The sequence below is a fragment of the Salmo salar genome, chromosome 25 (genome assembly GCF_965601325.2).
Source record: "Salmo salar chromosome 25, fSalSal1, whole genome shotgun sequence".
Classification (NCBI taxonomy): Eukaryota; Metazoa; Chordata; class Actinopteri; order Salmoniformes; family Salmonidae; genus Salmo; species Salmo salar.
In genome coordinates, this window is record NC_138315.1 from 3,025,594 (window position 1) to 3,313,951 (window position 288,358).

General features: G+C 41.8%; 4 protein-coding genes across 37 annotated transcripts in view; 2 read left to right on the top strand and 2 right to left on the bottom strand.

Annotated features, from left to right (window-relative positions):
* The first annotated feature begins 62,250 nt into the window (after positions 1-62,250).
* LOC106586043 (LIM domain only protein 7) lies at positions 62,251-188,547 on the top strand. Of its 14 annotated transcripts, none has more exons than XM_045707639.2 (26): positions 62,251-62,494; positions 78,658-78,760; positions 113,241-113,357; positions 124,539-124,794; positions 134,977-135,009; positions 136,043-136,157; positions 148,720-148,832; positions 150,316-151,015; positions 157,633-157,989; positions 158,373-158,487; positions 160,569-160,730; positions 165,267-165,439; positions 165,717-165,780; positions 171,307-171,357; positions 174,487-174,512; positions 175,138-175,245; positions 176,035-176,127; positions 176,213-176,622; positions 177,984-178,040; positions 180,706-180,761; positions 181,004-181,162; positions 181,550-181,745; positions 182,275-182,607; positions 186,214-186,322; positions 187,142-187,244; positions 187,710-188,547. In XM_045707639.2, the coding sequence occupies exons 4-26, from the start codon at positions 124,577-124,579 to the stop codon at positions 187,730-187,732; spliced, it is 3,774 nt and encodes a 1,257-aa protein (XP_045563595.2). In that variant the 5' UTR covers positions 62,251-62,494; positions 78,658-78,760; positions 113,241-113,357; positions 124,539-124,576; the 3' UTR covers positions 187,733-188,547. The 14 variants fall into 14 exon arrangements, with proteins under 14 accessions (XP_045563595.2, XP_045563603.2, XP_082824940.1 ...); XM_082968814.1 differs by lacking the exon at positions 62,251-62,494 and adding an exon at positions 122,858-123,084 and having other exon boundaries at positions 78,450-78,760; XM_045707640.2 differs by lacking the exon at positions 62,251-62,494 and adding an exon at positions 111,699-111,788 and having other exon boundaries at positions 78,451-78,760.
* LOC123730524 (LIM domain only protein 7) lies at positions 129,812-132,702 on the top strand. Its single transcript, XM_045707652.2, has 2 exons — positions 129,812-130,128; positions 130,604-132,702. Exon 2 carries the CDS (start codon positions 130,704-130,706, stop codon positions 131,481-131,483), a length of 780 nt encoding a protein of 259 aa, XP_045563608.1. The 5' UTR covers positions 129,812-130,128; positions 130,604-130,703; the 3' UTR covers positions 131,484-132,702.
* Positions 188,548-225,821: 37,274 nt separating the features above from the next.
* Positions 225,822-227,005, bottom strand: LOC145864098 (BTB/POZ domain-containing protein KCTD12-like). The gene has a single exon (XM_082969252.1). It carries the CDS (start codon positions 226,938-226,940, stop codon positions 226,218-226,220), a length of 723 nt encoding a protein of 240 aa, XP_082825378.1. The 5' UTR covers positions 226,941-227,005; the 3' UTR covers positions 225,822-226,217.
* Positions 227,006-259,139: 32,134 nt separating this feature from the next.
* Positions 259,140-288,358, bottom strand: part of LOC100380858 (E3 ubiquitin-protein ligase MYCBP2) — a 354,690-nt gene continuing 325,471 nt past the window's right edge. For all 21 annotated transcript variants that reach the window (XM_082968826.1, XM_082968836.1, XM_082968833.1 and 18 more), the window contains 6 exons: positions 285,673-285,861; positions 281,240-281,347; positions 270,405-270,614; positions 267,715-267,822; positions 267,196-267,361; positions 259,140-260,556 (listed from right to left, as the gene is read on the bottom strand). In XM_082968826.1, coding sequence (XP_082824952.1) covers positions 260,441-260,556; positions 267,196-267,361; positions 267,715-267,822; positions 270,405-270,614; positions 281,240-281,347; positions 285,673-285,861 — 897 coding nt within the window. In that variant the 3' untranslated portion in view covers positions 259,140-260,440. The remainder of the gene's footprint in view (positions 260,557-267,195; positions 267,362-267,714; positions 267,823-270,404; positions 270,615-281,239; positions 281,348-285,672; positions 285,862-288,358) is intronic.

Below are 288,358 nucleotides of genomic sequence, written 5' to 3' on the forward strand. Positions count from 1 at the left end.
AGAAAATAAAGCATGGGGTCGACTCGGGCACGCGCCTAAGCCCATAGTACTCTGATCGGCCACTTGCCAAACGCGATAAAGTGTTTCAGCCAGAGGCTGCCTCGATATCGTTCAGCTTTTTCCCGGGCTCTGAGAGCCTATGGGAGCCGTAGGAAGTGTCACGTTATAGCAAAGATCCTCAGTCTTCAATAAAAAGAGCCAAGATGAAACACAACTTGTCAGACAGGCCACTTCCTGCATGGAATCTTCTCAGGTTTTGGCCTGCCATATGAGTTCTGTTATTCTCACAGACACCATTCAAACAGTTTTAGAAACTTTAGGGTATTTTCTATCCAAAGCCAATAATTATATGCATATTCTAGGTTCTGGGCAGGAGTAGTAACCAGATTAAATCGGGTATGTTTTTTATCCGGCCGTGCAAATACTGCCCCCTATCCCCAACAGGTTATTACTCCTGCCCAGAAACTAGAATATGCATATAATTGTTTGATTTGGATAGAAAACACCCTAAAGTTTCTAAAACTATTTTAAAATTGCCACGTCCTGACCAGCAGAGGGAGTAGTTGTTTAGTATTTTGTCAGGACGTGGCAGAAGTTGTGTGTTGTATGTTGTTGTTCTGTTTCTGTGTTAGTCTTGTGGCTCCTGATCAGGAACAGCTGGATATCGTTATTCCTGATTGGGAGTAATATATTAGGAGTGTGTTTTTCACCTGGGGTTTGTGGGTTGTTGTTTTAGCACTGCTTTATGTTAGCCTGCTAACTGTTCCTGTCGGTCTATTGTTTCTTGTTTCTTGTGTTCATTTTATTCTAATTAAATAGAAAGATGAGCATTCACATCCCGTCTGCGTTTTGGTCATCCATTCACCACGACAGCCGTTAAAAAATCTGACACCGCGATTGCATAAAGGAGTTCTGTATCTATAATTCTTGAAATAATTTGTTTTTTTGGGAACGTTTATCGTGAGTAATTTAGTAAATTCACCGGAGGTTTGCGGTGGATATGCTAGTTCTGAACATCACATGCTAATGTAAAAAGCTGTTTTTTGATATAAATATGAACTTGATTGAACAAAACATGCATGTATTGTATAACATAATGTCCTAGGAGTGTCATCTGATGAAGATCATCAAAGGTTAGTGCTGCATTTAGCTGTGGTTTTGGTTTTTGTGACATTATATGCTAGCTTTGAAAATGGCTGTGTGATTATTTTTGGCAGGGTACTCTTCTGACATAATCTAATGTTTTGCTTTCGCTGTAAAGCCTTTTTGAAATCGGACAATGTGCTTAGATTAACGAGAGTCTTATCTTTCAAATGGTGTAAAATAGTCCTGTGTTTGAGAACTTTGAATTATGACATTTTGTGGTTTTAAATTTGGCGTTCTGATTTGTCACTGGCTGTTGAATAGTGTGGGACGATTTCGTCCCACGTACCCTAGAGAGGTTAAACAATTAGTAAAGTGGCCAGTGATTTCAAGTCTATGTATAGGGCAGCAGCCTCTAATGTGCTAGTGATGGATATTTAACAGAATTTACTAAATTACTCACGATTAACGTTCACAAAATACATAACAATTATTTTAAGAATTATAGATACAGAACTCCTCTATGCACTCGATATGTCCGATTTTAAAATAGCTTTTCGGTGAAACCACATTTTGCAATATTCTCAGTAGATAGCCCGGCATCACAGGGCTAGCTATTTAGACACCCAGCAAGTTTAGCACTCACCAAAGTCAGATTTACTATAAGAAACATTTTATTACCTTTGCTGTCTTCGTCAGAATGCACTCCCAGGACTTCTACTTCAATAACAAATGTTGGTTTGGTTCAAAATAATCCATAGTTATATCCAAATAGCGGCGTTTTGTTTGTGCGTTCAAGACACTATCCGAAAGGGTAAATAAGGGTGACGAGCATGGTGCAATTCGTGACAAAAAATGTCTAAATATTCCATTACCGTACTTCGAAGCATGTCAACCGCTGTTTAAAATAAATTTTTATGCCATTTTTCTCATAAAAAAGCGATAATATTCCGACCGGGAATCTGCGTTTAGGTAAACAGACGAAAGAAAATAAAGCATGGGGTCGACTCGGGCACGCGCCTAAGCCCATAGTACTCTGATCGGCCACTTGCCAAACGCGATAAAGTGTTTCAGCCAGAGGCTGCCTCGATATCGTTCAGCTTTTTCCCGGGCTCTGAGAGCCTATGGGAGCCGTAGGAAGTGTCACGTTATAGCAAAGATCCTCAGTCTTCAATAAAAAGAGCCAAGATGAAACACAACTTGTCAGACAGGCCACTTCCTGCATGGAATCTTCTCAGGTTTTGGCCTGCCATATGAGTTCTGTTATTCTCACAGACACCATTCAAACAGTTTTAGAAACTTTAGGGTATTTTCTATCCAAAGCCAATAATTATATGCATATTCTAGGTTCTGGGCAGGAGTAGTAACCAGATTAAATCGGGTATGTTTTTTATCCGGCCGTGCAAATACTGCCCCCTATCCCCAACAGGTTATTACTCCTGCCCAGAAACTAGAATATGCATATAATTGTTTGATTTGGATAGAAAACACCCTAAAGTTTCTAAAACTATTTTAAAATTGCCACGTCCTGACCAGCAGAGGGAGTAGTTGTTTAGTATTTTGTCAGGACGTGGCAGAAGTTGTGTGTTGTATGTTGTTGTTCTGTTTCTGTGTTAGTCTTGTGGCTCCTGATCAGGAACAGCTGGATATCGTTATTCCTGATTGGGAGTAATATATTAGGAGTGTGTTTTTCACCTGGGGTTTGTGGGTTGTTGTTTTAGCACTGCTTTATGTTAGCCTGCTAACTGTTCCTGTCGGTCTATTGTTTCTTGTTTCTTGTGTTCATTTTATTCTAATTAAATAGAAAGATGAGCATTCACATCCCGTCTGCGTTTTGGTCATCCATTCACCACGACAGCCGTTAAAAAATCTGACACCGCGATTGCATAAAGGAGTTCTGTATCTATAATTCTTGAAATAATTTGTTTTTTTGGGAACGTTTATCGTGAGTAATTTAGTAAATTCACCGGAGGTTTGCGGTGGATATGCTAGTTCTGAACATCACATGCTAATGTAAAAAGCTGTTTTTTGATATAAATATGAACTTGATTGAACAAAACATGCATGTATTGTATAACATAATGTCCTAGGAGTGTCATCTGATGAAGATCATCAAAGGTTAGTGCTGCATTTAGCTGTGGTTTTGGTTTTTGTGACATTATATGCTAGCTTTGAAAATGGCTGTGTGATTATTTTTGGCAGGGTACTCTTCTGACATAATCTAATGTTTTGCTTTCGCTGTAAAGCCTTTTTGAAATCGGACAATGTGCTTAGATTAACGAGAGTCTTATCTTTCAAATGGTGTAAAATAGTCCTGTGTTTGAGAACTTTGAATTATGACATTTTGTGGTTTTAAATTTGGCGTTCTGATTTGTCACTGGCTGTTGAATAGTGTGGGACGATTTCGTCCCACGTACCCTAGAGAGGTTAAACAATTAGTAAAGTGGCCAGTGATTTCAAGTCTATGTATAGGGCAGCAGCCTCTAATGTGCTAGTGATGGATATTTAACAGAATTTACTAAATTACTCACGATTAACGTTCACAAAATACATAACAATTATTTAAAGAATTATAGATACAGAACTCCTTTATGCAATCGCGGTGTCAGATTTTAAAATAGCTTTTCGGCGAAAGAACATTTTGCAATATTCTGAGTACATAGCCCGGCCATCATGGCTAGCTAATTTGACACCCACCAAGTTTGGCCCTCACCAAACTCAGATTTACTATAGGAAAAATTGGATTACCTTTGCTGTTCTTCGTCAGAATGCACTCCCAGGACTTCTACTTCAACAACAAATGTTGTTTTGGTTCCAAATAATCGATAGTTATATTCAAATACCTCCGTTTTGTTCGTGCGTTCAGGTCACTATCCGAAGGGTGACGCGCGAGCGCATTTCGTGACCAAAAATTTCAAAATATTCCATTACCGTACTTAGAAGCATGTCAAACTCTGTTTAAAATCTATTTTATGCTATTATCCTCGTAAAATAGCGATAATATTCCGACCGGGCAATGTTGTATTCATTCAAAGGCTGAAAGAAAAAAATGGAGAAGTCTCGTGACCTCGCATCTCCAGTCTCACTGTCCCCAGGTTGACCACTAGAGGGTTGACCAAATAGAGCTGCTGTACTTTGCCCCAGAGACAGCAGACACCCCATTCCACTTTCTGGTGGCTTTAGAGAGCCAATGGAAGCCTTAGAAAGTGACACTTTACAGCACAGATGCTGTAATGTCGATAGAGATGCAACAGAAGGACAACAAATTGTCAGACAGGGCACTTCCTGTATGGAATCTTCTCAGGTTTTGGCCTGCCATATGAGTTCTGTTATACTCACAGACACCATTTAAACAGTTTTAGAAACTTTAGAGTGTTTTCTATCCAAATCTACTAATTATATGCATATTCTAGTTTCTGGGCAGGAGTAGTAACCAGATTAAATCGGGTACGTTTTTATCTGGCCATGAAAATACTGCCCCCTATCCCAAACAGGTTAAATCATGTTTCTAGTCTATTGCATAGTTACAATGTGTAATCATTGATTTATATGTATATGTGGACAACTACAAATACCTAGGTGTCTGGTTAGACTGTAAGCTCTCCTTCCAGACTCTCGTCAAACATCTCCAATCTAAAGTTAAATTTAGAATTGGCTTCCATTTTCGCAACAAAGCATCCTTCACTCATGCTGCCAAACATACCTTCGTAAAACTGACCATCCTACCGATCCTCGACTTCGGCGATGTATTTTACAAAATAGCCTCCAATACCCTACTCAATAAACTGGATGCAGTCTATCACAGTGCCATCTGTTTTGTCACCAAAGCCCCATATACTACCCACCACTGCGATTCCTCCTTCGGCCATCTCTCCTTCCAGTTCTCTGCTGCCAATGACTGGAACGAACTACAAAAATCTCTGAAACTGGAAACACTTATCTCCCTCACTAGCTTTAAGCACCAGTTGTCAGAGCAGCTCACAGATCACTGCACCTGTACATAGCCCATCTATAATTTAGCCCAAACAACTACCCCTTCCCCTACTGTATTTATTTATTTAGCTCCTTTGCACCCCATTATTTCTATTTCTACTTTGCAATTTCTTCCACTACAAATCTACCATTCCAGTGTTTTTACTTGCTATATTTATTTACTTTGCCACCATGGCCTTTTTTGCCTTTACCTCCCTTATCTCACCTCATTTGTTCACATTCTATATAGACTTATTTTTCTACTGTATTATTGACTATGTTTATTTTACTCCATGTGTAACTCTGTGTTGTTGTATGTGTCGAACTGCTTTGCTTTATCTTGGCCAGGTCACAATTGTAAATGACAACTTGTTCTCAACTTGCCTACCTGGTTAAATAAAGGTGAAATAAAATAAATAAATGTCCCAGGAGCAGGAGTGGTAAACACTGTTGAAGTCTATAATTGTAATACATACATGCAGACACAGCATCATTCAAATAATGGAGTTTGATATGACTGAAAAGAATGTCTCAGAGATTCATACCTGAACCGCACCTTTATTTGAAAAGGAAGAGTACATGATCATTGAATATATTCAATGTACAGGCGAGGTGTGGGGATCTCATGCGTGGTAATAACTACTGTACATGTATATAGGACTTGCATCCTTGGTACATTAAAGTTATTATATTCTACTCTATCCATAGGCTTCTTTAATGCCAGTCAGACTTGAAGTTGATACAACTATGATAGCTGAGGTTCATAGGTTCTGAACTAATATTCATACCAAACGTTTTAGGGTCCATACACAGATCAGCTACATATTGTAGCTAGCTACACATCCATAGGCATACAGTTATTTATATCCTCCACTACACAATAAGCAAGTAAATAGCTAGCTGCATTGCACATACAATTTGCATAAAATGCTTTAGATAGCTAGAATCTTTACATCCACTGTTTCGCTGGTTGAGTCCCTAAAACATTAAAACAACAAAAATTACAAATGAATGCTAACGCTAGCTGGCTAATGTTAGCTAGTCAGAACTTGCTAAATAGCGATTTTCTATTTATGACAAAAAATATCCACTAACACGTTCCTCTCAATTGTACATTTTTTTGTTTGACTCGTTATGACGTTATAACTTAGATATGGTTCCACCATAATGTTTTGTCAGCCGTCTTTGTTGAAGACCGCCACAAGGCAAGGGTGGCTCGCATCAAAATCCATCATTGGAACCACTTGATATGATTGGTCATATAAAAACCTTGGGACCCAAATGCATAACAAGTGCTAACTCCCGATTGTGGTGGTCTGGAGCAATGAAGCCGTGACGCTGGGTACCTCTAAGTCCTGTGGTGCAAGCTCACAACTTTTAAAAGAGGAACCATTGTACGCAGTGTCAGACCGTTGCGTCACTCAGGCGCTGTACAACGTGACCGGTCGAGAGTGGGTTACAGTACTACAGTAATAGCAAAATAATCTTAAAATAATAAAAACCTCAGTGTAACAACAGTAAGTAATACTGAAGTCGTGCACAATTATCAGTTTCTATTTAGGTTTATGTCGCCCATTCATTGTCAGTTAGACACACAGTAGGATGAAAAAGCATAATCAGTGCTCTAACTCCCCCTTGCGCTGGTCTGGAGCTATGAAATGGTGAAGCAGGGTACCATACTAAACCACAAATTACCTCGAAGTCCCGCAGCATAATCACAAAACTTTTAACTTTTATCTCCATCATTCATTGGATCAGATGGCTCATTCATCACAAAACCGACTGATATTGCCAACTACTTCAATAATTTTTTTCATTGGCAAGATAAGCAAACTTGGGCATAACATGCCAGCAACAAACACTGACACTACACATCCAAGTGTATCTGACAAAAGTATGAGAGACAAGCATTGCAATTTTGAATTCCGTAAAGTGAGTGTAGAAGAGGTGAAAAAATTATTGTTGTCAATCAACAATGACAAGCCACGGGGTGTGACAACTTGGATAGAAAATTATAGAGGATAATAGCTGACGATATACCTAATATCTGACGATGTTCACAGAGAGCTAACATTAGTAATATGTATGTCAATCTCTCCTGGCTCAAAGTGGAGGAGAGATTAACTTCATCACTACTTGTATTTATGAGAGTTATTGACATGTTGAATGCACGAGCTGTCGGTTTGAACTACTGGCGCAGAGCTCGGACACCCATGAATATGTAATTGTTTGAAAACAAAGTCACAAAAAACAGACACCCCTTTATTATAATTTTTAAACCAATTTGCTTATGTATTTGTCTTAATCTAAATTGTATATTCCACATGTTTTAGCATTAGTAGTCTATTAGGCCAATAGATGGCGTTGTTGCACTGTGGTAGTAGGAGAAACAGCAAGTTCTGGCCAAGCGTGCGCACCATCCTTCAGGATAAAGAGAGCAGCAGTACTTTGCTGATGTAAACTTGTCTGTTCTTTTTACTATTACAGGTATGTAACAGAACTTCCAAACGTTCTAATGTCGAAATAATATGTAATAACATGATATTTAACAACTTTGTCAAGGTATTATCACGTTAGGAAAGGTTTTGTGTTGGTTTTGTGTCGAACTGAGTGAGAGAAGAACGTAATTTACAGTGAGCGAGAGTATATGTTAGCTTGATGCTAGCTGAGGTAAAAAAAACTATTTACAAGTCACAGAGACTATGTTTACTGAGTAGCTTACTTGTACTGGATTTTGTTTTGGAGAATCCATTTGTTATGGATTTTTGAGTTTGTTTTACACGTTATTGGTTTTGTGTAAAATTGCGCTCACGAGCTAGTAAACTGGCTGGTAACACATACCCCACAAGACATGTCACCAGAGGTCTCTTCACAGTCCCCAAGTTCAGAACAGACTATGGGAGGTGCACAGTACTACATAGAGCCATGACTACATGGAACTCTATTACACATCAAGTAACTGATGCAAGCAGTAAAATTTGATTTAAATAACAGATAAAAATACACCTTCTGGAAAAGCAGGGACTGTGAAGCAACACATAGGCACTCACTACCGAGTTCAAAACTGCCTCTGAAAGCAACGTCAGCACAATAACTGTTCGTGAGGAGCTTCATGAAATGGGTTTCCATGGCCGAGCAGCCAAACACATTCACACACACGTCTAAGATCAACATGAGCAATGCCAAGCATCAGCTGGAGTGGTGTAAAACTCGCTTCCATTGGACTCTGGCACAGTGGAAAAGTGTTCTCTGGAGTGATGAATCACGCTTCACCATCTGGCAGTCTGACGGACGGATTTCGGGTTTGGCAGATGCCAGGAGACTGCTACCTGCCTCAATGCATACTGCCAACTGTAAAGTTTGGTGGAGGAGGAATTATGTTCTGGAGCTGTTGTTCATGGTTCAGGCTAGGCCCCTAAGTTCCAGTGAAGGGAAATCTTAACGCTATAGCATACAATGACATTCTAGATGATTCTGTGCTTCCAACTTTGTGGCAACAGTTTGGGGAAGGGCCTTCCCTGTTTCAGCATGACAATGTCCTCGAGCACAAAGCAAGGTGCATACAGAAAATGTTTGTCGAGATCAGTGTGGAAGAACTTGACTGGCCTGCACAGAGCCCTGAACTCAACCCCATTGAACACCTTTGGGATAAATTGTAAGGAAGAGAGAGAGAGAAAGCACCTGAGAGAGGGACAGAGCGACTGCTACATCGAGGGAGAGGCTCTGGAAATTGTCATATTCACTATGGAATACTCACTCTCTCAAAGCTCCCCATGCTTCCCAAGCGGCCTCTCATCCGCTTGGCACCCTGAGGAAAGAAGAGGGACATATTGCTGATGTAAATGTGTGAACTTCTTGTGAGTCGCACGTTACATAACTGAACCTGATTTCAATTAACAAGTATGTTCTCACATAAATTGCAACATTTCCTTGATCTAAACTGCTGATTACAAAGAAAACCTTATAATTCAAATCATTAAATTATTAAACCATGCTAACCCATGAAAATATTGTTTTGGGGGGGTCAACCGGCAGAACTAACAGCAAAGTTAAATTAGTGTTGGGGGTAAGAGATTAGAATAGGATTTGGATTAGCTTCAAGGTTAAGATTTGGGGTGATAATAGGGTCAAGGTTAGGGATTGATATCTACTCTCTCAATATCCACTGCCTGTTGTTTACTTATACATTCTAAGGATGTCTTTTCAATAGCAACAGATGGTAGCAAATGTCTCAGATTCACAGGAGGTATTATTCAGCAGTCTTAGTGGCATAAATGGGTCAATCCAAATCCCATAGACACCCATGACACAGAAAGAGACCATGTCAAGAGACAGATATTTGGGACCCTTGAGAAGATGTTCTCCAGGGCTTTGGTCAGACACAGAAACAGGGAGAGAGGGAGAGGGAAGAGGGGAGAGAGGGAAAAGGGCAAAAGAGACAGTAAGGGAGAGAGAAAGACAGAGACAGAATAGAGGGAGAGAGAAAGAGAAAAATAGAGAGCAGACCTAAATTGAGGTAGTACCCGTGAAAATATGTTCTCCAGTGAGCTGGTCAGAGAGCTCTTGGCCTTGTTCTTCAGGATGTCCAGTTTAAAGCAGCTGCCCGTCGCCCCTGTGCTGTCTGCTGGTGCTGCCGTGGTGTTAGGAGCATTCTGGTACAGACAGATAAAGGTTGAAGGTCAAAAACACTACAGCCTCGTTTTATTTAGGGCAACAATGTTTAAATGCAGAAACAGTCAGGTTCCAAGACTAATGCAATATAGCATAGAAAATAAACTATTCAAAAATATATCTTTAAAAATAAATCATAGTGTATAACACAGAATATGTACATAGTTACAAAGAACTTTCGGTAACACGATAATAACGATCAGTACACACCATTTAAAAGGCATTTTATAAGACGTTTAATATAGCTCCTTATAAACCAAAGTATTTTCGCGGTCCTTAATCTAAAGTGAGGGGTATTTATACATGTTTTGAGTGACCATTGTAATTTCTCACAAAAAGATGGATTGGTAGACACTCCAGCAGTACCTGATGGTCCTCTAGGTTCTCCTCGAGGTAAAATAATAAAGACTTATTACTGAACGTCATCGTTTACCTTGAGGAGCACCTTTACCGAAATTCACAAAACTTTCAAGAATTGGAGCAGACAACAAATTTAGTAAGTAAGCTGGATGTAGTGGTAAAATAAAGATGGGTGAACACTGAACACCGGGCAAATAACCGCTATTAAATCATCGCATAAAAACTCGACTGGAGTTTGAGTCAGTTTATGCTCCTCTACATCCATGTAACACAGAAGAAGTAAAAGATCTGCACGACAAGAGGTGTGTAGCTGTTTAACTTCTAGAAGTGCTCTCGTTGAGTCCTGACTGAGCTCCCTCGTGACGTGGCTTACGAAAAAAGGTTTCGAGTTTTGTCTCAGTGTACAGTCTGACCATTAAGAACTCCATTCAACTGACTGTGCTCTGCACTGCTGTTGTCAAACTGGTGTGTCAGAGAGAGTGGGCGAGTGAGTGAGTGACAGGAAAGAGGGCGAGGGAGAGAGAGAAAGATGAAATTCTACTCTGCATGAGCGAGTTTCCTAATCATGGACCTGCTGGTCTATAGTTTGAACTATGGAGCTCAAATTGGACTGCTGAGGGGACCTATCGCAATACTTCTTTTGATTGACAGACATGTTGAACATATAGGCAGGTCTATAGTACAGGTTAGGGGATACCGCTGTACCTGGGGGGGGCTTTCCGATGTGCAGGTGCAACGCCTGCTTGGTTCCACATAGTTTGCGGAGGTGGAGAATCACTAGCTCATTCTCTTCCTGGTCTGACGCAGGCTTCATCCTCTATAGGAATTAATACAACGTGTATTAGTCAATCAATCAAATATATTTATACATCAGCAGCCCTTTTAAATGAACGCGACCCAGACTCCAAAGATCAAAACAAAAGTAGAAGTGAGATCACAGTGGCCAGGAAAAATTCCCAAGAAGAAAGAAATTGAAGGAAGAACCTGGCTCTGAGGGGTGGCCCATCCTCTTCTGGCCACTAGTCATTAGTCCCTTTTATCTATACAGTGAGTCTCGTCACGTGTGCTCCCTCTCCGGCCTCTAGGTCACCAGGCTGCTCATTATGGCGCACACCTGTCGCCATCGTTATGCGCACCTGCGTGTCGTCAGACTCATCTGGACTCCATCACTTCCCTGATTTCCTTCCCTATATATGTCACTCCCTTTGGTTCCTTCCCCAGGCGTAATATTTTCTGTTTCCTGTCTGTGCGTTGTTCGTGTTTCGTATTTTGTTTCATTTATTTATTAAAACACTCACTCCCTGAACTTGCGTCCCAACTCTCAGCGCACATCGTTACAGAATGACGCCTCACCTAAGGGAAGCACCAGGGAGTGTTTTTTGGTTTTTGTTTCGGTGGGAATGACATCAGGTCCTGGAGCCGCTACAGGCCCTCATGCCTCAGACAGATAGCCAGGCTTCCCTGCCTCTGCCGGTTCGTCAGGCTCCTATACCTCAGCCAGATCGCCAGGTTCCCCTGCTAGAGATGGCTAGTAGGGCTTTAATGCCTTCACCGGATCGCTAGGCTACTCTGCTTCCACCGGCTCGTCAGGTTCTCATGCCTCAGCCGGATCACCAGGCTCCCCTGCCTCAGCCGGCCTGTCAGGTTCCTGCACCCCAGTCGGCGACAAGTTCCCATGCATCAGCAGGGGTGACCAGTCCGCTCCTGATCCCCGAGATCGTCATTTTTGTCGGCATCCTGCGGCTGGAGCCGCGTGTCAGGAAGGGGGTACTGTCACGTGTGCTCCCTCTCCAGCCTCTAGGCCACCAGGGTGCTCATTATGGCGCACACCTGTCACCATCGTTATGCGCACCTGTGTGTCGTCAGACTCACCTGGACTTCATCACTTCCCTGATTACCTTCTCTATACATGTCACCCCATTTGGTTCCTTCCGTAGTTGTCATTGTTTCTGTTTCCTGTCTGTGCATTGTTCATGTTTGTTTTGTATTTCGTTTCATTTATTTATTAAAACACTCACTCCCTGAACTTGCTTCCCGACTCTTAGTGCACATCGTTACATGTCTACAGTGTCGTCGGAAAGTATTCAGACACTTTTTCCATATTTTGTTAAGTTACAGCCTTATTCTAAAATGTATTAAATAAAATCTCAGCAACCTACACAAAAAAACATAAATGACAGTGAAAACAGGTTTCTAGAAATGTTTGTAAATTTATAAAACAGAAATACCTTATTTACATAAGGATTCAGACCCTATGCTATGAGACTCAAAATTGAGCTCAGGTGCATAGTGTTTCCATTGATCGTCCTTGAGATGTTTCTACAACTTGATTGGAGTCCACCTGTGGTAAATTCAATTGATTAAAGCCAAAGAGAACGTTATAAGATAATTGTATCGAGTCCCTTTTTGACATACCTGGGGGTAATTCTGACCTCTCGAAAGAACTGTTAAATTTATCTAAGCCCCAGACGAGAATGCATCTACATATAGTAACTCTTAGTGAATATGTGCGTCAAGGCATTATTCCAAAGGGACTCAGGTCGCAAAAAGAACCATCATTGGGTCAGCGCACATGATTTCTGGGAGCGCTGGTGTGCCATCCTGAACAAATGCTCTATTGATTTAATGACATTAATTGTTGACCAGTTGAAAAAGGATTTTATTGAAATGGATAACACAATTGAAGAGAAATGCACAGCCCTGCAAGGAGCTGTTAATGATGGCATATTCAATGAACTGATAAACTCACCAAGTGCTCCAGGACAAGTTGTCTACAAAAATAAAGGAACTTAAAATCAATTAATTCAACCAAGACAAAAAACACAAAGCCGAGGACAAAGTCTACTTCTGGAGAAGCCCTGACAAAAGAGGTCCTGCTCCTCCTCTCCATGACAGATGCAGAAGGATTCCGCTAACTTCTATCCACCCCCGTCTGACCAACACTCTACAACCAGCGCCTCATCCGCTTCCAGTGCCAGTTTGTTATCCAACGAGAGACTGGGCCGACGGAAGGGCGGAGGTGGCCACGGGCACCGACGAGATGCCGCACCCAACAGGGTAAGAAGAAATGACTACCAGAGGCAGAGGGGATCATTCACACGGTCCCAGAACCCACGGGACTGAGTGTATTTAATTTATCAAGCAAGATATTGAGCCCTGCTCATGTCTCCTTGCTTAATAAAGGGTTATCTTTTGTGCCTACAACTCAGTGCAACGATTTTGATGTTAAGGTAGACATGTTTAAGGTTTTTTAGAAACATCCATTTAAGGGAATACTTTAGCTCCCCTAATCGTGATATTTCAGCTGAACGTGTAGGTTGTTCACCTGCACATACTCCGACTCCTTTTAGAAGTAAGAGTTATTTTGTACCTCCAGCCAATCGCAATCACTCTATTGAGACATATTGCAGACTCGTTGAAAAAGATGTTGTTCATCTCCTCAAGAACAAACAGGAGTACATATCTTTCCATAATTTACCTCAGGATGAAAAACACGCTTTGCTTGATTTACAAACCGATACGTCAGTCCTTACCCGCCCTGCTGATAAGGGTGGGTCGGTTGTACTCATGGATAGGACAGCTTATGTAAATGAGTGTCATAGACAACTGCTTGACTACACCTTTTACAAGAAACTCAGAAGTGACCCCACTGCCCAATTTCAGAACATGATCTTTACTGTCCTAGATGGGTATTTAAGTTCTGGTCAGATAACCAAAAAATAACACAACTTTTTGGCTATTCAACACCCTAAAATTGCCACTTTCTATACTTTGCCGAAATTACACAAGAACGTTACAAAACCTCCAGGGCGCCCTATCGTAGCGGGCATTGATGCAGTAATGGCCCCTCTATCGACTTTTGTTGACTATTTTATTAGATCACTCACAGAACAGCTCCCCTCCTTCGTAAAGGACACCAGCAGTATGGTCTCTACTATTTATACTTTGTTAGTTACTTTTGATGTTGTTGTTATACACAAATATTCCACACGAGGGTGGTATTGAAGCTATGGAATATTTTCTTCTGCAACGTGACCCTAATGAACTATCTTCCAGTGCATGCATTATAACATTGGTTGAAATAGTACTCACACACACACACAACTACTTCATGTTTCTAAATGATTTATTCAGGTGAATGGTACTGCTATGGGATCCCCCATGGCTCCTAACTATGCTAATGTGTGTGTGTGGGTTACATGGAGAAACACTCCATTCAACAAAATGTTGAGTAAAGGGCCTGAATACTTATGTAAATATAATATTTCCATTGTTTTATTTGTAATACATTTGCAAAAATAAAGGTTTTTGGTTTGTCATTATGGGGTATTGTGTGTAGATTGGGGGAACAATGTAATACATTTTAGAATAAGGCTGTAACGTAACAAAATGTGGAAAAAGTCAAGGGGCCTGAATACTTTCCGAAGGCACTTTATATGGTTGCATTAACACAGGCAGCCCAATTCTGATAATTTTTCCACTTATTTGTCTTTTGACCAACCACATCCAATCTTTTCACATCAGATATTTTTCAGAGCCAATCTGATTGGTCAACATATCATGTGGATATATTGAAGCAACATCTCAAGACATCAGTCAGGAAGTTAAAGCTTGGTTGCAAATGGGTCTTCCAAATGGACAAAGCATACTTCCAAAGTTGTGGCGAAATGGCTTAAGGACAACAAAGTCAAGGTATTGGAGTGGCCATCACAAAGCCCTGACCTCAATCCTATAGAAAATTTGTGGGCAGAACTCAAAAAGCGTGTGCGAGCAAGGATGCCGACAAACCTGACTCAGTAACACCAGTTCTGTCAGGAGGAATAGGACAAGATTTACAACAACTTATTGTGGGAAGCTTGTGGAAGGCTACCTGAAACGTTTGTCCTAAAACAATATAATGGCAATGCTACCAAATACTAATTGAGTGTCAGAAGTTTACATACCCACTGGGAATGTGATGAAATAAATAAAAGCTTAAATAAATCACTCTACTATTATTCTGACATTTCACATTCTTACCGTGCTTCACAGTTGGGATGATGTTCTTATGCTTGCAAGCCTCCCCCTTTTTCCTCCAAACATAACAATGGTCATTATGGCCAATCAGTTCTATTTTTGTTTCATCAGACCAGAGGACATTTCTCCAGAAAGTACGATCTTTGTCCCCATGTGCAGTTGCAAACCGTAGTCTGTCTTTTTTATGGCGGTTTTGGAGCAGTGGCTTCTTCCTTGCTGAGCAGCCTTTCAGGTTATAGATGTTGTAGTAGGTTAAAGTGGACCAAGACGTAGTGGGGAAATGTGCACTCATCTTCTTTTATTTTAAATGGACAAAGAAGGTGAACCAAAATAAATACGTACCCCAAAAAAAAACACAACAACAAATAACAGGCCGGTAAGGCACAGAGCTATACACAGCACAAAACTCTAAAACAAACACATACCTATTTATAGAACCCTCAATCAGAGGCAACGAGAAAACACCTGCCTCCAATTGAGGCTTCAACCCCCAATTAACTAAACATAAAAATGCAAATAACTAGACTGAATATAGAAATACATAAACATAGAACAGTGCCCAAAACCCGGAATACTAAATGAAACACCCTACAACTAACACAACCAGCCCAAACCACATAAAACAAATACCCCCTGCCATGTCCTGACCAAACTACAATAACCAATAACCCCTATTACTGGTCAGGACGTGACGGATACTTTTGTACCGGTTTCCTCCAGCATCTTCACAAGGTCCTTGTGAAATCAATCCTGTTCTGGGATTGATTTGCACTTTTCGCACAAAAGTACATTAATCTCTAGGAGACAAAAAGTGTCTCCTTCCTGAGCAGTATGATGGCTGCGTGGTCCCATGGTGTTTATACTTGCTTACTATTGTTTGTATAGATGAACATGGTACCTTCAGCCCTTTAGAAATTGCTCCCAAGGATGAACCAGACTTGTGGAGGTCTACAATTGTTTTTCTGAGGTCTTGGCTGATTTCTTTTGATTTCCCCTGATGTCAAGCAAAGAGGCTCTGAGTTTGAAGGTAGGCCTTGAAATATATCCACAGGTACTCCTCCAATTGACTCAAATGATGTCAATTAGCCGGTCAGAAGCTACTAAAGCCATGACATAATTTTCTGGAATTTTCCAAGCTGTTTAAAGGCACAGGATAACTTAGTGTATGTTATCTTCTGACCCACTAGAATTGTGAAACAGTGATTTACAAGTGAAATAATCTGTCTGTAAACAATTGTTGGAAAAATGACTCGTGTCATGCAAAGTAGATGCCAAAACTATTATTTATTAACAAGAAATTTGTGGAGTGGTTGAAAAACTAGTTTTAATAAATCCAACATAAGTCTATGTAAACTTCTGACTTCAACTGGGTATCAGGTGAACTGTTCAGAAATCACAGCACTTTTTGTACATAGTCCCCCCCATTTTAGGGAACCAAAACTATTGGGACAAACTCACTTATATGTGTATTAAAGTAGCTAAAACTGTGGTATTTGATCCCATATTCCTAGCACGCAATGATTACATCAAGTTTGTGACTCTGTTTCAGATTATTTTTTGCCCAATAGAAATGAATTGTGTCATTTTGGAGTCACTTTTACTGTATATAAGAATACAATGTTTCTAAACACGTCTACATTAATGTGGACACTACCATGATTACGGATAGTCCTGAATGAGTCGTGATGAGTGAGAAAGTTAGATGCATAAATATCATAAACTCCCCACACCCCAATACCTCCCCTGTTATTGAAATGCTGAGAGGTTAGCATGTCTTGTGGGTATGATATTTGTGTTATTTCTCACTCATTAGTCATGATTCATTCAGGACTATCCATAATTATGGTAGCATCCACATGAAGTAATAAATACATTTACCATTCATTTCTATTGGGCACAAAATAAACTGAAACACAAACAAAACATACAGCAAATACATCCAACAAGTTAGTAGAGTCACAAGCATGAGGTAATCATTGCATGCTAAGAATATGGAACCATATACTAAAAACGTTTGACCACTTTAATCCACATACTGTGTAAGTGAATTTGTCACACTACTTTTGGTCCCCTAAAATGGGGGGACTTTGTATAAAAAGGTGCTGGAATTTCAAAACGGTTCTCCTATTATAGATGAAAATACCATCAAATTCAAGCTGACAGTCAGAACTTTAACCCCATAGCTATTTTATAATTTCATTGCTAAACAGCCATTTTCAAGTCTTGCCATAGATCTTCTAGCCAATTTAAGTAAAAACTAGGCCACTCAGGAATATTCAATGTTGTCATGTTACGCAACTCCGGTGTATTTTTGGCCTTCTGTTTTAGGGTATTGTCCTGATAAAAGGTGAATCTGTCTCCTAGTGTCTGTTGGAAAGCAGACAACCAGGTGTTCCTCTAGGATTCAAGTACATTTCTTAGCCATTTTTTTGTTGTTGCAGTTTTACTTTAGTGCCTTATTGCAAACCGGATGCATATTTTGGAATATTTTTATTCTATACAGGCTTTCTTATTTTCACTCTGCGATTTAGGTTAGTATTGTGGAGTAACTACAATGTTTTTGATCCATCCGATTATTCATTTTAAAACAATTGCTCGCATTTAGCTCTATCATCATGTCATTTCAGGTATTTAAGGTTAGCCTCATGATCTTTCTGTATTTTAGCCACCATTAATTGGATATTTGAGTGATATAAAATAAAAGTGTACTATACCTGACTGGTATAGTAATACAAAAGTAATGCGTTAGAGTAAAGAGACTGGAGATTAACTAGTAATAACACGCGTTACTTTCCACACAAAGTAATATTGTAAAGCAACGCATTACTTTTGTTAAAATATTTTTCCCAGTAACTAATCCCAACACTATCTGACAAGTATAAGTGGTTTAGGTTACTTTTCCATCCTTTGTGGGCTCTGCTTGTCAAGCAGCATAAGGGTGCATTTGCCCATGTTGGCTAGCCTGCTGTTGATAATGTTTACTTTGCAAGCTACCGGTAGCTAGAAACGTTCTACAGTTGGGTAAGCATGGTAGTAAGTAATGTACACTTTTTTCAACTAATCTACCTAATTTAGATAACATCACCATTTCAACATTGATTTTAAGAGGGGTTAATCATGATTGCGGCTGAAAGACATGATAGGCTGGATACATTGATTGATGGACCAAATTGGCTAGCTAGAGCTATGACAGATCACGTTAATAATGCTAGTTAACAAGCTAACTTTCAGGGGATAAACTAGATACCTATATCCAAATATTGTTTGATTAGCTTGCTATCTATAGCAGTGATGAGAGTAGCAAGACTGACAAAATTACCAGGATGAATATAAAAACGCTCCTTTCCAAAAAGCCTAATCCCCGATGAAGCAAGTTGTTTGCTATAGCTAGCTAGCTACATGCCAAATGGATAGGCTACCCTCACATATCTGAAATTACATAACCCCATAGCCATTGTATAATTTCAAAAACAAAAAAATTGTCACTGTCCCAATACTTTTGGTACTCACTGTATAGTATGTGGCCCAAGTGGGAAGCGAACTCAAAACCCTGTTACCATGCTAAAAAGGTTCTCTATCTCAAGATATCGAGTGTGTAGGCTTTTGATTTAGCCCTACTGTAACACACATGATTAAAACATTCCATTTCTCCACAGCTTCTCTCTGGACCGTGATTAGCTAAATCGGTGGCGTTACAGCAGGGCTGGATCAAAACCCCGCACACCCAGTAGATCTCCAGGACTGGAGTTGGCGAACCCTGCTCTAATGCATTGGAACCACTGGGAGTCAGTCAGAGACAAATAAGATTTACACAGGGAGTGTGCAGTGGGAGGAGATAACAAATACTCACCAGGGATTCGCTGGCACACTGGAAGACGTAGCACACATACTGGCCCGGTCCAGACTCCCCCGGGTCACGACAGATAAACCCAAAGTGGTCCGTCTTGTTTGCACCCTGAGTGAACAGCAAACCATACAATACAATAAAATATTACACTCTACAATACAGACGATACAGTACATTGATACCGCATATGTATGCAGTACATGTTTGAGGCAGACATTCAAATAGTATTGTTTTCTTTCTAATACTTTTGCTGAGCTTGATTGAGCTTGCCAGGCACAATGGAATAGTCCCAAAAATACAAACCGAGGCCATCTGTTACTCCAGGTAAGCTCAATCAAATGCTCAAAGTTGCTTTATTTGAACCCAGGTCTGGTTGGAGGGAAGTTACTCAACCTTCTATAAATCAGTTTAACTCCTGAATACAACACAATATCATTGGCAGTTGGAGAAAGACGTCAGCGATACTATGTAATGCAGTCTTATGGACTATGAGTGGCTGTCCCTGGTTTAAACAATGCGTAGCTGAAACGCATTAGGTTATAAACGCCTAGTGTAACAATAACACGAGCATTATCTTGCCCCCAAATATGGCCAATAACTACTGTTCTTTTAATGTTTTATAAGCAATTTTTGGTTAAAAATACAAACTTTTTCAATGACATATCACAGGACACCATTTGTAATCACATTAGTAGTAGTACTAACAAATTAAGTCCTTGACAATGAAAAGAAAGCAATGTGCATTTCAAATTAAATGAAAATAAATAAGAAATGATCCTCTGACGTTGAAAGCCCCCAAACCAATGCATTTATTCATTCATGAAGTGGGCATGTTTAAGAGGGAGTTACATTTTCGGAATGTGCATTTGTGGAGAACTGAGACGAGATTAGCTGGATAAACTTGAATGTAAATGCAGAACACAGTCGAGTGGAAAACAAACCCAAGTTTATACCAACCTGAGAGCAGGGTGAGATGTATTTGATTTTTTTCTCCAGCACCACAGTCTTACTGTCTGGACTGATCAGGTTAATCTCAAAGCGTCCAACCTGAGAAACAACAGACACAGAAAGACACAATAATGAGGAACTAGGCCTTCATACATTGATCAAGGAGGCTGCTTTAGAAGAATACAACGCAAGTCCACAATGTCTTTTCTCATGACAGGGCCTGTTCTTGACATTCATTCTCTTGTTTTCCTCTGTCACACAAGCACACACAGACACACGTACAAGCAAACACACAGAAACTCAAATAGTCTGCACAAATACTAAAACACCCATAATGGACTTCCACAGACAGAAAACCATATTGAGCGCAATGCTCCACTTTTCTAAAGTAGCTTTTATTAGGAAATGGCTTGGGCATAAGGACAGGCAGCTGGCTAACTGAACTGCTTGAATTATAATTATCAAACTACAGTTAAATTGTGTCCATTTTCTTTAACATACTTGAGCTGCGCTTGATGGAGCTTGCATGCCGCAATGGGACCAACAGAACAGTCCAAAAAGTGCATACCCCGCCCATCTGGCACTCCTGACAAGCTTAATTGAAAAACCCAACATATTAAAGTGATTGCAAATACTATTTGAACCCAGGTCTGATAATCATTGAGAAGCACATTGAACCACACAAAAGAATACTTTTGTGGCAACTACTACTCTGGCACTGTAATTGCCCTATTAAATGAGGCCATAAATTAGCTAGCCTATACAGTATATTGTAACGGACAACTACTTGGCATTAAAATGATTTGCAGTACAGGGAACTGGCGAGACTAAATGTGGGAGCGGATTGAATGACAAACAGTTCACAGGCAGGCAGCGTAGCATGGTGTTCTGACAATGTGTGTGTGCCAGAAGGTAGCGAGCTGTATTGCTTCATCATAAAACAGCAGCCAATGATTGAAATGGGACACTTCAAGCCAACATTATAGATCAGGTACGTTGACTGGTCTTTTACATTTCTTCACATAGATTTGGAAATCCTCCAAATCTATGAATGCCAAATCAGGTCAAGAAATTAGTGTGCTTGTTTTTGTCAGATTTAGCACAAACACGTGCTTTAGGATCCATAGAGTTTGACTGTTTTCCTTTGGACACTGTACAGTGTTGCTAAAGAGTAAGGACGTTGTTGAACAGGGTCCTTGCTCTAAGGTGAAATGACAATGATGGAAGGTGCAAGCAACTCAGACACAGAGTGATTCTGCCAATGCCTTAATGTTTAATGGTCCAACATGTGCAGATTTTGTTTTGAAAATCTAAATGACTATTCAGCCATAGAAGAACAACTCGATAGCATTGTCTGTATGCCCGTTCCGGATATAATTACTATCTATTATAGTATCAAGGACCTGCAAGACTAGTTGATGTCCTCCGGAATGATACTGACTGGACAGCAATATTTGTCAAGTACAACAACATGATAGAGAAATTCCGTGACGTAAAATATTTGTACTCAAAACTTAAATTAAACAGTAACCCAAAATATATTAACAATATATGGGGGGCGGGGGTGATTATGCTTGTCCTATTACATACAAGTGTGCAATATAAATGTTTTTTGCATATCCCAACTCCCCCTGAAGCAGCTGGGGTTAAGTGCCTTGCTCACGAGCACAGCGACTGATTTGTTTCACCTTTACGGCTCCAGGATTCAACCTTGCGTCCTTTCAGTTGCTGGCCCAATGCTCTAACCTCGAGGCTACCTGCAGCCCTTACGTAGATGAAGATGGAATCCAGTTTGAAGAGGACAAAATATAACATTTAATGCTCAAGAAATTCGACCACATTAGGAAAGGGATGGGGTTCGGTGACAAAGCGAACATTCTGGATATTCTTCGAAGACAATGTTCAGGGAACAAGAAATTAATCAAACGAAATGCTCTAAAGCATACAGTGTGTAATACCCTTGTTTGAACCAAGTATTGAGTTTATTTGTTATAATTAATTGGTATTATATTTAAAAGATGATTGAATTGCTCCTAAACTGTAATGTTGTTAAGGCCTTATGCTTTTTGAAGAAATATTTATTTAATGTATAAGTGAATAGTTTGTTTTACTTTGAGTTTAAGTTTGACCAATAAGGTCGCTTGTTAAGTTGTGGCCAATGGGAGTTGACCTGGTTAACGGGAGACCTGGGAAAAAAAGAGAGGGAAAACAGGACGTTGATGAAAGGATGGACGTTTTACCTTAGGATGGTTGGTGAAGAAAAATTATAAAAGAAGACGACAGAACTAGAACAAAACCCATACCTACTAAGACATGAAGGGAAATACATGTTTTATTTTATAAAGGAGTTGTTATAATTTTGTTAACCTCTATGGGCTAGGTGGGACGCTTGCGTCCCACCTACGTAACAGCCACTGGCAGCCTGTGGCGCGATTTTCAAAACCGTAAAAATCCTATTACTTCAATTTCTCAAACATATGACTATTTTACAGCTATTTAAAGACAAGACTCTCGTTAATCTAACCACACTGTCCGATTTCAAAAAGGCTTTACAACGAAAGCAAAACATTAGATTTTGTCAGCAGAGTACCAAGCCAGAAATAATCAGACACCCATTTTTCAAGCCAGCATATAATGTCACCAAAACCCAGAAGACAGCTAAATGCAGCACTCACCTTTGATGATCTTCATCAGATGACAACCCTAGGACATTATGTTATACAATACATGCATGTTTTGTTCAATCAAGTTCATATTTATATCAAAAACCAGCTTTTTACATTAGCATGTGACGTTCAGAACTAGCATACCCCCCGCAAACTTCCGGGGAATTCGCTAACATTTTACTAAATTACTCACGATAAACGTTCACAAAAAGCATAACAATTATTTTAAGAATTATAGATACAGACCTCCTCTATGCACTCGATATGTCCGATTTTAAATTAGCTTTTTGGTGAAAGCACATTTTGCAATATTCTAAGTACATAGCCCAGGCATCACGGGCTCGCTATTTAGACACCCGGCAAGTTTAGCACTCACCATAATCATATTTACTATTATAAAAGTTTGATTACCTTTTGTTGTCTTCGTCAGAATGCACACCCAGGACTGCTACTTCAATAACAAATGTTGGTTTGGTCCAAAATAATCCATCGTTATATCCGAATAGCGGCGTTTTGTTCGTGCGTTCCAGACACTATCCGAAATAGTAAAGAAGTGTCGCGCGCATGGCGCAATTCGTGACAATAAAATTCTAAATATTCCATTACCGTACTTCGAAGCATGTCAACCGCTGTTTAAAATCAATTTTTACGCCATTTTTCTCGTAGAAAAGCGATAATATTCCGACAGGGAATCTCCTTTTCGGCAAACAGAGGAAAAAATCCGGTCGGGTCACGCGCATAAGCCCAGTGTCCCTTGATCGGCCACTTGAGAAAGGCCATAATGTGTTTCAGCCTGGGGCTGGAATGACGACATTCTGTTTTTTCCCGGGCTCTTAGCGCCTATGGACGACGTGGGAAGTGTCACGTTAGAGCAGAGATCCTTAGTAAATGATAGAGATGGAAAAGAAGTTCAAGAAATGGTCAGACAGGCCACTTCCTGTAAAGGAATGTCTCAGGTTTTGACCTGCCATTTGAGTTCTGTTATACTCACAGACACCATTCAAACAGTTTTAGAAAATTTAGGGTGTTTGCTATCCATATGTAATAAGTATATGCATATTCTAGTTACTGGGTAGGAGTGGTAACCAGATTAAATCGGGTATGTTTTTTATCCAGCCGTGTCAATACTGCCCCCTAGCCCTAACAGGTTAAAACTTAGTAAAGACTGAAGCTACCGTCTCGTTGTGGAGGTATTTGCCAGCCTTGAGATTAGCCTAGCATCGTGTGACACCGGGAGATAATTGCTTGGGAAGCTTAACGAGTTCGTGTTCCCATGGAATATCGGTTATGGCTAAGGAGTACTGTCTGCATGGGTAGCTGTGCTTGCCTTGGAGTTTGTGAGGAAACCTGCATGGAACTACCATACTTCGCTGAGGGAATATCTACCAAGGAGTGAGTAACCACAATGTGAGGTGCTTCTGGATAATATTGGGTGTCGTCATTTTTTTTTTAGCTCCAATGCTCGCCAACAGTTTATTTAAGCAAACTTGAAATAATTTGGACTCATTGGGGTTTATTATTTTTTATTTATTTTGATGTTGTGTCTGAAAATGTATTTGTGTTTGAAAATGTTTTAATACACATATGGAACATTATGTATGTTGTCTTGGTGGAGTCATTGATTGTTTCAATTTAATTTAATGCATGGGATGGTTTATCCTGATTCAATAACAGAAACCTATAATCATTTAATCTGAAGTTAATACCCTATTGTCATAACCCTAGATATTTTACAATAGGAATTCTTATTGGAGATGTCCTTCTCACCTAACATCCCATGCTGCTGAGATTCTCTGCATTCTCTGAGTGCTAAACTTGCTGGGTGTCTAAATAGCTAGCCCTGTTATGCCGGGCCATCTACTGAGAATATTGCAAAATGTGCTTTTACCGAAAAGCTATTTTAAAATCGGACATATCGAGTGCATAGAGGAGTTCTGTATCTATAATTCTTAAAATAATTGTTAACGGGTACGTTTTTTATCCGGCCGTGCAAATACTGCCCCTTTCCCTAGAAATGTTAACATAAACAATCGATAATATTCCAACCAGACAATAGCGTATTCATTACAGAAAAAAAATAAAAAATGCTATACATGCGTGAAAGCGCATGAAGTAACTACATGACCTCAGACTGTCCACTGCTTGAACCGGCTGTTATTCGGTCAAAATTCACCATAGAAGACTCAAACAACTTTGTAAAGACTGTTGACATCTAGTGGAAGCCTTAGGAAGTGCAAGTTGACCCCACAGACACTGTAGTTTCAATAGAAAATGGTCTGAAAGACTACAATTCTCAGACTTCCCACTTCCTGGTTGGATTTTTCTCAGGTTTTTGCCAGCCATATGACTTCTGTTATACTCACAGACATCATTCAAACAGTTTTAGAAACTTCAGAGTTCTACTAATCTACTAATAATATGCAAATATTTGACTCTGGGCCCGAGTAGTAGGCCGTTTAATTTGGGTACGTTTTTCATCCGGCCGTGAAAATACTGCCCCCTATAGCGAAGAGGTTAACAGTTTTAGAAATGTTAGAGTGTTTTCTATCCAAATCTACCAATTACATGCATATCCTAGCTTCTGGACCTGAGTAGCAGGTAGTTTACTTTGGGCATGCTTTTCATTCCTATGTCAAAATACCGCCTCCTATCCCAAAGAAGTTAAAGGACGAACCACTGAGCATTTGTTGGATGCTTTTCCTTCACTCTGCGGTCCATCCCAAACCATCTCAATTGGGTTGAGGTCTTGTTGATTGTGGAGGCCAGGTCATCTGATGCAGCACTCCATCACTCTCCTTGGTCAAATAGCCATTACACAGCCTGGAGGTGTGTTGGGTCATTGTCCTGTTGAAAAACAAATCATAATCCCACTAAGCGCAAACTAAATGGGAGGGACTAATGCTGCAGAATGCTGTGGTAGCCATGCTAGTTAAGTGTGTCTTGAATTCCAAATAAATCAGAGTGTCACCATCAAAGCATACCCACACCATCATACCTCCTCCTTCATGCTTCACATTGGGAACTACACATGCAAGATCATCCGTTCACCTACTCCGTGTCTCACAAAGACGAGGCGGTTGGAACACAAAATCTCAAATCTGGATTCATCAGACCAAAGGACACAGGTCTAATGTCCATTGCTTGTGTTTCTTGGCCCAAACAAGTCTGTTCTTCTTATTGGTGTCCTTTTAGTAGTGGTTCTTTGCAGCAATTTCACCATGAAGGCATGATTCACGCTGTCTCCTCTGATGTTTAGATGTGTCTGTTACTTGAACTCTGTGAAGCATTTATTTAGGCTGCAATTTCTGAGGCTGGTAACTCAAATGAACTTAGCAGGGCCTTTCTTTCCTGTGCCGGTCCTCATGAGAGCCAGTTTCTTCATAGCCCTTGATGGTCTTTGTAACTGCAGTTGAAAAACATTCAAAGTTCCTGACATTGTCCAGATCCACCCTGCACAGCCAGAAGAGGACTGGCCACCCCTCATAGCCTGGTTCCTCTCTAGGTTTCTTCCTAGGTTTTTGGCCTTTCAAGGGAGTTTTTCCTAGGGAGTTTTTCCTAGCCACCGTGCTTCTTTCACATGCATTGCTTGCTGTTTGGGGTTTTAGGCTGGGTTTCTGTACAGCACTTTGAGATATCAGCTGATGTACGAAGGGCTATAAAAATAAATTTGATTTGATTTTGATTTGATTGACTGACCTTCATATCTTAAAGTAATGATGGACTGTCGTTTCTCTTTGCTTATTTGAGCTGTTCGTGCCATAATATGGACTTGTTCTTTTACTAAATAGTGCTATCTTCTGTATACCAACCCTACCTTGTCAATACACAACTGATTTGACTCAAACACATTAACCTGTTATGGCTAGGGGGCAGTATTTTCACAGCCGGATAAAAAAACGTACCCGATTTAATCTGATTATTACTCCTGCCCAGAAACTAGAATATGCATATAATTATTAGCTTTGGATAGAAAACACTCCAAAGTTTACAGTACTGTGAGACTCAGGCTCGTGCCCGCGTCGACAGAATGCTTTGTTTTCTTTCGTCTGTTTACCTAAACGCAGATTCCCGGTCGGAATATTATCGCTTTTTTACGAGAAAAATTGCATAAAAATGGATTTTAAACAGCGGTTGACATGCTTCGAAGTACGGTAATGGAATATTTAGAAATCTTTTGTCACGAATTGCGCCATGCTCGTGACCCTTATTTACACTTCGGATAGTGTCTTGAACGCACGAACAAAACGCCGCTATTTGGATATGACGATGGATTATTTTGGACCAAACCAACATTTGTTATTGAAGTAGCAGTCCTGGGAGTGCATTCTGACGAAGACAACAAAGGTAATCAAACTTTTGTAATAGTAAATCGGAGTTTGGTCAGGGCTAAACTTGGTCGGTGTCTAAATGGCTAGCCGTGATGGCTGGGCTATCTACTGAGAATATTGCAAAATGTGCTTTCACCGAAAAGCTATTTTAAAATCGGACATATCGAGTGCATAGAGGAGTTCTGTATCTATAATTCTTAAAATAATTGTTATGTTTTTTGTGAACGTTTATCGTGAGTAATTTAGTAAATTCACCGGATGTTTGCGGGGGTATGCTAGTTCTGAACGTCACATGCTAATGTAAAAAAGCTGGTTTTTGATATAAATATGAACTTGATTGAACAAAACATGCATGCATTGTATAACAATGTCCTAGGGTTGTCATCTGATGAAGATCATCAAAGGTTAGTGCTGCATTTAGCTGTGGTTTTGTTTTTTGTGACATTATATGCTAGCTTTAAAAATGGGTGTCTGATTATTTCTGTCTGGGTACTCTGCTGACATAATCTAATGTTTTGCTTTTGCTGTAAAGCCTTTTTGAAATCGGACAGTGTGGTTAGATTAACCTGTTAGGGCTAGGGGGCAGTATTGACACGGCTGGAGAAAAAACGTACCCGATTTAATCTGGTTACTACTCCTGCCCAGTAACTAGAATATGCATATAATTATTGGCTTTGGATAGAAAACACCCTAAAGTTTCTAAAGCTGTTTGAATGATGTCTGTGAGTATAACAGAACTCATATGGCAGGCAAAAACCTGAGAAGATTTCATGCAGGAAGTGGCCTGTCTGACAAGGTGTCGTTCTTCTTGTCTCTGTTTATTGAATAGTGAGGATCTTAGCTGTACCGTGACACTTCCCACGGCTGCCATAGGCTCTCAGAAGGCGGCAAAATGCTGAATCGTGGCTTTGCAGGCTCTGGCTGAAACAAAGTAGCGCGTTTGGGTAGTGGCTGGTTACAGTACTGTGAGACTCAGGCTCGTGCCTGCGTTGACCGAAAGCTTTGTTTTCTTTCCTCTGTTTAGCTAAATGGACATTCCCGGTTGGAATATTATCGCTTTTTTACGAGAAAAATGGCATAAAAATGGATTTTAAACAGCGGTTGACATGCTTCGAAGTACGGTAATGGAATATTTAGATTTTTTTTGTCACGAATTGCGCCATGATTTACCATTTCGGATAGTTTCTGGAACGCACGAACAAAACGCCGCTATTTGGATATAACGATGGATTATTTTGGACCAAACCAACATTTGTTATTGAAGTAGCAATCCTGGGAGTGCATTCTGACGAAGACAACAAAAGGTAATCAAACTTTTGTAATAGTAAATCTGATATGGGTGAGTGCTAAACTTGCCGGGTGTCTAAATAGCTAGCCCGTGATGGCTGGGCTATGTACTTAGAATATTGCAAAATGTGCTTTCCCCAAAAAGCTATTTTAAAATCGGACATATCGAGTGCATAGAGGAGTTCTGTATCTATAATTCTTAAAATAATTGTTATGCTTTTTGTGAACGTTTATCGTGAGTAATTTAGTAAAATGTTAGCGAATTCCCCGGAAGTTTGCGGGGGGTATGCTAGTTCTGAACGTCACATGCTAATGTAAAAAGCTGTTTTTTGATATAAATATGAACTTGATTGAACAAAACATGCATGTATTGTATAACAAAATGTCGTAGGGTTGTCATCTGATGAAGATCATAAAAGGTTAGTGCTGCATTTAGCTGTCTTCTGGGTTTTTGTGACATTATATGCTAGCTTGAAAAATGGGTGTCTGATTATTTCTGGCTTGGTACTCTGCTGACATAATCTAATGTTTTGCTTTCGTTGTAAAGCCTTTTTGAAATCGGACAGTGTGGTTAGATAAAGGAGAGTCTTATCTTTAAAATGCTGTGAAATAGTCATATGTTTGAAAAATTGAAGTTTTTGTATTTTAGAGGAGTTTGTATTTCGCGCCACGCCCATCATTGGATATTGGAGCAGGTGTTCCGCTAGCGGAACGTCTAGATGTAAGAGGTTAACCTCTATGGGCTAGGTGGGACGCTAGCGTGCCACCCGTGGTGCACTCCATCAACAGCAGGTGCATTTCAAGAGCGGCAAATTTGAATCCAAATAAATGTCAAAATTCAAATTTTTCAAAAATACAACTATTTTACACCATTTGAAAGATAAACATCTCCTTAATCTAACCACGTTTTACGATTTCAAAAAGGTTTTACGGCGAAAGCATAAATTTAGAGTATGTTAGGACAGTACATTTACAAGAGTTGTGTGTAATGTTTTGTCAAGTCAAAGACAGGGTCACCAAAACCATAAAACCAGCTAAAATGATGCACTAACCTTTTACAATCTCCATCAGATGACACTCCTAGGACATTATGTTAGACAATGCATGCATTTTTAGTTCTATCAAGTTCATATTTATATCCAAAAACAGCGTTTTACTATGGCATTGATGTTGAGGAAATCGTTTCCCTCCAATAACCGTCAGTCAAGTCAGCGTCACAAATTAAATAATTAAAATTAGAAAACATTGGTAAAATATTATATTGTCATTTAAAGAATTATAGATTTACATCTCTTGAACGCAATCAACTTGCCAGATTTAAAAATAACCTTACTGGGAAATCACACTTTGCAATAATCTGAGCACTGCGCCCAGAAAAATACGCGTTGCGATACAGACTAGACGTCATGTTGGGGAGATCTAAAATCGAAAATACTATGTAAATAATCCATTACCTTTGATTCTCTTCATCAGATGTCACTTCCAGGTATCACAGGTCCATAACGAATGTAGTTTTGTTCAAAAAAGCTCATCATTTATGTCCAAAAATCTCCGTCTTGTTAGCACATGATCTAAGCCAGCCGGATTTCTCGTCATGAACGAGGGGAAAAAATATATTTCCGTTCGTTCAAACATGTCAAACGTTGTATAGCATAAATCATTAGGGCCTTTTTTAACCAGAACATGAATAATATTCAAGGTGGACGAATGCATACTCTTTTATAACGTATTGGAACGAGGGTACCCAACATGAACTCGCGCGCCAGGTGTCTAATGGGACATCATCGTTCCATGGCTCTTGTTCGGTCAGATCTCCCTCCAGAAGACTCAAAACACTTTGTAAAGGCTGGTGACATCTAGTGGAAGCAATAGGAAGTGCCAAAATATTCCTCAGCCCCTGTGTTTTTCAATGGGATAGGTTTAAAGTCAATACAACACATCAGGTATCCACTTCCTGTCAGAAAATGTCTCAGGGTTTTGCCTGCCAAATGAGTTCTGTTATACTCACAGACACCATTCAAACAGTTTTAGAAACTTTAGAGTGTTTTCTATCCATATATAATAAGTATATGCATATTCTAGTTACTGGGTAGGATTAGTAACCAGATTAAATCGGGTACATTTTTTTTATCCAGACGTGCAAATGCTGCCCCCTAGCCCTAACAGGTTAAAGGCAGGAACCACTGTACGTGCATGACTCAGTATTGGTCGGTCAATGAATTAAGTAAACGTTAATGATGAATAAGCTAAATCATGCAAATATAACTTCTGTATATAAGAAATATCTAACGGGACTGCCCCGGTAGAGCTCCTGATTGACATGTGTACTTGTTGCATTGAGTTGGTTGGAACCTCTCCAGCACGGTGATAATAAACAAGGATTCATTTAAGATTGACTTTTATTGTCCCTGTGTAAGAATTTCCACGACGGTATCAAGGGACCTAAATATTACACCCCCGCAACCAACCTGTACCGTTGACACCAAGCAGGATGCGGCCAGGGACTCATGATGCTTATGCCAAATCCTGACTCTACCATCAGCATTACGCAAAAGGAACCAGGCTTCGTCGGACCAGTCAAAGTTTTCCCACTACTAATTTGTCCAGTGTTGGTGATCGCGTACCCACTGGATATTTTTATGTTGTTGCATCATTCTCGGTAAACCCTAGAACTGTCGTGCGTGTAAAATCCCAGGAGGCCGGCCATTTCTGAAATACTGGAAATAGCACGCCTGGCACTGACAATAATACCACGCTCAAAGTCGCTTAACTTCTCTAGGGCCAGTGGGACGATTTCGTCCCACCTACGTAACAGCCAGTGGAATCCCGTTGCGCGTTATTCAAATACCTTAGAAATGCTATTACTTCAATTTCTCAAACATATGACTATTTTACACCATTTTAAAGACAAGACTCTCGTTAATCTAACCACACTGTCCGATTTCAAAAGGCTTTACAACGAAAGCAAAACATTAGATTATGTCAGCAGAGTACCCAGCCAGAAATAATCAGACACCCATTTTTCAAGCTAGCATATAATGTCACATAAACCCAAACCACAGCTAAATGCAGCACTAACCTTTGATGATCTTCATCAGATGACAATCTTAGGACATTATGTTATAGAATACATGCATGTTTTGTTCAATCAAGTTCATATTTATATCAAAAACCAGCTTTTTACATTAGCATGTGACGTTCAGAACTAGCATACCCCCCGCAAACTTCCGGTGAATTTAATAAATTACTCACGATAAACGTTCACAAAAAACATAACAATTATTTTACGAATTATAGATACCGAAGTCCTCTATGCACTCGCTATGTCCGATTTTAAAATAGCTTTTTGGTGAAAGCACATTTTGCAATATTCTAAGTAAATAGCCCGGCATCACAGGGCTAGCTATTTAGACACCCACCAAGTTTAGCCCTCACCAAAGTCAGATTTACTATAAGAAAAATGTTATTACCTTTGCTGTTCTTCGTCAGAATGCACTCCCAGGACTTCTACTTCAATAACAAATGATGGTTTGGTTCAAAATAATCTATAGTTATATCCAAATAGCGGCGTTTTGTTCATGCGTTCAAGACACTATCCGAAAGGGAAAAGAAGGGTGACGCGCCCGACGCGTTTTGTGACAAAAGAATTCTAAATATTCCATTACCGTACTTCGAAGCATGTCAACCGCTGTTTAAAATGAATTTTTATGCAATTTTTCTCGTAAAAAACCGATAATATTCCGACCGGGAATCTGTGTTTTAGTACAAAGAGAGAGAAAATAAAAACATGGGGTCGCCTCGTGCATGCGCCTCAGTCTCATTGACCTCTGATAGACCACTTACCAAAGGCGCTAATGTTTTTCAGCCAGGGGCTGGAATTACATCATTGAGCTTTTTCCTGGGTTCTGAGAGCCTATGGGAGCCGTAGGAAGTGTCACGTTACAGCAAAGATCCTCAGTTTTCAATAAAGAGAGTCAAGAAGAACAAGAACTTGTCAGACAGGCCACTTCCTGTAAGGAATCTTCTCAGGTTTTTGCCTGTCATATGAGTTCTGTTATACTCACAGACAACATTCAAACAGTTTTAGAAACTTTAGGGTGTTTTCTATCCAAAGGCAATAATTATATGCATATTCTAGTTTCTGGGCAGTAGTAATAACCAGATTAAATCGGGTACATTTTTTATCCGGCCGTGTAAATACTGCCCCCTAGCCCTAACAGGTTAGGTCACTCGTTTTGCCTATTCTGATGTTCAATTGAACAGTAACTGAATGCTTTGATACCTGTTTGCCTGCTTTATATACTAGCAAGCCATGGCTATGTAACTCACTGTCTATAGGAGCCAACCATTTTTGTGATCGGGATGGTGTACCTAATAAACTTGGCAGTGAGTATAAACATCATAACACACAAAGATATGGAACCCACACACATAGGGACAAAAGTAAGAACAATCCTCTCACTACTCATGATGAAAATTAATCAACTTGGACATCTTTTGTTGAGCAAGTGTCCTTCCTCTCTTAATTTCTCTTTCCCTTCTTGCCAAGTGGTGTATCCTGATTTTTGCAGTACATGGAGGATGCCTTTTTCACCAAGAGATGTACATCTTCCACAGTGGTGTGAAACATGTGGCTTGCAACTCCGGAAAGAGGGTCTTAACAGCACTATCAGCTAGTACTTTATTGGCAATTGATGTTTTTTTATTCCATGTCCCTGGGGTAGCTTTCCAGAGTTGTTTTCAGAATCATCTGAAAACAACACTGTCTTTACAAACTGCAACAATCCTTGGTGATGGTTTTTGCAACCCTTCACAATCTTTCAACGTGACAAACGGATGTACAGAGGAATCTGGACATAGAGCCTTAGAGCAAGGCATACAGGTGTGTTGTTCCTTGATTTTTAAAGGAGATCATAAGAGACCGATGAAAACCACGTGATACCAATAGAATCAACCATTACACCTCCAATAGATAGCCTACTTCAGGGGTTCTCATTCTGCACACAACCTCAGATTAACACTATAAAATGCAATGTACCCCACTTGAAAAAATTGTCTTGCTCATAAAAACCTAGCAAAAATTGGGCAATATCTTGATCTATTTATATGTCAGTTAGATTATTGAAATCAAAACACCACTTAGTCATGTAATTAATATTATACATAATTACACATTGTTTTCTTTATCTTATTTTGAAAAGTTTTATCAACATCACACATTATTGCATTGGATATAATAAATGGTGAATACCACATGTTATGACTTTTCTAAATTCTTCTTGACATATTTCTTATTTAAGACTTAAGATTCACATGCAGCACAACTCTTTGTCAAACATATTTTAAATGCAACATCGTATCATCATTACAAAAAAACAATACAATAAACATTTAATGAACATTTCGATAAATGTCATGATCTAACAAAACTATTTGGATCCATCAATTCACTTAAACAGGCATTCTCTGTCATCTTCTAGTCTCTGGCCAGATTTTCAGCACAGCACCCAGCACAAGCAGGTCTCGGTTGAGTGGTAGAGTGAATGATTTCTATTGTTTATTCTTAAGTGTGTGCCTGTGACACAAGCTCGCCCACTTGGGCATGACATCACAGCTTGAACATAACAGTTTAATATCTTCGGCTGTGAGTGGTGGGGGATTTTTTTTGCCTCATTGACAATTATTGGAATAATTAAATTGATGTTTTGTCCACAAAGGTGATGACTAAAGTGTCTTATTAGGAATTTTCAAATCGGACTTCTCTATGTGGGCGTCTAAGAAAAATGTTTTTCTGGGCCGGACGTCAGTTAAACTGCAGTACCGAAGCAAAACTGTTGGAGCAGTCAAAACCGTGCTTCTGGACCAGAAGCCCGGGCCCGTTGATGAGACCAGGCTGAACAATGATCGGTATTTTCCAAACTTTCTATGGAGCCTCCAGACCCCCTTGTTCTCATCTCCTTTTCCTCCATTATACATGGTACTAGAGTTATGAGGAGTTTCCACGCCTTGTAAATTCCTTTCCCAACAGTGCACTGGCTATAACTAAACATATATTGTTCTTTCATGAGCGGTGAATCTGAATGCTTTCACTGTGACATCAGCCTCTTTCACGCTTGCACACTGGCACATTGTTGTGGCCGTGCGGCTGGAGGAACTTGGCAGGGACTGGAGCAGTGGTAGGGGGATAGGGCTGAGGTGTGGACTGGAGCTGGGTTAGGGAGCAGGGAATGAGACTTGGACTGGAGCTGGAGGCTAGGACAGGAGCTGGGGTAGGTAGGGGCTTGGGCTGAGGGTAGAGACATAGGCAGCTGTAGGGACTGTTGTATAAGGGATGGGGCTGGGTAGTGATAGTAGGAATATTGTTGTGGCCAGGCTGGTGGACTACGCAGGGTTAGGGACAGGGCTGGGTGATGGGTTGACACTTGGACAAGAGCTGGGGCAGGGAAATACTGCAGTCAGGTGTAGAAGCTGGGGCAAGGGCTGTTGTGGCCAGGATTGTTAGAAGCTCAGGGGGCTCCCGAGTGGCGCAGCGGTCTAAGGCACTGCATATCAGTGCTGGAGGCATCACTACAGACACACTGGTTCAATTCTAGGCTGTATCACAACCGACCGTGACTGGGAGTCCCATAGAGCGGCGCACAATTGGGCCAAACTCGTCCAGGATAGGGTTTGGCCGGGGTAGGATGTCATTCTAAATAAGAATTTGTTCTTAACTGACTTGCGTAGTTAAATAAAGGTTAAATAATAAAATAAAATAAAAAAATAGGCTAGGACTGAAGCTGGAGTAGGGGCAAAGGTACACACAAAGGCATTCACCCCGTTGGTGTTTTTTCCTATTTTGTTGCATTACAACCTGTAATTTAAATTTATATTTATTTGGATTTCATGTTATGGACATACACAAAATAGTCCAAATTGGTCAAGTGAAATGAAAACAATTACTTGCTTAAAAAAGAAAAAAAAAGAAAAGAAACTGGGTCGTGCATATGTATTCACTCCCTTTACTATGAAGCCCCTAGATACGATCTGGTGCAACCAATTACCTTCAGAAGTCACATAATTCGTTAAATAAAGTCCACCTGTGTGCAATCTAAGTGTCACAAGATCTCACTATATATACACCTGTTCTGAAAGGCCCCAGAGTCTGCAACACCACTAAGCAAAGGGCACCACCAAGCAAACTGCACTATGAAGACAAAGGAGCTCTCCAAACAGGTCAGGGACAAAGTTGTGGAGAAGTACAGATCAGGGTTGGGTTCTAAAAAATATATCCGAAACTTTGAACATCCCATGGAGCACCATTAAATCTATTATTAAAAAAGAGGGCTGTTTTTCATCGGCAGGGACTGAGAAACTGGTCAGAATTTAAGGAATGACAGATGGCATTAAATACAAGGACATTCTTGAGGGAAACTTGTTACAGTCTTCCAGAGATTTGTGACTGGGACGGAGGTTCACCTTCCAGCAAGACAATGACCCTAAGCATACTGCTAAAGAAACACTTCAGTGGTTTAAGGGGAAATATTTAAATGTCTTGGAATGGCCTAGTCAAAGCCCAGACCTCAATCCAATTGAGAATCTGTGGTATGACTTAAAGATCATTGTACACCAGCGAAACCCATCCAACTTGAAGGAGATGGAGCAGTTTTGACTTGAAGAGTGGGCAAAAATCCCAGTGGCTAGATGTGCCAAGCTTATAGAGACATACCCCAAGAGACTCGCAGCTATAATTGCTGCAAAAGGTGGCTCTACAAAGTATTGACATTGAGGGGGGGATCGTTATGCACGCTCAAGTTTTCCTTTTTTTGTCTTATTTCGTGTTTGTTTCACAATATAAAATATTTTGCATCTTCAAAGTGGTAGGCATGTTGTGTAAATGAAATGATACAAAACACCCCAAAATATATTTTAATTCCAGGTTGTGAGGCAACAAAATAGGAAAAATGGCAAGGGGGAATAATAATTTTGCAAGCCACTGTAGGAGCGGGTACAGTAGAAACTGGGGTGGTGTCAGGAGTTGAGGCATAAGCTGTAACCAGGACAGGAGCAGGCAGGAAGAGAGACAAGGGCAGGAGCTGGGGAAGTGGTGAGCAACCAAGGCTTATTGCTCACCTGCAGAGAGATTGTGACAGTTTTGGGTCCACTACTGAAAGATTAACAGGCAGCTAAGGCCTTGAGATAGAAGCAGTCTCTTGGTCCCAGCTTTGATACTCCTGTACTGACCTCGCCTTCTGGATAGTGCCGGGTGAACAGGCCATGGCTCGGGTGGTTGATGCCCTTGATGATCTTTTTTGCCTTCCTATGACATCAGGTGCTGTAGGTGTCCTGGAGGGTAGAGAGTTTGTCCCCGGTGATGCGTTGGGCAGACCACACCACCCTCTGAAGAGCCCAGTGATTGCGGGCAGTGCAGTTGCCGTACCAGGCGATTATACAGCCCGACAGGATGCTTTCAATTGTGCATCTGTAAAAGTTTGTGTGGTTCTTAGGGGCCAGGACTAATTTCTTCAGCCTCCTGAGGTGGACTGTGTTGGTGGACCATTTCAGATTGTCAGTGATGTGTACTGCGAGGAACTTGAAGCTTTTTACCTTCTCCACCGCGGTCTCGTCGATGTGGATAGGGGCATGCTCCTGCTGCTGTCTCCTGAAGTCCATGATCAGCTCCTTCATTTTGTTGACGTTGAGGGAGAGTTTATTTTCCTGGCACCTCTCCGCCAGGGCCCTCACCTCCTCCCTGTAGGCTGTTTTGTCATTGCTGGTAATCAGGCCTACTACTGATGTGTTGTCTGCAAACTTGATGATTGAGGTATGAGAGGCCATGAAGTCATGGGAGTACAGGAGGGGGCTGAGCACGCACCCTTGTGGGGCCAATGTGTTAAGGATCAGCGTAGTGGAGGTTTTGTTTTCTACCATCATCACCTGGGAGTGTCCTGTCAGGAAGTCCAGAGCCCTGTTGCACAGGGCGGGGTTCAGACCCATGGCCCCAAGCTTTATGATGAGCTTTGAGGGTACTATGGTGTTGAAGGCTGAGATATAGTCAATGAACAGCATTCTTACATAGGATTTCCTCTTGTACAGATGGGATAGGGCGGTGTACAGTGTCATGGCGATTACATAATCTGTGGATCTATAGGGGCGGTATGCAATTTGAAGTGGGTCTAGGGTGTCAGGTAAGGTGGAGGTGATATGATCCTTAACCTGTTGGGGCTAGGGGGCAGTATTTGCACGGCCGGATAAAAAACGTACCCGATTTAATCTGATTACTACTCCTGCCCAGTAACTAGAATATGCATATAATTGTTTGATTTGGATAGAAAACACCCTAAAGTTTCTAAACTGTTTGAATGGTGTCTGTGAGTATAACAGAACTCATTTGGCAGGGAAAAACCTGAGAAGATTCCAAACAGGAAGCGCTCTCTCTGACCATTTCATGGCCTTCTTGATCAACTCTAACCAAGACAGGAGATCTCTGGCATGACGTGACATTTTCTAACGCTCCCATAGGCTCTCAGACGGCGCCAGAAAGCTGAATGGTGGCTTTGCAGGCCCTGGCTGAAAAACATTAGCGCATTTTGTAAGTGGTCGATCTGAGAACAATGAGACTGGAGGCGCGTGCCCGAGCCGACACCATGTTTACTTTCTCTCTCTTTGAACGAAAACAACCACTACCGGTCGGAATATTATCGCTTTTTTACGAGAAAAATAGCATAAAATTTGATTTTAAACAGCGGTTGACATGCTTCGAAGTACGGTAATGGAATATTTGGAATTTTTTTGTCACGGAACGCGTCGGGCGCGTCACCCTTCTTTACCATCGGATAGTGTCTTGAACGCACGAACAAAACGCAACTATTTGGATATAACTATGGATTATTTTGAACCAAACCAACATTTGTTATTGAAGTAGAAGTCCTGGGAGTGCATTCTGACGAAGACAGCAAAGGTAATCAAACTTTTCTAATAGTAAATCGGAGTTTGGTGAGTACCACACTTGGTGGGTGTCAAAATAGCTAGCCTGTGATGGCCGGGCTATCTACTCAGAATATTGCAAAATGTGCTTTCACCGAAAAGCTATTTTAAAATCGGACATAGCGAGTGCATAAAGGAGTTCTGTATCTATAATTCTTCAAATAATTGTTATGTTTTTTGTGAACGTTTATCGTGAGTAATTTAGTAAATTCACCGGAAGTGTTTGGTGGGAATGCTAGTCACATGCTAGTCACATGCTAATGTAAAAAGCTGGTTTTTGATATAAATATGAACTTGATTGAACAAAACATGCATGTATTGTATAACATAATGTCCTAGGATTGTCATCTGATGAAGATCATCAAAGGTTAGTGCTGCATTTATCTGTGGTTTGGGTTTATGTGACATTATATGCTAGCTTGAAAAATGGGTGTCTGGTTATTTCTGGCTTGGTACTCTGCTGACATAATCTAATGTTTTGCTTTCGTTGTAAAGCCTTTTTGAAATCGCCCATAGAGGTTAACTTACATCTAGACGTTCCGCTAGCGGAACACCTGTTCCAATATCCAATTATGGGCGTGGCGCGAAATACAAACTCCTCTAAAATCCGAAAACTTCCATTTTTCAAACATATGACTATTTTACAGCATTTTAAAGACAAGACTCTCGTTAATCTAACCACACTGTCCGATTTCAAAAAGGCTTTACAGCGAAAGCAAAACATTAGATTATGTCAGCAGAGTACCCAGCCAGAAATAATCAGACACCCATTTTTCAAGCTAGCATATAATGTCACAAAAAACAAAACCACAGCTAAATGCAGCACTAACCTTTGATGATCTTCATCAGATGACAACCCTAGGACATTATGTTATACAATGCATGCATGTTTTGTTCAATCAAGTTCATATTTATATCAAAAACCAGCTTTTTTACATTAGCATGTGACGTTCAGAACTAGCATACCCCCCGCAAACATCCGGTGAATTTACTAAATTACTCACGATAAACGTTCACAAAAAACATAACAATTATTTTAAGAATTATAGATACAGAACTCCTCTATGCACTCGATATGTCTGATTTTAAAATAGCTTTTCGGTAAAAGCACATTTTGCAATATTCTCAGTAGATAGCCCAGCCATCACGGCTAGCCATTTAGACACCGACCAAGTTTAGCCCTGACCAAACTCCGATTTACTATTACAAAAGTTTGATTACCTTTGTTGTCTTCGTCAGAATGCACTCCCAGGACTGCTACTTCAATGACAAATGTTGGTTTGGTCCAAAATAATCCATCGTTATATCCAAATAGCGGCGTTTTGTTCGTGCGTTCTAGACACTATCCGAAGTGTAAATAAGGGTCACGAGCATGGCGCAATTCGTGACAAAAGATTTCTAAATATTCCATTACCGTACTTCGAAGCATGTCAACCGCTGTTTAAAATCAATTTTTATGCCATTTTTCTCGTAAAAAAGCGATAATATTCCGACCGGGAATCTGCGTTTAGGTAAACAGAGGAAAGAAAACAAAGCATTCTGTCGACGCGGGCACGCGCCTGAGTCTCACAGTACTGTAACCAGCCACTACCCAAACGCGCTACTTTGCTTCAACCAGAGCCTGTAAAGCCACGATTCAGCTTTTTGCCGCCTTCTGAGAGACCATGGGAGCCGTAGGAAGTGTCACGTAACAGGAGAGATCCTCTGTAATGGATAGAGATGGCAAAGAAGGCCAAGAAATGGTCAGATAGGGTACTTCCTGTACAGAATCTTCTCAGGTTTTGGCCTGCCAAATGAATTCTGTTATACTCACAGACACCATTCAAACAGTTTTAGAAACTTTGGAGTGTTTTCTATCCAAAGCTAATAATTATATGCATATTCTAGTTTCTGGGCAGGAGTAATAATCAGATTAAATCGGGTACATTTTTTATCCGGCTGTGAAAATACTGCCCCCTAGCCATAACAGGTTAACTAGTCTCTCAAAACAATTCATGATGACAGAGGTGAGTGCTACAGGGCCATAGTCATTTACTTCAGTTACCGTTGCTTTCTTGGGTACAGGAACAATGGTGGACATCTTGAAGCGAGTGGGGACAGCAGACTGGGATAGGAGAGATTGAATATGACTGTAAACACTCCAGGCAGCTGGTCTGCACATGCTCTGAGGACGAAGCTAGGGATGCTGTCTGTTCCGGCAGCCTTGCAAGGGTTAACACGCCTAAATGTCTTACTCACATTGGCAACGGAGAACGAGAGTCCACAATCCATTGGAGCAGGCTGCGTTGGTGGGACTGTGTTATCCTCAAAGTGGGTGAAGAAGGTATTTAGATTGTCTGGGAGCAAGACATTGGTGTCGGCGATGTGGCTGGTTTTCCCTTTGTAATCCGTAATTATCTGTAGACCCTGCCACATTCGTCTCGTGTCTGAGCCGTTGAATTGTGACTTCACTTTGTCTACGTACTGAGGTTTTGCCTGTTTGATTGCCTTGTGGAAGGAATAACTACACTGTTTTTATTCGATCATATTCCCAGTCACCTTGCTGTGGTTAAATGCACTTTCACCTTTGCGCAAATGCTGCAATCTATCCACGTTTTTTGATTTGGGTAGGTTTTAATAGTCACAGTGGGAACAACATCGCCTATACAGTTCCTGATGAACTCAGTCACCGTGTCCATGTATACGTCAATGTTATTCTCAGAGGCAACCCGGAACATATCCCAGTCCGTGTGATCAAAACAATCTTGAAGCATGGATTCCGATTGGTCAGACCAGTGTTGAATAGACCTTAGCACGCGTACTTCCTGTTTGAGTTTCTGCCTATAGGAACGGAGGAGCAGGATGGAGTCATAATCTGAGAGTAACAATGGTTGAGAGTTTTTTATACGCGAGAACTACACGCAATGTCTTCATAGAACTTCAGTAGCATTTTCCTCCAATTTGCATTGTTAAAATCACAGCTTCAATAAATGCAGCCTCAGGATATGTGGTTTCCAGTTTGCACAAAGCCCAGTGTTGTTCCTTGAGGGCCATCTTGGTATCGGCTTAAGGGGGAATAAACACGGCTGTGACTATAACCGAAGAGAATTCTCTTGGGAGGTAATACGGTCGGCATTTGATTGTGAGGTATTCTAGGACTTTAGTACCTGTACATTATCACAATCCCACAATGAGTAATTAATCATGAAACATACACCACCGCTTTTCTTCTTCCCGGAGAGTTCTTTATCCCTGTCTGCGTGATGCACTGAGAACCCAGCTGGCTGTATAGACGGGGACAAGTATATCCGGAATTACCCATGATTCTGGGACACAGAGTATGTTACAGTCCCTGAAGTGTCTCTGGAAGGAGATCCGCATCCTGAGCTAATCTACTTTATTATCCAGCGACTGAACATTAGCAAGTAATATACTCGGAAGTGGTGGATGGTGTGCACACCTCCTGAGTCGGACTAGAAGTCCACTCCGAATACCTCTTCTCTGCCGGCAGGGGCGACTTGGAGCAGCCTCTGGGATAAGTTCAATTACCCTGGGGTTTACGAACAAGGATCCAATTTGGGAAACTCATTTTTCTGGTCGTAATAATGATGAGTGACCGCCACTCTGACATCCAAAAGTTCTTTCTGGTTGTATGTAATAACACAAAACATTTTCTGGGCTAATAATGTAAGAAATAACACACACAAAAACTAAATACTGCAAAGTTGCTTCGGAGCTAGAAGCAGAGATGCCATGTCTGTCGGGCGCCATCAGCTGTGGTCAGAGTGTTGCTTTTTCTGTGCGTTTGTGCGCGTCTTGTAAAAATTATAAAATATTGAATTTGGCCTACTACCATAGCACATGTAAACACATTGAATAACACATTCATAAATGGCAAATAAATCATAAGGAATAAGCTTTTGAAGTTTCTATATCTATGAGAAATAACAAAGCTCAGGAAATATACATTACCGTTCAAACGTTTGGGGTCACTTAGAAATGTCCTTGTTTTAGAAAAAAGTGTAGACATTGTTAATGTTTTAAATGACTATTGTAGCTGGAAACTGCAGATTTTTTATGGAATATCTACATTTCTATGTGACCCCAAACTTTTGAACGGTACTGTATATATGTCATCCGATTCAGGAAACTAGGCGTAAGTCACGACTTCACAGGAGAGCCGTTTGAACGTAATAAAAGGTTTTTATCAAAATGTGTTTTTTGGCAGAAATGCCTTATCAAACATGTGAACTTTCTTGATCCTTAAATAACAAACTTGTATGCCATCTGTAAATACGAATAAAATTGTTAAATTATGAGCCTTGTTGGTTTTAAGGCACAGAAAAAGTGGGTAACCTTCCCACTAGCCATGATTGGCTGAGATAATAGTGTTTTGAATTGGTCTGCCATATAGAAGGCTTCTGTCTATTTGAGCTCGTCAGTCTATGTTGGTAATCATGTCAAACACAGCTTATTTTTAAATGTATTGTGTAGTGGAGCTGCATTAGTGTTGCCCCTCACTTTCTGGAGGATCAAGTTTTGAAATCAGTGGAATTAGAGTATGATAACTAAAGAGATGGAGAAAACACGTGTCTCCGATTACATCTTCAAACTAAGGGCAACCGTGGTATGGCATTCCTGACAGGGAGACGCGTCTATCATGCATGATGATGTATACGGGTAAGATAGTCTAGCGTTAGCTAGCTATATTTTCAGATATTACACGTTTCTAATTTTGACAGAAAGTGGTTTAATTTTAAGCTAAAGTGTACTGTTAGCTAGCTAAAAAACGTTAGCTGGCTGACTCCCTAGCTGACGTTATTTGTTTCCTAGAGCCGTTTACTTTTCTAGTTACTACTAATGAGACTAATGTAAGCTAGCTAGTATTGGACCTGGTTGGTTAGCTCCCAGCACTGTGGCATTGTTGGCGTGTTGTTCATTGTTGTTTAACTAACTAACGTTAGCTGGCTGGCTCGTTAGCTAACGTTACGTGACATGTATGATCTTAGACATTGTTTACATAGCTAGGTTCATTGTTTAGCTAGCTAGGTATGTCACGTCCTGACCAGTAAAATAGGTTATTTGTTATTGTAGTTTGGTCAGGACATGGCAGGGGTGTGTTTGTTTTGTGTTGTCGGGGTTTTTGGGTTGTGTTCTATGTTTTGTATTTCTATGTTCTATTTTCTAGTTTTTCTATTTCTATGTCTAGTTTATTGTTTTGACCTTCAATTGTAGTAAAACCAAATGCATGCTCTTCAACCAATCGCTGCCTGCACCTGCCCGCCTGTCCTGCATCACAACTCTGGACGGTTCTGACTTAGAATATGTGGACAACTACAAATACCTAGGTGTCTGGTTAGACTGTAAACTCTCCTTCCAGACTCACATCAAACATCTCCAATCCAAAGTTAAATCAAGAATTGGCTTCCTATTTCGCAACAAAGCATCCTTCACTCATGCTGCCAAATATACCCTAGTAAAACTGACCATCCTACCGATCCTCGACTTCGGCGATGTCATTTACAAAATAGCCTCCAATACCCTACTCAACAAACAGGATGCAGTCTATCACAGTGCCATCCGTTTTGTCACCAAAGCCCCATATACTACCCACCACTGCGACCTGTACGCTCTCGTTGGCTGGCCTTCGCTTCATAATCGTCGCCAAACCCACTGGCTCCAGGTCATCTACAAGACCCTGCTAGGTAAAGTCCCCCTTATCTCCGCACACTGGTCAGCATAGCAGCACCCACCTGTAGCACGCGCTCCAGCAGGTATATCTCTCTGGTCACCCACAAAGCCAATTCCTCCTTTGGCCGTCTCTCTTTCCAGTTCTCTGCTGCCAATGACTGAAACGAACTACAAAAATCTCTGAAACTGGAAACACTTATCTCCCTCACTAGCTCTAAGCACCAGCTGTCAGAGCAGTTCACAGATCACTGCACCTGTACATAGCCCATATATAATTTAGCCCAAACAACTACCTCTTCCCCTACTGTATTTATTTATTTTATTTATTTTATTTTGCTCCTTTGCACCCCATTATCTCTATTTCTACTTTGCACTTTCTTCTACTACAAATCTACCATTCCAGTGTTTTACTTGCTATATTGTATTTACTTTGCCACCATGGACTTTTTTGCCTTTACCTCCCTTATCCCACCTCATTTGCTCACATCGTACATAGACTTATTTTTCTGCTGTATTATTGACTGTATATTTGTTTTACTCCATGTGTAACTCTGTGTTGTTGTATGTTGTCGAACTGCTTTGCTTTATCTTGGCCAGGTCGCAATTGTAAATGAGAACTTGTTCTCAACTTGCCTACCTGGTTAAATAAAGGTGAAATAAAAAATAAAAAATTGGAGGCAGCTGTTCCTCATTGCCTCTAATTGAAGGTCCTATTTAGTAGGGGTGTTTTTCATGGGGTTTTTGACGACTGTTTGTCGTCATTGTTTTTGTATACGTGTGTTTTGTTTTGTTTTTCCTTCTTTCTGCCAATAAAAAAGAAGATGAGTATACAGACTCCTGCTGCATTTTGGTCCACTTTATACGACGGCCGTGACAAGCTAGATATATGTCTTAAATCTAAAGTGTATTGTTAGATAGCTAGCTAACGTTATCTAGCTGGCTCCTTAGCAGACGTTATTATTTGTTTCCCAGAGCTGTTTGCTTTTCTAGTTAGAGCCTAATGTTAGCTAGCTAGTATTGGACCTGGTTGGTTAGCTCCCAGCACTGTGGCATTGTTGGCACTTTGTTCATTGTTCTTTAACCAGCTAACGTTAGCTGGCTTGTTAGCTAAAGTTACGTGCTATGTGTGATCTTAAACATTGTTTACCTAGCTAGTTTCATAGTTAACCTAACTAGCCAAATGTCTTAAGCTAAAGTGTATTGTTAGCTAGCTAGCTAATATTAGCTGGCTAGCTCTCTAGCGGAGGTCATTATTTGTTTCCCATTGGTGTTTAACTAGCTAACGTTAGCTGGCTGGCTCGTTAGCTAACGTTACGTGACTTGTGTACAACACCTGTTGAATATGGCCGGTGTCAGTAAACATCTGCAAAAAAGCTTATTGAAATTGTTGCCAGCAGAGCTGGTTAGGCTGTTTTAATGTTATCCAGAGGTAAACAAATCATCGGCCAGAGCGCCAAGTGTGCGCTCCGAGAGCGAAACGAGATGTGTGGGGCTAAAGCTTAAGATGGTGTGAACGATGCTGAATGGATGTAGACAAAGAAGAGCTCTTTACTAGATACCAAGACATTCAAAGGTGATTTTCTCAAAAGTCAGTTTACAAGCTGATCTACTTTCAAAGCAGAATTACTTTCTCATTGTTCCTCAAATGCAGTGTATGATATACCATTGTGTAGCGTGATAGGCGTGGCGCGAATTACAAATTCCTCAAAAAACCCAAAACTTCCATTTTTCAAACATATGACAATTTTACACCATTTTAAAGACAAGACTCTCCTTTATCTAACCACACTGTCCGATTTCAAAAAGGCTTTACAGCGAAAGCAAAACATTAGAATATGTCAACAGAGTACCCAGCCAGAAATAATCAGACACCCATTTTTCAAGCTAGCATATAATGTCACAAAAAACAAAACCACAGCTAAATGCAGCACCTTTGATGATCTTTGATGAACCTTTGATGATCTTCATCAGATGACACGCCTAGGACATTATGTTATACAATACATGCATGTTTTGTTCAATCAAGTTCATATTTATATCAAAAACCAGCTTTTTACATTAGCATGTGATGTTCAGAACTAGCATACCCACCGAAAACCTCTGGTGAATTTACTACATTACTCACGATAAACGTTCACAAAATACATAACAATTATTTTAAGAATTATAGATACAGAATTCCTTTATGCAATCGCTATGTCCGATTTTAACTTCTTTGGGATAGGGGGCAGTATTTTCCCAATAATCTGAGTACGGTGCTCAGACACAAAAACATGCCATACAGGTCAGATGAAAACTCAAAAATGTCCATTACAGTTCGTAGAAACATGTCAAACGATGTATAGAATCAATCTTTAGGATGTTTTTATCGTAAATCCGCAATAAAGTTTCAACCGGAAAAATCCTTTGTCTTCAGAAATGCAATGGAACTGAGCTACCTCTCACGTGAGCGCTCGTTGCCTGAGCCTCATGCACTGCTGGCAGTGTTCTGACTTCAGGAGCTCTTATTCATCCCCACTTTACAGTAGAAGCCTCAAACAAGGTTCTAAAGACTGTTGACATCTAGTGGAAGCCTTAGTAAGTGCAAAATGACCCCACAGACACTGTAGTTTGGATAGGCAATCACTTGAAAAACTACAAACCACTTCCTGTTTGGATTTTTTCTCAGGTTTTTGCCTGCCATATCAGTTCTGTTATACTCACAGACATCACTCAAACAGTTTTAGAAACTTCAGAGTGTTTTCTATCCAAATCTACTAATAATATGCATATCTTAGTTTCTGGGCGTGAGTAGCAGGCAGTTTACTCTGGGCACGTCAGTCATCCAAGCTACTCAATACTGCCACCATCTATAAGAAGTTAACGTAGACTTGACTCAAGATTCTATATAAGGGTGCCCCAAGGAGGATATGTGTTTACTCTCAACTTCCAGTGACAACCGGAAGTGCCGTAAATTTGGGTCATAGGGGCAGTGTATATTTACAATAAGTTTAAACAGTGATTTACCATCACCAAATGGATAGGCTGAAATCAACACCCACAAGCGATGGAGAGGAACCAATATCACTGCTCGGCCATCCCGAGTTCAACGAGCCAGTCAATTGGGCATTTCAACAATATATTAGAGCATGTCCAAATTGTAATGGTAAATGCCCATTTTAAAGTATTGCTAATGGACAATGTACATTTCCAGTACATTTAATTATGGATTTACCATCACCTAATGGACAGGCTGAAATCAACACCAATGAGCGATGGAGAGAATCCACTGTCACTGCTTGGCCATCCCGAGTTCAACGAGCCAGACAATTGGGCATTTCAGCAATATATTAGAGCATGTCCACTTCATGACAGTAAATGCCCATTGTAATGTACTGCTAACGGACAGTGTCCAAAACACATAATGCATTGCCCGTCTTAACATGTTATACTGCAGTTGGACAGTGTCCATTGCCAATATTGTGCTATTGGAGAGTGTCCATTACACATATGCTATATTGTCAGTGTGAACATGCTCTTCTGCAAGTTGACAGTGTCCATTGCCAATCTACATGCATAAGGACTTCCCATTACAAAATGGACATCCTGAATCAACACCAATGAAGAAATTCTGACTTCCTATGATTCAAGGCTTAACATAGTGATTTATTTAATTTGGTCAGTCTCGACATTACAGTTGAAGTCAGAAGTTTACATACACCTTTGCCAAATACATTTAAACTCAGATTTTCACAAATCCTGATATTTAATCCTAGTGAAAATTACCTGTCTTAGGTCAGTTAGGATCACAACTTTATTTTAAGAATGTGAAATGTCAGAATAATAGTAGAGAGAATGATTTTTTTTAGATTGTATTTCTTTCATCACATTCCCAGTGGGTCAGAAGTTTACATACACTCAATTAGTATTTGGTAGCATTGCCTTTAAATTGCTTAACTTGGGTCAAACGTTTCAGGTAGCCTTCCACAAGCTTCCCACAATAATTTGGGAGAATTTTGGCCCATTCCTCCTGACAGAGCTGATGTAACTGAGTCAGGTTTGTAGACCTCCTTGCTCACACACGCTTTTTCAGTTCTGCCCACAAATGTTCTATAGGTTTGAGGTCAGGGCTTTGTGATGGCCACTGCAATACCTTGACTTTGTTGTCCTTAAGCCATTTTACAATAACTTTGGAAGTATGCTTGGGGTCATTGTCCATTTGCGACCAAGCTTTAACTTCCTGACTGATGTCTTGAGATGTTGATTCAACACATAATTTTCATTCCTCACGATGCCATCTATTTTGTGAAGTGCACCAGTCCCTCCTGCAGCAAAGCACCCCCACAACATGATGCTGCCACCCACGTGCTTCACAGTTGGGATGGTGTTCTTCGGCTTGCAAGCTTCCCCCTTTTTCTTCCAAACATAACAATGGTCATTATGGCCAAACAGTTCTACTTTTGTTTCATCAGACCAGAGGACATTTCTCTAAAAAGTACAATCTTTGTCCCCATGTGCAGTTACAAACCGTACTCTGGCTTTTTTATGCGGTTTTGGAGCAGTGGCTTCTTCCTTGCTGAGCGGCCTTTCAGGTCATGTAGATGTAGGACTCGTTTTACTCTGGATACAGATACTGTACCTGTTTCCTCCAGCATCTTCACAAGGTCCTTTGCTGTTGTTCTGGGATTGAGTTTCACTTTTTGCACCAAAGTACGTTCATCTCTCGGAGACAGAACACGTTTTGTGTGGTCCCATGATGTTTATACTTGTGTACTATTGTTTGTACAGATGAACGTGGTACCTTTAGGCATTTGGATATTGCTCCCAAGGATGAACCAGACTTGTGGAGGTCTACAATATTTTTTCTGACGACTTGGCTGATTTCTTTTGATTTTCCCATGATGTCAAGCAAAGAGGCACTGAGTTTGAAGGTAGGCCTTGAAATACATCCACAGGTACACCTCCAATTGACTCAAATGATGTCAATTAGCCAATCAGAAGCATTTAAAGCCATGACATAATTCTGGAATTCTGGAATTTTCCAAGCTGTTTAAAGGCACAGTAACTTAGTGTATGTAAACTTCTGACCCACTGGAATTGTGATACAATGACTTATAAGTGAAATAATCTGTCTGTAAACAATTGATGGAAAAATTACTTGTGTCATGCACACAGTAGATGTCCTAACCCACTTGCCAAAACTATAGTTTGTTAACAAGAAATGTATGGAGTGGTTAAAAAACGAGTTTAATTGACTCCAACCTAAGTGAATGTAAACTTCCGATTTCAACTGTATATGTGCCATTTGCACATGGTTCACTGACTTCTGGGTTTGGAAGCTGACTTCCTATGATCGTATATGACAAATGGACATAACATAGGCCTCATGACAAACTCACATAAAATAAGACAAATCTATGTCCATACGGTTCCTACATATGTATAATTGACAAAAAAAACGAAACAATTTGATAAATGGTCCAAAACACACTTTTTACAAGGTTAAAAAATGTTGCACAATTTTGAAGATTTTACCCTTGAGACCTGACTTTCCAACCATTTCACATGTGAAATCCTACAGCGACGCGTGCTCGCCACCTTTTGGATTTTTGGTTTATAACAATCGGCATTTCACATTTTCTACTTGCAATATGTTTTTGACCAACTGCCGCCCAATTGAGTGGTATTTGCGATTGTGTATATGGTTTGCCCAATGCCAATAAGATGCCATTCATTTTTGTCCATTTCATGGGGGTCATCCCTTGCCTTCCCTATAAGTGTGCTGAAAGTCTGTTTTGAATTTGTTTACTGTAAAATAGCATTGCATCTGGTCAAACACAGGGTTGGTAACAGGCTGATTGGTTGGCTATTTGGGCCAGTAAAGGGGGCTTTACTATTCTTAGGTAGCGGAAAGACCTTTGCTTCCCTCCACATCTAAGGGCACACACTTTCTAGTAGGCTTAAATTGAAGATATGGCAAATAGGAGTGGGAAAATTGTCTATTATTATCCTCAGTAATTTTCCATCGAAGTTGTCAGACCCCGGTGGCTTGTCATTGTTGATAGACAACAAATAATTTTTTCACCTCTTCCACAATTCAAAATTACAATTGTTGTCTTTCATAATTTGGTCAGATATACTTGGATGTTTAGTGTCAGCGTTTTGCTGGCATGTCATGCCTAAATTTGTTAATCTTGCCATTGAAAAAATCATTAAAGTAGTTGGCAATATCAGTCGGTTTTGTAGTGAATGAGCCATCTGATTCAATCAATAATGGAGCTGAGTTTTCCTTTTTTCCCAAAATTATATTGAAGGTGCTCCAAAGCTTTTTACTACCATTCTTCATGTCATTTATCTTTGTTTCATAGTGTAGTTGTTTCTTCTTTTCATTCAGTTTAGCCACATGATTTCTCAATTTGCAGTACGTTTGCCAATCTTTTGTGCAGCCAGACTTATTTGCCTCATTCCTCTCAACCATACATTTTTTTCAATTCCTCATCAATCCACAGGGATTTAACAGTTTTTACAGTAATTTTATTAATGGGTGCATGCTTATTAGTAACTGGAATAAGCAATTTCATAAATGTGTCAAGTGCATTTTCTGTTTGCTCCTCATTACACACCATGGACCAACCAATATTCTTTACATCAACAACATCGACATCACTACAAAACATCTTGTTTGACCTCTTATACACTATATTAGACCCAGCCTTTGGAATTTTTATTTTCCTAGATATGGCTAGTATATTGTGATCACTACATCTGATGGATTTAGATACTGCTTTCAAACAGATTTCTGCAGCATTAGTACAGATGTGATCAATACATGTTAATGATTTCATTCCTGTGCTGTTTGTAACTACCCTGGTAGATTGACTGATATCCTGAACCAGGTTGCAGGCACAGATTACAGTTTGAAGCTTTTTCTTGAGTGGGCAGCTTGATGAAAGCCAGTCACTATTTAAATCACCCAGAAAATATACCTCTGTTGATATCACATACAGCATCAAGCATCTCACACATGTTATCTTCATTAGCATACTGGTTTTTGACCGGAATTTCAGATGACTGACAAGCCCAAAGTAAACTGCCTGTTACTAAGGCCCAGAAGCTAGGATATGCATATGCTAGCATTGGATAGAAAACACTCTGAAGTTTCTAAAACTGTTAAAATAATGTCTGTGTGTATAACAGAACTGATATGGCAGGCAAAAACCAGAGGAAAATCCATCCGGAAATATTTTTCTTTTGAGGTCACAGGCCATTTCAATGCTTGCCTATGTGATTTACGACTAGATAGGACCCAGATTGCAGTTCCTATGGCTCCACTAGATGTCAACAGTCTTTAGAAAGGGTTTCATGCTTGTTTTTTGAAAATGAGCAAGTAGTTGGAAAAACTACAAGGTGTCTCGCATTAGAAATGTAATCTTGTTGGTACATGAATGAGGTGCGCGCTCTTCGTTATTTATCATTCCTATTGAACATACTATTCTCCGTCTTAAATATTATCATTTATTTAGATATTAGAGTAACTGAGGAATAATTAGAAACATCGTTTGACTTGTTTGGACGAACTTTACTGGTAACTTTTTGGATTCGTTTGTATGCATGTTGAAAGCGTGGATTACTGAGATCATTGTATGTGGAGAGCAAGACTTTTGCAGTTCTACCATGTGATATCTTTCAAAAAAGCTGCATTAGAAAGGATTACCTACACATACTGACCAGCTGATGTTATAGACAGCATGCTTCATGGCAGACAGAAGCATGCTTCATGGCAGACCAATCCAAACTCATCTCTCGGCATGCCCAGCCATTATCTCAGCCAATCACGGCTAGCAGGAATGTTCCTTTCTTTTTCCATGGCTAAACCTGCAAGGCTCGTAATTTATACATTTTATTCATATTTACAGATGGCATACAAGTTTGTTATTAACCTCTCTGGGATAGGGGGCGGTATTTGGACGTCCGGATGAAAAGCGTGCCCAAAGTAAACTGCCTGCTACTCAGGCCCAGAAGCTAGGATATGCATGCAATTGGTAGATTTGGATAGAAAACACTCTAAAGTTTCTAAAACTGTTAAAATGTCTGTGAGTATAACAGAACTGATATGGCAGGCGAAAACCTGAGGAAAATCCATCCAGGAAATGCCATTATTTTGAAGTGGGTGTTTTTCATTTGAAAGTCTATCCACCATATAAAGGGATATGACCCAGAATGTGTTCCCTATGGCTTCCACTAGATGTGAACAGTCTTTAGACATTGATTCAGGCTTTTATTCTGAAATATTAGGGAGAATGACCACTTTCAATGAGTGGACAATGGAAAGTCCCAGAGCTGTTTGGTGCGTGCTACCGAGAGTGCGCCATTCGTTCTTTTTCCTTTATATTGACGACGCTATTGTCCGGTCGAAATATTATTGATTATTTAGACAAAAAACAACCTGACGATTGATTATAAACATCGTTTGACATGTTTCTACGAACTTTACTGGTATTATTTAGATTTTTCGTCTGTTTTGCCTGTTTTGACTGCCTTTGAGTCAATGGATTACTGAACAAAACACGCCAACAAAATTGAGGTATTTGGACATAAAGAGGGACTTTATTGAACAAAACAAACATTTATTGTGTAACATGGAGTCTTGTGAGTGCAACCATATGAAGATCATCAAAGGTAAGTGATACATTTTATTGCTATTTCTGACTTTCGTGACTTATCTACATGGCTGGAAAATGTTTGTATGGTTTTGTGTGCTGGGCGCTGTCCTCAGATAATCGCATGGTGAGCTTTCGCTGTAAAGCCTTTTTGAAATCTGACAACGCGGCTGGATTAACAAGACGTTAAGCTTAATTTTGATTTATTACACTTGTATTTATATGAGTGTTAAATATTTATATTTCTGTAGTTTGATTTTGGACCAATTTCACCCCGCAATTTCATCGGATGTTGTCAAATCGATTGCGCTAAAGGGATTTGCTCCATAAGAAGTTAATAACCTGTTTAGGATAGGGGCAGTATTTTCACGGCAGGATAAAATACGTACCTGATTTAAACTGGTTACTACTCTTGCCCAGCAAGAGAATATGCATATTATTAGTAGATTTGGATAGAACACACTCTGAAGTTTCTAAAACTGTTTGAATGGTGTCTGTGAGTATAACAGAACTCATATGGCAGGCAAATACCTGAGAAAATTCCAAGCAGGAAGTGGACGGTCTGAGAATTGTAGTTTTCTATTGATTCTCTATCGAAACTACAGAATCTGTGGGATTACGTTGCACTTTATAAGGCTTCCATTGGCTGTCTAAAGCCTTCAGAAAGCGGATTGAGCCTTCTACTGTCTCTGGGCAGAGTATAGTAGCTCAGTTTCTCAGTGGTCTGCCTGGGGACAAAGAGATTGGATATGCCTGTTCCCGCGAGCATGCTGTTTTTTCTTTTCCTCTTTGAATGAATACACTATTGTCCGGTTGGAATATTATCGCTATTTTACGAGAAAAATACCATAAAAATTTATTTTAACCTGTTTGGGATAGGGGGCAGTATTTTCTCAGAACAATGACACTGAGGCGCGCGTGCACGAGATGACTCCATTTGTTTCTTTCAGTGTTTGAATGAACACAACGTCGCCTGGTTGGAATATTATCGCTATTTTACGAGAAAAAATATTATAAAAAATTATTTTAACAGCATTTGACATGCTTCGAAGTACGGTAATGGAATAGTTTGAATTTTTTTGTCACGAAATGCGCCGGCGCGTCACCCTTCGGATAGTGACTTGAACGCACAAACAAAATGGAGCTATTCGGATATAACTATGGATTATTTGGAACAAAAACAACATTTGTTGTTGAAGTAGAAGTCCTGGGAGTGCATTCTGACGAAGAACAGCAAAGGTAATCCAATTTTTCTTATAGTAAATCTGAGTTTGGTGAGGGCCAAACTTGGTGGGTGTCAAATTAGCTAGCCGTGATGGCCGGGCTATGTACTCAGAATATTGCAAAATGTGCTTTCACCAAAAAGCTATATTAAAATCTGACACCGCGATTGCATAAAGGAGTTCTGTATCTATAATTCTTCAAATAATTGTTATGTTTTTTGTGAACGTTTATCGTAAGTAATTTAGTAAATTCATCGGAAGTTTGCGGTGGGTATGCTAGTTCTGAACATCATATGCTAATGTAAAAAGCTGTTTTTTGATATAAATATGAACTTCATTGAACAAAACATGCATGTATGGTATAACATAATGTCCTAGGAGTGTCATCTGATGAAGATCATCAAAGGTTAGTGCTGCATTTAGCTGTGTTTTGGGTTTTATTGACATGTATGCTTGCTTGGGAAATGGCTGTGTGATTATTTTGGTCTATGAACTCTCCTAACATAATCTAATGTTTTGCTTTCGCTGTAAAGCCTTTTTGAAGTCGGACAATGTGGTTAGATTAACGAGAGTCTTATCTTTAAAATGGTGTAAAATAGTTGATTGTTTGAGAAAATTGAATTGTGGTATTTTAGTAGTTTTTGTATTTCGCGCCATGCGATTAGCATTGGCTGTTGGCTAGGGGTCCCGCTGGCGGAACGGCTGTCCACAACAGGTTTTAAGGCACGTGAAAGTTCACATGTTCCAGAAGGCCTTTCTGCCTTAAAAACACTTTTTTATGTCTACGTTCAAATGGCTCTCCTGTGAAGTAGGAAGAATGGGAGTGACATACGCCTAGTTTCCTGAAACGAGAAATGTGAAGTGAAATCATTTAGTAGGAATGAGTAATGATTTTAGACCAAAACTCAGTTTCCCAAGGGGGGATATGGGGGCGTAACTGGATCCAATATGAAAATAGCAGCATGTCAATCAAGTTTGGACAGGACAGCCTTTCATTTGGCCCCTCTCTCCATTGTGCCCGCAAGGTCCCCCTGCTCAAGAATACATATACATGCCCATCTGAAGTTTGCCAATGAACATCTGAATGATTCAGAGGACAACTGGTGAAAGTGTTGTGGTCAGATGAGACCAAAATGGCGCTCTTTGGCATCAACTCAACTCGCCGTGTTTGGAGGAGGAGGAATGCTGCCAATGACCCCAAGAACACCATCCACATCGTCAAACATGGAGGTGGAAACATTATGTTTTGGGGATTGTTTTTCTGCTAAGGGGACAGGACAACTTCACCGCATCAAAGGGACGATGGACGGGGCCATGTACCGTCAAATCTTGGGTGAGAACATCCTTCCCTCAGCCAGGGCATTGAAAATGGGTCGTGGATGGGTATTCCAGGATGACAATGACCCAAAACACACGGCCAAGGCAACAAAGGAGTGGCTCAAGAAGAAGCACATTAAGGTCCTGGAGTGGCCTAGCCAGTCTCCAGACCTTAATCCCATAGAAAATCTGTGGAGGGAGCTGAAGGTTCGAGTTGCCAAACGTCAGCCTCGAAACCTTAACCTGTTAGGGCTAGGGGGCAGTATTGACACAGCCGGATAAAAAACGTACCCGATTTAATCTGGTTACTACTCCTGCCCAGTAACTAGAATATGCATATAATTATTGGCTTTGGATAGAAAACACCCTAAAGTTTCTAAAACTATTTGAATGGTGTCTGTGAGTATAACAGAACTCATATGGCAGGCAAAAACCTGAGAAGATTCTGAACAGGAAGTGGCCTGTCTGACAAGTTGTTGTTCATCTTGGCTCTTTTTATTGAAGACTGAGGATCTTTGCTGTAACGTGACACTTCCTACGGCTCCCATAGGCTCTCAGAGCAGGGGAAAAAGCTGAATGATATCGTTGCAGCCTCTGGCTGAAACACATTATCGCGTTTGGCAAGTGGCCGATCAGAGGACAATGGGCTTAGGCGCGTGCACGAGTTGACCCCGTGCTTTATTTTCTTTCCTCTTTTTACCTAAACGCAGATTCCCGGTCGGAATATTATCGCTTTTTTACGAGAAAAATGGCATAAAAATTGATTTTAAACAGCGGTTGACATGCTTCGAAGTACGGTAATGGAATATTTAGAATTTTTTTGGCACGAAATGCGCCATGCTCGTCACCCTTATTTACCCTTTCGGATAGTGTCTTGAACGCACGAACAAAACGCCGCTATTTGGATATAACAATGGATTATTTTGGACCAAACCAACATTTGTTATTGAAGTAGAAGTCCTGGGAGTGCATTCTGATGAAGAACAGCAAAGGTAATAACATTTTTCTTATAGTAAATCTGACTTTGGTGAGTGCTAAACTTGCTGGGTGTCTAAATAGCTAGCTCTGTGATGCCGGACTATCTACTGAGAATATTGCAAAATGTGCTTTCACCGAAAAGCTATTTTAAAATCGGACATATCGAGTGCATAGAGGAGTTCTGTATCTATAATTCTTAAAATAATTGTTATGTTTTTTGTGAACGTTTATCGTGAGTAATTTAGTAAATTCACAGGCAGTGTTCGGTGGGAATGCTAGTCACATGCTAGTCACATGCTAATGTAAAAAGCTGGTTTTTGATATAAATATGAACTTGATTGAACAAAACATGCATGTATTGTATAACATAATGTCCTAGGGTTGTCATCTGATGAAGATCATCAAAGGTTAGTGCTGCATTTAGCTGTGGTTTGGTTTATGTGACATTATATGCTAGCTTGAAAAATGGGTGTCTGATTATTTCTGGCTGGGTACTCTGCTGACATAATCTAATGTTTTGCTTTCGTTGTAAAGCCTTTTTGAAATCGGACAGTGTGGTTAGATTAACGAGAGTCTTGTCTTTAAAATGGTGTAAAATAGTCATATGTTTGAAAAATTGAAGTTTTTGCATTTTTTGAGGTATTTGAATATCGCGCCACGGGATTACACTGGCTGTTGAGTAGGTGGGACGCGTCCCACCTAGCCCATAGAGGTTAATGACTTGGAGAAGATCTGCAAAGAGGAGTGGGACAAAATCCCTCCTGAGATGTGTGCAAACCTGGTGGCCAACTACAAGAAACGTCTGACCTCTGTGATTGCCAACAAGGGTTTTGCCACCAAGTACTAAGTCATGTTTTGCAGAGGGGTCAAATACTTATTTCCCTCATTAAAATGCAAATCAATTTCTAACATTTTTAACATGCGTTTTTCTGGATATTTTTGTTGTTATTCTGTCTCTCACTGTTCAAATAAACCTACCATTAAAATTATAGACTGATCCTTTCTTTGTCAGTGGGCAAATGTACAAAATCAGCAGGGGATCAAATACTTTTTCCCCCCACTGTATATACACTGCTCCAAAAAATAAAGGGAACACTTAAACAACACAATATAACTCCAAGTCAATCACACTTCTGTGAAATCAAACTGTCCACTTAGGAAGCAACACTGATTGACAATAAATTTCACATGCTGTTGTGCAAATGGAATAGACAACAGGTGGAAATTATAGGCAATAAGCAAGACACCCCCAATAAAGGAGTGGTTCTGCAGGTGGTGACAACAGACCACTTCTCAGTTCCTATACTTCCTGGCTGATGTTTTGGTCACTTTTGAATGCTGGCGGTGCTTTCACTCTAGTGGTAGCATGAGACGGAGTCTACAACCCACACAAGTGGCTCAGGTAGTGCTGCTCATCCAGGATGGCACATCAATGCGAGCTGTGGCAAGAAGGTTTGCTGTGTCTGTCAGCGTAGTGTCCAGAGCATGGAGGCGCTACCAGGAGACAGGCCAGTACATCAGGAGACGTGGAGGAGGCCGTAGGAGGGCAACAACACAGCAAAAGGACCGCAACCTCCGCCTTTGTGCATGGAGGAGCAGGAGGACCACTGCCAGAGCCCTGCAAAATGACCTCCAGCAGACCACAAATGTGCATGTGTCTGCTCAAACGGTCAGAAACAGACTCCATGAGGGTGGTATGAGGGCCCGACGTCCACAGGTGGGGGTTGTGCTTACAGCCCAACACCGTGCAGAACATTTGGCATTTGCCAGAGAACACCAAGATTGGCAAATTCGCCACTGGCAGCCTGTGCTCTTCACAGATGAAAGCAGGTTCACACTGAGCACATGTGACAGACGTGACAGAGTCTGGCAACGCCGTGGAGAACATTCTGATTCCTGCAACATCCTCCAGCATGACCGGTTTGGCGGTGGGTCAGTCATGGTGTGGGGTGGCATTTCTTTGGGGGGCCGCACAGCCCTCCATGTGCTCGCCAGAGGTAGCCTGACTGCCATTAGGTACCGAGATGAGATCCTCAGACCCCTTGTGAGACCATATGCTGGTGCGGTTGGCCCTGGGTTCCTCCTAATGCAAGACAATGCTAGACCTCATGTGGCTGGAGTGTGTCAGCAGTTCCTGCAAGAGGAAGGCATTGATGCTATGGACTGGCCCGCCCGTTCCCCAGACCTGAATCCAATTGAGCACATCTGGGACATCATGTCTCGCTCCATCCACCAACGCCACGTTGCACCACAGACTGTCCAGGAGTTGGCGGATGCTTTAGTCCAGGTCTGGGAGGAGATCCCTCAGACCATCCGCAACCTCATCAGGAGCATGCCCAGGCATTGTAGGGAGGTCATACAGGCACGTGGAGGCCACACACACTACTGAGCCTCATTTTGACTTGTTTTAAGGACATTACATCAAAGTTGGATCAAATTGTAGTGTGGTTTTCCACTTTAATTTTGAGTGTGACTCCAAATCCAGGCCTCCATGGGTTGATAAATTGGATTTCCATTGATTATTTTTGTGGGATTTTGTTGTCAGCACATTCAACTATGTAAAGAAAAAAGTATTTAATAAGATTATTTCATTCATTCAGATCTAGGATGTGTTATTTTGGTGTTGCCTTTATTTTTTTGAGCAGTGTATATATAACCTTTATAACCTCTTACATCTAGACATTCCGCTAGCGGAACACCTGCTCCAATATCCAATGATGGGCGTGGCGCGAAATACAAAGTCCTCGAAAATCCGAAAACTTCCAATTTTTCAAACATATGACTATTTTACACCATTTTAAAGACAAGACTCTACTTTATCTAACCACACTGTCCGATTTCAAAAAGGCTTTACAACGAAAGCAAAACATTAGATTATGTCAGCAGAGTACCCAGCCAGAAATAATCAGACACCCATTTTTCAAGCTAGCATATAATGTCACATAAACCCAAACCACAGCTAAATGCAGCACTAACCTTTGATGATCTTCATCAGATGACACTCCTAGGACATTATGTTATCCTGTTAGGGATAGGGGGCAGTATTGACACGGCTGGATAAAAAACGTACCCGATTTAATCTGGTTACTACTCCTGCCCAGTAACTAGAATATGCATATAATTATTGGCTTTGGATAGAAAACACCCTAAAGTTTCTAAAACTGTTTGAATGGTGTCTGTGAGTATAACAGAACTCATATGGCAGGCAAAAACCTGAGAAGATTTCATGCAGGAAGTGGCCTGTCTGACAAGGTGTTGTTCTTCTTGCCTCTGTTTATTGAAGACTGAGGATCTCTGCTATAACGTGACACTTCCTACGGCTCCCATAGGCTCTCAGAAGGCGGCAAAAAGCTGAATCGTGGCTTTGCAGACTCTGGCTGAAAAAAAGTAGCGCGTTTGGGTAGTGGCTGGTTACAGTACTGTGAGACTCAGGCGCGTGCCCTCGTCGACCGAATGCTTTGTTTTCTTTCCTCTGTTTACCTAAACGCAGATTCCCGGTCGGAATATTATCGCTTTTTAATGAGAAAAATTGCATAAAAATTGATTTTAAACAGCGGTTGACATGCTTCGAAGTACGGTAATGGAATATTTAGAATTTTTTGTCACATTGCGCCATGCTCGTGACCCTTATTTACATTTCGGATAGTGTCTTGAACATAACGCCGCTATTTGGATATAACGATGGATTATTTTGGACCAAACCAACATTTGTTATTGAAGTAGCAGTCCTGGGAGTGCATTCTGACGAAGAACATCAAAGGTAATCAAACTTTTGTAATAGTAAATCTGACTTTGGTCAGGGCTAAACTTGGTGGGTGTCTAAATAGCTAGCCGTGATGGCTGGGCTATCTACTGAGAATATTGCAAAATGTGCTTTCACCGAAAAGCTATTTTAAAATCGGACACCTCGATTGCACAAAGGAGTTCTGTATCTATAATTCTTAAAATAATTGTTATGTTTTTTGTGAACGTTTATCGTGAGTAATTTAGTAAATTCACTCTTCCAAATTTTTCGTTTGGAAGAGTCAGCTTTTTAAACCAACATGGCTCAGTTTAAATTGTTTTTACATTGTAGTAAAACAAAATCTCATTTGCTATACATTTTGACATAAAATTACTACATGCTAGTTCTGAACGTCACATGCTAATGTAAAAAGCTGGTTTTTGATATAAATATGAACTTGATTGAACAAAACATGCATGTATTGTATAACATAATGTCCTAGGTGTGTCATCTGATGAAGATCATCAAAGGTTAGTGCTGCATTTAGCTGTGGTTTGGGTTTATGTGACATTATATGCTAGCTTGAAAAATGGGTGTCTGATTATTTCTGGCTGGGTACTCTGCTGACATAATCTAATGTTTTGCTTTCGTTGTAAAGTCTTTTTGAAATCGGACAGTGTGGTTAGATTAATGAGAGCCTTGTCTTTAAAATAGTGTAAAATAGTCATATGTTTGAGAAATTGAAGTAATAGCATTTCTAAGGTATTTGAAGATCGCGCCACGGGATTACACTGGCTGTTGCGTCGGTGGGATGATTTCGTCCCGCCTAGCCTAGAGAGGTTAAACAATACATGCATGTTTTATTCAATCAGTTTCATATTTATATCAAAAAACAGCTTTTTACATTAGCATGTGATGTTCAGAACTAGCATTCCCACCGAACACTTCCGGTGAATTTACTAAATTACTCACGATAAACGTTCACAAAAAACATAACAATTATTTTAAGAATTATAGATACAGAACTCCTTTATATGCAATCGCGGTGTCAGATTTTAAAATAGCTTTTCGGTGAAAGCACATTTTGCAATATTCTGAGTAGATAGCTCGCCATCACGGGCTAGCTATTTTGACACCCACCAAGTATGGTACTCACCAAACTCAGATTTACTATAAGAAAAATTGGATTACCTTTGCTGTTCTTCGTCAGAATGCACTCCCAGGACTTCTACTTCAATAACAAATGTTGGTTTGGATCAAAATAATCCATAGTTATATCCAAATAGCGGCATTTTGTTGTGCGTTCAAGACACTATCCGAAGGGTAACGAAGGGTGACGCGCCCGGCGCGTTTCGTGACAAAAAAATTCAAAATATTCCATTACCGTACATCGAAGCATGTCAAACGCTGTTTAAAATCCTGTTTTCGTTCAAAGACTGAGAAAGTAAAATGGACTCTTCTCGTGCACGCGCGCACCAGTCTCATTGTTCTCAGATCGACCACTTACCAAATGCGCTACTGTTTTTCAGCCATGGCCTGCAAAGTCATCATTCAACATTCTGTCGCCTTCTGAGAGCCTATGGGAGCGTTAGAAAATGTCACGTTACAGCAGAGATCCCCTGTTTTGGATAGAGATAACAAAGAAGGCCAAGAAATGGTCAGAGAGGGCGCTTCCTGTTTGGAATCTTCTCAGGTTTTGGCCTGCCAAATGGGTTCTGTTATACTCACAGACACCATTCAAACAGTTTTAGAAACTTTGGAGTGTTTTCTATCCAAAGCTAATAATTATATGCATATTCTAGTTTTTGGGCAGGAGTAATAATCAGATTAAATCGGGTACGTTTTTTATCCGGCCGTGAAAATACTGCCCCCATCCATAAAAAGTTAACTATACATTTCCAATTAAGTCAGAAGACCTTTTTCCCAATGGCTAGTCCTGTATAACCACAGTAATATCAGTTTGTATTTAAATGTATTGGGATAGGCCTGATCAATGTTAACTGACTTCACACCCATGTATAAACACCAATCCCAGAGTCTGTGTGTGTGTCTGTGTTTTTGTACGTTTCTTCTGTGTGTGTTTTGACAACAACAATGGCCTGTTTCTCTTGCTCTTGCTCAGTGTTTTGAGATCATGGGAAAGGCATAAGGCCGTAACAACACTGGGGCGGGGGGGGGGGGTGTGTGTGTGTGTGTGTGTGTGTGTGTGTGTGTGTGTGTGTGTGTGTGTGTGTGGTGTGTGTGTGTGTGTGTGTGTGTGTGTGTGTGTGTGTGTGGTGTGTGTGTGTGTGTTCCCCCTCTCTACTCCAGATGCTTGCCCCTGTGGTCTGCCTGGCTGGCTCCAGAACAGTTTATAGCACTCCCCTTTTCTGTTTACCGGGGACCTTACAGGAGCCAACGCAGTAAGTGAAGGAACTTAAGGAACTGAAGGAACTTAACTTTCACTCTGCAGGAACTTATAGTGGAGGATTGGAGAAGACTGAGAAGGAAAAAACAACACAGAGCATCCTCTACTGTTCTATACATCCTACCTTTCTTCTCTAGGTTAACTCACTCACCCTCTCTCTCTCTCTCTCTCTCTCTCTCACTTTCACACTGTATCCGTCTTTTCATCACATTTACAGGCGGTAACCAAGAAAACATTTGGGTGCAACAATTTCCGATCTGCACTGGAGAACGGTCTCTCTCTCTCTCTCTCTCTCTCTCTCTCTGTCTCTATAAATATATCTTGCTGTCGCTCTTTCAAGCCTCCCATTCATTCAGGACCCTCTCTCCTATCTCCAGACCTCTACTTCTTCCGTAAGTGTTACTGAGATTTCCCAGCACTGAATGTACTACAGAATGTTTGTTTGTTAGACCTTGTTGTTAAACCACCTTATTGAAAACAGAGCCCATTTGGACTTAAATATATGCCATGTTAGTGTTTGATTGTCATATACTCCTCTGTTCAGTCTTGTTTTGCAATGACGTCTTGTTACTGACATTTCCTACTAGTAACATTTCCAACGAAGAATGTTACTAGTAAAACCCACACATTTTTTGTTTGTTTGTTCTCTGTCCCATTTCATTTTGCTATGATGTCTTGTAAGGTATTTTAAATGGGGATGGTTTTGCCTGTGGGACAGATGTGATTGGGATGGAGCGGGCTGGTTGCCATCTTGGCTTCTTTAATGAGAGGGGTGATAGGGTGTGGAGTTAATTGGGATCGCTGTAGCTGAAACCACAGTGGAAAGCAAAGCAGTGTTGCATTGACCTAAATGAATTTAAGGACACTCAACTCATGTGGAAAGAGATGCTAGCATAACATTATGATAACATTGAGATGCATGCATGTGTAAGCATGCATGTATCTTCAGCGTGTGTGTGTGTTGCTGTTCTTTGCCCAGACACCCTGGTGTTGTTTCAGTGACTCAGCAGAGGGCTTTAATTACCACAGGCGTTGCGAAATCTCCCTGACCACTCGGGCCATCCACTCTGTAAAGCACAGTCAGACACAGACAGACAGCCCATCGTTCTGCTGATCTCATCCTGACTCCGCTTTTTACCACCCTCAGGATAACGGCAGAGATAGGGGAATTCTCAATGTCTATGGAAGTAGTCTTCAGTACTGTTAGCCTGGTTCCAGATCGGTTGGTGCTTTATAGTCAACTCCTTATCAGAACTCAGAACAGTTCGAATCACAGAAGTTTATTTACAAAACAGGGGGCAGGAAAACGACAGGTCAAGGGCAGGCAGAGGTCAGTAATCCAGGGCAGACTCCGTAAACTACAGAATGGCAGGAAGGTTCAGGGCCAGGGCAGGCAGCAGTCAGTAATCCAGGGCAGTGTCAGAAGGTTCAGAACGGCAGGCAGGCTCAGGGCAGGCAGAGTGGTCAAAACCAGAAGAACTAGAATATAGGGACTAAAGAAAACAGGAGAACGGGAAAAAACACGTTGGTACGCTTAACGAGACAAGACGAACTGGTAACAGACAAACAGAAAACACAGGTATAAATGCACAGGGGATAATGGGAAAAATGGGCGACACCTGGAGGGGGGTGGAGACAAGCGCAAGAGAGGTGAAACAGATCACGGCTCCTATGGTCGTTGTCATGTTTTGCATGACAATAACTTCACTGTAAAACCCTATAAGTTCCGTGAAGTAAATTTTTTAGGAAACAGATTACCTCCAACATTGTAAATTAAAACACTAAAAAGTTAAAATTAAGGCACAACTAATTCTTTTGAATTACTTGTAGTTAACCTAATGGTTTTATGCAAATTAAAAGGTTCTCAACTGTACTTAACTTAAAAATATATTGTTAATTAATTTAGTACATTGAATTGCTGCATATCGAATTGCTATGCTTTAACTGTAGTCAACTTAATTTGTATTTGTATTTATTAGCTGATGCCAAGGACGCAGCTGCTTTTCCTGGGGTCCAGCAAAATGTATATAAAAGTTATACTTAAAAAAAGTAATATTACAATACATTCACAACAGATTAAGTGTGTGCCCACAGGCCCCTGTTCTACTACCACATATCTACAACACAAAATCCATGTGTACGTGTGTGTATAGTGTGTTTGTAATCATGTGTTTGTATGCATGTGTCTGTGCCTATGTTTGTGTTGCTTCCACAGTCCCCACTGTTCAATGTGTATTTTTTATCAATTTTTCTATTTAATTTTACTGCTTGCATGAGTTACTTGATGTGGAATAGAGTTCCATGTAGTCATGGCTCTATGTAGTACTGTGCGCCTCCACTTAGCCCGTTCTGGACTTGGGGACTGTGAAGAGACCTCTGGTGGCATGTCTTGTGGAGTATTTATTTTTTAATTTTATTTAACTAGGCAAGTCAGTTAAGAACAAATTCTTATTTACAATGACGGCCTACACCGGCTAAACTCTGACGACAATGTGCCAATTGTGCGCCGCCCTATGGGACTCCCAATCGCGGCCAGTTGTGATACAACCTGGAATCAAACCAGGGTGTCTGTAGTGACACCTCTAGCACTAAGATGCTGTGCCTTAGACCTCTGCGCCACTTGTGAGCCCAAAAGGACGAGGTCCTACCGAGATGCATGGGTGTCCGAGCTGTGTGCCAGTAGTTCAAAAAGACAGCTCGGTGCATTCAACATGCCAATACCTCTTACAAATACAAGTAGTGATGAAGTCAATCTTTCCTCTACTTTGAGCCAGGAGAGATTGACATGTATATTATTCATGTTAGCTCTCTGTGTACATCCAAGAACCAGTCGTGCTGCACTGTTCTGAGCCAATTGCAATTTTGTGGTCAGGTGCCACAAAAAGTCCCACTTTGTTGCACCTGACCACATGACTCAACAGTAGTCCAGGTGCGACAAAACTAGGGCCTGTAGGACCTGCCTTGTTGAGAGCTGTTAAGAACGCAGAGCAGAGCTTTATTATGGACAGACTTCACCCATCCTAACTACTGTTGGATCAATATGTTTTGACCATGACAGTTCACAATCCAGGATTAATCCAAGCAGTTTAATCTCCTCAATTTGCTTAATATCTACATTATTCATTACAAGATTTAGTTGAGGTTTAGGGTTTAGAGAATGATTTGTCCCAAATACAATGCTTTTAGTTTTTTTTTTATATTTAGGACTAACTTATTCCTTGCCACCCATTCTGAAAATAACTGCATTTCTTTGTTACGTGTTGCAGTCACTTCAGTCACTGTGGTAGCTGATGTGTATAGTGTTGAGTCATCTGCATACATAGACACACTGGCTTTACTCAAAACCAGTGGCATGTCGTTAGTAAAGATTGAACATTGAGTAGTGCAATAGTCGTACCAACTCAAAATATTTACTTCAATGAAACAAAAAAATTCCTTTCAACTTCCTTCAACCATATATGGAAAGTGATTACCTAAATTTAGTTAGGTACTATTAACTTCTCTAGGGCCAGTGGGACGATTTCGTCCCACCTACGTAACAGCCAGTGGAATCCCGTGACGCGTTATTCAAATACCTTAGAAATGCTATTACTTCAATTTCTCAAACATATTACTATTTTACACCATTTTAAAGACAAGACTCTCGTTAATCTAACCACACTGTCCGATTTCAAAAAGGCTTTACAACGAAAGCGATAATATTCCGACCGGGAATCTGTGTTTTAGTACAAAGAGAGAGAAAATGAAAACATGGGGTCGCCTCGTGCACGCGCCTCAGTCTCATAGTACTCTGACCGACCACTATCCAAACGCGCTAATGTTTTTCAGCCAGGGGCTGCCTCGACATCATTCAGCTTTTTCCCGGGTTCTGAGAGCCTATGGGAGCGGTAGGAAGTGTCACGTTACAGCAAAGATCCTAAGTTTTCAATAAAAAGAGTCAAGAAGCTCAAGGAATGGTCAGAGAGGGCACTTCCTGTACAGAATCTTCTCAGGTTTTTGCCTGACATATGAGTTCTGTTATACTCACAGACACCATTCAAACAGTTTTAGAAACTTTAGGGTGTTTTCTATCCAAAGCCAATAATGCATATTATATATGGATATTCTAGTTTCTGGGCAGTAGTAATAACCAGATTAAATCGGGTACGTTTTTTATCCGGCCGTGTAAATACTGCCCCCTAGCCCTAACAGGTTAACTCAAAACATAACAAACCATACTATATTCTTAGTACATACAACTCAAAGTCAGTCAATTTTCATGCATTCAAGGAATCTCTATTTAGTTTGAGGAAGGCCCTTTCCTGGTTCAGCATGACAATGCCCCTGTGCAAAAAGCGAGGTCCATACAGAAATGGTTTGCCCAACCTCATTAATGCTCTTGTGGCTGAATGGAAGCAAGTCCTCGCAGAAATGTTCCAACATCTAGTGTAATGCCTTGCCAGGAGATTGGAGGCAGTTATAGCAGCAAAGGGGGGACCAAATCCATATTAATTGCCATGATTTTGGAATGAGATGTTCGACGAGCATGTGTTTACATTCTTTTGGTCATGTAGTGTATTTTATGGCACCAAAGGAAATATATCCATGGATAATCTAATAATACAGCCTTCCATTGAGACAGCTTTACGTACTGCATCAATTAAGGACTGCCGCTCACCATTCTCATTTTGACCCTAAGGGAGGAATAAAAAATTTGTCTTTTGTACTTTCAGCTAAAATATAACCAAGAGTCAGATATAGTTGTCAGCATTCTGCAGCGTTACGCCATCCCATCTGGTTTGCGCTTAGTGGAACTATCATTTGTTTTTCAACAGGACAATAACCTAACCTCTATGGGCTAGGTGGGACGCAGGCGTCCCACCCGTGGTGCACTCCATCAACAGCAGGTGCATTTCAAGAGCGGCAAATTTGAATCCAAATAAATGTCAAAATTCAAATTTTTCAAACATACAACTATTTTACACCCTTTGAAAGATAAACATCTCCTTAATCTAACCACGTTTTACGATTTCAAAAAGGTTTTACGGCGAAAGCATAAATTTAGAGTATGTTAGGACAGTACATTTACAAGAGTTGTGTGTAATGTTTTGTCAATTCAAAGACAGGGTCACCAAAACCATAAAACCAGCTAAAATGATGCACTAACCTTTTACAATCTCCATCAGATGACACTCCTAGGACATTATGTTAGACAATGCATGCATTTTTAGTTCTATCAAGTTCATATTTATATCCAAAAACAGCGTTTTACTATGGCATTGATGTTGAGGAAATCGTTTCCCTCCAATAACCGGCAGTCAAGTCAGCATCACAAATTAAATAATTTAAATTAGAAAACATTGGTAAAATATTATATTGTCATTTAAAGAATTATAGATTTACATCTCTTGAACGCAATCAACTTGCCAGATTTAAAAATAACCTTACTGGGAAATCACACTTTGCAATAATCTGAGCACTGCGCCCAGAAAAATACGCGTTGCGATACAGACTAGACGTCATGTTGGGGAGATCTAAAATCGAAAATACTATGTAAATAATCCATTACCTTTGATTCTCTTCATCAGATGTCACTTCCAGGTATCACAGGTCCATAACGAATGTAGTTTTGTTCAAAAAAGCTCATCATTTATGTCCAAAAATCTCCGTCTTGTTAGCACATGATCTAAGCCCGCCGGACTTCACTTCATGAACGAGGGGAAAAAATATAGTTACGTTCGTTCAAACATGTCAAACGTTGTATAGCATAAATCATTAGGGCCTTTTTTAACCAGAACATGAATAATATTCAAGGTGGACGAATGCATACTCTTTTATAACGTATTGGAACGAGGGTACCCAACATGAACTCGCGCGCCAGGTGTCTAATGGGCCATCATCGTTCCATGGCTCTTGTTCGGTCAGATCTCCCTCCAGAAGACTCAAAACACTTTGTAAAGGCTGGTGACATCTAGTGGAAGCAATAGGAAGTGCCAAAATATTCCTCAGCCCCTGTGTTTTTCAATGGCATAGGTTTAAAGGTAATACAACACATCAGGTATCCACTTCCTGTCAGAAAATGTCTCAGGGTTTTGCCTGCCAAATGAGTTCTGTTATACTCACAGACACCATTCAAACAGTTTTAGAAACTTTAGAGTGTTTTCTATCCATATATAATAAGTATATGCATATTCTAGTTACTGGGTAGGATTAGTAACCAGATTAAATCGGGTAAAAAAAAATTATCCAGCCGTGCAAATACTGCCCCCTAGCCCTAACAGGCTAACAAACCTCCAGGCTGTGTAAGGGCCATTTGACCAAGAAGGAGAGTGATGGAGTGCTGCATCAGATGATCTGGCCCCCACAATTACCTGACCTCAACCCAAATGAGATGGTTTGGGATGAGTTGGACTGCAGAGTGAAGAAAAAGCAGCCAAAAATTGCTCAGCATATGTGGGAATTCCTTCAAGACTGTTGGAAAAGCATTCCAGTTGAAGCTGTTTGAGAGAACGCCAAGAGTGTGCAAAGCTGTCATCAAGGCAAAGGGTGGCAACTTTGAAAATCTAAAATATATTTTGATTTGTTTAACACTTTTTTGGTTACTACATGATTCCATATGTGTTATTTCATAGTTTTGATGTCTTCACTATTATTCTACAATGTAGAAAATAGTAAAAATTAAGAAAAACCCTTGAATGAGTAGGTGTGTCCAAACTTTTGACTGGTACTTTACGTCAGCGTAGCAAACTAGTGTCACGTCCTGACCAGTATAGGCTTATTTGTTATTGTAGTTTGGTCAGGACCTGGCAGAGGGTATTTGTTTTATGTGGTTCGGGGTGGTGGTTTGTTTAGAAGGGTGTTTGATTTATTATTTCCGGGTTTTGGGTTATGTTCTATATTTTTGTATTTCTATGTTCTTTCTAGTTTAGTATTTTCTATGTTAGGTAATTGGCTGTTGGACTCTCAATTGGAGGCAGGTGTTTGTAGTTGCCTTTGATTGAGAGTCCTATATATAGGGATGTGTTTTGTTTGTTTATTGTGGCTAGTTTTATTTTACACTGCTAAAGTATCTGTATAGCCCGTAAAACTGTTACTAGTCGTTTTTGTTTATTGGTTTCCCGTGTTCACTTTATTCAAATATAAGTAAAGATGAGCATACATATCCCGGCTGCGTTTTGGTCAATTCAACACGGCTACATTCGTGACAGAACTACCCACCAAAAATGGACAAAGCAGCGGAGAAAGGAGCAAACGGAATTACGAGTGGACTATAGGAAGCAGCGCGCTCGGGAGGAGATGGCATCCTGGTTGCTGGAGGTGTTGAAGTCAAGAATTGACTGGACATGGGAACAATTATTGGACCACTGTGATAACCTGCCTGGGAGGCAGATAGAGCACGAGAGGCAGCCCCAATAATTTTTTGGGGGGGGCACACGGGTAGTTTGGCTGGGCGAGGATTAAGTCCCAAGCCAAATCCCCGTGTTTTTCCAAACGACCATTGACTGGACAGGTCCCGTGCTTTGGGGTGATGGGTGCTGTGACGAGGCTGGGTATTTTCAGGCCGGTATGCGCAGTACCAGCGCCCCGCATGTGCCAGGGGAAAGTGGGCATCCAGCCAGTAGGGGTGATGCCAGTCCTGCGCTCGAGACCGCCAGTGCGCCTCTATGGTCCAGTGTTTCCCGCTACACGTACTAGCCTTGAGGTGCGTGTCTCCAGGCTGGCATGTCCAGTACCAACACCACGCATCAGGCTTCCAGTGCATCAGCCCACTCCAACTCGGCCGGTTCCTGCTCCCCGCATTAGCCCTGAAGTGCATGTCTCCAGGCTGGCACATCCAGTACCAGCACCACGCATCAAGCTTCCAGTGAGTCAGCCCAGTCCAACTCAGCCTGTTCCCGCTCCCCGCACTAGCCCGGAGGTGCCTGTCCCCAGGCTAGTACCTCCACTACCAGCCCCACGCATCAGGCTTCCAGTGCCTCGTCCAGAGTGTCCGGCAACAGTGCCTCGTCCAGAGTGTCCGGCAACAGTGCCTCGAACAGAGTGTCCGGCAACAGTGCCTCGTCCAGAGTGTCCGGAACCGGGTGAGATGGCCCACTGTCCGGAGCCACCAGAGCCGCCCGCCACCAGTCCGGAGCCGCCAGAGCCGCCCGCCAGTCCGGAGCCGCCCGCCAGTCCGGAGCCGCCCGCCAGTCCGAATCCACCAGAGTCGCCCGCCAGTCCGGAGCCGCCCGCCAGTCCGGAGCCGCCCGCCAGTCTGGAGCTGCCAGGGCCACCCGCTAGTCTGGAGCCGCCAGGGTCGCCCGCCAGCCGGGCGCAGCCAGGGGAGCCACCTAAGTGGGCTAAGCCAAGGGTGGAGCGGGGTCCACGTCCAGCACCTGAGCCACCTCCAGTATAGGTGGGTTGGGGAGGGGGGATGTAGCACAGGTGCCGTCGTTGACGGCAGCCACCCTCCCTTCCCTCCCTTTAGTTAGGGGTTTATTTTTTTTAATTTTTTTTAGGTGCATCCGGGGTCTGCACCTTTGGGGGGGTACTGTCACGGCCTGACCAGTATAGGGGTTATTTGTTATTGTAGTTTGGTCAGGACGTGGCAGAGGGTATTTGTTTTATGTGGTTCAGGGTGGTGGTTTGTTTAGAAGGGTGTTTGATTTATTATTTCCGGTTTTTGGGTTATGTTCTATGTCTTTGTTTTTCTATGTTCTTTCTAGTTTAGTATTATCTATGTTAGGTAATTGGGTGTTGGACTCTCAATTGGAGGCAGGTGTTTGTAGTTGCCTTTGATTGAGAGTCCTATATGTAGGGATGTGTTTTGTTTGTTTATTGTGGGTAGTTGTATTTCGCACTGCTAGTTGTAGTAGCCTGTGAAACTGTCGTCTGTCGTTGTCTTTGTTTATTGTTTTACCGTGTTCACATTTATTTAATAAATAATAATGATGAACATGCAACCCGCTGCGCCTTGGTCCTCTCTTCACGAAGACAGCCATTACAACTAGCAAACTAGGCTTACCTAGTCACATATCGCACAGATTTGTTGGAAGACATTTTACAAAGCAAGGAATTCCAATGTCCTGATCATTTATAACTTACTATATCAGCGTGCTCAATAAGCATATGACCACCATACTGCAGCAGGAGAAGATGTGTGTTGACCACCAATGGCACCAACTAGTTGTTGCTGGATATCTTCAGTGCGTACACCCTTGACATAACATTAATAAACTAATTCTGTCACCATACTCTGTACACGCAGTCAAAACATCCACTTGTCAAGCAACACACTAACATACCAAGACTAATGTTAGCTAAACTGAATTGCACAATATCTCCATATAACTCACTAATAATAAAAACTTAGTTAACGTCTCTGGGCTAGGTGGGACGAAATCGTCCCACCTACGCAACAGCCAGTGTAATCCCGTGGCGCGATTTTCAAATACGTTAGAAATGCTATTACTTCAATTTCTCAAACATATGACTAATTTACACCATTTTAAAGACAAGACTCTCGTTAATCTAACCACACTGTCCGATTTCAAAAAGGCTTTACAACGAAAGCAAAACATTAGATTATGTCAGCAGAGTACCCAGCCAGAAATAATCAGACACCCATTTTTCAAGCTAGCATATAATGTCACAAAAACCCAGAAGACAGCTAAATGCAGCACTAACCTTTGATGATCTTCAACAGATGACACACCTAGGACATTATGTTATACAATACATGCATGTTTTGTTCAATCAAGTTCATATTTATATCAAAAACCAGCTTTTTACATTAGCATGTGACGTTCAGAACTAGCATACCCCCCGCAAACCTCCGGTGAATTTACTAAATTACTCACGATAAACGTTCACAAAAAACATAACAATTATTTTAAGAATTATAGATACAGAACTCCTTTGTGCAATCGAGGTCTCCGATTTTAAAATAGCTTTTCGGTGAAAGCACATTTTGCAATATTCTGAGTACATAGCCCAGCCATCACGGCTAGCTATTTAGACACCCACCAAGTTTAGCCCTGACCAAAGTCAGATTTACTATTACAAAAGTTTGATTACCTTTGGTGGTCTTCGTCAGAATGCACTCCCAGGACTGCTACTTCAATAACAAATGTTGGTTTGGTCCAAAATAATCCATCGTTATATCCAAATAGCGGTGTTTTGTTTGTGCGTTCAAGACACTATCCGAAGTGTAAATAAGGGTCACGAGCATGGCGCAATTCGTGACAAAAAAAATCTAAATATTCCATTACCGTACTTCGAAGCATGTCAACCGCTGTTTAAAATCAATTTTTATGCAATTTTTCTCGTAAAAAAATGATAATATTCCGACCGGGAATCTGCGTTTAGGTAAACAGACGAAAGAAAACAAGGCATGGGGTCGACGCGGGCACGCGCCTGAGTCTCACAGTACTGTAACCAGCCACTACCCAAACACGCTACTTTTTTTCAGCCAGAGCCTGCAAAGCCACGATTCACCTTTTTGCCGCCTTCTGAGAGCCCATGGGAGCCGTAGGAAGTGTCACGTAACAGCAGAGATCCTCTGTAATGGATAGAGATAATCAAGAAGGGCAAGAAATTGTCAGACAGGCCACTTCCTGCATGGAATCTTCTCAGGTTTTGGCCTGCCATATGAGTTCTGTTATACTCACAGACACCATTCAAACAGTTTTAGAAACTTTAGGGTGTTTTCTATCCAAAGCCAATAATTATATGCATATTCTAGTTACTGGGCAGGAGTAGTAACCAGATTAAATCGGGTACGTTTTTTATCCAGCCGTGTCAATACTGCCCCCTAGCCCAAACAGGATAAAACTCATAATCAGCATGGTTGCTGTCCAAACGGGACTGTTTAGTTCGAGTCACACAGTAAAACCTGTTTGATTATACAGTCGTTGACCAAACAGATATTTACTACTGTTCTTCTTACTATGAAAATTCTTAATGGTATTTGAAATTCCTTCGCTTTGAGATGCACCACGGTACAGAACGTTGTTGACGCACATGACGTCAGACATCGGGCTGTACAGTTAAAAATATGAGTTACAGTATTCAGATAAAATAGTTGAGTTCAGGAAAAGTAAATGCTTCGTGCATGTCAGGGTAACCCAATACTTTAGAGTGAGGATAACGATTTGCCACGTAATGAGTTTACAACAAAAATGTGTTTTATTCCATGACACTGTTAGGGTTTACAGTGCGCAGGTGTTGGCAAGACAACACAAACACATCAGGGACCAGGCTCCAGTGCTGTATACCACTGCAAATTGACATAATCCAAACTAAAACAATCCATGTATTATGTGAGATAATTGCATTGTGTAGTAGTAATGAATACTTACTGAGGGAGGATGCAGTGAACTATCAAACCATTGTTTGTATATCCTAATCAACAATGGCACAACAATGTATAGGTGTCAGAAATGGTTCCTACTTGTAAATCTGTGTCCTTATCTGACTCATTACACCAGAGGGATAGTTTCTTTGTTTTTCGAATTTCACACTACAATGACTCATTCAATAACCTGATCACAAAGGTCAGTGTTTCACACTCTCCTAGATCATTAGTAGGAGCAAAGGTTAACATCACAGTTGTAAGCGCCATGTGTCTGCCAGCTTCTCTCTTCTTTTTTATTCTATTGTTTTGTCTCCTCTCATATCCTCTTTTCAAAAATCAAGTCAAACTTTATTTAAATAGCACATTTCATTAAAGGTAAGATGCTGTGCAAAGTGCTTCCCATAAAATATAAAAATATAAAAACACAATCAGGTTGGGGTCAATTCCATTTAAATTCCAGTCAATTCAGAAGGTAAATCAAATTCCAATTCCAAATGTTCCTCATTGAAAAACATTGGAATTGTTGTGTACTTCCTGAATTGACTGGAATTGAAATGGAATTGACCCCAACCCTGAACAAAGTACATTTCTTTACCTCATCTCCTCTCTCCTCTACTTCTCATTCTCTACTCTCTTTCTCTCCTCCCCTTCCTCTCCTCCCCTTCCTCTCCTCCCCCTCTACCCTCCCCACCTCTCCTCTCAGCACCCCCTTCCCTCCTCTTCTTTTCTCCCCTGCCATCCTCTCCTCTTGTCCCCTCCTCCCTTTCACTCATGTTCTACTTAAAGAGCTGGATACATAGCGGAAATATGCAGGGAGGGATGGAATGTGCTTACCACTTCCTTCCCACCATTGTCTGCCCATTTGATTGGTTAAAACGGTTGCTGTTCATGTTTTGTCCATTATGTCATACTATATTTTTCCATTAGAATTAAGGCCACAGGTACTCTTGATACCCAAAAAATGATTGAGAGAATGTCAAGAGTGTGCAAAGCTGTCATCAAGGCACAGTGTGGTTACTTTGAAGAATCTCAAATATAAAATATATTTAGATTCTTTAAAAAAATGTTTGGTTACTACATGATTTCATATGTGTTATTACATAGTTTTGATGTCTTCACTGTTATTCTACAATGTAGAAAAGAGTAAAAATAAAGAAAAACCCTTGAAGGAGTAGGTGTTCTAAAACATTTCACCGGTACTGTATAAATACAAATATTACAATAATTAAAAAAAAAATTTGAAATAAAAGAAACTCATAAAAAGAATAATATTCATGTGATAATCAAAAAACCATGTTACTTTGATAAGTTAAACAATTATAAAAAATGTATAAATATATATACAGTACCAGTAAAAAGTTTGGACACACCTACTCATTCATGGGTTTTTCTTTATTTGACTATTTTCTACATTGTAGAATCACAGGGAAGACATCAAAACTATGAAATAACACATATGGAATCAAGTAGTAACTAAAAAAGTGTTAAACAAATCAAACGTACAGAGGTACATGTGACCCTGACCACGTGGCAAAAGGAATTTTGAAAATTGCTTGCACAGAAGCAGAGTTAGTGCATAACCTGTAAACCAATGTAAACATAAGAGAGAAACTCGGATGTGTCAAACTACATGAACCGGCGAGCGCAGCAAAAAAAAAGTCAGTGGCTTATCCACCCCAACCTCCCCCCGATGACCGCAGTTGAAAACGTTGTGTCTCTGTGTGACCCAGCGGCCGTAATATGTTAAAAGATGTCTAAATAACTACTAGTCAGGCTTCATTCCGGGCCTAGTTTTTGCACAGTTGCTGTGGTCAGACTGAGTGAGCTACGGTCAAGTGGGGCACCTTGTTGAACTCGGCACGGTCTAGAGACTACGGTGATGCCACTTTCAGTGTTGATTTTAGCCTGTCCATTTGGTAATGGTAAATCACTGTTTAAACTTATTGGAAATTGACAATAAGTCAGCCATCAATTCAGCCATCCATCAGTCAATAAGATATCATATTGACACCAAAAAGATACGTTCTGACACCAAACACACTTTGGTGTGTTTAGAAGCCAACTATCACATATTTCAGAGCCGGCACAAAATTCACAGCGCCTTCTGTTAAAACTATTTAAAAAAAGTAAAACACATAGTTACGTTCTAGCTGCGGGTCCAGGTCTGACATTATGTGTAGGTCTACTGAGGCGACCTGACTCCCGAGTTTTGGCTCGATAGGTCATTCAGAGCCCGAGCAGCGGGCATTGCTACGGGGTCCCTGAAAGAGCTATCGGACAGAAACTTGTAGGGTCCATCATTATGGGCCAAGGCGGTATCAATGCACCTAGTCTTGTGATTCTGAGACTTTTCTAAATGTCGTAATTTTTGCGACGTTAAAATGAATTGAAGATATTGCAAATGGACAAGGCTGTTTTCCGGCCTGAGAACCTTGTAGAGCCACATAACTCACTGTGCACTACCGACTTAAGCTCTAGAGCAGGTTTATACAGTTTCAGAGATCTAGGTCTGACGGTTCGTAGATGCTTCGAACGCCAGTAACTATTGCAGGCTCTGTGTGTCTGTAAGCCCCACACTGTGTCACTCCATCCTTGCGTGTGTGTGTGTGTGTGTGTGTGTGTGTGTGTGTGTGTGTGTGTGTGTGTGTGTGTGTGTGTGTGTGTGTGTGTGTGTGTGTGTGTGTGTGTGTGTGTGTGTGTGTGTGTGTGTGTACAGAAAATCACAGATATCATGTAGATCTCCGAAACCCACCTTAACGGATTCGCCTTAACACGCCTCAACTGGATCTATAACTTAACAAAAAAAACTTTGTTTTAGCATCATGAAATGGACATTGTTATGATTTCTCGTAAACTACTATAGATAAATGGCTGGTTCTATTTTTCCTTACACCTTAGGTTTATGTACTTTGACGTGAAGAGGTCAAATTAGCGCTGTATTACCGTTTTCGACCTTTAATCCCACAAAATGTGCATTAACTCAAAGAGCGTTGTGGCCTCGACGCCATCTTGTTTCTGGGCTAAAAGTACATTTGGCCAGCCCTGTGCTCACGAGTTTCGTCTTTGAAGTCTGTGGTTATGAAATGTCCATTTGCAATATACAGCCAGTCGCCATCTGGTGGAATGTTCTGGAACAGCAGAAAAAAAATCTACAAAAAATAACAACTTATATCTCGGAAACCGAGTGTCCTGGAAACTTTATTTTTTGACCTTGGGGGGTGATCTGAGGCCGTCTGCCTATTTAAATAGCACCCACGCACGTCTAGTAAGGGACCGTCCATTTGCCCTATGAAGATCCTCATCAATCACATTCGTCCCTTATGTAGGTCATGTGTGGTTGTAGAAGTCTTAAAATAGGAGTTTCCATTTAAAGATGCTGTTCGGAATATCTGCATCTAGGGGGTTCTACTGAGCTCATAAATGGGCCGTAATATTGCCCAGAAATCAATTTTATTATATTATTCTGTGTGAACCATACAGTGAACAATCAAGCCAAAATGTGTGGTAATTGATTAGAAACTAAACTTCCATATTCTATCTTTAAACTGTACAGATTGCAGCATCACAATCAACAAACAATTTTTGGTGGAAACTACAACTGCATATTTTCCCATTTCACGAGAACATAATATATGTGATTCTAGTTATTTTACCTCACACTGTCTAGTTTATCTCACGCTGTCTCGTCAGTTTGCTTTGCAATGTGTTAGATAAGATAAACGTTAATACAACATAGGTCACATACTGATCGAAGGGGATAGAAACGCAAAAGTAAAAAAAAATTGCCTCATGTATCGAGGCCTTTAACTGTAGTAAACTATACCTATGGTATGCATTGAGTAACAATTTTATGAGTTCAGTTCACACAATGGAATGTCCATATGAATTGTATCTGATTGTTTTTAAAGGAGTGTTTGTTAGCTCAGGAGGTTATAACAGCATGCGATGTCAGCCAATCAGTTAATTCAGCAGTTCATATTTTTCTGGTACCGGTCTGGGGGATATGGCAAGAAGCTGGCTAAAAATGGACATGGTATAATTTCACTGAACATCTAACAAGCTTAGCTTTCTGAATGAACCAGAAAATCAATAGTTATTTCTGAATGATTATCAAAGTTAGATGGCTAATTTGGTTATCCTGCTTTGTGATATACCCCACAGGTTTGGTCTTACTGTATCACTGTTCTGCTCAACCCAACAGTAATCAGATAAGCCTTCCCGAACATAAATAGACCCAGATAAAACAAGACCCCCCAATATACAGTACTATTACAAGTAAACAGTGCAACTGTTAACCCCCCTATGCAGGAAGTGAGAGGCTATTGACCTTTCACATTTTGAGGTCCTACTACTGTGAGCTTAGAGGCCCACTAAAATTCCCGTAATGCGAAGCCGGCAGCTGCAGAGGTCAACTCTCCCCTGCCATCTGCTAATAAGCATGTTTGGTGTTTAAATATAGACCCGGCTACCCCTGTTATTTTTTCAGCCCCACGTTGAATGCTTGAATCCAATGTGTCATTACATGGAGTAGGGTTGTGTGTAGTCCTAAACCCCTAAGGGATATGCAGATGTACAAACGAGGTGGGAGAAGGAGGCACTAGAGAGTTAGAACAAGAAACATTAGAGCTAAACTGTTCTAGGAAGAGGGAATTGGCCTATTGTACACACATTAGGGATCTGTTTTTTGGATTGTAATACAGGGTTTAAATATGCAGGGTGTTATGTCAGGACAGGTGACATATATAGCCTGTAGCACTGTTTCAGTCGCTGTTTCAGTCACCCAACCTCTTGTTACAACCGCAGGTGTTCTACAGTGCAGGGAGGGTAGGCAGGCCAGTTTAAGGGTGTGCATGAGAGTGTGTGTGAGAGATAAAGTGTTACAGACTGTAAACTTCACTCACCTCTCCTAGTTCCAAGTACCCCGCCCCCTTGGCCGGCCCACACACACTCACAGGTAGTTTTAGAGCTGTCAATTTGCCGGTCATGCTGCCCTGCCCCTGCTTGTGTGTGTTCTGCATTGTCACTCTCTATTTGCTACACACACACATGCTCATACCCACCCCTTTCTCAGTTATCCCCGGTGGAATGAACTTTGGATATGCAGCAGTGAAGTGTGGAACTGTTGCTTGTCAAGTCTGCCAGAGAATGCCTGAGTCATTATTGACGGTGACTCTAAAAGTGGAAAACCTCTCTCCCTGTCCGTCTCTCAGTCCGTCTGGTTGTCTATCTGTCTCTCCACAGGACAACTTCAACGTCTTCCTTCCTGTGGGAAGCTCGGACTAAAGGAGGTACAGCTCTTTCACGCAGGAGACCTCCAAGACACATCCACTAAAGCCACTGTCAAGTAAGTGCTGCTACATATTAGGATGCACATACAGTACCAGTCAAACGTTTGGACACACCTTCTCATTTAAGGGTTTTTCTTTGTTTTTACTGTTTTCTATACTGTAGAATAATAGTGAAGATATCAAAACTATGAAATAACACATATGGAATCATGTTGTAACCAAAAAAGTGTTTGGTTACTACATGAAAAGCGAATGAGTAGGTGTGTCCAAACTTTTGACTGGTACTGTATTTACATACAGATGACAAGATATTGATTATTTTTGTATGTATTGTCTGATCTTTGACTGGAACATACTGGGCCGATTATGTGAGCGGAGTTGAACGGTTGGAAATCCAACTCAGAGATGTGCACCACTCATCCTTTCAAACCGCTCTGCTAAAAACCACTCCATGCACACAGGAAAAAAAACTGCAGCTCCAAATTCGCTCCATTCATTAAAACTACTACCTGGACGTACCATTTGGTTTTGAAGTATTGAAACCATATCAAATCATTTGAATGAAAATTATTTGAATAAACATGAAAAGGTGAATGTAAGAAGCGCACATCATTTCAAATAGACTAAATGTTATATTAAACAGCATATACACACTCTAAATAGGTCAGGAGCCAGACAGGGAGCCAAAAATGAATTATTTAGGCTATATTATTTCAATTATTTTAAGACTATTGCCAACAAAGAAATGCATTGTGAAGCATTTGCGAGTGTGACACAATGGGCTGGTAGGGATATAAAGCGTTCAGCATTTAAACAACATTTTGTTGTATTAAATCATTATTGTCTATAAATTGTGTACACAGGCTGTGACTTACTTAGAATTAAAGACAAATTAAACGGAAAATGACTTATTAGTTCCTTTTAATTCATTTTTAGAAACAGTAGTTTGGCCAGTCTGTGGCTTCAGGCTCATGTGATGGTGCCTGGAGAACAGGCCAGCACCCTCTCCACACCTGCAGAGCCACTGGGGATGCTAAACACCCTTTTGGCCACTCTTGCCAGGCTGGGCAGAGATGGAGAGTTGTTTTTTTTATTTTTATATAAGTAGGCCAAAATGTTTTTAGGCAAAATAACCCAATCAAAAGGGAAAGCCTCTTGAACGTGGCAATATGCCAGGCCTATTGGGCCAAAATCAATTAAGTCCTATTGTATCGATAATAGAACAAAAATTAATGAAATGTTTAATAAATGTCTTTTTATCATCAATTTTTCTCAGCCAATCATCAATAATGTAAGTGCTGTACTTGTTGAATGTCCTTTCCTATAAGCATGCTGAAAGTTGGTTGTCAATTTGTTTACAGTGGAATAGCATTGTATCTGGTCAAACAATTTTTTTATTCAAAAGTTTACAAAGGGTTGGTAACAGGCTGATTGCTCGGCTATTTCAGCCAGTTAAGGGGGCTTTCCTATCCTTAGGTAGGGGAATAACTTTTGCTTCCTTCCAGGCCTGAGAGCACACACTTTCTAGTAGGCTTAAATTGAAGATATGGCAAATAGTAGTGGCAATATCGTCCGCTATTATCCTCATCAATTTTTCATCCAAGTTGTCAGACCCCGGTGGATTGTCATTGTTGATAGACAACAACAAAAAAATGTGCCCTTCCACACTTGCTTTACGGACTTCAAAAAGACAACGCTTGTCTTTAATAATTTTGTCAAAAATACTTGATTGTGTAGTGTCAGCGTTTGTTGCGGGTATGTCATGCCTAAATTTGCTAATCTTGCCAATAAAGAAATCTTAAAGTAGTTGGCAATATCAGTGGGTTTAGTGATGAATGAGCCATCTAATTCAATGAATGATGGAGTAGAGTTTGCCTTTTTGCCCAAAGTTTCATTGAAAGTAATCCAAAGATTTTACTATCATTCTTTGTCATTTACCTTTGTTTCAAAGTGTAGTTTCTTCTTTTTATTCAATTTAGTCACATGATTTGTCAATTTGCAGTACATTTGCGCCAATCGGTTGTACAGCCAGACCTATTTGACATTCATTTTGCCTCATCCCTCTCAACCATAACATTTTTCAATTCCTCATCAATCCACAGGGATTTAACAATTTTTACTGTCATTTTCTTAACGGGTGCATGCGTATTAGTAACTGGGATAAGCAATTTCATAAATATGTTAAGAGCAGCATCTAGTTGCTCCTCATTACACACCATGGACCAACAAATAGTCTTTATATCAACAACATAGGAATCACTACAAAACATCTTCTATGACCTCCTCACATTATATTATGCCCAGACTCGGGAACTTTGGTTTTCCTATATATGGCTAGTACAGTTGAAGTCGGAAGTTTACATACACCTAGGTTGGCGTCATTAAAACTTGTTTTTCAACCACTCCACAAATTTCTTGTTAACAAACTACAGTTTTGGCAAGTCGGTTAGGACATCTACTTTGTGCATGACACGAGTAATTATTTACAGACAGATTATTTCACTTACAATTCACTGTATCACAATTCCAGTGGGTCAGAAGTTTACATACTGTGACATTAAACAGCTTGGAAAATTCCAGAAAATAATGTCAGGAATTTAGAAGCTTCTGATAGGCTAATTGACATAATTTGAGTCAATTGGAGGTGTACCTGTGGATGTATTTCAAGGCCTACCTTCAAACTCAGTGCCTTTTTGCTTGACATCATGGGAAAATCAAAAGAAATCAGCCAAGACCTCAGAAAAAATATTGTAGACCTCCACAAGTCTGGTTCATCCTTGGGAGCAATTTCCAAATGGTTGAAGGTACCACGTCCAAACAATAGTATGCAAGTATAAACACCATGGGACCACGTAGTCATCATACCGCTCAGGAAGGAAACGCGTTCTGTCTCCTAGAGATGAACGTACTTTGGTGCGAAAAGTGCAAATCAATTCCAAACAACAGCAAACAACCTTGTGAAGATGCTGGAGGAAACAGGTACAAACGTATCTATATCCACAGTAAAACGAGTCCTATATCAACATAACCTGAAAGGCCGCTCAGTAAGGAAGAAGCCACTGCTCCAAAACCACCATAATAAAGCCAACCTACGGTTTGGAACTGCGTATGGCGACAAAAATCGTACTTTTTGGAGAAATATCCTCTGGTCTGATGAAACAAATAATGGTCATCATTATGAAAAAGGGGGAGGCTTGCAAGTCAAAGAACACCTTCCCAACCGTGAAGCACGGGGATGGCAGCATCATGTTGTGGGGGTGCTTTGCTGCAGGAGGGATTGGTGCACTTCACAAAATAGATGGCATCATGAGGAGGAAACTTATGTGGATATATTGAAGCAACATTTCAAGACATCAGTCAGGAAGTTAAAACTTTGGGTCTTCCAAATGGACAATGACCCCAAGCACACTTCCAAAGTTGTGTCAAAATGGCTTAAGTACAACAAAGTCAAGGTATTGAAGTGGCCATCACAAAGCCCTGACCTCAATCCTATAGAACATTTGTGGGCAGAACTGAAAAGGTGTGTGCGAGCAAGGAGGCCTACAAACCTGACTCAGTTACACCAGCTCTTTCAGGAGGAATGGGCCAAAATTTACCCAACTTATTGTGGGAGCTTATGGAAGGCTACTCAAAACATTTGATCCAAGTTAAACAATTTAAAGGCAATGCTACCAAATACTAATTTAGTGTATGTAAACTTCTGACCCACTGGGAATGTGATGAAAGAAAAAAAAGCTGAAATAAATCATTCTCTATACTATTATTCTGACATTTCACATTCTTAAAATAAAGTTGTGATCCTAACTGACCTGAAACAAGGAATCTTTACTAGGATTAAATGTCAGGAATTGTGAAAAACGGAGTTTAAATGTATTTGGCTAAGGTGTATGTAAACTTCCGACTTCAACTGTATATTGTGATCAACATCCGATGGATTGTCTGTAGCCTTAGTACAGATGTGATCAATACATGATTTCATTCCTGTGATGATTTTTGATGATTTCATTCCTGTGCTGTTTGTAAATACCCTGGTAGGTTGATTGATAACTTGAACCAGATTGCAGGCACTAGTTACAGTTTGAAGTTTCTCTTGAGTTGGCAGCCTGATGAAAACCAGTCAATATTTAAATCCCCCAGAAAATATACCTCTCTATTGATATCACATGCATTTCACATGTTATCCAGATATTGTCTGTTAGCACTTGGTGGAGTATAGCAGCTTCCCACCAGAATGGGCTTTAGGTGCGGCAGATGAACCCGTAGCCATATGACTTCAACAGTACTTAACATGAATCCTCTCTAAGCTTTACAGGAATGTGGTTCTGAATATTAACAGCCACACCTCCACCTTGGGCATTTCTATATTTTCTGTAGATCTTATGTATTGCTACCACAGTATCATCAAAGGTATGAACTACTGAACTAGCGGTAAGATTTCTAATGCTTCCCCGGTCTGGACGACCTGGATTGATACACAGAAGATTTCTAACGCTCACTAGCTTCGTTCTGCTTCTCTAGATCATGCCCCATGCTCTAAATAACTCAACTGGCTAGTTTTTCTGTCTGTAAAGGAAAGAGCGGGCTGTAGGTTGATCCTGCAGCTCTGATTGCATAGAGCGAAGCCGTCTTCGTTCCCTTGCTTCATATTTCACCCTATCACTTCTCATCGCACTTCTTTCAGTTTTCACACGCAACAACTGTAGTTTAGACACTGACCACAACCACACAACTACTGACCAGGTACATACTGTAGGGCCCAAAGACCCTGCAACACAACCACACAACTACTGACCACAACTACTGACCACAACAACAACTAATGAAGCACACACACAGCTACTTAACAAAACTACTGACCAAAACGTGAAGTTCCCTCCCAGGAAATAAACATTATTTGAATTTGAATTGAATTTGAACTACTGACCACTACTGACCACAACTACTGACCACAACTACTGACCACAACCACACAACTACTAACCACAAAACTACTGAACCACACAACTTATGACCATTACACCAAACTGTTACAACAAACCAACTTTCACATATTCAGGCTATCCTATCCTATGAACCAACCAATCAATCTTTTCATCTACCTACTTTTTCAATTATAACCAATCACCACCACTACTGCAGACAATACCACTATTTTCTTCAGGAAATGTAATTTTCAGTGATCACTGATAGCCAAAAGAGTTTATTTATTAGATAGAACTACACCTAGCTATCAATAGATCTACATACAAAGCTATCAAATCAAATCAAAGTTTATTTGTCACGTGCGTCGAATACAACAGGTGAAAGGCTTACTTACAGGCTCTAACCAAAAGTGCAAAAAAGGTATTAGGTGAACAATAGGTAAGTAAAGAAATAAAACATCAGTAAAAAGACAGGCTATATACAGTAGCGAGGCTATAAAAGTAGCGAGGCTACATACAGACACCGGTTAGTCAGGCTGATTGAGGTAGTATGTACAGTGACTATGCATATATGATGAACAGAGAGTAGCAGTAGCGTAAAAGAGGGGTTGGCAGGTGGTGGGTGGCGGGACACAATGCGGTTAGCCAATGTGCGGGAGCACTGGTTGGTCGTCCCAATTGAGGTAGTATGTACATGAAGTAAATTGTGCATCTATTTATCTGAAACCCACAGCAAAAATTATTCAGTTGCTTTGTTTTCCTAAAATATCCTGCCTTTTATTCATATCTACTGACAGAAGATCACATTGTCCAATGTCTTTCTTCTTTCAGTTTTCACACGCAACAACTGTGGTCTAGACATTTTTGTAATCTAACTGAACCATTTAGTAGTCTATCAAAGCAATCAGACCAATAATTTTACTACATTTAACTTAGACTATATGTAACTACTATGTTTTAAATAGTAAAGTAAAACTTTTTTTTTTATTCTACCACTACCACAAAAATACTTTTAAGGAGTTAAAGGAAGTCCCACCAATCTATTTTTCTTTTTAAAATATACTGTTGACAACATTATTTAGCATTTTATTTTTATACATTTTTATTAAAATGTACTCTTGTTTGGGGTGGAGCTCATTAGAATAATAATCATACCCAGCATGCTTTGCTAGTGTTAATTTTTACATTTACCTTTGATTTTGGGTATTTAGCATCCTGAGTGACTTACAGTCAGTGCATTCAACTTAAGTACGTAAACAACCACATACAGAGAGATCCTTGATAAAAACCTGCTCCAGAGTGCTCAGGACCTCCTACTGGGTCCAAGGTTCACCTTCCAACAGGACAATGACCCTAAGCACACAGCCAAGACAACTCAGGAGTGACTTTCGGGACAAGTCTCTAAATGTCCTTGAGTGGCCCAGCCAGAGCCGGATTTGAACCCAATCAAACATCTCTGGAGAGTCCTGAAAATATCTGTGCAGCGACTCTCCCCATCCAACCTGACAAAGCTTGAGAGGATCTTCAGAGAAGAATGGGAGAAACTCCCCAAATACAGGTGTGCCAAGCTTGTAGCATCATACCCAAGAAGACTCAAGGCTGTAATCGCTGCCAATGTTTTATATACATTGGCAAAAAATTCTAAAAACCTGTTTTTGCTTTCTCATTGTGGGGTACTGTGTGTAGACTGATGAGGGGGAAAAACTATTTAATCAATTTTAGAATAAAGCTGTAACGAAACAAAATGTGGAAAAAGGTAAAGGGGTCTGAATATTTTCCGAATGCACTGTATCACAGTAATAGCAAGTAAAACGTATTTGTTACCATTACTGAGAATGTGTTGAGGTTAAAGGGGGTACTTGCAGATGTATTTAGAAAATACAAGATACTTGTATCTTAATTCACTACAATACTTAGCAAAAGTATTTTTATTTTATTTTGATACATTAGTCTTTGGGGTATTTTGTAATTGTATTTTGTCATTTCTTCCCATCTGTGTGTATGAGGGCTGACAGTGAATGAGTTGTCTCTTTATTAAATGACAGCTTTGCACACTCTTGGCATTCTCTCAACCAGCTTCACCTGGAGTGCTTTTCGAGCAGTCTTGATGCGTTCCCATTTATGCTGAGCACTTGTTGGCTGCTTTTCCTTCACTCTGCGGTCCAACTCATCCCAAACCATCTGAATTGGGCTGAGGTTGGGTGATTGTGGAGGCCAAGTCATCTGATGCAGCACTCCATCACTCTCCTTCTTGGTCAAATAGCCCTTATACAGCCTGGAGGTGTGTTGGATCATTGTCCTGTTGAAAAACAAATGATAGTCCCACTAAGCACCAATCAGATGGGATGGTGTATCGCTGCAGGTTGCTGTGGTAGCCATGCTGGTTAAGTGTGCCTTGAATTGTAAATGAATCATCAACACTGTCACCAGCAAAGCACCCCCACACCATCACATCTCCTCCTCCATGCTTCACGGCGGGAACCACACATGTGGAGATCATCCGTTCACCTACACAGCATCTCACAAAGACAAGGCAATTGGTACCAAAATTCAAAAATTGTGACTCATCAGACCAAAGGACAGATTTCCACCAGTCTATCCATTGATTGTGTTTTTTGCCCAATCAAGTCTGTTCTTTTTTGCTGTCCTTTACTAGTGGTTTATTTGCAGCAATTCGACCATGAAGGCATGATTCACGCAGTCTCTTCTGAACAGTTTATGTTGAGATGTGTCTGTTAACTGTGTGAAGCATTTATTTGGGCTGCAATTTCTGAGGCTGGTAACTCTAATGAACTTATACTCTGCAGAGGAGGTAACTCTGGATCTTCCTTTCCTGTGGCGGTCGTCATGAGAGCCAGTTTCATCATAGCGCTTGATGGTTTTTGCGACTGCACTTGAAGAAACTTTCTTGAGAAAGTTCTTGACTGACCATGTCTTTAAGTAATGATGGACGATCTTTTCTCTTAGCTTATTTGAGCTGTTCTTGCCTTAAACAGATGGATATTGATGGATATTAGCGTTATTATGCTAATTTCATTTCCACGCAGGACCTATTATAACACATCCCCTAGAGAGGTTAATATGGACTTGGTGTTTTTGCATTAGTCTTTTTGCCAAAAATATCATTTAAGCTGCTCCAAAGCTTTTTGCTATCAATCTTTATATAATTTAGCTTTGTTTCATTGTACTGTTTCTTCTTCTTTTTTAAGGGACCCCTTCCCGTTCTTATCCCGTTAACGGGATTCTTTTTGACAACAGCCAGTGGAAAATCAGAGCACCAAATTCAAAACAGCTAAAATCTCATAATTCCATTTTCTCAAACAATCAACTATTTTACACTATTTTAAAGATAAACTTCTCGTTAATCCAACCACATTGTCCGATTTCAAAAAGGCTTTACGGCGAAAGCATAAAATTAGATTATGTTAGGACAGTTCCAACACAAGAAAAACCACACAGCCATTTTCCTAGCAAGGACAGGCATTACAAATACCAGAAATTCAGCTAAAATGATGCACTAACCTTTGACGATCTTCATCAGATGATACTCCTAGGACATTATGTTACACAATACATGTATGTTTTGCTCGATAAAGTTCATATTTATATCCAAAAACAGTATTTTACATTGGCGCGTAATGTTGAGAAATGTTTTCTCTCCAAACCCATCGGTGAATGAGCACAATGAGCATACATATTACAGAAATACTCATCATAAACTTTGATCAAAATAGAAGTGTTATGCACAGAATTATAGATACACTTCTCCTAAATGTAACCCCTTTGCCAGATTTCAAAAAAGGTTCACGGCGAAAGCACAATTTGCAATAATCTGAGTACAGCCCAGAAGACACCAATAACAAGCAAACAGAAACCCGCCATCTTGGAGTCAATAAAACTAAGAAATTACTTTATAAATATTCACTTACCTTTGATTATCTTCATCAGAAGGCACTCCCAGGAACCCCAGCTCCACAATAAATGTTCGATAAAGTTCATATTTATGTCCAAATAATCAATTTTGTTTGCGCGTTAGGTTCACTATCCAAATCCACATCGCGCATGCTTACTTAGTCCAGACGAAATGTCAAAAAAGTTATACTACAGTTTGTAGAAACATGTCAAACGATGTATAGAATCAATCTTTAGGTTGTTTTTATCATATATCTTGAATAAAATTCCAACCGGACTTATCCGTTCTCTTTAGGAGTGAATATGAACTCAGCTCGCTCCCAAGTCCTTGCGCATGACTGAGCCATGCCTTATATTGGGACACCTACTTCCTTGTGTTGTTATTCAACTCAAATTCACCACAGAATCGTCAAACACCGTTCCAAAGACTGTTGACATCTAGTGGAAGCTTTAGGAAGTGCAAAATGAACCCTAACTCACTGTATACAGTCAAGGCAATCAATCACTTGAAAAAACTACAACCTCAGATTTTTCACTTCCTGCTTGACTTTTTCTCAGGTTTTTGCCTGCCATATGAGTTCTGTTATACTCACAGACAGCATTCAAACAGTTTTAGAAACTTCAGAGTGTTTTCTATCCAATCTATCCAATTCTAGTTTCTGGGCTAGAGTAGTAACCTGTTGAAATTGGGTACGTTTTTCATCCGGCCGTGAAAATACTGCCCCCTAGCCCCAACAGGTTAAGTTGGCAGCTTGACGAAATCCAGTCAATATTCAGGTCACCAGAAAATATACCTCTCTGTTGATATCACATCCATTCTCAAGCATTTCACACATATTACCCAAATACTAACTGTTAGCTCTTGGTGGTCTATAGCAGCTTCCCACAAGAATGGGCTTTAGGTGAGGCAAGTGAACCTGTAGTCATGTTACTTCAACAGCATTTGACATGAGATCCTCTCTAAACTGTACAGGAATATGACTCTGAACATAAATGGTATTGAGATTGCCTGGCTACCCAGAATAATTGCTCCGTTCAAACCCTACGCCATGCCCACGGACTTTTCTTACTCTGCAAGGAGTCTGAATCAGACCATACTCTTTGAGCATGGGCCAGAGCCAGAACACACATGGCTTAAGCAATGTTTTCAAAGTACGTAACTGGTATTGATACTGTGATTGGTTAGAGACGATGCAATCGCTGATGACTTTGTTTACACCACAAATGCTGTCACCCAAACAACTTTCAATGATGGCAGATTAAGACTAAAGTCTGTAGCAAACAACAGAGCAGGGGAATCATTCAGTGTGAGGCGTCAGGCTAGTATCGAGTGGCAGAGATGGCCTAGTTAGTTGGAGCATTTTGTTGGAACAAACAGATTTGAGTATATGTTAAGTATGTGTTAACTATAAATTGATTGGAATAAAAGTGGCTGCAAATTATCACACTGTTAGGGATTTTGCAGGTCCAACTTGTCCAATAATAAATGCACATTTTTGTTACTGTGTGTCTGCTCCGTAATGAATACCACCCAGGTGTTCGAATTTGACATCAGCCGTGGTTGTGTTATGTCTCTTTAATATACAATGCTACGCTAGTATTCACCCAGTGAAACCAAAAACAAAGCGAGCAGAGAAAGAGGGAGCTAGAGACAGAGACAGAGAGAGAGAGAGAGAGAGAGAGAGAGAGAGAGGTAGACAGCAGAGAGAAAGAGAGAATGAGAAATATTGTGTGTGTGTGTGTGTGTGTGTGTGTGTGTGTGTGTGTGTGTGTGTGTGTGTGTGTGTGTGTGTGTGTGTGTGTGTGTGTGTGTGTGTGTGTGGTATGCTTCTACAGTGTTTATAGCTTGTGTTGTTGTGTTGGTTGCCCTCCTTCTCTCAGCTCCAACCAGCGCACTGGGCGGAGTTGCATGCGGTATGTCGAATAACCTGTTCAGTTTTGACACAGGTGTGTCTTGGGGAGGCAGGGAGGCAGAAAGGTGAGGTGGAGGGATGTAGAGACCATACACTCAGACATGTTCACCATGGCAGCAGACGCAGCATGGAGAAAACCAAACAACACAAACAAATATCAACACACTTTGCTTACAAGAATGTCTGTAGTGCCTGGCTGCCTATAGTGGTCCAAAAACCATGGGACACAAACATTATTATGCTCACAATGAACTTTGCTTAGATGAATCAGTTCGCTATGAGAGTCAAACACTACTGATGTAGACTATTGACTCTCATGGTTGAAGTGTATTATACATTGTACCCTTTTAAGAAGTGATTCATTTGACAGAAGTGTGTTCCAGTAATGTCTTAAAATACGAAACCACTGTGAAGTGAACCTGCCATGCCAGTGAATCTCTCTCTCTCTTGCCTCTCTCTCCTCGCTCTGTCTCGGCTTTAGTGTGTCATTCAGCAATGTATAATGATCCAGCTATGCTTAAATTAGCCACTCCTTTGATAAGGTGGAGTGGCATAAGCAGCAGGTTCATTTCTCCCAGGATCCACAATGGCTGTGTCATCCACCATTCTGTCAAAGGCACGGCTGGTGAACACACATAGGTTGACACACAACAACAACACACACACCAAATAGCACCCACACTAACCAGCCCACACACACATCAAACAAAGATAACTCTGCCTGTTGGTAACTAACCACACCACACCTTCCTGTCCCTAACAGCGCGGTCAGCACAGACAGACAGAATCTGAGATACAGATAAAACAGGAAAGGGTCATGATGTCATGAATGGAGTATGTATGCTCCTTAAAATATAGTTCACAGCTGCAGTCACAATAGTCCACCTCAGAGCCATATATTTACAAATATCACAATCTAAATAAGATGTCCAAGCCTCGTAAGGCTTATTAATTGACGTTGTAAACATGGAGATAAATAATTTATATGCTTGTAAATAATAATGGGCCAGACTATTGCACTTATGCAACGGAGAACTATGAATTCAGCTCCTGCACCGAAGCACAAGTGAATGGAACTGGATGGACATAATGGAAGCTCTAGATCAGGTATTCCCAAACTGGGGTACGCAATGCCGTCTGGGGTACGCCAAATAAAAGGGAGACGAATTTAAAGTTTTCTTTACTGACCATCATTTTCACTTGTATGACCGCTTGCATGATGATGAGTTTCTCACACGACTGGCCTATTTGGGTGATGTTTTTTCTTGCCTGAATGATCTGAATCTAGGATTACAGGGACTCTCTGCAACTATATTCAATGTGCGGGATAAAATTGAGGCTATGATTAAGATGTTGGAGCTCTTCTTTGTTTGCATCAATAAGGACAACAAACAGGTCTTTCCATCATTTTATGATTTTTTTCTGTGCAAATGAACTCAAGCTTACGGAAAATGTCAAATGTCATATAGCAAAGCACCTAAGTGACTTGGGTGCGCAATTACTCAGGTACTTTCCCGAAATGTACAACACAAACAACTGGATTCGTTATCCCTTTCATGCCCTGCCTCCAGTCCACTTAGTGATATCTGAACAAGAGAGCCTCATCGAAATTGCAACAAGCTGTTTTGTGAAAATTTAATTTAATCAGAAGCCGCTGCCAGATTTCTGGATTGGCCTGCACTCAGAGTTTCTTGCCTTGGCAAATCGCGCTGTTAAGGCACTGATGCCCTTTGCAACCACGTACCTATGTGAGAGTGGATTCTCGGCCCTCACTATCATCAAAACTAAATAGAGGCACAGACTGTGTGTGGAAAATGATTGAAGACTGAGACTCTCTCCAATACAACCCAACACTGCAGAGTTATGTGCATTCTTTCAAGCACACCCTTCTCATTAACCTGTGGTGAGTTATTCACAATTTTGATGAACAAATATGGTTTTATATGTAAGATGGTTAAATAAAGAGCAAAATTATTGATTATTAATATATTATTATTTGTTTCCTGGTCCCATAATAGCGCTTTGTCATGTTCCACAAGCTGGGTTGTGACAAAAACTCACACTCATTCTTATGTTTAATAAATGTATCGTATAGTGTGTGTGTGTGTGGCAGTCTTACAATGATGGCAAAAAACAAAATTTGAGAGTGGGCTGACCCTGATGCAGCTGGAGGTTGAATGTTTGAAGGGGTACGGGACTATAAAAAGTTTGGGAACTGCTGTAAACAGTAGATATTATATTCCTTCTCTTTTAGCCAGGTAAATACTGATCGTCTTTACTTATTATCTTCCAAGCCATTACAATTATAACTGGCTATACTTATTTCATCAATTACAATAATTAGACACACGTTTCAATTCTATTTATCATAATATATGTTTGTAAACTTACCATTAAAATGTTGAAGATTGAGTGTCTATATAGCTGTACCATGATATTTGCATTGCTACTAAGTAAACCTCCAATTGGTCCCCACTATTCCACCCGCTAAAACCCCTCCTCATCCCGAGTTGGTTGTCATCCCAATGACTGGCAGGCCACCCCCAACCACCCGGATCCCAGGCCGGGACCCATCCTTCGAAAAGAGCACACAGTGCCACCCACAGAACAGAAGCAGATCAACCGCCAAAAGCATTTCCATCGCCCTCACCTCAATTTGTATTATATATTGCTATTAAATATATATATATATATATATATATATATATATATATATATATATATATATATATATATATATTTTAATAGCAATATATAATACAATTATATATTGCTATTAAATATATATATATATATATATATATATATATATATATATATATATATATATATATATATATTTTAATAGCAATATATAATACAAATTGAGGTGAGGGCGATGGAAATATATATATATATGGAGGATTGGAATGTATGGTGGGCCTATGGATAATCTACCTCAGAACGGTAACATGCAATAAATGGACTTAAGGACAATATATTTCATCAGCCAAAATGGTGGTAACAGCGATAGATGGAATATGAAAATAAATGTTGTTTTTGTTATGTTATTAAACGTTAAATGACGACGTTATAACGAAAACATTGTAACTTCAAGAGTTTTCATAATATATACATGATGTTTACATACTGTGCGTTGTGTATAAAATATACAGATCAAAGAGAATATCTTTGAAATTATGAACTGTGATTTAAGTTGTCTAAACTAGATCAGAATAAAATCCTGATACCTTGCCTCGTAACTAGATACACCCCAGAGAACTTGTCATAAAGACGGAAAAGCCCCTTTCTACCCTGGGGTATAAAACATGTAAGTTAAGAATTTACATATCAGACTAAAACGGACCACAGCTGCAGTGTGATCTAAGATAGCCGCAACCCCACAAATGCAGCACGAGGAAGAGGACAAAAGAAACTCTTAACAATCAAGGCTATTTTGAGTACTAGATCTACGAAGGTGAATTCAAGAAGGACCAACCAGCTATTCTCTTCAAATCATCGGTTGTCTATACGGCCCTCCTGCCCATGCTGGGAGCATCGACACGGCTGATTAGCCTCCTCAGAAGTCCACTCTCACGAACGAGTGCAAGGGAACAGACCACTAAGAGAAAGGACACTGACATCTTTTGGACAATCAAAGACTTACACCCGATAACGAAGGAGACCTCCATTGAAGGAATAGTCCTCGTCGAACCGTCCAGTAAGCGGAACTCGGTCCACGAAGAGACTTTCAACAAGTAATTACATCATTATTATTCTGACCCATAAGAGCGGCAGCTCGAGGCAAGGTGTTAGGGCTAAACTAAGCATAGTTTACAAATGTATCCAAGTGTGCTTTTCTCTTGTGCAATCTCTCTCTCTTTCAAAATCCCCATCTTGTGTAACACGTGCCATATTGTGTTGGTCCGCTAGGGCCCTGTTTCATTGTACTATGTGTTTGTGTATGTGTATCTTGTATTATCATTTAGCTTGTTTGTGAATAAATAATCAAATCAATTGGTGTGGTACGGAAATTGATATTCTGATATTCTTTGAGCTAATTTGGGAAATGGTAACTCATTAAACAAACTTTTCCCATGGTGCACCAGGTTACTTAGTTAATGGTTACCTGATTAATTGAATCACGTAATTAGAAACACAGTTAATTATTCGATAAACAGCAGTCGCCACATTAACAATATAAAGTCAGGACAATCCTATATTGTCCCTAACATCTTTTACTCCTTCACAACAGTTGTGGGATACATACACACACACACTCATACACATTCAACCCCTTTCTCCCACAAACAACCTTACAATCAGATGCTCAACAGTTGCACCATCCCAGAGCCCAACTCAAGAAAGGCCTTGATTTACGAATGCATATACAGTTGCAGCTGTATGAGAAGGCCTGCAAAACTGAGCAAAACTGGGCAAAAATGGGGAGATTTGATTAACCATTGTCACGACCTAGGTGACGGAGATTAGATATACCCCCTTCCCCTGAAACACCCACAAGTGGTCCCCCGTAGTGACCATATTCCCAAGCATCTCAGTGCAGTCAGACCTTTGCTGATTTTGTGCCACCAGAACCACAATAATATGCCCCCTCTCTGAATGTCAGAGTGTGATCCCCTTCCCATGGGTTACTGCAGCTAGTGTTGCCAGCACTGCCACTGCCTGGGTGGGGGCACCCCACCGGAATCCTCACCGGCTAGGTACAAGGTCATCAAGGTTCTCATTAGCAGCTTTGAGAATTTCCTTGTATATTATGCTCTCCCATCAGGGGGCTCTGGCTTTGTAGGACCAACCCTGCCAGGCAGGCTCAGAATCTTGAGGGGGCGGTGCTGCTCTAGTAGGTCTCTGACCGCATTTTGGCTGCATACAGGTAGCTTACAGCAGGCCCATAAAGCAGATGGCGACTTCTCTTTAGTGTCTGGGTCGTTCAGGTTGGTGTCTAGGGTATAGGGTTGTGGACCGTTCCATCAATATAGGACCATAAATAAATGCGTTATATGTATAATTTATTTTAAAACGGTGTTCCATCATGATAGGACAATAAATAAATAAATTAGATGTATAATTCATTATAAAATGTATATCCCTCATCTGCACAAAATTGCAAGCTCTCTCACAACCCCTGCTCACAGACATACATTGGTTCTGGGATATGCAACCATTTCCTTTCTCACTCACTTAACGCCACACTTTCCCAAACACCAAAAACACACACCACATCTTCCATCACAATACATCCACACATACCCACATACTGTGCCTTCTGTCTGCTGTGTTTTTATCTCCACCCTGTTGAATTAGTACTTTTGTGTTCCAATTAGTTATATTTGAAGATTGCTTTTCTATCAATTTTTTTGTATTATTGCAATCCCTATCATGGCTAGTATTGTGAGTTCCATTATTCGCCTCTTCTATGAGAACTTCGTAATTCTTAGAATAGCCATGGAGTAGTCTTTGTGTCTCTGAACAATTGTTTATCAAAATACAGTTTATCGACTACGAGACATAACCGTTTCCCTTTAAATCTATTTTCCTTGAAGATCGGATACAGAACTTCGAGCGGTTCTGCAATTTCCTTCAGGAACTGATCATTCATGCCTATTTTTGTCCCGGCAAGTCTTTTACCCAAGCTTTTAACCATTATTTTATCTTTAAAGAAAGCAAATTTGGCAATGATTGGGCATTCATACCTCTGTCCGAAACGGTGCACACGTTCGAGTTGGATTTTGTCAACAGCTTTGCATGGGATCTGAAGTGTTGTAAGGAGGAACTCCCTAACTACACATTCAGGAACTTCTCCTTCTTTCTCTTGGATACCAGATTTTCTCTCATGGATCTAGTCTGTATGTCAAGTAAGGCTTCTCTCAGAAAGATGTTCTCCTTTTTAAGTTCATTAACATTGGTTTCAATCTTATTGACTGTCCCTTTTAGCTTGTTTGTATCTTTCTCCAATGTCGCAGCATTTTACTCACTCATCTCGAGGCTTGCCTTCAACTCTTTTATATAATTACTGACTAGTTCAAGTATGCCCAATTTGACATTTACTGATTTTAACAGATCGATTTCAACCTTTACCATTAAATTGTCTGTGTCTGTAGAAGAGTCACATTCTCATTTTGAGATTGGTTCCCCTGTTTCACTCTCCGTCATGTTTGGGTGTTGTTTGTTTTCGTAATATTTGTAGATACATTTCTCAAGTCTTATGATTTTGTCACGTCCTGGCCAGTATAAGGGTTAATTGGTATTGTAGTTTGGTCAGGACGTGGCAGAGGGTATTTGTTTTATGTGGTTAGGGGTGGTGTTTTCCTAAAAGGGGCATTTAATTTAAGTATTCCGGGGTTTTTGGGCACTGTTCCTTGTTTACGTATTTCTATGTGGATCTAGTTAGTTGTATGTCTATGTTTGGTTAATTGGGGTGGACTTCCAATTGAAGGCAGCTGTGTGGTGTTGCCTTTGATTGGAAGTCCTATATTAGTTGGGTTTGTCTGTTTAATTGGGGGAGATTGTTCCGTGTATAGCATCAAACCTTACAGGACTGGTTATTGTCGGTGTGTTGCTTTTGTATACGTGTTTATTTTGGGTTTTCCTTCATTCAATATAATAAAGAAGATGAGTTTACACATACCTGCGGCATTTTGGTTCTCCTTAACCGACGACAACCGTGACAGATTTGTTTTGTGTTGATATCCAGATTGAAGGTTATTACCCACCAGTTTGTGAAGAACTAATATTTAGTCTAGCTTACCGATATGGTTTTTATCTTGAGGTGATCTACACTGCTGTGTTCAGTCCGCCATTTGGCTTGGGTCAAGAAACACAAGCAATGGACATTAGACCAGTGGAAATCTGATGAGTCCAAATGTAAGATTTTTGGTTCCAACCGCCGTGTCTCTGTGAGATGCAGAGTAGGTGAACGGATGATCTCTGCATGTGTGGATTCCACTATTGAAGCATGGAGGAGGAGATGTGATGGGGTGGGGGTGCTTTGCTGGTGACACTGTTGGTGATTTATTTAGAATTCAAGGCACACTTAACCAGCATGGCTACCACAGCATTCTGCAGCGATACGCCATCCCATATGGTTTGCGCTTAGTGGGACTATCATTTGTTTTGTAAAAGGACAATGACCTAAAACAAACCTCCAGGCTCTGTAAGGGCTATTTGACCAAGGAGAGTGATGGAGTGCTGCATCACCTGACCTCAACCCAATTGAGATGGTTTGGGATGAGTTGGACCGCAGAGTGAAGAAAAAGCAGCCAACAAGTGCTCAGTATATGTGGGAACTCCTTCAAGACATTTCAGGTGACTACCTCATGAAGCTGGTTGAGAGAATGCCAACAGTGTGCAAAGCTGTCATCAAGGCAAAGGGTGGCTACTTTGAAGAATCTCAAATATAAAATATGTTTTGATTTGTTTAACACTTTTTTGGTTACTACATGATTCCATATGTGTTATTTCATAGTTTTGATGTCTTCACTATTATTCTACAATGTAGAAAGTTGTAAAAAAGAAATTTTTAAAACCCTTGAATGAGTAGAAGTGTCCAAACCTTTGACTGGTACTGTATGTAAAAAAAAATAGTATCAAATGTCCAAGAGGCTAATACTCCCTTAGGGGCAGTAAACACAGAGTTACTACCAGGCTGAGTGCTGGTTCTCTCTAGGGGCAATGTTTCTCTCTGTTCCCCCCCATCTCAGGTATCCAAGTGAGGGGAACGGTATGGGGGGCTAGCTTGGCTAAATTTAGGACCGGGAGGATCACATTTTGACATTGGATTAAGTGGAATGATGAGAGCACTCGTGGGAATGGAGCTTTTTTTAGCTTGTGTTTTCTCCCCCGCTTGGCATTCTCCCCTCGATTAGTCCTTGTGTGTGTGTGACTGTGTGTTTTCTTATAAACTGTGAGTTGCGTGTTGAGGGTGAGGAGGTATGTGGATGTTTTGCATGCGCAAACTGAAATGTCTACCAATATAAACCCTGGGCCATGACTCCTGTCTTCCTGGAGCTGTTGTTGGCCACACAAACATACACACATACATACACACACGCACGCGCACACACACACACGTTAAGAATGCCTCATCAGCTGTTGTGTTCCTGGTGTGTGTCTAAGTTTCCACTCCCTCAAACCCAGTCTGACAGGTGTGCTGTTCCATGTCTGTGTGTTCTCATACACCAGTCATTATCTCATACATCAGCAGCAATATCACTCCTGTTATCATTGGGTTGGTATGTTGTTCTGATGTTGGGCCTGTTGACTTGATGTTCTAGGCCAGGTATTCCCAAACTGTGATTACACGCAATGGCGTTGGGGGTATGCCAAATAATAATATACATTTCTTTCACATTTTCAAACAGTCCATTTAGATTTTCCAATGATGATGATACATTTGAGTTTTTTTTCTCGCCTGAGTAGTCTCGTTTCACTGCCAAAAATAAAATTAAGCCGTCTAGTGTTCAGCGAAATAACAACACAATGTCAAATACAGGTAGCCTAATCAAATAATTAACATCCAATCACATTAACATGTAACCTAGCTGCTGCCCATTCCATTTGCTCTAAAATTGATAAATGGTTAAAAAAAGTAAGGTCCAAGTCCATAGAGACACATACCAGCTCTACACCTGCACCTGTCGACGACACAAGTTGTTCTGCTTCCACGAGCACATCCAATGCTAGCATCAGTAATTCTACATTTGTTGTTTGCCCATCTAGCATGGACAGTGACAGTTGTGAATCTGATGCAGCCGAAGAGCTACTGCCCCCTTACCCGGGAAAGCACCGAACAACAGACAGGATGTTGGACCATCGAAGAGGCTAAAAAATGATGAGAACTACATTGATTTGGGGTTCACTTATAGTAGTGCCTTTCCTCAGCCACAGTGTGTTATATGTGCAAAAGTACTATCTCACAACTCGATGAAACCACTCTTGCGAAGAGATTTAGAAACAAAACATGACAATTTGAAAAATAAACCACAGGAGTTTTTGGAGCGGGAATAAAGACGACTTTCAAGTAATAACACATGTATAAAAGCAACAGATACCATTAATAAGAAACCTTATATGGTGAGCTACCAAGTGGCTAGGACAGGCAAGCCCCATACTGTTGTGGAGGACTTCATTCTTCCTGCTGGCGTGGATACGGCTGGGACAATGCTGGGGGAAAACCCCCAAAAAACTGTACAGACAATGACTTCATCAAACAACACTGTTTCACTACGCAACAGTGACATGGCAGGAGATGTTTCGAAACAATTACTGCTTCGCGTACAAGTCAGTGAATTATATGCGTTACAGCTGGATGAGTCAACAGACGTGGCGGGCCTGGCACAGCTCCTGGTATATGTCCGTTACGTTTATGGGGGTCAATTAACGAAGACATCCTCTTCTGGAAACCAGGACAACAGGAGAGGATCTTTTTAAAGTACTGGACAGCTTTGTGACGTCAAATGGACTTTTGTGGTCAAGATGTGTTGGTATCTGTACTGATGGCGCAAAAGCCATGACATGGAGACAAAGTGGAGTGGTAACGCGTGCAAGCAGTTGCTCCCGACGCCACTTGGTTACACTGCAGCATTCACCGAGAGGCTTTTGCTGCCAAAGGAATGGCTGACAGCTTGAAAGACGTTTTGGACACTACAGTGAAAAGGGTTAACTTTGTTAAAGCAAGGCCCCTGAACTCTTGTATTTTCTGCACTATGCAATGATATATGGGCAGCGGCCATGTAACGCTTTTACAACACACAGAAGTGCGCTGGTTATCAAGGGGTAAAGTATTGACACGTTTTTTTGACAAGCTTAAAGTTTTCTACACTGTCCATAATTTTCACTTGTCTGACTTTGTTTTCACCACAAACGACATCACCCAAGCAACTTTCAATAAAGGCAGATTCAGACTAAAATCTGTGGCCAATGACAGAGCAGCATAATAATTTAGTTTGAGGCTTCAGGCTAGTATTGAGAGGTTGAGATTACCTAAATAGTTTATTGTCTCAGATCACAGTTGACTCCAAAGTAGGCTCTGATGTCATGACAACCATAAAAGGAACTATATGGTTGTCTTAGCTTTACCTTTGAGCCCTAGCTCATTGTTGTAGTATTGGCTTTACAGAATCGTATGCCAGTGCCGTAATATAATGTATCCTGGTATTTTAACTTATTTCAATGCAAGATTAAAAACCTAGATAAGATTGTAATTCTTGGGGCCTCCCTAGTGGCACTGCATCGCAGCGTTGCGGTGTCACTACAGCCTGGGGTTCAATCCCTGTGTCATAACCGGCCGTGACCGGGAGTCCCATGGGGCGTTGTAAAATTGACCGGTTGCGCTCTAGCGACTCATTGTGGCAGGAGCACCTGCAGGCTGATATCGGTTGTCAGTTGAACAGTGTTTCCTCCAACACATTGATGCAGCTGGCTTCTGGGATAAGTGAGTGGGTGTTAAGAAGCGTGGCTTTGCTAGTCATGTTTTGGAGGACTCAACCTTCTCCTCTCCTGAGCCTGTTGGGGGTTGAAGAAATGAGACAAGATGATAATCATGAAATTGGGGAGAAAAAAGGGGTAAAAAAAGATTGTCATTCTTTGCAGTGTGCCCTTAGCCATGATGTAGTGATGTTCAGTTCTAGACTTTTCAAGAGTTTTTATCTACAGAGTTCAAGAGTTATTAGTGGTCAGGTCACATGGACAGGAAAAAACTACTAGCCTTACCAATGATGGTCACGTGGTCAGGTAAAACAGCCCTAGCAATGATGTAGCATTGTTCAGTTCTAGAGTTTTTATCTAGAGAGTTCAGGTCACTTGGTCAGGAAAAACTGACTCCCTCAACAATGTAATGTAACGTTGAATGCAGAAAAATGCACTACAGTCTCTCTGATTTGTTATGCAAAAAAAGCTCTGGAATGTATTGAGTCAGGCTTTACCAGCTGATCCTGGAAATCAGCTGATTAGGTCGTAGTATGTGAACCTACACCTTCAGAATACATCATATTACTTCCCAAATCTACAGGCTAAAGGGGCTTTCTAGCTTATAGGATGGATACGACTGCACGAACAGCACTGTTGTAGTAATTTACAGTCATGAACCCACTGTACAGTAGGATGTTAGAAATGTGCATTCTTACTCAGCTCATTTTACAGTGTTGGTAGAAATTGCCAGAGTCAGGTCATTTTTACTTCCTCCCTAATGGTTGGGGTGGTAGAGGGTAGAGTAATCTGATCCTAGATCTGTGGTTAAGGGCAAATTCTACCTTGCAGCTTAAATATGCAGTATTTAGCTCTGCTTTTGTCTTACTTTGAGACCTGTCTTCTTCCTTTCTGTGTCTATGAGAGACACAGACTGTATTTCTGGTCCAAAGTCACTCTACTGATGGCCTTTCGATTTAACAAATTATTGACATGGGGAGATTACTTCACAGCCCAAAAACAGAACTTTACACAGGCTTCTGAATGAGGTAGAGTACAATAATCGTCGGCTCCTGAGGAATTTAAATGACCATCACCAGACAATAAGCTAGAGGAGTGGCAATGTGGCACGATAGCATTTGATCATGCAACACTCTGCAACTGTTGATCGAGCAAACTGTCTGATTTACAGGGTGGAGTTCCTTTTTGCCAGATTGACGGCTGGATATGAAAGTTTACTTTACCTAAACATAAAATCAAGCTGAATAGGAATGCTGCACAAATATGTGATCATTCATTAGACATTTTCATGACAGTATTAACCCCTTGAGATGCACCATCTCATATTCAAGGATTTTAGAAATATTTTTTATGAAATTTCAGCTTGCCCTTGGTAGGCGTAAAGAAACAACATTTGTATGTTTTACCTTCACATGGACAAGTCTGTAACTGTCACTTTTCTTCAGTAAAGCAGAAAAAAAGAGCTCTCTGTTTGAATTTAGGATGTGTCTGTGACACAACAGTTGCACTGTATTGAATTGCTTTCATCCCTTACTGTACTGCTCAAACTATCCGTCCTCTGCGCAGCCATGTTTGAACTGTGAAGAGATTGTGAAACGGAACGAGGAGCGATAATGGTGAATGGCCAATAAAGTCCTCTCTCCTCCATGGTAACGGCCCCGGCTGTAAACGGTGATGGGGCAACACAGCTCAAAGGCTATATTTGTGTTCCCTGGCTGGAGAGAGAAATGCCAGCCCAACCGTTTGCCCACCCACTTGTTCTTTCACCCGACAACAGTGCCTATAGTGTCTCATAAGCGTGACACAATCCCTCTCTTAATATTTGTGTGTGTGTGATGCCTCCAATAAAACAATATTTGACATCTGAGCTCAGCTGAGACTGATCCTAGACATTTTTCCTCGAGAACTTTTTTCATTTTTTTTATAACCCACCTTTTCATTTTTTATGACACCTGATTTATGCTTAGTGACAAGGTGTTATGCGTACGTATATATGTGAGGTATTTATTGATGCTGAACGCAGAGTAAGAACAGTCCATGCCCTGGCTGAATCAACCAATCATGCAGAAGAACTGATTATCTTAATTTTCCCAGGTATGCTGATGACTGTGCTTTGGTATTTTTATTTTTGTAGGGTGTACTTTCGGTACAACGTGGTGTGGTGTTTAGGTATGTGTGTTCAGTGTGTGTAGTTTTTAGTGTTGAGGCATCACTCATCAGGACTCGCAGACCTACCCATCCATTGTGTGTGATGGCCTTGTCTTGCCCAGCAGGGCTTGGCATGGGTGGGGTGGACCAATGGGTCGTTGGCATCTTGCAGGTGTGGCCTTGTGGGGGGTGTTCCATTGTGTACAGGTAGTTAGTTTGGCACGGAGCAATAGCAAGTGCAAGATCCTTTTATTGTTGAGTGTGTGTGTGTGTGTGTGTGTGTGTGTGTGTGTGTGTGTGTGTGTGTGTGTGTGTGTGTGTGTGTGTGTGTGTGTGTGTGTGTGTGTGTGTGTGTGTGTGTGTGTGTGTGTGTGTGTGTGTGTGTGTGTGTGTGTGTGATTAGCATGCGCGTGTGTGATTAGTGTTTGTGTGTGCGATTAGTGTGTTTGTATTTTTGTTATGAGCATGCATGTATGTGTATGTTTGTGATTAGCCTGAATGTGTATCTAAGTCTTCAGAAATCCACCTGCAATTAAAATGGAATTAAGTCACAATAAACTAGTGTCCTAAAGAAACACAGTGAATAGCTAACAAAGTGGCGCTGTGGTTATCCATTATCTAATTGAGCCTCTCAAAACAGTCACATACAAAATAGTAATATAAAGTACATCATTAATGTACACGTTTCTGAAAGATCAGCTCTTTAACTTATTACTCCCATAGCCGTCAGCCTAGCAGATTTACAACGTGTACCTGTATTGTGCTCTGACATATACCTTACCAGTGCAGGTAGGGCCTCCGTCAGAATGCTCCAGTTTCTGCCTCAGGGACGGTACCGCACAGGAATGTACTGTCTGACTTCCTCTTCTGTTCACATTGGCGGTCGAACCAGGAAGGATGTGACAGGCTCGCGGTTGTTTGGTTTGTTGCTCGACCTATCCCGGAATTTGGAGGTTTGGTCCACCCCACCCATTGTGTAACCAAGCAGAGGTTGCAACATTTGACTCACAGGAGGGCGCTAGGTCCATGTTGATGAGTTATTGTCAAATATTTGTCCCTAATTTGTCAACACCAGCAAGATGAATGCTTTCTGATTCAGCAAGGTTGTAAGTTATGTGAAAGTGGGAGCAATCAGTTAATCATCTAACATTACATATTGTATGACCTCATTTCCTTGCCTCTAAAAAAAGCTATAGTTGATTATTTTAGTTGAGTTTAGTTTCAAGTAAAGAGAGTTATACTCTCCCCATCTTTCTTTATAAACAAGAGAGTAATATGGATTATCTTTTATTTCAAATGTTAGCTGGCTCACTCGTTGACACTGCTTTGTGAAAGAGCCATGTGATGATGTTGTTAGACAATTGGTTATCATGTGTACTGAGTGTACAAAATCTTAAGAATACCTTCCTAATATTGAGTTGCACCACCACCCTTTCTCCACAGAACAGCCTCAATTCATTGGGGGATGGACTCCAATGCAAGGTGTTGACTCCAATGCTTCCCACAGTTGTGTCAAGTTGGTTTGATGTCCTTTGGGTGGTGGACCATTCTTGATACACATGGGAAATTGTTAAGTTTGAAAAATCCAGCAGCGTTGCAGTTCTTGACACAAACTGTTGTGCCTGGCACCTAATATTATACCAATGGATATAACAAGTGACATCAATAAGGGAACATAGCTTTCACATGGATTCACCTAGTCAGTCTGTGTCATGGAAATAGCAGGTGTTCTTAATGTTTTATAAAATCAGTACATAGGGGAGAGTGGGGTAAGTTGAGCCAAAGGGGTAAGTTGAGCCATCCTTGTTTCTAGCAAACCATACACAAAATGTATCATTTGACCAAATATTTAAGATAATGTAATAATTTCATTGAGTCTCTGAAATAAGAAACCACATGGAAAAAGTGGTAAGCAACCAAAAAAACTGATTTTCACAAAGTCTAATTAATTTAATGTGTTAGACGTTTCATGATGCTTGTATCTAAATCAAAGTAGATCATTTTAAGATTGGGGTCTCTATAAGCCTCAATATGAGGTCATAAACCTAGCATGAAAGTGCATCCCTGTAGCTGTGTGGGCTAATATAGTCAAAATGTTTGTCTTGGAGTAAGTTGAGCCAATGGTTGAGCCAATGCCAAGTTGAGCAAATTGAAGTGTTTTCTTCTCAGGCGTAAGGCAAGGCATTATCGCTGGGATATGAGGTAACAACAGGGGCTGGGAATTGGCCTAAATGGATAGTGTTAAATTGAAATGTTTCTTACAGACAAAATATGGAAAGCGTATGCATAACCATGGTAGCAATTAAAAGGGAACTGTTTGGAGATTATGGGATACATTCAGTAACATGATAAGAATATTCTTGGAAAATGTGCTGTAGCTGCAACATAAGACAAAAAAATGACAAGGGTTTTTCTAGTGAGATGTCAAACTGGTGTGTCCAAGTGGCCACACACCTCTCTACAGTGTACACTGTTCCTAAGTAATTTCAACACACTTTTATGACTCATAGAAGAGTCTTCAACTACAAGGTGCTTTTTTCTAGCTCTCCTAGCTCTGCCAGTGAAGAACTACAGCAAGCACACATGTAGTTGTTTTGTCTGGAACACAGCCATCACACAATTACTGTTATTGTTTACTAAATCCAAAAACAGTCCATTATAAATGTCAATCTGGGTCAGATAGGCACCATTTGAAGCGTTTTCTATTGCCAATATGACTAGCTAAATTGTAAAATACGATGTTAGGCTTTAACAGGGCAATTCGGAAAATCCGATCACAATTTTGGTGAATGTAGTGAACATTTTGGACTCACAGGTGACAGAATGGCTGTCAGTCAAAACCCATACAAAGCTGTGAAGCAGAGACCTTGACATCTGACGCTACGTATAGCATGTTACTGTGCGCCACTGCATTCCAATTTAGGCACTTATCAGTGTCCAAATCTTCCATTTTCCACCTGTAAACGAGTACGAGTATAAAGGGCTACAGCATGTACACGATATACTGTATACAAAAGTATGTGGACACCCCTTGAAATTAGTGGATTTGGCTATTTCAGCCACACCCGTTGCTGACAGGTGTATAAAACTGAGCACACAGCCTTACAATCGCCATAGACAAACATTGGCAGTAGAATGGCATTACTGAAGAGCTCAGTGACTTTCAACTTGGCACCGTCATAGGATGCCACCTTTCCAACAAGTCAGTTTGTCAAATTTCTTCCCTGCTAGAGCTGCCCCGGTCAACTGTAAGTGCTGTTATTGTGAAGTGAAAACGTCTAGGAGAAACAATGGCTCAGCCACGAAATGCTAGTCCACACAAGCTCACAGAATGGGACCGCCGAGTGCTGAAGCGTGTAGCGAGTAAAAATAGTTTGTCCTCGGTTTCAACACTCACTAATGAGTTCCAAACTGTCTCTGGAAGCAACATCAGCACAATAACTGTTCATCAGCAGCTTCATGATATGGGTTTCAATGGCCGAGCAGCCGCACACAAGCCTTACATCACCATGTGCAATGCCAGGCGTTGGCTGGAGTGGTGTAAAGCTCGTGTCCATTGGACTCTGGAGCAGTGGAAATGCATTCTCTGTGATGAATCACGCTTCACAATCTGGCAGTCTGAGGGACAGATCTCGGTTTGGCAGATGCCAGGAGAACGCTACTTGCCTCAATGCATAGTGCCAACTGTAAAGTTTGGTGGAGGAGGAATAATGGGTATGGTATGGGGCTGTTTTTCATGGTTCGGGCTAGGCCCCTTAGTTGAAGTGAAGGAAAATCTTAATGCTACAGTATACAATGACATTCTAGATGATTCTGTGCTTCAACTTTGTAGCAACAGTTTGGAGAAGGCTCTTTCCTGTTTAAGCATGACAATGAACCCAGTGCAAAAAGCGAGGTCCATACAGAAATTGTTTGTCGAGATCGGTGTGGAAGAACTTAACTGGCCTGCACAGAGGCCTGACCTCAACCCCATCGAACATCTTTGGGATTAATTGGAACGCCGACTGTGAGCCAGGCCTAATCGCCCAACATCAGTGCCAGACCTCACTAATGCTCTTGTGGCTGAATGGAAGCAAGTCCATGCAGCAATGTTCCAACATCTAGGGGAAAGCCTTCCCAGAAGAGTGGAGGCTGTTGTAGCAGCAAAGGGGGGCCAAACTCCACATTAATGCCCATGATTTTGGAATGAGATGTTCGACGAGCAGGTGTCCAGATATTTTTGGTCGTGTAGTGTACTTTCTTTTATTCTCTTGCTTTGAAATGGATAGAACAATATTGTAGGTTGATATGGATATACACATATTTATCATTTATATCTAAATGCTTAAACTACCTTAAATTAATGATCCTCTCTCTATGAATACTGCCTGGAGTGTGTTCTATACATTTGAAACATTCTAAACTAGTATATACATAGAATTTCTATCTGAGACATTCTGAACATTTCAGTAATGAGTCAGGTGGCGATGTACTCGTGTGGCACTGCGGCTGCGATGATTTCAACCCTCATAACTCTTGTGTCACTATTCTCAGCTTATGCACAGCACAGTCCAACATGTGGCAAACTCCACTGAGGGTGAACTCTTTTTCACACCTGTGTTCAAATAGTATTTGTTTTTCTAAAATCAGCAACGCGCATGCCCTGTCCACGTGACCATATGTCTTTCCCGGCCGTCTATTTCCTGTGTTTCAGGTGTTCAAAATCCACTTGTCATTTAAATTTCACTGGGTTGATTGCTTTCATTTACTCTTGCGACTCTTTCATATTCTTGCTTGTGTCTGTCGTTTTTTCCCGTTAACATTACGACCAAGGAAATGTTTGTTTTGACCTGTCAAACATCCCCCGGTAATGGCTGAGTTGGGCTCAATGGAATATGTCTTTCCGTTGCATCTATAAGAATGCCAAAGATTAGTCTGGGATTTAAGGCATCGTCTCGACACTTCTATCACAAGAAAAAGAAGAAAGATGGGTGTAATTATCTATGTAATACAGTTGAAATGTTTACAAATGACATGCGCTGAAATGAAAGCAACTTCTGAAAATGAACACTCTGATTATAGTGATATTATGTGTGATTTCGCAAACAATGTAAAGTATGTATAGATACTGTAGGTGTAATAGAGCCAACCGTGTTCATTTTTAATCCGATGGTATCCTGCTATTATTAAACCTTTATTTTGACAGGGAAGCCATACTGAGACTAGAGTCTCTTTTTTAGATGAGCCCTGCATAAATACATCAAACATACAGTACCAGTCAAAACTTTGGACACACCTACTCATTCCAGGGTTTTTCTTTATTTGTACTGTATTCTACGTTGTAGAATAATAGTGAAGACATTAAAATATGAAATAACACAGTTACCAAAAAGTGTAAAACAAATCAAAATATATTTTATATTTGAGATTCTTCAAAGTAGCCACCCTTTACCTTGATAACAGCTTTGTACACCATTGGCAAATAGATTAATTAAACAAACATTACAATAATTCACTGTGATAATTCAGTGATAATTCTTCCGGTGTTCTCGGCAGTGCACACCACATAAAGAGTGAAAAATAAATCAATACATAATAGTAAATCAGGTTATCCAAGCAATAATTAGAACCCTAGAGCAGTAAAAATAATGTAAAATATATATAGAATTTCTATACAGTACCGTTCAAAAGTGTAGGGTCACTTAGAAATGTCCTTGTTTTTTAAAGAAAAGTACATTGTTTGTCCATTAAAATAACATACAATTGATCAGAAACACAGCGTAGACATTGTTAATGTTGTAAATGACTATTGTAGCTGGAAACGGCTGATTTTTTATGGAATATCTACATAGGCGTACAGAGGCCCATTATCAGCAACCATCACTCCTGTGTTCCATTGGCACATTGTGCTAGCTAATCCAAGTTTATAATTTTAAAAGGCTAATTGATCATTAGAAAACCCTTTTGCAATTATGTTAGCACAGCTGAAAATTGTTGTGCTGATTAAAGAAGCAATAAAACTGGCCTTCTTTAGACTAGTTGAGTATTTGGAGCGTCAGCATTTGTGGTTTCGATTACAGGCTAAAAATGGCCAGAAACAAAGAACTTTCTTCTGAATCTCGTCAGTCTATTCTTGTTCTGAGAAATGAAGGCTATTCCATGCGAGAAATTGCCAAGAAACTGAAGATCTCTTACAATGCCGTTTACTACTCCCTTCACAGAACAATGCAAACTGTCTCTAACCAGAATAGAAAGAGAATTCGGAGGCCCCGGTGCACAACTGAGCAAGAGGACAAGTACATTAGAGTGTCTAGTTTTAGAAACATATGCCTCACAAGTCCTCAACTGCCAGCTTCATTAAATAGTACCCGCAAAACACCAGTCTCAACGTCAACGGCGAAGAGGCGACTCCGGGATCCTTGCCTTCCCAGGTCTTCTCCCAGCCTCTTTTATATAAGTCCCATATCTCAGCTGAATCCCAATCCCACAGGAGTTTTGTTCAACATAATCATTTTGAAGGTGACTGAACTATGATGACTAGTTAGGTATACGTTTTAGTATGAGAGTGAATGAATGTTCTATATCTACAGGATGAAACTAGGCGGCATAATGCCTCAGTTTCAATGACGACACTAGTCACAATGCCTGGTGCTGTTGATAGCTCTCTCTCAGCTGATTCGGTGGTGAGGAGTCAGTACAGGCCTGAGGGGCACAGAGAATAGGTTTTTATCCCATGTTCTCCTAACAAGGCCTACATCCATTACCACCCCTCATAAATTAGCATTAGGTAACCAAGCCTGTGGTAGTTTGGCCTGACCCCCCGCCCCTCCAGTCCTCGCAGTACCATACATGTTAAGAATGTATACTTTGTTCCAGGCCGCACCAGAGAGAAAGTGAGATGTTTTATTGGCCCCATAAATCCGGGAGACGTGGAAGCGATGAACGCCTGGTTTAATTTTCACTTGGGTTCACAGGTTTGTTGGGGTGTAAGGATCGCTTGCATTTGAAATGATGCAGGTCCTTGAGAGCCAGCCGTGGTGATATCAAATACTATGGTGTTGTGTCAACCCATGTTGACTTCATTAGCTAGCTTGTTTTCATCAACCATATTGGTGGCATTTAAAGAGATAGGTCAACCCAAAAATCTAAATTTGCCAGTGGTCTTGTGTCGTATAGATCAGACTATATTGTACTTTCATATACCAAATAAAGTTGAAAGATCATCTAAAAAGTAATATTGGGATAACAACACCAATAATTTAACTTCAAACTGAATTGAACCTTTCTCATACCTATATGTTTTGTTGTTGTCGCTTTTCATGCTAAACCGAAGTAGTATGTTTGATAGAAAGTCTGATGGTCGTCGTCGCAGCAGCTCAGTTGTCAGAACGGAATGTTCACCCCCAGTATACTCAGCAAGTGCTCCAAGCCACACCAGCCCCATTGCATGCTGGATAAAAGCAAGGGCCACAGGATACCACACACGCTTAGTGTGGTGTGAGTATTGTATTACCGTCGTATGACGGGAGGAATGCGGAGCGCGAGAGACGGAGAATGGTTGTATACAGTATATCCCTCTGTCATTGTGGGATATATACGTTAGTGCTACGTTACAGCTCTATTTGTCCCCTGTTGAAGCACACATGATATACGTACTACTGTCCTTTTCACAGGTGACATATGGAGACTAATTGGAGGCAGAGTGTAAGTTCAAGAAGGTTAGAACCATGACCCCCCACCTCCAAAACATGCTCACAGAGAAGATTGTTCTGGAATCAAACTTGTTCGATTTTAAAACATACACTTCTTATTAAAGAGATCAGAAAACATCTATTTGATATAACCCATTTAGTCAATGAAGCCATGTACTATTGCCAAATACAGTGCCTTCAAAAAGTGTTCAGACCCCTTGACCTTTTCCACAATTTGTTACTTTACAGCTTTATTCTAAAATGGATCAAATAAAATTAAAATCCTCAGCAATCTACACACAATACCCCATAATGACAAAGCGAAAACAGGTTTCTAGAATGTTTGCAAATGTATAAACATAAAAAACAGAAATACCATATTTACATTGAGACCCTTTGCTATGAGACTCGAAATTGAGCTCAGGTGCATTCTGTTTCTATTGATCATCCTTGAGATGTTTCTACAATTTGATTGGAACTTGAAATTCAATTGATTGGACATGATTTGAAAAGACACACACCGGTTTATATGTCCCACAGTTGACAGTGCATGTCAGAGCTAAAACCAAGCCATGAGGTCGAAGGAATTGTATGTAAACCTCCGAGATATGATTGTGTCAAAGCATAGATCTGGGGAAGGGTACCAATTTTTTTTGGAAGCATTGAAGGTCCCCAAGAACACAGTGACCTCCATCATTCTTAAATGGAAGAAGTTTGAACCACCAAGACTCTTCCTAGAGTTGGCCGCCCAGCCAAACAGAGCAATTGGGGGAGAAGGGCCTTGGTCAGAGAGGTGACCAAGAACCCGATGGTCACTCTGACAGAGCTCTAGAGTTCCTCTGTGGAGATGGGAGAACCTTCGAGAAGGACAACCATCTATGCAGCACTCCACCAATCAGGCCTTTATGGTAGAGTGGCCCGACGTAAGCCACTCCTCAGTAAAAGGCACGTGACAGCCCACTTGGAGTTTGCCAAAAATACTCTCTGACCATGAGAAACAAGATTTTCTGGTCTGATGAAACCAAGATTCAACTCTTTGGCCTAAATGTCAAGTGTCACGTCTGGAGGAAACTTGGCACCATCCCTACTGTGAATCATGCTGTGGAGATGTTTTTCAGCGGCAGGGACTGGTAGATGAGTCAGGATTGAGGGAAAGACGAACGGAACAAAGTACAGAGAGATCCTTGATGAAAACCTGCTCCAGAGCGCTCAGGACCTCAGACTGGGCCGAAGGTTCACCTTCCAACAGGACAATGACCCTAAGCACACTGCCAAGACAACTCAGGAGTGGCTTCGGGACAAGTCTCTGAATGTCCTTGAATGGCCCAGCCAGAGTCCGGACTTGAAACCGATCGAACATCTCTGGAGAAACCTGAAAATAGCTGTGCAGTGATGCTCCCCATCCAACCTGACAGAGATTGAGAGGATCTGCAGAGAAAAATGGGAGAAACTCCCCAAATACAGGTCTGCCAAGCTTGAAGCGTCATACCCAAGACTCAAGTCTGTAATCTCTGCCAAAGGTACTTCAACAAAGTACTGAGTAAAAGGTCTGTAATAAATGTAATATTTCTGTGTTTTATTTTTAAGAAATTAGCAAACATTTATAAAAACCTGTTTTTGCTTTGCCATTATGGGGTATTGTGTGTAGATTGATGAGGGGGGGAAAGCATTTTAATCAATGTTAGAATAAGGCTGTAACTTAACAAAATGTGGAAAAAGTCTAGAGGTCAGAAAACTTCCCGAAGGCACTGTATGTATGTGTGTGACTCTGTGTGCATATGCCCATTGACACAAATTGTATGTGTGCTTAGCGTGTCCATTTGTGTGCTTGTGTGTGTGGCCTCCACTCCATCCCAGCCCCAGCCTTTGTCTTGTTCTGTTGTTGTGTAAGGGGGGCAGGGGTGATTCGAGGGCTGGCAGTCGCATGGATTGTACTCTCTCTTTCCAGCTCTTTCAGTGGGGGAAGCACATAGACCTAAACACACTATTCTTTTATTGTCATTTTAGCAGGCTGTGAGTGATAAACCACACAAACACTCCCACATACACTTCTCTCACACACACACCTATCAAGAGACCAACAGGGGACTGAAACATGTGAGTGGAAATGTTTTTATTTTACTTGGGAAGGTTTGAGGAGATGGCTGAGATTGGCTTTGCCCACTATTGTAGATTGGAACAGTAGAGTGATTGTAGAGTTTTGTACTTACAGTATGTCTTTATCCATCCTATTGCTACATTCCAATCTACTGTATACAGTATGTAGTCATTTTTTAACCATCAGACCGCGTCAATAGAAGCCCAACAATGTGCATTAGAAGTGATCTCCATAATACCATACCCAGATCACTTTCTGGGGCAGCAAGTAGCTTAGGCTAGGGGGTGGCAGGTAGCCTAGTGGTTAAGAGTTTTGGAGCAGAAAACCAAAAGGTTGCTGGTTCAAATCCCTGAGCTAGCAAAGTGGAAAAATCTGCCGTTCTGCACTTGAGCAAGGTAATTAACTGCTCCCCAGGCATAGATGATGTCGAATAAGGCAGCCCCCTGTACCTTAGGTTAAATGTGAAAGACACATTTTGGTTAAATGCATTCAGTTGTGCAACTGACGAGGTATCCGCTTTAGTCTAAAGACTCTTGAGCAATGTTTTTGCAGGGAAGGCCTGTAATATGCACTGTATTACCCTGTGCTACCAATACAAAATGTAATTACCATGTAATATGCCGAAAACTGAATAAAAAGGGGAACTACCATCAAAGAGTGGGACACTGACAAAAACGTACTAAATGGAGTAAATGCATCCCTCAACATTTTTTACATGCAAATAGCACTTGAGTTCTGTGATATCTGTACTTCTCATGGAATTACATTATTGAGAGCTACATTACTTTCTAAAACATGATTCAAAGACCTAAATGTTTACAAGAGGTATAGGTCAGGTCAGTGCACACAAACAAATAGCGATGTATCAGACGGTTCTGGATGAGGCAGGAAAGCAAAGAGCTGGACACTAGTGGCCACAGGAGCCACAGAGGCCTGTATAACCTTAGGACAACTATGTATGGGCATTACTATACAATAACAATACAGAAATCTAATCATGAGCCATCCTAACAGTCCATACTATATGTAGGCTACTTGGTGTTCTGCTAGAATGTACTGTAAGTGTGTCCTTATCAATATATAACTATATCCTACTGTTTTCCACTGTTTACCTGGGTTCAAACAGGATCATGAGCCACACTTGTTTGAGGGTGCCTGGCATATAACTAATTGTATAGTCCCACAAGTGCAAACCTGCAAACCCTGCCCATCTGGCACTCCTCAAACACTCAAAGTATTTGAAAGAAAACAAGTACTATTTGAACCCAGGTCTGCTTGTTTATTCTGTTTAATAGCTGTTCTAGTAGAAGAACAGTAGAAACAATTCTGTCAAAAAGCACCTGCACCCACCCAGTTGCTGTATTTAGAGACATTGGCATTGCTCCTGTAAAGTACTTCTGCATACATTATAATCATGATTTTTGTAATAACTCATGTCCTCTTTCTCCCAGGTGCTGATCACCATATACTGGCTGGGTAGGAAGGCACAAAGTGAAACGTTCTATAATAGACCTAACCTAAACCTCAAGGCCTTCGAACGACTACTGGGCATAGCAGCAATTTCCAAGGTAAATATATAACCTTACTGTACATACTGTACGCTGTGCTAGGCTAGGCTAGGTTAACACTTTATTCTTCTATAGTTATTCACTCTATTATACTCTATATAACCCATTCTTTTTTATGTTTGCCCCTTTTAGTAATTATATTTCTATGTGTACGGTATTAGTAGCCTGGTCCCAGATTTGTTTGTACTGTCTTGCCAAAGTGTTTAACCACAGGAGTTTGCATGACGAAGACAGGCTACGGTATTAGCAGTATTCAAAGTAAAGCTGCCTCACTGTACTTCAGTGGGCTAGTTAAGTTTGGGGTCCATCAATTGATAGACATTCCATTTTAATTTGGTAAATTCAGGAAGTAAATTGAAATTGCAATTCAAGAATGGAAAGGTGTCTTTTAGTTTCAATTTGGATTTTTCAACACTTTAATTGGAATTTCCTTCATGAAACTGAATTGAATTGGAATGGATCTCAACCCTGACGTACCTGTACATTGTTATTCAAACTACAGTTTTTGTGTTGTGTGTTACCATGTAATGGTTTGAGTAATCAGCATAGCTACAGTAGGAAACAAATCGTATGAATGAAATCCTCTTTTACACTCACAGCCCATCACATCTCTAAATCCTTCCTGCTATTTTAGCTATGTGTTGAGGAAGCCAGCCCATTGGCCGAGGGGCTTCAGGCTCAGAATACTTGACAGTCTGTACTAAAACCATAGCAAAGTTAAGTCATAACTGATCCAATCTCCTGACGCAGCTATTTTAATCTTGTTTACTTCAGAAGCCCATAGGTCACTTGGTACATGCATAAAAGTGTGTTTTGGTGTGTGTGTCTGTCTTTTCACATGCGTGTTTGTACGTGTCGTGACGTTGTTGACTTTTACAGTTTGGTTTGTTTGTAGTTAGATTTACCAAGCACATTCAAGCCCTACGATTACATTCAATACCATGGGATTTTATACGATTAAAAACAGGCAAAAGTGATGATTCGTTAAAGTGATGGTTAGTTACAACATGTTCCATGCGTTTATCTGTTCCAGTCTGAGCTCAGTGAAGCGATGTTAAGCCAAGCTCAGTAGGGAATAGCATAGAATAGCATAGAATAGCATTGTTTAGCCCTGGATTCAAAGTAAATTATTGATCTGACATTGTCTGTGTCCGATATGGCACCCTATTTCCTACATATTGCACTACATTTGACCAGGGCCCATAGGGATGTGTTCAAAAGTATTACATTATGTAGGGAAACGGGTGCCAGTTGGGAACAGAGGCAGTTATTGTTTCATAGAGAGCGGCTGACAAGTTGTTGCTTGTTGGGAAGCAGGCTGGTTAGAGAGGCTCTAGGCGATTTTTTAATTTTTTATTTAACATTTATTTCACTAGGCAAGTCCATAGAACAAATTCTTATTTACAATCACGCCTACCAAGAGGCAAAAGGCCTCCTGTGGGGACGGGGGCTGGGATAAAAAAAAGTAGGACAAAACACACATCACAACAAGAGAGACACCACAACACTACATAAAGAGATACCTAAGACAACAATACAACATGATAACGCAACATGGTAGCAACACAACATGACAACAACATGGTAGCAACACAACATGGTACAAACATTGTTAGGCACAGACAACAGTACGAAGGGAAAAAGGGTAGAGACAACAATACATCACGCGAAGCAGCCACAAGTTTCAGTAAGAGTGTCCATGATTAAGTCTTTGAATGTGTAGATGGATATAAAACTGTCCAGTTTGAGTGCTTTATGCTAAGCCAGTCTTTAGCCTGTCAACAGTTATCATGGTTGTCACCGTCACACAACGCATGGCTAACTGGGTTGTGCTTGTATGAGTCAGAGTGGAAAACACTATGAAGTATGTGTGTGGGGAAGGTGTGTGTGTGTGAGTTGTCATGTACACAGTGACGATAACCCTAAAGAGTTAAATGACATAAGAAATACATCACTCTGTCTTCTTATCAAATAAAAATCCAACAAAATTGTATTGGTCACACACCTATTTAGCATATTTAGCTGTTATTGCGGGTGTAGCGAAATGCTTGTGTTCCTAGCACCAACAGTGCATTAGTATCTAACAATTCACAACAATACAAACAAATCTAGAAGTAAAATAATGGAATTAATAAATATATAAATATTAGATTGAACAATGTCAGAGTGGCATTGACTAAAATACAGTAGAATAGAATACAGTATCAATCAATCAATAAATCAAATGTATTTATGAAGCTCTTACATCAACTGATGTCACAAAGTGCTGTACAGAAACCCAGCCTAAAACCCCAAACAGCAAGCAATGCAGGTGTAGAAGCACAGTGGCTAGGAAAAACACCCTAGAAAGGCCGGAACCTAGGAAGAAACTTAGAGAGGAACCAGGCTATGAGGGGTGGCCAGTCCTCTTCTGGCTGTGCTGGGTGGATATTATAACAAAACATGGCCAAGATGTTCAAATGTTCACAGATGACCAACAGGGTCAAATAATAATAATCACAGTGGTTGTAGAGGGTGCAACAGGTCAGCACCTCAGGAGTAAATGTCAGTTGGCTTTTCATAGCCAATCAGTATATGTATATCAGTATATGAGATGAGTATGAGATGAGTAAAACAGTATGTAAACATTATTAAAGTGACTAGTGTTCCATTATTAAAATGGCCAGCAATTCCAAGTCTATGTACAATGCCTTCGGAAAGACTCTTCCTAGAGCTGGCCACCCGGCCAAACTGAGCAATCGGGGGAGAAGAGCCTTGGTGAGGGAGGTGACCAAGAAAAGGATGGTCACTCTGAAAGAGCTCTAGAATTCCACTGTGGAGATGGGAGAACCTTCCAGAAGGACAACCATCTCTGCAGCACTCCAACAATTAGGCCTTTATGGTAGAGTGGCCCGACGTAAGCCACTCCTCAGTAACAGGCACATGAGAGCCCGCTTGGAGTTTACCAAAAGGTACCTAAAGACTCTCAGACCATGAGAAACAAGATTCTCTGGTCTGATGAAACCAAAATTGAACTCTTTCGCCTGAATGCTAAGCGTCACTTCTGGAGGAAACCTGGCACCATCCCTACTGTGAAGCATGGTGTTGGCAGCATCATGCTGTGGCGATGTTTTCAGTGGCAGGGACTGGGAGACTAGTCAGGATCGAGTCAAAGATCAACGTAGCAAAGTACAGTGAGATCCTTGATGAAAACCAGCCCCAGAGTGCTCAGGACCTCAGACTGGGCCGAAGGTTCATCTTCCAACAGAACAACGACCCTAAGCACACTGCCAGTACAACACAGGAGTGGCTTCGGGACAAGTCTCTGAATGTCCTTGAATGGCCCAGCCAGAGCCAGAACCTGATCGAACATCTCTGGAGAGACCTGAAAATAGCTGTGCAGCAATGCTCCCCATCCAACCTTGCAGAGCTTGAGAGGATCTGCAGAGAAGAATGGGAGAAACTCCCCAAAATACAGGTGTGCCAAGCTTGAAGCGTCATACCCAAGAAGACTCGAGCCTGTAGTCACTGCACTACACTTTGAAGTTTGTGGAAATGTGAAACTAACGTAGGCGAATATAACACATTAGATCTGGTGAAAGATAATACAAATAAAAAAACTTGCGTCTTTGAAATGCAAGAGAAATGCCATTATATCACTTAGGAGTCTAGCCGCAATTTAGATTTTGGCCACTAGATGGCATCAGTGAATGTACAACTATTTAGACTGATTCAATGAACCATTGTATTTCTAATCAAATTGTTGTATCAAGACTGCCCAAATGTACCTAATTGGTTTACCAATACATTTTCAAGTTCATAACTGTGCACTCTCAAACAATAGCATGGTATTCTTTAACTGTAATAGCTATTGTAAATTGGACAGTGCAGTTAGATTAACAAGAATGTATGCTTTCTGCCCTTATCAGATATGTCTATGTCCTGGGAAATGTTCTTGTTACTTACAACATCATGCTAATCGGATTAGCCTACGTTAGCTCAACCGAATTTAGTTTGAGTTTATTTTTTAAAGGGACAGTGCATACTAATCAACATTTCAGTAGAAGTGCCGGTTTTAGCCAGCTGGCTAATTTTCAACCGTAGTCCCAGGGCAGGTTAGTAAAAACAATTACAATACAGACAATCAATGAGCACACGCAGAGCATCATTGGACAAGCAAGACATAGCATCAGACAGAGCAACATAGCACAAAAAGCAACAGGACAAAATCCACTACTAACAAGCTACTGACAACAGACGACATGGAAAGCGGCAATACAAGCTAGGGATTATTTCACAAATCTGATTGACCTTTAGCCATGTCTTCATGTTTTTTGTGAAAGTGTGATAGGTGGTGCAGTTATGTGTGTCTGATAGCTGTGTATTCCAGACATGGGAAGCTCTCACAGAAAAAGCGGATTGACTAAAGGTGCTTTTCTTAAGGGAACTATACAGTCACCTCTCATGGCAGGCCTTGTGGATCTACTGCCATATGTTTGGGTTTTTTGTTTAATAAAAGTACTGAGTATAGGGGGAGCCAGGCCATTTAGGATCTTGAATACAAGACATGTCGGTGTATTGCAAAATATTTTCCCAACTCAGGAGCTCATGCTTTCTGTGGATGTAACAGTGATGATGGCTATTGGGCTTCCTATCAACCACTTTGAGAGCCTGTTTGTAGACAGACTGAATGGGTTTTAATGTTGTACAGCAAGCTTGGGCCCAACTAGTCAAGCACTATGTTAAGTGGGGGAGTATCATAGATTTGAAATACAGTTTTGCTATCTCTGTAGTCAAACACTTTCATATACATCGGAAATTAGCTTGGTTGAATTTGGTTATTTGAATTACCTTTTTCACCTGCTTTTTAAAAGAGAGGTTGGAATCAAGTATGATGCCAAGGTACTTAAAATTAGATACCACCTGGAGCTTCTCCCCTGACACATAGACATCTGGCTCAGTAGCATCTGTTGCCCTCTTTGTGAAGAACATGCAGACAGTTTTTTTCACATTGAGATGCAAACACGAGTCACAGAGCCACTTTGTAACCTGGACCATTACAGTAGTGAGTTCTTGTGCAGCTTGTTGTTTGCTCTTTGCATGCACATATATCACTGTATCATCTGCATACATTTGAACTTCAGACCCAGTACAGACAGAAGGCAGATCATTAATGTACAGGCTGAACAGGAGGGCCCCAGTATTGACCCTTGGGGAACGCCCACATCATAGCTAAGAGTGGACGACAGCTCATTGCGCACTCTGACACACTGAGTTCTGCCTTCAAGGTATGATTTCATCCATCTCAAGGCATCGGGGAAAAAGTTGAACTTGGACAACTTTGTGATGAGAACCTCATGGTTAACAGTATCTAAAGCCTTCCTTAGGTCCAGAAACACAGCCCCAGCAACGCACCCTTTGGGGACTTCACATTTTCCAGAAGAAAGCAGTTGGACATTTCTGTGAAGTGTTTCGCTCTGAAGCCAAACTGCATGGAGTAATGTGAAGGGCTGTTGTTGAGGTGGGCAATTAGTTGTTCTGCTACACACTTTTCAACAACCTTCGACACCACAGGTAGTATACTAATGGGCCTGTAGTTACTCACCTCAGCAGGGTCACCCGATTTAAAGATGGCCGTTATTATGGCTGACTTCCATACCCTTGGAAACAGCCCCAGACCAATAGATGTGTTGGTGACCTTATTAATGGGGCCAATGAGTGACTCTTTGTAGTTTTTAAGAAAGGTAGAGCCCAGCCCAAACACATCTTTGGCTTTAGAGTTCGTTAGTGAGCTAATCACCTTGTTCACCTTTGACTCAGAAACCTCTCTTATGATGAAGACAGGTTGAGTGTCATTTACTAGCACTGAGCCCAAGAAACCAGTGGAGGGGTTCTTCTGTGTCAGTACCCTGACAGATTCAATAAAGTAGGAATTGGAGGCTATTGCTATTTCGACTGCATCCTGTGTTAGATTGTTATTCACCATAATTTCACTTTTTGCAGTGTTACTATGTCTTTCCCTGTTAACTTTTTTAGATTCTCCCAGATCAATTTATAATTTCCCTTTGCTTCACCAATTACGTTAATAAAACAGTTTGCCTTGGCATGTCTGATTTCTTTCATCACCTTATTTCTCAACATGATAAACCTATGTCTGTCATGCTCTAATTTGGATTTTAGGGCTGACTCTCAGCTTTCACATCTGTATAGGACAAGAGATCATTCCAGTTAATTCCCTTAATTGCATTTTCAAGATAATTTAATTCACTCTTAGGTATTCTTAGTTGATCCGGCTTTTTAACAGTAGAGAGGTTAAACCTGCTCTTAGAAAGCTTAAGTGTCAGATTATGATCAGATAGCCCAGTAACCATACTGAATGATTTAGACACTCTCTCTGGTTTATTACTGAACACCAAATCAATCTGTGTTTTAGAGCAACAAGTCACCCTGGTTGGCCCTTTAACTAGCTGTGTAAGGTCAAAGGTATTAGTGATCCGTTTGAGGGTTTTCCTACCAGACTTGTCTTCATAATTAATATTAAAATCTCCCATTAAGATGACCTCTTTCCCAAAATCACATTCCCTAAGCATGTTATTAAACTGATCAAAAAACACACTTTTGGTGGAAGGTGGTCTATACATTCCAATAAGGGTAAAATAAATTTGGGGAGACAGTGTAACATTCAGGCCAATACATTCTACTTCATTATCACATGACCACTCAATTTGTTTACATCGAATATGTTCTTTAATGTAAATCATCAGATCCCCTCCTTCCTTCAATCCTGTCTCTCCTGAAAACATTGTAGCCAGGCACAATCAAAGCAACATATGGAGAGTTTTTATGGAGCCATGTCTCTGAAAGGCAAAGAAAGTCAAGGTTGGAGTCTGTGAGAAGATGTTGAATTTGATCACTTTTTGGAAAAAGTAACATTTTCTGTGTTTTCTGACGGCCGTTTTGTTTCGTTTTGATTATGGGCAGTTTGGTAGTGCAATTAACTATCCCTCCCGCTTGCACTGAATGCAGGTAACTAATTAAAACAGCTTGCATACCAGAAGCAGAGTCAGGGATCGCATATAGCGGCTTGGCTATGTTTGAAGAGTCAAATTCCATCTTGGGGCCGGGTGACTCGAGAAAAACCATGGGACCATAGCACTCACCCACTTCCGCAGCGGCGACGATCAGTGGACGAGGCCATCCACTGCTTTCCACTTCAGTGAGTATCGCTGGCTCGGTGATGTTAAGCCCAGGATTGAGTTGCACATCCCCGGAGAGCAGGAGGGTAGTGAACAGGTAGTTTAACAGTTTCCGATAAATGTTGGACTTGTGTTTGTTACGCCTAAGCGGGTCAGTGGAATAAGGGAGCGAGGTAGACTTGGCCATTATTCAGAACATTATGGTATGCTGTGTACTGTCCGCTCCCGTGGAACGGTGAACCAATGTGTTTGGTGTTAATATTCTCCGGCAGTAGATTGATTGTGTCATCCCAGCAAGGACGCACTGAGATTATCAGTAGAGCAGCTACATAACTGCCAATCATGGCAATGTACTGGAAATAAAACACATCATTGTGCTTTAAGGACAGACGTTCCGCTAGCGGAACCCCTAGCCAACAGCCAATGGCATCGCACGGCGCGAAATACAAAACCAACTAAAATACCACAATTCAGTTTTCTCAAACAATCAACTATTTTACACGATTTTAAAGACAAGACTCTCGTTAATCTAACCACATTGTCCGATTTCAAAAAGGCTTTACAGCGAAAGCAAAACATTAGATTATGTCAGGAGAATACCCTGTCAAAAATAATCACACAGCCATTTTCAAAGCAAGCATATATGTCACAAAAACCAAAACCACAGCTAAATGCAGCACTAACCTTTGATGATCTTCATCAGATGACACTCCTAGGACATTATGTTATACAATACATGCATGTTTTGTTCAATCAAGTTCATATTTATATCAAAAACCAGCTTTTTACATTAGCATGTGATGTTCAGAACTAGCATACCCACCGCAAACTTCCGGTGAATTTACTAAATTACTCACGATAAATGTTCACAAAAAACATAAAAATTATTTAAAGAATTATAGATACAGAACTCCTTTATGCAATTGCGGTGTCAGATTTTAAAATAGCTTTTCGGCGAAAGCACATTTTGCAATATTCTGAGTAGATAGCTCGGCCATCACAGGCTAGCTAATTTGACACCCACCAAGTTTGGTGCTCACTAAACTCAGAATTACTATAAGAAAAATTGGATTACCTTTGCTGTTCTTCGTCAGAATGCACTCCCAGGACTTCTACTTCAACAACAAATGTTGTTTTGGTTCAAAATAATCCATAGTTATGTTCAAATAGCTCAGTTTTGTTCGTGCGTTGAGGTCACTATCCGAAGGGTGACGCGCGAGCGCATTTCATGACAAAAAATGTCTAAATATTCCATTACCGTACTTCGAAGCATGTCAAACGCTGTTTAAAATCTATTTTTATGCTATTTTTCTCGTAAAATAGCTATAATATTCCAACCGGGTGACGTTGTATTCATTCAAAGACTGAAAGAACAAAATGGAGTAGTCTCGTGGATGCGCATCTCCAGTGTCACTGTCCCCAGGCAGGCCAGTAACAAACAGAGCTGCTGTACTTAGCCCAGAGACTGCAGACCTCTCATTACACGTTCTGGCACCTTCTGAGAGCCAATGGAAGCCTTAGAAAATGTCACGTTACAGCACAGATGCTGTATTTTCGATAGAGAGGCTACAGAAGGACAATAAATTGTCAGACAGGGCACTTCCTGTATGGAATCTTCTCAGGTTTTGGCCTGCCATATGAGTTCTGTTATACTCACAGACACCATTCAAACAGTTTTAGAAACTGTAGAGTGTTGTCTATCCAAATCTACTTATTATATGCATATTCTAGTTTCTGGGCAGGAGTAGTAACCAGATTAAATTGGGTATGTTTTTTATCCGGCCGTGAAAATACTGCCCCCTATCCCAAACAGGTTAAATCTTTGCATGAGTTACTTAGCTGGGGTCAGCTTACACCTGATGTTTTAGATAAAATAACAGCATCTGTAGGAGAAGCGTCAACTGCCACACCACCCTCCCTTCCATCTGCCATTGTCCAAACAAAGCTTGTGGATAGAAGCTGCAACCTCATGCTAATCACATTAGCCTACGTTAGCTGAATCATCCCGCCCGGGGACCCACCGATCCTGTAGAGGTTTTTAACACACTTAAATGTCTTACTCACATCGGCCCCGAAGAAGGCGAGCCCACAGTCCTTGGTAGCAGGCTGCGTCAGTGACACTGTGTTATCCTCAAAGCGGGCGAAGAAGGTGTTTAGCTTGTCCGGAAGCAAATGTCTTTCAACTGTTTGTGTATGTGTGTGTGTGTGTGTGTGTGTGTGTGTGTGTGTGTGTGTGTGTGTGTGTGTGGTGTGTGTGTGTGTGTGTGTGTGTGTGTGTGTGTGTGTGTGTGTGTGTGTGTGTGTGTGTGTGTGTGTGTATTGCAGGCACTCAAGGTATCGTCTGGCCAGAAAGCCAGTAGCAGTGGCAGCAGCTTTAGAGAAAGAGACAGTAGTTTTGGAGACAGCTGGTACAGTGAGAAAGACGATCTATTCCCTATACTGAGAGGAGGAGAAGGAGGAGGACACAGAAGGGGACTCTTTGGATAGCTTGGACTCCCTGGGTTCTAGACCACACAGCAAATCCTCTAAAACTCTCAAAGGCAGCAGTGAGGGTATGGACATGCACACACCTGAGTGTGTACTTGAGTGTGTTTTGGTTGTACTTTGTTATGCTTTTTTTTGGCTCTTAGTAGTATATCTCTATATCTTAGTCTGAGATCTTGAGGAGTAGTGATTGTGTTAGCGTGATGGTATTTGAAGAGCAGATGGTATTGTTTCCTGAGGACTATCTGAGATTATCTGTGAAATTCACACTGAGCATGTTAATTTTACCGATACCAGATCTTTGTTGACATATTTTACAGTGTGTGGACTATTTTATCGGTTAAATGTCTCGCACCCGACAATAAAATTGGTCTCACTGTAAAACAAATAATGTTTTGGGATACAAAAACATGTAGCATCAGTTGAAGAGAGCAAACTACTAACCCTCTAGTGGTTGATAAATATAACTATATTTTCTCTTCGAAACTTATCAAACTCACTGTAAGGAGAAAAATATATTACACAAAGAGCTTTTTTTCTACTTCTATTTAATAATAGTTATTTCAATTAAGTCGAATAGGTTTTGTTTTGGTTGGTGGTGTTTAAGGCCCAGGAGAGCAGGTCAGTAATTACAGAGAGAGACTTTCCAGCGGTTTGCAGAAGAGGATGTCTTCCTTAATTGCCCCCCCATAAATGTAATGAATATAAACCAGGAGCTGTGCCAGGCCTGCCATGTCTGTTGACTCATCCAGCTGTAATGCATAGAATTCACTGGCTTGAATGCGAAGCAGTAATTGTTTCAAAACATCTCCTGCCATGTCACTGATGTGTCGTAAAACAGTGTTGTTTGATGAAGGCATTGTCTGAATAGTTTTTTTGGCCTTTTCCCCCAGCATTGTCCCAGCCATATCCGCGGAAGCAGGAATAATTAAGTCCTCCACAATAGTATGGGGCTTACTTGTCCTAGCCACTCGGTTGCTCACCATATAAGATGATTCTAGCCCCTTCTTATTAATGGTATCTGTTGCTTTTAAACATGTCTTACTACTCGAAAGTCATTTTTGAGCGAGTAATTCTCGCTTCAAAAACTCCTGTGGCTCATTTTTCAAATTGGCTGTGGATGAGGAAAGGCACTAGTTCCAATATAAGTGAACCCCAAATCAATGTAATTCTCATCATTTTTTAGCCTCTTCGATGGTCCAACGACGCTGTCTGTTGTTCGGTGCTTTCCCGGGTAAGGGGGCAGTAGCTCTTCGGCTCTATCAGAATTACAACTGTCAGTGCCCATGCTAGCTTGGCTAACAACAAATGTAGAATTACTGATGCTAGCATTGGGTGTGGTCGTGGAAGCAGAACAACTTGTGTCGTCGACAGGTGCAGGTGTAGCAGAACTACCAGTAGAGCTGGTTTGTGTCTCTATGGACGCGGGCCTTCCCTCCCCTTTCAATTTCCCCTGTCCTTCCCTTCCCCTTCCTCTTCAATTTCTCACCTCTTCCTTCTCTATATCTCCTCACCCCCTTAGGTTGTGGGAGTGACACGGAGGTGGACTCAGTCTTCAGGATGGCGGCGGACAGTAACAAGGATTCGCTGCACTACCGCCGCTCGTTGGTCATCGCACCCAAAACGACCACACAGTTCAACCAGTTCCTGCCCACCAAGGACAAGCCGGCGGCATACGTGCCAGCACCACTCCGCAAGAAGCGGGCCGAGCGCCACGAGGATAGCCGCCAAAGCTGGGCCAGCCCCATGTACACTGAGGAGGATGGCACCTTCACCAGGTAGCAGAGTCATACACACACCTGTAGCTAATACACCAGAAATCAGCTGCCTCGAGTCTTTATCCACAGGTGCTGCTCTAGCAAATCCTTTTGGATATACGAAGGACCAATAGAAGTGTAAAATGTTCATTCCGGCCTGTTCACTGGTCTGTCAATGGTTAAATCATCCAGAAGGGTGGAGCTCAATTCCATTTTAATTCAGTATAATTCAGGTGAATTGGTATCCTTCTGTTAAATGGTAATGGTATCGAGCCAAGCCTTGCCACCCAGTTTCTTTGATCGTTATGAAACTCCATTGCAACACAAGCTACAGTAAGCTAGCTCTATAAGCCAGCTTGTTTTCTTTCACACCAAATAAAACTATTGCTTTGCACTGGTGAATACGGTATAAGACATGGATCTGACTTTATGTGGTTTAAATCTACTGTATGCCATACCCTGATCCTTGCCCAGTCTTTACACACTTCTCTCCTATCATCTCCACTGTCTTTCTGTCTGTCTTCTGGTTGGTTCTCCCATGGTTGTGTATGATTGTCCCATGGATATGGTTGTGTGTGTGCACTGTACCATCATATGTTGCGACTAACCTCGGAACACTGACCTCTGTGAGACCAGGTCTGAATCCTCCAACAACAGATGCATATCCCAGAATTCCCTGGACGCCGCCCAACTGCAGTGGGCGTACGAGTACGAGAGTGGCAGTGACGATGATTCTGACAGCGAGCGGCCGGACCCCGACCTCATTCTGGACGACCTGGCCAGCCGGCGCTTCCACAGTCCCTCCCATGCCCTGCCTACCAACTTCGCACTACCAATCAGCCCTGTGGAGGCCGGGAATGCCGTGGGATTAGGAGGAGGGGGAGGAGTGGTTTCAGTGGCGAAAGGAGGGACCTGGCCAACGGTCACAATGACCACAAACACGAACGCCCCACCGCGGCAGACGGTGACCTGCCTCAGGTCAGAAAGCCTGATGCCGTGGGATCTGACCAGAGCGAGAGAGAAAGAGAGAGAGCTTCTTCTGTTATGCCTGCAGAATGAACGAGTGTGGGAGAAAGAAAGAATGAGAGAACGAGAGAGCGCTTCAGTTTGCATGGTTTTCTAGAACCATGAGTGTAGCAGGCTACCTTGGTCTTAACTTGGCGGCTCTTCTAACTGATTGATTGAATACATTTTTTTTGTTTGTGTGTTTGATTGTTTTGTTTGATTGTTTACTTTAGTTGTATTTGCTCGTTCCTCTTGCAGTTGGATTTGCAGTGACTGAGTGAGTGACTTGCCACCCAAAATATCCAATTTCACATTGACTTTATTTAATTTACTTGATTTAATTTAATTTACTTGATTTCATTGATTTGAAACAAAAAAACAAAAAGTTTTTTGTTCCTCATGTGTTTTTCGTTTTGGTTCTGCCTTGTCCTCTAATTCTATCCTTGTGTGCTCTCATTGGAGATTGTGTGCCATTTACCCAAGGATGTTCCAACACCATACACTCCTTGCTCTGCCTTTTGATTGCTAGTGTGCACTTCCTGATAAACCCTTTCCATTCATACGATTGGCTGGTCTCCCTTTCTCTCTCTCTCGAGTAGCAGCAGTGGGCCAATGACGCCGATGTGCTCCCCCCAGCCTCAGATGGGCTCAGTGAGGGTGGACCACCACCATCCTCTCCCCACTGACAGCCTCCTCCGACAGATGTACGATGATTCTGAAGACGAGGAAGATGATGTTGGGTATGCTGACCCCGTTCAGGATGACCTGTACGCTCGCAAAGTGGGTGTGTCGCCCAAGTCAACTGTCGACGTGTCATATGACAGGTTTCTGCCCAAGTTCTGGACGCCTGAGGAGGACACCCACGTGCAGAAGATCAAACTGGGGTCCCAGAGGAGACCCTGGTACAAGAAGATCCAGGGCTTCAGGTCTGTGGACATACTGACAGGGGGAGGGGGGACGATGCAAAGAGGGTCAATGTTAAAGACCGCACACGCACAAACACTTACAGCATCATACCCCATAACACAGATTTAACGTCATCATTTAAAGCACTTGCGTTCCATTCACATGTTCATACTGTACATTTCAAATACTATATAAAACATTAGTACATACAATGCCAACATTTACTAACAACACACATAATTTCTTTACTCTTTCTTACATTCACTATTTCTAATGGCACATCCCATTCTTATTGCTAACAGTACTTTATCACTCTATCACCAACTATTTTCATTATCTTTCTATCACAGTTTCCTGTTTCTATCTCTTTCTATCGCAACATTTTCCAGTGATTCCCTATACTCTGTTTAACCTCTATGGGCTAGGTGGGACGCTTGCGTCCCACCTACTCAACAGCCATTGTAATCCCGTGGCGCGTTATTCAAATACCTCAAAAATGCAAAAACTTCAATTTTTCAAACATATGACTATTTTACACCATTTTAACCAGTTAGGGCTAGGGGGCAGTATAGACACGTCCGGATAAAAAACGTACCCGATTTAATCTGGTTACTACTCCTGCCCAGTAACTAGAATATGCATATAATTATTGGCTTTGGATAGAAAACACCCTAAAGTTTCTAAAACTGTTTGAATGGTGTCTGTGAGTATAACAGAACTCAAATGGAAGGCCAAAACCTGAGAAGATTCCATGCAGGAAGTGGCCTGTCTGACAAGTTGTGTTTCATCTTGGGTCTTTTTATTGAAGACTGAGGATCTTTGCTCTAACGTGACACTTCCTACGGCTCCCATAGGCTCTCAGAGCCCGGGAAAAAGCTGAACGATATCGAGGCAGCCTCTGGCTGAAACACATTATCGCTTTTGGCAAGTGGCCGATCAGAGTACTATGGGCTTAGGCGCGTGCCCGAGTCGACCGAATGCTTTATTTTCTTTCATCTGTTTACCTAAACGCAGATTCCCGGTCGGAATATTATCGCTTTTTTATGAGAAAAATGGCATAAAAATTGATTTTAAACAGCGGTTGACATGCTTCGAAGTACGGTAATGGAATATTTAGAATTTTTTGTCATGAATTGCGCCATGCTCGTCACCCTTATTTACCCTTTCGGATAGTGTCTTGAACGCATGAACAAAACGCCGCTGTTTGGATATAACTATGGATTATTTTGAACCAAACCAACATTTGTTATTGAAGTAGAAGCCCTGGGAGTGCATTCTGACGAAGACAGCAAAGGTAATAACATTTTTCTTATAGTAAATCTGACTTTGGTGAGTGCTAAACTAAGTCTTGCCTTTAAAATGGTGTAAAATAGTCATATGTTTGAAAAATTGAAGTTTTTGCATTTTTGAGGTTTTTGAATAACGCGCCACGGGATTACACTGGCTGTTACGTAGGTGGGACGATTTGGTGCCACCTACCCTAGAGAGGTTAAAGACAAGACTCTCGTTAATCTAACCACACTGTCCGATTTCAAAAAGGCTTTACAACGAAAGCAAAACATTAGATTATGTCAGGAGAGTACCCAGCCAGAAATAATCAGACACCCATTTTTCAAGCTAGCATATAATGTCACATAAACCCAAACCACAGCTAAATGTAGCACTAACCTTTGATGATCTTCATCAGATGACAACCCTAGGACATTATGTTATACAATACATGCATGTTTTGTTCAATCAAGTTCATATTTATATCAAAAACCAGCTTTTTACATTAGCATGTGACTAGCATGTGACTAGCATTCCCACCGAACACTGCCGGTGAATTTACTAAATTACTCACGATAAACGTTCACAAAAACCATAACAATTATTTTAAGAATTATAGATACAGAACTCCTCTATCCACTCGATATGTCCGATTTTAAAATAGCTTTTCGGTGAAAGCACATTTTGCAATATTCTCAGTAGATAGCCCGGCATCACAGGGCTAGCTATTTAGACACCCAGCAAGTTTAGCACTCACCAAAGTCAGATTTACTATAAGAAAAATGTTATTACCTTTGCTGTCTTCGTCAGAATGCACTCCCAGGACTTCTACTTCAATAACAAATGTTGGTTTGGTCCCAAATAATCCATTGTTATATCCAAATAGCGGCGTTTTGTTTGTGCGTTCAAGACACTATCCGAAAGGGTAAATAAGGGTGACGAGCATGGCGCAATTCGTGACAAAAAAATTCTAAATATTCCATTACCGTACTTCGAAGCATGTTTAAAATACATTTTTATGCCATTTTTCTCATAAAAAAAGCGATAATATTCCGACCGGGAATCTGCGTTTAGGTAAACAGACGAAAGAAAATAAAGCATGGGGTCGACTCGGGCACGCGCCTAAGCCCATAGTACTCTGATCGGCCACTTGCCAAACGCGATAATGTGTTTTAGCCAGAGGCTGCCTCGATATCGTTCAGCTTTTTCCCGGGCTCTGAGAGCCTATGGGAGCCGTAGGAAGTGTCACGTTATAGCAAAGATCCTCAGTCTTCAATAAAAAGAGCCAAGATGAAACACAACTTGTCAGACAGGCCACTTCCTGCATGGAATCTTCTCAGGTTTTGGCCTGCCATATGAGTTCTGTTATACTCACAGACACCATTCAAACAGTTTTAGAAACTTTAGGGTGTTTTCTATCCAAAGCCAATAATTATATGCATATTCTAGTTACTGGGCAGGAGTAGTAACCAGATTAAATCGGGTACGTTTTTTATCCGGCCGTGTCAATACTGCCCCCTATCCCAAACAGGTTAATGCATGTGATTCTAACATCATTCATAAAGCTTTCATTTGATTGATAAGTTGTGTCCACACTGCTGTAGGGAACTATTTTACTCTACTTTTACACTACTTTTTTTTATTTAACTAGGCTAGTCAGTTAATTAAGAACAAATTCTTATTTTCAAAGACGGCCTAGGAACAGTGGGTTAACTGCCTTGTTCAGGGGCAGAACGACAGATTTGTACCTTGTCAGCTCAGGGATTTAATCTTGCAACCTTTCGGTTACTTGTCCAACGCTCTAACCACTAGGCTACGCTGTCACCCCTTCACTGTATTGATTCCACCTGTCTGACTTCTGCTTCTCCGTTTCTCTCTTTTCTTCTCACTTTGCCTTACACTCCCTTTCCCCACTCTATTTTCCCTCACTTTCCCTCATCGATCCTTCTCACTCTCCCTCTCCCCGCTCTCTCTCGTTCTGTCTCTCTCTCTTTGCTGCACCCACTCCTCTCTCTGGGGCCATAGCCGAAAGAAGTCTGGCGGCTCATCCTCTGACGACTCTGACTGCGATGTCAGTCACCGGTTCTCCTCAGCCCCTTCCGGCCCCTCCCCCTCCTCTCACCCCCATGCACCTGAAGGCTCCACCCACACCAGCCACCCGGCTGCAGGTCAAAGGTCGATACAGCTGCTCGATTGACTGTGAAATCACAGGAGCACTGGTCTAGCGCATTGCCTTACAAGGGCAGGAGTTCTGATTGGCTGCCCTCCCTCATGTACTAACAGCGATACTGTGCTAAAAAGCTAAGCTAATAACTGTGCCCTAACATGCCTTGAAGAGCAGTTTTGAGAGTTATACCAGTTATACTGAGGTATAATCGCTTTGCTGTCTTGCTGTTTAGTCTAATTTGCATCAGTACATATGTTAAGATAGTGTACTGTGTTTGCCAAGCACTTATGATTTGAATAAGCTGCTTCAGAATACAAGGTCCTCAGTTTGATGCAGCCCTGTTTTGAATCAAACAGCCTTCCATTTTTTAAACCTCCTTTTCCTAGCTCTTTCTGCTTTCCTCCTATTATACTTGCATGCAACTCATCAACCCTCTGTCCTCTCTCTCCTTCTCCTCTCTCTTCCACCCCCCCCCCCCTCCAGTCCTCACAACACTCAGCCACAACACACTGCCCTCTACCAGCCCCCCAAAAAGCAAGCCACCAACATCCCATACTTTGAGCGCTACCCAGTGGTATTCCCTATGATCGACCCTACCTCAGGCCCCCGGCTGGTCAAATGCGAGAAGCATCCCCTTCTGGGGCGTGACAACCCCCTGGATCCTCCAGAACCATTGGATGAGTCCCTGGCGAGCATCTTCCCTGACCTGGAGAATGACGACATGTTCGCCCGACGCACCCAGGCCTTCCACTCCAACTCGGAGCTGGCTGTGCTGAAAACCCGGGTGTGCGTAAACCACTTGTCCGGCCACCTCTACGCCTCGAACCCCCAGCTCAACATCGTCACCCAGCCGCAGACGCCGGGCAAGGATGACAAGACCGTCATCCCCGACATGGAGCGGGACGACTTCATTTTTCGGAAGGTCAACCAGCCCCAAGATGGTCGGCGGCAGAGACCACTGTTGGGTGCGGCCGACAGCTACAACCCAATGATCATCCCTGAGCCCTGGGCGCTGCCTGCCAAGCTCCAGGCGCGGCTGCTCTGCGCCCCCTCACCTTTGACCCAGGAGGTTGAAGCTGAGGGCGGGGCGAATCATGAGGAAAGAGGAGATCTTGATGGGCACCCTAAAATGGACGACATGTTGCTGAGGAAGTTTGGGGTGGTGCTCGGGGTGGGGGTGGGGGCAGTGCGTGTCCAAGGTCAGCGGTCATATCTAGGTATGTCGGCCAATCAGATGGGTCCGTCATTGCCCACTTCCTGTAGCGAGGGTGACCTGCAGAAGATGGTGGCGATTAGGGAGGCGAGTCGGCTGAGGTACAAGAAGAGGATGATGATCGAGAGGTTAGCCTTTCTGAACAGTTAGGAATTAAAATGGCTGCCGAAAACAACAATCCCGCTACAGTGCCTGTTGCTCTCAGGGCAAATATCATTTGGCACCCCAAACCCTATATAGTGCACTGCTATAGGCCGCAGGTAGCTTAGCAGTTAGAGCGGTGGGCCAGTAACCGTTGCTGGTTCAAATACAAGGTGAATAATCGGTCGATGTGCCCCTGAGCAAAGTACTTAACTCTAATTTGCTCCAGGGGCGCTGTACTACTTTGACTGACCTGGAGCCACATAGGTCTACCGTATAAGGCTCTAGTCAAAAGTAGTGCACTATATAGGGAATAGGGTGCCATTTGAGACAGAGACCCAAATCTCCGGGTTGTGTGCTGTTGTTTTCTTCTTTAACCTCTATGGGCTAGGTGGGACGCTAGCGTCCCCCCCGTGGTGCACTCCATCAACAGCAGGTGCATTTCAAGAGCGGCAAATTTGAATCCAAATAAATGTCAAAATTCACATTTTTCAAACATACAACTATTTTACACCCTTTGAAAGATAAACATCTCCTTAACGCCCACACCCCCCCGCCCCCACACACACACCGGTGCTGTTTACTTCTAAGAACCCTTTTCTGTCTGTTATTGAAGTGCCCTAAATCGCATGTGGATATGCATTGATACGGAGTGGTGCTTATAGAAGGACCTCATAGAAGGAAATTTCAATTAACTATATTAAGCACGTCTCTACCAAAAACAAACATGTGCCTTTCACACTAACTGCAACAAATTGATAAAAGACAACTTTACCGTAAATGTATTTTTAGCAAATAAACCAAGTGGTGGAAATGTAGAAAAATAACCCACAGTTAAGTTACCTCAGCTTTTGAGAAAGTGGTTTGATTGATTAGGTCAAACAAATGACCTTTTTTTACGCAGGTTGTGGTATTTTCTGAAACCATACAAGCTATACAATTCTGAAGATCTAAAACGCAACACCCTAAGTAAATGACCTTTCTGTAAAACTTGTATAACTGCTGCTAACCTTTTTTATGTGCTAATTCTAGACACCACCACATGAGCACTGTTGTCAATGCATTGACCAAAAATGTATACGTCCATCAGAATTAACACAACAAGACCCTATTCTGTTTTACATTCGTTTTTTTGTTTTTGTTTTTCTGCTCATGGATTGCCTTTGCCTGTGAATTTAAAAATACTTTGTCCCATGCTTAATAAAAATAGACAAAAACAGACTGAAAACTGTTGTCATGGAATCAATCGGAGGTGGTTCATGAACGGCGAAGTATGACGTCACCCTAGCACCTCTATTTGCCTTGGAATAACACAGTGTCTCAACATCAGGGAACTTCACACTGACTTGGGGGAGCAGTATGAGCACAGTGGTATGAAAAGGAATTTGAACATGAGTAAGATCTATATATAACTCAAGCTATTGACCCCACACTCACTCTCATGGACAGACGCACGTAACATAAGATGGTATCGTAACATCTGTCGAACAGACGGGGATGAGACGACTAACAAGGAACATTTGGCCAATGGTTTAGCTGAGAGTTTCCGTTTAGGTGGGTGGAGACTTCCCTAGTCTTGTTAGTATCTTTTCTCATAAAATACAGTATATTATCTCCCTCCTGAACCTAATCAAGAATCTTATGCAATTATGCAAGATTTTAGTTCTGGGTTTTCGAGATGAACCCCCTACTTAAATAAATAATTATCCACACTGTCACACTACAGAATGCTGTGTCTTTGTTAGATCTAGTTAGATGTATTTCACCATTCCCATCTCACGACGGTCTAAACCCAGCTCACGTTCCCTATTAGTGGGTGAACAATCCAACGCTTGGTGAATTCTGCTTCACAATGATAGGAAGAGCCAACATCCAAGGATCAAAGGATACACTGCACCAAACCAGACCTGGGTTCTCAATACTATTTGAAATAATTTATAATACTTTAGCTGTGGTCAATTGAGCTTGCCTGGCACAATGGATTCAATAGAGAATTCTCAAAAGTTCAAACCCCACCCACATGGCACTCCAGACACTGGCAGTCAGGCTGAAGTAAACTCTCAAAGTATTTGAGACATTTCTAATAGTATTTCAACCCAGGTCTGCACAGCAGAGGTAGATGATGATCATAGATTGTAAGTTTTTTAATAAGGAAGACAGACATGAAAACCTAGACTGAAATTCCCCATCGTCGTGTGAGGGGATGAAAGCTGTTACCTGCCACTCTTGGCAACGTGAAAACACATACGCAGTTTACACACACACGCTCTGATATACACTCCCCTCCATATGTATTTGGACAGTGTAGATAAACATTTTTACTTGGCGCTATACACCAGCATTTTGAATTTGAGATCAAGTCTTTCATATCAGGCGACAGTACAGAATGTCAGAATGTCACCTTTTACCAATTACAAATGAAAGCACTTTATGTAGCTAGTCCCCCCCCCCCCCACCCCCCATGTGAAGAAGTCCTAAGCATTTGGACTAAGTACACTTAGTGTATTAATTTAAATTATTTAAAGTATTCCTTGCACGCAATTCCTATTAGGCATTACTTAATCCAAAACACAACCAAAACAAGAGTCACAAGCTTGATGTAGTCATTGCGTGCAAGGAATATGGGACTAAACACTACACTTTTGACTGCTTTAATACACTATAAGTGCAAATACTTGTGATTTCTTCAAATGAGGGACTAAATAAAAAAATGTAGCTTCGCTGTCTAAATACATATGGCCGTGTGTGTACATATGAAGCACACACACTTTCCCTCTCACAAACTCACAATCACACTCTTTCTATTTCTCTGTGTGACACACTCACAAAACAGGCCATTCAAACATGGGTCTGAGGCATCTGGATGTATTTCTCTCACACATGGAAAACTCCTGTAGAGTTTCCAGTGACATCACCTTAGCTGTGGTCTCGAAGAGATGAAAGGAAGGTGTTACTCTAACTGTGATACATGCCCTCCTTCAATAAAAAGGACAGTGAAACCCCAGGAGAACGAAGCTGAAGTGGAGTGGCACTTGACTATGCATTGCAATGAACCATTGTGTCCATCCATGCACTTTACCTTTTCCCCTTCCTTTTTCCCCTACTATATGAATCTTGAAGACAGAGGCTGAAGGTAGCAATCCCTTACCACAGGTCTAGGATTAGATTCCCAATCCTAACCTTAGCCATTAGAGGGAGAGAATAACTACAGACACTGGTTAGGGATCAGTTAGGGATCAGTCCCTTGTGGCTCAGTTGGTAGAGCATGGTGTTTGCAACGCCAGGGTTGTGGGTTTGATTCCCACGGGAGACCAGTATGGAGAAAAAAAATGTATGAAATGTATGCATTCACTACTGTAAGGTGCTCTGGATAAGAGTGTCTGCTAAATGACTAAAATGTAAATGGATCACTTCACCTCTACTTATTCCCAGAGTAGGAAAATAAATTCTGGCCCAAATGTGACTTTTTTGTCTGTGTGGTTCTCTTTTCTGGTTCTCCTAGACTGCTCCAAAAGCATAACGTTGCTAGCGATGGGTGAGTTGATTATGTTGGTTCCCAGGAATGTGGCATGGTCGTGTTCTCTCCAAGGCCTCCCCCCACCATGCAATCACAGGGCACCCCCTGCCTCCTTCCTCCTTTTGCCTTTGTGTTGCTGCTCTCATTTACTAGTTCCCTCACTCGATGGCTGACTGCTATACGATGACACTGACACATTGTTGGGTATTGAATGGCGCAGGGCCAAACCAAGGAGGGTGGGACACAGCGTTTGACAAGGCATCAAAGTGGAGTGAGGGGTCATCCAACCAAACATACTGTATTTTATGTACAGCTGAGAGTTAGAAAATTGTTGAAGCACAGGTTGTAGGCTACCGTGATGGTTGGTTTTGTGTAACAGACAGACAAGATAGAGAGACATTGATAGCAGTATGATTCAGAAGTTTACAGGTAAGTCAAATGCAGTGAATGTTTTTGGCCATACACAACTTTGAAAGCTTTGAGTGAACAAGCGTATTTGCAGAATGGAATGGCTGAGATATACTGCATGGTTTGTCTAACCCATTAGGCTAAAATCGCATTAAGCTTGTGTTTAGCGTGACTCAACTGTTGCTTATTTTGTTTGCTTACTAATACCTAACTAAGAAATGTGAAAAATGGGGACCTTGTTTTGTTTGTACTACCTTTTAGTCTTAATGGTGTTATGTAGATGAAAATTATTGTTTCATCTTCAATGAATGTTGAACCTTGAAAGGTTTTTGTTTTCTGTGTTCTTACAATAAACGTATGTGTAAAAGTATGTTTCAGTTTATTTAATTGAGATTTATTTAACAAGCACTTTTTGCTCCCCATTTTGACTGCATTTATGATTGGCATGTGTGTTGTATCTGTGATTATAGTGGATTTGGAGTGTCTTTTGATACATACATCTGTAGCCTACTTTATGACCGTAACATCAGTCTTGTGCACTGTAGGTTTATGCTCCTAACTGATGGCCCAATGCCTGTAACTGAGTTGACACTGATCTCAACCCCGTCTTTAAACTCTCTTCCTCTTCTCTGGTGGTGTGTAGGAGCAAATCAATGACAGACCTTGCGGTGGACCAGGAGGCCCTGAAGCAGGTGCGCTACGAGGAGCTACAGAAGATCAGAGAGCAGGTTAAGGAGAACGAAGACCAGTGGCAGGATGTGAGTATATGAACCTGCGACCACCACACACATGGGCTGTGTTCAGTAGGTATACTGTGACAAAATATTTTGAAACGCTAAATGAAAATGAGTGTTTGTTATTGGATCAGGTAGTCTTAGGGTGAATTCGCTAAGAACCAAATGGAAGCAAACAGGACTAAACTGGTAAGGACCTACCTGAATTTGTCCAATACAAACTGTAGTTTGCATTGCAAAACATTTTTCTACGGTCTGCACTAATGAATGCACCCCTGGTAATCTCACCCTGTGTCAGTCCTTTGGTTAGGTTTGGTTTGGTGGCAATACGCCCCACATATCCGTTCAACACTAGCGGTCCCCACCTTACCAGGGGTCACACACATTCAACCCAAAAGACTGTTATTACACTTGACTTGAACCCTCCCTCATGAGGGCTACATTAACGTATTAATCATGACATAACAGATTTATGAAAAATGTATATATGTATATTTTTATTGCACATATAAAGAAATACAAATTACAAATTCAACAGATACATCCTTTTATCCCCCTATACCAGTGGTTCCCAAACTTTTTATAGTCCCTTACACCTTCAAACATTCAACCTCCAGCTGCGTACCCCCTCTAGCACCAGGGTCAGCGCACTCTCAAATGTTGTTTTTTGCCATCATTGTAAGCCTGCCACATACGATATATTTATTAAATCATTTTCCATACACAGTCTGTGCCTGTATTTAGTTTTCATGCTAGTGAGGGCCGAGAATCCACTCTCACATAGGTATGTGGTTGCAAAGGGCATCAGTGTCTTAACAGCGCGATTTTCCAAGGCAGGATACTCTGAGCACAGCCCAATCCAGAAATCTGGCAGTGGCTTCTGATTAAATTAAACATTCACAGTTTCGATGAGGCACTCTTGTTCAGATATCGGTAAGTGGACTGGAGGAAGGGCATGAAAGGGATAACGAATCCAGTTGTTTGTGTCATCCGTTTCGGGAAAGTACCTGCGCGTTGAATATAGTTGAGGAGAGTCCCTGTAATCCTAGATTCAGATCAAACATCACCCAGATAGGCCAGTCGTATGAGAAACTCGTCATCATGCAAGCGGTCAGACAAGTGAAAATTATGGTCAGTAAAGAGAACTTTAAGCTCTTCTCTCAGTTCAAAAAAATGTGTCAAAACTTTGCCTCTTGATAACCAGTGTTGTAAAAGCGTTACATGGTTGCTGCCCATATCATTGCATAGTGCAGAAAATCCACAAGAGTTCAGGGGCCTTGCTTTAACAAAGTTAACCATTTTCACTGTAGTGTCCAAAACACATTCCTTTGGCAGCAAGAGCCTCTCGGTGGATTATGCAGTGTACCAAGTGGCGTTGGGAGCAAATGCGCATTACCACTCCACTATGTCTCCCTGTCATGGCTTTTGCGCCATCAGTACAGATACCAACACATGTTTACCACCAAAGTCCATTTGATGTCGCAAAGCTGTCCAGTACTTTAACAATATCCTTTCCTATTGTCCTGGTTTCCAGCGGTTTGCAGAAGAGGATGTCTTTCTTAATTGACCCTCCGTAACAAACGTATACCAGGAGCTGTGTCAGGCCCGCCACATCTGTTGACTCATCCAGCTGTAACGCATAGAATACACTGACTTGTATGCAAAGCAGTAATCATTTCAAAACATCTCCTGCCATCACTGATGCGTTGTGAAACAGTGTTGTTTGATGAAAGCATTGTCTGTATAGTTTTTTTAGCCTTTTCCCCCAACATTGTCCCAGCCATATCTGCGGCAGCAGAAAGAATTAAGTCCTCCACAATAGTATGGGGCTTGCCTGTCCTACCCACTTGGTAGCTCACCATATAAGACACTTCTAGCCCCTTCTTATTAATGGTATCTGTTGCTTTTAAACATGTCTTACTACTCAAAAGTCTTAATTCTCGCTCAAAAAAACTCCCGTGGCTTATTTTTAAAATTGGCATGTTTTGTTTCTAAATGTCTGCGCAAGAGTGGTTTCATCGAGTTGTGAGATAGTACTTTTGCACATATAACACACTGTGGCTGAGCAAAGGCACTACTCCCAATATAAGTGAACCCCAAATCAATGTAGTTATCATTTCTGTGCCACTTCAATGGTCCACTGACCTTGTCTGTGGTTCGGGGCTTTCCTGGGTAACGGAGCAGTAGCTCTTGGGCTGCATCAGATTCACAATAGTCAATGTCCATGCTAGCTGGGCTAACAACAAATGTAGAATTACTGATGCTAGCATTGGATGTGGTCGTGGAAGCAGGACTTGTGTCGTCGAAAGGTGCAGGTGTAGCAGTACTACCAGTAGAGCTGGTATGTGTCTCTATGGACGCAGGCCTTACTTTTTTTAACCATTGATCCATTTTCGAGCAAACGGAATGAGCAGCCGCTACGTTTGGCTACATGTGGACCGTTAGTGGAATTCCCCCGAGAGAGACTAGACTAGCTGTATTTGACATTGTGTTGTTATTTCGCTGAACACTAGATGGTTTAATTTTATTTTTGGCAGTGAAACGAGGCTACTCAGGTGAGAAAAAAACCTCACCCAAATGCATAGCCCTGTTGGAAAATAGAAATGTACTGTTTGAAAATGTGAAGAAATGTTTTTGTTTAAAACATTTTTTTAATACTAATAATTATAATTTTTAAAATGTGAATCACTTTTCTTTGGCGTACCCCCAACGGCATTGCGCATACCCCTTCTCCAGTTTGGGAATAGCTATACTTACTGAAACACCTCCATCCCCTTAACAACAAAAGCAGCATACATACAAAAATAAAATAAATCAAAACATACAATTGGAAATAATAATATATAAATATACATATATACAGTATGTACACATACATTTTATATATCTATTTATTTAACATTTATTTAACCAGGAAAAGCCCATTGAGTCCCAGAGTCTCTTTTTCAAGGGAGACCTGGCCAAGGCAGCAGCAACAATCAATACATTACATAATTAAAATATACAATACAACATGATCCAGCCTAAAAAAAAGCATTTACACTCCTCTGTAACAGAGTCTCCCATCAATATTTTAAATTCATTCAGTGGCACTAACGTATCTAGATGAAGCATGGATTGTAGACTATTCCATGCCTCTGGTGCACAAGAAGAGAAGGCAGTCTTGCCTAATACTATGACTTTCCTGGGGACTTTAAGTAGCAACCACCTAGCAGACCGGGTATGGTAACTGCTGGTGGTGAAGGAGACCAGACTACAGAGGTAAAGAGGGAGTTTACCCGAAAGGACTTTGTCGATGAACACATTCAAATCTTTCTGTGCGTATAAAGTGAGGTCCAAACTACCATTTGGTACAAGGTGCTATGGTAGGTGAATGACTTGGCATTTGTACAAAAGCACAAGGATGCATGATTAACAGAGTTCAGTCTCTGTAAGACAGAGGAGGCTGCATGCATATACAACAAGTCACCATAATCAATTACAGAGAGAAAAGTTGCCCGAACAAGCTTCTTTCTAGCCATAAGCGAGAAGCAATCCCAATTTCAATTTAAGCTTTGTCACAAGATTATCCACATGAACCTTTAAGATCAACTTGTCATCCAACCAAATACCTAAGTATTTGTAGGACAACACTTTTTCAATTGATAAGCCACCAGATGTAACAATGCTAACCTTCCCTGGCAGAGTTTTAGCTCTGGTAAAGGTCATGAATTTAGATTTTTGGACATTCAAGACCAGTTTGAGACCATTAAGGTAGGCCTGCAGTGACTGAAAAGCAGTCTGGAGCTCTTCAACAGCCTGAACCAGAGAAGGAGCACATGAATATATGACTGCATCATCTGCATATAGATTTAACTTTGCTGGTTGCATCCCATTTCCCAAATCATTAATAAAAATTGAGAACAACACTGGAGCTAAAATGGAACCCTGGGGCACACCTATATTAACCTCTCTAGGGTATGTGGGACGACATCGAAATTTCTCAAACAATCAACTATTTTACACAATTTTAAAGACAAGACTCTCGCTAATCTAACCACATTGTCCGATTTCAAAAAGGCTTTACAGCGAAAGCAAAACATTAGATTATGTCAGGAGAGTACCCTGGCAAAAAATAATCACAGCCATTTTCAAGCAAGCATATATGTCACAAAAACCAAAACCACAGCTAAATGCAGCACTAACCTTTGATGATCTTCATCAGATGACACTCCTAGGACATTATGTTATACAATATATGCATGTTTTGTTCAATCAAGTTCATATTTATATCAAAAACCAGTTTTTTACATTAGCATGTGATGTTCAGAACTAGCATACCCACCGCAAACTTCCGGTGAATTTACTAAATTACTCACGATAAACGTTCACAAAATACATAACAATTATTTTAAGAATTATAGATACAGAACTCCTTTATGCAATCGCGGTGTCAGATTTTAAAATAGCTTTTCGGCGAAAGCACATTTTGCAATATTCTGAGTAGATAGCTCGGCCATCACAGGCTAGCTAATTTGACACCCACCAAGTTTTGTGCTCACTAAACTCAGAATTACTATTAGAAAAATTGGATTACCTTTGCTGTTCTTCGTCAGAATGCACTCCCAGGACTTCTACTTCAACAACAAATGTTGTTTTCGTTCCAAATAATCCATAGTTATATTCAAATAGCTCCGTTTTGTTTGTGCATTCAGGTCACTATCCGAAGCGTGATGCACGAGCGCATTTCGTGACAAAAAAATTTCAAAATATTCCATTACCGTACTTCGAAGCATGTCAAACGCTGTTTAAAATCAATTTTTATGCTATTTTTCTCGTAAAATAGCGATAATATTCCAACCGGGCGACGTTGTATTCATTCAAAGGCTGAAAGAAAGAAATTGAGAATTCTCATGAATGCGCATCTCCAGTGTCACTGTCCCGAGCCTGACCACTCACAAAATCTCCTGCTGTTCTTCGCCCAGAGACAGGAGACACATCATTCCACTTCCTGGCGCCTTCTGAGAGCCAATGGAAGCCTTAGAAAATGTAACGTTACATCAGAGATGCTGTATTTTCGATAGAGATGCAACAGAAGGACAACAAATTGTCAGACATGGCACTTCCTGTATGGAATCTTCTCAGCTTTTGGCCTGCCATATGAGTTCTGTTATACTCACAGACACCATTCAAACAGTTTTAGAAACTTTAGAGTGTTTTCTATCCAAATCTACTAATTATATGCATATTCTAGTTTCTGGGCAGGAGTAGTAACCAGTTTAAATCGGGTACGTTTTTTATCCGGCCGTGCAAATACTGCCCCCTAGCCCCAACATGTTTCAGTCAGGCCAATCACATCAAGATTATGATCAGTTAATTGACTATAATTGCCTTGGAAGTGAGGGATCTAACATTAAGTAGCCCTATTTTGCGATGTGAGATATGACAATCTCTTTCAATAATGACAGGAGGTCTTAATTCCAGTGAGATTGCTAAAGCAAACACCACCATGTTTAGTTTTGCCCAACCTAGATCGAGGCACAGACACGGTTTCCATAGTTTTTTTTGTTTAACCTTTATTTAACTAGGCAAGTCAGTTAACAGCAAATTCTTATTTACAATGACAGCCTAGGAACAGTGGGTTAACTGCCTTGTTCAGGGGTAGATCGACAGATTTTGACCTTGTCAGCTCGGGGATTTGATCTAGCAACCTTTCAGTTACTGGCCCAATGCTCTATCCGCTGGGCTACCTGCCACCCCAATGGGGATAGCTGAGCTGACTACACTGACTGTGTTAGTGGCAGACTCCACTAAGCTGGCAGGGTAGCTAACAGCCTGCTACCTGGCCTGCACCCTATCTCATTTTGGAGCTAGAGGAGTTAGAGCCCTGTCAATGTTCATAGATAAGATGAGAGCACCCCTCCAGCTAGGATGAAGTCTGTCACTCCTCAGCAGGCCAGGCTTGGTCCTGTTTGTGAGTAAGTCTGAGAAAGAGTGCCAATTATCTACAAATTCTATCTTTTGGGAGGGGCAGAAAACATTTTTCAACCAGTGATTGAGTTGTGAGACTGCTGTAGAGCTCATCACTCCCCCTAACTGGGAGGAGGCCAGAGACAATTACTTGATGCCAACACATCTTTCTAGCTGATTTACACGCTGAAGCTATGTTGTGCTTGGTGACCTCTGACTGTCTCGGAGCATTCAGAGTGCACGCTGGACGCTCTGGCCAAGGAGTAGGGTTGATCTGAGCGTTCTGACCTAACAACAGCAGTCAAGCACCCAAGCTAACTGGCTAACGTTGCTAGCTTGCTAGCTACTTCCATACAAAAATGAGGGAACAGCTCACTCTGACCATTTGACTCATCCTAGCAGAGCTGGTTAGGCTGTTTTTATGTTATCTAGAGTGTTGGTGATTGAAACTATGCTGCTGGCAACAATTTTATCATCTTTTTTTGCCAACGTTTACTGACACCGGCGACATTCATTGGGTGTTGAGCATTCGTAAATGTGTCAGTTTTTCAGCGCTCTGGCACACTCAGACGAGTGCTCTGAAATTGGAGTAGATAGCCAGAGAGAATTTACCAGCTACGTATATCAACAGTTGTCACAGTAACATCAAGAACATTCTATTGAAATGGTTGCTTGCATAGTGGAGTCTTTTGTTTAGACATGTAGCTAGCTAACGAGCTAAACAAAAAAATCATAACGTTACTATCCTGCATGAATCAACATTGAATCAACCAGGTTGAATGTTAGCTAGCTAGCTACAACTAGCAATGCAAATGTCTCTGAGATATGAATAATATTACTACACAGATCATACAGGTAACATTAGCTAGTGATCCAGCCAGCTAATGTTAGCTGGCTAGCTAACAGTACACTTTAACTTGAAAGGAAAACGACTTTCTGACAAAATTAGAAACGTGTAATATCTGAATATTTAGCTAGCTAGACTATCTTACCCGTATACATGGATGAACGCTTCTCCCTCTCTGTCACGGATGCCATGGTTGCCTTAGTTTGAAGATGTAATCCGGATAGATAGGTGTTTTATACAACAGCCTTCTGTGTGTTCTCTTTTTATAGCCGTCTGCATATTTGCAATCAAACGGCAGAATTTTCTCGATCTCCTTAGCTGTCATACTCTAATTCCACCGTGCATTCCACTGATTTCCAAACTAGGTCCTCCAGAAAGTGGAGAGAAACACCTTTGCAGTTCTCTATGTGATATCTTTCAAAAAAGCCACGTTAGAAAGGATTACCTACACATACTGACCATATTATAGACAGAAGCCTGCTACATGGCAGACCAATCCAAACACATCTCTCGGCATGTCCAGCCAATCCATTATCTCAGCCAATCATGGCTAGCGGGAAGGTTATTTTTCTGTGGCTGAACCAACTAGGCTCGTAATTTCATAATTTCATTCGTATTTACAGATTGCATACACGTTTGTTATTAAAGCACATGAAAGGTCACAAAAAGAAACGCATTTTGATATAAAAAAAAAGTTTATGTTCAAATGGCTCTCCTGTGAAGTACTGATGTGCGTCATATGCCTAGTTTCCTGAAATGAGTCACATTTTAACAGATTGGATTCTTCCAGCTAAGGAGAGAGGCAGACTATCCCAGCATTGTAAGTCTGCTTTAAATCGTGTGACAAGACTCGCAAAGTTAGTTTTATGGAGGGTAGCCTGAGAATGCTTTATTTTCACACCTAAATAGGAAAAACCAGAGGGCAATAGATGGAAAGGCAGGACTCCAGGGGGAATTTGCTTGATCGGAAAACATTTTCTGAATGTTCAATTTGTAACCTGAGAATGATCCAATTGTGTTTAAAATATGCAGTATGTTACCGACAGAGTTCACATGGTTAGTGATATATAATAGTAAATCATCTGCATACAGCGACAATTTGTGTTCTTCACCAGCTTGGTAGATTCCATTGAATAATGATGATAATTTTAAGGCCAAGGAAAGCGGTTCTATCGAAAGTGTAAAAAGGAGCGGGGAGTGAAATGGGACGATATCCACCACATTCTGACAGATCTTTATCTTTCTTGAGTATAAGTGAGATGGAGGCTTGAGTTAGCGTCGGTGGGAAAGAGCCCTGTGATAACGAGTCAGTGAACATATCTAATAGTAATGGGGCGAGTTAATAAAATCGACGGGCATGGGGCCTTGCCACTTTGCATTAACTTTAGACCCTTTGTTATCTCATCTAGATGCAGAGCGTTATCCAGAACTTTATTCATGTCCATATGAATGGATGGAATATCCAAGTTATCTAAAAAGTTGTCCATGGCAGTATTATCTCTTGGGGGTTCGGATTTGTAGAGGTTAGAATGCAACGACACAAACGGTGAATTAATATTAGAGGAATCACTTGTAAGATTACAGGAAGACTCATATACCTGAGAGATAAGATGCGATGCTGACTGGCGTTTAACTTTACCCCTAACTACATGTACAAAATACCTCAACTAACAAGTTCCTCCGCACATTGACTCATTACTGGTACTGTCACGCCCTGATCTGTTTCACCTGTCCTTGTGCTCTCCACCCACTCCAGGTGTCGCCCATCTTCCCCACGTATCCTCTGGGTATTTATACCTGTTTTTCTGTCTGTCTGTGCCAGTTCACCTTGTTTGTTCAAGTCAACCAGTGGTTGTCTCTGCTCCTTTTTCCCAAGTCTCTCTTTTTCCTCATCCTCCTGGTTTTTGACCCTTGCCCTTGCCTGTCCTGACCCTGTACCCACCTGCCTGACCCCTATGCCTGTCCCTGAGCCTGCCTGCTGTCCTGTACCTTTGCTCCACCTCTGGATTACCAACCTCTGCCTGACCTGACCCTGAGCCTGCCTGCCATCCTGTACTTTGGCCTCTACTCTGCATTTATCGACCCCTGCCTGCCTTGACCTGTCGTTTGCCTGCTCCTGTTGTTACAATAAACATTGTTACTTCACAGTCTGCACTTACCTTGATTCCTGATAGGTACCCCCTGTCTATATAGCCTCCATATTGTTATTTTATTGTGTTACTTTTAATTAAATGTTTTACTTTAGGTTATTTAGTTATTTCTTGAACTGCATTGTTGGTTACGGGTTTGTAAGTAAGCGTTTTACGGTAAGGTCTACACCTGTTGTATTCGGCGCACGTGACAAATAACATTTGATTTGATGTTGGTGTGCCAAAAGGTGGCTGGCCTTGTCACCATATTCGTAGTACATCCCCTTTGCTCATTGAAACAGAAACTCTGCTTTATCAGTGGCAAACAGATTAAATTGAGTTTGAAGTTTCGCCTCTTACTCTCTTCGGAGTAAGAGCTAAGACCAGAATGTGGGGGAAAAAGACTATAGCAGAATATTCTGTAGTTTTAACTGAGGGGAGAAGGGTTCTATCTAAAAAAAAAAATTAAAAAGCAGTCTATGCACGCGTAGACTTGATGAACATGATAAAAGTAGGAGTCCTTTGTGACCAGGTGGAGGAAGCGCCATGGATCAACACAATCCATTTGGGTCATGAATGTAGAAAGAGCTTTTGCCATTCCGGAAGGAATAGTTGTTCTGGGATTAGACCGGTCAAGTCTTGGTTCAATAACACAGTTAAGGTCCTCGCCGAAGATGTGGCGGTGGGTGTCAAGAATAGGGAGAGAGGCTAAAAGAGATCATAAATATAGTGTCATCCCAGTTAGGGGCGGAAACATTCACAATCAAATCAAATCAAAGTGTATTTGTCACGTGCGCCGAATACAACAGGTATATACCTTACAGTGAAATGCTAACATACAGGCTCTAACCAATAGTGCAAAAAAGGTATTAGGTGAACAATAGGTAAGTAAAGAAATAAAACAACAGTAAAAAGACAGGCTATATACAGTAGCGAGGCTATAAACGTAGCGAGGCTATATACAGACACCGGTTAGTCAGGCTGATTGAGGTAGTATGTACATATAGATATGGCTAAAGTGACTATGCATATATGATGAACAGAGAGTAGCAGTAGCGTAAAAGAGGGGTTGGCGGGTGGTGGGTGGTGGGTGGCGGGACACAATGCGATTAGCCAATGTGCGGGAGCACTGGTTGGTTGTCCCAATTGAGGTAGTATGTACATGAATGTATAGTTAAAGTGACTACGCGTATATGATAAACAGAGAGTAGCAGCAGCGTAAAAAAGGGGTTGGGGGCACACAATGGAAATAGTCCGGTTAGCCATTTGATTACCTGTTCAGGAGTCTTATGGAGTCTTACTACAGAGTTCTGGAAGAGGGTGCCACTAACTATTGTATAACATCCTCCAGGATCTGAAATTATCTGTGAGGGTGAAAACTGTACTAGTTTGTGAATCACAAAATTGATGTTCCCCTGGCTTTGCCATTAAAATTAGAATGCAAAACCTGTCCAACCCATGCTTTACGCAATCTAGTATGGTCATTAATATGTAGGGAACTAGGCCTGTTTAATCATCACCAATTAAACAGTCATCAACCATATCACTATATAAGCCATGGTTATTGTGTATTTGTCTAAATGTGTACACTCAAGTCAAAGCCATCCCAGCTGTCTACTTGTACAGTGGGGGGAAAAAGTATTTGATCCCCTGCTGATTTTGTATGTTTGCCCACTGACAAAGAAATGATCAGTCTATAATTTTAATGGTAGGTTTATTTGAACAGTGAGAGACAGAATAACAACAACAAAAAATCCAGAAAAACACATATCAAAAATGTTATAAATTGATTTGCATTTTAATGAGGGAAATAAGTATTTGATCCCCTCTCAATCAGAAAGATTTCTGGCTCCCAGGTGTCTTTTATACAGGTAACGAGCTGAGATTAGGAGCACACTCTTAAAGGGAGTGCTCCTAACCGCAGCTTGTTACCTGTATAAAAGACACCTGTCCACAGAAGCAATCAATCAATCAGATTCCAAACTCTCCACCATGGCCAAGACCAAAGAGCTCTCCAAGGATGTCAGGGACAAGGCTGGAATGGGCTACAAGACCATCGCCAAGCAGCTTAGTGAGAAGGTGACAACATTTTGTGTGATTATTCGCAAATGGAAGAAATACAAAAGAACTGTCAATCTCCCTCTCGGCCTGGGGCTCCATGCAAGATCTCACCTCGTGGAGTTGCAATGATCATGAGAACGGTGAGGAATCAGCCCAGAACTACACGGGAGGATCTTGTCAATGATCTCAAGGCAGCTGGGACCATAGTCACCAAGAAAACAATTGGTAACACACTACACCGTGAAGGACTGAAATCCTGCACCGCCCGCAAGGTCCGCCTGCTCAAAAATACACATACATGCCCCTCTGAAGTTTGCCAATGAACATCTGAATGATTCAGAGGACAACTGGTGAAAGTGTTGTGGTCAGATGAGACCAAAATGGAGCTCTTTGGCATCAACTCAACTCGCCGTGTTTGGAAGAGGAGGAATGCTGCCTATGACCCCAAGAACACCATCTCCACCGTCAAACATGGAGGTGGAAACATTATGCTTTGGGGGTGTTTTTCTGCTAAGGGGACAGGACAACTTCACAGCATCATTTGACGGGGCCATGTACAGTCAAATCTTGGGTGAGAACCTCTTTCCCTCAGCCAGGGCATTGAAAATGGGTCGTGGATGGGTATTCCAGCATGACAATTACCCAAAACACACGACCAAGGCAACAAAGGAGTGGCTCAAGAAGAAGCACATTAAGGTCCTGGAGTGGCCTAGCCAGTCTCCAGACCTTAATCCCATAGAAAATCTGTGGAGGGAGCTGAAGGTTCGAGTTGCCAAACCTCAGCCTCGAAACCTTAATGACTTGGAGAAGATCTGCAAAGAGGAGTGGGACAAAATCCCTCCTGAGATGTGTGCAAACCTGGTGGCCAACTACAAGAAACGTCTGACCTCTGTGATTGCCAACAAGGGTTTTGCCACCAAGTACTAAGTCATGTTTTGCAGAGGGGTCAAATATTTATTTCCCACATTAAAATGCAAATCATTTTTGACATGCGTTTTTCAGGATTTTTTGGTTGTTATTCTGTCTCTCACTGTTCATATAAACCTACCATTAAAATTATAGACTGATCATTTCTTTGTAAGTGGGCAAACGTACAAAATCAGCAGGGGATCAAATACTTTTTCCCCCCACTGTAACAACATACTGTATGACAGATCAGTCTAGTTCGTATTTGAAATGGGGAGAATAGAAATCTGAAGAGAACAGCTATTATGGCCCAGTAATCCAGACGGGAGATGACAAGTGCCTGGATCAGGACCTGCGCCGCTTCCTGTGTGAGGCAGGCCTCATTCTTACCTGTTACTGTAGTCAGTTACAGTGCTATATGTCTATCAGTTTTGTGATGACATGGTGCAGCAGTATAGTATGGCGTCTTAGCACAGATTTAGGTCATTCACGGGCCCCAATATACATGGGACTTGAGGTGGGAGGAGTTAAACTGACACAAATAGGACTCTCTCTCTCTCTCTCTGTCCACTATGCAGCTAACACCTATCACATTAGCCACCCTCAACATCCGTTAGGGGATTTAACTGTTACATTCATTTTTCCAAGATGCACGTTTCTAAGGTGGTTTCTGGCTTGTGTTTCTTCTCTGCAGGATCTCACCAAGTGGAAGAACCGTCGCAAGAGCTTCAACTCTGATATTGTGAAGAAGAAAGAGGAGAGGGAGCAGACCATAGGGAGCCACGGTTTCCAGAATTCCAATTGGAGGTAATAGAGTGACAGGTAGACACCAGCGCCAATGATTTAATTCAGGCACTCAACGGAAAACAATTTGCAAGGGAAAATGATAATGAGGCTTTCTTACTGGACATGTCCAGTTGATCCCTACATGTCCACGTAGTCCCTGCCTGTTCTTCCATTTGGTGCCTGATAAACATGACAGTGGGGACAGGTAGATACTGCACCTAGGTTGTGTACATACAGGTCTGGGCATTAAACAGTTACTTTTTGAGTGCCTGTGCTGCAGCAAAGTGCATTGTTAATGTGACAAAACTGTCTCGCAAGGTGAGGCAATCATCTAACAATAACCTATATAATGAAATGTGCTCATGAAATATGGCCTGATTGAATGTAAGACTTAAAAAAGGAGTCTATGAATGATGGATTGATGAAAGTACTGTATCTGCTAGACTAGACATCCTCAAATACAAATCCTGCATGTGTTCTAGTTATTATGTTCTCTATATTCTATACAGTTACCAAAGGGCATTTGGGCTAGCCATGCTCCTACAAGGTATAAATCATTATTTTTGTACAGACAATTAGAAACATACAGTGCCTTCACAAAGTATTCAGACCCCTTGATTTTTTTCCACATTTTGTTGCATTACAGCCTTATTCTTTGTCATTATGGGGTTTTGTGTGTAGATTGCTGAGGATTTTTTTTAAATCCATTTTATAATAAGGCTGTAACGTAACAAAATGTGGAAAAAGTCAAGGGGTCTGAATACTTTCTGAAGGCATTGTATAATCCTTTATTGGTTGTATATGTTTTACCCTGTTTAAAGTATTTTGTCATCAGAATTCGAATCAGTATTTTTAGATGTGTTTTCACTCTCACTCAAAACTGCCCTGTTACTGTATAAGTACTTACTACACCAACAAACACCGGTCGATGACAACTCAGACACAAATACAGGGCCATGCAAACTTTTGTGTTTTTTACTGACTTTTGTTTAGACGTTTGCCCTGAGAGAAAGTGACCTGAGACTGTTTTAAAGAATGAACAGTAATTGTCTCTCTGCAAAGCGTTGTGTGAAAGTATAATCTAATCGTGGCTTAAATCCTACCTCACCTTTTTTTTTGTTCTTTCAAACTTCTCTTTCCCTCCCCCTTTCACCTTACCTCAATCCTTTTCTCATTCTGCCCTCTCCTTTTATCCCCTCCACCTTTCACTTTTTCCTCTGGTTTTCCCATCCTCCCCTGCCTCTTCGCCTCGGCTCCTTTCTCTCTTTCACCCATCCTATCTTCCTTTTACCCTGCCCTCCTCTCTCTCTCTCTCTCTCTCTCTCTCTCTCTCTCTCTCTCTCTCTCTCTCTCTCTCTCTCTCAATCACTTACCTAACACCTTTTAATCCCTTTCCCCTCTCTCTTTCACCTCCCTTCCCTTCCATCCCTCTCTCCCCTCACCCTCCTCTCTCTCTCCATCCCTCTCTACTTCACCACCCTCCCTCTCTTCTCAATCCCCACAGCTCCATCGGCCGTCGCCTCAACTCCCTTGCCTCTCTGGACCAGGACGTGTTTGAAGACTCCGCCCCGGTCCTCCGCACCCTCCCTCCGAGGAGCTACACCTTCGACAACCCCTATACCCCTGTTGACCACCTCAGACCCACTAGCTCCTCCGTGCTCCCCCCAAGGGAGGAGGCATGCGCTGCCACCACGGCAACCAACAGGGCTGTCTCGCCTTCTAGGGGCAACATGAGTGACAGTATCGACAGTCCCTTCGGTTCTGGTAGCGACGTCACCAACAACACTACCACTGTGGGTCGCACCTCCAACTACGACCCCTACGTTCTAGCCTCGAATCCCTCAGAGAGAGCCCCAAGCCTGGCCTCACGGTACACCAGTGCAGCCAAGACGGAGGAGACCTTCAGCACCACCACCACCCCCAGCCTACTACCCAAAGCGCACGAGCCCAGTCGCCCATGGGTGGGGAAGGTGTCTGAAGAAGTGACCCCATCCACTGGTGGTGGCTCTCTGTACAAACAACAGCCACAGTACAACTCGGTGGTGACGGACCCACAGCCCATGCCTCCTGGTGTGTCTCGGGTTTCTGCCTCTCTCCCCAGGAGCTACATGAGATCGGACAGCGCTCGGCTCACCTCTGTCGTCATGCCACGGCCCTTCGGGAGCCAGTCCACAGGCGTCGCAGCACTGCCCTGCGCCTACACTGTGAGTACCGTAGTATATAGTAATATTACCACACTTTCCAGTTCTGTCTATGTGTGTAGTTGTTTGTTACCTCAGGACTGCTTTCTGCAGAAACTGCTTTTAGTAGACTAGAGAATTTGGGTGAGATACTTCAATGGCTGTGTGTTGTGTACTTGGTTATGTTCATTAGGGCACGCAACGTTTTTGAAACTTCTACAACAAAACATTTAAATTAATGTTTCATAATAGACAAGTCCAGATAATCGCTACCTGTTTCAGTCCATTTTCCTCTATTTGTTACATAATGAACAGGACCTAAGACTGTAGGAATGTTGTATTGTGTCGGTTGCAGCGTAGTCTATTTCCAGTGTAGTACTTGCTCACACGCCTGATTTGTTTTATCTGTCAGTGAATAATGAATGAAACTTTTTTGAACTATGTGACCATTTACATTTACATTTACATTTAAGTCATTTAGCAGACGCTCTTATCCAGAGCGACTTAGAAAATGGTGCATTCACCTTATGATATCCAGTGGAACAACCACTTTACAATAGTGCATCTACATCTTTTAAGGGGGGGGGGGGTTAGAAGGATTACTTTATCCTATCCTAGGTATTCCTTAAAGAGGTGGGGTTTCAGGTGTCTCCGGAAGGTGGTGATTGACTCCGCTGTCCTGGCGTCGTGAGGGAGCTTGTTCCACCATTGGGGTGCCAGAGCAGCGAACAGTTTTGACTGGGCTGAGCGGGAACTGTGCTTCCTCAGAGGTAGGGGGGCCAGCAGGCCAGTGGTGGATGAACGCAGTGCCCTTGTTTGGGTGTAGGGCCTGATCAGAGCCTGAAGGTATGGAGGTGCCGTTCCCTTCACAGCTCCGTAGGCAATCACCATGGTCTTGTAGCGGATGCGAGCTTCAACTGGAAGCCAGTGGAGAGAGCGGAGGAGCGGGGTGACGTGAGAGAACTTGGGAAGGTTGAACACCAGACGGGCTGCGGCGTTCTGGATGAGTTGTAGGGGTTTAATGGCACAGGCAGGGAGCCCAGCCAACAGCGAGTTGCAGTAATCCAGACGGGAGATGACAAGTGCCTGGATTAGGACCTGCGCCGCTTCCTGTGTGAGGCAGGGTCGTACTCTGCGAATGTTGTAGAGCATGAACCTACAGGATCGGGTCACCGCCTTGATGTTAGTGGAGAACGACAGGGTGTTGTCCAGGATCACGCCAAGGTTCTTAGCACTCTGGGAGGAGGACACAAGGGAGTTGTCAACCGTGATGGCGAGATCATGGAACGGGCAGTCCTTCCCCGGGAGGAAGAGCAGCTCCGTCTTGCCGAGGTTCAGCTTGAGCTGGTGATCCGTCATCCACACTGATATGTCTGACAGACATGCAGAGATGCGATTCGCCACCTGGTTATCAGAAGGGGGAAAGGAGAAGATTAATTGTGTGTCGTCTGCATAGCAATGATAGGAGAGACCATGTGAGGATATGACAGAGCCAAGTGACTTGGTGTATAGCGAGAATAGGAGAGGGCCTAGAACAGAGCCCTGGGGGACACCAGTGGTGAGAGCGCATGGTGCGGAGACAGATTCTCGCCACGCCACCTGGTAGGAGCGACCTGTCAGGTAGGACGCAATCCAAGCGTGGGCCGCGCCGGAGATGCCCAACTCGGAGAGGGTGGAGAGGAGGATCTGATGGTTCACAGTATCAAAGGCAGCAGATAGGTCTAGAAGGATGAGAGCAGAGGAGAGAGAGTTATCTTTAGCAGTGCGGAGAGCCTCCGTGACACAGAGAAGAGCAGTCTCAGTTGAATGCCCAGTCTTGAAACCTGACTGATTAGGATCAAGAAGGTCATTCTGAGAGAGATAGCAGGAGAGCTGGCCAAGGACGGCACGTTCAAGAGTTTTGGAGAGAAAAGAAAGAAGGGATACTGGTCTGTAGTTGTTGACATCGGAGGGATCGAGTGTAGGTTTTTTCAGAAGGGGTGCAACTCTCGCTCTCTTGAAGACGGAAGGGACGTAGCCAGCGGTCAAGGATGAGTTGATGAGCGAGGTGAGGAAGGGGAGAAGGTCTCCGGAAATGGTCTGGAGAAGAGAGGAGGGGATAGGGTCAAGTGGGCAGGTTGTTGGGCGGCCGGCCGTCACAAGACGCGAGATTTCATCTGGAGAGAGAGGGGAGAAAGAGGTCAAAGCACAGGGTAGGGCAGTGTGAGCAGGACCAGCGGTGTCGTTTGACTTAGCAAACGAGGATCGGATATCGTCAACCTTCTTTTCAAAATGGTTGACGAAGTCATCCGCAGAGAGGGAGGAGGGGGGGGAGGGGGAGGAGGATTCAGGAGGGAGGAGAAGGTAGCAAAGAGCTTCCTAGGGTTAGAGGCAGATGCTTGGAATTTAGAGTGGTAGAAAGTGGCTTTAGCAGCAGAGACAGAAGAGGAGAATGTAGAGAGGAGTGAGTGAAAGGATGCCAGGTCCGCAGGGAGGCGAGTTTTCCTCCATTTCCGCTCGGCTGCCCGGAGCCTTGTTCTGTGAGCTCGTAGTGAGTCGTCGAGCCACGGAGCAGGAGGGGAGGACCGAGCCGGCCTGGAGGATAGGGGACAGAGAAAATCAAAGGATGCAGAAAGGGAGGAGAGGAGGGTTGAGGAGGCAGAATCAGGAGATAGGTTGGAGAAGGTTTGAGCAGAGGGAAGAGATGATAGGATGGAAGAGGAGAGAGTAGCGGGAGAGAGAGAGCGAAGGTTGGGACGGCGCAATACCATCCGAGTAGGGGCAGAGTGAGAAGTGTTGGATGAGAGCAAGAGGGAAAAGGATACAAGGTAGTGGTCGGAGATTTGGAGGGGAGTTGCAATGAGATTAGTGGAAGAACAGCATCTAGTAAAGATGAGGTCAAGCATATTGCCTGCCTTGTGAGTAGGGGGGGAAGGTGAGAGGGTGAGGTCAAAAGAGGAGAGGAGTGGAAAGAAGGAGGCAGAGAGGAATGAGTCAAAGGTAGACGTGGGGAGGTTAAAGTCACCCAGAACTGTGAGAGGTGAGCCATCCTCAGGAAAGGAACTTATCAAGGCTTCAAGCTCATTGATGAACTCTCCAAGGGAACCTGGAGGGTGATAAATGATAAGGATGTTAAGCTTGAAAGGGCTGGTAACTGTGACAGCATGGAATTCAAATGAGGAGATAGACAGATGGGTCAGGGGAGAAAGAGAGAATGTCCACTTGGGAGAGATGAGGATTCCAGTGCCACCACCCCGCTGGCTCGATGCTCTAGGGGTATGCGAGAACACGTGGGCAGACGAAGAGAGAGCAGTAGGAGTAGCAGTGTTATCTGTGGTAATCCATGTTTCCGTCAGCGCCAGGAAGTCTAGGGACTGGAGGGTAGCATAGGCTGAGATGAACTCAGCCTTGTTGGCTGCAGACCGGCAGTTCCAGAGGCTGCCGGAGACCTGGAACTCCACGTGGGTCGTGCGCGCTGGGACCACCAGGTTAGAGTGGCAGCGGCCACGCGGTGTGAAGCGTTTGTATGGCCTGTGCAATTTACTTAGCAAAGCTGCTGTTTCCAGCCTTGTCACTCTATTATCTTCACTTTCACTGTGTTAGCAGATGATGTTATTCTTCAAAAACACAGACCCCAAAGTAAATCAAGAAAAATATATTTATACAAAGAGTACAAATCTAGGCTGGGAAGTAGATGGTCATTCTTCCCTGTTCTCAATGTCTTCTCCTCAGAACAAAGCGACAGGATGTAATTTATAACCCAACCCCAGCCTGTGGTTGACCAATTAGAATTCCTTGCAATAAAACTGGGCCAATGGCCAAATACCAAGTATCCTGTTTCAGGCCTAATGTATAGACAATTCGGACCAATGAGAACTTGCCACATATAGCTATGAGTCCTAGAGTGAAGTTCCTCCTGTGTCTCTGACCCCCTCTTAACCTTTAGTCCTCCGCGTTGTGTATTTATCTTAAAATATTCTTACAGCTGTTACGAAGGCGAGTAGTATAGCATCAGAAGAATATCATTAGCAGGGCATTTTGATATAAAACAGAGTTTGAGTGTCACGTTTCGATGGCAGGAAAAGGGGTGAAGTCAAGCGCAGGAGACGGAAGTCCGTTGAACAAAACGTTTAATAATCTATAAACAAAAATGCCGCAACAAGGCAGGGTGCAGAGTCCCAATAAGGCAGGAGAACAGCTCCAAAATACAAAAATAGACGGGGCGCAGCCCGGCAACCCTAAAACCTAAATAGTACGCGTAGTCTAATACATAAATAAATCCTGGCCACAACATAAAACATAAGCAACAATCCCGCACAAATCCCCAAACCAAACAGACAAACTAAATACCCCCCCTAATTACAAACAAGGAACAGGTGCAGACAAAAAACAGACATAACTAACAGACACCGAAACATGGATCGGTGGCAGCTAGTAGGCCGGCGACGACGACCGCCGAGCACCTCCCAACCGGAGAGAGGCGCCACCTTCTGTGGACGTTGTGACATTGAGTGATTATTTGAGTGTTAGAAATCTCGGAAAACCAGAACATAAAGTCAGATGCTCGATTAGGCTCTAGTGGGAGATGGAAGATAAAATATATCAACGAGACTAGTCTCCACCCCCCCGCCCCCCCAAATTGAAACACTCAGCCAAAGCATGGGCCAAAATGTCCCCTCCCGTCAAAAATTCAAAAGATGCAAACACCTGTTCAATCGTGATTTGTTCCTAATGATCAGTGAAGAAGAAATTTGCACAGCGGAACGAAGTTCCTCATTAGTCTTTGCATCCCACAGTTTGTGGGATACCATCCTATGTTACGTGCATCTGTCCACGAGCGAATAACTTGTGTCATGAACTTGTTCAGGCACGATTTCTTTAAGTTGTTTAGCATCAACACATTGGAGCTAGCAACAATTCTAACTAGTCTTAGTATATTGTACATTAAGCTTGAGAGACCTCCAGACAGTGTTGTCCAAATAGTTACTTTACATCTCTCAGTCTCTATAGGGTTTGATACAATAGTAATAATGAAAAAACTATTGGCTTACGACTTTGATCATTTTATAATTGTCCCTCGCAATGAAATGGAACTATGGGTCTGTGTCCTCTGTACGTACATCACACATGATATCTCAGACACCACTGGCTTGATTTTGATGAAATGATGTGTCTTGCCATAGAGATCCTGCATTTATAAAATGACACTGATTGGCCAGATGGTGCCACTATAACAAGTGTTTGAAAGGAACAAGAGTCTGACCCCGTTTGACCTAAAGTAATTTAGAATGAAAGTTATTCTTCCGAATGACCGATCTGCACAAAACTTGATATGTGGGATCTAGGGACAAAGGTCTCTCAAGCAATATGTTTCAGGCTAGTACCTAAAACAACAACGCTATTGGCCCATAAACATTCACTTGGGTGTAGTCTGGTACATAAATGTAAATAAATTAGTCAAGGATATTTGTATTGTGACAAAATGTGGTACACATGTTGCAAACACTTTCAAGACTCAGAATGTACAAGAACATTCCTATCAACCACACTGTGGCACTATAACTGGCACATGTTTATTTCTCTTGATCTGTTTGACTCAGTCATAAAATTTGGCACATGTGCTCAGGAATATGAGTCTTACTAACCCACCCGATATCTCCGACACCACTGGCCAGATTTTGACGAAACATTGGTGAATGATGCATTTTGCCGTAGAGCTCCGGCATTTACAAAACTACCTTGATTGGCGCTGCATCATTCGTGGGGACGACAGGTTTACTGTTGGCTTGTTATGATATGATTATTATTTGCTCACAACTTTTAATTATACTATCAAAAACCAAGCCATGCGGTCGAATAAATTGTCCGTAGAGCTCCGAGACAGGATTGTATCGAGGCACAGATCTGGGAAAGGGTACCAAAACATTGGCATTGAAGGTCCCCAAGAATACAGTGGCCTCCATCATTCTTAAATGAAGAAGTTTGAGACCAGCAAGACTCTTCCTAGAGCTGGTTGCCCGGCCAAACTGAGCAATTGGGGGAGAAGGGCCTTGCTCAGCGAGGTGACCATGAACCCGATGGTCACTCTGACAGAGCTCTAGAGTTCCTCTGTGGAGATGGGAGAACCTTCCAGAAGGACAACCATCTCTGCAGCACTCCACCAATCAGGCCTTTATACTAGAGTGGCCAGACAGGAGCCATTCCTCGTTAAAAGGCACGTGACAGCCTGCTTGGAGTTTGCCAAAAGGCACCCAAAAGACTCTCAGACAATGACAAACAAGATTATCTGGTCTGATAAAACCAAGATTTAACTCTTTGGCCTGAATGCCAAGCATCACGTCTGGAGGCACCGCTCATCACCGGGCCAATACCATCCCTACGGCAAAGCATGGTGGTGGCAGCATCATGCTGTGGGGATGTTTTTCAATAGCAGGGACTGGGAGAGTAGTCAGGATTGAGGGAAAGATGATCGGAGCAAAGTACAGAGAGATCCTTGATGAAAACATGTTCCAGAACGCTCAGGACCTCAAACTTGGGCAAAGTTTCACCTTCCAACAGGACAATTTGTAAACATTTCAAAAAATGTCATTATGGAGTATTGTATGTAGATTGATGGGGGGGAGGAAGTGTGGGGGTCTGAATACTTTCCGAATGCACTGTAGGCTCCTCTGATGGCTGACTCTCAGGAAAGTGTGAACGGAGAGACGGAATTCACCAAGAAGCCGTCGGCCCCGAGCCGCTATATCCAGGTCATGACCTCTGAGGACAAGGCGCACTCCCTCTCCAGCTCTGCCCACAGCAGTGGAGAAGAAGAAGAAGAAGAAGAAGAAGAAGAAGAAGAAGAAGAAGAAGAAGAAGAAGAAAGGGGTGTGACCCCCACACTTGCCACAACACTTGCCCCTACCCTGGCCCCTTCTCCTGTCCCTTCTCAGGCCAGGAGTCCTTCACCCGCCCTCCAGACCCCAAAAGTGGCCTACCCAGCCCCAGTCAGACCGTTACCTACAAAAGACACAAACCAGGTAGGTTTAGATTTTGGTTATTAGGCAGATTAGACTTTTTCAGGGCACATTTGCAGTATTCCAGAGCCGAAGCCAAAAATAGCACATAGTAATAAGGACATCACATGTAAAACCAATTTGTTAAATACATTTTGGAATGTAAATAGCAGACACAGTACTGGAGTGAGTGAGCGAGCAAGCGAGTACGATGTGTACTGCATATTGTAGTGTCACTGTGCATACTATACTATGCAGCTAGTGCTACATACAGTAGGAGATACAGTAGGAGCGATGCTTTCCATTATCAGACAGCAACTAATAATTCATAGTGAAGAACAAATGTTATTATTTCCCTGGCTTTGGAACACAACCTGGCATTCTTAATGTGTGTGTGTGTTGTGTAGGAGAGCTACGCTGACATGCGGATCAGTCTCAACCAGAAGCCCAACAGCAGTCGAGACTTTGGCTTCCAGGCAGAGTGGGACTCCACTGGAGCACACGTCACCTCCATCCAACCAGGTAAACACATACACACACACACATTTAGCACAAAACACACACATTTAGCATGGTTAACACAAACAAAGAGTAACAACTGTCTGATTGTAAACCGGGCCTTCGTACAGACAGCCTGTTGGAGGATAGTGAAGGAAGAATGAGCACAGAGTAATGGCAGTTATTATAACGGTATCAAACACTTCGGAACCATGTTTAATGTGTTTGATACCGTTCCAGTCCAGCCTTAACAATGAGCACATAATTTTTAAAGTGACACCAGCCTCCACTGGCACAGCAGGCTCATCTCTCATCTCAGTGAGTAAGTTTTAAAGGTTGTTTATTTAAGCAATGGACAATGTGTGAGACACTGGGAAGAAAACTGCCCTAGGACATGATCATTGATAAATTATGAGCAAATATACCGTGTCCTTGTTGCAGTCTTCCTTTCCAGCATCTCATTAACAAAATGCATTTCAGCTGACTTCTCACGCAACAAAGGACTGTAGTTGCTTGGTGAGATTTGATTAGTGGACAATGGCTTCACTCCCTTTTGTTCAAAAACCATTCATAATTCACACAGAAGAGTAAATACCATTGCACTGCTAACACTGCACCAGTAGCTGGAGGTCCATGAGTTTGATGTGTTTGATACCATTCATTTGATTCTATTCCAACAATTACAATGAGCCCGTCCTCCAATTTCTGCCTCTGCTGGCAACCACACATAGTGCCAGATACCTTAGTACAGTGCCAATAGACTGTGAAATAGTGAAATACAAGTAATTGAACTACATTTTGCAGTAGCTTGTTGGTAGTTGAATTCAATTCAAATATGGGTAGTGTTTTTAGTAGTTAGTTACTATTTTGCCATGTAGCGGTGAAAATAACTACTGCAACTACACTTTGTTTTTTGCTAAAAAGGTAGACAAGAAGTTTCATACATTTTTGACATTAGACCTTCCTAATTCACACTTGAGACAGTTGTTGCGTTTAATAGACTAAATTAAACATTATGTTAACAGTTGACTCCAGAGTGATCTGTTCTTGCAAATTTGTAGTCTATGATATTTCAGATTTAGATATTAGTATTTATCACAAAGTAGTTTAGTTAAGTAAACAATATGTTTCTTAAGGCTAGCTTAAGTGTAGCTTAACTTCTTCCAGTGGGAAGTAATTGGTAGCTTGGTCAACTATATTACATAAAATAAGAGTTATGTAAAGGAAAGACACCAAGAGAAAACAAAAAAATACTATTTACACACTATTTATACATACATTTTCATATTCTTATATACAGTCCAGTTAAATTAGATCTTTAGAAAGAGGAGAGGCACTGTGATACAGTATGTTTTTTAAATCTGTTTTTTTTGTTGCTAAACTTGGTTTTTGCCTGAGTTACCTCTGGTGGCAGCGCATTCCATGATGACGTGACTCTATACATAACTAAGCAACGCATTACATCTCTTTTTGGTTTGGGTACCGTGAAGAAACCCATAGTGGCGTGCCTGGTGTATTTTGAAGTGTTTGAAGTGTATGCAAATACGTTATACAAGTGGCTAGGCATTTTCAACACACAAATGTTTCTTAAAATGACTAGAAGATAAGTAGTCAGTTGCAAATCATGTGCCCGGCCTTATGTAGGGCAGCCTCTATCTAGGTCAGATTTGCTGGGGTTGTCTCTTTCTAGCCTATACTGTATGTACTAGGGGAGTACCTGGTACCTGTTGTCATTCCACCCCTGACTTTTCAGTGGTCCAGTTCTTTCTCATCAATGCAAATGAGGGAAGGAGACGAGAAGCTGAAGCAACTTTAAATAATTTAGATGTTTTATTGCAATCGCTGCCTTGTCCTATCTCTGTCATCTCTCTATTGTAACAGTTTAAATGTATCTTGACTGGTCTACATCACTACTGTGACACCTGTCTTGCCCTCTCTATTACTCACCCCAGTGCCTTCTCTGCCCCTATATCTGAGACCCTATTCCCTCTCTACATATCTATCTCTATCCTCTACACTCTCTATATCTGACCACTGTTCCTTCCTTCTGTTCCTTCTTTACCCTCTCTATATCTGACCTCGCTGCCCCTCTCTGTGCCCCGCAGGCAGCCCAGCAGAGCTGTGCCAACTGCAGGTGGGCGACGAGGTGCTGTCGGTGAGCGGGCAAAGGGTGGCAGGGATGAGCTACGGCAAGTGGAAGAGCAGCACAGAGCAAGCTCTGCAGCAGGGAAGCCTTACCATGGACATACGCCGTCACGGCAGGAACAGTGAGTAGACGACTAGAGAGAGAATGTGTGTGTTGTTACAGAGTATTTGTATTTGTAGAATGTCAGTGTTATTTATGTTTGCTGTGTTGGTAAACTATTGCGACACGTTAAATTGGTCAGTACATTTTTCTGGTATCATGGCTCAATTATTTAATGGCTGTTTAATGATCATTTCCTTAGTTTTCTAGTCCTCTGTTCTGAAATAACCCTTTAGTTAGTGATATGTGTGCCCAGTATTGTCTATCTTCCTTGTCTGTAGTTTCACTGTCTCTGCCTGCCTGCCTGCCTGTCTCTCTGTCTGTCTCTCACTTTCTGTATGCTTGTGTTTCTATACTTCTGTTTCCCCTTCTATGTCTGTCTGTCTGCCTGACAGTCTGTTTGTGTTTCTGAATCTTTATCGCTGTCTGTTTCTGTCTCCCTCTGTTCTCCTTTGTTCATTCCTTATGTGGTGTCTACCTTGTGGAGAACTAACTCATACTCAGGCACAAGATCCCACAGGTCCGAACTTGGTCTTTTGGCTCTGTACTCCAGCACTGGATTTGAAATGATACAATGAATATGAGGTTATGCAGACTGTCAGCTTTAATTTGAGGGTATTTTCATCCATATCAGGTGAACCGTTTAGAAATTGCAACACTTTTTGTACATAGGTCCCCTAAAATAGGGGACCAAAAGTATTGGGACAAACTTACTTGTGTATTAAAGTAATAACAAGTTAAGTATTTGGTCTCATTTTCATAGCACGCAATGACTACATCAAGCTTGTGACTTTACAAATTTGTTGGACGCATTTTCTGTTTGTTTTTGTTGTGTTTCAGATTATTTTGTGCTTAATAGAAATTAATGGTAAATAATGTATTGTGTCATTTTGACTCTACATTAAGGTGGATGCTACCATGATTATGGATAATCCTAAATAATAATGAGTGAGAAAGTTACAGATGCACAAATATCATACCCCTACGATGTGCTAACCTCTCATCATTGCAATAACAAGGCAAGGTGTCACGCTGGTATAAAGGATTTTGGAGACAGGCGCAGGAATACAAATTAGAGGTTTTTAATACACCCAAAACAAAACACGTATACAAAAACACACGATACCCATAATACACAATATATATAGCACACAGCATAACAGCTGCACCAACGCATAGGTAATCACACCACCAAAGGACACCACCAATGGACTGCTCAAGCAGTGCAACGACACTGACCCCGAGGACGATCACAGGAACGCAGTGCGGGTCGATCAGGACCCGATGCAGCTGCCAAAGTTGCGTCATCGGACGGGCCAGTTGCCGCTGCCGAAGTTGCGTCGTTGGATGGACCTGTTGTGGCGACATCGGACGGCCCAGTTGCAGCTGCTGAAGTTGCGGCAGCGCCGGACGGACCAGTCGCAGCGTCGTCGGGCGGGCCAATCCCGCTGTCTCCCTTAATAGTCGATTATTCTGTCACTTTGGTATAAAGGGATCAAATTACAGCGTGCCATGTAAAGGCACGGAGACGAAGACCAAATAAACATGTATACAAAACACAGGGTTGAAACCCAAAAACAAAAGGAGCGAGTACCTCGAATAAATAACACAAGCGCACAATGATACCACACGGGACGAGACCCGTAATCATCTGCGCAATACACGTGGCACGAAAACCAACACAGCACAGGTACTCACATGACCAATGGACATTGGAACAATAATTGACAGCCCAATGGAAACCAAAGGGCAGATTTATACAATTACACTCAGGGAAATGGGGACCAGGTGTGCATAATGACACAGTTCCGGAGGTATCCGTGACAGGAGGTTAGCATTTTGGGAGAGGTATGATATTTGTGCGTCTGTAACTTTCTCACTCATCATTGTTCATGATTCATTTATTTACAATTAGTGACTTCAAAAAAGCATAATACATTATTTACCATTATTTTATTTTGAGCACAAAATAATCTGAAACAACCAAACCACACTGCAAATACATCCAACAAATGTGTAGAGTCACAAGCTTGATGTAGTCATTAAGTGTTATATGAAACCAAATACTTAACTTCTACTAATTTAATACACATATACGTGTATTTGTCCCAATACTTTTGTGTAATGTGCTGTAATGTGTAAACGGTTAACCCGATATGGATGAAAATACCATCAAATTAAAGCTGACAGTCTGCACTTTAACCTCACAGTTATTATATAACTGAGGCAAAACAAACCAAAAATGTAATTGTCACAGTACTTTTGGAGCTCACTGTATGTTTTCACCAAGAAGTTTACCCATCCTACTATATCACAATTACACCACCAAAACATCAGTCAGTGTATTGATTTGTGTGATCTGTTGAATGTGCAATGCATATCAAAATAGACGCTTTTGTACGAGAGCGTGTAAACCTGTTGGTAAACCTAGGGGTTTGTAGATTGTGCATGGGTGCGGAAGGTGGTTTCTCTGTTATCCTCGCTGTTCTTTAGAACGACACCATAACAACAACCTTATTTTCCCTTCCAAGCGGTAGCGTACAGTACCAGTTAAAAGTTACTCATTCAAGAGTTTTTCTTTATTTTTACTATTTTCTACATTGTAGAATAATAGTGAAGACATCAAAACTATGAAATAACACATATGGAATCATGTAGTAAGTAAAAAAGTGTTAAACAAATCAAAATATATATTATATTCTTCAAAGTAGCCACCATTTGCCTTGAAGACAGCTTTGCACAATGTTGGCATTCTCTAAACCAGCTTCACCTGGGATCCTTTTCCAACAGTGTTGAAGGAGTTCCCACATATGCTGAGCACTTTTCCTTCACTCTGCGGTCCAACTCATCCCAAACCATCTCAATTGGGTTGAGGTCGATTGTGGAGGCCAGGTCATCTGATGCTGTAGTCCATCACTCTCCTTCTTGGTCAAATTGGCCTTACACAGCCTGGAAGTGTGTTGGGTCATTGTCCTGTTAAAAACAAACGATAGTCCCACTAAGCGCAAACCAGATGGGGTGGCATATCGCTGCAGAATGCTGTGGTAGCCATGCTGGTTAAGTGTGCCTTGAATTCTAAATAAATCACTGACAGTGTCTCCAGCAAATCACCCCCATGCCATCACACCTCCTCCTACATGCTTCACGGTGGAAACCACACATATGGAGATCATCCGTTCACCTACTCTGCATCTCACAAAGACACGGCAGTTGGAACCAAAAGGCCAGATTTCCACCATTGCTCGTGTTTCTTGACCCGAGCAAGTCTCTTCTCATTATTGGTGTCCTTTAGTAGTGGTTTCTTTGCAGCAATTCGACCATGAAGGCCTGATTCATGTAGTCTCCTCTGAACAGATGATGTTGAAATGTGTCTGTTACTAGAACTCTGTGAAGCATTTATTTGGGCTGCAATCTGAGATGCAGTTAACTCTAATGAATATATCCTCTGCAGCAGAGGGAACTCTGGGTCTTTCTTCCCTGTGGCTGTCACGGGTGTCGTTGGGTAGCGATGACCAAAACGCAGCAGGAATGTGGATGCTCATCTTGATTATTTATTAAATAAAGTGAACACCAAAAAAAACAAAGAACGACAGAAGACAGTTTAACAGGCTATAATAACAACAGCAGTGCTAAAGATAACTACCCACAAAATCCCCAGGTGAAAACAAGCATCTAATATATGACTCCCAATCAGGAACAACGACGTACAGCTGTTCCTGATCGGGAGCCACACAAACTACACAGAAATAGACAGACTAGAAAACCATAGAAAACCAACACTAGAACATATACTCAAACCCCAGACTACATAAACCAAACACCCCTTTAATAACACACACAACCCCAATCATACAAAACAAATACCCTTCTGCCACATCCTGACCAAATTATAATACAATTACTCCCTCTGCTGGTCAGGACGTGACAGTGGCGGTCCTCATGAGAGCCAGCTTCATTATAGCGCTTGATGGTTGTTGCGAATGCACTTGAAGAAACTTTCTAAGATCTTGAAATGTTCTAGTGACTGACCTTCATGTCTTAAAGTAATGATGGACTGTTATTTCTCTTTGCTTATTTGAGCTGTTCTTTCCATAGTATGGACCTGGTATTTTACCAAATAGGGCTATCTTCTGTATACCACCTCTACCTTGTCACAACAATGGGGTTCAAGCATACTAAGAAGAAAATAAATTCAAAAAAACGTATTTTACCAAGGCACACCTGTTAGTTGAAATGCATTTCAGGTGACTGACTACCTCATGAATCTGGTTGAGAGAATGCCAAGAGTGAATGCATATCTCTTATTCATAGTTTTGATGTCTTTACTATTATTATACCATGCAGAAAATTCTGTAAGTACTTTGTGTAATATAGTTGTATAGTAGTACCTTTAAAGTACTAGTACCTTTCCTAATCTCTCTCTCTCTCACTCACTCACTCACTCACTCACTCACTCACACTCACTCACTCACTCACTCACTCACTCACTCACTCACTCACTCACTCACTCACACACCCCTTTTTAATTTTGCCATTGCCACACGTCTGCGACGTTCAGACTGGGACAGAGACCTACCTTCCCTGCCGTTTAAAAGCCATAAGACCATCAATCTGACCAGTATGGATCATCATCCAACAGTTATAGGTTCCCCCGACACAACCACCAGCTTGGATTTCACCTCTCGGGGATCCATGGAAACCACCAAGAAGGTCACTACCCAACCAATCATTGTGAGTTTTACACGAAGACCTCGTTGTGTTGATAAGGTTCAAATGTTTCTTATTAGCTTTCTTGCTATGTTACTCACAAATACCCAAATAAAACTTGATATATCACAAATTTGCAAACATGTTGTGACAAGGTTGGTAAGGACATTGACATAGGACATCATTGTGAAAAAACTTGTGATTTTTGTTTGTTGCATGGTCACATTGAATCTATAGTAATACAATGTACTGATAAAACCCCAGACAGTTCTCAACAGGCTTTTAATTCATCTTGTTGCAGGATGTGGCATCCAATGGAGTGAATGGAGGCTTCCGTGACGAGACAGTGACCGTGAGAAACAAAGGTAAAGAGCATAGAGCAGATATACTAACCAGAGAGGTTATGACTAGCCTTTATTAACAGGAACAAGTGTTTTTGGTGGTGAATGCTCATTGTTCAATTATGTACAATTATGTACATTCACACATTTTGTTTGCGCATGCCACCACATAACTTGATCAGGGTGTACAGCTGAACATTGTATGCTGGAAATCACTTGGCTTGTTATTTTTGATTAAAACAAAACCGCTATTCATTAAATACAAATACCGAACTTGTTTTTACGTGACACGGTTAGCTTTTAACAGCTACTGTAGGACCGCTATTTATTTTTGCCGACATTTACTGACACCGGCCATATTCAACGGGTGTTGAGTGTTCGTAAGTTCAACAGTTATTCTGCGCTCTCTGGCACACTCAGACGAGAGTTTTCACGTCCTGACCAGTAATAGGGGTTATTTGTTATTGTAGTTTGGTCAGGACATGGCAGAGGGTATTTGTTTTATGTGGTTCGGGGTGGTTGTGTATTTAGTGGTTTGTTTGATTTATTATTCCGGGTTTTGGGCACTGGTCTATGTTAATGTATTTCTATGTTTAGTCTAGTGCTTTGTATTTCTATGTTTAGTTAATTGGGGATTGGACTCTCAATTGGAGGCAGGTGTTTTCTAGTTGCCTCTGATTGAGGGTCCTATATATAGGTATGTGTTTGTTTTAGTGTTTTGTGCTGTGTATAGCTCTGTGCCTTATCGGCCTGTTATTTGTCATTGTGTTTTTTTGTGTACGTATTTATTTTGGTTTACCTTCTTTGTCCGTTTAAATAAAAGAAGATGAGTGCACATTTCACCGCTGCGTCTTGGTCCACTTTAACCTATGACAACCGTGACAAGAGTGCTCTGAAATCAGAGTAGATGGCCAGACTGAATTTATGAACTCACCCAAAGTGGGTACTTGCATAGTGGAGTCTTTTGTTAAGACATGTAGCTAGCTAGGCCTTACTGCCCTTCATGAATCTGCAGGTTGCTAACCAACCAGCCAGCTAATGTTAGCTACTTAGCTAGGTAAACAATGAACCATAATCACAACTCATGACGTTATTACCCTGCATGAATCTCCAGGTAAATAACCAACCAGTTCAAAGTTATCTAGCTAACATTAGGCTATAGCTAGCCAAGCAAATTGTTCTTTCTGTTAAAATTAGAAAGGTGTAATATCTGAAAATGTGGCTAGTGTCACAAGTGTCGAAGAGATGAGACCAAGGCGCAGCAGGTACCGGAATATTCATACATTAATTTATTGTTTAACCTGTTGGGGCTCGGGGGCAGTATTGAGACATTTTGAAAAAAATATGTGCCCATTTTTAACTGCCTCCTACACCAACTCAGAAGCTAGGATATGCATATTATTAACACATTCGGATAGAAAACACTCTGAATTTTCTAAAACAGTTTGAATGGTGTCTGTAAGTATAACAAAACTCATATTGCAGGCAAAAACCTGTGAAAAATACATCCCAAAAAAATGTGAATTTTGTGACTGTACTATTTAGTGTCATTGTTTTATAGATACCATAGTGAGAAAAGATTCATTTCGCAACACCTACGGCTTCCACTAGATGTCAACGATCTTTATAAAGTTGTTTGAAGCGTCTATGATAAACAGAGAGCAAATTAGAATCCAAGGAAGTTGACATGTCATCACTTCATTTTTTTGCGCCTGCGCATAAATCGGAGAAACGTGAGTTTGTCATCATTGTTTATCTAGACATAGGATAGGTTGTGTGAAAATATTACTGATGTTTAACGTTAAAAATGGACCAAAAGATTAATGCTAAACAACATTTGACATGTTTGAACGAACGTAAATAGATTATTTACTAGGTTTTTTTTAGCTTTTCGGCGTGATTTTACACTCCCCCCACCACGTTTTGTGGGAGCATAATGAACGCTAAGTACTTGGTGTTATTTGGACATAAATTATGAACTTGGTCAAAAGAAACCACATTTGTTCCGGACCTGGGATGCCTTCCGGAGCTGGGATGCCTGCCTTCTGATGGAGATAATCAAAGGTAAGGGGATATTTACAATGTTATTATCGATATTAGAGGTGGGGTTTCAGGTGTCTCCGGAAGGTGGTGACTGACTCCGCTGTCCTGGCGTCGTGAGGGAGCTTGTTCCACCATTGGGGTGCCAGAGCAGCGAACAGTTTTGACTGGGCTGAGCGGGAACTGTGCTTCCTCAGAGGTAGGGGGGCCAGCAGGCCAGAGGTGGATGAACGCAGTGCCCTTGTTTGGGTGTAGGGCCTGATCAGAGCCTGAAGGTATGGAGGTGCCATTCCCTTCACAGCTCCGTAGGCAATCACCATGGTCTTGTAGCGGATGCGAGCTTCAACTGGAAGCCAGTGGAGAGAGCGGAGGAGCGGGGTGACGTGAGAGAACTTGGGAAGGTTGAACACCAGACGGGCTGCGGCGTTCTGGATGAGTTGTAGGGGTTTAATGGCACAGGCAGGGAGCCCAGCCAACAGCGAGTTGCAGTAATCCAGACGGGAGATGACAAGTGCCTGGATTAGGACCTGCGCCGCTTCCTGTGTGAGGCAGGGTCGTACTCTGCGAATGTTGTAGAGCATGAACCTACAGGATCGGGTCACCGCCTTGATGTTAGTGGAGAATGACAGGGTGTTGTCCAGGATCACGCCAAGGTTCTTAGCACTCTGGGAGGAGGACACAAGGGAGTTGTCAACCGTGATGGCGAGATCATGGAACGGGCAGTCCTTCCCCGGGAGGAAGAGCAGCTCCGTCTTGCCGAGGTTTAGCTTGAGATGGTGATCTGTCATCCACACTGATATGTCTGACAGACATGCAGAGATGCGATTCGCCGCCTGGTTATCAGAAGGGGGAAAGGAGAAGATTAATTGTGTGTCGTCTGCATAGCAATGATAGGAGAGACCATGTGAAGATATGACAGAGCCAAGTGACTTGGTGTATAGCGAGAATAGGAGAGGGCCTAGAACAGAGCCCTGGGGGACACCAGTGGTGAGAGCGCATGGTGCGGAGACAGATTCTCGCCACGCCATCTGGTAGGAGCGACCTGTCAGGTAGGACGCAATCCAAGCGTGGGCCGCGCCGGAGATGCCCAACTCGGAGAGGGTGGAGAGGAGGATCTGATGGTTCACAGTATCAAAGGCAGCAGATAGGTCTAGAAGGATGAGAGCAGAGGAGAGAGAGTTAGCTTTATCTAACTAACTAGCGCACAGCTCGGACACCCATGCAGACCACACAAGACATGCCACAAGAGGTCTCTTCACAGTCCCCGAGTCCAGAACAGATTATGGGAGGCGCACAGTACTACATAGAGCCATGACTACATGGAACTCTATTCCACATCAAGTAACTGATGCAAGCAGTAAAATTAGATTTAAAAAAACAGATAAAAATAGACCTTTTGTATCAGTGAGGACTGTGAAGCAACACGAACATCAAATCAAATCATGTTTGTCACATGCGCCGAATACAACAGGTGTTGTATTACAGTGAAATGCCTTACAGTGAAATGCTTACTTACAAGCCCTTAACCAACAATGCAGTTTTATGAAAATTTTTAAAAAAGTTAAAGATAAGAATAACAAATAATTAAAGAGCAGCAGTAAATAACAATAGCGGGGCTATATACTGTATATACAGGGGGTACCGGTACAGAGTCAATGTGTCAATGTGCGGGGCACCGGTGTCGAGGTAATTGAGGTAATTATGTACATGTAACTAGAATTATTAAAGTGGCTATGAATAGATAATAGCAGAGAGTAGCAGCAGCGTAGTGGGGGGGGGCAATGCAAAAACATTACATAGGCACAGACATGCATACACACACACACATGGATTTTTTACAGTAGATATGTGGTAGTGGTGGAGGGCACACAGTGTGTTGTGAAATCTGTGAATGTATTGTAAAGTTTTTAAAATTGTTTAAACTGCCTTCATTTAGCTGGACCCCAGGAAGAGTAGCTGAAGCTAATGGGGATCCATAATAAATACAAATACAAATACATATACAAATATGATGATATACTGTTTCCTTGTAATGTAGGATATGTCTGTGTGAGCATTTTGGGAAGACCTCACATATGATCAGGGCTGGCTCTAGACTTTTGGGGGCCCTATGGGAGACCACCAAGCGGGCTTTTTTTTGTGGCCCCCCTTTTGACGGTGGGGTGAAAAATGTATGTTTTAATGTTAATTTCATGCAAGTCTACATATTTCGCAATCGGGCGTAGATTTTTTGGGGGAATTTTATAAAAAATGTCATGCAATTCCAATAAATTTTCAAGGGGCTGAAATATATATTTTTCAGTTTCAAAGCTAATTTCCTGCAATTCTACACATTTTGCAATGTTAATGATATCTGAGTGAGAATGACTAACAAAACAATGCCCTGCGTGCCCGGTCGGTATTCGGCAATGATTAATACAAGTTTACATAACTGGCTAGACTAACTTATCGATCAAAAAATGGTTAAATGACATGGATAATTGAGTGACTGTCAATGACTGACAGAACAAGAGGAAAACTGCTGATGCACAAGCACATTTTGAACTTACACCTTGTGTATTGTACTATTCTAACTCTCAAGAGTAAGTTCAGACCCCAACTGAGTTCCCACCCAAAAAATGTGCTTATGCCCGGAGCTGGCCCTGCATATGATTTTTTTTGTTTTCAGTGTGATGACATAATCCTAATGTAGTTGTTATGTGTTCAATAGTGGAGAATGGAGATCTTGATTGAAGTTCCCCATGCCATGATAGCAGGGCCGTGCACAGACCTTTCATAATTCATATCTCGAAAATTATAACATACCATATGCCTCTGTTGCAGTGACTCCTTGAGACATAATTTACATCGGGTAAAAAGGGTGGGCAATCAGCTGACCATTGATGTAGATGATTGATGTAAATCTGATTGTTAGCTACCTCAATTTCTTTTACTGATTGTGATTTACCTCTCCATGTCTTACTGCCTCTCTCTGTTGCACATATCAGCAAACCAGACTGAATATTGATCATGCTGTAGGCTAAATCAAGTGTTAATCAAATGTTATGCTGCTGTGGCAGTATTGTTGATATTTAAACTAGCTAGCTGGCTAGATAGCTAGCTACACACACTCAACCAGTGACCGCATCTCTCAAGGTATACATGTTTGGATAACAGGTGCACGGATTCTCCGTACAGAACAGACTGGGCAAAAGGCGCAACCGGGCGCACACGAGCTCCATACAGGGCAGATCAACAGGTGCAACCAACAGACAGGATGGTGGCTAGTGAACTTAACAGCTTGTCTTGCGTGCAGTGGGTTCCAAACAACAGTGACAAAATATGTATACAAAAAAATACTTCCACCCAAAAGGGCAATTTGGAGACTGGAAGGGCAAAGGGGCATGTGCTCTGCACAGGTAGAACCATATATGTGCACGTGCCTGTATGATTGAAGCTATTACTTCAATGTTTCTCTCCCACTCGCTTACGCTCTCTGACCCTGTTCTGATTTCTCCATCTCTCACATAGAACCCATATCCATGAAAAATTTAAAACGGAGGTCAGAGTTTTTTGAACAAGGTAAAACACCCCTGATCGAGCCCTGGTGTTGGTGAAGGGTTATTATCAATTGTCTGTGTAACTATCAAGAGGCTGGGTGCTCTAGGCTTCTATCTCTTTCTGTCTGTCCCAGTGGTTCTCCTAAGGACCTTCCCGGTATACAGGTTTTTGTTTCAACTATGACTTAACCTAATCATGATTAAGGAAAGATTGAGACAAACATTTGAATACTCAGGAGTTCCCTAGGGATCCATGTTGGGCCCGCTGCTTAAAATCCACTGCTTTTTTCCATCTGATCTGGTACTGAGTGAGTGTAACCCCACTGGTCTCCCCCTCCCTCCCACTCCCGGGCTTCTCAGAGCCGAGTTTCAGTGCACTGGTCTACCTCTGTGATAAACAGGGTTGAGTGTGTGGTGATTCTCCCAGAGACACTGAGCTCAATGAGTCTAGACCAGTATTTCCCAACCCTCTCCTGTGGGACCAGCAATCTATCTACATTTTTGTTGCAGCTCTGAGTTGACAACTAATCACGAAGGCCTTGATTAGTTGAATCAGGTGGCTAGTTCAGGATTAAAACCAAATTGAGAACTGTCTGAGGATCCCTCAGTAGAGGGTTGGGATACACTTGATGAGAAAGTTGTGTTTTCACCAACACTTTGAAGCACCAAAGTTGAGACAGCATGTCAGAATGCCATACCAACATACCAATCTACTAGACTCCATAGAAGTGGTTACAAAATTCTCACTTCTTGCTTGTGTGTTTTTGATTTCCTGCATTTTGAGAACCTGCATACACAGGAGTAACTGAAAATCAACATTAAAGATGATAAATTCTAGGCTGTTCCAGAGCCATATAGGATAGCGAAGGGACACCCCTTCAAATTAGTGGATTCGGCTATTTCAGCCACACCTGTTGCGAACAGGTCTATAAAATCGAGCACACAGCCATGTAATCTCCATAGACAAACATTGGCAGTAGAATGGCTTTACTGAAGAGCTCAGTGACTTTTAATGTGGCACCGTCATATGATACCACCTTTCCAACAAGTCAGTTTCTGCCGTGCTAGAGCTTCCCCGGTCAACTGTTAGTGTTGTTATTGTGAAGTGAAAACGTCTAGGATTAACAACGGCTCAGCTTCGAAATGGTAGGCCACACAAGCTCACAGAACAGGACCAGCGAGTGCTGAAGCGCGTAGCGCATAAAGATTGTTTGTCTTAGTTTGCAACAATCACTACTGAGTTCCAAACTGCCTCTGGAAGCAACGTCAGCACAAGAACTGTTCATCAGCAGCTTCATGATATGGGTTTCCATGGCCGAGCAGCCACACACAAGCCTAAGATCACCATTCGCAATGCCAAGCGTCAGCTGGAGTGGTGTAAAGCTTGCCGCCATTAGACTCTGGAGCAGTGGAAATGTGTTCTCTGGAGCGATGAATCATGCTTCACCATCTGGCAGTCCGACGGACTAATCTGGGTTTGGAGAACACTACCTGCCCGAATGCGTAGTGCCAACTGTAAAGTTTGGTGCAGAAGGAATAATGGTCTGGGGCTGTTTTTCATGGTTCGGGCTAGGCCCCTTAGTTCCAGTGAAGGTAAATCGTAGCGCTAGAGCATACAATGACATTCTAGACTATTCTGTGCTTCCAACTTTGTGGCAACAGTTTGGGGAAGGCCCTTTCTTGTTTCAGCATGACAATGCCCCTGTGCACAAAGCGAGGCCCATACAGAAATGGTTTGTTGAGATTGATGTGGAAGAACTTGATTGGCCTGCACAGGGCCATCACTGCCTTAGGGTGGCAGGTAGCCTAGTGGTTAGAGCGTTAGGTCAGTAACCAAAAGGTTGCTGGATTGAATCCTCGTTACTGACAAGGTAAAGATCTGTCGTTCTGCCCCTGAACAAGGCAGTTAACCCACTGTTCCCCGGTAGGCTGTCATTGTAAATAAGAATTTGTTCTTAACTGACTTGCCTAGTTAAATAAGGGTTAAAAAATAAATACAATTAAAATAAATAAAAACCCATCAAACACCTTTGGGATGAATTGGAACGCTGACTGCGAGCCAGGCCTAATCACCCAACATCAGTGCACAACCTCACTAACGCTCTTGTGACTGAATGGAAGCAAGTACCTGCAGCAGCATTCCACCATTTATTGGAAAGACTTCCCAGAATAGTGGAGGCTGTTTTAGCAGCAGGGGGGACTAACTCCATATTAATGCCCATGATTTTGGAATGAGATGTTTTACGAGCAGGTGTCCACATAATTTTGGTAATGTAGTGCATATCTATGGCTCTGGGCTATTCACTAAGCCATAAGCCTAGAAAGTAATGCCATCACAAGGCTAACTCGGGTGTCATATGCTGTCAGGTGTATGGTACAGTATGTTGGTATGATGTCCAGGTGTCACACATTGGCTCCCCTCCTCAACCTTGCATGCTTTGCTGTGCTGTGCTTTTGCTCTTCTGTTATTACTAATAGCCAATGCTTCTGCATGCATCAACATGCATTTTGGTGACTGTTGACTTTTTTTTTGACTCTTTGCATCTTGTGCATGTTTATTGTTATATCCATTAAAAAAAAATAAAAAAAGAGATGTTAATAAGTTGAATCTAGTTAGTGTGATGTACTTTGGTAACACACCAACAGTGTGTTGGGACCTACTATTCAGCAGTCAAGGACTGTTATTCTGCCAAAATCATAGACTCTTTGTGGCAATATTGGCAAGACTGTAGGTGAATTTAAAATACATCTTGTTTGCTTCAGGCTTGATTTAAAATCTCAAATTATAGCTGAGGGTTTGGTTAAAGTTTAAACACCATTTAAAAGTTTTAGAAGTTGAAACATTAAAATCTGAACACACACTCAACCTCAGATAAGAGTTGAGGTTTTAACAAGCCTGTCAGTTTTTGGTCTGTATGGTAGCCTGTGTAGCCTCCAGGTGTGTGAGATTTAAATACATGTATTATATCTATCCTAGGTGTCAGTCTGTGTGTCTGCTTGATGATACAATGATGATGATACAATGATGTAGTATTTTAGAATGCAGAAACAATGCTTCTCATGGGAGCATATACTGAATGCTGTATATCACTCTGAGATGTGACTATAAACATTAGATTGATTTATTTGATGATGTTTATTCTTTTTCAAGGAGGATCAGAGTCAGCAAAATCAGATGTAAGCAATTCTATTTAATATTTACAAAATGTTTACAAGCAAGTGTTTTTTTTTCTCTCAAGTACGTATTTATGTTCTTAAGTTTTTACAATGCATTGACCCATCATTGTGAGTGACATCTTTACTGTGTGGGATAGTAATGGGTTATTTAACTACCACACCAGGGGCAGGATCCTGAGCCCCCTTAAACTCCTTGATTGAAAATGCTAGTCCCAACCTTTGTGTCATTGTTCATACATACTCAATCTTTGAAATTGGATGATGATAACTTGAGTGGACTGAAGCATCTGTGGCTCACTTTGAAAAGGTTGACTAAAGGAATAACTTAACTAACAGTTCAAGTTTTAACTTTTCATCTTAGTCATGACACTGAAATACTGTACATGGGTAGCATGTTAATACATAAACAATGAAACATTTAAATGAAAAACAAGTGATATGCATGACAATATGTATAAGGGTTGGGGAGACTCAAATAGCTTTGTTGATTAAGTGTGATTAACATACTGTAAGAATTACTTATACACAATAAAGTAATTTGTGTATTTGCAGGATACATTTGTTCACCTATAAAGGAATAATGGCAATGTCTCTTCTCTACTCTCCTCATCCTCTCCTCCATCAGATGCCCGTTGCCTCCATCGCTCCCTCCTCTAACCGCTTGTCCTGTGACCCGGAGGAGGAGCGCAGGAGGCAGGAGAAATGGCAGAAGGAGCAGGAGAGACTCCTACAGGTAACAGTGTAGTATTTGGGGGGGGGGGGGGGGAGTTGATTGTTGCGTGTGTTTTGGATTGTTTGTTTGTTTGAAGTGTGTGTGTGTGTGTGTGTGTGTGCACACTGTGAATTACTCCCGAGGTCTATTTATGGAGGTAGAGAGATAAAAATGTGTCCAAACTGACCCCTGTAGACTAGAAGCCAAGGCTCGTTATTCCTCCACTCTGTATTCCCCGCAGGTCAAACGGCCTAATTTCTTAATGAGACATAGAAGCTTGGCAGAAAATCTAACAAGGTTCACCTACTCTGGGGAACGAAGCTGGAATGTAGAGCTGAGCGGTTGAAGCTGAAACTTTGGGATCGTTTCAGTTTTTGTTCTCAGGAGTTAGGTAGACTTCAGCTAATCCTTGTCTTCCAATTGCCCTTTTCTTAGGTTTTGGTAGACTAAAATGTGGTAATTCTTTTTTTGTTGGGATATTAAGGGATGTCAATTGTTGAATGAGTTGAAGCACTTTTCTTGTCTTTACCATGAAACCAGAAACCTTTCTATTTCTATTGTTTAACAAGAGAGACTATTTTCCTCTTACATCAAATTGTGGTTAAAAGTGGTTGTCAGTAGGGGGCCAGTGACCAAAGCGCCTGATAAACTCTGAATGTGTGTTTGTGTGTGTGTGTGTGTGTGTGTGTGTGTGTGTGTGTGTGTGTGTGTGTGTGTGTGTGTGTGTGTGTGTGTGTGTGTGTGTGTGTGTGTGTGTGTGCGCATACAGTACAGTAACCTGTCTCTCTCTGTGTGCGTGTTTGTGATCAGGAGAAATACCGTCGTGACCAGGAGAAACTGGAGGAGGAGTGGCGTCGGGCCCAGCAGGAGGCTGTGACAGAAGGGGGAAGACTCCACCAAGAGGTGAGGAATCATATCACCATAGCAATGTAATTTTCTGGTTGTAACTCAGGACTTTGGCTTTAACCCTTTACTGTCTGTTTTTCAGGAGCCGAGAGGCCTGGAGATGGACAGCAGGAGTATCAGCCCCCTCTCCCCCCTCCACCAGCCTACCATGCCCTGGGAGGACAAGGAAGCCCAAGAGGAGGAAAGGAGGAGTAGGGAAGAGGAGGAAGCACAGCGAAGACAGGAGGAGGAAGAGAGGAGGAGAGTAGAGGAGGAGCAGCAAAAGTGGGAGGAGGAGAGGAGGACGGAGGAGGAGGAGCGAGAGCTGCTGCGTCTTCAGGAGGAGAGGAAGAGGAGGGAGAAGCAGGAGGATGAGGAGAGGAGACAGAGGGAAAAGGAGGAGCTGAGATGGCAGAGGAGGAAGGAGGAGGAGAGGGAGGAGAGGAGGCGCCAGGAGGCTGCTGAACAACAGCACAGGGAGAAAGAGAAAATGCAGGAGCAGCAGCAGCAACGGTTAATAATAATGTTTTCTTTTCTTTAAAGGTTTAGTTCACCCAAATTACAAAATTACAAATTGCTTTCCTTACCCTGTAAGCAGTCTATGGACGAGGTATAACAGCAAGCCATGCTTTGTTTTAGTTTCTCTGGCACTGTTTCCAAATGCTAACATTTTAACATTTGTGGCACTAATCTAATGCAAGTCGTTGTACCTATGTTAGCATTTTTCGCTCATCATGTCCAAATTATCCTAAAGTATCTGAAATTGATTATGTAGCCGAACAAAGTCACTTATAGATGATGCTCCAGTATACATTACAGGAATTGTTTATTTTTTCCCCCAGTTTTTCAGTGTTGCTTTTTACAATGATAAAGATTTGCAATAATGTAGTTTTTCCTCCCCCATAATTCTCCCTTCCTATCCTACACAGTTCCCTCCCGTAATTTTGAAAAAGTAGATATCATTTGTGTGCAGTCTAAAAAATTTTTTTTTTCTGGCAGTAGGAGGAGGATTACTTGGCAAAGGTAGAGTTCAAGCTGAACAGAAGTTGAATGAGTTAAATACTGGGCCTTTCCGAAAACCCGTACTTGCGTACCCGTAGTTGGGTTGATGGAAAGATAAAGAGTGGTTGGGGAATGAAGGCAAGGGTGAAGAGAGGTTAAAGAAGTAAATTGATGGATAATAAAAAATAGCAAGCACACTAATAAAAAAGAAGAATGACGGATAACAGTAGTGGTCTTGCTGTAGCAAGCACACTAATAAATAAATAAAATGATCAAACAGAAACAAAAGACCATTCCCACTGTCTTACATATACCGTTTTAAACACCAAGGATTAATAACAAAAAGAGAAAAATAACAAATAAATGAAGGCAAAGATATAAACAATATAGCAACTGCAAAATAATGTGAGGATCTACCTCTGCCTTATGCTAGTTACCTTCGCATACATCCAAGGTTTTATTCACATGTCTTATATATCTATTATTCTAGCCCATCTATCTTCTATAGCGCTTTTGTCGTTACAGACATAATGTTAAAGTCTTTGTAAGGCTTTAACATTTGTGTGTGCTAAATCTTCAAATGCTTATTGTAAACACCAACTCACTGCAGTATATTAAACATTAACATTTAGTTAAATAATAATTAATTGTTGCCTGTTCTAAGGTCTACTTTACATTGTATTGTAACCTCTAACCCCCACTAATGGGCTGCCTGTATTTTGTCTTTTCTGTATGTGTTTTGTCCTGTCTGTCCATCTGTTCCTTCCGTCTGTCCGTCTATGTGTGTCTGTCTGTGTCTCTGTCTGTATTCCCTATCTACATTATCTTTCTGCTGCTGTAACCCCATAACCCTTTCGTAAAACTGCTGGCAGGGTCGGGGACTCCTATGGCTATGCCAAGGTCCAGCCTGAGATATCCATGGAAGACAGGTCAGTGTGTGTCTCCCAAGGTCCAGCCTAAACATCAAATACTTAAAAAATAATTAAAGTAATTAAGTAATTGCTTACGTCTGCCTTGAGTGCCAGATGGGCTGGGTTTGCAGTTTTCTGACTATTATATTGGTTTATTAAGTCAGGCAAGCTCAAACCTACACATATTAAGTATTTGGTATGATGTTCAAGTGTTTGAAACCCAGGTCTGGTGTGAGTGCATGCGTGTCTGTATGCGTTAGAATGGCCATGGCTTTGCCTCTATTGCAATCAGACAAACATACAGTATGACTTAATTGCGTTCATAAAATCTATTGTCTGTTACTAGCAAACGGAAAGCATGCCTCAGCCTATAACTAATACATTATGTTCTAAGAGTCAATACTTAACCAACAGAACTAAATGTGTAGCTCAGCCCATGTCCCAAATGGCACCCTATTCCCAATACAGGGCGCTACTTTTGACCAGTGCCCTAATGGCTCAAAAATATTACATCACAGCCTTACTCTAAAATGGATTAAAAATAATAATAAATCGGCAGCAATCTACACACAATACCCCATAACGACAAAGCAAAAACAGGTTTAAAATTTTTTGTGCAAAAAACCCAACAGAAATACCTTATTTACGTAAGTATTCAGACTCTTTGCTATGAGACTCGAATTTGAGCTCAGGTGCATTCTGTTTCCATTGATCATCCCTGAGATGTTTCTACAACTTGATTGGAGTCCACCTGTGGTAAATTCTATTGATTGTGCATGATTTGGAAAGACACGCACCTGTCTATATAAAGACCAACAGTTAATAGTGCATGTCAGAGCAAAAACCAAGCCATGAGGTCGAAGGAATTGCCCGTAGAGCTCTTAGACAGGATTGTGTCAAGGCACAGATCTGGGGAAGGGTACCAAACATTTCTGCAGCATTGAAGATCCCCAAGAACACAGTGGTCTCCATCATTCTTAAATGGTAGAAGTTTGGAACCACCAAGACTCTTCCTAGAGCTGGCCGCCCAGCCAAACTGAGCAATTGGGGGAGAAGGGTCAGGGAGGTGACCAAGAACCTGATGGTCACTCTGACAGAGCTCTAGAGTTCCTCTGTGGGGATGGGAGAACCTTCCAGAAGGACAACCATCTCTGCAGCACTCCACCAATCAGGCCTTTATGGTAGAGTGGCCAGATGTAAGCCACTCCTCAGTAAAAAGCTCATGACAGCCTGCTTGGAGTTTGCCAAAAGGCTCCTAAAGACTCTCAGACCAATGTCACGTCCGGAGGAAACCTGGCACCATCCCTGGGGATGTTTTTCAGCGGCAGGGACTGGGAGACTAGTCAGGATCGAGGCAAAGATGAACTGAGAAAAATACAGAGAGATCCTTGATGAAAACCTACTCAGGACCTCAGACTGGGCTGAAAGTTCACCTTCCAACAGAACAACGACCTTAAGCACACAGCCAAGACAACGCGGGACCAGCTTCGGGACAAGTCTCTGAATGTCCTTCAGGGGCCCAGCCAGAGCCCTGAGTTGAACCCGATTGAACATCTCTGGAGAGACCGGAAAATAGCTGTGCAGCAACGCTCCCCATCCAACCTGACAGAGCTTGAGAGGATCTGCAGAGAAGAATGGGAGAACGCCCCAAATACAGGTGTGCCAAGCTTGTCGCGTCAACCCAAGAGGACTCAAGGCTGAAATATCTGCCAAAGGTGCTTCAACAAAGTACTGAGTAAAGGATCTGAATACTTATGTAAATGTTATATTTAGTTGTTGTAACGGTTGTCGTCGGGAATGGAGGACCAAAACGCAGCAGGAATGTGGATGCTCATCTTGTATTTAAAGTCAAGAAAACACCAAAATAACAAACAAAGAAAGAACGCACGAACAACAAAACAGTCTTGTCAGGCTCACACACGCAAAACAAGAAACAATCTCCCACAAACACATACCCATATATAGGACTCCCAATCAGAGGCAACGAGAACACACCTGCCTCCAATTGAGAGTCCAATCCCAATAAACCAGACATAGAAATACAAAAGACCAGAGACCACATAGAAATACAAACATAGAACATTACCCAAAAACCCGGAAATAATAATTCAAACACCCTACTAAATAAACCACCACCCCGAACCACATAAAACAAATACCCTCTGCCACGTCCTGACCAAACTACAATAACAAATAACCCTTATACTGGTCAGGACGTGACAGTTGTATAAATTTTTTTTGCAAACGTTTCTAAAAACCTGTTTTGCTTTGTCATTATAGGGTATTGTGTGTAGATTGTTGAGAGAAAAAAAAAACATTTAATCAATTTTAGAATAAGGCTGTAACGTAACAAAATATGGAAAAAGTCAAAGGGTCTGAATACTTTCCGAATGCACTGTAAAGTAAAAAAGTGGTATCACAGAGATTACGCAACAGCCTGAAGGCTTATTTCCATTGCAGGCCACTCATGTACTGTATGTGTTCATGTATTGAACTGTACGTATTTGAAAATACAAAAAGCCCCAAGGGCCCTGGTCAAATGTAGTACACTTTGTAGGGAATAGGGTACCATTTGGAACGTAGAAAAGTAAATCAATAATGTGTTTTACAGTGTACATTGATTTGAGAGATAATGAATTTTCTTGATTATCAGCCCATAAATGTGTTTTGTTGTGATTGGCAGGGCAAAGTCGAAATCTACTCCAGAGCTGGACGACGTGGAGAAAACAGAGACTAAAGGTCAGTGGGGATTTATTAATGTCCTCATCAATGTATTCATCAATATTCGTTAATCCTTATTGACCTTCGGTGGAAGTTGAACCATTACTTAGCTGCTCAAATTAGCAAGGGAAGATGGTGTGTGTGTGTGTGTGTGTGTGTGTGTGTGTGCGGTGTGTGTGTGTGTGTGTGTGTGTGTGTGTGTGCACCCGCGTAAGTAACTGTATGTCAGTGAGTGTGAATACTGTACACACTGTGCCCAGGCTGGTACGGCAGCTCGGGGGGCATGGCCCAGAGGTTACTGGAGGAGGAGTTGAGACGTAAAGCAGACAAAAAGGCCCAGAGTCTCCGGGCTGCGTCAGAGCTGGAGTTGGAGAGGAGAAACATCCTAAACGCCATGAGATACAGAGAGCCAGAAAGAGGTGTGGTTCACAGCCTCGACCGTTCCTCTACCGCTCCTGACCGCTCCTGTCTAATCAATGCAGGACTCAGTCAACCAACCAGCTCAGCCGATCAATCGCGTTTAGCATGATGAAATATATAAACAGACACTTCCAGATTTTATAATATGTCTTGATCATGTCCTATTGGTCACTGAAGCTGAATACAGAAAATGAATCTGTCCTCTCCAGTGGCTCTGTCACGATAATGAATCACTGGTCTTATTGGTGTTTCCTGGATGAATCACTGGTCTACAGTCTATTTCTGGACTTCCATCCAATCTGATTGGCTCTCATGTCTATCCCCTCTCCTCTCCCATTGACTCATCTTTATTTCCTGATTCCCTCTTCTGTCTCATTGGCCCACAGTGACTAGCAGCGGTGGGATAGGCGAAGGATTAGGGAGGAAGGGCCAGCAGAGCGTACCACAGGCGGAGCTGGAGAGGCAGCAGATCCTGCAGGAGATGAAGAAGAAGACCAACCTGACCACAGACAACAGCTGGATCCGCCAACGCTCCTCCAGCACCACTACCAGCAAGGACCCAACTGCCAGCCCCATCAGGAGGTACTCTTCATGGGGCTTGACTGGGGCTCCGCTGGCATGGGGGTGGTGGATCAGTACAATACAATGTGTGTGTTGAATGATAGGGGTTAAGCCAGCCTCAATGGCCCTATTAGAAGGTACTCTACCTGGGACTCACCTGGGCGTCCATATTAGGAGAGCTCCACATGACTTTGACAACTCCAAGTAACTTTGACACGCCTTCCATGGATTTGTGACTCTGTTCCAATATGGACAGCACACTAAACTTCCTAGATTGGGTCACCAGGGGTTTAATGCTGTATAATGCTAGCTTGAATGAGTGTGTGTAACATGTTAACACATAATTTACAACAACTATTTTAGTAGAAGTAGCTGTTTTTAGTGACTAACATTTTGGGCTCTAGCCTGGATTCCAGTCTCTTTTCTGTTGCAGTTATCAAAAGAGTTGGCTAAATCAGAAACATAATGGCCTGTGGTATCCAGGCTATTTGAGTGCTTACGCTAACCCGCTAACATCCACTAACATCCGGTAATGTGTTCAACTTTTCAGAGGCGAGTCTCTGGACAACCTGGACACCGCGCCTCATTCTTCCTGGCGCTCGTCATGGACACCGGGAAGCACCTCGTCCATCCCTAACTACAGCCGGCCTCACTCCGCCCTTTCTGGCCTCAAAACTACCTATGGCGGTGTTGCCTATGGTGGTGGTGGCTACGGGGTCGGAAGTCGTCCTGGCTTAGCCACCCTGCCCTCCTCCCTCTCCATGAGCTCCCTCAGAGAGGCCGGGGGGTGTAACCTATCTTCCCTGCGCTCACCCTCGCCATCCCCCAACCCTTCTCTTGGCCCCGAACCCGAGTCACGCCCATCCTCACAGCAACACAGCAGGTAAAACATCCAACGTCCAATCATGTGGCACACTGCTGCTTGCCAAAAAACTGAGTCGGTAGATTTGCTCCCAATCACTGATACACTGTCAGATACTGGATCTGAAATTCAAATTCTCGATCTCGGGTTAAGGGTAACCAAAAACCCTTGCTCAAAGTTACAAATGCTGACTTACGTCAAAATGTCGGTGCTTAGGCGTGAACCGCGGTTTCTTTTTTATTTATTTATATTACAGCATATTGGATGACTGTCATTCATATTCCATTCACCCAGCTCATGACGCTCAAATTTTCCCTACACTCATCATGAGGTTGCTACAACCTAGCCTACGAATGAAACTGTATCACGTAGGTGCACACAAGCATTCAATCCAAGATGCCATAGCAGTCAGATTTCCTTTGTCCTCGTCTTGTCGTCTCCCGTGTATATATATATATATTTACATATTTTCTTTGCAAATCTTTTTATATATATTTTTCTAAAAACTCAACTTCAAAACACTCTCCTGCAACCCGCCTCACCAATTGTTTTTTAACTTCTCTAGGGACGATTTCGTCCCACCTACGTAACAGCCAGTGGAATCCTGTGGCGCGTTATTCAAATACCTTAGAAATGCTATTACTTCAATTTTTCAAACATATGACTATTTTACACCATTTTAAAGACAAGACTCTCGTTAATCTAACCACACTGTCCGATTTCAAAAAGGCTTTACAACGAAAGCAAAACATTAGATTATGTCAGCAGAGTACCCAGCCAGAAATAATCAGACACCCATTTTTCAAGCTAGCATATAATGTCACATAAACCCAAACCACAGCTAAATGCAGCACTAACCTTTGATGATCTTCATCAGATGACACTTCTAGGACATTATGTTATACAATACATGCATGTTTTGTTCAATCAAATTCATATTTATATAAAAAAACAGCTTTTTACATTAGCATGTGACGTTCAGAACTAGCATACCCCCCGCAAACTTCCGGTGAATTTACTAAATTACTCACGATAAACGTTCACAAAAAACATAACAATTATTTTAAGAATTATAGATACAGAACTCCTCTATGCACTCGCTATGTCCGATTTTAAAATAGCTTTTCGGTGAAAGCACATTTTGCAATATTCTAAGTAGCTAGCCCGGCATCACAGGGCTAGCTATTTAGACACCCAACAAGTTTAGCCCTCACCAAAGTCAGATTTACTATAACAAAAATGTTATTACCTTTGCTGTTCTTCGTCAGAATGCACTCCCAGGACTTCTACTTCAATAACAAATGTTGGTTTGGTTCAAAATAATCCATAGTTATGTTCAAATGTCCTCTGTTTTGTTCGTGCGTTCAAGACACTATCCGAAGTGTAAAGAAGGGTGACGCGCACGACGCGTTTCGTGACAAAATATTTCTAAATATTCCATTAGCGTACTTCGAAGCATGTCAACCGCTGTTTAAAATCAATTTTTATGCCATTTTTCTCGTAAAAAAGTGATAATATTCCGACCGGGAAAGCGTGTTTACGTTCAAAGAGAGAGAAAATAAAAACATGGTTTTGCCCCGTGCACGAGCCTCAGTCTGATGGTCCTCTGATAGACCACTTACCAAAGGCGCTAATGTTTTTCAGCCAGGGGCTGGAATTACATCATTCAGCTTTTTCCCGGGTTCTGAGAGCCTATGGGAGCCGTAGGAAGTGTCACGTTACTGCAAAGATCCTAAGTTTTCAATAAACAGAGCCAAGAAGCCCAAGGAATGGTCAGAGAGGGTACTTCCTGTACAGAATCTTCTCAGGTTTTTGCCTGCCATATGAGTTCTGTTATACTCACAGACACCATTCAAACAGTTTTAGAAACTTTAGAGTGTTTTCTATCCAAAGCCAATAATTATATGCATATTCTAGTTTCTGGGCAGTAGTAATAACCAGATTAAATCGGGTACGTTTTTTATCCGGCCGTGTAAATACTGCCCCCTAGCCCTAACAGGTTAAAAAAGTATTATTCACCTCAAATCTGAAATCCACAACAGAAGCTAGCCAGAAGTTAGCCAGAAGTTAGCCAGTTCACTGGCATTATAAATATTCACTTAAGTTTGATGATCTTCATCGGAATGCACTCCCAGGAATCCCAGTTCCACAATAAATGTTTGTTTTGTTTCGATAAAGTCCCTATTTATGTCCAAATACCTCCTTTTTGATCGCGCGTTCAGTTCACTATTCCAAATGCAGAAGGCGCATGCACTAAGTCCAGACGAAAAGTCCAAAAAGTTGCATTACAGTTTGTAGAAACATGTCAAACGATGTATAGAATCAAGCTTTAGGATGTTTTTATCATAAATCTCCAATAATATTCCAACCGGACAATTGCTTTGTCTTCAGAAAGGAAAGGGCTTGCGCTGTGGCTTGCGCTCACAGCTGCGCCCATGACTGAGCTCATGCCTTTCTGCCAGACACCTGATTCCAGTAGCTCTTATTCTCTCCCCATTCACAGTAGAAGCCTGAAACAACGTTCTAAAGACTGTTGACATTTAGTGGAAGCCTTAGGAAGTGCAATATGAAGTGCAATACTTGAAAAACTACAAACCTCAGATTTTCCACTTCCTGGTTGGATTTTTCTCAGGTTTTTGCCTGCCATATGAGTTGTATCATACTCACAGACATCATTCAAACAGTTTTAGAAACTTCAGAGTGTGTCTATCAAAATCTACTATTTATATGCATATTCAAGCTTTTGGACCTGAGTAGCAGGCAGTTTACTCTGGGCACTTCATTCATCCAAGCTACTCAATACTGCCCCCCTACCCCAAAGATGTTAAGAAACATTTTTCAACAGATTCGACGGAATGAACCTGATCACCCACACACACAGTTCACTTTCATAGCAGCCACATACAAACAGCATCATCACTTTTCTCATTGTATAATTCCTTCTCTCATCTACATTTACCTTTTCCCTTCACTTGTGGACAGTGCACAACACAACAGCTGTCTTGACCTCTCCAAGCTAAACCTTCTTACCATAACCGCTAACCACTACACACAGCCTACATCGTTGTCAACCATATTAGCTAACGTCATAGTCAACATAGCTACTAGAACTAAGTTGTTAGTAAATCCGCTACAATCACACAGTTCAGTGTACAGCAAGCAATTTAGCATTTACACCGGCGGCCCACAGTGGCAATAAATTAATAAAACCAAAAGTTTACCTCGACTTGGAAGAGTTCCTGTGTTGGATAGCCTTAGCCAGCTAGCTAACATAAATAGCATTCCTCTCCGTTCGAGTAGGCTAAGTGACTTGAAATTGAACTCAGGTGGATCATGTTTCCTTTGATCATCCTTGAGATGTTTCTACAACTTCATTGGAGTCTACCTGTAGTAAATTGAGCAATCGGGGGAGAAGGGCCTTGGTCAGGGAGGTGACCATCCAATACACATATAACATAAACAATTATGAAAGTATTTTTGTTTGGATAGGAATGTGTTCTCAGTTATCCAGTGTGGTTGATGGGGCGTGGGTGGGCATGTATATTCTCGGTTCTCCAGTCTGTGTGTCTGTGTGTCTGTGTTCTGGGTTCTCCAGTCTAGTTATGGTTCTGCGTTCTGTAATCTCAGGTCAGTGAGTGGCAAGAAAGTCTGTACATTCTGTGACAAGGTGCTGGGCAAGGGAGCCGCCATGATCATCGAGTCCCTGGGACTCTGCTATCATTTGACCTGTTTCAAGGTGAGAGTTCAAAGTTCAAGACCGGCCATCCCTGACCAGGAAATTGAGGTCATGATTGTTCCATAGCAAAGACTAAACCTGCCTGATCCTCACAGTACTAACCTTATCCATGGAATGAGACTACTAATATGGACAACTTGACCCTGATTAATGTTATACTAACCTAAACAGCATGAATGAATTACAATCTGGTCTGATCCTTTATAACCGTACACACAAAACCAAGGAAACAGAAGTCCAAAGTCCCACTGGGTTGTAAGATGGACAGTTGATGACTTTTCCAATGTGGCCAATGATTACCATTTAATTAAGGTTTCCAGTGTAACTTGACTAGAGTAATGTTTCCATTAACTTTTTAGTTAATTGAAAAATACAGTATCTTCCAAATTCCCTAAGATCTATAACTTGCTGCAGAAATGGCAAACAGTTTGGGACATTGTTTTCATGGTTTTATGAGCATTTCAGCAAATCTGACTGCATTTGTGCCAAACCTCACTAATCAATCATTCACCTCACTATTTCCTATCACCAACACTTGCTGCTGACATCATGACGAGCTTCCAAAAGTCCCTACATGTATACTTGGGCTTGAACTGTCATTGGTCTCTCTGTCTGTCAGTCAAGTGTCAGGTGTCTCTCATGGGCTCTGTCTATCTGGTTGTGGCTCCATGGGTATATGTCTAGCACTCTCCCCATGGCTCCTCTGTCTGTGGAACTCATCTTTCCTCCAGGGGGCAACTTTCCTCTCCTCTCCCCATCTGGGAGTGAGGGATCTGGGCTAGCCCTCATTGACCATTTCCCTCTCTACCTATCCTCCAGTGCATCGACTGTAAGTCCAACCTAGGAGGATCGGAGGCCGGAGCTGAGGTCAGAATACGTAACCGACAGCTCTACTGTAACTCCTGCTACATGCGATTCAAAAGTGAGTATGACTTTAGCTGGGTACCAGCTGAAAAGTGAGCCAACTAGAATCAAAGCTGAATAACAATAATTTGGTGGGTGCTTACATGTACATGTGTAAATTGGAAATATGTTTTTTTTGCATATCCCAACTCCCCTTGAGAGTGTGGTCACCATTGTTCAGCACCCCTGGAGCAATTAGGGTTAAGTTCCTTGCTCAAGGGCACATCATTTCAAAATGTTCAGCTGAGGGATTTGAACTAGCGACCTTTCGGTTACTGGCCCAACGCTCTTACCACTAGGCTACCTGCCACCATTTATAAAAACTGGTATCGCCAATAGTAACAGGGCTCCTGTTACTATTGTCTGTGTTGTGTCATGTCAGTAATATTATGTTGAGTCGTGCCGTGTCATTTAGTGATATGCTGTGTTATCGAATAGTATCATTTTGTATCGTGTTATAACCTCTATCTTCTTCCCCCTCTAGCTGGACAGCCAACGTCCATGTGACAAAGCTGTACTACAGTAGATAAAGGACTACTTGACAACAACCCATGAACAATGCAACCAGCCGTAACTTCAGATGTATTCATGTGTTTTGTGATTTGACAAAATGCCCTGATTCTTCAATTAACAACTATCCTATTCTTTATTTCTACTGTACACTTGAGAGGGTGAGATTGACCAAAAAAGTGAAAATGTTGATATCAACGTATTATTTTTACCAATTGCTTGTATAAAGTAGGAGGGATGTGCATGCACCTGCGAGTTTTAGACTTTTAGCTGAAAATAGTGTTGGAAAATTCTGAAAACTTTCCCAAATTTCATGGGTTTATCAGAAATCACTGGTGGAGGGTTTTGGGAATTTTGCAACCGTAACGAAACATTACTGGAAATTGATTTTGGTCTTGTTCATGAGATTATTGATCCTGATTACTTCATATTTCAGAGATCTACTGTAAGAGTTTTCATGTTAGGCTGGGGGAAGTCTGCGATTTATTCTCCTTTTTGCCTGCAAATCTTTGTTACAACACATTTGTTGTTGACTAAGGTTTGTTGACTAAGGTTTGTTGTTGACTCCTTATTTTTATCGATGTGCGTTTTTTGTTTGTGATGGGGGGAGATTATTTAAATTAAATGGATTGAAAATATATTTAAAAACTAGCATGATTTGTTAGAGAGAGTTAGAACTTATTGGGGAGTTGTTGTTTCGCATTAATCTTAAACATTTTAGGAGTTAACATTTTTGGGGGGCTGAGAAAAATGTATATCATTATAATGTATGGCATTAAGGCAACATTTGTAAATAAAATGAGTAAATTGTGGTCTCTGACTTGGTCTTCGTCTTTTTCAATAGATTTCTCTCATTTTTTTCTCTTTTATTGCTCTGTCTCTCATCCTCCTTTACATCCTTCTCCCGCTCTCTTCTCTAGGTCTTCCCTATTCTGTTTCATTCTCTTTCTCTTAACCTATATTATCTCATTCTCTCTCTTTCTCCTTCCCTTTCACTCTGTAGTGTTTTACTGATAATGAAAGGAATTTCAATGAGTTGATGAGCAGGTTTGAGCGGACATGCCTGCCGTACGTCCTCCAAAGCCAATTTGTCATGCATATTTAATTCCCCCACACATTCATACATTACTCACTATGATAGCCTATTCTCTTAATGTATTCTTCCATTTAGGCTGTCTAATGAATTTATATAAACATATAGTACCACTCAAAAGCTTGGACACACCTACTCACTCCAAGGTTTATCTTTATTTTTACTATTTTCTACATTGCATAATAGTGAAGATATCAAAACTATGAAATAACACATATGGAATCATGTAGTAACCAAAAAAGTGTTCAATAAATCATAATATATTTGAGATTCTTCAAAGTAGCCACCCTTTGCCTTAACAGCTTTGCACACTCTTGGCATTCTCTCAACCAACTTCATGAGGTAGTCACCTGGAATGCTTTTCAATTAACAGGTGTGCCTAGTTAAAAGCTAATTTGTGTAATTTAATGTGTTTGAGCCAGTCAGTTGTGTTGTGACAAGGTAGGGTGGTATACAGAAGATAGCCCTATTTGACCAAGTCCATATTATGGCAAGAACAGCTCAAATAAGCAAAGACAAACAACAGTCCATCATTACTTTAAGACATGAAGGTCAGTCAATCCGGAAAATGTCAAGAACTTTGAAAGTTTCTTCAAGTGTAGTCGCAAAAACCATCAATCGCTTTGATGAAACTGTCTCTAATGAGGTCCGCCACAGGAAAGGAAGACCCAGAGTTACTTCTGCTGCAGAGGATAAGTTCATTAGAGTTACCAGCCTCAGAAATTGCAGCCCAAATAAATGCCTCACAGAGTTCAATTAACAGACACTTCTTCAGAGGAGACTACATGAATCAGGCCTTCATGGTCGAATTTCTGCAAAGAAACCACTACTAAAGGAAACCAATAATAAGAAGAGACTTGGTTGGGCTAAGAAACTTGAGCAATGGAAATTAGATCATTTGTTTTTCAACATGACAATGACCCAACACACCTCCAGGCTGTGTAAGGGATATTTGACCAAGGAATGATGGAGTGCAGCATCAGATGACCTGGCCTCCACAATCACCCGACCTCAACCCAATTGAGATGATTTGGGATGAGTTGGACTTCAGAGTGAAGGAAAAGCAGCCAACAAGTGCTCAACATATGTGGGAACTTCTTCAAGCATTCCAGGTGAAGCTGGTTGAGAGAATGCCAAGAGTGTGCAAAGCTGTCATCAAGGCAAAGGGTGTCTACTTTGAAGAATCTAAAATCTATTTTGATTTGTTGAACACTTTTTTGGTTACTACATGATTCCATATGTGTTATTTATAGTTTTGATGTCTTCACTATTATTTTACAATGTAGAAAATAGTAAAAATAAAGAAAAACCCTTGAATGGGTAGGTGTGTCCAAACATTTGACTGGTACAGTATATTACATTTATTTTCTTTTAGCCAAGTAAATATGTATTTTCGTCTTTTCTTATTATCTGCTAAGCCATTAAATTAAAGTTGGCTTTACTTATTTCACCATTTACCATAATGTGATGCAAGTTTCAATTCTATTTTTCATAATTCAGTGCATTCGGAAAGTATTCAGACTCTTGACTTTTTCCACATTTTGTTACATTACAGCCATATTCTAAAATGGATTCAACATATTTTTCTCATCTGTCACGTCCTGGCCAGTATAAGGGTTAATTGTTATTGTAGTTTGGTCAGGACGTGGCAGAGGGTATTTGTTTTATGTAGTCCGGGGTGGTGTTTTGGTAAAAGGGTGTTTGATTTAGTATTTCCGGGTTTTTGGTTTATGGTCTATGTTTATGTATTTCTATGTGTAGTCTAGTAAGTGTGTTTCTATGTAGAGTTAATTGGGGTGGACTTCCAATTGAAGGCAGCTGTGTGGTGTTGCCTTTGATTGGAAGTCCTATATTAGTTGGGTGTGTTTGTCTGTGTGTTTGTGGGAGATTGTTCTGTGTTTAGCCGTGTGCCTTGCCAGACTGTCTATTAATCGTTCGTTCTCTTGTTTTGTTATTTTTGTACGTTCATTTTGGAAGTTAATAAACGTCAAGATGAGCTTACACATACCTGCTGCGTTTTGGTCCTCCATAACCGACGAAAACCGTGACATCATCAATCTATGCACAATACCCTCATAATGACAAAGTGAATACAGGTTTTTAGAAAATTTAGCAAACATATACAAATAAAAAACTAAATACCTTACTTACATTAGTATTCAGACCATTGCTAAGTGACTCGAAATTGAGCTCAGGTGGATCATGTTTCCATTGATCATCCTTGAAATGTTTCTACAACTTCATTGGAGTCTACCTGTGGTAAATTGAGCAATCGGCGGAGAAGGGCCTTGGTCAGGGAGGTGACCATCCAATACACATATAACATGAACAATTATGAAAGTATTTTTGCTTGGATAGGAATGTGATTTTAGGCGGTATATCTCCAATAAACTGTACATAAGTAAGTAGCCATGCCCCGAGCGAGGTCAGAGAGCGTGTCAGACGGACGGAGCGATCCCCTTTGGCCAGAGTGCATAAAAAGCCTTGGTAACAAAATTAACATTAGACCAGAAAAGCGTGGAGCGGTAGCTACATGTTTAAAATGGTTGGAACTTTGAACCTCAACATGAGGTGAAGAAATAAACTCACCTTTCTTTAGACCAGGAAAGACAGGGAGCTGCAGCCCACCGTCTAAAGTGGTTTAAATCCTGACTATCAAGATGAGGAAGAGGCGACTAACTCCCCTCTCAGACAATCACTGGCACTGCTGATTAGCTGTCCTAAATCAGATATCGAGGAAAGCTAAACAGAGAGGGACCATCCTACTACTCTTCGAACCATCCCATCCTACTACAAGTCTCAAATCACTGTATTCTCTGACTATCATCACCAATGGGAATCGTCGACACAGCTGGCTGTCTTCCAGAGTGAACAACAGTAGAAGAGGGAGGTCCAGACCCTTACAAGCGTGCCGCTGAAATGCCAACCCACCTCCTTCCTAAGAAGACATGGTTCCAACAGAGATAGACGGCGAACAAGGGCACTCACAAGTAAATACATTCATGATTTTTTCATATTCCAAACAGGCGGCGGTTTGTGTGCAAAGTATTTCATTAATGGGAGAATAGTTATAGAATGTGTCCATGTTAAGTGCCCCTATTTCTCTGTCTCTCTATTTATTTTATTATGACACCTTACAGCCTTATTCTATTTTTATTTTATTTTTCAATCCTCTGAAATCTACACACAATACCCCATTATGACAAAACAAACAGGTTTTTATAAATCTTTGCAATTTTATTACATTTTTTTAACTGAAATACACTTATTTAAGTATTCAGAACCTTTGCTTTGAGACTCGAAATTGAGCTCGGGTGCATCCAGTTTCCGTTGATCATCCTTGAGATGTTTCTACAACTTGATTGGAGTCCACCTGTGGTAAATTCAATTGATTGGACATGAATAGGAAAGGCATACACCTGTCTATATAAGGTCCCACAGTTAATAGTGCATGTCAGAGCAAAAACCAAGCCATGAGGTCGAAGGAATTGTCCGTAGAGCTTCAAGACAGGATTGTGATGAGGCACAGGTCTGGGGAAGTGTACCAAAAAATGTCTACAGCATTGAAGGCCCCCAAGAACACAGTGGCCTCCATCATTCTTAAATGGAAGAAGTTTGGAACCACCAAGAGCCTTCCCTGGAGCTGGCCGCCAGCCAAACTGAGCAATCGGGGGAGAAGGGCCTTGGTCAGGGAGGTGACCAAGAACCCAATGGTCACTCTGACAGAGCTCCAGAGTTCCTCTGTGGAGATGGGGGAACCTTCCAGAAGGACAACCATCTCTGCAGTACTCCACCAATCAGGTCTTTATGGTAGAGTGGCCAGACAGAAGCCACATGACAGCTCGCTTGGAGTTTGCCAAAAGGCACCTAAAGACTCTCAGACCATGAGAAACAAGATTCTCTGGTCTGATGAAACCAAGATTCAACTCTTTGGCCTGAATGCGATGCGTCACGTCTGGAGGAAACCTATTAGCCCAGAACGTTTTATTGTGTTATTACATATAGCTGGAAATAACTTTTTGATATCAGTGTGGAGGGAACTAACCAGCATTCCGACCAGAAATACGACTTTCCCAAAATGGATCCTTTGTTTTTAACCTTTCTGGCGCAGGCGTTCTGCTAGCGACCCACCTCGACAACATCCGATGAAATTGCAGAGCGCCAAATTCAAAATACAGAAATAGTGATAATAAATATTCATAAAAAATACAAGTGTTATACATCGGTTTAAATATTAACTTCTTGTTAATCCAGCCACTTTGTCAGATTTCAAAATGGCTTTACGGCGAAAGCATATCATGCGATTATCTGAGGACAGCACCCCGCTTACAAAAGCAAACAAACATTTTACAACCAAGTAAAGGAATTACAAAAGTCAGAAATAGCGATAGAATTAATCACTTACCTTTGAAGATCTTCATATGGTTGCAGTCACAAGAGTCCCAGCTACACAATAAATGTTAGTTTTGTTTGATAAAGTCCCTCTTTATATGCCAAAAATTCTTGTTTTGTTCAGTAATCCACTGGCTCAAAGGCAGTCAAAACATGCAGACAAATACATCCTAATAGTACCGGTAAAGTTCATCGAAACATGTCAAACGATGTTTATAATTAATCCTCAGGTTGTCAATTGTCTAAATAATCGATAATATTTCAACCGGACAATAGCACATTCAATAGAAAGGAAAAACAACGAAGGCCGCGCACTCGGTCACACGCAAAACCAGCACTGCATGAGTCTACAGTCCACTGAGAGACTCTTTAGGCATTCAATTGAAAATACCCATAAAAAAATCCCACTTCCTGGATGGATTTTCCTCAGGTTTTCGCAAATCTACATGCATCACCTAGCTTCTGGGCCTGAGTAACAGGCAGTTTACTTTGGGCACGCTTCTCATCCAGACCGAAATACTGCCCCTAAGCAATAAGAAGTTAACCCCCAAGGCACTTGAACTTATCCCAGAGGCTGCTCCAAGAAGCCGCCGGCGGAGAAGAGGTATTCTGAGTGGACTTCTAGTCCGACTCAGGAGGCATGCACTCCATCCACCACTTCTGAGTATATTGCTCACTAATGTTCAGTCACTGGACAATAAAGTAGACGAGCTCAGGGCAAGGATCTCCTTCAAGAGCGACATCGGGGACTGTAAAATACTTTGTTTCATGGAACCATGTCTCTCTCCAGATATACTGTCCTCGTCAAATAAACAGCTTCAAGAGCGGATGGAAAGTAGAATAAACTCTGTAGTTCTGTTCAGGACCAGACGACAAGTCAAAGGATAGAGGAGAGCAACAGTAGAAGAGACAGGTGGGGGCCCTTTTGGACAATCAGTGCATTACAAGCATGCCGCGGAAAGAACCAACCAAACCATTTCTAAGAAAGCTTTGTTCCTGTCACGTCTACTCCTGCTCCTCCCCTCCGGCATTCGACGTTACGGGTTTACTAACCACCGGTCCTGACAACCATCATTACGCGCACCTGCTCCTCATGATTAGGCTCACCTGGGCTCCATTTCCTCTCTCATTACCTCCCCTATATCTGGCACTCCCATAGGTCTACTCCCCAGGTAGTATTAATGTTGTTCCATGTCTGTACACTACACTTGTGTCTTGCATTGTTCTCTGTTATGTTTATTATTAAACTCACTACCTGCACTTGCTTCCCGTCTCCCAACATCGTCATTACAATTCCGACATAGATACATGGCTAAGGAAGGCATTCACATGCAAATACATTCATGATTTCTTACTCCGAAAGGGTGGCGGTTTGTGTCCAAGGTATATGATTACTGTGAGAGTAGTTCCTAAAATGTATCAATGATAAGTGTCTCTTTCTCTCTCTCTCCATCTCCTTTGTAACAAGCCACCATATGTTGTGTCAGTCCACTAGGGACATTTTCCTAATGTATTAAGTGTGTTTGTTTATCCTGTGTTATCATTTAGTTAGTTGGCAAATAAATAATTAAACCAATTTGTGTAGTACTGAATCATAAGTAAGGCTGTTTTTTTTTGCAGATGTAGGAGGTTACGACTGTTCAGAATGATGATATGATACGAGGTTATGATTAATATGTTGACTGTTTTAGGGATGTGTTAGGTAAAGACATTTAGAGTTTAATTCAGGAGATGGTAACTCTTTAAACAACCACTCTTGTGGTGCCCCAATTCCTAATGAGTTAATTGTTACATTATTCATTTAAATTGGGGATCAATTAACCTGTTGGGGATAGGGGGCAGTATTTGCACGGCCGGATAAAAAACGTACCCGATTTAATCTGGTTACTACTCCTGCCCAGTAACTAGAATATGCATATAATTGTTTGATTTGGATAGAAAACACCCTAAAGTTTCTAAAACTGTTTGAATGGTGTCTGTGAGTATAACAGAACTCATTTGGCAGGCAAAAACCTGAGAAAAATACAAGCAGGAAATGAAAATCTGGTGCCTGTAGGTTTTTCAAGTCATTGCCAATCAAACACACAGTGACTAAGGATTCATTTTGCACTTCCGAAGGCTTCCACTAGATGTCAACAGTCTTTAGAAAGTTGTTTGAGGTGTCTATGATGAACAGAGACTGAATGAGAAGGCTGGGAAGTTGGTCACCCATTGAAGGACATCACTTCATTGGCGCGCATTCACGAGAGAGGAAGCTCTGTTCCAAAATGTTTTTCAAGACACAGGAATGGTCCGGTTGAAATATCACTGAATCTTCACATTATAAAGGCCCTAAAGATTGATGCTATACAACGTTTGACATGTTTGAACAAACATAAATTGATTTTTTTAAACTTTTCGTCGTCACATTTTCCGCGTGCCTCCTACATTCGGAGTAGCTGAACTGAACGCGCGAACAACAAGGAGTTATTTGGACATCAATGATGAACTTTATCGAACAAAACAACATTTGTTGTGGACCTGGGATTCCTGGAAGTGCCTGCTGATAAAGATTATTAAAGGTAAGTAAATATTTCTAATGCTATTTATGCATTTAGATGACTCCAAAATGGCGTCTATCTGTATTGCGTAGTGTATTTTTCTGAGCACAGTACTCAGATTATTGCAAAGTGTGCTTTCCCAGTAAAGTTATTTTGAAATCTCTCAATGCGGTTGCATTCAGGAGATGTTAATCTATAATTCTTTGAATAACAGTTTAAAAAAATAGATGTTCTGAACGTCACGCGCCAATGTAAAATGCTGTTTTTGGATATAAATATGAACTTGATAGAACAAAAAATGCATGTATTGTCTATCATAATGTCCTAGAAGTGTCATCTGATGAAGATTGTCAAAGGTTAGTGCATCATTTTAGCTGGTTTTCTGCTTTTGGTGACGCCTGTTTTTGCATTGAAAATGGCTGTGTGTAATTTTTCGTCTATGTACTGTCCTAACATAATCTAACTTTATGCTTTCGCCGTAAAGCCTTTTTGAAATCGGACAACGTGGTTGGATTAAGGAGATGTTTATCTTTCAAATGGTGTAAAATAGTTGATTGTTTGAGAAATTGAAATTATTAGATTTTTGCTATCTTGTCAAGCAATCCTGTTACCGGGATGAGAACGGGAAGGGGGTCCCATAGAGGTTAAATTGCCAAACAAACCTTTTTAGCAGGATGATCACTCAGATAAGGACCAAATTAATTTGTTCCAACCAATGAGACATTTTAAACTTGTCAATCTTAACCTAGATACAGCAATGCTTTCAAGTTAATTAAAATGTAGTTCCCAGATAGCCTATACAGGTATTATTAATCATAAACATTTCTTAATCAATAAAATTTGCTTTGAAAATTCATTGAAGTCCAACTCCCACATTATTGATCCAGTATTGATGATTCATTAACCTCTATAAATTGATTAAAATCATTTTTGGAGCTTCTAACAGCACAAAACCCCAAATAAAAAAAGAAATCATGTTTTAATAATAATAATGAGCAAGCTATCAGAGCGGGTGGCCCCCATTCCCCGCTAATTAGTGAACCCTCACCTATAAAGATATTGATCGCTGACCTCAGCAGCGATATAAACCCAAACTATGCCATAAGCGGAAAAAACTGCAGAAATTGCGACAGACGCCCTCCAAAATAAACCATCAGGCGCAGGCCTTGTAAAGGTTCTCTCCAGTTTAGCCCTGATATATGGCCGCCAGCAGAGACTGACATTGGTCCAGTACCGCATGACTTATCTACAAACAGGGGTGCGCAACATAATAACATGCATTCAGTTTTGATGAACAACTCTCAAAGCAATAATGTTGGGCCTGGAGACAGAAGACAAAGGGCTGTTCTTCTCCTTCCAGCCAGTGCCTCCACTCTTCCAGTGCCATCTTGACCACCAGTTCTGTTACCTACATCGTAGTTCCTCTTTGCAGGATTGAGACGATGGGACAAGAAGGCACAGGGAGGAAGCTTCTGGTCCTGGGCAGATCGCTGGGACCGGATGGCCCCCACTCCAACATCAGAAGCATCAACCTCTACCACCAATTGATGGGATGGATCCGGATGGACGAGGATGGGTGCTGTGGTGAACCAATGCTTCAGGTCCATGAAGGCTCTGTCGACCGCTGGAGACCATGTCAACGGTACTTTGGGAGAGGTGAGTGCAGTACCAGTCACATATACAGTACCAGTCAAAAGTTTGGACACACCTACTCATTCAAGGCAAAAGGTGGCTACTTTGAAGAATTAAAAAGTGCTCAACATATGTGGGAACTTCTTCAAGCATTCCAGGTGAAGCTGGTTGAGAGAATGCCAAGAGTGTGCAAAGCTGTCATCAAGGCAAAGGGTGTCTACTTTGAAGAATCTAAAATCTATTTTGATTTGTTGACAAGTTTTTGGTTACTACATGATTCCATATGTGTTATTTCATAGTTTTGATGTCTTCACTATTATTCTACAATGTAGAAAATAGTACAAATAAAGAAAAACCCTTGAATGAGTAGGTGTGTCCAAACTTTTGACTGGTACTATATATACTATATTTTTTAAATACTATAATAAGGTTGTTATTAACATGAAAATTGTTGTAGAAATCTGTTGCAGCTCAAGTTGACTACAAAACCCCAAATGCAATGCTCTCTATGGGCTGGCAAGCTAGCTAGGTAGTTATAGAAAACATAGCTACACACAATAATACCAACGTCAATATCAACATGTGAATTAGCTAGTTAGCTGTAAAATCGCCTAAATAAACTGCACTATCAATTTAGGAGTCTACAATCTCATCACGTTCAACCTGCGGATCGATGTGCTTCGCAGAGTGTAGTATGACATTCACAACGGCCATGCAATGCACTCTGGACTGAGAAGACAGACAAATAAGAGAAAGTGGTGGACTCTCTGATAAATTACACATTTCTCGATGTAGGAATATCTGAGGCTGTGGCGGTCATGACATTTTATCAGCCAGTTATAATCATGCAAATGACTGCCAGTCTCACGGTAATTGACCACAAATTCACATGAACACGCACAAGACGCTGATGTGCTCCCTTAAACATCTATGTTTAAAAAAAGTATAATTAATCCGTTTAATATACACCATCACAATACTTTCCTTATTTTACTCAGGTGTAAAGAAACATTATTATATGAAGAAAATGTATTTCAGAAAAACCAAATATGAGTCAACCTACTGTACACTGCGTGCACAGTTATTAGGCAAATTGTATTCCTCGGGATTCATTTTATTGTGAACAAACACAATGCTCTCAGTCAATCCAAAATGTTATTGAACCTCAAACCTGAATGTTTAACAAAGGAAAAATGAGTTTTGTCTTTCTCAGGGAAATATATAAGTGTGCACAATTATTAGGCAACTAAATTACAAAAATAATTTCTCTCAACTCACTTGTTTATTCTCAATTTTTAGAGTAAGTGTAACAGATAAGTAACACAAAATGACAATTATATAACATTTTTGGCCTTTCAAAAATATTCAGTGACCAATATAGCCACCCTTATTTTCAATAACTGCCATGAGCCTTCCATCCATGGAGTCTGTCAGTTTCTTGATCTGTTCACGATCAATTTTCACTGAAGCAGTAACCAAAGCCTCCCAAATGCTGTTCAAAAAGGTGTATTGTCTTCCCTCACTGTAAATCTCACGTTTGAGAAGAGGCCACAAGTTCTCAATAGGATTTAAGTCAGGTGAGGAAGGGGGCCAGGTCATTATTCAGGCATCTTTGAGGCCCTTGCTGGCTAGCCAAGCAGTGGAGTACTTGGATGCATGTGATGGAGCATTGTCCTGCATAAAGATCATGGCCTTCTAGAATGCTGAGGACTTCTTCCTGTACCACTGTTTGATGAAAGAATCTTCCAGAAACTGGCAATAGGTTTGGGAGTTGAGTTTCAGTCCATCTTCAACCCGAAAAGGTCCAACTACCTCATCCTCAATGATAGCAGCCCATACCAGTACCCCTCCTTCACCTTGCTGGCACCTGACTCAAAGTGGTGCCCTGTGTCCATTATTGATCCAGCCACGGGCCCATCCATTTGGTCCATCAAGAGTCACTTTTATCACATCTGTCCATAAAACCTTTGAAAAATCTGTCTTCAGGTATTTCTTTGCCCAATCTTGACGCTTCAACTTGTGAATCTTATTCAGTGGTGGTCTTGTTTCAGTCTTCTTGACCTTGGCCATGTCTCTGAGCACTTGACACCTTGTACTTCTGAACACTCCAGGTAGGTTGCAGTTCTGGAATACGGTGGCACTGGAGGATAATGGGTTACTGGTAGTTTGATGTTTAATTCTTCTCAAGTCTTTTGCAGTTAATTTGCGCCTTTTCTTCCCCATGCGTTTTTTGTGCCCCAGTTGACTATTCGCAACAAAACCTTTGAATGTCCGGTGGTCACACCTCAATAGTTTAGCTATTTAAAGAGTGTCGCATCCATCTGAAAGGCATTTTACATTTTTGGTTTTTCAGTGTCAGTTAAATTTCTTTTTTGGCCCATTTTACCTGAGGTAATGAGGCTGCCTAATAATTATGCACACCTTGATATAAGGTGTTATTCACTTTCACCACACCCTCCCTCATTACACAAATACATATCACCTGAAAATGATTAAATCTAATAAGCATTCAAGTTTATATGGTTTGGAGTTCGAAAATGTCAATAGAAACAATGATAAGATCAGAATACACACTTGTCTAATAATTATGCACGCAGTGTATGTTATCTGACTAAGCGCGATGCCATAGGCTGTAGGCTAGTTCATTTAGCTGACAAAATATGCTTACAAGTCCCGTGCCAATGTTTTATATTATATTATTTTAATGTAAGAATAATATAATTGAACTTAGAAAGGATATACACTACCGTTCAAAAGTTTGGGTCACTTAAAAATGTCCTTGTTTTTGAAAGAAAAGCAAATGTTTTGTGAAATAACATCAAATTGATCAGGAATACAGTGTAGACATTGTTAATGTTGTAAATGACTATTGTATCTGGAAAGATCGATTTTGAAAGGAATATCTACATAGATGTACAGAGGCCCATTATCAGCAACCATCACTCCTGTGTTCCAATGGCACGTTGTGTTAGCTAATCCAAGTTTATCATTTTAAAAGGCTAATTGATCATTAGAAAACCCTTTTGCAATTATGTTAGCACAGCTGAATACTGTAGTTCTGATTAAAGAAGCAATAAAACTGGCCTTCTTTAGAATAGTGGGTATCTGGAGCATCAGTATTTGTGGGTTCGATTACAGGCTCAAAATTGCCAGAAACAAAGACCTTTCTCGTCAGTCTATTCTTGTTCTGAGAAATTAAGGCTATTCCATGCGAGAAATTGCCAAGAAACTGAAGATCTCATACAACGCTGTGTACTACTCCCTTCATAGAACAGCGCAAACTGGCTCTAACCAGAAAAGAAAGAGGAGTGGGAGGCCCCGGTGCACAACTGAGCAAGAGGACAAATAGTACCCGCAAAACACCAGTCTCAACATCAACAGTGTAGCGGCGACTCTGGGATGCTGGCCTTCTAGGCATGCTGGCCTTCTAGACTCTCCACCAATAATTACATGTAGAGGATTGGAGGATTCTAAATTAAAACCAAAAGCCGCCTGATGGGTCTCCCGGTGGCGGCTGGCACAGGTATCTGTAGCAACGCATTTTTCATTGCGATGCAGTGACTTAGACAGCTGCACTGGGGAGGCCCCATCCACAAAGTATCAAAGTACAGAGAGGTGTTGGTAAAGGCATAATGTCCTGCTAATAGCCCATAATGGGCTATTATAATACTGTACATGGTGTCCAAGTCAGGATAACCAAAACATTTCTTTATTAAAGACTGTCAGAAATAATGTTGATACTTATTAATTATGATCCAAAGTCATGAATGAGTGACCCAGTCCCTGCTGATGAAAAACATCCCCACAGCATGATGTTGCCACCACCATGCATCCCTGTGGGGATTGTATCTCAGGATGATGAGAGGTGTTGGGTTTGCACCAGACATAGCATTTTCCTTGATGGCCAAAAAGCTACATTTTAGTCTCATCTGACCAGAGTACCTTCTTCCATATGTTTGGGGAGTCTCCCACATGACTTTTGGCGCACACCAAACGTACCCGATTTAATCTGGTTATTACTACTGCCCAGAAACGAGAATATGCATATAATTATTGGCTTTGGATAGAAAACACCCTAAAGTTTCTAAAACTGTTTGAATGGTGTCTGTGAGTATAACAGAACTCATATGGCAGGCAAAAACCTGAGAAGATTCCTTACAGGAAGTGCCCTCTCTGACTATTCCTTGAGAATCTTGTCTCTGTTTATTGAAGACTGAGGATCTTTGCTGTAACGTGACACTTCCTACGGCTCCCATAGGCTCTCAGAGCCCGGGAAAAAGCTGAATGATATCGAGGCAGCCCCAGGCTGAAACACATTTGCGCTTTTGGCAAGTGGCCGATCAGAGGACAATGGGCTTAGGCGCGTGCACGAGTCGACCCTGTGCTTTATTTTCTTTAGTCTTTTTACCTAAACGCAGATTCCCGGTCGGAATATTATCGCTTTTTTATGAGAAAAATGGCATAAAAATTGATTTTAAACAGCGGTTGACATGCTTCGAAGTACGGTAATGGAATATTTAGAATTTTTTTGTCACGAAATGCGTCGTGCTCGTGACCCTTCTTTACCATTCGGATAGTGTCTTGAACGCACAAACAAAACGCCGCTATTTGGATATAACTATATATAACTACTAACTACTATTATTTTGAACCAAACCAACATTTGTTATTGAAGTAGAAGTCCTGGAAGTGCATTCTGACGAAGAACACCAAAGGTAATAACATTTTTCTTATAGTAAATCGGACTTTGGTGAGTGCTAAACTTGCTGGGTGTCTAAATAGCTAGCCCTGTGATGCCGGGCTATCTACTGAGAATATTGCAAAATGTGCTTTCACCGAAAAGCTATTTTAAAATCGGACATATCGAGTGCATAGAGGAGTTCTGTATCTATAATTCTTAAAATAATTGTTATGCTTTTTGTGAACGTTTATCGTGAGTAATTTAGTAAATTTTTTGTTAATTCACCGGAAGTTTGCGGGGGGTATGCTAGTTCTGAACGTCACATGCTAATGTAAAAAGCTGGTTTTTGATATAAATATGAACTTGATTAAACAAAACATGCATGTATTGTATAACATAATGTCCTAGGGTTGTCATCTGATGAAGATCATCAAAGGTTAGTGCTGCATTTAGCTGTGATTTGGGTTTATGTGACATTATATGCTAGCTTGAAAAATGGGTGTCTGATTATTTCTGGCTAGGTACTCTGCTGACATAATCTAATGTTTTGCTTTCGTTGTAAAGCCTTTTTGAAATCGGACAGTGTGGTTAGATTAACGAAAGTCTTGTCTTTAAAATAGTGTAAAATAGTCATATGTTTGAGAAATTGAAGTAATAGCATTTCTAAGGTATTTGAATAACGCGCCACAGGATTCCACTGGCTGTTACGTAGGTGGGACGATTTCGTCCCGCCGACCCTAGAGAGGTTAAAGTGGTCCTATGGACAGATACTCCTATCTCCGCTGAGAAGCTTTGCAGCTCCTTCAGGGTTAACTTTGGCCTCTTTGTTGCTTCTCTGATTAAAGCCCTCTTTGCCTGGTCTGTGAGTTTTGGTGGGCGACCCTCTCTTGGCAGGTTTGCTGTGGTGCCACATTCTTTCCATTTTTTAATAATGGATTTAATGGTGCTCCGTGGGATGTTCAAAGTTTTGGATATTCTTTTATAACGCAACCCTGGTCTGTACTTCTCCACAACCTTTTCCCTGACCTGTTTGGAGAGCTCCTTGTTCTTTATAGTGCCTCGTGCTTGGTGATGCCCCTTGCTTAGTGGTGGTGCAGACTCTGGGGTCTTTCAGAACAGGTGTATATAGACTGAGATCATGTGAAAGATCATGTGACAATTAGATTGCACATAGGTGGACTTTATTTAACTAATGATGTGACTTCTGAATGTAATTGGTTGCACCAGATCTTATTTAGGGGCTTAATGGCAAAGGGGGTGAATACCTATGCACTCACCACTTTTCCGTTTGAAATTTTGTACATTTTCTTTAAACAAGTTATTTTTTTCATTTCACTTCACCAATTTGGGCTATTTTGTGTATGTCCATTACATGAAATCCAAATAAACATTTCTTTAAATTACAGATTGTAATGCAACAAAATAGGAAAAACACCAAGGGGATGAATAGTTTTGCGAGGCACTGTACATTAGGTTACTTACATTGTGTCTACCAATGTCCCTGGTATAATGTACATTTGCTAAATCATTATGATGACTCAGCGACACAATGGAAGGGATTAACTGAGCTGGGCTTGGGTCATTGATAAGTCAGTCTCAAGGCAGCCTTATAATGCTGTGAAAGGATCCAGGAACCCAAATGATTTGGGTGGATCCCATCCTCCTTATAAAATGTGTTTTGTTTCCAAAAGGTATCGAAATTTTCAACAAATTTTACACCCATTGACCTGCAATAATCATGTAGCCAGTTGTGAAGAGAAAGAATCCTGCTAAATCGTTCAATGCCACGATTCAGAGAGGACACAGGGCCAGATATGATGGGTCTTTTATTAGTGTCTAGCAGAGTCAATCAGCTCTTTAAAATCCAGTTTCAACTGTTCAGAGCTGACCTTAATAATGTCATTAAAACCCACATGGACTACGATAGAATAGATGTCCATGTCCTGGCGTAGTACTTTCGGGAGCAGCTTAGTAATGTAATTTACTCGAGCGCCAGTATAGGACATTGTTTTTGCACCAGGAACAGTCACATTTCTTACCATGAAGCTGCCCAAAATCATGGCTGAGGAAATCTGCCCACTCCCACCCTTCACAGAATGGTGCAAGCCTCCGACAGATGGAGAAGTCCAGCTCGATCCAGAGCAGGGACGAAAGGTTGCCGACATCAACTTCGAAATCATAGGGGAATGTCACACCCTGATCTGTTTCACCTGTCTTTGCGCTTGTCTTCACCCCCATCCAGGTGTCGTGCAGCTTCCCCATTATCCCCAGTGTATTATTTATTTTCGACCAGAAGATCTGAAATTGGGACGTATAATGATGTTTGAGATGTTATTGCTTATGTAGCATTGTTTAGCCGAACATGTTTTCGCACCACTCACCCCCTAACATGAGAGTTAAGTGTTATTTAATATTTGTTAATATGCGGAGCATCTATAGATGACAAGTTAGTTCAGGCTTTATGTCTAGGCACCATAAGGTTTGTGTGTTAGTCAAGGAGTGCTTTGTTTGGGGAAGTCACTCAGTAATGGGATGGGAGGGGGGATGGGGTCTGTGTTTTATGTTCACTTTTAAAACTTATTAGGGATAGACATTCCATCAACGGGACAGTTGTAAATCATGTAGCGCCATGTGTCATGATCACACATTTTAGAGAAACAACAAATGTCGGTACATGTAAGTGTTTTATATTGGCTGAAAGCTTAAATTATTGTTAATATAACTGCACTGTCCAATGTACAGTAGCTATTACTGCAAAAAAAATGCCATGCTATTGTTTGAGGAGAGCTCCTAACAACAAAACACTTTTTTCACTGCGATAGGTTTGATAAATTCACCTCTGAAGGTGAAATGTGTACTTACATTCTGAAATCTTGCTCTGATTTATCATCCCAAGGGTCCCAGAGATAACATGAATGTCACCTCCTGACCCTTGTAAGAGGTCATTTTCTATAGTAGAGTGGTCAGGGCGTGACAGGGGGTGGTTTGGGTGGTTTTCTTGTTTTCTGTTTCTATGTGGGTTTTCTAGATTTCTATTTCAATGTTGGGGTTATTGGGATGATCTCCAATTAGAGGCAGCCGGTTCTCGTTGTCTCTAATTGGAGATCATATTTATGTAGGGGGGTTTTCCTTTTGGTTTTGTGGGTTGTTAATTTTTGAGTAGTGTGTTTTCCTCTCTGCGTCACAGTTTGTTGTTTTGTTATTTCAAGAGTTTGGTGTATTGCATTTAGTTTCACGGTTAATAAAGATGTGGAACTACGAACACGCTGCGCTTTGTTCCGCTCCTTTTGACAGCCGTGACAGTGAAGTGTTGTTTTGTTAGATAAAATGTTAGATAAAAGTTGTTTCATCCAGTCAAATTACGTTCGTATTTATTCCTCAGAGATCCTAGAACATAGCCAGACTTCACTATATCATTAGGAGTGTAGGGTATCCTATAGGACACCAAATGTGGTCAGAGAGCGATGACACGGGCGGTCTTCACATGATTGACTGTAACTTTGTCAAATAAGCACCAATCGAGGTCAAACAAAGCTAGCTAGCTAGCCAATGAGCTGGGCGGAAACCCCGTATCTGTTGCACAATTTTTGCTGCTAACCTTGTGTGACAGCAAGCCTTTTCCTTTTGGACAAAAATTGCAAGAATATGGAGAGTTATGAAGTTATGAAAACTGGGAGTTTTGCAAATGTTGAACTTACAATATGGCTACTAATACTGGAAAAGCTAAATCAAAGTCCAAGTTTACAGATTTGATGATATTCTTGCAGAAAAATGTTATGTAAATGTGTCCATGATTTGCCCAAATGTACCTGGGTGACTTCACACTAAATGTCATGTAGCTTGCTCATACTGTACTTCAAGTTATCAGTCTGAAACTTTGCACATGCACTGCTGCCCTCTAGTGGACACCATTGTAATTACAACCAGAGTGATGGCCAGATGTTGGTCCTTTCTGTTGCATTTCAAAGATGGTGGTAGAATTATTTATTTTTTTAAACGGTTGTTTTTTTCTTTGTATTTTCTTCTACCAGATCTATTGTGTTATATTCTCCTACATTCAATTCACATTTCCACAAACTTCAAGGTGTTTCCTTTTAAATGGTACCAAGAATATGCATACCCTTGCTTCAAGGCCTGAGCTACAGGCAGTTAGATTTGGGTATGTCATTTTAGGCGAAAATTGAAAAAAGGGGGCTATCCCTAAGAAGTTTTTAATACAGGTGGCATGACAAGCTCCGGCATGGCGGGACATTTTCTCTTGGCTTTTGTATGACAGCAACAATTTACTCTAAAATAAAAAATGGCACATAGTGACCCAGCACAATGTACCAGGCCAGTTATATTGCTTCTTTAATCAGAACAACAGTTTTCAGTTGTGCTAACATAATTTCAAAAGGGTTTTCTAATGATCAATTAGCCTTTAAAAATTATAAACTTGGATTAGCTAACACAACGTGACATTGGAACACAGGAGTGATGGTTGATACGGGAAGGGGACGAGTGGAAGACAGCCTTAAACACAGCCAGCGGTCACCACGAGTATCTGATCATGCCATTTGGTCTTACCAATGCTCCAGCTGTGTTCCAGGCCCTGGTTAATGACGTTCTCTGCAACATGTTAAACCATTTCGTCTTCTTCTACCTCAACGACATCCTCGTTTTCGCCTCCTGGAGAACCAGCTTTTTGTAAAGGCAGAGAATTGCGAATTCCATCGCTCCACCATCTCTACAAAATATGGCAGCAGATATTGGATAAATGGTCTAGTCCCACTTCATAACTGGGTTGTTGATCTGCTGCTGCACTCCAATCCACTCAATATTTATTTTTGGCTTAACTACACTGCTTGTAATGATTATATCTTCTTATATATGTACCACCTAATAGGATTTAGTTTTATTTTTTGTATGTTTGAGAAGTTTTGTTTTGTCCTCTAAATATGCCATCCCATTCAACAGTACAACAGTCTATTTTGTTGCTAAACACCCGTGCTTAGGTCTGTTCAACGCTGGTCTGACCAATCTGATTCCAAGCTTCAAGATTGCTTCGATGACGTGGACTGGGATATGTTCTGGATAGCGTCGGACAACAACATTGATGTATACACTGATTCCGTGAGCGAGTTTATTAGCAAGTGCATCGGTTATGTACCCACGGCGACAATTAAAACCTTTCCCAACCAGAAAGCGTGGATTGATGACAGCATTCATGCGAAACTGAAAGCGCGAACCCCTGCTTTTAATCAGGGCAAAGAAACCGGAAACATGACCGAATACAAACAGTGTAGCTATTCCCTCGCAAGGCAATCAAACAAGCTAAGCATCAGTATAGAGACAAAGTAGAGTCACAATTCAATGGCTCAGACACGAGAGGTATGTGGCAGGGTCTACAGTCAATCACGGACTACAAAAAGAAAACCAGCCCCGTCGTGGACCCCGATGTCTTGCTCCCAGACAAACTAAACAACTTCTTTGCTGGCTTTGAGGACAATACAGTGCCACCGACACGGCCCGCTACCAAAACCTGCGTGCTCTCCTTCACCGCAGCCAACATGAGTAAAACATTTAAACGTGTTAACCCTAGCAAGGCTGTAGGCCCAGATGGTATCCCTAGCCACGTCCTCAGAGCATGTGCAGACCAGCTGGTTGGTGTGTTTACAGACATATTCAATCAATCCCCATCCCAGTCTGCTGTTCCCACATGCTTCAAGAGGGCCACCATTGTTCCTGTTCCCAAGAAAGCTAAGGTTATTGAGCTAAACGACTACCGCCCCATAGCACTCACTTCCGCCATCATGAAGTGCTTTGAGAGACTAGTCAAGGATCATATCACCTCCACCCTACCTGACACCCTAGACCCACTCCAATTTGCTTACCACCCCAATAGGTAAGCAGACGACGCAATAGCAATCACACTGCACACTGGCCTAACCCATCTGGACAAGAGGAAGACCTATGTAAGAACGCTGTTCATCGACTACAGCTCAGCATTTAACACCATAGTACCCTCCAAACTTGTCATTAAGCTAGAGACCCTGGGTCTCGACCCCGCCCTGTGCAACTTGGTCCTGGACTTTCTGACGGGCCGCCCCCAGGTGGTGAGGGTAGGAAACAACATCTCCACCCCGCTGATCCTCAACACTGGGGCCCCACAAAGGTGCGTTATCAGCCCTCTCTTGTACTCCCTGTTCACCCACGACTGTGTGGCCATGCACACCTCCGACTCAATCATCAAGTTTGCAGACGACACTACAGTGGTAGGCGTGATTACCAACAATGACGAGACGGCCTACAGGGAGGATGTGAGGGCCCTCGGAGTGTGGTGTCAGGAAAATAACCTCACACTCATCGTCAACAAAACAAAACAAAGGAGATGATCGTGGACTTCAGGAAACAGCAGAGGGAGCAGCCCCCTATCCACATCGACAGGACAGTAGTGGAGAAGGTGGAAAGTTTTAAGTTCCTCGGCGTACACATCATGGACAAACTGAAATGGTCCACCCACACAAACAGCGTGGTGAAGAAGGCGCAACAGCGGCCTCTTCAACCTCAGGAGGCTAAAGAAATTTGGCTAGTCACCAAAAACACTCACAAACCTTTACAGATGCAAAATCGAGAGCATCCTGTCGGGCTGTATCACCGCCTGGTACGGCAACTGCTCCGCCCACAACCGTAAGGCTCTCCAGAGGGTACTGAAGTCTGCACAACGCATCACCGGGGGCAAACTACCTGCCCTCCAGGACACCTACACCACCCGATGTCACAGGAAGGACAAAAAGATCATCAAGGACAACAACCACCCGAGCCACTGCCTGTTCACCACGCTATCATCCAGAAGGTGAGGTCAGTACCGGTGCATCAAAGCTGGGACAGAGAGACTGAAAAACAGCTTCTTTCTCAAGGCCTGTTAACTTCCCTGGGCTAGTCAACAGCCAGTGGAATCGCGTGGAGCGAAATACAAATACCTCAAAAATGCTATAACTTCAATTTTCAAACATATGACTATCTTACACCATTTTAAAGACAAGACTCTCGTTAATCTAACCACATTGTCCGATTTCAAAAAGGCTTTACAGCGAAAGCAAAACATTAGATTATTTACATTTACGTCATTTAGCAGACGCTCTTATCCAGAGCGACTTACAAATTGGTGCATTCACCTTATGATATCCAGTGGAACAACCACTTTACAATAGTACATCTATAAGATTATGTCAGGAGAGTACCCTGCCAAAAATAATCACCCAGCCATTTTCAAAGCAAGCATATATGTCACAAAAATCAAAACCACGGCTAAATGCAGCACTAACCTTTGAAGATCTTCATCAGATGACACTCCTAGGACATTATGTTATACAATACATGCATGTTTTGTTCAATCAAGTTCATATTTATATCAAAAAACAGATTTATACATTAGCAGCAACAAGACACCGTTCTCTAGCTACAGGCTTACTAGTTAGCATCCTCCTGCTAGTAGCCTCTTTGGTCCAGGAGACCTGTACACATTGCATACACAAATGTCTAACTTACAGGTCTCCTGTATCAAAGATGCTATCCTGTTAGCTGACATTACCAATAATATATTTTCCTGTCAGCGAACACGTCTAGGTCCTAAAAGTTATGACGTTGGCTACCTAGTCAGTTATTTAGCTAGCTGGGTATTTATTACATCTAGGATTACTAATATCTGGCCATATATTTCTTTGACCTCGCTAGTTAACATTATCAACCAGATAGACATTCAAGTCTTAGCTACGATTCCTAGAAAGTTGTCTAATAATAGCTGTAAACAGCCAAATTGACTTCCTATTTTAAAAGGCCTTGATGCTAATTAACGTTAGTATTTCAAACTATTCAGTCCTATGAATAATTGTATATCATTTACAAAGTGTTATTTGTTTCAGTGTAGATCTGGTATGATAGTATTTTTTACCACATTTTCTAGATATCCACCCGTAATCTGCCAACATATTCGAAAGTACAGTACAACCCCACTCAAAGTAAGCACAGAATAACATTTATTTATTGTACATTTACCTTTTTCTCAATATTGTAATAATTTAATTATATGATGTTCACCTGGAAGCCTTTATCTATGTACGTGTGTGTGTGTAATAATGTGTATGTCACAAGTGTAGAGAGGAGAAGGCAGGAGGCAGGCGCAGGTTTAGAACTACTGAATTTATTAGAGCACCATATATAAATGCGGGACAAAACCCAAAGTGCAAAATAATAAAGCACTCAGGAAATAGTAGGAGAGATTCCGCTCAGGAAACAAGCAACATTTACAATGATCGACAAAGACAAATGACAGAGGGAGCAATTATACAGTAATAGAGTGGGGATTGGAACCAGGTGTGTGTAATGATGACGAGACAAGTCCGGGGTTGATGAGTGAAGGGCGTTTGCCAGCAGCAGGTTCGGCAGCAGCTAGATGGCCGGCGACACCGAACGCCTGAGCTGGACAGGAGGGGGAGCCAAAGCGAAGGCTGGTGTGGTAGTATTTCCCCCCCCCCCTCCAGCAGCAAGGCTCTGCCAACCTTGGGGGCGACCCCGGAGATGCGGTGCGGGTTGGGTGGGACGACACCTGTGGAAGTCCCGAATGAGAGAACGGTCCAGGACATCCCGCGCCGGAACCCAGCACCACTCTTCGGGACCGTACCCCTCCCAGTCGACCAGGTACTGGAGAGACACCCCACGACGCCGTGAGTCTAACAGGCTGCGGACGGAGTACGCCGGGGCCCCCATCGACATGCAAGGGAGGGGGAGGTGCTTCGTGGGGTCCAGCATTAGGCAAGGGACCAGCTGCCACCGGCCTGAGGAGAGATATATGAAATGAGGGTGAGATACGGTAATTGACGGGGAGCTGTAATCTGTACGTCTCCTCATTGACTCTCCTCGAGACTTTGAACGGCCCCACAAACCGCGGGCTCAGCTTCCGGCAGGGCAGGTGGAGGGACATGTCCTTCATAGAAAGCTAAACCCTGTCACCGGGTTGAAAGACCGGGGCCTCTCTGCAGTGATGATCAGCCTACGCCTTTTGCTGGAGGAACCAAGGGGGGTATTTGATCTGACTAAGGTGCCAGGGTGCCAGGGCCGGCTGATAAGCTAGAACACACTGAAAGGGGTGAGGTTAGTGGAGGTGTGACAGAGGTAGTTTTGTGCGTATTCTGCCCAAGGCAGAAATGCAGCCCACACCCCCGGGCCAGTCCTGACACTTTCCACCTTCCCATTTGATTGGGGATGGTACCCGGAGGTGAGGCTGACCGTGACCCCCAATTGTTCCATGAAGGACCTTCCAGACACGGGAGGTCAACTGAGGACCACGGTCAGACGTGATGTCCTCCGGGATCCGTAGTGCCGGAAGACTTGAGAGAAGAGAGCCTCCGTGGTATGCATGGTTGTAGGGAGACCAGGCAGAGGAATCAAACGACAGGCTTTGAAAAACCGGTCCACAATGACCAGGACGGTGGTGTGCACCTCCGAGGGGGGAGGTCTGTGACAAAGTCTACGGAGAGATGGGACCAGGGTCATTGTGGAACCGGCAGCGGGTGGAGTTTGCCATAGGGGAGGTGTCTCGGTGTCTTGCTCTGTGCGCAGGTGGAGCAGGAAGAGACGTAAACCCGGACGTCCTGGGCCAAGGTGAGCCAACAGCACTTGACAGAGAGACAGTCGACAGTACGGGCTATACCCGGGTGCCCCGACACAGGTGCTGTGTGTGCCCAGGCAAGGAGACAGTCCCGCACATCAGAGGGCACATAGGTACACCCCTCAGGACAGTGGGCAGGTGAGGGCTCCTGTCACAGGGCTCGACTGATGTCCGCGGACACATTCCACACGACAGGAGCAACAATGAGGGACAGGGGAATAATGGGTTACACTTTCTCCCTCTGATCCTCTGTGTCATGCACCCGGGACAACACATCGGCCTTGACTTTCTTAGATCCCGGCCGGTAGGAGAGGGTAAAGTCAAACCTGGCGAAGAATAGGGCTCACCTGGCCTGACGCAATTTCAGCTTCTTCACGGCTCAAATATACTCTAGGTTCTGGTGGTCCGTCCAAACCAATGGGTGAATGGGTGTTGAGCACCCTCCAGCCAGTGCCACAATGTTTTCAGTGCCTTCTTGACAACCAGCAACTCACAATCCCCCACGTCGTAATTCCACTCCATGGGAAACAGCTTCTGTGAGTAGAAGGCGCATGGATGGAGTTTAGGCGGCGATCCAGTGTGTTGGGAGAGAACAGCCCCTACTCCAACCTTGGAGGCATCCACCTCCACGATGAAGAGCAGAGACAGGTCAGGATGAGCCAGAACCTGTGCGTTCGTAAAATGTTCCTTGAGCGCACAGAAGGCTTTGTTGGCCTCCTCAGTCCATCACAGCTGTCGAGGACCTCCTTTCAGGAGGGAAGTGAGAGGAACCACCACTGTGCTGAAACCCCTAATGAAGTCCCTTAAATAGTTGGCAAAACCTAGGAGTCGCTGCACCGCCTTTATTTTGGATGTAACAGGCCACGACCGTACTGCACTGACCCTCTGCTCTTCCATCTCCACTCCAGCGGTGGATATCCTATAGCCCAGGAAAGAGACTGCCTGCTGGAAGAAAAGGCACTTCTCCGCCTTGGCATACAGGTCATGCCCTATCAGCCTTTCCAAAACGGACCTGACGAGAGATGTGTTGCTCGCGTGTAGTGGAGTACAACAAGATGTCGTCTATGTACAGTGGGGGGAAAAGGTATTTGATCCCCTGCTGATTTTGTACACATGCCCACTGTCAAAGAAATGATCAGTCTATAATTTTAATGGTAGGTTTATTTGAACAGTGAGAGACAGAATAACAACCAAAAAATCCAGAAAAACGCATGTCAAAAATGTTATAAATTGATTTGCATTTTAATGAGGGAAATAAGTATTTGACCCCCTCTCAATCAGAAAGATTTCTGGCTCCCAGGTGTCTTTTATACAGGTAACGAGCTGAGATTAGGAGCACACTCTTAATCTGTTAGGGCTAGGGGGCAGTATTTACACGGCCGGATAAAAAAACGTACCCGATTTAATCTGGTTATTACTACTGCCCAGAAACTAGAATATGCATATAATTATTGGCTTTGGATAGAAAACACCATAAAGTTTCTAAAACTGTTTGAATGGTGTCTGTGAGTATAACAGAACTCATATGGCAGGCAAAAACCTGAGAAGATTCTGTACAGGAAGTACACTCTCTGACCATTCCTTGGGCTTCTTGGCTCTGTTTATTGAAAACTTAGGATCTTTGCAGTAACGTGACACTTCCTACGGCTCCCATAGGCTCTCAGAACCCGGGAAAAAGCTGAATGATGTAATTCCAGCCCCTGGCTGAAAAACATTAGCGTCTTTGGTAAGTGGTCTATCAGAGGACCATCAGACTGAGGCGCGTGCACGGGGCAAAACCATGTTTTTATTTTCTCTCTCTTTGTACTAAAACACGATTTCCCGGTCGGAATATTATCGCTTTTTTAGGAGAAAAATTGCATAAAAATGTGATTTTAAACAGCGGTTGACATGCTTCGAAGTACGGTAATGGAATATTTAGAAATGTTTTGTCACGAAACGCGTCGGGCGCGTCACCCTTCTTTACCCTTTCGGATAGTGTCTTGAACGCACGAACAAAACGCCGCTATTTGGATATAACTATGGATTATTTTGAACCAAACCAACATTTGTTATTGAAGTAGAAGTCCTGGGAGTGCATTCTGACGAAGAACACCAAAGGTAATAACATTTTTCTTATAGTAGATCTGACTTTGGTGAGGGCTAAACTTGTTGGGTGTCTAAATAGCTAGCCCTGTGATGCCGGGCTATCTACTTAGAATATTGCAAAATCTGCTTTCACCGAAAAGCTATTTTAAAATCGGACATAGCGAGTGCATAGAGGAGTTCTGTATGTATAATTCTTAAAAGAATTGTTATGTTTTTTGTGAACGTTTATCGTGAGTAATTTAGTAAATTCCCCGGAAGTTTGCGGGGGGTATGCTAGTTCTGAACGTCACATGCTAATGTAAAAAGCTGTTTTTTGATATAAATATGAACTTGATTGAACAAAACATGCATGTATTGTATAACATAATGTCCTAAGATTGTCATCTGATGAAGATCATCAAAGGTTAGTGCTGCATTTAGCTGTCTTCTGGGTTTATGTGACATTATATGCTAGCTTGAAAAATGGGTGTCTGATTATTTCTGGCTGGGTACTCTGCTGACATAATCTAATGTTTTGCTTTCGTTGTAAAGCCTTTTTGAAATCGGACAGTGTGGTTAGATTAACGAGAGTCTTGTCTTTAAAATGGTGTAAAATAGTCATATGTTTGAGAAATTGAAGTAATAGCATTTCTAAGGTATTTGAATAATGCGCCACGGGATTCCACTGGCTGTTACGTAGGTGGGACGAAATCGTCCCACTGGCCCTAGAGAAGTTAAAGGGAGTGCTCCTAACCGCAGCTTGTTACCTGTAAAAAAGACAAACCTACCATTAAAATTATAGACTGATCATTTCTTTGCAAGTGGGCAAATGTACAAAATCAGCAGGGGATCAAATACTTTTTCCCCCCACTGTACACCACTACACCACGACCCAATATGTCTCTAAACACCTCGTTAATGAAGGATTGAAACACAGAGGGTGCATTTGTCAGTCAGTAGGGCATTACCCTGTATTTGTAGTGCCCGGTTCTGGTGCTGAAGGCAGTCTTCCATTCATCCCCCTCTCTGAAGCGCACCAGGTTGTAGGCACTGCGTAAATCCAATTTGGTAAAGGACTGAGCACCATGCATCTGTTCGATCACAGTGGGTATGAGAGGCAGGGGATAACTGAATTTAACAGTTGCCTTATTCAGTGTCCGGTAATCGATACAGGGGTGGAGACCTCTGTCTTTCTTCCTCACAAAAAATAAACTGGAGGAGGCCGGAGAGGTGGACGGACAGAGGAATCCTTGGGCCAGCACCTCCTGGATGTAGACTTCCATGGCTTCGGTCTCTGCATGCAAGAGAAGGTAGATGTGCCCCCGCAGGAGGGTAGAACCACGCAGTAGGTCAATAGTGCAGTCCCAAGGGTGATGAGGGGGCAGGCACGTGGCAGAAGTCTTCGAAAAACCACCTGTAGGTCCCGGTATTATAGAGACGTGGGTGGCCTGGTCCAGACTTTGGAGGTGGCACAGACACAGAGAGGCAATTCCCCTGACACTCCTGACACCCAACAACCTCCTCTCTGTCCATGATATCCTGAGGTTATGCAACTGTAACCAGGGGAAACCTAAAACTACGGGAGAGTCTAAGATGAGGAAAGTGATGCGTTCATGGTGGGTGTGAGCAACTATGAGAGAAATGGGAATCGTGGTCTGGCACACCAGTCCTGTTCCTAGGGGACGGTTGTCTAGGTCATGGACTGGGATAGGGGGTTGTAAAGAGACTAGAGGAATGCGTAATGACAAGGCCACTGACCGGTCTAGGAAATTGCCTGCAGTACCTGAGTCCACTAGGGCAGGACTCTGGGAAGGTGATAGGAAGGAGGACGGGCTGGGTGGACAGAGAGGAGCAAGGCCAGGATAGTCTGGGAAGGTGACAGGAAGGAGGACGGGCTGGGTGGACAGAGAGGAGCAAGGCACAACCACGCCTACCTGGGAAATTGCAGGAGCGCTCCCCGGCCTGTCACTTCCTCGCCTGGTTCTCCTTCTAGGACAGGTCTTCCAGGGGTGGTCCGACTCCCCGCAGTAGAAGCAGAGACCCTGTTGACGGCAGCGTTGACGTTCCTCTGGGGGAAGGTGCGTTGTGCCCACCTCCTTGGGCTCAGTCTCGCTGGAGGTTCCTGGGAGAGACCCGAATGCCCGGGATGGGCGACGACGGACACGTAGGAGATTACCCAGGCGAATGGCCATGGCGATGAGCTGGTCCAGCTTGAGGTCCTCATTTCGACAGGCCAGCTCAGTCTGGACATCCGTCTGTAGCCCGCTGTGGAAAACCGTCAACAGGGCCTGGTCGTTCCAGCCAGTGGACGTAGCCACCGTCTGGAAATCCAGAGCGTACTCAGATGCTGTCCTGGACCCCTGGCATAGACAGAGGAGACGCTGACCTCCATCTCGGCCCTATGTAAGGTGGTTTAAAATGTCACAGAAGATTTAGGTGAAGCGCTCATAGGACTGCACTTCTGGACCGTCCCTCTCCCAGACGGCGGGCGCCCACTCCAGATCCCGGCCTGTCAGCACCGAGATCACCAAGGCCACCTAGTCCCTCTCGGAGGCCGTCCTGGCATGACGGGCAAGGTGGAGGTCGCTCCTATAGCGGAGAGGTTGGGATGTCCTGCTGCTTCCTGTTCTGTTGGGTCAGTCATTCTTTCACAGGTGTAGAGAGGAGTAGGCAGGAGGCAGTTAAAGGTTTAGAACTATTGAATTTATTAAAGCACCATATATAAAAGCGGGATGAAAACCAAAGTGCAAAATAATAGAGTACTCAGGAAATAGTAGGTAGGAATAATCATAATCACTGCCCCAAAACTTTCAGAATGTTCAAACTAAATCATTTGAAGATCTTAAAAACACATTATATGGCTAACGATGATATAGTCCTCACTCTACCATACTATACTATCCCACTACAACCCACTATAATAACTCCGCACCTACAAACCAAAAATAGGTCAGTATAACAAACACATAGCCTATGAAAACCCTACTGCTGCAATTACTATTGCCATCACTACCATCACTACCTACTACGCTACTACTATTTCACAATCATAAATACTTCAAGACTAGCAAGCACACTACATTTACTTTAGTAATGTCCTTTTCTAGTTCAAATTCATGTTTCATTGATTCCTTTCATTTGTTTGACTGGCTGATAATCTTTACCATAATCTGAGCCAACGGAGTATTCTAAACAGCTATGTATATTGGTATTGAAGCAAATTTATGAATAGTGAATTATGTACAATATGTTTCTTTCACTCCGGCACCTTTAAAGTGACGTTAAACTGACATGTTTTCATTAACATGATGAACGTGTTCTTCGTGCCAAATAAATTACATACAGTAACTAAATTGAAAGATAGATATTTCTCGTAGCAAATGTTGTTATTTAGAATGAGATAATATCTTGGGTCAATGGCAGGTAATTTCCACTCATGGATGTCTTCGATTCCAGTGATTCTGAACCAGGGGAGTAGGGGCAGATAACAAACAGCTGATATAAAATAATTTTTTTCAAAGCGTTTCAGTGGCGATTCAGAAAATAAAAAGGTTGAGAAGCTCTGCTCTATTAATTTTTTCCTTTCACTCTCTCATCACAGATCCTTTTCCCAATTATCTCTCTCTCCCACTCTCTTATCTCTGCAGCTGGAGCCTTTTGTTATTTACACTTGAAATGATAATGACATCATAAAATGAGGCCAGCTGCTCCATTTTGCACCGACATCACACACAGCCCAATTTGTGTTATAAAGAGATGAGTGAAACAGACACTATTGTATCATTTACACATCTCCTAAATATTCACGTGGAGTGGCATGGGGGGGGGCATTTGTAAAGTTGAATGTATGATTTGAATCAGCTGTGGGGTTGTTCCCTCTAATTTACAGTACATGGATGACCCATTCTCAGTGTGGTATACTGAGCCAATAAGTCAGAAACAGACTGGCTGTAGGGCAGTCGAGCAGATTCCAGAAGGACTGGTACATTTTAGGGCCCGATTCGGATTTAGACTAAATCTGCATAGGTGATGTTTTGACGGTGTCAAATCCATAACGGCTCCCATTATAACTAAAGCGGACATTGCCATTGGCTACACGGAGTCGCATTGAGAGAAATCCCATGCAGCCTTGTTCACAATTTTGAACATGTGAGATGTAATCTACACCTCAATTAGGCTCTAACTATTTTGTTTTAAGATTTTCAATTTGAGTGTCATTATTTCTATATAGCCTACACTTTCTCCTTCTGAACTTCTAACACGAGTGGGACGGGCATGGCTTCATGACAATGATCACAAGAGCAGCTGCTCATCAATTTGACAGCTTCAACGCATTTTCACCTCCAACACTGCCAAAACATCAGCTATGCGTGGGTTGGCAATCGCCGGTTAACACTTGATTTGATTGAATCTAGGCCTTAGGCCAGGATTAAAACCAATCACACTTTTCAAGAGCAACTGAATCAAAAAAGCATATTCCTCCTTTGAAAAGGACTAAATAGCATCAATTTGAGTCAGAAACATTTATTCTAGTACCAAACATGAGTTTTGTGAGATATGTGACAAGAGTTCATCAAGAAGTTAAGAATGTTGGGTTTGGATTACAATTATGCAAACAATTCATGCCCTCTTTCGCCAAGATCCATGTGAAAATGGTCCCTTCTTGCCCTGTTTATACCTGGTTCTAACCTGCGTCCTTCGTCCTGCTCTTGTCGTGATCTTGTCTGTTTACACACTGATCATAATCAGGTCACAATGCGCCTTTTAATCGTCTACACCAGTCTGAAAATGTGGGCACAATCAGATTATGGACAAGACCAGGACAAAGGACACATGTTAGCACCAGGTATAAATGGGGCTTTTGAGACTGAGCGAAAATCTCTCTATCCTCTCTGGGCTAGGCGGGACGAATTCGTCCCACCTACGTAACAGCCACTTGCAGCCTGTGGCGCGATTTTCAAAACCTTAAAAATCATATTACTTCAATTTCTCAAACATATGACTATTTTACAGCTATTTAAAGACAAGACTCTCGTTAATCTAACCACACTGTCCGATTTCAAAAAGGCATTACAACGAAAGCAAAACATTAGATTATGTCAGCAGAGTACCAAGCCAGAAATTATCAGACACCCATTTTTCAAGCCAGCATATAATGTCACCAAAACCCAGAAGACAGCTAAATGCAGCACTCACCTTTGATGATCTTCATCAGATGACAACCCTAGGACATTATGTTATACAATACATGCATGTTTTGTTCAATCAAGTTCATATTTATATCAAAAACCAGCTTTTTACATTAGCATGTGACGTTCAGAACTAGCATACCCCCCGCAAACTTCCGGGGAATTCGCTAACATTTTACTAAATTACTCACGATAAACGTTCACAAAAAGCATAACAATTATTTTAAGAATTATAGATACAGACCTCCTCTATGCACTCGATATGTCCGATTTTAAAATAGCTTTTTGGTGAAAGCACATTTTGCAATATTCTAAGTACATAGCCCAGGCATCACGGGCTCGCTATTTAGACACCCGGCAAGTTTAGCACTCACCATAATCATATTTACTATTATAAAAGTTTGATTACCTTTTGTTGTCTTCGTCAGAATGCACTCCCAGGACGTCTACTTCAATAACAAATGTTGGTTTGGTCCAAAATAATCCATCGTTATATCCGAATAGCGGCGTTTTGTTCGTGCGTTCCAGACACTATCCGAAATGGCAAAGAAGTGTCGCGCGCATGGCGCAATTCGTGACAATAAAATTCTAAATATTCCATTACCGTACTTCGAAGCATGTCAACCGCTGTTTAAAATCAATTTTTACGCCATTTTTCTCGTAGAAAAGCGATAATATTCCGACAGGGAATCTCCTTTTCGGCAAACAGAGGAAAAAATCACAAAGGCAGGGGCGGTCGGGTCACGCGCATAAGCCCAGAGTCCCTTGATCGGCCACTTGAGAAAGGCGATAATGTGTTTCAGCCTGGGGCTGGAATGACGACATTCTGTTTTTTCCCGGGCTCTGAGAGCCTATGGAAGACATGGGAAGTGTCACGTTAGAGCAGAGATCCTTAGTAAAAGATAGAGATGGAAAAGAAGTTCAAGAAATGGTCAGACAGGCCACTTCCTGTAAAGGAATCTCTCAGGTTTTGACCTGCCATTTGAGTTCTGTTATACTCACAGACACCATTCAAACAGTTTTAGAAACTTTAGGGTGTTTTCTATCCATATGTAATAAGTATATGCATATTCTAGTTACTGGGTAGGAGTGGTAACCAGATTAAATCGGGTATGTTTTTTATCCAGCCGTGTCAATACTGCCCCCTAGCCCTAACAGGCTATGGATTGACCATTTCTTTGTCTCCGGTTCGACAAAGCATGCTTCCAGGATGTACAACCAACTGTGGTTTGCACGCCATGCCGAAGGACCCTACCATGCGGAATAGGTGGTTGGAGTTCATTGGTCCCTATACAGGAATGGATGACGATTGACGTGTTTGGCAAGGTAGTTTGCCTGCTGGACCCAATGGGTTGAGGCAAACTATTGTCATATCCAGGATGGAGTGTCATGCACTCTATCCCTCCTGCCACCTGATTGTACCTGTCCATAACCTGTAATACATTACATATATGGAAGGGACTTATTCAACCACTGGAGACTTGAAGACAGAACGTCACCCAGAGAGCTGTGCATCGTTATACAGACAAATCCTTAGATTTGGCCAAATAGACCATAGAAATATTAATACATTCCATTCTAGTTCTGGTTAGACAGCTGAACTTGTACACTCACACAACTTATTTTCATTTTCTAGGTAAAGTGTAGACATGCTGTCTTTTAAAGCACATCTATATGATATTTAGAGCAGATTTTTTTGTTGATAAACATATCTACACGCAAGCTGGGTGATGTTTGTGCAATCAGTAGAGATATTAGTTCTGGGATTTGTCCCACGGGAAGCTCTAACAGCAGACATAAGGAGAGACAAAACTAGCCAGATATTGTGTTGTAGGACAGTTGAGCTGACTGAAGACCACCGGCATTCAACTCACAGTAGCTGACTTCGTTTCCACGATAATATCTCTTTATATGAAACTTTAAATCTAAGATGCAAGGGTAGAGATCCTATTAAATTACTAGAGGGGCTATGTCATTAATCCTCAAACGTACACAATGAGGTGAAAATGGCAGCCATATTGGTCAGGGAGAAATCCAAACCAGTCTAATTGGAATGAAAGGCAGTAGAGGCATGATCCTGATTTTACTTATGCAGGAAAATAAAAGCAAGGCACGTGATAGAACAGAAATTGTGTAATAGAATTATTGTCAACCTAAAATATTGTTGTAATACAGTTAATATAGGTTTTATGAAAAATGTCTGCATAAATAACCTCTAAAATATATGTAAACAGACCACAAATGTGACTTGTTTCAGGAAACTAGGTGTATGTCACACGTCACTACGTCACACGAGAGCCATTTGAACGTAAACTTTTAGTATTTTTATCAAACTGCGTTTTTTGACAGAAATGCCTTCTGGAACATGTGAACTTTGATTTGCCTTATTAACAAACTTGTATCCCATCTGTAAATATGAATACAATTGATAAATTACGAGCCTAGTTGGTTTAGCCACAGAAAAAGACAGCAATTTTCCCGCTAGCCATGATTGGCTGAGATAATGAGTGGGCTGGACATGCCGAGAGATGAGTTCGGATTGGTCTGTTATGTAGCACGCTTCTGCCTATTTGAGCTGGTCAGTATATGTAGCATGTAATCCTTTCTAATGCAGCTTTTTTTAACGATATCACATAGTAACACTGCATAAGTGTTGCTCTCCACTTTCTGGAGTACAGAGTTTTGAAATCAGTGGAATTAGAGTATGATAGCTAAGGAGATAGAGAAAACACCTGTCTCCGGATTACATCTTCAAACTAAGGGCAACAATGGCATCCGTGACCGAGATGGAGAAGTGTCCATCCATGTATACGGGTAAGATAGTCTAGCTAGCTAGATTTTCAGATATTCCACATTTCAAATTTAGTCAGAAAGTTATTTTCATTTCAAGTTAAAGTGTACTGTTAGCTAGCTAGCTAACGTTAGCTGGTTGGCTCGCTAGCTAACATTACGTGTATGATCTGTGTAGTAATATTATTTGTATCTCAGAGCCATTTGCTTTGCTTGTTTAAGCCCAATGTTAGCTAGCTAATATTGAACATGGTTGGTTAGATACCTGCAAATTCATGCAGGGTAGTAACATCATTAGTTGGGATTATGGTTCATCTTTTAGTTAGCTAGCTACATGTCTTAACAAAAGACTCCACTATGCAAGTAACCATTTCAATAGAATGTTAATGATGTCACTGCGACAACTGTTGATAGAAATAGCTGGTAAATTCGCTCTGGCTATCTACTCCGATTTCAGAGCACTCTTGTCTGAGTGTGCCAGAGAGCAGAATAACTGACGAATTTACAAACGCTCAACACCTATTGAATATTGCCGATGTAGGGAAACGTTGGCAAAAAAAGTTTCATTAAATTGTTGCCATCAGCACAGGTGCAGTCCCCAACGGTCTGGATAACATAAAAACAGCCTAACCAGGTCTGCTAGGGTGAGTAAAGTGGTCCGAGTGAGCTGTTTTCTCATTTGTGTCTGGAAGTAGCTAGCAAGCTAGCCAATGTTAGCCAGTTAGCTTGGGTGCTTGACTGCTGTTGTTATGACAGAACGCTCAGATCCACCCTAGTCCTCGGCCAGAGCGTCCAGTGTGCACTCTGAAAGCTTGTTAAAGAGATGGGCGGGGCTAAAGCTTTTAGAGGGTGTGAACGATGCTGAATGGATGTAGACAAAGAAGAGCTCTCCAGTAGGTGTAACAAAATATTCAAAGGCCATTTTCACAAAAGTGAGGTTACAAGTTTAGCAACTTTCAAAGCAGGATTGCTTTCCCATTGTTCCTCAACTGTAGTGTATGATATACAATTTTGTAGCTCTGAGTCTCTACTTTTATCCAATGTAAAAAAACAATTTCTAATTTTGCTACATAAGACCGAATCAAGCCGGTCGTTCACAAATGTCTAAAAAAATATACAGTACCAGTCAAAAGTTTGGACACACCTACTCATTCAAGGATTTTTCTTTATTTGTATTATTTTCTACATTGTAGAATAATAGTGAATACATCAAAACTGTGAAATAACACATGGAATCATGTAGAAACCACTATATCACCAATATATGATACAATATCAGTACTTGTAGCATTTACAACTAAGTCCTATCATCAACTGATTTCAGCCAGTGTATGGCTGTGGATTGACTGTTTGAAAGGAATGCATAATGGCATTTAAATTCAAAAGTTTATGGAATCATTTCTCTAAAACTGGGTGGCTAGCTAACAAACATACATTGCAGATAAATTATTTAAATTAATTGTTTTCCACAATAGGTTGTTATTAATAAAACGTCACAATAAGGTGCAGAGCGTTTCATTTGACTGCAGGGGGGAAAGGAGACCCCCAGCTCCGCTAAAACCATTGACAACTGTGTGCCGTTTTCAAGGGATTGTTAAATAAATGTTAACTATTTGATTGTAATAACGTCACCTCTTGAAGAGCGTAGTCAGAACTACACATTTCAAATTATTCCATGCAAAACAATTACACACATGTATCTCTATCATCAGAGTTATACAGCAAGTAACTGCATGCTTTTCATGATCAGTGATAATCAGAACTGTGTAGTTCTGACTAACTTCTTCAAGAGCTTGGGGTTTCCTGTCCATTTTTATTGTGCTTCTAACAAAATGCATAAAGGATTTATGGAAACTATTACAAATATGCTATTGAAAATGTGGAGAGTGGTACTCAGTAATGTGTTGTATTGGATTTGCCCCAAACATTACACTTTGTATTCAGGACAAAACATTTTTGCTGTATTACATTTAAAAAAAAAAAAAATTATTTCACCTTTATTTAAACATAGTGGTGCCTGCATCATGTTAAGGACTGAAGAGTTTTTCAGGATTAAAAAGCAATGGGATGGAGCTATGCACAGACAAAATCCTAGAGGAAAACCTTCTTCAGTCTGCTTTCCACCTGACACTGGGAGATTAATTCAACTTTCAGCAGGACAATAACATAAAACACAATGTCAAATGTACACTGGAGTTGCTTACCAAGAAGACAATGAATGTTCATGAGTGGTCAAGTCACAGTTTTGACTTAAATCTACTTGAAAATCTATGGCAAAACCTGAAACTGTTTGTCTAGCAATGATCAACAACCAATTTGAAAGAACTTGAATAATTTTATTTGTAAGGGCCTACATAAAGCTGTCCCAACAGCAGAGCTTTCTTTTCAGCACCATGGAGTGAATCATTACCACCGCTACACCTGGCTATCAGCAGAGCCTTGTCTGGCAGCAAAACAGTTAATTCAGCCTTATTTACTGCCTTTTTAAAAACATGGCTGACTTGCTTAAACAAATGTGGTTTCTACTGACAATTGAGATGTACAAAATATGGCATAAGGGAATGATGAGCAGATAAGAGGCAATCTGTAATTTGGATGAAGACATTAATGAGCGAGCTAAGACAGACGTAGTCAATACAAATATTTGTTCAGCACTTTTGAAATGTACAGCGACAGAATTCAGAACGTGGGCCGTTCATACAGTATTCTCCCTGTACACCAGTCAGAACCGTAGGATAAATAAAGGGGGCATATAAGCAGACAACGAAAGCTCATACAATATTGGATGAGGACATTTCTCTAAAACAGGCTATAGGCTACATGTGCACCACCAAGTCAGAACAGTAGGCTAAGTTATGAGTGTGAAAGGGACCAAATTATTATGGTGAGGCACATGGTCTTACTACACAACATACACTTACTATTATTTTCTTAGCGATGGTATACATATCTCCCTAAAATATTACATAATTTATATAGCAGCATACAAGACATTTTTGGTGACACAACACCTTGTTGTGCTCACTTAAACAGGAAGGTCATGTGGCAGTCCTTCTTGTGGGCAAATTTTGTCATCAAACTTCGTCATCAATGTCTGACATCCTCTGGATTTATGGTGCTTTCAAGACAACTGGGAACTCTGAAAAAAAACAAGGTTGAATCATGACGTCAGTGATCTTCAGGTCGGAGCTCTAGAAAGAGGCCTGAGTTCCCGACTTGGATGGATGACCGTTCAAAACGTATTTTCCCAGTCAGAGCTCATTTTTTTCAGAATTCCCAGTTCTCTTGTATTCACTGAAGCTTGTGATTACCCGGTTCCAAGTTTCCAGTTGTTTTGAACGCGGTAGCAGTCATGCTGGTTTGACAACATGGCCAATGTATTCAACTTTTTCTAGCCCACGGTGTTGCTTTGAAAAGACTCTTAAACCCAGACTTGGACTACACACTCTCTCCACTGAATAGCAGGCTAGTGATTGCTTTGAAACACTTGCAGTTAGCCACTGATTCCTTCCAAACCACTCATTGTTGAATTTGCAATTTCCAGCTTGTTGTGTAATGTTTATGTACAATGGCCGATGAGCCACCAATATGTTTTATCTATAATTTATCTTCATATGACAAGGATTGAAAAGGGTTTGCCAGTAGATTGTCAACTTCATTCATGATAATGACTGCTTGTCTAGCTTGCTAGCTAAGATTTTGAAAGTATGATGTTGACATGATCAGTCCAATCAAAGTTAGGGTAGATATAATGTGATTTGATATCATTTTATCTGTGGCCAATGACCTTGAGCCTTCTTGGATGGGCACTTCTAATGTAAATCTATGGCAGCACCCAAGGGCCTTGAATTTTTGAGCTCTCTCTGTAGATTTTGCGGTGAGGTAGTGACCCCATGAGTGACAGAACACTGAGCCAATCACAGTTCAACTAGAGAACATTACCAACCCCTACGCTCTGTATTTTCTGCTGGCTGCCCCACCACCACAGAAAGCACTGAGCTAGGCTGAAACACCTGCATTTTGGAGCTGCCTTACTCAAGAAAGCAAAAAAGAGACCATGTTTGTATGCGGCTTTATTAACTCAATTATTATTATTTTTACATTGTTTTCAAACTGATATGTGACACGTATTAATGCCAAAATCACATGCTAACAAGGTCTGCCCCACCTGCCCTGAATGACAGGTCGCCACTGTCTAGTATACAAAATAAAGTACAACTACATTTATGTCTATTATTCTTGGACATTCAGAATGATCTCTTACATTAATCATCTATATCAATTTCTTTTTAACAGGACTGGATTCAGAAAACAATACTGAAGATTGGCTCAATGCCACTAACTGATCTGTGAAATAACTGAAAGGTGTGCGTGCGTGCGTGCGGGTCAGTAAACGGTCAGTAAACATCAAAGTCATAGCGGCTACTGGAGTGGGATCATATCAACATTTTAGTCCCGACAAAACACATACTCCATATAACTCGTCCAGAATGTATCCTCGTTTGGATCATTGTTAGTGTAGGCGCACATGCCTGTGGAGCTACAAGCCACCATGTGAAAGCCAACCTCCGTCAGCTTGTCAAACGCCTGCTCAAGGAAATTGAATTTCAGGTAGTAACGGGACGTGTACCTCTCCGGGGGCCGATCGGGGTCCCTGCTCTCATTCAAAGTGTCTGAGAACACCTCTTTGGCAAGGGACGTTTTCCCACACACCGTGATGCGCGCCACTCTTCTGAACTTCGCGTCGGTTTGGATATCTCTACCGATAGTATACGATCCCCGGTATCCAATTGTGATGTACCCTGACTTTCTGGACTCCCGAGACGGGGAGTGGGCGCTGCTCATTGCGGACATCATGCGCAAAGTTTCCATTCCGCTGGAGGACCCTATGCCGCACTGAAGCGCACCCTCCTCGGGCTTGCTCTGGCAAATATCGTCACTGATGGAGTTATCTTTGCTCATCCTGGGGCTGATGCGCATGGACAGGTCCTGCAACTGGAAGAACTCAGCCTCTCTCTGCAGCCGGCTTTGCTCGGGGAAATAATCAGGCAGTACCAGGTTGAGGTCCCGTAGGTAGTCTAAAATATAACGAAACAAGAATCCGTCCCTGTCCAAGAAGTAGCGCCCTTTGTTGTCGCGCGCCAGATCCTTTGGAGTCTTCTTGCTGAACATGGACCAGAGGAGCGAGTCTGGGACAGCGACCAAAGTTATGTGCCGTGTCACATACACCTGCCCCCCTACATGACAGTACCCCCCCCCCCCCCCCCCCCCCAAAGGTGCAGACCCCGGATGCACCTCACACAAAAAAAATACCCCAAAACAAACATAATTCCCCTAACTAAAGGGAGAGAAGGGAAGGTGGCTGCCGTCAACGACGGCACCTGTGCAACACCCCCCCTCCCCAACCCACCTATACTGGAGGTGGCTCAGGTTCTGGTCTACTGCCCTCCAGACTGTAGGCAGACTCACTTGGTTCCGGACCGTAGGCAGACTCACTCGGTTCCGGGCCGTAGGCAGACTCACTCGGTTCCGGGCCGTAGGCAGACTCACTCGGTTCCGGGCCGCAGGCAGACTCACTCGGTTCCGGACCGCAGGCAGACTCACTCGGTTCCGGACCGCAGGCAGACTCACTCGGTTCCGGACCGCAGGCAGACTCACTCGGTTCCGGACCGCAGGCAGACTCACTCGGTTCCGGATCGCAGGCAGACTCACTCGGTTACGGACCGCAGGCAGACTCACTCGGTTACGGACTGCAGGCAGACTCACTCGGTTCCGGACTGTAGACCCATTCACACCTCTCCGAACTGTGGGCCGTCTCACTCGGTTCTGCACAGTGGGCCGTCTCCCTTGGTTCCGAACTGTAGGCCGTCTCACTCGGTTCCGGGCTTAATACTCTTACCGGATACTCATGACGGGGTACTATTGTCGGATACTCTGGACGGGGCACTGTTGCCGAATACTCTGGACGGGGCACTATCGTCGGATACTCTGGACGGGGCACTGTTTCCGGACACTCTGGACAGGGCACTGTTTCCGGACACTCGAGGCTGGGCTGACGCACTGGAAGCCTGATGCGTGGGACTGGTAGTGGAGGTACCAGCCTGGGGACACGCACCTCAGGGCTAGTGCGGGAAGCGGGAACTGGCCGAGTGGAACTGGTATTACGCACTGGAAGCCTGATGCGTGGTGCTGGAAGTGCCAGACTAGGGGTTCGCACTTCCGGGTCAGCACGAGAGGCAGGAACTGGAAATACTGGGCCATGGAGGTGCACAGGCGGTCTTGATCTCACCTCCTGCACAACCTGTCCTGGCTGGATGGAACTAGTAGCCCTGTACGAGCGGGGTGCTAGTACAGGGCGAACTGGGCTGTGCAGGGGCCTGATGGTTGCCGTGTGTAGAGCGGGCGTAGGGTAGCCTGGTCCTAGGAGGCGCACCGGTGACCAGATGCGCTGCGCAGGCATCCTCCTACCAGGCTGGATGCCCACTCTAGCACGGCATCTGCGAGGGGCTGGAATAACTCGCACTGGAATGTGCGTGCGTATGGGCGAGATCGTGCACACTTCTTCAAAACTCGGCGCCCTCCACTCCATACGGTCCTCCATATAAACACGGGTAGCTGGCTTATGGCTCATCCTTGGCCCAGCCAAACTACCCGTGTGCCCCCCCAAAAAAATTATTGGGGGTGCCTCTCGTGCTTCTCCCTCAGTGCGTACAAGGCCTCGTACCTACGCCTCTCCACCTTGGCTGCCTCAATTTCCTCCCATGGGCGACGGTATTCCCCAGCCTGATGCCAAGATCCAGCGCCGTCCAGAATTTCCTCCCATGTCCATTTCTCCCGATAGTCCATCTCAAATTCCCTTTGCTCCTTTCTCCGCTGCTTGGTCCTTTTCTGGTGGGTAGTTCTGTCACGGGTGTCGTTGTGTAGAGATGACCAAAACGCAGCGGGAATCTGGATGCTCATCTTTATATATATTAAATAAAGAGAACACGAAAAAACAACAAAACAAAGAACGGCAGACGACAGTTTACAGGCTATAAGCAGCAGTGCAAAATACAACTACCCACAAAAACCCCAGGTGAAAACAAGCTCCTAATATATGACTCCCAATCAGGAACAACGACGTACAGCTGTTCCTGATCAGGAGCCACACAGACAACAAAGAAATAGACAAACCAGAAAACCATAGAAAACCAAAATCAGAACATACACTAAAAACCCCGGAATACATAAACCAAACACCCCTTTAATACTACACACACAACCCGAACCATATGAAACAAATACCCTTCTGCCACGTCCTGACCAAACTACAATACAAATACTCCCTCTACTGGTCAGGACGTGACATCTTCAAATAAAAAAAGAAGATGAGTATACATTTTCCCGCTGCGTTTTGGTCCACTCCTTACGACAATCGTGACAATTACAGCCTTATTCTAATATTGATTAAATTGGGGGGGTTTCATCATAAATCTACACACAATACCTCATAAAGACCAAAAATAAACTTTTTTTTTTAGAAAGTTTTGCTAAATAAAAATAATAATATGAAATATCACATTTACATAAGTATTCAGACTCATAAGTAGTTTATGTGTCGGGGGGGCTAGGATCAGTCTGTTATATCTGGAGTATTTCTTCTGTCTTATCCAGTGTCCTGTGTGAATTTAACTATCCTCTCTCTAATTCTCTCTTTCTTTCTTTCTTTCTTTCTTTCTTTCTTTCTTTCTTTCTTTCTTTCTCTCTCTCTCTCGGAGGAGGACCTGAGCCCTCGGACCATGCCTCAGAATTACCTGACCTGATGACTCCTTGCTGTCCCCAGTCCACCTGGCCGTGCTGCTGCTCCAGTTTCAACTGTTCTGCCTGCGGCTATGGAACCCTGACCTGTTCACCGGACGTGCTACCTGTCCTAGACCTGCTGTTTTCAAGTCTCTAGAGACAGCAGGAGTAGTAGAGATACTCTCAATGATCGGCTATGAAAAGCCAACTGACATTTACTCTTGAGGTGCTGACTTGTTGTACCCTCGACAACTACTGTGATTATTATTATTTGACCATGCTGGTCATTTATGAACATTTGAACATCTTGGCCATGTTCTGTTATAATCTCCACCCAGCACAGCCAGAAGAGGACTGGCCACCCCTCATAGCCTGATTCCTCTCTAGGTTTCTTCCTAGGTTTTTGCCTTTCTAGGAAGTTTTTCCTAGCCACCGTGCTTCTACACCTGCATTGCTTGCTGTTTGGGGTTTTAGGCTGGATTTCCGTAGAGCACTTTGAGATATCAGCTGATGTAAGAAGGGCTATATAAATACATTTGATTTGATCTTTACTCAGTACTTTTTCAATCACCTTTGGCAGCAATTACAGCCTTGAGTCTTCTTGGGTATGACGCTACAAGCTTAGCACAACTGTATTTGGAGAATTTCTCCCATTCTTCTCTGCAGATCCTCTCAAGCTCTGTCAGGTTGGATGGGGAGCATTACTGCACAGCTATTTTCAGGTCTCTCCAGAGATGTTCGATCGGGTTCAAGTCCGGGCTCTGGCTGGGTCACTCAAGGAGATTCAGAGACTTGTCCCAAAGCCACTCCTGCATTGTCTTGGCTGTGTGCTTAGGGTCGTTGTCCTGTTGGAAGGTGAACCTTCGCCCCAGTCTGAGGTTCTGAGCGCTCTGAAGCAGGTTTTCATCAAGGATCTTTCTGTACTTTGCTCCGTTCATCTTTCCCTCAATCCTGACTAGTCTCCCAGTCCCTGCTGCTGAAAAACATCCCCACAGCATGATGCTGCCACAACCATGCTTTACCGTAGGGATGGTGCCAGGTTTCCACCAGACGTGACGCTTGGCATTCAAGCCAAAGTTTTCAATCTTGGTTTCATCAGACCAGAGAATCTTGTTTCTCATGGTCTAAGAGTCCTTTCGGTGCCTTTTGGCAAACTACAAGTGGGCTGTCCTGTGCCTTTTACTGAAAAGTGGCTTCCGTCTGGTCACTCTACCATAAAGGTCTGATTGCTGGGGTGTTGCAGAGATGGTTGTCCTTCTGGAAGGTTCTCCCATCTACACACAGGAACTCTGGAGCGCTGTCAGAGTGACCATCGGGTTCTTGGTCACCTCCCTGACCAAGGCCCTTCTCCCCCCGATTGCTCAGTTTGGCAAGGCAGCCAGCCCTAGGAAGAGACTTAGTGGTTCCAAACTTCTGAATGATGGAGGCCACTATCTTCTTGGGGACCTTCAATGCTGAAGAAAGGTTTTAGTACCCTTCACCAGGTCTCAGAGCTCTCAGTACAATTCCTTCGACGTCATGGCTTGGTTTTTACTCTGACAAAACTGTGGGACCTTATATATATGTGCCTTTCCAAATCAAAAGCAAAACATTCTAAAAACCTGTTTTCACTTTGTCATTGATTAGCATTTGTATTTATTACATTTTTCCACATTTATAACAAAATGTGGAAAAGGGGAAGGGGTCTGAATACTTTCCGAATGCACTGTAGGCCTAATAACATGCATAATAACATTGTTCATTGAATATTGCAATTATATTGTCTATATTATCTGTCAAATATCCTATTGAACGTAGCCCCATTAGAAATGAATAGTGTATTCTGTTCATGCCTATCTACAGTACACTACATTACCAAATGTATGTGGACACCTGCTCATCGAACAGCTCATTCCAAAATCATGGGAATTAATATGGAGTTGGTCCCCCTTTTGCTGCTATAACAGCCTCCACTCTTCTGTGAAGGAGGGACTTGCTTCCATTCTGCCACAAGAGCATTCATGAGTTCGGGCACTGATATTGGGCGATTAGGCCTGGCTCGCAGTCAGCATTCCAATTCATCCCAAAGGTGTTCGATGGGCTTGAGGTCAGGGCTCTGTGCAGGCCAGTCAAGTTCTTCCACACCGATCTCGACGAACCATTTCTGTATGGACTTTGCTAGGTGCAAAGGGGCATTGACATGCTGAAACAGGAAAAGGCCTTTCCCAAACTGTTGCCACAAAGTTGGAAGCACAGAATTGTGTAGAATGTCATTGTATGCTGTAGAATTAAGATTTCCCTTCAATGGAACTAAGGGGCCTAGCCCAAACCATGAAAAACAGCCCCAGACCATTATTCCTCCTCCACCAAACTGTACAGTTGGCACTATGCATTGGGGCAGATAGCGTTCTCCTGGAATCCGCCAAACCCAGATTAGTGCGTCGGACTGCCAGATGGTGAAGCGTGATTCGTAACTCCAGAGAACGCATTTCCACTGCTCCAGCGTCCCATGACGGCGAGGTTTACAACACTCCAGCTGACGCTTGACATTGCGCATGGTGATTTTAGGCTTGTGTGCAGCTATTCAGCCATAGAGACCCATTTCATGAAGCTCATGACAAACATTTATTGTGCTAATGTTGCTTCCAGAGGCAGTTTGGAACTCGATAGTGAGTGTTGCAACCGAGGACAGATGATTTTTATGCACTAAGAGCTTCAGCACTCAACAGTCCCATTTTGTGAGCTTGTGTGGCCTGGTGGCGAAATAAATGCACACCTGTTTAGGCGAGGTGCTGGCTAGCGGTGTAGAACACTTGAAAAAGAAACGGAGAGCTGCACACTCTAACACTTCGGGTCACTAGTTTATATAGTGTCAAAGGGCACACATTTATCAAGCAAGATATTGAGCCCTGCCCAGGTTGTAACGTCTGCTTCCAACTCACACCCTCAAAGACGTAGATCCCCTGAACACAGCTCCCTTTCCAGCCTACTTTCCAACTCACACTCTCAAACACCTAGATCCCCTGAACGCAGCTCACTCTCCAGATCCCAATCACCTGAATTCTAATCACCTGTTCACACACCTGTATGCCATTATCACACACTATTTAGTTCAGTTTTTTGCACCCCATCACTGTGAGGTATTGTTTGTTTTGTGACACGTCTTTCTGAGCTCTGTTTTTCCCGTGATTGACTCCCCCTGTGTATGATCGTTTTTGCCTGCCTCACTAACGACGCCTTTTGCCTATTCCCTGCCTGTACTTTAGCCTATCGGATTACCTGTTATCTACCTATTGCCTGATCTCCCGGGCTACGTTACTAGCCTTTTCCCTGCCTGTACTGTTGCCCTTTTGGACCCCTGTGTATTACCTTCTGCCTGTCCCTGGACCCAGCTACCTGCCTCATCCTGTGATCCTTTGCAATAAACACCTGTTGCGCCCTGCGCTTGAAACCAGCTCTCTGTCTCCCCTCATGTTCATTACACGTCTCCTTGCTTAATAAAGGGTTATCTTTTGTGCCTTTATGCAATAATTTCAATGGTAAAGTAGACATGTTCAAGTTTTTTTAGAAACATCTATTTAAGGGAATACTTTAGCTCCCCTAATCGTGATATTTCAGCTGAACGTGTAGGTTGTTCACCTGCACATACTCAGACTCCTTTTAGAAGTAAGAGTTATTTTGTACTTCCAGCCAATCGCAATCACTCTATTGAGAGTGCAGACTTGTTGAGAAAGATGCTGGTAATCTCATTAAGAACAAACAGGAGTACATATCTTTCCATAATTTACCTAAGGATGAAAAACAAGCTTTGCTTGATTTACAAACCATTACGTAAGTCCTAACCCGCCCTGCTGATAAGGGTGGGTCGGTTGGTCAGTCCGATACGTCAGTCCTAACCCGCCCTGCTGATAAGGGTGGGTCGGTTGGTCAGTCCGATACGTAAGTCCTAACCCGCCCTGCTGATAAGGGTGGGTCGGTTGGTCAGTCCGATACGTAAGTCCTAACCCGCCCTGCTGATAAGGGTGGGTCGGTTGGTCAGTCCGATACGTCAGTCCTAACCCGCCCTGCTGATAAGGGTGGGTCGGTTGGTCAGTCCGATACGTAAGTCCTAACCCGCCCTGCTGATAAGGGTGGGTCGGTTGGTCAGTCCGATACGTAAGTCCTAACCCGCCCTGCTGATTAGGGTGGGTCGGTTGGTCAGTCCGATACGTAAGTCCTAACCCGCCCCGCAGATAAGGGTGGGTCGGTTGGTCAGTCCGATACGTCAGTCCTAACCCGCCCTGCTGATAAGGGTGGGTCGGTTGGTCAGTCCGATACGTCAGTCCTAACCCGCCCTGCTGATAAGGGTGGGTCGGTTGTACTCATGGAAAGGACAGCTTATGTAAATGAGTGTCATAGACAACTGCTTGACAACACCTTTTACAAGAAACTCAGAAGCAACCCCACTTCCCAATTTCAGAACACTATCTTTACTCTCCTAGATGAGTATTTAACTGGTCAAATCACCAACATAACTTTTTGGCTATTCAACATACAAAAAATGCCACTTTCTGTACTTTGCCAAAATTACACAGGAATGTTACAAAACCTCCAGGATGCCCTATTGTAGTGGGTATTGATGCAGTAACGGCCCCTTTATTGAATTTTATTGACTTTTTTATTAGACCACTCGCAGAACAGCTCCCCTCCTTTGTAAAGGACACCAGCAGTATGATCTCTATTATTCAATCTCTTGATCCTCTCCCTGATAATACTTTATTTACTTTTGAAGTTGAGTCATTATAAACAAATATTCCACATGAGGGCGGTATTGAAGCCATGGAACATTTTCTTCTGCAATGTGACCCAAATGAACTACCTAGTGCATGCATTACATAATATTTGTTTAAATAGGACTTATACACAACTACTTCATGTTTCTAAATGATTTCTTTATTCAGACAAAGGGCACTGCTATGGGATCCCCTATGCCTCCTAACTATGTTAATTTGTATGTGAGTTACATAGAGAAACAGTAAATTCTCAAGCCTCTCAAAAATGTTTTCTTGCCTAACATTATTATTTGGAAACGGTACATTGATGATATTTTTGTTCTATGGAGGGGTGATGCAATACAGCTCCAGGCATTCCATGCTTTTCTTAACTCTTGTTCTGAGCACCTGAGATTTACTATGCAATCTGACACACGTCAAATCAGTTTCCTTGATCTTCTGATTTTGTGTGAGGATAATGTTCTATACACTGATCTTTATAGGAAACTTACTGATCTTAACAGTTTGTTGAGTGCTGATAGTTGTCACCCGCTTCCCTTGAAAAATAGTTTGCCCTCCAGCCAAAAAACAATCAGATTTCGACAGAAATATGGCTGAGACGCAAAGAAAATTCATGGAGAGGGGGTACAAATATGGTCAGATTAATAATGCTATTGAGAAAATTGAAAACAAATTGAGACATGATCTCTTTCAAGGACAGTTTCACAAAAATAAGCATTCTAACTACCCACTATTCAAAGTGCTCTGAACAAATTAAGGGAATCGTTCACAAACATTGGCACATTCTAAGATCCAATGACAGTATCTGTAATGTGTTTTTGGACCCTGCATTGGTCATATTCTTGCAGGACAGAAATCTCAGCGATCAATTGGTAAACTCTGATTTACCACCTTGAGATATCCCTGCACAACGTCTATTTGCGTTTCTACCAGATGGAAACTGGCACAATGCAATGGCACTTACAAATGCAGATCCTTCAAACACCCCCAAACAGGGAAACAGATCCCAATCAAAGGTGTTATTATGTGCTCCACTAAGGCAGTTATTTATCTTATAACTTGTCCTTGTGGTAAAAATGATGTGGGTAAAACAAAGCACAAATAAGAAATACGAATCTCTGTGCATCATAGCACCATTAGGTGCAAAAACTCGACTTACCCAGTTGCGGCCCACTTTTGGAAGCGAACCACTCGATTTCATCCCTATGTTATATCGGCATTGAACATGTCATCCTCTCTTTAATTTTTTTATTTCACCTTTATTTAACCAGGTAGGCCAGTTGCGAACAAGTTCTCATTTACAATTGTGACCTGGCCAAGATAAAGCAAAGCAGTGCGACAAAAACAACACAGAGTTACACATGGGATAAACAAACGTACAGTCAATAACACAATAGAAAAAAACTGTATACAGTGTGTGCAAATGAAGTAAGGAGGTAAGGCAATAAATAGGCCATAGTGGCGAAGTAATTACAATTTAGCAATGAACACTGGAGTGATAGATGTGCAGATGAGGATGTGCAAGTAGAAATACTGGTGTGCAAAAGAGCAGGAAAGCAAAAACAAATATGGGATGAGGTAGGTAATTGGTTGAATGGGCTATTTACAGATGAGCTGTGTACAGCTGCAGCGATCGGTAAGCTGCTCTGACAGCTGATGCTTAAAGTACGTGAGGGAGATATAAGATTCCAACTTCAGTGATTTTTGCAATTCGTTCCAGTCATTGGCAGCAGAGAGCTGGAAGGAAAGGTGGCCAAAGGAGGTGTTGGCTTTGGGGATGAAATATACCTGCTGGAGCGCATGCAATGGGTGGGTGTTTCTATGGTGACCAGTGAGCTGAGAAGGTGGAGCTTTACCTAGCAAAGACTTATAGATGACCTGGAGCCAGTGGGTTTTGCGACGAATATGTAGCAAGGACCAGCCAACGAGAACATACAGGTCGCTGTGGTGGGTAGTATATGGGGGCTTTGGTGACAAAACGGATGGCACTGTGATAGACTGCATCTAATTTGCTGAGTAGAGTGTTGGAGGCTATTTTGTAAATGACATCGCCAAAGTCAAGGATCGGTAGCATAGCATAGCTGAACCTAACAGAAGATTGGACAAATTGGACAGATGGAGATTTCCCAGCTGATGGGACATTGAGCACTGCTAAACTGGAGTCTGTGAGAAGCCAACTTGAGAGAAAAGAGACAGAACAGTAAAGGGAAAGTGAAGTGGAACAATTTCGGGAGAGGGACGAAGAAAATCCAAAAAATAAAGGTGTAAGTGGACTGCTGATAAAACAAGTGGAACAACCAAAGAAAGAGGATGAAGAGAAGAAGAAAAAGCCTGGCTGGCTCTTTTCCGAAAGGGAACCCTTTCATGGGGCCCCCCTGGTATCCACCACTGCCGAATCGTCCACCAGCGGACGGAATTGGTGGCCTCCCACCTCTTCACAACCCATTTGGGGGTGGCCAGGTGCCTGGTGGAGGAGCAGGAGGTTTAGGAGCTGTCGGAAGAGCTGCAGAGGGTGCTGGAATGGAAGATAGAAGGCTACCAGCAAAAAAACAGGAACAGAAGAGAAAGAGTGAAGAAGAAGCACTAGAGGACCTCAGAAGAGAACTGGAGAAATGTAAGAGACAAAACAATACAAGATGCAAATTAACCTCTATGGGCTAGGTGGGACGCTTGCCAGTGTAATCCCGTGGCGCGATATTCAAATACCTTAGAAATGCTATTACTTCAATTTCTCAAACATATGACTATTTTACACCATTTTAAAGACAAGACTCTCGTTAATCTAACCACACTGTCCGATTTCAAAAAGTCTTTACAACGAAAGCAAAACATTAGATTATGTCAGCAGAGTACCCAGCCAGAAATAATCAGACACCCATTTTTCAAGCTAGCATATAATGTCACAAAAACCAAAACCACAGCTAAATGCAGCACTAACCTTTGATGATCTTCATCAGATGACACTCCTAGGACATTATGTTATACAATACATGCATGTTTTGTTCAATCAAGTTCATATTTATATCAAAAACCAGCTTTTTACATTAGCATGTGACGTTCAGAACTAGCATACCCCCCGCAAACTTCCGGTGAATTAACTAAAAATTTACTAAATTACTCATGATAAATGTTCACAAAAAGCATAACAATTATTTTAAGAATTATAGATACAGAACTCCTCTATGCACTCGATATGTCCGATTTTAAAATAGCTTTTCGGTGAAAGCACATTTTGCAATATTCTAAGTAGATAGCCCGGCATCACAGGGCTAGCTATTTAGACACCCAGCAAGTTTAGCCTTCACCAAACTCCGATTTACTATTAGAAAAGTTTGATTACCTTTGGTGTTCTTCGTCAGAATGCACTCCCAGGACTTCTACTTCAATAACAAATGTTGGTTTGGTCCCAAATAATCCATAGTTATATCCAAACAGCGGCGTTTTGTTAGTGCGTTCAAGACACTATCCGAATGGTAAAGAAGGGTGACGAGCACGGCGCATTTCGTGACAAAAAATGTCTAAATATTCCATTACCGTACTTCGAAGCATGTCAACCGCTGTTTAAAATAAATTTTTATGCCATTTTTCTCATAAAAAAGCGATAATATTCCGACCGGGAATCTGCGTTTAGGTAAAACGACGAAAGAAAATAAAGCACGGGGTCGACTCGTGCACGCGCCTAAGCCCATTGTCCTCTGATCGGCCACTTGCCAAACGCGCAAATGTGTTTCAGCCTGGGGCTGCCTCGATATCATTCAGCTTTTTCCCGGGCTCTGAGAGCCTATGGGAGCCGTAGGAAGTGTCACGTTACAGCAAAGATCCTCAGTCTTCAATAAAAAGAGCCAAGATGAACAACAACTTGTCAGACAGGCCACTTCTGTTCAGAATCTTCTCAGGTTTTTGCCTGCCATATGAGTTCTGTTATACTCACAGACACCATTCAAACAGTTTTAGAAACTTTAGGGTGTTTTCTATCCAAAGCCAATATGCAAGGAGGTTACGACTGTTCAGAATGATGATATGATACGAGGTTATGATTAATAAATTGACTGTTTATAGATGTGATAGGTAAAGACCTTTTAGGGTTTAATTCTGGAGATGTTAACTCTTTAAAGAGACACACTCGTGGTGCCCCAGATTCTAACAAGTTAATTGTTACATGATTAATTTAATTGGGTAACAATTAAACGTAGTTAGTTAATTAGATAAAACAGTCTTCAGAATAATGTTAAAGTCAAGTCACAACACTGTAGAGAATAAAAAAACTGGAATAAAGACCTCCTCCATTTCATTTGTGATATCTCACACCTCAAAATAGGGCTACTTAATGTTAGATCCCTCACTTCCAAGGAAGTCATAATCAACGAACTAATCACTGATCATAACCTTGATGTGATTGGCCTGACTGAAACATGGCTCAAGCCTGATGAATTTACTGTGTTAAATGAGGCCTCTCCTCCTGGTTACACTAGTGACCATATCCCTTGCGAATCCTGCAAAGGCGGAGGTGTTGATAACATTTTAACAGCAAATTTAAATGTTCATCTTTTGAGCATCTAGTTTTGAAACTATGGAAATTATGGACTCTTCTTTAAATCTGCGTATTTATCCAAAGTTCAGTTGTCCTGAGTCTGCATAGAACTGCCAAGACTGAGGATCAATGGAGACACGTTTTTTAATCCTGTATCTCTCGACACATTCACGCAAATAGTCAACTCCTCTAAACCTTCCATCTGCATAATGGACCCTATAACAACTTAATTAGTGAAAGAATTACTTCCTGTGCTTGGCCATCCTATGTTGAACATAATAAACGTCTCCCTATCCTCCGGATTTGTACCAAACTCACTAAAAGTGGCAGTAATACAGCCTCTCCTGAAAAAGCCAAACCTTGACCTGGAAAATGTTTAAAAATAAATCCGGCCTATATCGAATCTCCCATTCCTTAAACAATGTAGGAAAATCTGTTGCACAGCAATTCACTGCGTTCCTGAAGACAAATAATGTATACAAAACACTTTGGTCTGGTTTTAGACACCATCATAGTGCTAAGACTGCACTTCTGAAGGTGGTAAATTACATTTTAATGGCGTCAGTCAAAGGTTCTGCATTTGTCCTCTTGCACTTAGTCCTTAGTGCCGCTTTTGACACCTTCGATCACCACATACTTTTGGAGAGATTGGAAACCCTAATTGGTCTACACGGACAAGTTCTGGCCTGGTTTAGATCTTATCTGTCGGAAAGATATCAGTCTGTCTCTGTGGATGGTTTGTCCTCTGACAAATCAATTCTATGTTTTGGAGTTCCTCAAGGTTCTGTTTTAGGACCACTATTGTTTTCACTACATATTCTACCTCTTGGTGATGTCATTCGGAAACACAATGTCAACTTTCACTGCTATGCAGACGTCACACCTGTACATTTTGATAAAACATGGTGAAGCCCCCAAATTGCCTACCCTGGAAGCCTGTGTTTCAGACAGAAGTGGATGGCGGCAAATGTTTTACTTTTAAACCCAGACAAAACGAAGATGCTAGTTTTGGGTCCCAAGAAACAAAAAGATCTGCTGTTGGATCTGACAATCTTGATGGATGTACAGTCTTCTCAAATACAACTGAAGGACCTCAGCGTAACTCTGGACTCTCTTTTGACAAACATATCAAGAATATTTCAAGGGCAGCTTTTTCCCATTTTTGTAACATTGTATGACTCTGAAACTTTTTGTCCAAATATTATGCAAAAAAGCTCATCCATGCTTTTGTCACTTCTAGATTAGGCTACTGCAATGCTCTACTCTCCCGCTACATGGATAAAGCATTAAATAAACTTCAGTTAGTCCTTAACACGGTTGCTAGAATCTTGACTAGAACCAAAAAAATGTATCATATTACTCTGGTGCTAGCCTCTCTACACTGGCTTCAGTCCAGAACTCAGTCCGGCTTTAAACTTACTCTTGAAAGTTCTAATAGTACAATGCACAAGGTGCAATTTGGAAATTGAGTAGTGCATCATCAGTTCCTCTGGTCAAGTTAGTCATTGTATAGATTAGAGAGCTATTTATAACTTAGCTGACATGGGCTAGTTTAACTGGACATTTCTGACAAGTTTTAAATTAAATGTTTATTTTTTAGCCCAATTTTTTGTCACTCATATAACATGAATGCACATTAGACATGGCAAAATGTATAAAATTGCAAGAAAATTTGCTATAAAACTGCAAAATTCTCTCCACTAACAACAGGTGTAAACAGTGTGTCATGAACAGTGTTTGTGCCCATAGAAATAGAGAAATAGACATTAAGTTAATCTTAAAATAACAGATGTTTAATGAGTGTGAAGCAGTGGTTAGTGATAAAAATAGTCATATTGATAAGCAGGATTGATGTAAACGTAATGAGTGCTGACAGTATGTGAATGGTAATATGTTATTTAGTGTTTTTTTAAAGCACTATAATGATGCGATAATTTTGTAATTTGAAAAGCTGAGGTTTCAATATAAGGTTAAATGATGAGTAGAGGGATTGAGCTTTGCAAATGTAAAAAAGATTAGCTGTGGTTGAAAGCAAGCAGGTAGTGGGATATTTGAAGCAGAGGTATGAGAAACATTCTTTGACAGTTTCTGATTATTGTTGCTTGGTTATATAGTTAGGTAACACCAGTGAATATTAGCAGGAAGATAATGTATTCTAAAATTATAATCTGTTTCCATTACGTGGAACAGTGTCCAGTGATAAAAGTAGAATTAAATAACTATTGACTATTAAGCTGATAAGACAGCACCAACTTTTTGAAGGTTATACATTTGTTAAACAACAGTTTTGTATTTTACTAAATTAATGCAACAGGTTAAACTGATAGGATTACCGGAAAGGGATTCTGGGATTGTTTATTTTAGATGGTGTCGATTCCACTTAATGGAACACTGTATTGTCTGATATGTCTTGAGTAGGATTCTTGCATCCAGGACTGATGGAAGTCCAATACAGTACATGTATGTTAATTAAGGGAGACATAGGAGACCAAGTCTCAAACAAGCTTTTATTAGATGCCTGGGATCAAATATCACTGATTCCTTAAACTGAAAAATTGTCTACATTTGCGTCAGGAAAAAGTATTACATTTAGAAAGGGTGACAGGAACAATCTAAGGTGAAACAGCTATTACATACAGTTGAAGTCGGAAGTTTACATACACTTAGGTTGGAGTCATTAAAACAAATTTTTCAATCACTCAACAAATGTATTGTTAACAAACTATAGTTTTGGCAAGTTGGTCAGGACATCTACTTTGTGCATGACACAAGTAGTTTTTCCAACAATTGTTTACAGACAGATAATTTCACTTATAATTCACAGTATCACAATTCCAGTGGGTCAGAAGTTTACATACACTAAGTTGACTGTGCCTTTTAACAGCTTGGAAAATTCCAGAAAATGATGTCATGGCTTTAGAAGATTCTGATAGGCTAATTGACATCATTTGAGTCAATTGGAGGTGTACCTGTGGATGTATTTCAAGGCCTACCTTCAAACTCAGTGCCTCTTTGCTTGACATCATGGGAAAATCAAAAGAAATCAGCCAAGACCTCAGAAAATAAATTGTAGACCTCCACAAGTCTGGTTCATCCTTGGGAGCAATTTTCAAATGCCTGAAGGTACCATGTTCATCTGTTCAAACAATAGTACGCAAGTACAAACACCATGGGACCACGCATCCGTCATACCGCTCAGGAAGGAGACGCATTCTGTCTCCTAGAGATGAACGTACTTTGGTGTGAAAAGTGCAAATCTATCCCAGAACAACAGCAAAGGACCTTGTGAAGATGCTGGAGGAAACAGGTATGCTACCAAATACTAATTGAGTGTATATAAACTTCTGACCCACTGGGAATGTGATGAAAGAAATAAAAGCTGAAATAATAATTCTCTCTACTATTATTCTGACATTTCACATTCTTAAAATAAAGTGGTGATCCTAACTGACCTAAGACAGGGAATTTTTACTAGGATTAAATGTCAGGAATTGTGAAAAACTGAGTTGAAATTTATTTTGGCTAAGGTGTATTGTGTATGACTATGTAAACTTCTGACTTCAACTGTACCTAAATGTTTAATATCCATCATTTTTATGATTATTTATTTGAATTTTTAATAGGTTTTAATAGGTATTGAATGCCCTGTATTGCTGACCTTCTGGTGCGGATCAATCTCACTAGAAATGATCAAAAACAGGTGGGATTTAATTATAAAATGAATGAGAAAGACCAGTCTCTATTTAAATTGTACCATTACTTTATGAGATACTATTATTTCCCTAGGGAGTTATAAAGAGTTGTACTTCTAAGTTGATTAGTTATTCTAATTGGGTTATTTTTGATTTAACATGTTTTTGAATCATGTGTTTGAGGGGAAAATGACCAGTTCCCTGGGGTCCTGGTCTTTGGGTACTTTGTTCAGTCTGCATATAGAAGGAAAGATATATGTTAAGAAGGGATGACAGTTACTCCAAATGGAGTGTGATATGTGAATTGCTGATTTCATTTGTTTTTGTGTTTTGTTTCGATACAAATTTCACCAGATTGGGATTTATGGAGTATGGGATTTCTGCAAGGTGTCAGGGTGAAAACTTTCTGATCTGGTAACTCTTCTGAGAGGTCGCCAGTAGAATAAGGGAGTATGAACAAATTTTGAAAATGGTTTTAGTAGTAAAAGTATGTTGTTATGCTCTTTGACGTTTGTTGTAGAGATAATGTTATTAAGAAAAGGTTAATGTAATAAATCGTCATATAGTCAATTCTTTTCTGGATTTTCTGAAACAGAATGAATTTAACTAAACTGTTGTTCTGATCTGTTCTTTTTTGAGGTTATCATGGAAGGTGATGTCAGATCGTGTCTTAATGCATGGTAGGAATAATTTGACCACAAACAATGTGTGTGAACCTCAAAACCCTCGCTAACCGGCTGAAGAAAGAGCAACAAAGGCGTGAAATGCGACAGTGACTTTTAAAACTTCTATCTGAGTCCGAGCCATAAACCGGGCAGGAGTGCTGAGAGTGCGTGTGGAGTGAGCGTGAAGAGAGAGAAAGGCTCAGGTGAGAGACTTGTGTAAGTGGGAGAAACGGCTGTGTCTATTTGGAAATTGAAATTGGGACATTATCAAGGGCCATCAAATGGGACAGGCAATAGTTACATGTGCCATTGGGAAGATGAACTGTAAATGATATCTGAAAAAGACACGCTAGAAGGACGGGGGGGGGGGGGGGGGGGGGTGGTCTACACACTGCAAACAATTTAGACTAAGGATGCATTGTGATACTGATCTTTCATTACCAGGTCACTTGCAACAGGAAAACACGGACAAAGGGGGGCTGTAATGAGAAGAGTGATTATCGGCAATAAAAGATTTCGTTTACAAACGTACATTGTAACCGGGATGATGTGTGCTAAGTTCAGAAGCTGGAATTCGAGGAACTCCAAGGAAGCACTAAGGACTGTCATTCTGAATTTGGGTTGGATAATTTATAAACTGTTGTAGTTATGATTTGGATACATCGATAGATATTTGCTTTCAAACGGTGAGGGGTGGGGGCACTGCTCAAATTTATTAGGCCAAGGGAGGCTCCAGAAACCTTATTTTCTAAGTGTTCACTGGATGACACTGGATGATAGCTTGTGTTAACCATGAAGTTTTTTGTTTTCTTTTGCTTTACAATGTCATCAGCACTTTAATGTTAAATCGCATCGATACATAGAGATTGCTGGATGATACTGTACAATTAATTGCATACAAGGCTCATAGTCTGTGTTTTGCGATAACACCCAAGGATTAAAACGAAGGAGAGGCCATGGAGATCAGCATAACATGGGCATAGAACGTAACGTATGGATGTTTTTTTCCCTAGTTTTAGTCGCATCAATGAGTGGTGTGAAGTTATTTAAACATGTACTTTTTTTCTCTTTCCTTTTCAAGTCAATGTGTTTTTAGGTTTCGTGGAATATAAGAGGGATCATTGTTCCAGAGGGACTGATGTATATTGACTAGTTGATTTGAGAATGTTTTAGTATGTTTATAACTGAAGAGGTGCATTAGGAGTAGTGACTAGTGTGTTATGGAATGATACATGTGCAAATGTATCTGTAGCAGGAGGTGAGGTACACATGCGACAGAATGTTTACATAGGGCTGTTAAGTGGGATGGAATGTGACTACAGTGAAGATCTGTGGGGGCTCATAAATTAAGGTTGTGGTGATAGAGGGGTATCATTCCCAGAGACTATGCATATTGTTACATTAGATAGCTAGTAGGAGAGGGAGGACAGCTATCTGTGCACAATATAGGGACTATTATGAAGTTAAATTTAACGTTACACATTCCCAGATCATGGTGAGAGTTGGAGAGATTGCGGTGGCATTTCAGACACTATGGTAAAAAACCTATGACTCAGAGTTTTGTTAGGTTGGAATTCTTCCAACTCATTAATCTCTTTCACAAGTTCTAACAGCCGGCGAACACTTGACAGATGACATGCAGTAGTTATTCTCACGGCAGTCGCTGTAGGTACCGTAATTGAAGGAGGCTATAGTCATGTGCCATGTTAGTTGTAGCAGGGATTACTTTAGTAGCATTGTTGGGATATCAGTTTATGAGGACTCCTGCCACATGGCTTGGTAGCTGGTAACTGGGAGACTGATGCGAGTAAGGGGGTTATTCAAATGTCACAAATTAGTGATCTTGCCATAAGAGGAGAGTCTATGTCGTCGGGAAATGACCCATGTGTTGCCGTGTGTATATCCTCAGGTGAAAGCTGAGATAACCATGGTCACGGGCTGAATTCTGGAGATTGAGTGTACATCAAGATACACCAGGTGGGGGTGTTGGGACAGCGTTGGTCTGGTCCACACACAGTACCCCTTACAGCACCTGCGGCAGTAAAGATCGTGGGTGCATAGTTCTCACGAGAAGTGAGGTCCAGCTGCATAATGGGTGAGCTTGAAGACACCATGACAGAGGAAGTGTAGCTAAAGAGAGAGAGAGAGACTAGATTCCACTGTAGACATGCAGATGGTTTGGGTCTAGGAGCTACTTTAAACATCATAGTTGGGTTTGGGTTAGCTGCTTTATTGGTTAATGCATCATATGAAAGAGGATATATGTGGAGTCCAGCAGAAAAGTATCCTGGAGGCATAGTCAGGTGAAGAGAGAGTGGGAATTGTCATGGTCTCAGACTTTGGTTTTCATGCATATATATATAATTATGCATAGCTTACCACATTGTTAACCTCTCTTGGGTAGGGGGCAGTATTTTCACCTCCGGATGAAAAGCGTGCCCAAAGTAAACTACCTGTTACTCAGGCCCAGAAGCTAGGATATGCATATAATTGGTAGATTTGGATAGAAAACACTGTAAAGTTTCCATAACTGTTACAATAATGTCTGTGAGTATAACAGAACTGATATGGCAGGCAAAAACCTGAGAAAAACCCATCCAGGAAGTGGAATTATTTTCATGTGGCTGTTTTTCAACTCAATGCCTATAGAGAATCCAATGGGTTAGGAATCAGATTGCAGTTCCTATGGCTTCCACTAGATGTCAACAGTCTTTAGACATGGTTTCAGGCTTTTATTTTGAAAAACAATGTGTAAAAAGCCATTTTGGTCAGAGGACAGAGGACGTTTGCAGACATGATTTGGACCGTTTGTTATTTTTCCTTTCTATTGAAAATGGTATTGTCCGGTTGAAATATTATTGATTATGAAGACAAACAACCTGACGATTAATTATAAACATCGTTTGACATGTTTCGTCGAACTTTACCGGTACTTTTAGTATGTATTCGTCTGCCTGCTGTGACCGCCTTGGAACCATTGGATTACTGAACAAAACGAGCCAACAAAAGTTTTTGGGACATAGATGGACTTTATCGAACAAAACGAACATTTCTTAACGGATGTTACAGACCACACCTTGTGAACTAAACTCAGCAAAAAAAGAAATGTCCCACTTTTAGGACCCTGTCATTCAAAGATAATTCATAAAAATCCAAATAACTTCACGTATCTTCATTGTAAAGGGTTTATAGACTGTTTCCCATGCTTGCTCAATGAACCATAAACAATTAATGAACATGCACCTGTGGAACGGTCATTAAGACACTAACAGCTTACAGACGGTAGGCAATTAAGGTCACCGTTATGAAGACATAGGACACTAAAGAGGCCTTTCTACTGACTCTGAAAAACACCAAAAGAAAGATGCCCAGGGTGCCTTAAGCAAGCTGCAAGGAGGCATGAGGACTGCAGATGTAATGTCCGTACTGCAATGTCCGTACTGTGAGACGCCTAAGACAGGGAGACAGGATGGACAGCTGATCGTCCTCGCAGTGGCAGACCACGTGTAACAACACCTGCACAGGATCGGTACATCCGTTCAGGGACACATTATTCAATTTCTGTTAGTCACATGTCTGTGGAACTTGTTCAGTTTACGTCTCAGTTGTTGAATCTTGTTATGTTCATACAAATATTTACACATGTTAAGTTTGCTGAAAATAAATGCAGTTTACAGTGAGAGGACGTTTATTTTTATGCTGAGTTTACAATCCTGACACTCTGTTTAATCCCGAAGCGCTATGTAAATGCAAATACCCCCTGCAGACGATAGTTTTGGAAACATTTGGAACTTAACTTTCATATAAGCGAGAATACAAAATACTAAAATATACTTACTGTACGCAGTTTCGGGATGTTGCACCTGGCTGTTTTCACACACCACGTCGGCTAAAACACATCCTCTTACCTTGCGCTCACATTCCATTGTTTCTCAAAATACAGCCTTTGTTTCTCAGACACTAGAGAAGCTTGACCAAGTTGAATTCTTCCCAAAGGGTTGACACAGCTGTATTCAGACAAAAACATGTTCTCACCATCACATGTATATATACTGTTGTGATTCGTTTCCTTGTTCCTTGTCAATAATTGGCTCATTGGTGAAATTAGCATTATGACAATATCTTCAATTAAATCATTCAAAAACCTTTATTAATGCAATTGCAGACAGAAGTTCCTAACGCATGTTTCCGAGTAAGTTCTGCATCAAAGGTCCCATGTTATTTTATTAAACCCGAAGTCCAGCCCTAGTGATGTCACTGCCTACATTAAAATTACATTTACATTTAAGTCATTTAGCAGACGCTCTTATCCAGAGCGACTTACAAAATGGTGCATTGATATGATATCCAGTGGAACAACCACTTTACAATAGTGCATCTAAATATTTTAAGGGGGGGGGGGGGGTTAGAAGGATTACTTTATCCTATCCTAGGTATTCCTTAAAGAGGTGGGGTTTCAGGTGTCTCCGGAAGGTGGTGATTGACTCCGCTGTCCTGGCGTCGTGAGGGAGCTTGTTCCACCATTGGGGTGCCAGAGCAGCGAACAGTTTTGACTGGGCTGAGCGGGAACTGTGCTTCCTCAGAGGTAGGGGGGCCAGCAGGCCAGTGGTGGATGAACGCAGTGCCCTTGTTTGGGTGTAGGGCCTGATCAGAGCCTGAAGGTATGGAGGTGCCGTTCCCTTCACAGCTCCGTAGGCAATCACCATGGTCTTGTAGCGGATGCGAGCTTCAACTGGAAGCCAGTGGAGAGAGCGGAGGAGCGGGGTGACGTGAGAGAACTTGGGAAGGTTGAACACCAGACGGGCTGCGGCGTTCTGGATGAGTTGTAGGGGTTTAATGGCACAGGCAGGGAGCCCAGCCAACAGCGAGTTGCAGTAATCCAGACGGGAGATGACAAGTGCCTGGATTAGGACCTGCGCCGCTTCCTGTGTGAGGCAGGGTCGTACTCTGCGAATGTTGTAGAGCATGAACCTACAGGATCGGGTCACCGCCTTGATGTTAGTGGAGAACGACAGGGTGTTGTCCAGGATCACGCCAAGGTTCTTAGCACTCTGGGAGGAGGACACAAGGGAGTTGTCAACCGTGATGGCGAGATCATGGAACGGGCAGTCCTTCCCCGGGAGGAAGAGCAGCTCCGTCTTGCCGAGGTTCAGCTTGAGCTGGTGATCCGTCATCCACACTGATATGTCTGACAGACATGCAGAGATGCGATTCGCGCCTGGTTATCAGAAGGGGGAAAGGAGAAGATTAATTGTGTGTCGTCTGCATAGCAATGATAGGAGAGACCATGTGAGGATATGACAGAGCCAAGTGACTTGGTGTATAGCGAGAATAGGAGAGGGCCTAGAACAGAGCCCTGGGGGACACCAGTGGTGAGAGCGCATGGTGCGGAGACAGATTCTCGCCACGCCACCTGGTAGGAGCGACCTGTCAGGTAGGACGCAATCCAAGCGTGGGCCGCGCCGGAGATGCCCAACTCGGAGAGGGTGGAGAGGAGGATCTGATGGTTCACAGTATCAAAGGCAGCAGATAGGTCTAGAAGTATGAGAGCAGAGGAGAGAGAGTTAGCTTTAGCAGTGCGGAGAGCCTCCGTGACACAGAGAAGAGCAGTCTCAGTTGAATGCCCAGTCTTGAAACCTGACTGATTAGGATCAAGAAGGTCATTCTGAGAGAGATAGCAGGAGAGCTGGCCAAGGACGGCACGTTCAAGAGTTTTGGAGAGAAAAGAAAGAAGGGATACTGGTCTGTAGTTGTTGACATCGGAGGGATCGAGTGTAGGTTTTTTCAGAAGGGGTGCAACTCTCGCTCTCTTGAAGACGGAAGGGACGTAGCCAGCGGTCAAGGATGAGTTGATGAGCGAGGTGAGGAAGGGGAGAAGGTCTCCGGAAATGGTCTGGAGAAGAGAGGAGGGGATAGGGTCAAGTGGGCAGGTTGTTGGGCGGCCGGCCGTCACAAGACGCGAGATTTCATCTGGAGAGAGAGGGGAGAAAGAGGTCAAAGCACAGGGTAGGGCAGTGTGAGCAGGACCAGCGGTGTCGTTTGACTTAGCAAACGAGGATCGGATATCGTCAACCTTCTTTTCAAAATGGTTGACGAAGTCATCCGCAGAGAGGGAGGAGGGGGGGGGGAGTGGGAGGAGGATTCAGGAGGGAGGAGAAGGTAGCAAAGAGCTTCCTAGGGTTAGAGGCAGATGCTTGGAATTTAGAGTGGTAGAAAGTGGCTTTAGCAGCAGAGACAGAAGAGGAGAATGTAGAGAGGAGTGAGTGAAAGGATGCCAGGTCCGCAGGGAGGCGAGTTTTCCTCCATTTCCGCTCGGCTGCCCGGAGCCCTGTTCTGTGAGATCGTAGGTCATTACCTTTTACTCATGAGACCAACGCCATGCCTACACAGCTATAAAAAACAAGGCTTTTAGTGTTATCTAAAATCTTAGCAGTAAATGTCCAAGTTGATTTATAATGGAATGTCTGACTAGTCTTATCTCCTACACTCCCCTGCAGAGTTCTGTCTCAGTCACACATTTCTCAGAGGGGTCTCTTTATAAGAGGCAGAGAGAGGGAACTAGAAAACAACTGTGGAACAATATTAAAACCTCATGTGTATATATAGTTAATCTGTAGTCTTGGACCCTATGCATGTAAAGAGGGAGGGTCTTAATAACCCCTCCCCTTCTATTAACATAAGCATAATCAATTATTCTAATACATCAATCATTTGGTACAGCCCCAATCATGACCCCTAGGTGAATACCCCACCTTGGACACTCCTCCTTCTCTCCAATCCTTACATCTTATGGTTCCACAGGAAGAGGGTAACAGGATACTAAAACCATTATTACTCCCTTCAGGGGATCTGACCTGACCTCCATTCCTCAACCCTCGCGTCATACTCGTCGCCAAACCCACTGGCTCCAGGTCATCTACAAGACCCTGCTAGGTAAAGTCCCCGCTTATCTCAGCTCACTGGTCACCATAGCAGCACCCACCTGTAGCACGCGCTCCAGCAGGTATATCTCTCTGGTCACCCCCAAAGCCAATTCCTCCTTTGTCTGTCTCTCCTTCCAGTTCTCTGCTGCCAATGACTGGAATGAACTACAAAAATCTCAAACTGGAAACACTTATCTCCCTCACTAGCTTTAAGCACCAGCTGTATTTACTTTGCCACCATGGCCTTTTTTGCCTTTACCTCCCTTATCTCACCTCATTTGCTCACATTCTATATAGACTTATTTTTCTACTGTATTATTGACTGTGTTTGTTTTACTCCATGTGTAACTCTGTGTTGTTGTATGTGTCGAACTGCTTTGCTTTATCTTGGCCAGGTCACAATTGTAAATGAGAACATGTTCTCAACTTCCCTACCTGGATAAATAAAGGTAAAATAAAAATAAATAAAAAAACCCTCCTTCACCTAATCCACAGATGTCCTCTCATATCACCTATCACACTCCCGTGACCCTCTCCAGTCCACCCAGCACATTCCACAGCAACTCTGTCTTTCTACAGAGCTCACTCCTTTATATACTATGTGTCTAATCTATCATGTCTTTAATATCTCAATGTTCAAAGTTTAGCCCGAATCCAACAGTTCCTCCTCTTGAACAATAGTGTCCTAATGTTCAATTGATATAAACTTGGAAATTACTTATAAATGGACAAACAATGATAATAAAACATGAATTTAAAAAACTAACCAATGATTATAAATGAACAATGATAACAAAACATGAATTAAAAAACGAACAAATGGAACAAACAATGATAGCAAAACATGAATTAACCTCCCTGGGCGAGGTGGGACGCATGCATGTTTTGTTCAATCAAGTTCATATTTATATCAAAAAACAGCTTTTTACATTAGCATGTGATGTTCAGAACTAGCATACCCACCGCAAACTTTCGGTGAATTTACTAAATTACTCACGATTAACGTTCACAAAATACATAGATTATTTTAAGAATTATAGATACAGAACTCCTTTATGCAATCGTGGTGTCAGATTTTAAAATAGCTTTTCGGTGAAAGCACATTTTTCTGAGTACATAGCCCGGCCATCACGGCTAGCTAATTTGACACCCACCAAGTTTGGCCCTCACCAAACACAGATTTACTATAAGAAAAATGTGATTACCTTTGCTGTTCTTCATCAGAATGCACTCCCAGGACTTCTACTTCAACAACAAATGATGTTTTGGTTCCAAATAATCCATAGTTATATTCAAATATCTCCATTTTGTTCGTGCGTTCAGGTAACTATCCAAACGGTGATGCGCGAGCGCATTTAGTGACAAAAAATGTCTAAATATTCCATTACCGTACTTCGAAGCATGTCAAACGCTGTTTAAAATTAATTTTCATGCTACTTTTCTCGTAAAATAGCTATAATATTCCAACCGGGCGACGTTGTATTCATTCAAAGGCTGAAAGAAAAAAATTGAGAATTCTCATGACAGTGTCACTGTCCCCAGCCTGACCACTCACAAATTATTCTGCTGTTCTTCACCCAGAGACAGGAGATACATCATTCCACTTTCTGGCGCCTTCTGAGAGCCAATGGAAGCCTTAGAAAATGTCACGTTACAGCAGAGATGCTGTATTTTCGATAGAGATGCAACAGAAGGATAACAAATTGTCAGATTCCTGTATGGAATCTTCTCAGGTTTTGGCCTGCCACATGAGTTCTGTTATACTCACAAACACCATTCAAACAGTTTTAGAAACTTTAGAGTGTTTTCTATCCAAATCTACTAATAATATGCATATTCTAGTTTCTGGGCCAGAGTAGTAACCTGTTTAAATTGGGTACGTTTTTCATCTGGCCGTGAAAATACTGCCCCCTAGCCCAGACAGGTTAAGCGTTAACATAAACAGATGCACTATCTGGTTAAATAAACACTCACTCGAGAGCGTGAGAACGGAAAGACAGGATGTACATATATGGGCATAAGCACTTACTCATACCGTGAGAACGGAAGGACAGGATGTACATATATGGGCGTAACCACATGACCCATAAAATAGGTCATAAATCCCTCGTTTGACGGATGCCGTCTACTGTATTCTCTCTGGGGTCACTTACAAATGTCCTTGTTTTTGAAAGAAAAGCCAATTTTTTGTCCATTAAAATAACATAAAATTGATCAGAAATACAATGTAGACATTGTTAGTGTTGTAAATGACTATTGCAGCTGGAAATTGATAATTCTAATGGAATATCTACATAGGTGTACAGAGGCACATTATCAGCAACCATCACTCCTGTGTTCCAATGGGACGTTGTGTTAGCTAATCCAAGTTTATCATTTTAAAAGCCTAATTGATAATTAGAAAACACTTTTGCAATTATGTTAGCACAGATGAAAACTGTTGTTCTGATTAAAGAAGCAATAAAACTGGCCTTCTATAGACTAGTTGAGTAACTGGAACATCAGCATTTGTGGATTCGATTACAGGCTCAAAATGGCCAGAAACCAATAACTTTCTTCTGAAACTCGTCAGTCTATTCTTGTTCTGAGAAATTAAGGCTATTCCATGCAAGAAATTGTCAAGAAACTGAAGATCTCGTACAGCGCTATATACTACTCCCCTTCACAGAACAGCGCAAATTGTCTCTACCCAGAATAGAAACTGAACTGTTCTGCTTGCGGCTATGGAACCCTGACCTGTTCACCGGACGTGCTACCTGTCCCAGACCTGCTGGAACCCTGACCTGTTCACCGGACGTGCTACCTGTCCCAGACCTGCTGTTTTCAACTCTCTAGAGACAGCAGGAGCGGTAGAGATAGTCTCAAAGATTGGCTATGAAAAAGCCAACTGACACGTACTCGTGTTACTGACTTGTTGCACCCTCGACAACTACTATGATTATTATTATTTGACCATGCTGGTCATTTATTAACATTTGAACATCTCGGCCATGTACTGTTATAATCTCCACCCGGCACAGCCAGAAGAGGACTGGGCCTCCCCTCATAGCCTGGTTCCTCTCTAGGTTTCTTCCTAGGTACTGGCCTTTCTAGGGAGTTTTTCCTAGCCACCGTGCTTCTACACCTGCATTGCTTGCTGTTTGGGGTTTTAGGCTGGGTTTCTGTACAGCACTTTGAGATATCAGCTGATGTAAGAAGGGCTATATAAATAAATTTGATTTGAGTGTCTAGTTTGAGAAACAGACGCCTCACAAGTCCTCAAATGGCAGCTTCATTAAATAGTACCCGCAAAAAAAGTCTCAACATCAACAGTGAAGAGGTGACTCCGGGATGCTGGCCTTCTAGGCAGCTTATACATATTAAGTGAACGGTCTAAAATGTGCTAAATGCTCTGCAGTTGTGCACTTGGTTTGCTAATTTAGTAGCTAGTTAGCCATCTAGCTAAGTGGTTAGCTTCTTCCAAAATCAAAATTCCAAATTCCAAAATCCCCCCTGGACCCCTCCTTGCGGTCTAATATTTATTTTGTGCGTGCTAGTGTTACTTTTATAACTTTATGAGCTGGGATGTCTGTCCTGCAAATACTTCAGGTCGGAGACTGTATAAAATGTTTGCAATGCGCTCATTAGCATTTACTTAGCATTCTTTATGGGATTTTACATGTACTTCTTAGCATTGCTCATCCTTCGGCTTACAATACCACCCCTTGTGTTCAGTGCCACTATTACTGGTATGGCACAAGGTCGGTATGAAGGTATGACAATCTGGATACCTCCCAAGTCTAGCAATGAGTAGTAAGTGGAGCAGGCAAGAGGCATGAACGTGCACTCACGCTATAAGGGGACATTGGCTGCGCTGATAGACAGACTTGATCCTCTCAATCATTATACGACATGAGAAACAATTGACAGAAGTTACGAAGGTGACAAAAATTCTAGTACCGAACCGTTTTTCATGTTCTAGTATCGAAAAGTACAGAAGTTTCGTTATAGCATGCAACATGACACTGAATAGCTCTGAAGTCACTGTCAGTATGTAGTCAAAGCTTTAACCCCTTTTGGAGCTAACTAGCTAGTGCTCTCAAATCGTATCTTGATGTTGACAGCAGATGGGAGTTGTAGTCGTAACTTTGCTAACATATTTTGAGTAGAGATGTTAACCGTTAATCGATTAACTATCGAAAATACATTTGACTGTTAATGCTTATCGGTCTATTTTTTTATTTTATTTTTATTTCACCTTTATTTAACCAGGTAGGCAAGTTGAGAACAAGTTCTCATTTACAATTGCGACCTGGCCAAGATAAAGCAAAGCAGTTCGACAACATACAAAAACACAGAGTTACACATGGAGTAAAACAACATACAATCAATGATACAGTAGACAAAAATAAGTCTATATACAATGTGAGCAAATGATGTGAGATAAGGGAGGTAAAGGCAAAAAAGGCCATGGTGGCAAAGTAAATAAAGTATAGCATGTAAAACACTAGTTTTACTTGTATTTAGGAGCAGTTGGAGACCACGGAAGGAGAGTTGTATGGCATTGAAGCTCGTCTGGAGGGTTGTTAACACAGTGTCCAAAGAAGGGCCAGAAGTATACAGAATGGTGTCGTGAGTTAATTTGCATAATTTAGTGCAATTAAATTGTTGTGTGTATTTTCGTTAGTCGTCATGCATCTTTGGATTCAATGCACTATTGAGTCTTCACATAGGAATCAATGGTGTCATGTGATTTAATGCCTTTTTCCATTCATATATACAGTCATTGGATGGAACGTTACTGTTTAAATAACTGTACTTATTGTTACAACTGTATAAGGGACTGCAAGCTTTGAAGGGCTAGTTAGCATCCTCATGCATGGAAGGAAGCTGTCTGGCCCAGTATACTAATACATTACTAGAGGGACTATGTAACCCTCAGTTACAGAATGGGGTGAACATGGTACCCATATTGGTAAGAGGAAAAAACGGTGTAATTGGAATGAATGGCAAAAGTAGACACATAATCCAGATTTTACTTATGCGGGAAAATAAATGTAATGCATGTGATGCATCATCAATAGTGTAATAGAATTGTCAACCTAAAATATTGTCATAAATATATACAATTAATACAGGTTTTATACCAGTTTTCTGTATAGACAACAAATATACATATAAACAGACCATAGCTACATTTTTGTTTTCTTGGAAAGCTGTGAGTGCTATAATGGAATCATTTCTTTAAAACTGGCTAGCTAGGTAAGCTAACAAACATACAGTGCAGATACATTCTTCAAATTCATTATTTTTAAACAAATCTTATCACAGCACTGGCTGACCTTTATAACATCATAAGAAGGTTCATATCCTTACTAGTATTGTAATTCCTAATTGTATGGCTGTGGCAATGTTAAAGTTGATAACATTAGCTAACAAGCAAGGCAACTGTCAACACGTAACATTTCCTAGTCAAATGATTTGGTAGATGACATATACTGCTCAAAAAAATAAAGGGAACACTAAAATAACACATCCTAGATCTGAATGAAATAATCTTATTAAATACTTTTTTCTTTACATAGTTGAATGTGCTGACAACAAAATCACACAAAAATAATCAATGGAAATCCAATTTATCAACCCATGGAGGTCTGGATTTGGAGTCACACTCAAAATTAAAGTGGAAAACCACACTACAGGCTGATCCAACTTTGATGTAATGTCCTTAAAACAAGTCAAATGAGGCTCAGTAGTGTGTGAGGCCTCCACGTGCCTGTATGACCTCCCTACAACGCCTGGGCATGCTCCTGATGAGGTGGCGGATGGTCTCCTGAGGGATCTCCTCCCAGACCTGGACAAAAGCATCCGCCAACTCCTGGACAGTCTGTGGTGCAACGTGGCGTTGGTGGATGGAGCGAGACATGATGTCCCAGATGTGCTCAATTGGATTCAGGTCTGGGGAACGGGCGGGCCAGTCCATAGCATCAATGCCTTCCTCTTGCAGGAACTGCTGACACACTCCAGCCACATGAGGTCTAGCATTGTCTTGCAATTGCAGGAACCCAGGGCCAACCGCACCAGCATATGGTCTCACAAGGGGCCTGAGGATCTCATCTCGGTACCTAATGGCAGTCAGGCTACCTCTGGCGAGCACATGGAGGGCTGTGCGGCCCCCCAAAGAAATGCCACCCCACACCATGACTGACCCACCGCCAAACCGGTCATGCTGGAGGATGTTGCAGGCAGCAGAACGTTCTCCACGGCGACTCCAGACTCTGTCACGTGCTCAGTGTGAACCTGCTTTCATCTGTGAAGAGCACAGGGCGCCAGTGGCGAATTTGCCAATTTTGGTGTTCTCTGGCAAATGCCAAACGTCCTGCACGGTGTTGGGCTGTAAGCACAACCCCCACCTGTGGACGTCGGGCCCTCATACCACCCTCATGGAGTCTGTTTCTAACCGTTTGAGCAGACACATGCACATTTGTGGCCTGCTGGAGGTCATTTTGCAGGGCTCTGGCAGTGCTCCTCCTGCTCCTCCTTGCACAAAGGCGGAGGTAGCGGTCCTGCTGCTGGGTTGTTGCCCTCCTACGGCCTCCTCCACGTCTCCTGATGTACTGGCCTGTCTCCTGGTAGCGCCTCCATGCTCTGGACACTACGCTGACAGACACAGCAAACCTTCTTGCCACAGCTCGCATTGATGTGCCATCCTGGATGAGCTGCACTACCTGAGCCACTTGTGTGGGTTGTAGACTCCGTCTCATGCTACCACTAGAGTGAAAGCATTGCCAGCATTCAAAAGTGACCAAAACATCAGCCAGGAAGCATAGGAACTGAGAAGTGGTCTGTGGTCACCACCTGCAGAACCACTCCTTTATTGGGGGTGTCTTGCTAATTGCCTATAATTTCCACCTGTTGTCTATTCCATTTGCACAACAGCATGTGAAATGTATTGTCAATCAGTGTTGCTTCTTAAGTGGACAGTTTGATTTCACAGAAGTGTGATTGACTTGGAGTTACATTGTGTTTTTTAAGTGTTCCCTTTATTTTTTTGAGCAGTATATTTAGAATTTAACGTTTGGTTTTAGTTATCTACTTAAGTGAATAATAACATACTAATCTTGACAAACATTGAATGGTGGTGAAAAGGAAAGCTAACGTTAGCTAGCTGTTTGCATACCCATCCCCTTCCTTACCTTATGTTTGCACTTGGCTGGCTAGCTAACGGTTAGCTGTTCGCAGTGAAAAATCTAATTACTGAAAACTTTAATCCCATGAGAAACTCATTCGCCCGAGCAAAATAACACTTATCGGGAACCAACTCTGTGCCATCAGTTTAAGATTGAGCAGGATTTACAATTTTCTTGAAGATACAGTATGTTCGTGTGAATTGCTATATTTTCGGTGACCTTGATTGCTTCGCGGGAGTTTCAGCTTGCTCCCGCCCCCATCCCTGAAATGGCTATGAGTTGTGACAGAAGCGGTGCATTGTGGGTGATACCAAATATTTTTTTAACTAACCCAAGATAGACAGACCACAGCCTGTCATTTCCAATGGGAACAAATTAATAACAGTGGGCAGAACAAGCAAGGAGGTGGACAGGCCAAGCACGAGCTAGCATTATTTGCATTAGGAATGCTTACTTTGAAGTGCGCGTGAGCAATAACTCAAATAGCTCTTGCAATCGTTCTAAACAACGCCATTTTTTTTTACTTTGGCAAAGGGTACAACACTTACTCTACTTTGTTCGTAACATATTTTAGTTTTGGAAATGGAAAATTGTATTGAGAGCAAACGTTTAATCCATGACAAAATTTGCAGAATGTCGGCCAAAATCCATCTCGCTCCATCTTCAGCCACTTGGCTTCCTCTCACCACCATATTTGGTAGTGAGTGGAAACGCCAACCCGATGGTTCACATTCATACAACCAGTGAAATATTTGTCTCATTGTTCTATTTGTGGTGTTACTGTATGAAATGGCTGTCTCCTGTGTTGAATATTTTCACAATTATTTTTAGAATACCTACTTAGGAGTAAACATAACAATGCATAGCATATCTCAAACACAGTGAAGTCTGCTTACCTGCACAGCAGTATGGCATATGCAGTGCTTGACTAAAATAGGTGCCGGTACTCATTTTGGGTGGTGGTATGGTTTATATTTACATGCAGGAACTGTATAATACTTTTGAGATAATATTTACAAGAGGTGCAGGAACTCAAGCAGTAGAAATTGTAAGGTGCCTGTACTCAGTTCTGGTGAGCTCCTGCCCAATTAAGAAATAATAATCTGCCCAAAGTATGAAAAAAATTGAGAGACAGATTACAACTTCATGAAATGCACAAAAGTCATTTGGCATTGAATGTCTGATGTATTGCCCTTTTCTGTGTAAAACTGTGCAGCAGTAATAGTAACTGGCAATTCATATTCTCTACATTACAGTCAACACCATATGTATTTGGACAGTGAAGCAAAAAATATATAATTTGTCTCTATATTCCAGAATTTTGGATTTGAGAATTGTTTCATATTAGGCACAGTCAACTTTTATTTTTGCCCAATAGGAACTGAATGGTGAATAATGTCTTGTCATTTTGGAGTCACATTTATTGTAAGATTAGATGGACTTGTGAATAACGATGAAAAATAAAGTTAGAGACAAAGATCCCCCCCAAAAGCTAAGATCCCCTGTTACTGGTAATAGGGAGAGATTAGCATGTTTTGTTGTAGCCTCTATAAATTTCTCACTCATCATTATTCATGATTAATTCATGATTTTTCTCAATCATGGCATTATCAGGATTCATTTAGTAGCGTTAGTGTTCAGAAACATGTTATGTACTACTTCGAAAGAAAATTACTCCAGTCATCATTCACCATTTAGTGACTATTGGGTAAAACAAACCAAAGAGCCAAATTAAAAACATTAGCTAGCATCACTTTCCAAATACATGTGGTGTTGACTGTCTCAGCAGTATACTGTATGAAATGACTTGCATTGGTCTGGTAAAACTATAACCCCGTGAAATAAACACACAGGAGTCCGCTTGAATGTACCTTGCGAAACAGAGAACCTGGTTTATTACCATTCAACTCCATCCATCACAGATACAGAGCAGATTCACAAGTATTAAGCTTTTATAACAGCAGCTGTTTGTTTTTTCTCTCAAACCCCCATACCCATATGTCCCGCCTGCCTCCTAATGATGGAGAAGCATTACAGAATCACAATTATTTTTTATATTTGGTGAAGACTGGCCCCCAACACGTTCAGTTAGCACTCCTTTACAATACAATGGTAGCCTATAGCGCAATCACCTTCTCAGTTGTTTAAAAAATGACAGAAAAAAAGTTTGTACCACCACGTTATTTGTCTAATTGAGGAACTAAAAAAAGGGTTCACATCAATCAACCTTCATACACTGAAGACGCTGGGATCCTCTGCATTTTCAGAGAACATAAGTGATCTGACATTTTGAATTGGGATAATACACGACTGTGTTTATCACTGTATAAAAATGTACAGTGGCTTTTATTGACATACATTCCATAGGTTAAACTGCTGCAAGATAGGAGGCACACTCAGTATTGCACTTCATTAAAAGTTCTGGCTCAAAACATAACCCAGAATATCAAACGAAACTGAAGTGTAGAGTAGCAACTTCGGAATACAGCTATTTTGGATACTATCATTATATACAAGATTAGATAAATCGTACACTTTTTCACCCCCTCATCAGAATTCTGCTCTTTTTTTGTTGTTGTCCCCTGATGCACCCCTGATGCACTCGACAGTGAAGAGAATACTGTACAGGATTACGGGAAAAAAAGTCTGTTTACATACAACAATATTTAGAATTCATAGTTAGGAAGCTGGAAATAAGGCCCGTCACATTTTTTTTTCCTTTTATATATCCAAGTCCATCCACAGTTGCCTAAGCAAAATGTATTTCATATACAATTTTTAAATACTTTTTTACACTTCAGTGATCGGGAGGTGTGCAACGTCTATGGAAGCCGAGGGGTTACAACGGCCGCATGCAAACACGTCACAAGTTAAAAAAAATAATAATACTAATAAGATTTTTTTTTACATGGGAGTTTCCTCTGGAATCCACAGAGAGCTGTTTTTGTAGTAAAGCCTTGAAGACTTTGATTGGTATGTCGAAGAGCACAACTTGGGACTCTTGGGTACGTTAGAAATACCTGAACCAGTGTCCATGGCCACCTGACAACGAGAGCCAACACAAGGAAATACTTGACAGGCTGGGCTCCGGCTGCAGCCAACAGTCACAGAAGAAGAACGAGTGTTCGGTACAGGTCTCTGGGTTTTCAGAACTGGGTGATTTTAGAAGGTATGGGCGTTCCTGCACACTCCACAGCCCAGGGCAAACTCCTCGCCGGTGGGAGGGTGAACCACGTGCAAGGGGCACTCCGTCCCCTCCAACTGCTTGCCTTTGGGACCTGGGGATGGAAGGGGAACAATAAGGAATTTGGCTTGAAATACTTTATCTGAGTCATTCTGTTGGTTGCAAGAATTCTGTATAATAATTTCACTTGAAAAATTCAAAGTTTTGAATCCGGCGTCGTCAAAAATCTCTTCCCAACTATTTTGCAATCTATATGGCAAGGCTGTCAATTTTTTGGTATACTGTTTTATTTATCACAATTTTCTTTAACCAATTATGGCCTTTAATGCAGGGCCGACAGACAAGTTCCTTACTTTTTCCCACTTCCACTTTCCTCTTCCATTTTTGTGGTAATGCCGCAATTAGTTGGTTGTAATTTTGGGTAGAGCAGACATTTCCATATATTTTAGTTAGCTGCATGTATGACGTAACTCCACTAGTCGTATTTATGATATCTGTTACGAGTTGTATAAAAGTTGTATTTTTCAGTGATCCAATAACTAATATAGTACACATCATAATTTGGTTGTAATCCAGAGAGGTTAGAAAAATTATCAAGATCATCGAAGAGGCTATGGAGGGAGCCGTGTTGTAAAAGATGCCGTAAAAGATGAACATGAATCATCAGCGTATAATGACACATTTGTTTTTAAACCCTGTATTTCTAATCCCTTGATATTATTGTTGGATCTGATTCTAATATCTAACATTCCAATGGCCATAATAAATAGATATGCCGATAGTGGACAACCTTGTTTTACTACTCAAACTTTTTGAGAAGTAGCCATTATTTACTATTTTACACCTAGGGTTACTATACATGATTTTAACCAATTTTATAAGATATGGATTTTAGCATCACAACACTGAAGTGTAAGGGGCCTCCATTTTTTTTTAAATGGACTGTACCTTTATATTTACCACTTGTATCCTGTTTCAGTAATAATGAAATCAGACCTTGTTGAGTGTCCGATAATCTACTATTTACATAGGAGTCGTTAAAACATGCTAATAATGGTCCTCTTGAGTATATCAAACATAGTTTGGTATACCTCAACTGGTATGCCATCCAGCCCTGGAGTTTTCCTGGACATAAAGGCTTTAATGGCATCAAGATGTTCCTCTGTAATTTCACCTTCACTTGAGTCTTTCTGTATGGCTGTTAACTTTACATTATTCATAGAAAATAAAATATACAATTAGCTTTGGTTAGAGGAGCTGGAGGAGACAGAAATGAAAACATATGCTTAGCTCACTTTGCTTCTTCTTTCAAAAAATAATTTGGTGAATCATAGGTGACGCCGTTATTTGTAACACGTTTCTGTAAATTATTTTTGGTAGCATTTCTATGTTGAAGATTAAAAAGGATTTGGTGCATTTTTTCCACATTTTTCATCCAGTTTGCTTTATTATTATAATATATTAGACTTGATCTTTTTTGAATAAGTTCCTCCATTTCCTTTTGTTTTTCCACAAAATTATTCTGTGCCTCTATGGTACAGTTTTTATTGCCATATATCTGTTCTGTTAGACCTATTTCCATTGTTAGTATGGACTCATTTGACCTAAATTACTTTGGTTTTAGAGATAAGTACTGAATTGCATGACCTCTAAAGGCACATTTAAAAAGTGTCCCATACAATACGCAGATTTGCTGTAACTATGTTATGTTGGAAAAATTCAGTTCTAAATTATTCTGTCCTAGTTAAAAACAAATTATCATCCAATAGGCTTTGATTAAATTTCCAATATCCTCGCCCTACGTAGAAATTCAGTAAAAGTAATGTATATGCCAATTATCTGATGGTCCTACCACATTCTATTCCCTATCAACACTTTTTTCACTTTTGGTGCCAATGAGAATGACATAAGAAACAAGTCAAGACGACTAGCTTGATTGAGCCTCCGCCATGTCTATCTCACTTGGTCAGGATATTTAAGCCTCCATATATCCACTAGTTCCAATATATCCATGACATTCATGATTGCCTTAAGGGCATGAGGGTGATAGTTGTATTGTGATTTCCTTTACGGTTCATTGAGGTATTTAAAACAGTATTATAATCTCCCACTATAATAATGGAGTCTTGTATTGCTTACAGGGTTGATCATGTATTATATATATTTTCAAAGAAGCGTGGATCATCATTATTTGGTCCGTAAAGGTTATTGAGCCATATCTGTTTATGGTCCAATAACATATGTAAAATCATCCATTTACCTTGCGTATCTGTTTGGACAATTTGCACATTCGGATCAAAATGACTGTTAATTAATATAATCAACCCTTTTGAGTTTCTTTGGCCATGAATGAAGTATATTTCTCAGTCTATATTCCGCTCATCTTCATCTAAAATTGTTAAATGAGTTTCCTGTTGTCACGTCCTGACCCTTGTAAGATGACATTTTCTATAGTAAAGTAGGTCAGGGTGTGACGGGGTGTTTTTCTATGTTTTCTATTTCTATGTTTAAGTTCTAGTTTTTATATTTCTATGTTGTTTTTTTGGGGGTTGATCTCCAATTGGAGATCATATTTAAGTTGGTTTTTTTTCTATTGTGTTTGTGGGTAGTTGTTTTCTGTTTTGTTGTCTGTTGCCTGATGGAACTGTTTGCTGTCATTTTGTTTCTTTGTAAAAGTGTTTAGTTTTCATTAAAGTATAATCCCACCGGAATCTACACCGGCTAGGTTCAAGGTCGTCAATGTTCTCATTAGCAACTTTGAGAATTGAGGGGGCGGTACTGCTCTAGTAGGTCTCTGACTGCATTTATCTTTCTGTTTTGGCTGCATACAGGCAGCTAACAGCAGGCCCATAAAACAGATAGGGTCTTCTCTTCAGTGTATGGGTCATTCAGGTGGGTGTCTAGGGTAAAGGGTTGTGGACTGTTCCATTATGATAAGACAATAAATAAATAAATAAATTAGATGTATAATTTATTTTAAAATGTATATCCCTCATCTGCACAAAATTCAAAGGTCTCTCTCCCAACCCCTGCTCACAGACATACATTGGTTCCGGGATATGCAACCATTTCCTTTCTCACTCAACGCCACACTTTTCCAAACACCAAAAACACACACCACACGTTCCATCACAATACATCCCCACATACCGTGCCTTCTATGTCTTGTGTTTTTATCCTCACCATGTTGAATTAGTACTTTTGTGTTCCAATTAGTTCTATTTTAAGATTGCTCCCTCGGGAACTGATCATTCATGCCTATTTTCATGCCAGCGAGTCTTTTACCCAGTCTTTTAACCATTACTTTATCCTTAAAGAAAGCAAATTTGGCAACGATTGGATACTCATATCTCTGTCCTCTTTGTCCAAAACAGTGTATATGTTTGAGTTGGATTTTAATCGACAGCATCGAGTGGGATTTGCAGCACTGTAAGAAAGAATTCCTTCACTACGTTTTCAGGAACTTCTCCTTCTCTCTCTTGGATACCAGTAAGTATCAGATTTTCTCTCATAGATCTAGTCTATGTCTAGTAAGGCTTCTCTCAGAACTATGTTCTTTTTAAGTTCATTAACATCTGTTTCTATCTTACTGACTGTCCCCTTTTAGCTTCTTTGTTTCTTTCTTTATTATCGGAGCTCTTTCGTCACTCATTTAAGGCTCACCTTCAACTCCTTTATATCCTTACTGACTAATTCAAGTATGCCCAGTTTGTCATTTATCGACTTTAACAGATCACTTTCCACACTTACCAGTCCCAGTGGTGAAAAGCATAAATTGTTTGTATCCGCGGAGGAGTTTCTTTTTTGATATTGATTCTCCACATTTACCCTCGGTCATGTTTGAGTGTTGCTTGTTTTCGTAATATTTGTCAATACATTTCTCTAGCATTATGATTTGTTTTGTGTTATTATCCAGATTGAATGTAATTACCCCCGAGTGTATATATATATATATATATATTTTATTTTTATTTATTTCACCTTTATTTAACCAGGTAGGCCAGTTGAAAACAAGTTCTCATTTACAATTGCGACCTGGCCAAGATAAAGCATAGCAGTGCGACACAAACAACACAGAGTTACACATGGGATAAACAAATGTACAGTCAATAACACAATAGAAAAGGCTATATACAGTGTGTGCAAATGTAGTAAGATTAGGGAGGTAAGGCAATAAATAGGCCATAGTGGCGAAATAATTACAATTTAGCAATTAAACACTGGAGTGATAGATGTGCAGAAGATGAACGTGCAAGTAGAGATACTGGGGTGCAAAGGAGCAAAAAAATCTATAACAATATGGGGATGAGGTAGGTAGTTGGTTGGATGGGCTATTTACAGATGGGCTGTGTTACAGGTGCAATGATCTGTAAGCTGCTCTGACAGCTGATGCTTAAAGTTAGTGAGTGAGATTTAAGACTCCAGCTTCAGTGATTTTTCGTTCCAGTCATTGGGAGCAGAGAACTGGAAGGAAAGGTGGCCAAAAGAGGAGTTGGCTTTGGGGATGACCAGTGAAATATACCTGCTGGAGCGCATGCTACGGGTGGGTGCTGCTATGGTGACCAGTGAGCTGAGCTAAGGCGGGGCTTTACCTAGCAAAGACTTATCGATGACCTGGAGCCAGTGGGTTTGGCGACGAATATGAAGCGAGGGCTTTGGTGATAAAACAGATGGCACTGTGATAGACTGCATCCAATTTGCTGAGTAGAGTGTTGGAGGCTACTTTGTAAACGATATCGCCGAAGTCAAGGATCGGTAGGATAGTCAATTTTACGACGGGATGTTTGGCAGCATGAGTGAAGGATGCTGTGTTGCGAAATAGGAAGCTGATTCTAGATTTAATTTTGGATTGGAGATGCTTAATGTGAGTCTGGAAGGAAGTGCTAATATTTGGTGTAACTTACTGATATTGAATATTACGTATTTATCTTGAGGTGATTTTGCACCGTTGTGTTCAGTACGCCATCTTGCCTGGTTTTAAGTGATTTTAACAAAGTTGCAGCGGACAGTATTTGTCTGTGACAACACGCATTAGGTGTGGGGAGCGTTTACACACAGGTGTTCGGACGCAGATAGCTAATTAGCACTGGTAGTCATATCCTCACATGGTCTCTCCTATCATTGCTATGCAGACGACACACAATTAATCTTCTCCTTTCCCCCTTCTGATAACCAGGCGGCGAATCGCATCTCTGCATGTCTGTCAGACATATCAGTGTGGATGACGGATCACCATCTCAAGCTGAACCTCGGCAAGACGGAGCTGCTCTTCCTCCCGGGGAAGGACTGCCCGTTCCATGATCTCGCCATCACGGTTGACAACTCCCTTGTGTCCTCCTCCCAGAGTGCTAAGAACCTTGGCGTGATCCTGGACAACACCCTGTCGTTCTCCACTAACATCAAGGCGGTGACCCGATCCTGTAGGTTCATGCTCTACAACATTCGCAGAGTACGACCCTGCCTCACACAGGAAGCGGCGCAGGTCCTAATCCAGGCACTTGTCATCTCCCGTCTGGATTACTGCAACTCGCTGTTGGCTGGGCTCCCTGCCTGTGCCATTAAACCTCCAGAACGCCGCAGCCCGTCTGGTGTTCAACCTTCCCAAGTTCTCTCACGTCACCCCGCTCCTCCGATCTCTCCACTGGCTTCCAGTTGAAGCTCGCATCCGCTACAAGACCATGGTGATTGCCTACGGAGCTGTGAAGGGAACGGCACCTCCATACCTTCAGGCTCTGATCAGGCCCTACACCCAAACAAGGGCACTGCATTCATCCACCTCTGGCCTGCTGGCCCCCCTACCTCTGAGGAAGCACAGTTCCCGCTCAGCCCAGTCAAAACTGTTCGCTGCTCTGGCACCCCAATGGTGGAACAAGCTCCCTCACGACGTCAGGACAGCGGAGTCAATCACCACCTTCCGGAGACACCTGAAACCCCACCTCTTTAAGGAATACCTAGGATAGGATAAAGTAATCCTTCTAACCCCCCCCCCCCCCCCCTTAAAAGATTTAGATGCACTATTGTAAAGTGGTTGTTCCACTGGATATCATAAGGTGAATGCACCAATTTGTAAGTCGCTCTGGATAAGAGCGTCTGCTAAATGACTTAAATGTAAATGTAATGTAAATGGTAGTCGACTCTGTTTGCTGTAACATAGAAATATAGCCGTACGGGAACACTAACACTATAAAAGGTGTGTAGTAATTTGATCTTTAGTTTTGAAATTATTTCCTCACTGATACGAAAGGTACGTTCCTTATGTTTCCAAAACCGTACCGCAAGCAATGCATGTTAACGTTTAGAGCAAGTGTTGGGGCTCTTAACAAAGCTCCCCGGCCAGAAGATACTATCATAAATAGGTGCTAAATCAACGTTCCTGGTTATAAATAATGGGTAAGTAAATAACTGAATAGATAAATAGGGTATTGGTCCGGTTGTCTGGTTGCATACCTGGTGCTTCAACTGTGGCGACAACTAAAAACTTGCCCCGTACCGAGTGAAATGGAGGACATTTGACAACGGCTTGATATGCTCCTTAAAGGAGCTAAGGGCTTAAAAGAATACTACACTCACAAGCAATCTTTTAATGTTTTGTTCAGTATTTAGTTAATTTTGTTTACTTTTAAATACAATCCCGAAAAAGTATGCATATCAGCAGTCAAGTTAAGATGGAGCACTTTCCGTACAAAGCCAAAACTTATGTTATGATGATGCATTTTGCACGGTAAGTCAGTACCTGCAGGACAGTGAGGCAGCTCCTCCTTGGGCACACTGGTCATCTTCTGGAAGTCATCATGGCAGGCGTTACAGAAGTGAGTGGTGCCGAAGCAGAAGAAAACAGCCACCGAGCAGCAGTAACGGCATTTGTACTCCAGAAAGTCTGTCCCGTGCTTGGAACACATCTGCAGACAGAACATGGATATATATATAAATACAACTTTTCAGGGATGTATAGTGTGTCGATTGTATTGTATAAAAATGTATTGATTTTGTGTATTTAGTATTTAAAATGTATTGCTGAGGTTACAAAATTAATTTATATTGAAATGGACAAATCATATTTGAAAAATAATGTCTTCATTTTAAGTGATATTTAAAGTGTCAAGATGTGTCCCACTATACAAACTTGGATACTACCAACTATTCAGCAATGTATTGGCCATGCATACTAAGCAGTATGCTAGTGTGGATGCGGTTACACTGCCCAATGGAGTCAATGCCCTAAGGCCTTCTCTGGACCTTTTCCTCCACCCACCTGTGCCCTGGACACATCTGAGCATGCTCCACAGATCAGCTCGCTGGGGTCGTAGTCGTCTCCCTGCCCTGCCTCCGCATCACAGCGCGCCTCTCCCCCAAAGTATGCCTGCAACAGAGGAAGGAAATGGGTCAGTGGATAAGCCTCCCAAAGTAGTTTATTAGAGACAAGCGAAACTGACTGAAGGACCTCTGTGAAATATATTCCATGTAGGGAAAATGTATGCCTGCTGCTACTGTATTCTCAGAAGTTAATCCTTAAGAGTCTAAGCCTAAACTAACATATGGAAATGTTTTAAGATGGTCAGACGAAGGATCATTTGGCAATTTGATTTGGAATTTTAGGACCCTTTAGGTATTCCCCAAAAATATTTGATGAAACATTGAATTTGGCCTTACTGCTATTAGCCTACAGAAGAAATACAGTGCATTCGGAAAGTATTTAATCTACACACAATACTCCATAATGACAAACAAAAACAGTTTTTTTTTGCTTTGTCTGAATACTTATGTAAACAAGTTTTTTTTTATAAATTTGCTAACATTTGGTTTTTCGCTATGGGGTACTATGTTTAGATTGATGAGAAAATCCATTTTAGAATAAGGCTGTAACGTAACAAATTTTGGAAAAAGTCAAGGGGTCTGAATACTTTTTGAATTCACTGTATGCTTTTGAGTTATGTACCCAGTAGGTGCCTCAGGTCCTCCAGCACTGGCCTTTTAACTATCCTAAAGCCTAGTGATATATGATTCAGAAAATACTCAAACATGGAAAAACAGTCCAAAAATACATTTTGTTTTAAAAGTGTCTGTCCTATATCAGAGATATATAAGAAAGATCAGGAAATTACTTTTTTTTTTATTACCCATATTTAACCCCTTTTTTTGGAGGGTACTAAATTACTTCCATATCAGGGTTTCAGTTAGGAAAATTTGGCAGCAGACAATGCGACCGGCAAGATTTGAATTTACCAGACATTTGAGAAATTTACTGGACATCCATATGCATTGGGTAGGTAAAGCATTAGGGCGTCCACCCCAAATAAAATGGCTACCCGGACTATTTGCATTGTGCCCCCCCCCCCCCCCCCCAAATCCCTCTTTTTACACTGCTGCTACTCTCTATTTATCATATATGCATAGTCACTTTAACTATACATTCATGTACATACTACCTCAATTGGGCCGACCAACCAGTACTATCGCACATTGGCTAACCGGGCTATCTGCATTGTGTCCCGCCACCCACCACCCCCTCTTTTACGCTACTGCTACTCTCTGTTCATCATATATGCATAGTCACTTTAACCATATCTACATACTACCTCAATCAGCCTGACTAACCGGTGTCTGTATGTAGCCTCGCTACTTTTATAGCCTCGCTACTGTATATAGCCTGTCTTTTTACTGATGTTTAATTTCTTTACTTCACTATTGTTCACCTAATACCTTTTCTGCACTATTGGTTAGAGCCTGTAAGTAAGCATTTCACTGTAAGGTCTACACCTGTTGTATTCGGCGCACATGACAAATAAACTTTGATTTGACCCACCGTGCTCAAAATCATATTTACGTTATTGTCATTCATCTTAACAGAATAGAAATTAGTGTTTTATTGAAAAGCAAAACATTGCGTCTCTTCATCCCTGCTATAAATTAATATAATTTAAGAAAAAAACTAAAACATTTAGCCTAGAACACCTACACAGTATAAAACATCATATAATTGTGCGAACAACATGTGCTATTGTATGAACATTTTAATAAATAAATAAAACAGCTGTTTTCAAATACAAATCTAGGCCTCTCTAATTTAATTTAGCCTAGGCATGAACATTCTAATTAGCCCTAATAAATAACAAAATATGGCTGTCTACGAACACAAGGGCTGGCCGGTCATGGCTAAAAGGGATCCAGCTTCTGTCAAATTAACGTTAGATTTGACTTTTCATAGCAGGTTAGGAGAATTAGGTTAAGGTTGTGAATAGTTGGCAACGATGTTTCATTTCCAAGTGCTACTGAATAAGCACCAATTGCGCATGATATGCATCATTACTCTAGTCTAGTCTATCAATCCATTACAAATATTGAAACTATACATGACACAGGGGCTGCATATGTTGATCTTGCCTAGGGCGGCAGCAGAACTGCTAGGACTGAACCTGATGAACACAATAATTTGCCTCTAATTTACTTGAGTTTGTGGCAGACCTTGGCTTGTTCAAAGTGAGCCGCTGCTGTTGGGAAGTCAAAACTGCCCAACTCCTTGGAGCAGCTTTGTTACTTTGTCCTCAAGAAGGCCGTCTTTACTCTGTTTTGGAGAAAGAATCCCATCTTGGCGGGCACAATGGAAACAGGGATAATCAACACAATCTTTGCCAATTTTGCACAGTCGAGGTACACTGAGCTGAAGTCCCTTATGAGGACCGCAGATGGGAAGGCTGCCATTGCCCATGCAAATGTATTATGTTATTTATTTTTCAAACCAATGGGGATGTTTTTATTATGCTAATTCGATTACCGCGGGGGGCGCAGACAGACACTAGGGGGATAAAGATATTAATTATTTTGAAGTTTAAGGTTATTTTTCCAAATTGACAACACTAAATATACAAATAATTTGAACTTAAAAAAGTGAACTAGCCCTTTAAGGGAAACATCCATTCTATAATGAAACAGAATCCTTCCTACCTTCTTGCACTTGTAGCAGACGTAGTAGGCGTATCGGTTCATTGCGAAGCCGGCCGGATCATTGTGGAAGCGGGCACCAGGCGTGGTGATGGCCTCGCTCTTGTGCAGCCCCTCGTACTCCATTCTCATCAGAGCTTTCCGCCGTACGTCCTCAAACAGCTCCTTGATAGGGTCTAGCAGGTCCTTGATGACCGAGTGGTTGATCTTGTTCTGGGAGGAAAAAAGGCAACAGTTAAGTCTCAAGTCTTGGAGTATGAGTCAATTTTCGCTCCTGAACTCGGTTGACAAAATGTTAGCTCAAACAAACGGAGCCAGAGCTGTTATGATCCAAGCAAGTTAAATTGAAGATATGAATCTTTGTAAGGTCAATTAGTAAATTTGAGAACTCAAGTCCTCAACTCTACACAACAATGTATTTTTTGTTTTGTTTTATTGACCAGATAGGACAGTGAAGAGTAGACCGTAAAGGTAGGAGGACTGTGAGTCAGAAGGGCAGTGGGTTGGATTCGAGAATGGCCCCCGGAGGGATGGCCACCGTTACGGCTTCTGACCAATTGTGCTATTTTGTGTTTTTTTGGGCTGGTCCTAACTTGTTTTTGTACATAATGTTTCGGACATTGTTTTATATGACCAAAAAGAGCTTCTGGACATCAAAACAGCGATTACTAACCTCGTTTTGGATGAGGACTTCTATTTCAACGAATCAGAAGAGAATGATAATGGCGCCGGAGGGGATGGCTGCAGTTTTACGGGCTCCTAACCAACTGTGCTATTTTGTTAGTTTTTTTTCGCATTGTTTGTAACTTATTTTGTACATACCGTCTCTTATGACCGAAAACAGCTTCTGGACATCTGAACAGCGATTACTCACCTCAAACTGGACAAAGAGTCCGTCGCGAAGGATATAATGCTCTCCGGAGACCAAGCCCAAATCCCTGTCAAGGTTGAGGTGCCTTGTTGGCGAGTGAGTAAATCGCCATTACCATCGGTTCTATTGGCCAACATGCAATCACTGGAAAATAAACTCAATCTACGGTCGAGACTATCCTACCAACGGGACATTCAAAACTGAAATATCTTATGTTTCACCGAATCGTGGCTGAACGACGACACGAATAATATAGAGCTGGCTGGGTTTTCCGTACATTTGCAGGACAGAGCAGCTACATCTGGTAAGACGAGGGGCGGGTGTGTGTCTATTTGCCAATAACAGCTGGTGCGCGATGTCTTATATAAAAGAAGTCATGAGGTATTGCTCGCCTGAGGTAGAATACCTCATGATAAGCTGTAGACCACACCATCTACCAAGAGAGTTCTCATCTATATTATTCATAGCCGTCTGTGTACCACAACAAACCGATGCTGGTACGAAGACTGTACTCAACGAGCTGTATCAGGCCATAAGAAAACAAGAAAATGCTCATCCATATGCGGCACTCCTACTGGCCGGGGACTTTAATGCAGGCAAATTTAAATCTGTTTTAACTCATTTCTACCAGCATGTCACGTGTAACCAGAGGGAAAAAAACTCTACACCACCTTTACTCCACACACAGAGACGCATACAAAGCTCTCCTTTGCCCTCCATTTAGCAAATCTGACCATAATTCTATCCTCCTGATTCCTGCTTAGAAGCAAAAACTAAAGCAGGATGTATTAGTGACTGGCTCATTATGGAAGTAGTCAGATGATGCGGATGCTACAGGACTGTTTTGCCAGTACAGACTGGAATATGTTCTGTGATTCATCCAATGGCATTGAGGTGTATACCACATCAGTCACTGGCTTCATCAATAAGTGCATTTACGACGTCGTCCCCACAATGACCGTACGTACATATCCCAACCAGAAGCCATGGATTACAGGCAACATCCATACCGAAATAAAGGGTAAAGCTGCCGATTTCAATGAACAGGACTAACCTGGAAGCTTCTAAGAAATCCCGCTATGCCCTCAGACGAACTATCAAACAGGACTAAGATTGAATCCTACTACACTGGCTCTGATGCTCGTCAGATGTGGCAGGGCTTGCAAACTATCACGGACTACAAAGGGAAGCCCAGCTGCGAGCTGCTCAGTGACGAGAGCCTACTAGACTTAATGCCTTCTTTGCGCGTTTCGAGGCAAGCGACATGGAACCATGCATGAGAGCACCAGCTGTTCCGGACTCTGTGATCATGCTCTTCGTAGCCAAATTAGAGTAAGACCTTTAAACAGGTTAACATTCAGAAGGCCGCAGGGCCAGACGGATTACCAGGACGCGTACTCAGAGAACTCGCTGACAAGTGTCTTCCCTGACATTTTCAACCTCTCCCTGACTCAGTTTGTAATACCCATATGTTTTAAGCAGACCACCATAGTCCCGTGCCCAAGAAGGCCAACGTAACTTTGCTAAATGACTATCGCCCAGTAGCATTCACATCTGCAGCCATGAAATGCTTTGAAAGGCTGGTCATGGCTCACATTAACACCATCACCCCAGAAGCCCTAGACCCACTCCAATTTGCATACCGCCCTAACAGACCCACAGATGACACACTCTCTATTGCACTCCACACTGCCCTTTCCCACCTGGACAAAAGAAACACCTACATGAGAATGCTCGTCATTGAATACAGCTCAGCGTTCAACACCATAGTGCTCTCCAAGGTCATCACTAAGTTAAGGACCCTGGATTAAACACCTCCCACTGCATTTCGATCCTGGACTTTCTGACGGGCCGCCCCAAGGTGGTGAGGGTAGGCAAAAACAACCGCCACGCTGACCCTCAACATGGGGGTTTAGCCCCCTCCTGTACTCGCTGTTCATCCACGTCTGCATGGCGAATTAAGTTTGCCACGGGGCTGTAGTGGAGACGATCAAGCGTTTCAAGTTCCTTGGTGCTCACATCACTAACGACATATCATGGTCCAAACACACTACCACAGTTGTGAAAAGTGCTTCTTCCCCATCAGGAGGCTGAAAAGATTTGGCATGGGCCCTCCGATCCTCAAAGTTCTACAGCTGCACCATTGATAGCATCTTGACTGCCTACATCACTGCTTGGTGATGGCAACCGGGCAAGGCGACCGCAAACATGACCGAATACAAACAAGTGTAGCTATTCCCTCCGCAAGGCAATCAAACAAGCTAAGCGTCAGTATAGAGACAAAGTAGAGCCGCAATTCAACGGCTCAGATACGAGAGGTGTGTGGCAGGGTCTACAGTCAATTTCGGACTACAAAAAGAAAACCAGCCTCGTCACGGACCACGATGTCTTGCTCCCAGACAAACTAAACAACTTCTTTGCTTGCTTTGAGGACAATACAGTGCCACCGACACGGCCCGCTACCAAAACCTGCGGGCTCTCCTTCACTGCAGCCAACGTGAGTAAAACCCTCACAAGGCTGCCGGCCCATACGGCATCGGTAGCCGAGTCCTCAGAGCATGTGCAGACCAGCTGGCTGGTGTGTTTACAGACATATTCAATCAATCCTTATCCCAGTCTGCTGTTCCCACATGCTTCAAGAGGGCCACCATTGCTCCTGTTCCTAAGAAAGCTAAGGTAACTGAGCTAAATGACTATCGCCCCGTAGCACTCACTTCCGTCATCATGAAGTGCTTTGAGAGACTAGTCAAGGACCATATCACCGCCACCCTACCTGACACCCTAGACCCACTCCAATTTGCTTACCGCCCCAATAGGTCCACAGACGACACAATCGCAATCACACTGCCCTAATCCATCTGGACAAGAGGAATACCTATGTAAGAATGCTGTTCATCGACTACAGCTCAGCATTTAACACCATAGTACCCTCCAAACTCGTCATTAAGCTTGAAACCCTGAGTCTCGACCCCGCCCTGGGCAACTGGGTCCTGGACTTCCTGACGGCCGCCCCCAGGTGGTGAGGGTAGGAAACAACATCTCCACCCCGCTGATCCTCAACACTGGGGCCCCACAAGGGTGCGTTCTCAGCCCTCTCCTGTACTCCCTGTTCACCCATGACTGCGTGGCCATGCACGCCTCCAACTCAATCATCAAGTTTGCAGACGACACTACAGTGGTAGGCTTGATTACCAACAACGACGAGACGACCTACAGGGAGGTGGGTGAGGGCCCTCGGAGTGCGGTGTCAGGAAAATAACCTTGCACTCAATGTCAACAAAACAAAGGAGATGATCGTGGACTTCAGGAAACAGCAGAGGGAGCAGCCCCTATCCACATCGACGGGACAGTAGTTGAGAAGGTGGAAAGTTCCTCGGCGTACACATCACGGACAAACTGAAATGGTCCACCCACACAGACAGCGTGGTGAAGAAGGCGCAGTAGCGTCTCTTCAATCTCAGAAGGCTGAAGAAATTCGGCTTGTCACCAAAAACACTCAAAAACCTTTACAGATGCACAATCGAGAGCATCCTGTCGGGCTGTATCACCGCCTGGTACGGCAACTGCTCCGCCCACAACCGTAAGGCTCTCCAGAGGGTAGTGAGGTCTGCACAACGCATCACCGGGGGCAAACTACCTGCCTTCCAGGACACCTACACCACCCGATGTCACAGGAAGGACAAAAAGATAATCAAGGACAACAACCACCCGAGCCACTGCCTGTTCACCCCGCTATCATCCAGAAGGTGAGGTCAGTACAGGTGCATCAAAGCTGGGACCGAGAGACAGCTTCTTTCTCAAGGCCATCAGACTGTTAAACAGCCATCACTAACATTGAGTGGCTGCTGCCAACATACTGACTCAAATCTCTAGCCACTTTAATAATAAAAAATTGGATGTAATAAATGTATCACTAGCCACTTCATATAATGTTTACATACCCTTCATTACTCATCTCATATGTATATACTGTACTCTATACCATCTACTGCATCTTGCCTATGCCGTTCGGCCATCGCTCATCCACATATTTTTATGTACATATTCTTATTCATTCCTTTACACTTGTGTGTATAAGGTAGTTGTTGTGAAATAGTTAGATTACTTGTTAGATATTACTGCATGGTTGGAACTAGAAGCACAAGCATTTTGCTACACTCGCATTAACGTCTGCTAACCATGTGTATGTGACAAATACAATTGGATTTTAACTACTCGGCATCCGGCCGTAAGGCGCTACAGAGGGTAGTGCATACAGCCCAACTCGTAAAAGAAATGAACTACACCAGAACTTGTTCCTCACAAGTGTAGCCTAGGTTGTGCAGTAAGCAAACATGTCCACTCGACAATGAGAACGGTAAAATACGGTAATAATAATATTGAATGCATTAACATGAAGATGGATTTTAAAGAATTGATTGGGCCACTAACTTGACACCAACAAACGCCCCATAATATCTGTCCCTCTGCCCTCCGTAAATCGTGGCATTGAATGGTTCAGCAGACTGTTAGCCCTCCATAACTGGCTACGAGACTATTGCAGCTCTGTGGTTGTAACATTTATTGACCATTTTGATACCTTTTGGAAACAAAGTATTATAAGGAGGATGGGATCCACCCAAACCACTTGAGTTCCTGGATCCTTTCGCAGCATTATAAGGCTGCGTTGAGACAATGACTTATCAATGACTCAAGCCCAGCTCATGTAATCCCCTACCATTGTGTCGCTGAGTTGTCATAAACTTTAGCAAATGTACATTATCTCAGGGGCGCTGGAAGACACAATGTAAGTAACCAAATGTATGTCCCTCTTATTGCCCTGCATGCCTCTGCTGATCCTACAGCTATTGTATACAGTAATCATGTGCCTATGAACCAGTTATACTGTTAGCACTGAGACGATGTGCCCAAGCAGGAAGTGCACTGTGTGCAGCTCACCCTGCACTAATATAAATAACCTGAGCATGACTACCTCTGCTAAGTTTCCCAGCAAAGCATTAAAACAACCACGCATCCCAGAAATGTGCTAAAAATAGCCCATGTAGCTTAAGATTCATGAAATCAATCATTTGCTAGTAACAGATAATCATATTCTGACAATCTCTGAAACTCACTTAGATAATACTTTTGATGAACAGTGGTAGAAATACATGGTTATAAGACCTACAGAAAGGCCAAATGTGGAGATGTGGCCATTTAAATTCAAAGCCCCATTCCTGTAAATCTTAGCGAGGATCTCATGTTAAATACTGTTTAAGTAATATGGTTACAGGTTCATCTGCCTCACCTAAAGCCCATTATGGTGGGAAGCTGCTATAGACCACGTGCTAACAATTAGTATCAGGATAACATGTGTGAAATGCTTGACAATGTTAGCCTTCCCTGTAGCTCAGTTGGTGGAGCATGGTGTTTGCAACGCCAGGGTTGTGGGTTCGATTCCCACGGGGGGCCAGCAAAAAAAAAATTTATGAAATTGTATGAAATGTATGCATTCACTACTGTAAGTCGCTCTGGATAAGAGCGTCTGCTAAATGACTAAAATGTAAATGTAAAATGTATGTGATATCAACAGAGAGGTTTATTTTCAGGGTGATTTAAATGCTGACTGGCTTTCATCAGGCTGTCCACTCAAGAGAAAGCTTCAAAACTATAATGCCTGCAGACTGGTTCAGGTTATCAGTCAACCTACCAGGGTAGTTAAAAACAGCACAGGAATTAAATCATCAACATGTATTGGTCAAATCTTTACTAATGCTGCAGAAATTAGCTTGAAAGCAGTGTCCAAATCCATCGGATGTGGTGATCACATTGTAGGAGCCATACAGTTGAAGTCGGAAGTTTACACACACTTAGGTTGGAGTCATTAAAACTCGTTTTTCAACCACTGAACAAATTTCTTGTTAACAAGAAATGTAACATCAACTTTGTGCATGACACGTAATTTATCCAACAATTGTTTACAGACAGATTATTCCAGTGAGTCAGATGTTTACATACACTAAGTTGACTGAGCCTTTAAACAGCTTGGAAAATTCCAGAAAATGATGTCACGGCTTTAGAAGCTTCTGAGAGGCTGATTTACATAATTTGGAGGTGTATCTGTGTATGCATTTCAAGGCCTACCTTCAAACTCAGTGCCTCTTTGCTTGACATCATGGGGAAATCAAAATAAATCAGCCAAGACCTCAGAAAAAGAATTGTAGACCTCCACAAGTCTGGCTCATCCTTGGGAGTAATTTCCAAACGCCTGAAGGTACCATGTTCATCTGTACAAACAATGGTACCCAAGTATAAACACCATGGGACCACGCTGCCATCATACCGCTCAGGAAGGAGACGCGTTCTGTCTCCTAGAGATGAATTTACTTTGGTGCGTAAAGTGCAAATCAATCCCAGAACAACAGCAAAGGACCTTGTGAAGATGCTGGAGGAAACAGGTACAAAAGTATCTATATCCACAGTAAAACAAGTCCTATATCGACATAACCTGAAAGGCCGCTCAGCAACGAAGAATCCACTGCTCCAAAACCGCCATAAAAAAAGCCAGACAACGGTTTAAAACTGCACATGGGGACAAAGATCATACTTCTTGTAGAAATGTCCTCTGGTCTGATGAAACAAAAATAGAACTGTTTGGCCATAATCACCATTGTTATGTTTGGAGGAGAAAGGGCGAGGCTTGCAAGCTAAAGAACACCATCCCAACCGTGAAGCACAGGGGTGGCAGCATCATGTTGTGGGGGTGCTTTGCTGCAGGAGGGACTGGTGCACTTCACAAAATAGATGGAATCATGAGGTAGGAAAACGACGTGGATATATTGAAGTAACATCTCAAGACATCAGTCAGGAAGTTAAAGCTTGGTCGCAAATGGGTCTTCCAAATGGACAATGACCCCAAGCATACTTCCAAAGTTGTGGCAAAATGGCTTAAGGACAACAAAGTCAAGGTATTGGAGAGGCCATCACAAAACCCTGACCTCAATCCTATAGAAAATGTGTGGGCAGAACTGAAAAAGTGTGTGCGAGCAAGGAGGCCTACAAACCTGACTCATTTACACCAGCTCTGTCAGGAGGAATGGGTCAAAATTCACCCAGCTTATTGTGGGAAGCTTGTGGAAGGCTACCCGAAACGTTTGACCCAAGTTAAACAATTTAAAGGCAATGCTACCAAATACTAATTGAGTGTACTTTTGACCCACTGGGAATGTGATGAAAGAAATACAAACTGAAAATCATTCTCTCTAGTATTATTCTGACATTTCACATTCTTAAAATAAAGTGGTGATCTTAACTGAACCAAGACAGGGAATTTTTACTAGGATTAAATATCAGGAATTGTGAAAAACTGACTTTAAATGTATTTGGCTAAGGTGCATTTCAACATCCGACTTCAACTGTATCTAGGAAAACCATAGTTCCAAAGGCTGGGCCTAATATAGCGTATAAGAGGTCATACAATATGTTTTGTATTGATTCCTATGTTGCTGATGTAAAGAATATTTTTTGGTCCATGGTGTGTAATGAGACGCTGCACTTGATACATTTATGAAATTGCTTATCCCAGTTACTAATAAGCATTCACCCATTAAGAAAATTACTATGAAAACTTAAATCCCTGTGGATTGATGAAGAATAGTATGGTTGAGCAGGATGAGGCAAAAGAAATGGAAAATAAGTCTGGCTGCACAACCAATTGGCAAACATATTGCAAATTGAGCAATCATGCGACTCAACTGAAAAAAAAGTAGAAACTACACTATGAAACAAAGATAAATGACAAAGAATGACAGTAAAAAGCTGTTGAGCACCTTAAATTACATTTTTGGCAAAAGGGCAAACTCCCCTACCTAAGAATAGTAAAGCCCCCTTCACTGGCTCAAATAGCCGACCAATCAGCCTGTTACCAACCGTTAGAAACATTGTTGAAAAAAATTGTGTTTATTGAGATAATGCTATTTTACAGTAAACAAATTGACAGACTCAGCACGCTTTTAGGAAAGAACATTCAAAAAGCAAGGCGGTCACACAAATGACTAATGATTGGCTGAGAGAAATTGATAATAAGAATTATTGTTGTGGCTATTTTGTTAGACTTCAGTGCGGCTTTTGACATTATCCATCATAGTCTGCTTCTGGAAAAACGTATGTGTTATGGCTTTACACTCCCTGCTATATTTTGGATTAAGAGTTACCTGTCTAAGAGAACACAAAGGCTGTTCTTTAATCCAGGTAGAATCAGGAATTCCCCGGGAAGCTGTCTAGGCCCCTTACTTTTTTCAAACTTTACTAATGACATGCCACTGGCTTGTGTATGTATGCAAATGACTCAACACTATAGACATCAGCTACTACAGCTACAGAAATGACTGCAACACGAACAAAGAGCTGCAGCTAGTTTCAGAGTCGGTGGCAAGGAATAAATTAGTCCTAAATATTTCTAAAACTAAAAGCATTGTATCTGGGACAAAACATTCACTAAATCCTAAACCTCAACTAAATCTTCTAATGAATAATGTTGAAATTAAACAAGTTGAGGTGACTAAACTGCTTGGAGTAACCCTGGATTGTAAACTGCTATGGTGAAAACATATTGATACAACAGAAACTAAGATGGGGAGAAGTCTGTCCATAATAAAGCGCTGCTCTTCCTTCTTAACAGCACTAACAACAAGGCAGGTCCTTAAGGCCCTAGTTTTGTCGCACCTGGACTACTGTTCAGTCATGTGGTCAGGTGCTACAAAGAGGGACTTAAAAAGATTGCAAATGGCTCAGAACAGGGCAGTACGGCTGGCCCTTGGATGTACACAGAGAGCTAATATTAATCATATGCATGTCAATCTCTCCTGGCTCAAAGTGGAGGAGAGATTGACTTCATCACTACTTGTATTTGTGAGAGGTATTGAAATGTTAAATGTCTGTTTGAAATACTGGCACACAGCTCAGACACCCATGTATACCCCCACAAGACATGCCAACTGGTCTCTTCACAGTCCAACAGTCCATGGGAGGCGCACACTACAACATAGAGCCATGACGCCATAGAACTCTATTCCACATCAAGTAACTCATGCAAACAGTAAAATTTGATTTCAAAAACAGATACACCTCATTGAACAGCGGGGACTGTGAAGCAACACAAACATAGGCACAGCCACATGCATGTAAACACACAATAACATACGCACTATACACACACATGTTCACATGTATTTTATGTTGTAGATACTGTATGTGGTAGTAGAGTAGTGGCCTGAGGGCAGACTGTGCTGTGAAATCTGTTGTGAATGTATTGTAATGTTGAAAAGAATGTACAACTGCCTTAATTTCGCTGGACCCTAGTAAGAGTAGCTGCTAGGTCTTTTTTTAATGTAGTGGGGACAGTAACATTATTATTAAAAAAATATATTCCTTAAGGAAAATGTTATATATTTTTGCCCACATAATATAACTTAAAATGATGGCTTAAAGTGTCTGTAATAGAATAAATGTGTCCAAAAATGAATGTATAGATTAATACATGCATTTCTATAGCTCCAAGATGGAGGCACAGTGGCAAGTCATCTAGTGTTTCTATAAATCATTGGGCACAACCGACTGCAAATATCTTAATGCTATGGACATCAAAACATTTCAGCACTGTTGCTGTCTTTTGTCATTGGTATTCTGTGTCTAACAACATTTGCCCTTTCAAGCATTGATCTTCAATTAAAAAGTAATACAGCCTGTACAGATAACGACCATTTGATACAGCCTAATAAGCTAGCTAGCTAACCCGCCATTTTATGGCCTTTAGGAATGCTGAATATGCTAATGTCGGCTTCCGAGTGCTTATACTACATGATAACGACACATTTATTTAATATTTAACCATGGTTTTGCTTGTGTGTCAATGGGCCGGAAGTTGTAGGACAATCACGTTTGAAATGGCTCAGGTCAAGTGGGCGGGGCTACATAAGGTGAATAGTACCTTGCAGATTGGGCAGGACATGAAGCCAAAGGTGATCCTGGGTCCGAGCCAGCGGTTGTCCAGAACACGACGGGTACACTGGAGATGGAACACGTGACTGCAGTCCAGCTGAGGAACAAAACAGAATCACACACATAGAATCTGAACACATCTTTGGCATAAAGGTAAAACAACAAACCTTGGTTCAAATAGTATTTGTTGTTTTCTTTTCAAACAACAAAACCAATGGAATTGTCCCACAAGTTCAAATCCTACCCATCTGGCACTTCAGGGAGGTAAAACAAATATATATTTTTTTCAATAATCTCAGCAAAAAAAGAAACGTCCCATTTTCAGTACCCTATCTTGCAAAGATAATTCGTAAAAATCCAGATATCTTCATTGTAAAGGGTTTATACACTGTTTCCCCATGCTTGTTCAATAAACCATAAACATGCACCTGTGGAACGGTCGTTAAGACACTAACAGCTTACAGACAGTAGGCAATTAAGGTCACAGTTATGAAAACTTGAGGCAGTTTTTGACTCTGAAAAACACCAAAAGAAAGACGCCCAGGGTCCTTGCTCATCTGCGTGAACGTACCGGAGGCATGAGACTGCAGATGTGGCCAGGGCAATAAATTGCAATGTCCGTACTGTGAGACGCCTAAGACAGCGCTACAGGGAGACAGGATGGACAGCTGATCATCTTCAGACCACTGTGGTACACCTGGTACATTACACCTGCGGGACAGGTACAGGATGGCAACAACTGCACGAGTTAAACCAGGAATACACAATCCCTCCATCGGTGCTCAGACTGTCTGCAATAGGCTGGACTGAGGGCATGTAGGCCAGTTATCTCTGGCAACAACGTCGCTTATGGGCACAAACCCACCGTCGCTAGACCAGACAGGACTGGCAAAAAGTGCTCTTCACTGACGAGTCGCGGTATTGTCTCACTAGGGGTGATGGTCGGATTTGCGTTTATCGTCGAAGGAATGAGCGTTACACCGAGGCCTGTACTCTGGAGCGGGATCAATTTGGAGGTGGAGGGTCCGTCATGGTCTGGGGCAGTGTGTAACAGCATCATCGGACTGAGCTTGTTGTCATTGTAGGCAATCTCAACGCTGTGCATTACAGGGAAGACATCCTCCTCCCTCATGTGGTACCCTTCCTGCAGGCTCATCCTGACATGACCCTCCAGCATGACAATGCCACCAGCCATACTGCTCTTTCTGTGTGTGATTTCCTGCAAGACAGGAATGTCAGTGTTCTGCCATGGCCAGCGAAGAGCCCGGATCTCAATCCCATTGAGCACGTCTGGGACCTGTTGGATCGGAGGGTGAGGGCTAGGGCCATTCCCCTCAGAAATGTCCGGGAACTTGCAGGTGCCTTGGAGGACGAGTGGGGTAACATCTCACAGCAAGAACTGGCCACTCTGGTGCAGTCCATGAGGAGGAGTTGCACTGCAGTACTTAATGCAGCTGGTGACCACACCATGACTGTTACTTTTGATTTTGACCCCCCCCTTTGTTCAGTGACACATTATTCCATTAGTCCAACTTGTCCAAAACCATCTCAATTGGGTTAAGGTCGGGTGATTGTGGGGGCCACGTCATCTGATGCAGCACTCCATGACCCTTGTTCTTGGTCAAATAGCCCTTACACAGACTGGAGGTGTGTTGGGTCATTGTCCTGCTAAAAACAAATGATAGTCCCACTAAGCGCAAAACAGATGGGATGGCGTATTGCTGCAGCCATGCTGGTTAAGTGTGCATTGAATTCTAAATAAATCACTGACAGTGTCACCAGGAAAGCACCCCCACACCTCCTCCTCCATGCTTCATGGTGGGAACCATACATGGAAAGATCATGCGTTCACCAACTCTGCATCTCACAAAGACAGCGGTTGGAACCAGAAATCTCAAATTTGGACTCATCAGACCAAATTATAGATTTCCACCGGTCTAATGTCCATTGCTCGTGTTTCTTGGCCCAAGCAAGTCTCTTCTTCTTATTGGTGTCGTTTAGTAGTGGTTTCTTTGCAGCAATTCGACCATGAATCTATCCTCTGCAGCAGAGGTAACTCTGGGTCTTTTTTTCCTGTGGCGGTCCTCATGAGAGCCAGTTTCATCATAGTGCTTGATGGTTTTTGCGACTACATTGAAGAAAATGTCTTAAAGTAATGGACTGTAGTTTCTCTTTGCTTAATTGAGCTGTTCTTGACATAATATGGACTTGGTCTTTCCCCCAATAGGGCCATCTTCTGGATACCACCCCTACCTTGTCACAACACAACTGATTGGCTCAAATGCATTAAGAAGGAAAGAAATTACAAAAATATACTTTAACAAGACACGTTCATTTAAATGCATTCCAGGTGACTACCTTATGAAGCTGGTTGAGAGAATGCCAAGAGCTGTCATCAAGGCAAAGGGTGGCTACTTTGAAGAATCTCAAATATACCAAATATATTTTGATTTGTTTATCACTTTCTTGGTTACTACATGCTTCCATATGTGTTATTTTATAGTTTTGATGTCTTCACTATTATTCAACTACGTAGAAAAAATGAGTAGGTGTGTCCAAACCTTTGACCTTGTACTGTGTATACACACACATACATATAAATATATACACACAGTCGTGGCCAAAAGTTTTGAGAATAACAAATATACATTTTCACAAAGTCTGCTGCCTCAGTTTGTATGATGGCAATTTGCATATACTCCAGAATGTTATGAAGAGTGATCAGAAGAAATTGCAATTAATTGCAAAGTCCCTCTTTGCCATTCAAATGAACTGAATCCCCCCAAAAAAATTTCATCTGCATTTCAGCCCTGCCACAAAAGGACCAGCTGACAACATGTCAGTGATTCTCTCGTTAACACAGGTGTGAGTGTTGACAAGGATGGAGATCACTCTGTCTTGCTGATTGAGTTCGAATAACAGACTGGAAGCTTCAAAAGGAGGGTGGTGTTTGGAATCATTGTTCTTCCTCTGTCTAACATGGTTACCTGCAAGGAAACACGTGCCGTCATCATTGGTTTGCACAAAAAGGGCTTCACAGGGAAGGATATTGCTGCCAGTAAGATTGCACCTAAATCAACCATTTATCGGATCATTAAGAACTTCAAGGAGGGCGGTTCAATTGTTGTGAAGAAGGCTTCAGGGCGCCCAAGAAAGTCCAGCAAGCGCCAGGACCGTCTCCTACAGTTGATTCAGCTGCGGGATTGGGGCACCACCAGTACAGAGCTTGCTCAGGAATGGCAGCAGGCAGGTGTGAGTGCATCTGCACGCACAGTGAGGCAAAGACTTTTGGAGGATGGCCTAGTGTCAAGAAGGGCAGCAAAGAAGCCACTTCTCTCCAGGAAAAACATCAGGGACAGACTGATATTCTGCAAAAGGTACAGGGATTGGACTGCTGAGGACTGGGGTTAAGTCATTTTCTCTGATGAATCCCCTTTCCGATTGTTTGGGGCAGCTGGAAAAAAGCTTGTCCGGAGAAGACAAGGTGAGCGCTACCATGCCAACAGTAAAGCATCCTGAGACAATTCATGTGTGGAGTTGCTTCTCAGCCAAGGGAGTGGGCTCACTCACAATTTTGCCTAAGAACACAGCCATGAATAAAGAATGGTACCAACACATCCTCCGAGAGCAACTTCTCCCAACCATCCAGGAACAGTTTGGTGACGAACAATGCCTTTTCCAGTATGATCGAGGACCTTGCCATAAGGCAAAAGTGATAACTAAGTGGCTCGGGGAACAAAACATCGATATTTTGGGTCCATGGCCAGGAAACTCCCCAGACCTTAATCCCATTGAGAATTTGTGGTCAATTCTCAAGAGGCGGGTGGATAAACAAAAACCCACAAATTCTGACAAACTCCAAGCATTGATTATGTAAGAATGGGCTGCCATCAGTCAGGATGTGGCCCAGAAGTTATTTGACAGCATGCCAGGGCAGATTGCAGAGGTCTTGAAAAAGAATGGTCAACAATGCAAATATTGACTCTTTGCATCAACTTCATGTAATTGTCAATAAAAGCCTTTGACACTTATGAAATGCTTGTAATTATACTTCAGTATTCCATTGTAACATCTGACAAAAATATCTAAAGACACTGAAGTAGCAAACTTTGTGGAAATTAATATTTGCGTCATTCTCAAAACTTTTGGCCACGACTGTATGTATATGTATACCTCGACAACATCTGGTGAAATTGCAGAGCGCCAAACTCAAAATACAGAAATAGTCATAATAAACATTCATAAAAATACACAGACATATATATATATATACACACACACACGAAAGAAAACGGATACTAATTGAACCCAGGTGAGTTACCGTCTGATTCAAGCAAGTCAGAGTATCATAGAGATACAATATAATATTAATAAATAATAGTATATTGTATTTAATTCTGTGTACAGTATAGTATAGTATACCTGGACAGCGGGAGCGGCAGAGAGCGCCTCTGTGAAGCAGATCATGCACATGTCGTCGGCGTCCTGTTTCAGGCAGCCTGTGCTCTTGTCGCAGCCATGCAGACAGGGCAGGCAGCTCTCCTCATTCTTCACCCCGCCACAGGGGTGGCCGCACGCGTGCGTCTTACTGCACGCCAGCTTGGCATACTCCTACATAGGACACGGAGGGTCATATTATGCTTTTTACATCTAATCAAATCCAACTTTGTTCAAAGTGTGTTTAAAATAGCAACACCCTTTGCAGTGCAATACTGTACAGCAGAGTCGAGGTCAAATCGATTTCAAATCTATCAATTTAGAGAGTGACTTGGAATTCAATTCATGAACTGTACAATTTAAAATAAATAGAATTTCAATGTCCATATATTGAATGGACTCCAAGCCTAATAAGCCAAGTTGAGTTGGGTGTCTCCCACTGGTGGCAGGTAAGGTAAGTTTAGACAGTTGAAAATCCATTACTATAATCATTATTACCGAGTTGGGTTTTTCATAATAGTGGCGGATGATGTAAGCTAAGGCCATACAAATGTAATATTTAACCTGTCTGGCGCGTGAAATTGCAGAGCGCCAAACTCAAAATACAGAAATAGTCATAATAAACATTCATAAAAATACATGTGTTAAATATCGGTTTAAAGATTAACTTCTTGTTAATCCAGCCGCTTTGTCAGATTTCAATAAGGCTTTACGTGAAAGCATACAAATAGCAATAAAATTAATCACTTACCTTTGAAGATCTTCATCTGGTTGCAGTCACAAGAGTCCCAGCTACACAATAAATGTTTGTTTTGTTCGATAAAGTCCCTCGTTATATCCCAAAAACTCTGTTTTATTGGCACATTTTGTTCAGTAATCCACTGGTTCAAAGGCGGTCAAAACATGCAGACGAATACATCCCAATAGTACCGGTAAAGTTCGTTGAAACATGTCAAACGATGTTTATAATTAATCCTCAGGTTGTCAATTGTCTAAATAATCAATAATATTTCAACCGGACAATAGCGTATTCAATAGAAAGGAAAAACAACGAAGGCCGCGCACTCGGTCACGCGCGCAAACCAGTACTGCATGATTCTACAGTCCACTGACAGAAAGGTCTCTTTCTTATTCTTATTCATTTTTCAGAAAACAAGCCTGAAACAATGTCTAAAGACGGTTGACATCTAGTGGAAGCAATAGGAACTGCAATCTGGGTCCTAACCCATTAGATACTCAATAGGCATTCAATTGAAAACCACCCACATCAAAAAAAATCCCACTTCCTGGATGGATTTTCCTCAGGTTTTCGCCTGCCATATCAGTTCTGTTATACTCACAGACATCATTTTAACAGTTCTGGAAACTTTAGATTGTTTTCTATCCAAATCTACCAATTATATGCATATCCTAGCATCTGGGCCGGAGTAACAGGCAGTTTACTTTGGGTACGCTTGTCATCCAGACGTCAAAATACTGCCCCCAAGCCCAAAGAAGTTTTAAAGGATGCTATTTTTCACTTTTCTCAAACGTAAAATACAAATAAATATCTGAAATGTGAAAAGTTGTAAAATGAAAAATTGCAAGATTATAGTTAATAAAGAATGTCCTCAAGCTTCCAATAAAGAGACATACAAGTTCTGCTCAGATTATGGCTGAACTATGCCTCTTTTAGCCTCCCCAGAGGCTAACATCTCCTGAGTGGCAAGCGGTCTAAGGCACTGCATCTCAGTGCTAGAGGCGTCACTACAGACCCTGGTTCGATCCCGGGCTGTATCACAAATGGCCGTGATCGGGAGACCCATAGGTCAGCGCACAATTTGCACAGCGTTTGGCAGGGGTAGACTGTCATTGTAAAATAAGAATTAGTTCTTAACCGACTTGCCTAGTTAAATAAATAAAAATATTAGGTTGCTAAGTGTTGAACTAAGGCCGTTATAGTATATTCACTTTTCCCCCTTATTTTTTCCCCACTCGTCTCACTTTTCCATAAAATGTATCAGTTAAACATTCAATTTGTATGGCCTACGCGTTTTGAACACTTTGAAAGAGCTAGCTATATACAGTTGAAGTCGGAAGTTTACATACACCTTAGCCAAATACATTTAAACTCAGTTTTTCACAATTCCTGACATTTAATCCTAGTAAAAATTCCCTGTCTTGGGTCAGTTAGGATCACCGCTTTATTTTAAGAATGTGAAATGTCAGAATAAAAGTAGAGAGAATGGCTTATTTCAGCTTTTATTTCTTTCATCACATTCCCAGTGGGTCAGAAGTTTACATACACTCAATTAGTATTTGTTAGCATTGCCTTTAAATTGTTTAACTTGGGTCAAACGTTTCAGGTATCCTTCCACAAGCTTCCCACAATAAGTTGGGTGAACTTTGGCCCATTACTCCTGACAGAGCTGGTGTAACTGAGTCAGGTTTGTAGGCCTCCTTGCTCGCACACACCTTTTCAGTTATGCCCACAATTGTTCAATAGGATTGAAGTCAGGGCTTTGTGATGGCCACTCCAATACATAGATTTTGTTGTCCTTAAGCCATTTTGCCAAGACTTTGGAAGACCCATTTGCGACCAAACTTTAACTTCCTGACTGATGTCTTGAGATGTTGCTTCAATATATCCACATAATTGTCCAACCTCATGATTCCATCTATTTTGTGAAGT

What these genes read in the sequence shown, in the direction of transcription:
- LOC145864098 (XM_082969252.1), bottom strand. Translation starts at nt 226,940, where the DNA reads ATGTTCAGCAAGAAGACTCCAAAGGATCTGGCGCGCGACAACAAAGGG.
- LOC123730524 (XM_045707652.2), top strand. Translation starts at nt 130,704, where the DNA reads ATGATCGACCCTACCTCAGGCCCCCGGCTGGTCAAATGCGAGAAGCAT.
- LOC106586043 (XM_045707639.2), top strand. Translation starts at nt 124,577, where the DNA reads ATGGCGGCGGACAGTAACAAGGATTCGCTGCACTACCGCCGCTCGTTG. An exon ending in TCACTACCCAACCAATCATT is followed by an intron (nt 165,440 to 165,716) that starts GTGAGTTTTACA and finishes ATCTTGTTGCAG; the next exon opens with GATGTGGCATCCAATGGAGT. An exon ending in GGGGAAGACTCCACCAAGAG is followed by an intron (nt 176,128 to 176,212) that starts GTGAGGAATCAT and finishes TCTGTTTTTCAG; the next exon opens with GAGCCGAGAGGCCTGGAGAT.